Here is a 230,370-nt window from a genome sequence, read left to right on the forward strand (position 1 = left end):
CTACACACTGCAATCTCCCTTCCCCCTCGCGAGATATTCCACCCTTCCTGACCTTAAAGGAATTTATTACCCAGGAGTGTGAAAAGATTACTGCAAAATCGTTCTGCGTTACTGGGAAATCATTGCAACATTAGCTCAGTAATATTTTTTCACATTTGCTGTGTCTCTCCTCCGACATATTCAGTCTCTGCGCGCACATCCACACCCCCGCAAATCCCGCCGAAGCCAAGAGGCGCTTGGCGGAGGATGGGAGCGTGGACCTGACCCGGCACTCACCCTGGCTCCCTCCTTCCCGCACCGGAGGATGAGGTTGCCATCCCTCAGCTGACCGGTCGTGTCTTCAGACCCATGTGTGAGTATTCCCCAGCCTGGCTGGTCCAAACAGCGTGGAAAACCCCGGCTGTTCAAGGGGTTTCACCAGCGGATGCTCAGGGAGGATCCTGCACCCGGCGGAGCCCTGGACTGGCTGTTTTGCTGAGTTTTTTTGGGAAAGGAAGATCCCTTTCTCTCCCATGCTTGCACTCGGGAGGCCTGAGCGACAGACCCCGCTCCGCTGCGGCCGGGGGGAGAAGGTGCCGATGAGGAGAAGAGGGGGCTGCGGAGGCAGGTGATCCCGCCAAGTCACCCAAAGAGAAGGACACCAACAATTCTGCAAATACGTTTAATGCACTTCGAATACACAGGAGGAAAAAAAAAAAAACCAACCAAACAAAAACGTTGTGATTCACAAAAATATTACAAAAAGTCACGTGCAGGCGAAATACACCCAGCACTGCAATAACAATGTAAGAATTTACATTAGAAACTAATATAAAATATTTAAAAACCTCTGCTAGTTTAGCTTTCCATTTTTTTTTTGACTTTATAAAAAAAAAAAAGAGACGGGGAGGGGGAAGAAAGGCTATCTACAAGGTACTGATACACCGGCTGCAGAAACATGGGCTCCTTCCACCCCCGTCGGTAGTGTCCTCGGGCTCCTCGCTCGACGTGACCCCGCACACAGACCGCATACTCACACACGCCTGAACTACAGAAAAGTTCACCTCGGGCTGCGGGGGCAGCCCCAGTGGTCAGAGTTCGCTGTGATCTGGTCACCCCATGTATCCCCTGCCCCTGGAAGCTTGCCTTTCCTCTAGGTTTTGCAGAAACCGTCCAGCATACAAAACAAGTAGTGTCCCCAGCCTGTGGCAAAACCTCCATCCTTCTAAAAAAAGGGAAAAGCGTGTCCAACCTGGGCTGGATGAAAGAAGGGGTTTTGAACGACTACACTTGGGTTTAATGACCGTGGCCAAATGTGGAGCACCAGGACTCCAGGCCTGGATGGGTGCAAGCAGCATCCCATCGCGGGGGCCAGGGCATCAGTACAAGCCCCCAGTGGGATGTCATCTGCTTCCACGGGGCTGCAAATTGCCGCTTCAGGAAAATCCAAAAGCTGAGAACAAAAGGGCCCGGAGCCCCCCAGCCCGTGATCAGTCACTGCCGGGACGACACGGCCGCTCACACCCACCTTCCCTTCCTCTGCCCCCCGTGAGTCTCGCAGCCTGTTTGCAGGAGCAGCGCATGAGCTTTGCTGCCAGCACCACAAAGTCCTTCTGCACTTCTGCGCCCATCCTGCCCGCGGCATTGTCAACACACGCCGTGTTTATGTAGGACCTACCGCACACGGTGGCGACAGCTCGGTCCCTCCCACCCTCGTCCAGCGGAGGGTTTCCGGAGCCGCACTTTCGCTGCAGTTGGGCCCCAGGGAAAGGAACAAAGGAGCCATTTTCATCTCCAGCCTCGCCAGGAGCAGAGAGGGCGAGAGAAAAGACCAGTGTTTGCAAAACACAACAATCGGCAGGAAATTTTCCTCCGGCTTTTTTTTTTTTTTTTTCTCTCGCTTCCTCTTTTTAAAGAGGGGAGACATAGCATCAGGACAGTTTAAAGACAACCAAGCACCGGCCAGCCACATCTGCCACGTGCCACCCTTTCTGGACTGATGTTCCTCTCCTGCTATCAGAGCCCTACAAGCCAAATGGTGAACGACGCCATGGTCTTTTGGCGAGGGAAAGGGAAGGGGCTGCCTTCACGGCAGACTGGAAATGATGTTTCTGAACTGATGTGCCGCTTATGATGATTTTATGGTCCGTCAGTTGTTTTAGGAGAAACAGAATCACGGTAGAAATGAAGAAGTGGTGAAGCACGATACACGACAGGTTCAGTGCCTGAGAGAGACAGTCGATGCGGGGCTGGGTTTAAAGCACATTTGCAACCTCAGGCTTATTCTCCATTTGAAATTTTGGACTCACGTTGAACACAAGTTGGGTTTTTTGTTTGTTTTCTTTTTTTAAATAAAAAGAGAACAAGCAGGCAATGCATGACAGAAAAAAAATGTTATAGAAATAGCAGGTTGCTACAGAGCTCATTAAAAACTGCCACGGTCCCAGAGACCTAAATCCAGCTTTAAAACCTTGGGAAGTGAACCCCATCGGCAAAAGACTGTTTTGGATACAGTCTGGCTGCTGTGCAGGCTGGCATTCATTGATAGGGACAGATGCACAAAAAGGGATACCTGGTTGCTCGACAATCCATCTGCCCTCGCAGCTTCACTCACAGGGAGAATTAAGGCACAATATACAGTCTAAACGAAGGGCAGTCACATTTAGGCTGGAGTCCCTGGGAGGTGGAAGGGTTCTCGTGGTGCCGGACCCCTCCTCACCCAGCTGCGATGGCACGGGGGTTGGAGCCCAAGACTTGGTTCAGTGGAGCCGCAGGGTGCAAGACTGTGCCCTGGGCTAGGGGAAAATCGGACACACAGGTCTAAGTGTTTCCTCTGGCCTGAAGATCTGCGGATCTCTTCTCCCCACCCGACATGACGCTGCCTTGCCCTGGCCAGATACAAGCCGGCAAAGCAGGTCAGGGACTCCAGATGCCCATAGCGGCAGGGGGAGCAGCCATCAGGACAGAGAAGCAGCCGAGCAGCCGCGATCCCACACCGACCTGCTGTCTGACCCAGCGTCCTGCCGAGCGCACAGGCAGCCACGTGCTTTCCAGTAATGCATCTGAGAAAGGTTTTTGTGAGGAGCTGGGGGGACTTTTGATGAAGGGAACGGCTGGTGGGTGAGCAATAAAGCTCACTCAGTGACCAGCCTGGAGGTTCTCCCGAGGGGCAGCGGAGCAGGAGCTCCACTCCCCACCCTGCGCTAATTAAAATAACAAATGAGACTGAAGCAGCCACATGGTGAGTCCCCATCTTTGACTCAACCTCGGATGCAGCTATTGCAGCCATTTGCAGTCTCTGCTACCAGCGGCGGGTAGAGGCGCCAGAGCGGGAACACGCAGCGGGACGTGTGTGGCCAGCTGCTTGCGCCTGAGCAGGACCTCAGTGGGTCCTGGCATGGAAATGAGGACCTGCCTGTGGGGACCCCACGCCGTGCCCAGGCCCTGACGATGCTCACTTTGGTTTTTAGCTTCCCTGCACCCGTGTTTGCTCCCCTTGCAGCACCTGAGGGCTGTGCTGCCTTGAACAACCTGAGCTGTGGATGCAGGAGGGCGGCTGTAACCCGCTCCCCCACCACAACCTCGCCCCAGCATCTGCCCCCTCCAAGCAAAGCATTGCCTTCAACTGTGATTTTTTTTTTTTAAGCTATACCCCCTAAATATTTCTACTGGTCACAGATGAAACACAACACAAACCCCACTTCTTCAAAGACCATTTGATGACCTGATGGTGTCATTTCAAAAGCCATTCAAGAGCAACTGAATATTTGAACTGAAGAGCTTCAGAATATCATTTCAAATCACTGTTGGCAAATCTATGCACAGTGAAACCAATATATCACCATCCTCAAAGACATTATGCACAGCAGGCACCACCTATCTAAGCCACTGAAAATATCACTGTAGGTCACTCCAGCTACAAGACTGACTGCTCTGCTCAGATCGTATCCCACATACTTTAATATTGAAACTATACATTCTTTCTCCTGTTTTTAATCACGAGTTGGCTTTTGGGACTTAATCACAAGTCCCTGGCTTTTGGGACTTCTCCTTTCAGAACTGCTGTCACATGTTGGATTTTCAAGGCATTGCGGGTCTGCCATAAGGTTCTTCATCTTTGGAAACATGCCCATCGACCTCCATTGCAAGATTTCTCCAGGAGGGAGAAAACCTACACTCGCTGCTTCTAAACTGCATTCATTTCCATCCAGATCATTCTCTAGGCAACAGAAGCCTCACAGGTTTTGGTTTCATACACTCCTGCTTCTGACCTTCTACACAATCTAGAAAACTTCAGCACCAGTGGACCTACCATCTCAGCAGCTCTGGGCTAGAAAAATACCACGACGTATATTAACACTGATGGATTTCTCTTTTGCAAACTGCTCGCTCACTAAAATACAAAGGTTTCTTTTCCATTCCCTTCACACGCAGGCATGTCCTTTTCCCCAAGATGAAAATATCCAAACTCGAGATCTCATTTACTTGCCAATGAGTAAGACTTTGGCACAGTTGCAAACTTGATGTGAATTGGGAGGGGACGTCCTGTGGGTGCACAGCTCTTCACGATACCGAGTAATGTGCAACTTTCTTATTCTTAGATAACTTCTGAGAGGCAGCGACATGACCCTGGAGCTTAAGGGCTGACTCTCACCAGTTTCTCTCTTGTAGTTGGTCTAACAATAAGACAGAGATTTCTATTTTGGCAGTTATTTGCCTAATATTTTTCTCCTTAACTGAATAGGAAGATTTCATTTCCTTCCCTTCAAACCTTCCCCTCAATTGTTATCTGGCTACCAGCAAAGATCTGTGAGAAAGTGTCTCAGAAATAGAGATTTCTGGCATGCCACCTGTTCATAACTCAAATACACAGAACTATATATAAATACATGACATGGAACAAAAATACACACACACAAGGATACTGGGTGGATTTTCAAATGCATTCAGCTTGCTCCCTCTGAAGTCAATGAAAAGCCAACCCAGAGCGTCTGATGAGAGTAAATATGGTGAGGAAAACATACACATAGGAAAGGCAGAACTGGAGCACAAGCCAGCTTGGAGGAGGTGCTTTCCCTGCGTACAGGACCGCAGCCGCGCTGCGAAGGCTCTGAGACTTCACAGGGCAGGAGGCCCTAAGCTTTCCAGATGTGTGTCAGAGCCCACAGAGGGTCTGATGGACTTTTTCTCTGCCCTGTGCTGATCTCTGCAGGAACAGCAACAATTGACCTTCCAAATGTCCCTTCTCCACTAAGATGTGGATTTTAAGCTCCTTTTAATGAGAGCTAGCATCTGGAAACAAGGAAGAGCAGCCAGCATCGTGGCAAGGGGCCAGCTCTGCTGCAGGCACCCCCAGCAAGCTCCTGCAAGGGCCCTCCATGGGCTACTGTTGGTGGATGGCTCTGGGACAAAATCATAGCTGCTGCCCTTGCCTTTTTCCCGACTGCCACAATCGCTTGTTTGTTCATTATCTTGGGGTGGGTCACTTGGGCACGTCATTTTTGAAGCTGGACTGGTACATTTTCATGCCGCTTTCTCGCCCACGCTGTCCCCTGTATATACAACTCCAGTGCGGAAGGGATGCTTAGTGCTAACCAGGACAACAAAAACTGGCCAAGAGATCTCACGGATGAATGCAGTCTGCCACAGCACAGAAATCACTCTGGCTGGCACAAGCAGATATCTGAAAGTTTGTTCTTTCACAGCAGGATTTTAAGATGATCCTCTGAGTTCAGACCAAATGACAAACTCATTTACATGTAAATTGCTTTCGTAGCTTTGCAGAAAAGAAGGTTCTGCTGAGCAGTGTTGGACCCTGCATTTGGTCTGCCTTAAATTATAATATAACAACAATTATAATAATACAAATACTACTTAATACACAAAGCACGCCCTCCCCTGCAAACCCTGGCATGCTTCGGTAGGTCCTACAACCCTCTAGTCAATAATCAGCCTCTGCACAGAGAGACACTGAGCAACTTGCCTGAGGCCACAGAGGAATTCTGTGGCACGTCCAAGGAGAGTTTTGTGGCTCCTAGCTCTGCTTCTTGACCAACATTAACCAGCCTCAAATATATGCAAAAAAACATCAAAGCTGACTTTGCCAGGAAGAAATTAAATCAGGAAACAGAAAACCAACTCTGGGGTACTGCAAGGCTTCCTGGACTTTGCTGTTTGATCAGGGGAGTTCAGTGTTAAAAGCTTTTGTTATACTTGTATTATGATCACAGAGCAACTGCGCATAAATCACCAAGTTCGCTTGTAGGCAGAAAGGGGTGGAAGGAAAGCTGCACCTCACTTGACAAGGAGTGAAGAGTTGTCATGAAAAGACAATGGGCAGAGGAAGGCTGGGGAATTCACATCAGGAACAACCTGCAACAGCAGCAGAGGGTAAAGCCTGTGGTGGTTTGCGGCAGCACATCTACAGGGGCCAGCAACTCGATGCAGAGACACCTGAGCCCACAGAGACCACCTCTTCCGCACACCACGTTTTGCTCCAAGGAGGAAGCCATGGGCATCTCAGAGAGTGTCTTTTCAAACTGATTTGCATGGTTTACAGTTCAAATCTATCTGAAAGGAGGGACATCAGCAACAAGAGCCACCACAGCGAGGCTAGAGGGGAAACCAGAGCTGCACCAGGGCCCGACTCTGCTGGAACAGGGAGAATAGTTGGCTTTACCGAGGCTGAGTCTCCTCTCTGCTGTGCCAGGGCAGTGGAGATCTCCATTTCACAAACTTTCAAGCAGCCCTCTGGATGCTGCAGAGCTGCTGAAGTTGTTCCTGTGAACAAATGGTCCTTTCTAGCTTCTCGAATTCTGTACAATAGCAAGGAAAAAATACTTGACAGTATCTCTTTAAAGATAAACACACTGTAAACAGGAGATCTCCCCCGCCCCGGTAGCTCTCTTCCTCCTGCTTGTGCAAAACCAGAGGTTGCGACCTTCCCTGGGGTTCAGGCACAAGGACAGGATGCGTGAGAATAAAGTTGCCTCTGTTTGCAGTGATACCATAGCTAATAGCACCAAGACCAACACTTAAAACATGCCTAATTTGAGGGCAGGGAGGATCTGGGTTTGTTTTTCTTGACTGAACTAGAAAGTTCATCTTTAAATCTGTTCAGCTTCAAGCATGTGAGCTTTTGGCCTCCTTTAAACAGGGGAAATACCATTCTGTTTCTGAAAAGAAAAAAAAATAGCACATGGAAGAACAGTTCTGCAGTCAGTAAAAGTTTGGCTAACAAAAGGACTCCAGAGTCACGTAAAGAACATTTAATCCATGGATTATAGGCTCGCACCTGGCAGAAATGCATGTGTAAATACAGGCGTGCAGAGCACCTACACCCTGGGCTAAGGCAGAGGGGAGTTCTGTAGCTAGGAGAAAGAAAGGATTCTTACTACTTATTTTCATAGTTAAATATTTCTCACTCGCACTCACACATACGCAGGCTGTTCCCAGAGAGCTCAGCCTTGGGAAGGATAAAGGAAAGGGCTCAGTTCGGTCTGGGCTGGTGCTGAGTAGCTTCTCGTCTGTTTGCAGTGGTTGTGCAGCAAACTCTTTTATTTGCAGGCAGAGTTTTTACTGCATTAATTATCCTGTGAGTCACTGGGTAGTGGACAGTAACTTGGCTCTCCCAGTTGTTAGAAGGGTGTAATTCAGCTCTAATGCAGCGGGTTGTCGAACACAGCATCTGGCAAGATGGAAACTTTCAGTTTCTTTTCAGGCCAGCTGTACTCCTTTGGAAGTTTAAACTGTAAGACAGTAAAGAGAACCAGTTAATGTATATCACTGCAACCTAACCCACAGAGAAAACAAAATCGTTACAAAGGCAGGCAGCCCCATGTTGTTATTATTTTTTCAAACAAGAGGCCACTAAGAAAACATTTCCCCATCAGTATGTTTTGGACAGCAGTGGACATTAGATAATGTGGCCAGTACCTCAGCTGCCAAAGTAAAGTTCTGAGATTTCAGCCCAAGCGCTGTTTACTTCACCAGAAGGATTCTGGAGCGTTTCTGCCCCCATCACCATTTCTCTTCCTCGACCTCTCTGAAAATTCACAGCACAAGTGTCTCCGGTCCTACGTGACGATGTCCCTTTCCTTTCACCTACCCCAGCCCCCAGAGCCCCCGTTTGCTTTAAAGCGAGACTTATGGCACGTTTCAACCTCCTGCTCATACAGGGTGGGATATTTGTGATCTAGCACAGCTCTGCTGAGCGACAGGCTTGCAAATGGCCATCCCCTCCGGGGGTGCAACCTGTGCCACCCTGGCTGGAGAGAGCCAGTGTGCCCAAACGGCATTTCTGCTCCAGCCCTCCCCACCTCTGGTACAAAGGCTTTGCAGAACATCGGTACAATGCCTCAAATTCACACAGGCACTCGGCTGCTCAGGCTGTCTTGCAAACATTGATTGAAGCATGGGGAACAGGGATTTTTTTCCCAGTCTGGTTTACGCAGCACTGTCACTGGCCAGTGTTTCCCAAACAAGTCAAGTGCACTGGTCCAATCCTGACATTGCTCCAGGGCATCCCACGTTAGGCTGGGATGGTCAACCCAACATTTCTGGTCCCAATCATGACTGTGTTGGGGCAGATGTCCAAGGAACCTTACCACCAACCCTTCTCACAATCACCTCTGACCAGGGTCCATGCATTCACACAGATCTCTCAAAAACAGCTCAAGGTAGTGAGGGGAGATGAGGGGTGGAATCTCTTAGGCTACAGATCTGCCCCAGAGCTGGATGGCAACCAGACTGGACAAGCATTTCAGGCAATCCCAATGCCCAGACTGAGGATCCAAAAGCCAAAGGGGACAGTTCTGAAAGCCCACTTGCAGGATGATTTTAAGACTCTGCTGCACCCATGGTGTGGTACCACCTGACACCCCAATGGGAACCCCAGGGAGTTATCTCACCAGGATCCCACACCACCAGAGACAATTCGGAACAGTTACAGCTACAGCAGTCCTCAGACCAAGGCCAGCAGTGCCGTAAGCTTCCCAGGGGCTACATGAATTAGAGAGTTGGTGCAAGAGGACCTGTGAAACATCTATCTTTATGCAATTACTTGTCTTTCTTCCTGAAAGTGCCCCAAGCTGAGTGGTAGGTTCCTGCTAAAGGAGATCCCCTCCAGCTGCCTGCTCCACAGCAAGGGTGGCTCTAATGTGAATTTGCTCCTGACCTTGCTCCATTTGCAGCGGTGTACAAAAGTAACCTGTAGTTGGGACCCACTGACCCTAGTGTGCTGGTCTGGCATCTCAGGGTCTGACCCATGATCTGGGGGCAGAGTGAGAGAATCGTTCAGGATGGTGGCTACCATAAACTACCCCTATTTCTCCCCTAGGAAACATAAACAACCCAAGTCCCACTTATGTGGTTTTTTTTAAAAAACTCAAGCTCTGCTTATATCTTGCACCACATAATCTAGTGGCCCTACACTGACCTGAAGATTCCTTGGAGCTCAATGTCTAGGGCATGTGAAAAACATGCTAAAGGTACTCAGATAATTTCACTTAATTTCACTTAACACCAGTGGCTCTTCATGCAGCAAAGGACAGACTCTCCTTGCAGTGCTTCTTCCTACCACATGAATATCATCAGCAACAGTCATGGCTGCTGAGGAACGCCTTGAGTTGGCCCAAACCGAGATCCTGCAAGTTACAAATCCTTGGAGGAATCTGGATGCTGAAAGATCACATTTCATCCTAAGTATTTTCTGTTTTATAAACAGGAGTGGTTCCAAAGCAATCCTCTTGGAGAAGTCATCCTTTGCATTTGTTTGTTTTTCACTTTTTAATTTAGCAGAGTCACAGTAACTCAGAACCGAGCTCCTGGTTGCTGTGCCAGAAGCTGCCATGCCCATTGCGCTGCCTCTCAGCGGAGAGCGAAAGCACATGAGCCGTCCAAAGCCTTAACTAATGGGCCTTCAAACCAAAACGCTCCTAGGCTTCCATGTCGCTAGCAAAAATGAGCTTTGGATTAGGTTTAACTGGATAAAAGCTGGCCTGAAAGTCACTGCACAGCCAGCAGCGTGCTCCCCTCACTCACACAGTGAAGAACATCCTGGCATTGAATCAACCCTGGATTAAACAATTAGAGCCCTGAGATTTTCCTGGGGGGAGGGAAGCAGGGCAAGGGATGGGAGGGCTGCTCTACAAGCCAAGGAAAGTTTCTTTAGAGTCTGCAGGGAGCTGTAAAAAATGGGATTAAAAATATTACATGTCATTTCTGCCACTACTCTTTGAAGTCAAGCAGAATATTTATATGGCATGCATGGGAGACAGGGTGTTAAATGTTCCCCAGGAAGAGATCACATGGCAGGGGGAAGTTTAGCACTGCACAGCAAAGCTTTATAAAGCTCCTTTGGCTGCTGCTATAACACTTCCAGGCTGGTGATGGTCCTCTGCACACCGTGCAGGGGTGGCAGGTAAAGGCAGAGTAATAGATGTGAAAAGCCCCCGTCTGCTCCCCGAACCCGAAAAGGAGGCCCCTACAACAGATTGCTCAGTAGTAAATGTGCTGCCACTGCTTTCAGCCTTTCTGAAAGCGGGGAAGGTGATGTGCTTGGTGCTGCTGCCAAGGACACTGTGCATGACATGGAGGAAACCTGGCCCAGGGGCTGCACCCCTTTGATTTGAGGTGCTCAGACACCACGTTGGGAAAGATGCTGGTAGGAAGGAAATGCAGAGTCTCCCTTAGTACCCACCCCTGCCCTGTATTTCTTGCAATCCCTTCTGTCAGTGTCTTAGTTCATAGCAGATGTGCAGGTTTAGCAAGGCCTCACGTCTACAGGGCAGGGCTGCAGCCCGTGAGCTGAGGGTAGGATCAAAGGTGAGCTGCAGGACGGGCTGCGCTCCCTGGGACAGTACATGGGATACACGAGAATGACGCAGCCTTACTTCCTCTGGAGAATTCAGATCTTCTAAATCTTCCAGCATTCTCTCTACAAACTCTTCAGTCAATAGGATCTGTAAAAGAAATACAGTAGTTTATGCATTTACACTCCTAGTTTTAGATAATTGCCAAGAAACAGAACAACTTCTGCAGAGAGTGGACTGTACCAGCTCACTCCTTTCCCCATGTCCTTCTTTCCTGCAATACAAAGGTTTGAGGATAAGGAGCTCCTAACTTCGCCTCCCATCCCAACCACTGCAAAGAAACATTAAAATTATACAGCAATCTTTTTTTGACCCTCTATTATCTTCCTCAGCCTAAAATTAGAGGCTCGGCTTTAGACAGACAGAGTGGGAAAGAAGGAAAAGGGGTCAAGATAACAACTGTTGGAGAGACAGTGGGAGACAGAGCCGCTTTCATCTGATCCATTGAAGGTATACGCACAGTTTAATCAGGAAATGGCAGCGCAGGGAGAGCCTGCGATCCACACAAAGCCGGTGCTCTGGGCATAGGGAGGGCTCTGACCTGAGCGCAGCACATCGTGCACATCAACCAGATGCCGGGTACGGGAGGTGCCAGTGCCAGGAACCTCTATGTTGTATTGCACGTGCCCATCCCGTGTACCCGTGCTGGGAAAGCTCTTGGCTCATCTCAAGGCCACCAGGCTGACAAGCACAAAACTGCCCAGGAAAGTGGCTGCCAATGGGTCAAAATTACCAGCTGAGGGCCACAACCCTGGGTCCACGGAGTCCCCCAAGTCACGCAAATCAGAGACAACGGGGAAACCAACCTCAGGAATTCAAGGGGAGGAACTCCCACCCTCTTTAGCAAAGCACGGGATAGCTAAAAGCAAACACGTCCTGCCACTCCTCATAACAGCCGTAAAGGCCAGAGCTCCAGGCAGGCCAGCTGGCTTGGCACAGGAGCAGAGATGGCAGCGTGGGACCAGACAAACATCCCCGTGTGGTGAGGGGGTGTTGGAGCAGGATTCCTGGGAGTTGGGTTGCAGCAGCATCCAGCAGATTATTCCCATTTCAGCCTACAGGTTTGTTCTTTCCCCCTGTTCCTCCTTTCCTTCCTTTGCTGCACCCTTTCCTCTGCCTCTGGCATTGCTTTCCATCCTGAAGCAACCACCATCCCCATGTCTCTTTTCTCACTCTTCTCCCCTTTTGCTGCTCCCCCCAGCCACAAGCTCCGTGCCCTCCCAGAGACAGGACCGCTCCAGCACCGAAGTGACAGAGCTAAGCGCCCAGCTGCTGCTCCCCGCTGTCCCCTCCAGCCCACGTCTGGGGCAGCCGGGCTGTCCCATCTCCGGGCAGGGAGCCACCTCCCATGCCCACCAAATCCTTGGTGCCAGTAACATCAGTGTGGTGCGAGTGACCACCAGGATGCCAGGGGCTGTTTGGCAAGTGGAGGCCTCTGGGCTCCGTTTTGGTAACACATAAGCAGGGCTACTGGGCAGAAAGAGAAAGGGAAGATTCTGGTCTCCCTTTTTTCCTTTGGTTGGTAAGAGCAAAGGTCCAAAAACACCCAATAGAGATTGGAGAGCTACCAGGTGTCTGCAGTTCTCTCCCCTTTTTAACCTTGCCACCCTGCTGCCATGGCACATGAATTTCCAAGGGGATGAGGGAACTGCGACCTCCCCTTCTCCACAACATTCTCCTCTTCGCTTAGATTCAACCTGCAGCAGTCTCCAGGTCAGGGTTTATGACCAAGCTGCTCGGTGTGAATGCAGGCAACTCCATCAGGCCTTTCTGATCATACCTCAAGCCTGAAAAAACCCTGCTCCAGCTAGGAGCCAGGAGCTTGCTGCTTTGGACAGGACTCTGCAACCTGGCACAAATCCGCAGACTGGCAAGCTGGGAAACGTTGCACTGAAACACGCAGCACCACCGCAAACTACTGCAGTCTCCTTGCGGGAGCCTGTAACTATTCTGCCTGTTGGACTGGAGACACTCGTCTGTTGGCTGCTTGCAGGAGGAAGCCGCTGTCTGTGTCGGAGCAGAAGGACAACCCGATCGCCCAGCTCTGAAGGAAGAGCTGTGTGGGGAGCTGGGGCTCTGCACGGAGCAGATCTGTTTCTGCGGAGGTGCAGCCTGCAATGGGGCAAGGGAATGAAAACAATTTGGCAGACATCAAAATCTACAGAACAGCCGGAAAAAGGAGGAGGAATTGGTATTCACAGCAATCAGGCAAGGAGGAAATGAATATTCAGCCATCCGCGGATGAGCAGAAATGCCAGAGGTTGGGATGGGTGAGAGAGCAGGAATGGGGAGCCACTGCTTTGGCAGGGGGACTAGAAGACAAGTGCAGCAGGAAGACTCCTGGGTGCTCCCAAGGTGCCAGAGGCAGGAGAGAAATGGGAACCACATGTGCGAGGCAGCCAGCTGCTCCAAGGTTGAAGGAAAACAGGACAGAGTACACAGGGGTAAACAGCAAAGGGTGGAAAGAGTGAAGGAGGGGACAGGTCAGGTCCCAGCTAAGCCACAGACTCCCGGAGTAGGGACAAACCTACATGGAGGACTGACCTAGGGTGCAACCCCCTGAGATGGCTGAGCCCATCTGCAGCTCACTGCTCCCCCTCGGTGAATTTTGGTAATTCAGCTGAAAAAAAATCCCAAATTCCACTGATGTAGTGGGCTGAATAGGCTCCCCGAAGGGTCTGACAAGTGGAGTGGGACAGGAGTCCCACAGCTCAGCTGTCTCGTGGACTGCGTTTGTGGGATTGAAGTGATGGCAGCCTGAGTACGAAGCGGGCTGAGAAAAGATTGCAGCACCGTTCTGCAAGCCCTGCGCAGACAGCTAACTGTGCTGGATGGCAGGTGTCACAGGCTACAGTGACAAACTGCTGCAGTAACATTCACAGTGTGTCACTCAGAGCCCGACCTCAACAGCCCAGGTCAGAGAAAACCCACTCCAGACCCCACTACCCCACGCTGCTGGGGAGATCCGCTCTTTTCTTAAGAAGAAGGGAATCTCTGATGCATGGGTGTAACCAAATGTACAAGCAGCCGGGTCCCTCGGCAGAGGGAACTGGCACTCTCGAGCTCTCCTGGGCATGCAGGGGAATGCATGCGTTTGCAGCACACCAGCTGCTGAAGAGGGCTTTGAAGCAAGAGGTATTGTCATCTTGGATTTGTGTCTAGATAAGATTTCTCCTCTTAGAAGTAGACAAATCAAAATGGTCCAAGAGCATGAAGGCCTGTGCATGTAGATCAGGCTGCCATCCCCACCTACAATCAGAAAAACCACCTTCGTGCTGGTGAGTTTTTGCTCCTGCAGAGAAGGATGAGACTAAATCCAATCCCATCTCAGTTTCCCTCAGTCACAATATTTCAGGTTTCCAGTTCTTGTAGCTTGCCTGCTCCTGCACAGTATGATACCCATTACATTAACACACACACGTTATATGTGCATGATATTAAAGGTGACATTCCCAGCAAATAAACATGACAGACTGCCATTGCTCTAGGCACCTAATTTAATTTCCTCTGGGATTTAAACCTTAGAAGCTCGAATTAAACAAACAGGCCCCATTCACTTTATATTTCAGACCTGAATCTAGAGTTTTCTTCTGATGCTGTTAACTGATCTTATCAACAGGACACTGCACAGAGATCACAATGATGAAGCAGCTTATTCCCTCTCCAAAGAAAAACAGAGCCCTGCTGTTGTGCTGCAGCCATGGGAAAAGCCGTTGCAACCTGGAGGGCAAACGAAGCCGTCCCATGCACACTGAACACGTCTGCTCTCCCATGAAATCTCTTGGCCGGTGCCGAGGAAGCAAAGGAGCTCCCCCGAGCAGCAGCGGGCGCCCCGGCTGCTCGCAGTGCTGTGTTTTCCCAGCTCTGTTCAAACACTCCCACCGCCCAGCCTGCCGAAGCTGGTTATGGGTGTAGCTCAGCCTTTGTCATGGCTGTTTGCAGTATGAACAGGGAACGGCCTCGCCAGCCAGCTGTGGGTATCTGAAACATCTCCTTCAGTGCTGCACAGTCCTGCTCACACCAGGATCTCCCTGACCTGACCCAGAGAGGCCCGGACACGTGCCATTCCATTGCCAGCAGATCCGGACTCCATTTTCTGTGTGCTTTGCAGCTCTGTAACTGTTGGTCACGCTGCAAATGCTTGGAAGACAACGACTAGCCAAAAGATAAGTCCCGTGTTTTCTATCACAGGAAGCTACTGCACAACTGAGGTCCGAATTTTGGGTTCTCACTGCCTCACTAATAGCTGCCATGTGTCGAGACACATTACAAAATACCAGGCTAGGCTGGTGGATGCATTCAGGGAACACAAGGGCTGCGTGCATCATGTCTCCCTCTCATGGCAAGTCTCACCTGAGCTTGCTGAAACCTACTTCTGACCTACAGGGCTTACCCATGGGTCAACTGAAGGAGCTGGTGTTGAAGCTTTCGGTGTCGAAGCTTTCAAACCCACACATAGTTGAGAAACCTGTATCGTGACTTGTTACAGGTACATGGCTGCAAGTGTATGAAAACAGGCGAGATCTAAAATGTACACAAGGTCATGGGGCTCTAGACTAGTTTGGCTGACTTTGAAAGCAACTGGTGCTTAGTAAAACATTAAAACTTTATAGTCAGCTCATAGGTACCTCCCCAGAGTTAACACCCCATCTCTCACTATAGGGTTCAACCCTACCATGAGGGCTTGAAATTCTCAGCTCAGGAAAGGCTGGCTGGGGACAGAGGTCACACCAATGTTGAAAGCCTGGCACAGCTGGCAAGTCTTTGATCAAAAGGAAGACCCTCAGAAGCTGAGCTTCTGGATCAAGCTGCAGCTCCATCCAGTTTCAGGAAACATGCTTTGTGCAGGGCAAGGCACAATTGATTGGTCCAGGGACAACTAAGTAGGAGTGCTTTAACCGATAATACCCAATTTTCTTGCCTACCCAGAAACAAACCCATCCCACACTTTGCCCTAGTGCTTTGTTTGCATTAAACACTGCCACTTGCTTTTCTAGCAGGTTTGTCAAAGAAACGAAAGGTTTTATTAGCTCTGGACTTAGTACAGAGCTGGCTTGTAGGGCTCAGACAGAGAAGGTGGGGATACATTGCAATAAACCCCTATGTAAACCATACCAGCCCTCCTAAGAAACTGTCCATCTATCCCGGTGCTGTGCCTGGAATGGGTGGAGCAGTTACACCCTAAGCCACATGTCATCTGTTCATCTGCAAATATCCAGCAACTTTTAGGAGCCCTTTGCCCTAAAAATGTTTCAGCTTAATTCCTGTCGACAGCACAGCAAAAAGTGAAGTTAAAGTACACTAGCATTTCCCACTGAAATTAAACATTATCAATAAAACCCCTGGATGAATCACGTTTTGTGCCACAACCATCCCCCAGTCCATCTCTCTGCTCCCCCCTTGCCTTGGCCTTCTTTGCGCTGCTTTGCTTTGACGGCAAGTGGCTCAGGGCAGAGGTCTTGTCACTGCATCTTTCTACATCACACCCAGCCCCGACACCATCTGCAGAGGCCACCTCGCTGCCTGAATCCACCACAGCTCTCATTACAGCCTCAAAGGTATCAGTATTGCAACAAACACCTTGGACGGGAAATTCCACTGTTGCTCTTCCAAGAGATTCACAATCCTCTTTGTAAAGGAAAAACATCCACACACAGATGCCGCAGGGACCATATTGCTTCACACCACGATGTTACAATCCCAGAAGAGGAAGTACATGGTGATGCTGAAAGATTCTGACCTCTTGTGATCTCTCTGTGACATTCCCGATTACAAGGCTGATCCCGGGGACCTGGGCTCCTCAGAGCCCAGCCTGATGAGATCTGACCTGCAGACAAAGCTGCTTTCAGTGAGCACAAGGTTTGGCTCAGTTGAGGAGAGGGCTGACCAGGGAGCCAAGAAAAGCGGCAATACCAATTCTTTTGGAGTGAAAATGCAAAGGAAGAAGAGGCGTTTCAGGGAATGCTCCAAGTGGGTGGAAGAAAACCTACACAAAGTAGCCAAAACGTTTGAGTTGCAAGGGAGGGGCATTGGGCGGCGGGATAGTCAGTCGGCTTAAGAAGGATGGAAGAACTTGACTCATTCAAAACCAGCCTGGACAAAGTACCAGAGAACATGCTGCAGAAGAGTTGGTATGAGGAGGATCGTGATGATCTAACGGGACATTTTAACCCCAGTGTAGGTATCCCCCAGCGTCTCATTCAGCAGTGAGACAGAACACCACAAAGGGATGATGTGGTGAGGTTTTGGGGAAGACAAACTTACTGGAAAGTGTTAGTTAGATTGCCCTAGACTTGCTCAAGAATTTGAGGGAAGCCACCCAAAAGATTCTGAAAAAGTTTTTTTTTTAGGAAAGATGCATAAAACTGCTTTGGGGAAGAGTGGTTTGTAATTGTTCATGACTTAAACCCGTTTGTGGGTCTTGTCCTTAAACTCACCATGCCAGGCATAACGCATCTGCTCAAGTTTGATGAGGTCAAAAATCAATCTCTATCTCTTCAAGATGGGACTCGACTCACAGCTGCCACTTACAGGCGACCATCTCAAGCACCAGAGTAGCTCTTTCAAAATGTTGCCTTGAACTGCTGCTGCCGCCATTATGCCAATGAGCATAAATGATTTAACATGTGGTACAGCAGAGAGAAGAACCAGATGTGCTCATTTCCAGGGGAATGTCCTAGCGCTACCGGAACAGAGTCATTCTCTTGTACTCTCCGTCTCTGTGACTAATTCAGTGTTTTATATGATGTGGAACAACTCCAATTGGATGAGCTGGGGAAGAACCAAAATACCCTATAGTTGTGGTGCCCATAAAGCCAAGAAGCAGAAATAGGGGTTCGAATCAAAGGAAAGGGATAAAACATGAGTTTCTCATATCCTAGATGAGCATTTTATCCCTCAAATATTGATTGGAGAAAGCAAAACTTCTAACAACTCCAGCTACATTCTGCGAAACTAGATTTTTATTTTCTGTTTTTATTGATGAAAACCTTCTATTTCTGGTCTCATTCAACATAAAAGGATTTTTTTTTCAGCTTCTGGTCTCTTTAAGGCTTTTGTTTCAGCAAGAAAAACTGAAAATATTTAAAGACTGGGCTCGGTCTGATCTTCTTTCCCAGATTTTTCCCTTAGGTTGCCAAACCGAAAGAATGGATCGTCCCCCATGACCCTGCTCACAGTAATCCCCCCCCACCGCGACTGCCAGCACAGATAGCGCATGTTGATAGCTCCTGCATGCTAGACGCTTCCCACAGCCTCCATGTACCTATCCTGCCTACAGGCACGTTTAACATTTTCTATAAGAAGTTTGACCTTGCTGTTCTAAGCCTCAACTTATTTTTCCATGCTGGATGCCTTGGGTTTGATTTTTTTTTTTTTAAGATTTTTCGGAGAAAAGGAACCAAGTCATCTCAGAGAGGTATTTTGGAAAAAGTACTTTTTTACAGTGCTAACAAATGTGTATGATCATTTTGTTGCAAAGCACTAGAACTAACCCTTAGGAGGAGGGCAATGAAGATTAGCAAAAAATGCCCTGCAGATGAAGGGAAAGTCTTTCTCCTGATCACACAAACACTTTGCCAAGTCAGAAGCCTCTGAAAGTAACTGTTTGCCCATAGCCTTTCAGAGAAAGGCAGAAAAATGTCCTGAAGAGCCCTCTTCACTGAGCATGTCCCAGCCCAAGGCAGCTCTGCCCCAAACACAGGGCTAAGGAGCAGTTTTCCCTCCGATCATTCCTCCGAGCACTAAGGGATTGCTATGGCACCCGGCACATCGGGACGAAAGGCAGGGAAACGCTCCAGCGCTCTCAGCGTTTCTGCTGGAAGTCAGGCTGTGTTAGGAGGAAGAGAAGGAATTTGCCAACTTGAATGAAGTGGAGGAGAGGAAAGCAGAGATGGGCCAGGACGAGGCAAAGACGGAGACACAGAAAAACAGGATGGAGGGCAGATCAGAGGCCAAAGCCGGAGGTGACACAAAGGGCAGGGAGGCTAGAGGGGAACCCCATTTCCACAGCCCCAGCATCCGCGTGCTGTCTGCTGGATGTTGTAAACCCACTGGCATGGGAGGCGAGCAAAGAGCATCCGTCAGCAGCGGCTGGGGCCAGGGTATAATACCCCACTGCCTCTGTGAGTTCCTCAGCTTACATGGAGACATCAACCTTGTGCCGAGAATCAGGGGGTGCCAACTGCAAATGAACCATAGCCTCCATCTGCCTAACAGGATTTGTTCTGAAACCAAGTAAATTACCTGGAAAAAAAAATCCCTCTGCATTCAGAGACCAGCGACATTGGGCATACAAAACTTTGGAAATGGCTGCACAGGGATTGCCTGCACCATACTCATTTCGCCCCAGCATGCGTCTGCCTCACAAAACAAATCTGTAATCACAGGATCGCCTGCTGTTTTTCTCCCACAAGACCTCTGCCCTGCTCAGTCCTCAGGATGGTTCTGCTCACTGAATGCAGCATTAGTCATCATTTCTTTTCATTATCATTCACGTTGTTTCCCTGTTCCCTCCTACTCTCTTCCCCTTTATTTAGTACGCTCCATCCGACTACTGCCAGCATGGATTACACTGGAAGTACCTAATCTTACTGTCCTTACCACTCTCACAGCCTCTGACGTGCTCAGCCTCACATTTCTGCGAGGCAGGGAAGAGCTTTTCTCCATGCAGCAGATGGGGGAGGGAGGGTAAAAGAAACTAAGAGACCTAACAAAGTCAGAAGAAAATCTGCAAGAGCAGGGAGCTGAACACGGGACTTAAGCTCCCAGGCTGACCCCCTACCCCAAAGAGACCCTTTCTCCCTCCTGACCTGCCAGAATGAATTTTAATCTCTCCCTAAAACTGTTTCTGGTGTTCATCTGTGGAGCTGGAATGCTTGGCAAGCATTGAATTAATCTTCACAGGATGACTGGAAGAAGGTTTTCCTGAACAGACATGGGAAAATCAGCAAAGAGTCTGAATGTCCAGTTCTTGTGGGTGACCATCTCAAGACTCACAGGTCCTTGTTTTCCAGCCCACTCAGCACTGCAGGGCACAGGGGTATCAGCAGAGGAATTCCTCCTGGGCCCCCAGCCACTGGGAACATAGATCAGACCTCGGGTCTCGAGCAGACCATCCAGAAAACAAGGAACACGAACTCAGTTGCCACCCAAAAACATTTTCACTTAAGACTCTGCAACAGTATTGAGAAAAAACAGGGTAGTAGAGGCAGGAACAGGATCCAGTTCTCCAGGGCAACATTTAACAGGCTTTGCCATGAGACTTGTGATTCTTCTGCAATTATCTTCCTCATTCACTATGCACCTTCTAATTTTGACAAACAAACAAAGTGGAAGTCCTATAGGCAAAAGTCTACTTTACTCCACACTCCTGATTCATCCCCTAAACATGTTGCACCTTTGTGCACTGAATGAGGCGGGCATGCTTTGTAAAGAATACATATGATCCTTCAATTAGATATAGTATCGAAATACACATACGTAACAGAGGCAAGACTAAGGTGCAGAGATATTTCTTAAATGCTGTGTGCTAGATTTTGCAGTTAATGAGGACTCTTTAACTATAGGTTTGTTTTTACTGCACTGTATTGGCTCGTATGTCAGAGTCTGCAGCAATATCTGATGCGTAACATGTATATTGCACATGATCAAAGACTTGAGTGTCATCTTCTTCCCTAGAACAATGACTGCCTAAAGCAGCAGGAGAAGAAATTATCTAAAGGTAGTGTTAAACAAACCTTCTTCTCCCCTCTGGGGAGAGTAAGCAGTCCAGGTGAGCAAGGTAGGAGGGGAGAACAGTCTGTTTTGTGCTAGACAGGCAGAGAGCTCCACATAAAAGCAGAGGAGCTTTGCAGAAGCATGTCCTGACTCCCATCACTGGAGACTTAATGATGGTAATTCCTAAGGGATGATGCATGCTGACAGGCTTTGACACAAACTACCCCAGGATAATATTAATATGTATTAAAGGCTCAGGCAACTTTATTGGGACAGGCTTGATCAGTAACACATTTCAACAGAACATCCCTATCATCTGCTGGAACATAAGTAAGGGAGGGAGGGAGAACACACGCACAACCTCACCTTGCTTTGGGTAGGCTCAGAGACAAACAAGGTTGATTCGTGATGAATTGCACGCTTGGCATTACTTAGATGTTGGACCAAGAACCTTGGATGCTCCACCACGAATACAAATGTCACTGTGGGGCAGTTAATGTCAGAGCCTGTTTGCATGATCAGCATCCTTAATGTGGGGCCAGACACCTCCTGCACAGCCTTTCTCTGCGCATCCGGAACATCCACCCCTCGGAAAGGAGAGGTGCTGAGGAGGCAGCGTGGGGGCTCTGCTGTCACAGCTCTGGGGGAAGGGGGAGTGGAAGAAAGAACCGCAGAAGCCTTTGATCATGTGTAATGTTAATGCAAGTGTTACACATCAGAGACTTTGCCACAGTAACTAGCACATAAACAGGAGTCTAGTGTTAACAAGGAGGACTTCTTGAATATGTTTGTACATTTCTGAGTCAAAGCAATTTCCCTATTCAACAATACATGACACCATGGAAGAAGTTCAGAAATAAACCAGCCTGACATGCTTAGACCTTTAATAGAATTCAGCTTCTTAGAACTAATTAAATGTTACCTAAATGAAAAAAAAAAAATCCAAGTACTTGGGAAAGGTGCCAATTTGACAGCTCTGGAGAATGAAATAATCTAATCATCCCCAGAGCATGGGCAGCAGCAGGACAGGCTTCCCCTACTAACATGCCTCGAACGTGACCTGGAAAGCCTGTTGATAGAAATGGGGTGTACAATCTCCATGCTCTAATGACTCCTTGCCTTTTCTGCTGAGACCGCTAAAACGGCTCCTGCCGAGTACCAGCTGCGGTGGCGATAGGGACACCTGTCTGGTAGGAATGGCGCTGGGACCTGCCAAACTCCCGTCATCTGCTAACCCCCACCTGGAGCCCAGCGACTGGCGGCTCATTGCTCAGCCCGGGCAGTGGAGGCCGATAAACTGTGCAACACCTCCAGCCTGTCCCACCTTGGACAGGCTTCACTCCAGCCCATGAGATGTAAACAGGAGGTGCTGTGTTTAGTCTGCAGGTTTGGGCTTTCACTGCACCAAAGCTCAGGCTCAAGAAGAGTCACTCCCTGGCTGCTGCAGAGTGGAGACCAGGATTTTTCAGGCTCCTATTCCTCCTCTAGGACAGCAGAAGAAGTCCACAGGAGATGCCTGCCATCTCTCTTCCTCTTCACGGTCCCTCCATTTACTTGTCTTTGCAACAAGCCCCTGCATTGCAGTGATTTGCTGTCAACCATCAACTCTCCTTGGAGCTCGTCGCTGTGCCTGGGGTCCCAAGTGAGGGAGGAAGAAAATCCTCTCTGGGCCTCGCTGTGAAAGCTTTGTGGAGCTTGCCAACTTGGCCAGCTCAGGCTGCAAGGGACTAAACCAAACACAGCTCGCCTCCTCGGAAATTTTATGCACCGCAACTGCTTTTACTTCTGAAGTAAAGCCACATGAACCTTCCTCCTCCGCTCCCAAGACCACAAGGGACTGCTGAGCACAGATCAAGCCTCCCATTGCATATTCAGCCAAGAGTCTCCGACACTCCCACATGTATCTCACGCAACTGGGTGCTCCTCCTCTTGTCCCAGGCTGCTTTTAGCCTCCCTTCCTCCCCCCACCCGGTCTGTCCTCCTTCATTCTTATCACAGGACGGGCAGGAGCCAGCAGCAGAGCCAGTCACATCAGACGAGAAGATCCAATAAGCTGACCTTGTGTAGGAGACAAAAGAGGGAACTTGCTTCTCCTTACCCCTTGGAAGCCAGCAATTATCCATCTTTCCCTCCCAGCTACTCCAAAGATTTCCATACTTTTCAGCAGACATGGAAGCAAACAGGTTGATAAGGGTTAATATTAGTTACACGTCTGAATGGTGACCTAACTACTGCCATTCTTCTCTGTTTAGAGGTTACCTGACTACTCTACACATCAATACATTTCGATATGTGATGTAAATGCAAACAAACACTCTTATGTTTGGAGTTAAAACAGTCACAAGATCCTGTGTATCGTGTGTTGGCAAGCACAGGAACCAACAGCAAATGACCCACCCTTAAACCTGACCGTTTGCTGTTAATCATTACAGGAGTGTTGCACTTTCCAGTCAGCACAATCAAAGCATGCAAGCCCTTTGAAAATCCCTACACACAAGATGATTCTAGCCAAGATCAGCTCCTTTACAAGTCATATAGATTTCAAGGTGTGATGTCCTCCAGACGTATGAATACGGGCAGTTGAATGCCTTGAAAACAAGTCACTGGAAGGTTAACTGCAACACTGCAATGCTAAAACTAACCCTTGCCTTCAAAATAGCAGGGGAGGCAGGAATGCAGTGAAGGCAGAGACGTACTGCATGCATATAGTCCCTCAGAGATGAGCTTTTCTGCATAAACACATTCCTCAAAGCTTTTTTACTTTCGCAATATGTTTATAACCATGAAGAAATTCAAGGTTAGAATAGTGCTACGCCATCATATCATTAGTGCATCACTGCTCCGTAGGGCTGACCCTCAACACCGAGCGGATGGGGAGTTTCCGAGTAAAATCTGTGATACAGAAAAAATACGGGTGCAGAAAATGTGTGGGTACTTCAAGCAACCACGAGCTTTTGTCAAAGAATCAATAGGAAAGAGCTAAAACTGAAAGAAGCAGTGCTCTCTGTGCTGCTCGCCTGCTAGGGATGATGTAAAACTGAGATCTTGGCTCTGTAGGATCACAGCCCCACAGCTTTCTAGCCCTTCCACCCTGGCTCCATTCTTGTTTAGGTCATTCCACTCTGCCTCCCCAAATTCCTTTCTGGAAGAAATCAAGAGTAAATACAGCCTGTAAAGTGTTCACTGACTGCAGGAAATGGACACTACTGTATTCACAGATGATTTTTGAACTTTCCAGCCACTGCTCATCAATTTGAGTTCCATTAATATAAATAGTAACAGTTCACCATTACTTTTTCAGTCCATAATCACTGAAAATATTACGCAAGAGCTATGGGAGATGTTGCAGCAGAAAATACAGGTTTGTTACTCTCTTAAACCACACAAGCCCTCAGCAGGATCATTTTTACAACACAGTAAAGGAGGAAGGGGGAGAAAAAGGAAGGAGGCTCTCTCACTTGTAACCAGGGTCCATGTGCTGCATAGGGGTGCTCTTCTGTAGCAAAGGCTCCTTCTACGCCTGTCGATACAAATGTGATGGCTGTATCTCCTGTAATACTTTTATATGTAAAGTGCCGTCCATGTAAGAGTCTTCCCCTGGGGAATAAAACGTGTGTGTGAATTGAGAGGGTGTGAGCAGCATTCGACAGAATATAGCTTATGCCATCAGCATGGGAATCCATTTTGAAGGCAGTAACCATTAATTTTTCAGGAATAAATGAATGATTTGCTCCACAAAGCAGGCCACAAGCCTCCTTCTGAGGCACAGAGGTCCTCCTTATCTCCCTCCTTAATCTCGGGGCCTTGTTTCAGAACCAGAATACATCTAAATCGCACTGGATGCCTATCCCCGTGATGACATGCTGATGTGTGTAAAGGCAGGGGACTGGCAGTCTTTCAGTATGATGAAAACTGCAGGAAGGAATCCAGGCTCCACATCATGTGGGAATATGAAGATGCCTTTACTAAGCAGGCTCATTGTGGGGGCCCAAACTTAACAACTGCGACAATACCCAGTAATCCCACTGCCCCAGTGCTTGACAAATGTAACCTCTTATTACTTAAGCATTTCAATAAAATGCCTAGAAAATATACACACATGACTACCTACACTTCTGTTTTTTTCATTCAATGCTTTCCACGGGGAAAATCATGGCTCTGGTGCTTAAGGCTCAAAGCCCGTGTGACACACATGAACGGCTTCCAACATGCAAGGGGGAAAAATTCAGGTATGATATATAGTGTCTAACAGAGTCACAGTTGCTTGATGAGTTACTGCTGGTCAGCTGAGCTGTGGTAACTGATCAGGACAGACTGTTCACGCATTTGTGATATAAAATAAAATATGTTCGTGTTAACTATCCCATTGGTTTCTCAACAGGCACAGGCAAGTGTGCACCTGCTGCTGATAACTCTGATACGACAGACATGTAACTCATTATTCTAAAGTAACTCAGTCAACCTGCAAACATTTGTATCTACCCCACAGTTCATCTTTATGTTAAGAACTACATTTGCCACAGGTATTAAAAATAGTGTTGACTTAAACTGTGGAAAACTAGAAAAGTCTCATACAGTGGTATGCACAGCCTGAACCCTCAAAAGACAACAAGACAACATGTAGAAGATGCACGCGATGTTTTGTTCCTTCAATCATGCAAGTGACACAATTTGTCTAAAAAACACACTTGCATGCATAAACTGACTGCAAACAGGCTTTGCACAACCACTTGTGTCTGAGTCCACAAGCCAGAGTTAATAACTTAAGAGACTTCTTTGACAGAATATAGTAAAACATCCCTTCTTTATCACAGAGTTGCCAGCATTAGACTAATAAAAAAATCCCTATACTAACCCTGTCCTATTTCAGCACTCAAAATGCACTGGAGGACATAAAAACAATGAGAAACAATCTTACCACGAGGAACATACATGCAAAGAATCATTTGTTCCTAATGTGTTTTGGCAAAATATCTCAGCTCTGGCCTTTAAAGACCCATTGCATGCATGTCTGTATGGTGAAACAAAGCCACAAGGCAAAACCAGCATGTTAGCACATGCTGAGGAGGAGGACGGCTTCACTCACCTTAGGCAGAGGGGAATGAGCGCTCCGGACTCCTGGTTAAATTTCAGGTGTACGCTCTCCAGCTGTCTTGTGCGGATTAGCTCATGAGGAATGATAGCGGCTGAGCTCTCGCTTTCTAAACTGTCCTTACGGCTTCTAAATGCAAAGACAAAATGCACATATTTAGGATCCCAGTGCTGCGTGCCATTTCTGCTGCTTTTCAGAGCGATTGTGCAAATATTGAAAGACACTGGAGCAAACCGTTACCAAGGCACATCTGAGTTTTCATCGTCCCTACAGAGACACAACTTCCCTCAGCCTACCAGTCCCAGCATGCAGCTCTTGACTTTGATTTGGTGACATAGGATCTGAGTTGGTGCATGCACATGGTACATCTCTTCCCAGCACAGAAGAAATAAAATTTCTGGGAAGAACTGGAGCAAAACTACACTCTCCAAAACCCCAAGCCACTAAAAAATGGCTTGGAAGAATGAGCAGGCATGCCCTCCCTCCTGCTTTTCCTTTATCATCAGGATTTTTTGGCGGTACCCTGCAGGAAAGAGTTGTCCGGTCCCTTGTACCCTTGCTTGATTATCTTTGAAGTCTGAGGAATCCCTACAATTGTTTCCAAATAATTTCTTTGCACAGTTCAACCAAAAGGTTTTGAGAACCCTCTGCTTCCACCAGCATCAAGTAGCAACAGTCAGAAGATGGACTCTACATGTGATGAGTAGGACATCCACAGACTGATTTCCCTTGCAAGTGAGGCTGCTTTAAAACAATGCAGCTTTGCTTTCTTATTCATTTCTGCAAGACTCACATATTGTGAAGCTACGGCTAAAGGTTATGTTGTTACATGATTATGAACTTTGCCAGATAGAATCCTCCAGATAATCAAACAGGTATATCTCAAAATACTTGATCATAAACACTTTATATGTTCAAAGAGCATCAGTGTGATCCCTTATTTGATAGTCCAGAAAAAAGAACGAAGGACATGGGGTTTACGATTTTTGTGGATGAGGTGGACTGATGTAATGTGTCTGACACATTATTTATATTTTTGTCACCTGGTGTTCCATGTGACTTTAAATAGAGATTTTGTTAAGATAGTTTCTATAGTACAGAATCACCAGAGGAGGGGACAGGGAAAGCAGGGGCGAACTGAGAAATGCCACAGGGCAATGTGGTTCCATCATGCCAGACAGACCAAAAGTCTGTTTGGGAACGCTGTTAAAACAAGCCTAGATCCTTCCTCCATCCAAGTGGAGCCACCTTTAACATACATCTGGAAATGATTGTAAAGAAACAGCTTGACCCTCATGAGTTGACTTAGATCACACATCTACTTGATTTTATGTTTGGGTGCTGTCCCAAAATTACTCCCATCTACCACACACATAGTAACACAGTTCAGTGTGGCTTCCAAAGCAGATCAGCCTGTTGCCTCTGCCAGGTCACCTAGTCCCAGGTGAGCCTTTCCCCCAGGCTGCTGAGCTGCCTGCTCTGAATTGAGGATACAAGCTAAAACTGATACCTTGCAGTGCCCTCCTGCAAATACTCTGCATGGCCAGATCCGAGATATGCAGGGAAAAAAAAAAATCAGAGCAGCTCAGCTCCCTACAAGATAAAAGCTGTAAAATGTGTCCCATGTTCTGTCTTAACACCACGCAAAAGCAATAATGGACCCAGCAAGGACACAGTAGGTCAGGAGAGAGCTTATGAACGGGGTGGGCTGATGGACTGACAGTTAGCAGAGTGTCAGTCTGGCGGTTAACCCCAAAGCAAAGACACAACATGCTTTGTAGTCTCTAGGTGGCACTTAAAGCTGTGTTTAATCTACTTCAGCAAACATTTTACAGCTCTTTGTAGGTGGGGTCTTCAAAGAGTGGAGTGGGCCAGCATTTTGCAGGCTGATTACCTGAAAGTGCAGTTACAGTTGATTAATGATCAGTTGACCTTAAGCTAAGCTTTACCTCAACTTCCTTATCAGATCTTATATACACAGCCAAATGTGGGAAAGTCAAGCCTGTGGTCTACCGCTTCCAATCATTCATTTATCAATCCCTACCAAAAGGGTCAGCCATTAGCAACGCATGATTTTCAAGCGGGCCATAAGCTTGCACTCATTAAATGCAGTTGCAGAGTTTACACACCCTGGAGCAGATCAGGAGTTTTACAGCAAATATTATTGCAACAGAGAAGAGACTGTGCCCTTCTCACCTGGACTGCCTAAGGGCGCTGGGCATGTCCCATAACACCACCTCCCTCCCAGGCAACCGCTGCTGCGGGTTCCTGCTTCGGAAGGATAGACAGCCACAGGACAGACGCCCGTATCCCTGGGCTCCAAACCCCTTGAGCTGAAGGTGGGTTTTTAGGTTTCCAGCATGCTAGCCAGTACAGCTGCTAGCACAATGGGGCCGTGGTCCGGAGTGGAAACAGCCTCCGGTTGCTAATGCAATAACAGGAATGACGACAATATTCTGGAGAGAAGGGGCAAAGCTTTCTAAGTCTTATTAAAAACAGCGAATGCTGTTTGTCATTACACACTCAAGAGAAGATGTTGACTAATGTATAACTATCAAACGGAACTGTCATGACTTTAAGGCTGTCAATAATTATGACTTCACATTAATAAGTAACCAGCCCTTCTGTCAAAAAGGTGGAGGAGTGAAGCAAAATGGTAGTTAATACTTTGAATGGCACGAAATTATTAATCCTTTCCACAGAACTTTTCCAAAATAGTCACGGTCTCTGTGTTTCTTGTTTCACTTTAGCAGACCTCACAAAACTTCAGCTATTTCAAGTTAAGGCGGAAACTCCAACAGCAGAAACCAAACAACCTTCTAAGGAAGCTATACCTTTCTAAACCAGAGTTTCTTTGGGGGGGACTTCTGGACACATTGTGGCGTGCGCATAACACAAGGCCACAGTGTCACCACTTCCAGACTCTGGAACATGTCAAGACCCATTAAAATTCTCCCTTTGGGAATGGAAATCCTTATGCTGACCCTTCCAAAGGGTGATGGCCCAGATGAAGGGTCAGCAGACTTCTAGGTTGTTATTAATAAAAAGTTCCTGTTGTAACATATGCTGCCATCCACAGCTTGTAGTTTTCAGTCTCAGAAAAAAAATGTAGAAAAAGTTTGCTTTCTAACACTAACATCCCTGGTTTTACAACTGTCAGTTACCCGTAAGCCTTTGCTTCCTCTACCCCATCACCAAATAAATCAGCAGCAAAAGCCTGTGGAGTTTTATTTGTTATGACTAAGATCTAGCTGACTATCACGTAAAATGTTGCAAACTTTGTCTATTCCAGATTTAATACTTCATCCAACCCACACAAAAAAATTCATGTTTCTCAGTGTCCAGAAAAAACAAGTCTGCAAAAGCCAGGGCTGCTGCATTAGGAAAGGCAGCGGATTTAAATGGAAGCAGCATGCCGGAAATGCCCCAGTTTAAGGACTGCACATCTCGTGTTCTGTGAAACTGGAGGGGAGCTGGAGGAGATTAAAGCGCATTTCCCTCTGACTGGGAGCTTGTGGGAGGTGTAAACGTGGGCAGTTGTCAGATTAATTCTTTAGATGATTACGTTCTTTTTGTTTCTTTAAAGCTGTTTGTAGTTGGGTTTGATGTCTCCTGTTCTGGGCAAGTGTATTGCTGCAGTTACCAAGGTGACTTTATCTGACTTTCAACTATTTTTTCCAGCTTTGGTTTCTACCAGTAGTCTGCTTCTGGGTGGAAGAGAGAGGGAGGAAATGATGTTTGTTGGTTTTTTGTATTTTTAAAACTTGTGAATGCTGATTAACAGTCCATGAACTGAACCAAGGCCATGTTAGATTTTCTTTTTTTTTTGAGAGAGAAAGAGGGGTGGTCAAACTGTTGCAAAGGGGTCCCATGTGGCCTGCAGCTTCGCCAGAACTCTGTCAGCAGGGAGAGGGGGCCGGAGGAGACTACAGGTCCCAGTGTGCTGTGCTCCTCCTTGATGTGAGTGGCCACACGCTGGAACTTGTAGCCTCCCGGGGGCCCTCTCTTTGTATTCAAGATGAGGGTGGCTGCAACTTGCCTAATTTTATGCCAATTAGCAGCAGCCCATGGGGATCCTGGAAAATTGCCAATGCAATCACTAGGTTGCACAAAGTTTGTGTGCCCCCTCCTTACAAGTCATGTTTATAGCAACCTCTTCTCAAGCAACCCCACTGGCACTTATTTTATTGGATTCAAGAATAACCAGGTTGATCGGATTAAGAAACGTTTGTTTATTCTTGCATTTGCGTTTTGCTTTATGATCAGAGCACTTGATCTCATGGATCTGTCACAGAAGGAGGTCTCGGTTCTCTTCCAAGCTCTGTCGCTGACACGGAAAATAATTTTGCTGTGTTTCCAAGTTACTCAGGTACCAAAAATCACAAAGGACGCAGCAGGGGCTATTTGTAGGAGTGGGTGCCCACTTCATCACTAACTTGAGTTACAGTCGCTGATTCCTGCTTCCTTGGTACAAAACCCAGCACTGTGAGTTAGCAAATGCAAACCATTAGCACAAGCTTACACAGCTGGGAGAGAAAGGCTGGACCACCTTTTTTTTTTCCCCCCCCTTTCTTCCCTTCTCAACTGTTGCTATTTCAGACCTCCTCACTCCCTAATGAAGATATGGTCAAAGATCACTTCAGTGCCAGCAATCTTCTTCCAGTGTCTTTCCCACAGTTTCCCCTGAAGGGCAAACCAGCAGTTGTGGGAAAGAGCCCCAAGCATCTTGGCACACAGAGTCAGGGGACACATCACAAATGCACATAGGCAAAGGCAGGAACGGCGAGGACACGGTTCCACAGCTCCTGCTGTGGCCACTCTGAGACAAGGCTAGCTTGAGTGCTCAGGCCTGGGTGCTCATCAGCCTGGTTAAACCAGACGGTGAAGACGTTCTGTGTGCGTTTCCTGTCACAGAAGAGCTCCACCAAGGACAATGCCAGTAGCAACAATCCTCTTGCCACTCACATATCCCTTCGGAAAGCTGCATAATAACTACTCTCAGTGCTTGCAGGGGCCAGACTGTTCCAGACCTGCAGCTGAACTGGGATTGAGAGATTTAGGCTGTGCCACTGGCACCCTGCAGACTCACGGGCAAAGTCAACTCTTTTCATGCTTCAGGTTCCCCGTCTGTAAAACCGAGACGTTTTTTCACATAGGGGTGTTGCAAGGATTAAGTCAATGTTTGCAAAGCACTTTTGGATTCTTAGATGGGGAAAGCTATGCAGAAGTGCAAATTATTAGCACGGTGACCGCTCTGCACTTCTACTGACACTGGTTTTCCAGACATTTGCTTTCCCAGTTCGCAGGCTTGTCACCCAGCACTCAGCCTCATGCTTAGAGACACTCCCTAAAGTATACTGCCTCCCCCCATTCAGCATTCCTTGCTCCAGCAAGACACCACTGAATGGTGTCTCGATGGGAAAGCATGCCTAAATAAGCAGGACTGGATTGGAAACTTACTGCTTAGTGGTTGCAGAATCAGAAAGTCTAGCCAGAACTAGACAGTTTCGGAGAACGCTGAAATGCTCTCCTTTATGTAAAAGTTTGCCTCCAAGAACTGAAGACAGGAAACCAGCTACACAGACAAGAGCTCCCCTCCGCCCAAGCAAAGCAGCAAACCCAAGCGCAACTGGGAGAAGCAAAGTGCAGATTCGCCTCAAAGCAAATCCTACATCTTGACATGACTGCCAGAGCTTCCTCAGAAATGCTGCTCAGATGGAGCTTGTTAATGTGCATTAACCCAACTCTACCGACTGAAAGGAGAAATCAGCACACCATATTTACCGACTCAGAGGAACTACACGAGCAGCAGACTCCAGTCCTGCAAGTGGTGTCACCGTTGCTCACACGTTCCAAACCAGACACGCCCTGTGACAGTCTGGGGTTATCCTGGGACTGCTGGAGTGACACAACTTCTCCCTCTTGCCACAAGGGAACAGCAACAACCTCAGATGCTCAGGGTGCAGTGAACCAGAAGGTCACAGCCAGGACAGTCCTGCCAGCCCCACCTGCCGCAGGGTTGTTCCCTTCTCTGTTTGCCAGGAACCTGCCTTCATTTCCCTGCACAGCTGGGAACTGTTCAGGGCTGGATGGAATTAGCACATGGGCACAGAGTTACCATATGTTCAGGTTTCCCTAGACTCAACCTGTCCTTCTGCCTGGAAATTGAATGCAGATGGGATTTGAGATCGCTGAGGCATCTGTTGTCTGTCTCTGGACAAATGACCACTGCGCACGAGGAGACCAGCACATACAGAGTTATCTGGGAAATCCAAGACAGAAATATGGGAATCAGACAAGTTGAACCACACCACTGTATCCTTCTTGAGAAAAGGGAGAGGAATAAACAGTGGAGAGGTGCTGGAAAAGCCTTGTCAAGGTAACACAGCCTTGGGAGACCTTTTTCCAACACTCAAGCCTCACCCGCAGACACTTGGGATGTGCATGGACATTACTTGAATACTGGCACAACAAAACGTAGCAATTACTTTTATTTTTACCCTCAACGTGAGCAGTAATGCAGTGTGCTAGCTCTAGGTTTCTACTCCATGCCTCTGCTCACAGGAACAGAGAACGGTCTGAGTCAGCCAAGGGGCAGAAAAACATGACTTTCAGCAATGCTGTGTGATCAAGAGGATGCCCGAGGGGTGGAAAAGGTCAAAAATTCTCCTACCCCAACCCTGGCTTTCACTGCAACTGTAGCAAATAACTCCTCTGTCCTCATCTGTAAAATGGAGATACTATCCTGGTACCTCACAGAAGAGCACAGCTAATTGCCAGGGACAATTAAAGACTCAGCCTCAGAACTTATTACATCAAGAAATTAAGTAGTGAATGAAGCAAAACTCCACAGGTGTCACGGATCTTTGACATCTGGAGCTTCCAGCCCACTGAGGTCAGAACAGCAGCAGTGTTTAGTCTGACATCTAAATGTTCCCTATGGGTAACAGCTCATCACATCCAACAAGACTGAATCTGCACGGTTTAGGAGACCAGGAGCCTTGTCATTCCATCTGTCTGAGCAGCACCTATGAGCCTGATGGGTCCTAAGAAATAAATAATGCGCCACTGTAAAGTACACTCGTATTCATACACGCCTCATTTTCCCAAGCAGTAATCAAGAGTATTATGTTACCTACGGTTGAAATGATTAGTCATGTTTCCAAAGATTAATTTACATGTTCTTTTGTTTAATGCATACGAACTGATTTAATGGCTGCTTATGAACTGAGCTAATAGTCATTTTGAGAAACAGATGTCCGATGCAGTTTTAAGCATTAAGAGTGCTTTTATTCGTATCCTTAGGAGAAAAAGGGCTACACAGTCTACAGTAATAACACTAATGAATCAAAGTCCTACAGCTGCCCAACAGGGTTTGACAGAAAACAGCTTTTTCTCAAAGGAACTTTTTTTTTAGGACTCTGGGACAGCAAACAACTGGTAATATGCATGCTTAACATGTAAGTATGTTCTTTGCTGGAGCCAGAAAACTGAATCAAGGCCTATCTGCAACCAAACAATGTGAGGCTTTTGCATAAGCACTGAAAACTGTAACTACACAAAGACAGGGAAATCTGTATGGAATCTGGATCCTTCACACTTTATACAAATAAATATTCAAAAATTTGAGTGTTTCTGATACTATTTTGTGACGCTGAATGCAGAGCAGGTTGTCTGATTTAAACCCTGATAGATTATTGTGCGTGGGTGGTAAGGTTAGGATAAAAGGGAAGAAAGCTACTAGGAAAGCAGTTGGTGGCTGCAAATCTATGATAAATAAACAGCACATTCCTCTTCCGCACAAAGCCATTAGAGTCTGTGTCAGACTTCAACATCCTAATGTCAGCTGGGTGCAAATTTGACAGCCTGGGGTTCTACAGTGCTTGCTATGGAAAGTAGATTCGGAACAATTTGCCATGCCCCAACAGAGCATTTCTGTCAAGTTCCCAAGGAGCATCTAATGCACCAGTTATTCACAGGACCCTTGCAATGAACCACGGGTTTGATATTTTATGGTCTGGTGTGTACAGTGCAGGATATGATTACACACAAGCCTGCTTCCCATCAGCCAGCACCTCGTAATCGTTAACATATTTATCCTTGTGGTGCCTCAAGAAGATGACATTGTTATTAGTCCCATTTTATAGATTCAGAACTGAAGCTCAATAGCTAAATGACTTGCCTTTAATTACACAAAATTTACAGTGAAGGACACAACTGTGTTCCAGCCCTACAATGCCCAGCAAGGATCACATCAGAAGGACTACACCTACATGCAGAGTTGTCTTTCATCTCAGGTGCTTGTAAGTCTCATGAAATGACTATATCTGTACTGGGTTTTGTGCCTTTTGTGTCTCAGCCTTTGCCATTGCTACCTGTTCCTATAGGGAACATGGACATAGATATATTTCTAACATGCAAAAGCTGAGCTCCTAAGTTACATCCCTCTGCAGCAGCTGGAAAGGAGAGTCTCCAGATCATACTCAGGTACTTAGTAGCACATTGAACAACTTTGCTCAAACATGTAAGATGTGTTGAGACAGTGTATTAAGATAGGCTGAGACCTAATAAGATCTTCCTCTTCTGGTTCATCTGCACCACACTGTGCTGGAAAATACATTGACTGATAAGTTTTAGCCACAGTAAGGGTAATAACCAAGTCTGATTTAAGTATCAGTTAGTTAGAGGTTGTGAGTAAACACTGATTTCCAGAACGAACCATCCCTCTCAATACAGTCAATGCATTGAATAAGTCCCCTTGCATCTGCTACATGAATTGGAAAAGAGAAGCCACCACTCAAATAGAAAGAGACCTTTTCCAAACTCCTCTCAAACCAGTCAGTAACATGGAGGAAGAAAGTATTAGGACATACTGCTGTTTTAAGTTGAGGAAATCTCCTCTATCCCTCTGATACTAACTATCACCAGAGGAACCGCTGGCGAGACACACAGCTGACAGCTCTCTTGCCTTCTCCGAGTTGCTATTATGGAGAAACAGGCTACCTATCAGTTTCCACAGCGGTAACCATAGACCTCAGAGAAATGTATTGATCTTCCAGGAGGCAAACACCAGGAACCAGCCATTCCTGCAACTCAAGCTTCAGGTAAGGGGTTGTGTGGCTGCTGCAGGTAAGAGAGATTTGCAACAAAGATCACTGTCAGGGATATGAGGCTCTGAATTTGACCTGCCTTCCTTTCTGTCTCAGAACAGTTAAAAACCCAGGTAAATATTTGTATGCTCCATCTTAGACCTCTGGTACTCTTTCACCACTCTATCTTGAGCATATCTCTGTTTATCTTACCCTGAATAACGTAAAGCTTTCTTATCTAAGCAACAACAGCCTCCCAGCATTAAGGCTTACATCAGCTGCCTCCCTGACCTGATGTGCACCCCAAATGTTTCTGGTCATCCCCAACCACTGTGAACTCAGAGCTTCTACTTGGCGTGCAGATTCATGCAGGAGCACAGCACCTGTGAGAAATCATGCTCAATACTTTCAAGACTTCCAAGGCTGTGTGTGATACGTGCAAATGAAATGGTATAATTTTTTTTTTTTCAGTGCAGCCAATGGACCACCCAATGGTCCAATGGGACTAACCTTCAGGTAGGGAAGTACTACTCAAAATCTGAGCCAGGTCAGAATCTGGCTCCATAGAACTATATAGCAAAAGTAAGATTATTCCTAAAGCAATAACAAATCCACTTGAGATTTTTTTTATAAGCACCAGTATCTCAAATGACTTATTAGTACACAACATCAGCAATTGACATACTTCCCCCAAAAGACTGGGCAACTCAGAAACTCATATGTAAGGCAAATCAGAAGTCACGCACAAAACGGAACAAAAAAGAACATCAGGGTCCTAACCAAGTATGAGGAATCTTTTTCTCATTAAATGCTTGAATTAAGAAAGAAACAGGAATTGAAACAGAGCAGGATGCTGTCCCTGCCTGGCACTACAGGAAAGAGATGATTTCATGATGATCTTTACTACTGGAGCAAGAAAGCATAAATGTTCATCGAAGACTAGGAAACCAAAGGAAATACCAAGATGAAAGAGCACAGCAAAGATGTGTGCCTTTCTGTATCATTTAGATGAAAACATTAAAATTGATGGGCAGACATTTAACTAGCAACTGAAATAAGCTTAAGAGGGGAAGGAGAGAAACCCTAAAAGACAGGTGCAGATGCTGCAGGTGGCTTGAAACTACAGGTAACTTCCTATAGATTAGCTGAAGACAAAAATGACAAATGAGGAGAGATCTACGGGTCCATCTAGTCCCACTTAAATCACCTGTTAGTCTGGAGACTATTAGAGACCAGAGTGGTATTGGCATATAATTACTGCCAGTACCTGCCTGTTTAAAAGCAAGGCAAGATCAAAGTCACTTAAAAAAAAAAATTCAACATTTTAACCAAAAGGTTCATAATTATGAACTTGAAAACAAAGTGCTCAGGCAACAATTATCAGCAAATGCTCATCTATGCCACCTAGTTCTTTGGATACCATAGCACTGTTTGCCACAGTACCTTTTATAGGGCTCAGTCCAGTCTGATTTCAAACACTGCACACCGTGAGCAGCAGGTCCTCCTGAACACAGTCAGAGCCACTCTCCATTAACAAAGGGTTGCCTAAAATCCCTCTCAAAATCAGCCCTCCTGACCACTAGCCCATTAACCCAACTTGAACAACTCTTCTCCTTCTATCCCCTTGCTTTGGAAGTACTTGCTGCTAGCTTTCCTCTCCCTTTGTCAAGGCTTTTCCCACCCAGCTTTAACTTTGTTTTCTAGGTTGAGCTCTTTAGGCTCCCTCCCTCCCACCAGCTGAGCATGCCGGGTGATACTTACGGTGCTCGGTCGTGGTTCAACCCGTTCTGTCTTTGTGCATTTATCGGAGGTAGAACAGGTTTACTGTTAATCTCAAGCCCTCTCCGCAAAGTCTCCCTGATTTGCTCCGTATCTGCAAAAAGAATATTTTTTAACATGATTTAGCATCCCCAGAAACATCACAGACACAAGATGTTGGCTTTTTTATTTTTTAAAGGTCTGTTTCTATGTTGTGTTTCTTCTAAACTCTTCCCCTTCAGAAAGAAATGAAGAGATGCTAAGGGTGCCGCTCTTCCTGCACCTTAGGAGTTATTTCACGTCATAAAGTCAGCTTGAATTCTCTTGGTTTGGACTGTGATGTCATGTCAGGCAAGGAGAGCTGGAACCTTTGGTACTGAGCCCTCCTGATGAGGAAATTCTGAGTAGTTTTGCACCCTTTCATAAATGAGATATTTGCTGTTTCTGCAGCTCCCACAGAACCTCCCGATACATTTCCCACCAGACATAATAGGAATTTGTTCCTTTACTAAACAAGTTTAAGGAGGTTCCCGAATTTTTTGCAATTGGCTTTGCAAATCTGTTGATTAATTTACAACCAATATTCACAAAAGAATGGAATTTCATGCAGTGCAAATCTTAGCCTCAAGCTCACATTTGAAAATAAACTGCAAATTAGGCAGTTCAGATGCAGTCATTTTACTGTTTCATTTTCCTATAATGTCTAATGGCCAAATATTTTAATAGGATGCTTTCCCACCTTTCTCAGAAGTTTCCTCATCTTTTTTTTGAGAAATGTGGGAACTGGGTAGAGAAAAAAATATCCAAATGATTTCAAAATCTTTTGAAGGATATACAAATATCACCATATATACCTGTCTCGGGCTTTTCATTTGCAGAGCTGAGGGAAAATAGCCTTTTTAGATCCAGCGCAGTTTAAAGTATTTGCACAGAAGACAGAACGAACCCTATATGCATTTAAACATTTTTTCTACCATGGACTTGAAAACAAGTAAGATTCCATTCCTGTGGAAACCATTGTTAATTCCAGGAAACGTCAAGCTCTCAAATTTTACATTGCTTCACCCATTTGAAAGGTAACATGCATAGTTTCAAGCATGTGTAATAGCTATGACATCTGCACGCTGAGATGGCATCTCACTGCAAAGGGGAACTCCACTGTATTTTATTTCTTCTTTCCAGAGTTCCGTATTTGCAAGAATCACTTGAGTTCAGCTACAGCAACATGCAGTGTCAGTCCAGCTTGCACCCAAGAGGTGACAATGGTAACACGGCAATGCAGCCTGAGAAAGCGCTGTTGCTTCACCTTGCAGGTGTTTACAGTCCTGGTTTCACCCAGTGCTCAGTTTAACTTTGCAAATTCAGGTTAGAAATAGCCTAAAAACTGAAAGAAACATTCAGACAAAACAACACAAAGACCTCCTTTTCCTCTCTCCTACCTTTCTCAAAAAGGCCACACCAAAAATCATTTTGTTCCCTTGAGACATGCTGAGCCATCCAGTAACTGTGGTGTTTGTTACGAACCCCAAGATGCCGCATGACCCAGCCCACTGCCCAGACCCATAAGAAAACAAACCAAAAGGCCATGACAGCAACTCTGCCCAGGACCTCTTACCTTTCCCGGAGAGCCGCCGTGGCTGGGTCCCAATGCAAATGCTCCTGCTGTCTTCGTCATCCTCCGGAGGCCGGCTGAGGTCATCCCAGGCACATTTGGCACTCACTCCACTCAGGTTTGAGCCATCTGTCTCAATACCTTTGTCCACTCTCTCCTGCTTGAAAAGATCCAAAACCCCAAGACTTTTTTGGATGTGGCTTGAACCTGAACTGGACCCCACCCTGGCTCACCCCAGCCCTCAGCAGCTCCTGCGCATCCCCCCTGCGTGCCCAGAGCCCACTCTCTGCTTTGATGTATCAGCTAATGGTGACTGCACATTGAGCCACATCAGGGAGCTGGTCTGAACTGGAACAAACCTTTTCTGCAACAGGTTGGTCTGAACTCCTACCCCTTCCCCACTGCTTCACTACATGTCCCTGGCAGGCACAAAGAGGGGAAAGAGAAAGGTGGAAATCAACAGCCTGGGGTACACAGAGCTGCTCCTTTCAGTGCCAGCTCTGGTTTACACCAACTCAAAGTATTTATACACTCCGGTATGGAAAACAGCTTGACAGTCTACCTATCATACATCAGTGATAACAACCTCCTAAATAACTAAACTTGAGTTCTCTTTCCAAGCTTACCAAGAAGTCCCACAATGAAAACAGCTCACGGAGAGACTCATCATTCACAAGAGCTTGTCATTTGCAAACTGCCCAGACAACCACAGCTTTTCAGCGTGCTGGGGTGTTCATGAAAGGACAAATGTGCAAGGAGACACAGGTCTGTTCACAAAATCAAGGCTTTTACAGATCATTCTCTATTGGCGAAATACACAAACTCCCTCCATTGCAAGCTGGACTTTCCAAGCACTAACCACCGTTTGGGTCTCAGAAGGTGTTGCACACCAACAAGCAGCTGGATGCTCTCAGACACCATGCATTTTCTCAAGGACATGTGCATCAGTTGCCAGCAAGACCGTGCTAAGCTACAGGCAACACTTCTACAGGACACCTGCCTGCCAGGGGAACGGGCATCAGTCTGAACTTCTACCTGTGTCCCACAAGGGGGTAATGTTGAGCTGAACAAACTCAGGGCTGAGCTACACGGAGGAAGGGCTGCTCTTACCACTGGCACTCAATCAACCCTGGCTGGTTTTCCCCTCTTCCGAACGGGTGTCAATTCTGGTACCGCTCAGTGGCATTAGCAAGGTCTCCATCTCACTGCTTACAGCTGGGCCACCTCTGAATAGGTGAGAAGTCCCACTGCTTGCAGGACAGAAACTTTGAAGATTTGAGGAAAGACCTGTGTTACACACAACAGGAACGATCTCCCTGCTCGTTCTTACTACCCTCCCGTTTGACCTTGCCACTGGAGTCAAGAGACCGTGGGAGCATCCAGCGCTTTGCAAAATCTGTTCCCTAAGAAGCAGTTTCCAGACTAAAACCCACATACATTCCTCCCCTTGCCCAGCTGCACATGCTGCGCCCTAGAAAAGGCATTGCCTGTTCTTGTGACCATTCAAGAGAAGATCCGGGCAGCTCAAAGATAAAGCACAAGCACTTGGGGTGCAGTTGTGCAGCAGTTTAAGCTGATGTAATTTGCAGTGGCTGCAGTCCCACCCTCCTTCATGTGCTACTACTCCTTCCCTTGAGCCAACTCAAGGGAAGCTGGATCACCTCCCTAAACTGGCTCTTTGGCCCGAGTGGAGGCCTGTGGCTGGGGGCAGTACCAGAGTGGTCCTGTCTTAGATTTAAGCATTCAAGAGATTGCTTTCCTTCTGCCTCTCTCCCTGAAAGACTGCTCCTTGTTGGGATTGTCCTTCAGCATCAGGGGAAGCTGGCTTCTACGAAAACATAATGGAAACATCTGAGAAATAATAAATCTGCTGGGATTTTCTTTTGTTATATACTAAACATAAAATTAGCTGTCTTACCCAGAAATAGAAGTCATGGAAAAAGAAATAAAAATACATCCGATCCTACATATGCAAATGATGCTCTAAGTGAGATTTAGCATGTGGCTCCTTTGGGAGCCCTCCGTGGCGCTCTGTGTGGACCCAAATCAGCTGGCAGGGGGAGGTTTAACTTGTCAACACAGTTATTTTTCATTCCAGTGACTGGTGAAGCATGGGAGGGCCACCAAACTTGCCCTTGAGCAGGGAGCGGAAGAGCCCAGAGCGCCCCAATGACTCCATGGGGCAGAAGCTCTGGTGGGACGTGCTTCTCCATCCCTGCAGCCAGGGCTCTCTGCTCACAGACACGGTCAGGGCCTCCAGACGGTGCACAGAGTCTTGTGGAGGGGGAAAGGGACTCATCATCTGCATCTCAGCTGGTTCACAGAGCACTTCCTCAGGGGAAGAAGTGCTGCTCTGTTGGCATCCCTTGGAGATCAAGGGGGGCTGATGGAAATGAGCTGGCCTAAGGCAGCCTAATTTGCATGCCTGTTTTATAACATTTGCAAGTATTGATGTTGAAGGGGAAAAAAAACCCCAAACTAACTGAACCAACCAAACAACAAAAAGCAAAAACCCTAATCAGTGCAGACTCTCAGCTGGGGCAATGCACAGCTTTACCCCATCTTTAGCCAGCAAAGATGTGCGTGGGCTGAGGGGCTGTTCTTCCTCCCTTGAAAGGGCAGTCTGAGCAGGAGGCTGGAGGAGCCCAGGGCAAAGAAGGTTCAGCTTTTTCCTTCCTCAAAGAAAGGATGTTTCTGTCCCATTTCCCTCTCAGCATGTGGGAGGGATGGCTCTGAGGCTCTTATAAATCATTGATCCCTTTCTAAACGAGCCAGAGCACTGCAGCGTGACCCGCAGAGCAGCCACCACAACTCAGGAAATTCAAATCAGCTTTATTCTCTTCTGAGATATCTGCTAAAACAGAAGCAAAGCACTGAGAATCAGTGCAGAGCTGGGGTCCGACAGGGATTGTTTGACAGTGCTGCCAGGGAAATCTGAATGGCCTACAGGGAAGCCTGGCTGAACAGAAAACAGCCAGCATTGCCACAGTGTTAATTGCTGACATCCTGGGATGACATCTTAGTTGGGATCCATTCTCAGCGACTCCGAACAGAAAGTACAGCTGCTGCTGCCAGGGCTGGGTTTAGGCCTCAACCAATTCCCACCAGAGACAATGAAGCCTCAAAACAAGCTCTGCCCGCTTCCCAGGCAGGCAGCGTGCTTGCCTGCTCCCAGAAAGTTGTCCTTTCTCTCTGCCTGCTCCCTCTCTCCCCTCAGCCCTTCTTCCACTGCTGCCTTTCGGCTCCCACCTACCCTCTACCACCACCAAGAAAATGACAAGCAAATGACACTTTATCCTCTTGCCACAAAGTAGAGCAGGAGGCAAACAATGTGGCTGCACCCAGCCCAGCTCCCCGTGCTCAGCACAGGCTCTTTGCGGGACTCAGCCCTGCAGCAGCGGCGGGTTTTGCCCTGTGAATGTGCGGGGGCTGCGGCAGCGGAGCAGGATGGAGGTACAGACACAACTGCACATACGCACCACTGCAAGGGCAAGAGGGAACAGAAACAGGAATGTCTTCAACGTGAGGAAGTCCGGAAAGACCACAGACATAGCTGCTTTCAGTGGCAGGACACACTGTGAGGCAGACGTACTCTTTATTTGCCTTAACTTGCCTTGGCTGACTCAGATTCCAGTAAGCTCAGCCACTTTTCGTTTACAGTAAATTGAAGAAAACCCTGTTATCATTAGGAATCACCAGTGTGCAGAGAACAAACACCCTCCAGGAGGAGAGAGCAGGCAAAAACATTAAGAACCTAAAAACTTCATAAGATTTGTAGTTGTATTAGCTCCCACTCTGGGACATTTGTGGAACATTTTTTTTGTGTGTTGTCTCTCAGACTGGGGTTATTTTAGATGAACGAATTCTTAAAAACAGTAAAAGCAGAATTTGGGTTTGTTCTGAGGCTTTCAAAATAAAAGATGCTGTGAGGCAACTGAGGCTAATCAGATGCAGACACACAGACCATAAGCAAACGCAATAGCTTGTATAAAACGTGCACACACGCACATGCCCTACCAGGCTAAGCCATAAGTTCTCTGTTAAAGACAAATACTCAGTGATTCACTGAAAGAAGATCAGCACCATACTGAATTTGCCTGGGACCCACGTACTCCAGTACCATAACTCTGAAGGGAAGCACAACTGTCTCCCAAACACATGAAGCAGCAGCAGTCCATGGGATGGTAATCCCTCCATAGTGGTCCTGTTCTGATCTTTAAGCTTCAGAAATTAACTTGAACTCTAAAGAAGAAGGAGGTTTAATATATATTCATCCATGGATTATTAATAACTGCATGAGATACTTTTGGCTTCCCATTATTTCTCAGACCATACTAACTACTTGGCCTCAAGTGACATCCTACAAGAATGAGCTACATTGTCACATTTGCTGTGAAAAAATATTACTTTGCTTTGAATTTCTGCGTGTTACATCACCTTATGCTTGCATATAAAACAAAGGAGGAATTTCTTGATTTATTATCTCTAAATCTTGTAATGTTCTACGTTTTTATCTTATTTTATTTTCCTCCTTTCTAAAACATGCAGTCGAAATCTTAGCAATTTGTCTCATATATGAGATTCTGTCTTCCTGGTCACCCTTCTTTAAATTTCTTCCTAGAGCTGCCATCCACCTGAGGCTGAACATGTGCGCTCTTAAACTACCTGAGAGGGCAAAGGAAGTCTCTAAGACTTTCCAAGATTACTGCAAACTTTGAGAAGATCACAGCACCTTTGCAGAAAATAACAGAACTGTTTTATACTACTAAATCAATTCTCCCTGGCTACTACAAAAGACGTGACATTTTATAAACTAAAGACATACTTGCAGATGTGGGTCAATCTCAAATATTGTCTCTCCTCTTCGCATATCTGTTATCAGCCAGGGGCCTCCAGCTCTACAAAGAAAGAAAGGCAGTGAACCAAACAAGGCCTATGGGTAGTACTCCCCAGAGTCCTTGGAGTGGACCTCTGGAGGAAGGAAGCACAAGGCAGAATGCAAGACAAGCCTAGAAGCCCCTCTGTTGTATACACATCCCATAGCACGCAGTTGTCCTTTACATTTCCCACGTACATAACGAAAGCCCTCCATGGCCTTGCCGTTACCTGCCTAGTGTCTGGCACCACCCAGTCAGGACTGACACAGGCTACCCGGTGTGGACCCACATACTCACCCAAGACTGAACAGGGTTTCCATCTTGCAGGTACCTGAATTGGGACTGAGAAGCCCAGTGTAGCCTAGGTCTAAGAAAGATGGGCAAGGTATGGGGTCAAGATTTATATCTCTATTAAATATCTAAGGATGCAGCAGGGACCCAATGGGACTGCTCTTTTTGCTGAGATCAGCAGTCACGTTCAGTACCATAAAAAGCTTATTGCTCTGATAAATATCCTCACAACAGACATTTTGCCCAGTTGGTTAAGTACTCAGATGGTTCAGGGAAATCTTTGTTTTCATTAGCCATAAAAGTCTGAAGGGTCAAGAAGTTTCTCAACAAAGGTGACAGAAAACAGATTACTGTGAAGATGAACTACTCAGAGACTGGACTTTGGGTCACAGTGCAGGCAGACTGCAGAGGTCAGCCTTAGATGGTGCTTTTCATTTGAAGTAAAAATGGAAGTCCTTTGGAATTGTCATAAAAATTTTCTTTTTTTTCCTGAGATACTTTGTTACTGCAGTCAAAAAGCCCCCTCCTCTGGCCTTGTCTGTGTTACAGTCTCTTAAAGCACTTGAAGTGAGAGCAAGAGAAGTTAATATTTTATAGCTTTTTCAGATGCATCGATAGCCGCTCTTTTTTCACATCACTTTGGAAGCTGTTAATTATTAACTGCAGAGGTGCCACCTGCTTCAGTCCCTCACTGGATGCAAGAGACTTTTACCCTGACTCCATATCAGCGGCTTAGTAGTTTGCAGCTTTTCCTTCAAATCATGCACATTTGGGTTTCATTTTATTCTTGGACAGATGCTTGTACCACAACACAAAACCCAAAAACCAACATGCGAACAAGACTGAGGAGAGGGGTGCTCTATCTTTATTGACTCAGAGGAGCCAAGGGAGCTGCAGATAGTGTTTATTGTCTTGGGGACTCAGAAACAATGCTTGCAGCTGGACAAATTCACTCTACTCTAGGGTATTCGCATGAATTATCTGCACTTGTGTCTAAAAGGGAAAAGTTCAAGTTTAAGAAGTCCAGCAGCAAAGGGTCTTTCAAACAATCAATCAAAGGCCATTGAGACACTAGAGGTTGTACTATTGTGCCCAGGAACAGATATTCAGAACCATTTTGTTTAAAAAAACAATAAAATCTTTTGAGCTACAATCACACAGCAATAACTTCCACTAAATATAAGAGAAAAATATTTTTTAAAAAACATCTGCAAGCGAAAAAGATTTAGTTGCAACCTGGCAGCAAATAAAGCATCCACATATCATTTAACATTTAAACCCCATTTCCTCCTTTACCCATCTTTGTTATGCCATGGGAGAAATAACAATGAACTCCACTTGCATGAACACTCCTTCTGTTCCAAATTGGCCCACCAAGAGTGGGACCAGTTTGAAAGTGACTTTCTGACTTTCAGACAGTACCCAAACTTTGCTAGGCTCTGTAAGTCTGACCCCCTCCCTCCTTCCTTTCTTTTGAACTACACAGAGAGGTCACCAGTCACAGTTATCCCAGCTCTCTCAGGAAGAACCAATGAGAAAATGCTGCAGGCATTAAGAGGAAGGAAATTAAGCTTTCAAGACCTCATTCTGTTTCACCCTGAACATGTGGACTTCACATACATTAATCTGCCATCTAAGTGTCTGTGCGTGAGAACAGATTTGCAATGAATTCCCATCTCTTGCTACAGCACAGGATTAAATAAGTTCCATCAACAAGCTAAAGATTGTTAATAAAAATAAACAACTGCATTGTTCTCTGTGGGAATGCTCCCCTATATCGGCTATATGAGCACTTACACTGGGACAGTCCGAAGCAGTTCCAAGATCCCTTGCCCATTCCACTGCTGAGCCGCATGTAGTTCCTCAGTGCAAACCCCAACAATCTGGAATAAATGAAAAGAGAGATACTAAACTGGATGTGAACCGTGCAAGAACTGCAGAGAAAATGCACCACGTGGTGCTGGATCAAACAGTGCAGATACAGAGAAGCACAATTTCTTAAAATGAACTAGATTGAGCAAGGACAAATGGAGCCTAAAGGATTCTTCAATTCCTTACACCCTTGCTCTACACTTACCATGTGAAGTACCCTGGTCATGTAATATTTGATCTTGCATGGTGTGTATGAACTTAACTATGAGGAGGGCCTGGTAACAAATCAGGGTTTACCAAAGTTCTACTCATTCTCCCCCTTCAACGTAGTCCACCCAAGACAGGACAGGTCAGGGTCTGAGTACATTCACGACACTGCCCTGTCAGCCAGTTGCTAGGGGCAAATGCGATACTGCACCAGGATTCCAACAGGCAAGGGACCTGCTGCCACCAGGGAATGCTTCGGTGCTCATAAATCCTTGACCAACTCAGTTTGCTGACTGGTTACATCTTGCGTGGCACCGTAAAGTAAAGCTGCTTACACATGGCATAATCCGCTTGTCACTGCAGGCAACTGCAGACTTCTGCCTTCTTGTGCAAGGCAGGACGTGTTTGCTTTTCAGTACGGGAGCTGCCACACTGAGCAATACCAGATGTCCCTCTCCCAGCAGCTGAGATCAGCCACTTCAAACGAAGGGGTGAAACACCCTTCAGCTGACAGAGGAAGGCAGTTTCTTCCTGATCCATCAAGTGCTGGCTTGTGCCTTTGCGCACAATGATTCACTCTTTGGGATTAAAAATTATTTTAGCCATAGCCTTCTGTTTTCTTCCTCAATACTCTAATCCTTTTCCAATGATACAGGATTTTTGGTCAAAATCTGTGCAACTGCTGTTTTATCAGAAAAGAGGAAATCTGAAAACTAAGTTCTGAAGAGCACCAAGCAGAAGTACATCATGCGCCTTTTCTGCAAGTGCGTATCTGCACCTATAGAGAACTACGTGGAAAACCATCAATGTCAGCACGTACCCAGTGCTTCACACCCCACGACCCCTGTCCCTTGCAGAGCTCACTTCCTCAGGACCCAGCCCCTGGAGATGCACTTCATCCCCACCCATCTACCAGGCTTCCTCCATCAACAGCCTGGATCACTCTTGCTTCAGCACACCCCTCCCTGAGTCTTCATTCACTAATTACATACAAACAGCAAGACTCTAAACAGGAAATTATTCTGTGTTCATTCTTTTCTTTTTGCAACCATTTATCCTCATGGGTCAAAATAAATGCATAACAACAAGCACCAAACAAAGGGGAAAAACAAGTCAACCACATGTGTTGTGGAAGATTAGAGGCCCAGACACTCAGAATGCAACAAGTTGACTGTCCTTTCATCCAGGACAGCTGGGCACTAAAGGAGAGATGTGGACTAATGCAGCACTAACTGCAGAGTCAGCCAGGAATTCCCCTGCTTAGCTTGTTTACCTCTGCTTCCAGGTCCCACAACTCACCTTTCACTGATTAATCCCATGACCATCTCTTTGTTTTTGATAAGACACAGATTTTGGGCACCTCAGAAAATTTGGGAAAGCCTTTGCCCTTGCACAACAGTTGCCTTGTGCAGGTCTGTGGTAACGGAGCTTCCCTTTACATGTTGCAACTACAGCCAAGGACAAATGGAAGCAACTTGAAACCTAAATTGTACAATACAGACACTTGCATTTTCCCCGAGAAGGGAAGCTTTTCCACAGAGCAGGGAGAAATCAGCAGCTGGTATAAAGTATGCCAGCTCTTCCACTAAGGTTAATAACTCCATACATAATTTTAAAATGTCCAAAGCAGCCCGTATCTAAGAGACATCACTGAGAAGGACTTTGAGAAAGCAAGCCAACTTGTTTGGCCAAGGAAGCTCCACTCACTGAACAGTAGGGTTAAAACACAAGAGATTTTTAAAATGTTTCTTTTGCAAAGCAAACCTGAACCTTTCTTAAACTGTAGGTCAATACAGGAAAACTCAGCCTCTAAAGAATCTTTGTGTCAATGCTGCAAGCTACATTTCTACCCTAAAATAATGCTAAAGCAACTGAGTCCTTCTCCAAACACCTCTTTTCCTGGAACTCAAACCAGTGGATCGCTTACCAATAGTGCTATAGAATCAATTTGAATTTAGCTTTACATAACCTTTTAAAAGTGTTTCAACTTTTTTCTCTATGTTCATGTTTGAAATTTCAGAGCAGTCATGTAATATTCAACTCCAGGTCTGTTTCACCATGTAAACCTTTTCTCCATCAGATAGGCCTCTATCTTGAGAACTGAGCATGCTCAATCCCAGTTAAAATACTTACTGAATAAGTAACAACTCAAAGATGAGATCCACAGTAATAAACAAGGACGAAAGGCAGAAGGCAGGATAATAAACATCTGACTTACCAAAGCTAAATGAAATGTAATGTGAGCTGCATTCCACTCTCAGGAGGTGACAGTCAGAGCCACCACTGCTGGGTCATACCTGTAGGAACGTAACAACCCCAAAAGGAGTCTGCACCGGCTGCATCTGAGGGTCTTCTGTCAGTAACATATGCTGGATCCTGGATTCACTGTTGTCCAAAGGGCTGTGCCACGATACATGGTCACCGCTGCAGAAGGTGTTTTCTGTAAGGAAGAGAAATGAGAAATATGTAGTCTGTAAAGTCAGCTAGAACATTGCTTCTGTTAGCTCCTGCTCCTGACAGCTGTCAGGCAGGGACCTCTGGTTTGGACCAGGACAGTCACTGGTGGTTCTTCACAGTGAGCAGCTCCAGCCACCTCTGCTGAGGCTCTGAGTCACCTGAAGCACGAAACGCATCTCTCATTAAGCCATCTGAATCCAAGTACTGACTTTCAAATTGCCCTCTCTTGAGTCCTGTGGCAAAAAATGGTGTCCTGCTTTGTTATTAATCCCAACACAGGAATACCAACAAATAAAATTAGCTTCTCTCTCATTTAGTATTAGTCTTGTTTTGTAAGGGGGTGCAGAGTTAGCAGGTCATACTGGATGCCTATGGGATGGCAATTCATACTTAATTTACAGCACTGATGTGCCACAGAGAAAATAGTATGAAATGTGAATTAAACACAAATAATACTCTGCTATATCTAATAAAAATCTACAGTGAGCAGCTCAACTTGTGATGGTCTAAGTAATTTTCTCTCCCAATTGTCTGGTGGCTCTGGTGTAGAATTATAATTAATAAGTTCCTCCTTTCAGGAACAATGATAAAACCAAGTAGGCTATAAATTTCACTCTGTGTCAGAACAGACATCAAAACAAAGAGCCAGAAATTATCTTTCCCTCTTCAAGACTGTAAGCATTCCTTTGTTTTCCTTCTCTCCTCCTTAGAAAGACAAAACACTCAGATAATCCCATGTTCCACAGCTGGTGCACACCAGAAGGCACACCAGAACCCACCTTCATGTTGCCGCCCCATCACAGGAAAGGCTAACACTTGCTTTCTGAATGAGTTAGAAGTAAACCAAGCAACTAAAACCATTTTCACAGCAATTAAAGCATGCTCCATTCGCACACAGTTCCTAAGCACGTGTGCAATAATGCTGCCGAACTGACTGCCTCTTCCTTGGGTCTTGTGCTCATCCTGCTGCAGGTCAAGCTTTTATAGTGCATTCAAATAACCAGCCTGGAAGCCATCACCTGCCCCCAACACAGGCACAGTGCCCCAGGCATGAAGCGAGCACTGCCTGTGTGCTTCCAAAGCCGGGGCAAGCACGGTGCCCCTACCCCGACCAAGGTCAGGGATGAAGCCAGTCTGGGCTGCTGTCCTCACCACGGTCCCTCACAAGGCAGCTCTTCCAGGAGAGTGGGAAGGGAGCCCTTGCCCACTGGAGGAGGCCTAGGGCTTCCACTGCAGACTGGAAAACGGTGGTGGTTACTTGAGTTGCTGCCTGTTGAGACTGGAGCATCTCATATGATACAGAGCAGGGTCCAATTCAGAGGAATGTTCTCCTTTGCTCTGCAGCTAGGAGCAGATGTGGTCCTGGATCTTCACCTCCTAACCTTCCCATATCACCTTCCAAATACATGTCAATAGGACATCTCTCAAATAAATATCTATAGGGCTTACGTGAGAATCCTTGAACATGGCAGCTTCTGCAGCTGCAAGAGAGAAACAGCGCTTGCCAGCAAAGGCAGCTTTGTGCCTGGTCACGTTAAAGAGATTGCTAAGGAACCGGGTGCTCACACGCCACTCACCGTGCAGCGGCCCCGCCAGGCTGCGTGCAGGCAGGAGGCTGTCGGGGAGCCACCAGCAGCAGTGGGGTGAAATAATGAGTTATCCTGCAGCCTCTGTAGTTAATAACCCCCACAGCCACCCATCCCCTGATGAGCAAACTCTGCACACCCGTTCGTGGGTTTAACACGGGGCATCCTGGGCAACTCAGAGTTTCCCCACCAGGTGTCCCCATTGGCATGTATTTGAACATTTATTATATATGTTTTTGCAGATGAATTTCTTGGACATCTCATTTGATTAAGAATTAAAATAAACTTGAAATACCATAAGGAACTTGGCACGAAAAACAAGGCATGTAACAGAAGTGTTGCGATAAGTAAAGGAATGTTTTCCTTAGTTAAAATTAGGAAAGAAAGAAAACATAGCAAATGCAAGCTGCTTGGAGAGTTTATCATTATGTACACTAAATTACATGCTTTCAGCTCTGTGACTGAAAGTAGTTCAGATATTACTTTTCTTATAGAGTGGGGGAAATAAAAGCAGACAGAAATGAAAAACTATTTTCTTCTAGTATCAAAATTGAACTAAAGAATGAGCACCGAGAATGTTGCAAAGGATCTGGTGCTATTTTCCAGGTTAGCCAAAACGTGGCTGATTAATTTTATTTTTAAATGATAAAAGCCTCTCAGTCACAGTTTTCAGGAATGAAACAAAGCCACAAAGAGCTTATTCTTGGGCCCTGTCTTTATACCACAACATTTTGCCCATCAAATGCTCACACAATTCTATGCTGATCGATCCCTGCATTTCACTGCTGGTGCTGCTTCTCCTGGGAAAGCCCAGCCCGTTTACAGCAGGTTTTCAAATGCAAATGTCTCTGCTGGAAACCCACCTGTTTATGTCCATGCGAACACTGAACACTTAGAAAATCTCCCTCTCCCTTGCATGCACCACAAAATTCACACTGACTACTCAATTAAATCACACCAAAAAAATTTCTGCAAATAATATGAAGCTGAATTAAAACCTGTAAGAGTTCAAGAAATTCATTGCAACCCCTATGGAATGTAACATCGGCTCTCGCACAGAGACCATTGCAGCACTGAGAACAGCTTGAATTGCAGGACTTGTAGCTCCAGAAACTAAGAAACTGCAGGAAAAAAAGGCACTTTCTCTTGCCTCATGCTGGAAACAGGGATGAGCATCCTCAGCATCCTCCCTTCCCACCTTTCACACTCACGTTTTCAAAACAAGACAATCAAAATCTTTCCAAGCATTTAAGTTTTAAACAGTGTTTTAGCCAGAAAATCCTGACGTTTTCATAAATGATTCCTCCAAAGTAAATTTATAACTAAATTTGGGGCTTTCATGAATGTTGAATTAAAACATAAAACATCCAGATAAATCCTCAGTCATCATAGCACAAACGCCTGTGAAGTCTCCTGTGGTTTTTGCACCTTCCTATCATTTGCAGTGCTGTCAATAACGCCCTTTGTACAACTTGCCTTTCATCCACAAACATGTACAATGGGCTAGTATTTTCTGCATGTACATACGTATTTCCATAAAACCAACAGATGAGTAGGCACAGGACACACGTGCTCATCTCGGGCCCAAGGTGAGCACCAACACTTCACAAGGAACAGCACGCTTCAGTCAGAGGTGCCTAAAGGCAGCTCCTGTTGCTCCCAAAAATGCATCCCCATGTCTCGTCTCCCATATGGTGCAGACTGACCGGAGAAGAAGCCTGCCCTTTCCAAACTCATTTCTGAGATCTCTGTTTTGCACTGCCATGAACCCAGGATGGGACCAGGACCTTCACTGATAATGATGCCAACATGGGTCTCTCATCAACATTCATGGTTTTCTAGCTCTACCTCTCATTTTCATGCCTACTGCAGATATCAAATGAGACACCTACACTCACAACTGGAAGCTACCTATATACTAAATATTTGAAAGTACAGACATGAAAATAACATGTATTATTATACATGTAAAGAATATACATGTAAAAGAAACATCATACGTAAAAATAAGAGATTAGAGGAAGAATTTTATGTCCACGGAGCACTGACCTAGTCTGACAGAACTCATTGCCACAAGCATCCCCAAACAATATCTAGTTTAAGGCTAAAACATGATTCCCCTTTCAGATAAGCACAGAATATTCCTTTGCAAATTATCTCAGTTACGTAAACCTGAAAGTTTACAGCCTCAGCAGCAAAGCTGGTTGTGCAAGTATCCCATCACAACACTGATGCTGTCCCAGACTCTTGTAGATTCAGGAACAACACTCTGCTTTAGCCACATCCATTTACAGTAACCATCGATCCAACACTTTTCACTCTTAGCAAGCTCCGCTACAACCATACTTTTGAGCTGCTGTAACGCTGTGCAGATCAGCACACCGTGGCAACATTTCTTGCTGGTTTTGAGGATGGATTGAAGCACAACAGAAGTTACAGAAGTCCTTTTGCACTGTATTTTTAAAGAGACAAAATGCATTTGCATCCAGAATCCAGGAAACGGTGAGATGGCTTTCAGCGGTAGCTGTGAAAAATCCCACGCTGCTACTGAAAAAGCACCTTCTCCACCATTTCAAGAGAGCAACGTTCAGTCTGTCAGGACTCAGGTGTCATTTGCTGCTGCCAAGACTTCTTTCTGCCTCTTGGAACTTCAGTGTTACCTGGCTCCACAGCAAAGCCAACGAGAGATGTGACATGTCCAGAGAAATCATATTATATAATGGGAGGAGTCTGAGGTATTCTTCTTATAAACAGCAAGACTCAAACCTGTGGTCAGTTGGTGTGTTCCATGCTCAGGAGTAAGCTTGGAGAAGACTTCTATGAAGAGCGGAACGAAGGACACTCTTTCCTCTGTGGGTTTGCGTGTTGTGGATGGATTTGTCATTGCCTGAGGAGGAAGGAGCTCTGACTAAAGCTTTTAGTGCAGCTCAAGGGCAAGTTTGGCGGCCCTCCCATGCTTCACCAGTCACTGGAATGAAAAATAACTGTGTTGACAAGTTAAACCCCCCCCCGCCAGCTGATTTGGATCCACATAGAGCACCATGGAGGGCTCCCAAAGGAGCCACGTGCTAAATCTCACTTAGAGCATCGTTTGCATATGTAGGATCGGATGTATTTTTACATGCAGGAGGACCCTGTCTGCAGTCACTTGTGTCAAAGGCCGAGTATAACACATCGCCACTGCTCTGCTGCAGAGGGCACAGTTAGCGTTTTTACTCACCTGCTCATTTTTACACTCCTTTAAGAACCAAGAGCCCTACCACACTGTTAATTCTGACATTGGCCAACAGGTTCAAACACCATCAGGGGTAGCACAGTCAGTCTTCAAGGCAGGAGACCAGCATGGCTGCATAAGCCTGGTTTCCTTAGGTGAGCGCAGCAAAACCAAGTCACCAGAAAAAGCTACCAGGGCTTCACCAGGGAATTGTAAAATGCATAGGACAGATGGCAAAGCACAGAAATGATCTAGCTATCAACAGGAGGGATTAAATAGCAAAGGAACTCAAAGAAAGTATGTTAAAAAATTAAAGCCAAATGATTTTAGTGTATGGCTAAATCAGCAAATCCTCAGGAGTAAACTAAGACTCTGATTTATAGCATGTGAGCTGATTCATAGGATCTGCTGCTGACTACTTCTGCCTCACAGTCCACCTGAGGTGGTTACACATCCCCCCCATGGAAGGAGGAGCTGAGCTACCTGACCTGCCCCAGGATAACCACACATCCTTCGGCAGTCACCATGGGCACGCTGGACATGCTGTAAATACACAGGCTTGCTTACAGTAACCTCACGGACACTCACACCCTTCCTGCTTGGAAGGGGCACTAACCGGAGTTAAACCCAACGCAGCAAGGTTATCCATCCTCACAGACTTGAAACTGGTTCTTTTTCTGCAAGTTTGTGTTTTAACAAAAACTACCAATTTTTTTTTTTTCCTCCTTCTGTTAGGGAACCCTGATTCCATGAAATCAAACTGCTTCACAGGGAGGTATTGATTTCAAAAGAACTCAAACAAGGAAGTCACTAAAACACTTCATTTCAAACTTACTGTTTTATTTCATAATTTGTAATAGCAAATCTGAAGCCTCTCTCCATCTCTACAGAAATGAGAAGTCTTTAAATTTCCCATAGACTAGCTCTTGTACCATTCTATTATGCAAAGGCAGCATCTACAAGACAGTTATACCAGACCACTCTGTTAAGTTTCCCATATTTTGAAGTCTTTAAAATGTCATTATCCATTTTCTTTTACAGCCCACATAAAGCAGGTGAGGTTCTTTTGTGCAGCAATGGTCATAATTCAGCTGCGCAATCTCGCCTAACTTTACTATCCAACTGCTCGATAATGAGAACTGGGGAAATAACTCAGAGGGAAGCATGCCACTGGGGACTAGTAAATTTTCTTTGTGTAACATTCTTCATGTATTTTCTTGGAGTGCATTCCCCCCACCTTTAATTTCACTAAATATAGCTGATGCCTAAAGAAATAAAACCAAATCATATTCTTGGCCTCAAGATGTTTTATAAACAGTGTAATGCATGCCATCTACGCTCAAGAGGTGTTAGCTAGCTCTAGAGAGAAACGCTGATTACTTCCCGCTGTATTTTCCATTTCTTTTTTAAATCTGCCAGTTTTGCTTTTATGGGACCCTGCTAGAAATCCTTACTTTTTAAATAGCCACAGGGAGCAAGTAGAAAAGGACAGCAAACCAGGCGAGTACCTGATCTAAGAGAGCTCCAACCAAAGGGTGGCCCCAGGCTGAACCTGGGTCAGGGAACATCTCTGGTGAGTTTGCTGCCCTGCACCCAGAGCAGAGGGGAAATAGCTATTTGGGCATCGACTGTATGGGGGAAAACAAGGAGCTGATGCTGTTCCACCAGCAAGGAGGCAGCAAGGGAACTTGAAGCCTATTTCCTGACCACGCGTGGCCTGGCGTAGTGTCCAGACTTGGTCTGGCTCCAGGGCAGTTCAGATTGAAGCACCCTGGTTCATTCGAAGGGCAGAAACTTCTCCCTTCTGACATGGTCACATCATGCAGTTCTTTAGCTAGGTTTTCAATTTAGGAAAACAGATTCATAGCCTGACCATTACTCTGTATCTCTTCTAAGGCATGTCCTCCTTTGAAATGCAGCTAAAATTTGCAACAGGCGGGTTAAATTGTTCTGACTAATCAGTCAGATAAATCCATCTGGACAGTGATGCAGAGCTGATACTGTGCAGAGTGGGAGAAGCCCTAAGTACATTAACTACTAAGTGTGCTTGGTTTTAGGAAAATAGCTACTCTACAGCACTCATCTCCTTCAACAGCGAGTTTCTGTGTTCCTCTCGTTTCTGCGGAAAGTCAGGCTATCATCACATGGTCACTTTCTTCTGGGATATGCATGAGATGATGCTGAAAGAAACGATCCTGCTTGTCCCAGAGAAAGCAGCAGCTACCTGGATCACACCCGAGCCAGCGATGTTGCTGAGCTGTGCGAGCACGACGCTTGGTACCTCTCTGCTACCTTGGTCTAAAAAGATATACCAAATAAGACCACAACAGCATGTACCACTGGGGACGTTGGCACGCAAACAAGATGACCACGTTCCTCACACAAGCCAGACCTACGTTACCCACATCACTCACCAGCTTGAAAACTCGCTGCCCCAAGAGGTACAAACCTGCGTTTTGCATCTGACTGTGAGATCTCAGCTAAACTGAGGGCAGTGAGTCACACACGTCAGAGGAATTTTGCATTTGAGGGCAAAGCAAAGAAGGATCTGGACTCCATGACTTATGGGTGCAGGAATGTTAAAAAGGCCCCCAGTGAGCTCCTGACCAGCATGACAGTGATGCAGCCAGACGTTTAAATTGAACGCAGCTTATCCGATACTTACAGAAACAAACGTAATTTATTGCATTGCTATTATCCCATGCACAGTCTGTATAATTTATTACATAAATGTATTTTCTCCAACACATTTATAATATTCAGTCTGGCTTTGTTAAAAAAAAAAGGTAGTCTGGCAATCTATCACAAATATGATTGGATGCTGTTTTTCAGTACCATTTTGCAGACTGAACAGCTAGAATTCAGAGAAACTAAGGGTAGACACAAAGTTCAATGCTGAAATGTATTAGCTATATTTTTCACTGGTGCTACTTACTATATTTCTTACTAGCTTAAGAATGGATATAAGCATGTATGCAAAGACATAGCTATAATAAACAGATACAAAAATTAAAGATGAAAATCATGTCTAAAAATCTCAAAGTAATTCTGTTATTGCAACTCATTATATAGATGCAAATTTAAGAAAAAAAAGTATAAAGAGAAAGACTTCTTTCAAACTCATTTGACAGCCACATTAAACTAAAATAATCTAGGGATAATCAAATCAAATTAAATACAGTCTGTCTGCTTAGTTTCCTAGCCTACAAAGGACTGTACACATCAACTAGTAAAAGTAAAAAACAATGGTGATATAATCTGTGGGGCCCACTGGCAGTTAGTTTATAATTTCATTTTCAACTCAAGCTGAACGTGTTCTAAGAACATACGAGGAATTAGTAGAATACAAGCTATGATGTTTACTGGCATTACATTAAAAAAAAAATGCTTTTCCTCCATGTTTTTCTTTTTCAGTTCAGTTTTGCTGCTCCTTATCTCCCGTCTTGGAAACAGGAACAGCCGCAGCCCCGGCACTCCAAAGAGCTGCAAATTCACACGGTGCTGCTGCCCGCGCAGACACGCAGCACAGACAAGATGCCTTAGGAAGAGTTAAATCCCTGGAGAACAATTAAACAATAGCTCCACTACAGGGATTCAAGTCGAGCTTTTAGAAACATGGAGCCTAGGCCAAAGGTTCTTTGAAAAAATAAAACAGTGTGGAAGAAAACAGATTATCAGGACTGTAAAGAGTGCTCGGCCTCTGAAGTTTGAAGACAGTTTCAGAAGACAGAAAAGTGATCTTTTTTTTTTTTTTTACATTGATCAGCAGTTGATTATTGCATAGCTCCAGGTTGTTAAGTCTCAAAAATCATCCCCTCAAAAGAGCTCCATCAATTTATGCAAGCATATATAAGCTTGTTTGACCATTTAAGTCTCCTGGACTGAAAGCCCGATGAAGGGGACCAGAATCGGGCCCTCGCACGGGTACATCGCCAGCAGGACAACGCAATCCCTCACTCCTCCATGCCCTGCTCAGAGCTCTCCCTCAGCCCTACTGACAGTGGGACGGTGGAAAACGTGTCTCGCTGCACTGCAGCTCCTGCTTATGGAGCTACAAACGCTGCTTTTCATATCGCGAATTAGATCCCAGACACCCAGATGCCTTATGTGACACTGTAGAGTGTAATATTTTAGCTGAAAAACAAACGCTAAAATGCTATGATGCAATAACCAATTTGATTCTGGGCCTCCTCTACCTCTTTCTGCTTTCCAGGACATTTCTTTCCATCCTCACACACCCGCGTCTCTGGCTTGCTCCTTCTCCCTGCCCATTGCTACGTGCGGGTACAATTTCCATGACTGCAGCCTCTGAGAATTTCTCATGCAGGCTCCCAGCGAGTGACTCCAGTGCCCAGGACACGCTCCCACCCTCAGCGAGCGCTGGGCCCCCTGTCCTCTCCCTGACTCCTGCAGCCCGCCCCGCCAGCCACCTCCTCCCACGCTGCCTCTCCTCCCCGCAGCTCCGTTCAGCTCCTCCGCGTCTGCTCCTCGCAGAGCAGAGGCAGGAGCTGGCACATCTAGCGCTTGGCATCCCCCGGGTGTAAGCACGGCCGGGTGCAGGATGCATCTCCTGCCTTGCTTTTGCAACACCACAGTTCTCACCTATCTCCAGATTTATCTGTGTGGCTCCCTTCCGCAGAGGGGGAAGGCTGGAGGACGGCACGGCAGCACGAAAGGACTTACCTGGCATTGCTGAGTATGGCAGAGAAAGAAAACAAACACAGATGCGAGCTGATCATTCACAGCCCCAAAAAACTCTCCTGCTCCAAGTTCTTGCTCCTCTACAGCCCACCATTCAGACCCACCACTCTTGGGTGCTGCAGGGCTGGGCTTTCACATCTTCCAACAGGCAAGTGGGAAAACCTCCCTCTTACCCCCTTCATCCCCAGCCAAGCATCTGCAAGGGAGTGATGCACATGCCAAATCCTGAGCTCCAGCCCAGGTGAGACCCTTCCCACCTCTGTCCAGCTGCGCTGCCACCAGCTTTATCCACTCTTCACCTCAACAATACACGTTTTACAGCTCCCCTTCAAAGGATCATATTTACGTCTTCAATAGCTTCAGAAATCGAATAGCCTCAGGATGGGGTGGAGGCCCAGAAGTGAGAAAGGATGTTATACAGGAGGATCTCCTGTCAGATAAGGGCTCAGCTCAAAACACATATTTAGTGACAGTTTACTTACTGATTATGTGGTCCCGCGTGGCAAATTTGAAGAGATCCTTGCCTTTCATTTAAAAACCCTATCCTGTGTTCTGACATGTGAAAGCCAGAATGTTTTACGGTTACCTGAATGTTTCCCAGCCAGGTGCAACTAAAACAAAGACTTGTATTCACAGCATTTAACAACCTTTAGGTGTCCTCAGTGAGGGAGGAGAACTGCAGCAAGAGAGAAAACTTTTTTTCCCTGTTTTTGGGCCTCCTACATATTTGCACATGTGCAAGCCACTGAGGAGGGTGGATGCTTAGATGGACACACAGAATCACAGAATATCAGGGATTGGAAGGGACCTCAAAAGATCATCTAGTCCAATCCCCCTGCCGGAGCAGGAACACCCAGATGACACAGGAGCACCATGAGACAGTACAGTCACTTGTGATCTTCCCCCAGACATCTCTGAGATGTTTCTGTTGAAGAGCTGTCAAGGACTTTGAAAGGGAAGCAAAGGCACTATCCTCCTCTGAAGGACCCAAATAAGATGCAAGCAGCTTCTTTTAATAGCCTTCACAGCACAAACATCTGACTTTCAGAAAGACTGAAAGGCTGCACTAGGATATCCCTTTTAGCAAAAAATACTCAAGAAAGGGTAAGGAAGGGAACACGGTCTGTGAGAAAACATCTATGGAGTTATCACTTCAGAAAAGGTATTTAGTTACCCGGGCATTAGTTCTGGAGCTTATAACAAACAGGAAGGGCAAGGGTCTTTGAGAGAGCACTGCAGCATTTTTCTCAGTGGTTGATTATTTTTTATTAAATTTTCAGGAATTTAAAGCTTACACAGGCCAAAAAATTGTTTTACTTTGGCAAAGCAGGAGGCCGAAGGGCAGGAAACACGGGAACTTTGTATTCACACATATTTGTGTAAAATATTAGTTGCACATTGAGCTCTACCAATCCATTACAGTAGTTCAAGAGAAACCCACAAACTTAGTGCAGGAGCTATATTTATGGTTCAAATTCAAACTGACCAGCCTGTTTACGGAGCACCTTTTGAAATGCCATCCCAAGTATTCAGAGGTGATTGCTCTAAGGCTCTGATTTTAAACCAAAAAGCAGGAGAGTCCACTTTCCATAGGCTCTGGGGCTGCCTGCAGCCTCTGAATACACTCTCCCAGTTTCTCTTCCCCACCAAGAACAAAATGCTTCCCCCACTGTGCCCATTTGCTGCCTCCTGGCTGAGCAGGCTGCTGCAAAGGATCTTTGCATGGGAGTCCATCAGAAGCTGGTCTGTAACAAGCTCTGCGTACTGCCAGTCACAGGCGCAGTGCAGAGCGGGTTAGTCAGAAAGCACAGTTTGAGCACCACTTGCTGCACAGATCTTCAATAGAAAGTGTAAGAAGGTGGACATGTAACAGTGAAGCCAACTTCCAACTCAGTCAACTCTTCTCTGCCGTTTCATCTAACGTGGGCTTGGCAGCTGTAAAGGGAAAAACCAGCACTTCTCACAAGGTTACTCAGTACGTGTAACCTTCAAACTCTCCTCTGTGCATCCCAAACAATTGCACAAAAGCAGCGAGAGAGGATGCTCCTGTGACCGCAGAACAATCCCTCTGTTGTGGCTTTCAGCTTCTTGATAGGAGGAGGCAATACTATTCTGAGCAGAAGCCTTTAACTGTTAGAGTGGCTGCTTCTGTTTCCCAGAAAAGGCTGGGTGGGACAAAAACCTCATATACAAGATGCCAAAGGACCTTGCACCAGCAGAAGGGGGAGTTTTCTGCCTTCCTCGAGCTGTTTGTTTTGTTTTGCATTCCCCCTTCAGAGCAGGGGACAGAGCCTTTGTCCAAGGCTGGGCTGACCACATGCAGCTTCTCCCCCGCATCCTTACCCCAGGAGTCAGAGATGCTCTTCTTAACAGGGACTGCTGGTCCCTGGCATGGGGGCTCCTGCTCACCCTCCTGCAGCAGGGAGGCTCCAGGAAGGATGGAGAAAAGGCTTCCTGTGGAGAGCTCGGCTCCCCTCTGCTTTGGGCAGAAAACATTAGTGAGATGAGTTCTGATCCTGAACTGCAGCCGCTCGGGATGACACTGGCTGGGGACAGCATCCCAGGGCGCAGGGCCAGCAGTTGTCCTGCGGCCGCTCCGGTTGCTGCAGCAGCCTTGCACGGAGATGCGCCACACAGCTTTCTCTGGGTCTCCATGCCCATTTCTTTCCTCCCTCTTCCAGTGGCAGCCCACTGCCCACTGTATGAAGGCTAAAACAACTTGTGCGTTTATAAATGCAACTGTATGTGAGACTTAGAAGCACCAACGCTTTGTCCATCCCTGACATTTGGGAGCAGCCTCAGGGCATGTGGACTGATGCAAAGCACAGAGAGAAGACAGGTCCTTTTTTTCCTTTTTTCTTTTTTTAAATAAACCAACTGAATGAACCGTATTGAACAGCTGAAAAGCAATGAGCCAAATTCAGTTCTCAGGCAGGAACAGGACATGAGCTGATAGAATTAAAAGGGACAGGATCATTTGAAATCTAGCCAGCTCAAACTGGGCCTAAACCTACTTTATCTAAATTGCAGTAGCAGCTAAAAACAAGCCTCCTCTTTCAGGCAGTGTTGAGATCTCTCGCTTACTGCCTAGAAATGGTATGCAATCAGTAAAGCAGCCTGGGGAAGACAGTTTTCCTTCTATTTCAACAGTCTTTTATAAGGAACAAAGACTTTCTGTGCCTCTGCTCCTGGTACAAAGTCTCTCCATGCTTTAGTGTCAACCTACCCTTTGGGGCTGGAAAAGGTCAGAGACCTGTTCTCAGCCAAGAGCTGGAAGTTGGAGAGACAATAGTGGCTTCCACAACAAGGCACAAAAGTACCCAGCCTGACCGATGAGTCCAGACAAACTGCAGCAGAGAAAAAAAGCGCAAAATCCATGAGTTTAGGGAGGTAGAGAAGAAAAGGCTTTACTTCATATTAACATAGCTAGCTCACCGACAACATAAGCCATAGACTTTTCCTCCACAAGCCAAATAGGAGTACAGGTGCCCTTGGAAACTCCTGGGTTCCCAGTCATGCTTTCCTACTGCTGAACTGCAGACTGGGAGGCAGCGTGCAAAAGCCTCATGCAGGTTCACACCACGCAAAAGGCAATGTTGCAGAGCAGTGGTGCTGGTCCCCTCTTCTCAAGTTCCTGAGAAAGTGTTCTGTGCTTTTTAAACCTGGCCACAGGGTTGCAGGGGCTTTTCTATCACCACAGCAAAAGGAATTTCATTGAGAAGAGATTCTCTGGTGTGGCACAATATCCTACCAAGTCTCAAGCACAGGCCAGGAAGATGTTACCTACCAAAACCAGCAAGAGCTAAACTACTGCCAGCTTGTCACATCAGTGGCTGAAGGAGTGACAGTGCTCCAAGGCAAAGGGCAGGACTGAGCCTGGAGCTGGGGTGCTTCCTGCCTATTCAGAACAGACAGAGAAGTGAATTTAGCCAGAATCTAAGGTCATGCAACTCCATTTATACTGCCAGGAGGAAGGAGAATATGTACCACCTGTACAATGGCATAACAGCACTCAGCAGCATTCACAACTGTATTTCTGCTCTATGCCCTCAGCTACTTTATCACCTGAAACCACTCTGAGACAGGACACACAGAGAGGAAGTACAGGGCACCAGGTGTGTGCTGGTTCACAGCCTGGGAAGCTTCAGTAACAGCTGGAGCCACCATAAAGCTCTTCTCCAGCAACTGGCAAGCCTCTTACCTCCCTCTGTGCCTTCGCATCCAGCAACAAAATGGACTCGAGTGTTTCTCTGCCTCTCACAAGTGAGAATAAAAGCACTGGACTGTGAAGATCCCCAAAATTATGGTCATACAAACAGACAAATAATACTACGCTTTGCAAGCATGCTGAGAGAAGCTGCATTAATTTCACCTAGGGAACCCAAAAGCATCTCTGTATGCTGACATGTGCCAGTCTCAGTGTCACCAGTGCCAAGACCTGTCCTCTCCCTCCTTTCCAAGTGAAAGGCTCCCTCCACGAAAAAGCATGGATGTTGCAGACGGTCAATATTGCTACGCTTTCTCCCTACAGATCCCTGCTAGGGTTTGGCAAGACCATCTTAACATTGGAAGGAAGCGCTGGAAGTTTACAGTTTGAGGGGAAGAAAAGAAGAGCTATAATAATGCATTTCAATGAGTTCTGCTGGACGAAACCCAGAACAGTCACAGAAAAAAACCCCACAAACGATTAGAGAAGATAGTTTGATGCCAAAGACAAAACAGCGACAAGGCTTCTTGGGAAGTGCTTGAGTCTTACTCTGTCAGGAAAGCAGATAAGTGTCTACCTGCCTAATTGCTCAAGAGCACGCAAAGAAAAAACACAAAGCCACACTGCAATACTGATGTCTCTCTGAGAGCTCAGATACACAATCAAGCTATAACTGCACGCACAGGCTGAGGCTGGCACGAGGTAAGCTGTCATCTCTTGTGCTGCAAGGAACGATTTCTGCAACTGGCACCGCCTCGTGTGTCAGCTCATGGGCGCACACACGCAGAGGGAACAGAGCTGCTGTAGCAGGACAAGTCTTATCTGGCAGGACATGCAAGAGGTATGGGGCATCCAGCTTCGGGCAGGGCGATCAGACAGTGCCAGCAGGCGAGCTCCAACTCTTGAGCATCCCGAGCAGTAACAGCAACAAGATGGTAAGAGTAAACCGCTCCCAGCTTCAGTGTTCTCTCTGTGCAACCCTGGGACAGTATTTCAAGAGAAGATGCATTTATGTGCTTGCAAAATGCCTCCTCTTAGAGTCATCCTCTCTGCAGAAAAACACATTTCCCATGAGGTCTCTCTGGTGTTGTCTGTCTGACTGGCAGCTTTGCAGCTAGATGCTTCTCCCTGGATTATCAACAGTGCTGCATAAGCTTTATTCGTGATCTACAGGCGGAAGTAAAAAGGGCTGGGTCCATCTGCAACCAGCACTTCGCTGCAGTGTCTATCAGGACAATTTATAAGAGTTGCATTTGGCAATTAGCACCCCAACAACTTCAGAGCCTCCAAGCCAGCTTTGGGAGGTGCCAGTGACGGGTTTGAGACTGAAGCATGAGCTCGACAGCTGCCTGTCATGCCCAGCACGCCAGCCAACCACTCTGCACACAAGCAACTGGTTTGTTTTATCAGCCAGCATGTTGTTTGGTACCAGCCCCAGCACGTATGTCTCAGCTGGAAGCTCGGGGCTGTGACAAGATTGGCTTACGAGATGGGGAGAGGGATGGGACATACTGGGGAGGTGAGCTCACAGGCAGCAGTACAGGGAGAAGTGGATTTATTGTGGCAGTGTGGGACATAGAGGGGCTGGTGCACAGAGATGTAAAATACCAACCTTGATCTGTGCTGCTGCTCACAGAACAGCTTGTTTTATGGGAAATGTCTAAGAGGAATTAGGCTAAAACCCAAGCAATTTCTCATGGACCACTGAATAACTATCAGATGATGAGAGCTTTTGGCCATGACAAACTTGGGTTAAATTGGAACCAGTGACTTAATATTTCCATACCCCTTTGCAGAATAAAGGCATGTAGCCTGCACGCTTTGTTGGGTCCTGTTCACCTACAGCAAATGACAGGCCAGGAGGCTGTTTTATAAACTTTACTGCCCTACAGTTTCAGTGTTTGCGCAGCAGGGTTCACTACATAACAGGTTCTGTTGAAATGAAATTTTTGTTGATTTATACTTCTTTGTGGAGTTAAAACCCACAGTTAATCCCCTCATTTTTAATCTGAAATCCTAGAATACTACATAGGAGCCAGGGCCAGCTCTACACTGGAAAGTGGTCAATATTACAAACAGATGATAGAAAAAAATATATACATTTTACAGAGCCATAGCAACCAGAAGAGAACAATAAATCAGCCTGGGGACGAAAAAAAAAAAAAATAAAGGCACAGTCAAGGAAAAATATATATGAATTACTGAGAGATTATATTTGGCTTTAGTCATCCTACTGGGAAGAAATAAATGCTGTTCTACAAACAAGCTAGGCAAGCTTCATTTGTAGTCAAGGAAGCAAGGAGTTTGGTTTGGGTTTTTTTTCCCCGTTTACATACAGAAACTGGCCTGTGTCAGGAATGTTTGAAAATATGTTGGCAAGGAAAGAGTCACTGAGGCTACCACACTGAAGCTTTCTGGACTCCAGAAGATCTGATGAGGTCTAGTGGTTACACCAGGGCAGCAGGTGTCAAGGTATCCACTGGCTTAATGGCTGCAGGTCTGTGACCCCAGACAAATCACTTAATCCCACTGAGTCCCATTTTCAGTGTAAAAGTTATACTACCTGTCAAACGCAAAGTGCCGCCATGGCTAAGATTAACTTGAATGAGATGAAATTGCTAAGTAAGAAGAGTGCAGCTACACCTGCAGTGCTTACAACCCCTGTAATCACCCTTGTTTACTGAAGGGGAAACTGAGGCACACAGAGCTGGCATAATACCCTCAAACTGATGTGCTTGACCAATGACATGGGCAGGAACAGCGTACGAGCTTCCTCAAACTATAGACAAGACGTTGGAAAACAACTCCTACCTGAAGAGAGTATGACGTCAAAAATAACGAAGGAAGGCCAGACGTACCTCACTTTGGGCTGGCTTTTCAGCCAGGCTGCCGAAAGTTTGTGTGGCTGTCCTGCCTTGGGCACTTGCACGCATCAGTCAGAACCATCCTCCCTTCCAGTAACTTCAGGAAATTGGCCCGCAGACTTGAATCATGATGGAGGACAGAAGCTCATAGATAGTAAGTTCCTGCAGGTTTCACAGAAATAACTACAGGACAAGAGAAGCTATTCATACCTTATCCTCTGAAATGGGAATCCGTCACCATAACAGTGCAGAGGGGGCAGAGGTGCCAAGAGAGGTGTTTGTGGGGAAAAATCCCAACCTAACACATCAGCTATAGCTAATCTGGTCACTGCTGTTATCAACATGTATAACTTGTTCTGTACCTGCTGGAATTAGTTCTGTCCAATACACTTTTCAAAAGCATAGCAAGTTTTCTAAGGAATAATTCATGTAAGCAAGTTTCTCCTGAGGTAATCAGCCGAAATCTGCATTAAATCACCACCCATAAATTGCATCTTGCATGCTTACTTCCTTTGCTCGTAGATTTTGTTACTACCATTTTGCAGTCCGCAAGACACAAACGGCTTCCTACTACTGACTAGTCAAAGGTTAAATATTAAAATTTAACTTTTAAATTAGCTGAGACTTCAAAATTCACATTTAAGTATATCTTAGTGCACCAGTAATCAAGAAACTATGAAAAAAGATAAATCATGTATTTACAGAACCACAGAAAATTATGTTTAGAAGACCTGAAAAGGTTACCTCATCAGTCAAGACATGTTTATAATATAAAGGAGACAAAAAAGGCTCCTACTCCACCCTCACTAAAGGAAGGATCAACTCTTCCTGAAAAATATACATGAAAAATAGTTTCACTTGTTCTCAAAGATACGCAGCAATGAGGAATCTGCTGCTATTCCAGTGCTTCGCTGTACTTCTAATTCAAAAGTTTTTCCTAATAACAAACGCTAATCCTAAATTACAGAAATTTAGTAGTGATGGGTCTCTCATATCCCTAGTAGGCACACAGAAAAAAATATTACTTTATTCCCTACAGCAACCTTTTGCATATTTGAAGACTGTTCTCACATCTTCCTTCTATCCTCTCTTCCCTGCACTAAACAAACATAACTCTTTCGATCATTCTTCCACAGGTCATATTTTCTGGACCTCTGGGTCACTCTTATTGCTGTCCTCCAGTCTCCAACTGGGATGCATGTCCCTTGAAGTCTTTTGTCCAAAACAAGAAACGGTGCTCTCCCTTTCCCTTCAAGGTGTTGCTAGCAGCATAGAAGAACCCCGTCACATGCAATACATAGAACACTTCTACTTATGCATCAGGATAATTTAGCTGCTTATCTCTCCAAGCGAAGAGAGTGTTGGTTCAGGTATACCCCACTGGCAATCTTAACTCCGAATAATTTTCTTCTCCAGCTGGTCACTGTGCACTGGATTATTCCCATGCAAGCACAGGACCTCGCACTTGTTGCACCTTCCTGACCCTACTGCACACAGGTACCTCAAACCATTTCTGTAATTTGCAAAGGCAATTGAAGTCCAGTCCTCTGCACCATTATGCTTCGCTGTGTCTGCAGATTTCATCAGGACACTCCGCATCCCATCATCCTGGTCAATACCAAGGACAGATTTGGGATAAATCCAAACTCTACACATCTTTTGTGGCTGATGACAACACATTGACAATTACTCAGAGTCTAAATATCCAACCAGTATTGCCATCCCTCTTTAGTTTTTACCAAGATTGGGGAAACTCAAGTGGAAGAGAAGAGTTTACAGATCATGGAAGGAGGGACTGGCCACTTGGGAAGAATATAAGGCTGTTGTCAGAGGATGTAGGGGGGGCAACTAGGAAAGCTAAGACTGCCTTAGAATTAAACCTTGAGAGAGGTGTCAAGGACAACAGAAAGAGCTTCTTCAAATACATGGCAGATAAAACTAACACCAGAGGCAATGTAGGCCCACTGATGAATGGGGTGGGTGCCCTGGTGACAGAAGATACAGAGAAGGCAGAGTTACTGAATGCCTTCTTTGTCTCTGTCTACTCTGCCGGAGGCTGTCCTGAGGAGCTCCGTACCCCTGAGGCCCCAGAGGAAGGCAGGACAATGGAGGAGTTTGCTTAATTTCTCCCTAACCCAGTCCTCTTCAACCAAGGCAATCTGGACATCCATAAATCCATGGGTCTAGATGGGATGCACCCACGGGTGCTGAGGGAGCTGGCTGAAGTCGTTGCTGGACCACTCTCCATCATCATTGCTAAGTCGTGGGAAACGGGAGAGGTACCTGAGGACTGGAGGAAAGCAAATGTCACTCCAGTCTTCAAAAAGGGCAAGAAGGAGGACCCGGATAACTATAGACCGGTCAGCCTCACCTCCATCCCTGGGAAGGTGATGGAGCAACTTATCCTTGGTGCCATCTCAAGGCATATCAAGGATAATAGGGTCATCAGGGACAGTCAACATGGCTTCAGCAAGGGGAAGTCATGCTTAACCAACCTCAGTCTTTTATGAGGACATAACCAGGTGGATAGATGATGGCAAAGCAGTGGATGTAACTATCTTGAATTCAGTTAAGCATTTGACACAGTCTCCCACAGCATCCTCACAGCTAAACTGAGGAAGTGTGGTCTGGACGATCAGGTAGTGAGGTGGACTGTGAACTGGCTGAAGGAAAGAAGCCAGAGTGTTGTGGTCAATGAGGCAGAGTCTAGTTGGAGGCCTGTATCTAGTGGAGTCCCTCAAGCATCGGTACTGGGGCCAGTATTATTCAATATATCCATCAATGACTTGGATGAGGGAATAGAGTGCTCTGTCAGCAAGTTTGCTGATGACACCAAGCTGGGAGGAGTGGCTGACACGCCAGAAGGCTGTGCTGCCATCCAGCGAGACCTGGACAGGCTGGACAGTTGGGCAGGGAAAAATTTAATGAAATATAACAAAGGCAAGTGTAGAGTCTTGCATCTGGGCAGGAACAACCCCAGGTTCCAGTACAGGTTGGGGAACGACCTGTTAGAGAGCAGCGTAGGGGAAAGGGACCTGGGGGTCCTGGTGGACAGCAGGATGACCATGAGCCAGCACTGTGCCCTTGCGGCCAAGAAGGCCAATGGCATCCCGGGGTATATTAGAAGGGGGGTGGTTAGTAGGTCAAGAGAGGTTCTCCTTCCCCTCTACTCTGCCCTGGTGAGAGCACATCTGGAATATTGTGTCCAGTTCTGGGCCCCTCAGTTCAAGGAGGACAGGGAACTGCTGGAGAGAGTCCAGCGCAGAGCCACAGAGATGATTAAGGGAGTGGAGTATCTCCCATATGAGGAAAGGCTGGGAGCTTGGAGAAGAGGAGATGGAGGGGTGACTTCATTAAAGTTTATAAATATGTAAAGGGTGAGTGTCACGAGGATGGAGCCAGGCTCTTCTCGGTGACAACCAATGATAGTACAAGGTGCAATGGGTACAAACTGAAACACAGAAGGTTCCACTTAAATATGAGAAGAAACTTCTCAGTGAGGGTGACAGACACTGGAACAGGCTGCCCAGGGAGGTTGTGGAGTCTCGTTCTCTGGAGACATTCAAACCCGCCTGGACACCTTCCTGTGTAACCTCATCTGGGTGTTCCTGCTCCAGTAGGGGGATTGGACTAGATGATCTTTCGAGGTCTCTTCCAATCCCTGACATTCTGTGATTCTGTGAAGATTGTATTTACTCAGTTTGCTCACATACCTGTCAAAATCTCACCAGCATCAGGTTAACCAACATTCCCTGTTCCCCATGGTGCCTGTTACTTGTCACAATTACTTTGTTCCATTTGTTCTTGATCAATCCATGCCGAGACATCTATTATTCCCTGAATGCCTTCTAGATGGTTTGGTTTTCCTAGCAGTTTCTTAAGATCTGAAGTCTGATTGACCAGTTAGAAACCTTGGGGTTTTGCATTTTGGGGGTTGGTTTGGTTTTTGTTGGCATTTCTTTTTTTGGGGCGATGGGAGTGAAGAACAGCATTTGCCATTTCAAGCCTCCCTTCAGGCTACCTGTCCCCCCTGCAGCAGGGGGGACTCCGACTGCTCAGGCTGACACGTTCTGGAGTAAATATTATCAAGCTCAGCCAACCTGCAAACCTCTAACTAATTCATGGACATTGTCTCAATACTTCTGAACACTTTCACGAGCTAGTTCCTCACTACAGTTGATGCATTGCAGAGAATATAACCACAACATATGCCATACCATGACCTTTAGGCCCTATCCATGATGAGTTTTTCCTGGCAATTTCTCCAAATCTGTACTTTACAGCTATTCTCTTTCAGGCCAAGAAACACGGAAGAACAAAGAACTCAGACAAACAACACATTTGTTTAAAATATATTGTCCTCATTATGTATATCAGGCAGGCCCTTGAAAACAACCTAAATTTACCTTAGAGAGAAACAAACCGCAGATTTTAATTTGATGAAAGCATAAACCATGGTCTCTCTATACTGATCAAGCATCATAATACTGCAGTACCTAAAGAGTTACCAATTGTGACAAGCCCTGGATAAGCCTTCTGCAGGAATAGTGTTTCTTCTTTGTTTGAAGTATAAATTTGTTCTACCATGAGATATTCCCAGTATACCCACGAACCATGACAAGCTAAGGTCACTGAATTGTGTGGTTTCATTTTCAAGGTTTGCAGGTTTGGGTTTTTGTAAAACTAAAAATAACAGAGTTGGAATTTGTGGTCATGGTCTAACAGTGATAAAATTAAGAACAGATAAAGCCACAAATACATTTTTTTGAGACTTGCAAGCTTGGTTTTGTTGAAGGAGGGGAAATAGTGCCATTTAATCAAAAGCACAAAGCATCAAGTGTTCATTACAGTGAAGAGGGAAGCCAAGGCTCCAAGAGGTCTGAAATTCAATGCGGAAGACTGCTTTTCTAAAGCACAACCAGTGCAGGAGAGATGGAAACAAAGGAACACAACATTCATTTGCCTAGAAGTGTCTGTTATGAAAATATACCACCTGCAATGAGGCATCCTTTGTAACTGCAATACAGAGTAATAGTATTTAGGACAGCAGTAGCTGCTGGGTGAGTTTTCAGTGCAGTCATCACCATCTGAAAATGCTCAGGCTCAGCAAGAGTGTAACTACACCTTACTCTTCCCCCAGCTTGAACCAGGCCCAGCAAAGCACATCTACGATAACCAAAAAGTTGCCTTGGTATTCAAGAGATAAGAATTTAGCCCTTAGCACAGCTTTCAAAGTAAACAATCCTTTGACATGCCAAAGTGCCTGGAGCCTATCCAAAAAGTTCCTGCCAGTTTTAATTATTTTTCTTGCTTCTTGTTCAGAGTGGATACATAAGCATTACTCAAGTTGTTTCGGTTCATCACATTTTTTCAAGACTATTTTGGAGTATTAAAGAGACTCCACAGATTTTTAAACATCTGAAGAAAACAACATTAAGGTACATAAACCAGAGTCAAACAACACTCATCATTGTTGCATTTGACAAACGTTCAAGTGGCACAGTCAGAAAGAATTTGAACAAAAAGAAACCTTTCATCATGTAAAACAATGCCACAGTCTGCCCAATGCCCAGTAGGCTCCAGAAGAACCACCCCTTCAAATACTTGACAGTTTTAAAGTTTTAACATCTAACCAGAGAAGTCCTGTAAAAGACCAAGTAAAAAAAAAAAAAAAAAAAAAATCCAAACCCCAAAACAACAGCAGAAGTTCACCTGGCTTTGCAGAATAGCTAAGAAACTGGGAGAAATCCCATTATGCAGAAAAAAAAACAAAAACCACGCTGCCTTGCCCTGGGTGCCTGATCACCCAGGGCTGACACAAGGGAGAACACGGGATTGCTCCGGAGACTGCCAGCCTGAGAAGGACAGCCCAAGGCAGTGAAGCAAGGCAAACTGGGACACGTCAGATGCAGGAGGAGGACTGGGGACTCGGCAGAGGAACAGAGTGAGCGAGCTTACACTAAATCAGAAAATGACTGCATCTAGCTACAGTCAACTGGTATTTCTCTGAGAGATCTAGAAGAAACATGATAGTCTGCCCCATTACAACTCTTAAAAGCACCATCTTGTCAGGATTAACCTGACATCTATGATTAAGCAGCAGATTTTAGCCTGAGAAAGCTCTTATTCAAAAGAGACAAGTGATAAGTTTGTACAAAAATAAAACTAGAGCCTGATCACTTGCTGCAACAACACTCAATTTCCTTTTATACAGGGCAAGGAATGGTTGGTAACACTCGGTGACAGCACACAGCTGCTTGCTGAAGGGCACAAAGCTGTATGAAAAGAAAAAATTCCAACTCTCTGATATTTTAAGGGGCCTCTGGAGGTGTCTTCTCCAGCTTCCTATTTGAACTTGAGCCATCACCAATGCTAGATCAGGGCCACGGTAGCTTTGTTTAGTCCTGAACCCTGTCAGGAAAGGAGACCCACCAGCTCCCTGATAAACTGTTCCCTGTGCTTTGCCACCCTCGTGAACAAGTTTTCCTTGAAGCCCTTCTAGAACCTCTGATACTACAATTTGGAGCTGTAGCCCCTTTGTGTATTATCTAGGGCTTGACCCCACAATCTTATAACTACCCTCCCAACAGCTGTAGGCTCCCATCAGATCACCCTGCACCTTCTCTTCACAAGCTAAACCCGGCCCGGCTGCCTCCAGATCTCCTCAGAGCTCATGTGCTCCAGGATCCCCACCACTGTGGACTCTGTTTTCTCAGCATCTCTTAAACCCCAAACAGGACACAGTACTTTAAGCGAGGCCTCCTTGGTGTCATGCAGAAGAACTAACTTCCCTCAATCTGCTGCTCATGCTCTTCCTAAGGTAACCCAGCACGTGGTTTGCCTGTTGCATGATGAGCGTGGTGTTGGCTCATACTCAATTGTACATTCAAATAAGTCAATTTATGATTCGTATACAGGGCTTTTTAATAATATAAATTGAGAGCTAAACACCCAGAGGCTAGAATCCACTAACGTATGTTTGAGCAGCGCTTTTAAAGAGTCATGGTGGGTAGAAATTCAAACCCAGCACAGATAAGCAGAGCATAATACCGGAGGCCCTTAGCAGTTCACATCAGACTGATATGCATGGGCATAACCGCTCTTTCCAGTTTAAAAACAATTCATTGCCTTTGAGGTCAGAAGGATGAGACTGCAGCAGTGCAGGAAACCAAGCAAGGGAAGTCTCTGCCTGGAGCGCCAGCTTCATCACCGAGAAGCTTGTCCTGAAGTACCCTACCAAACCCCAAGTCACTCTGCAAACCTCCTCTCACCCATGGAAAGGGTGACACAAACAAGCAACTGCTACAAGGAGGCTGCTCAATGTGCAAATAAAAGGCACTGAAACTACTTTATTAAAGAGACTGTTATGAGAACCTACTCTGGACTAGAAAATTTAAAAGGCTCCAAAAGGGGTCTTATATGTAAGATAATAAGTCGACATATACCATGTTGGATGTTATTTTATATTAAGATGGAGACATAAGGCTTGGATGTTTCCTTTGGACCCTGTAGTCAATACATAGAAAATGTGAGTACAAATTCATCACTGCATGGTCAGTATCAAAAGGCTACTGTAAAACACAATTTAGACAGGAACCTCAAACAGTGGCAAAAATTATGACTAGTCACGTGGATTTAGATGCTTAAGAGAAGCAAAAACCAAGATTGGGGGGTAACCCCAAATTTGGATGGCAATCAGGGAAGACAGCCACACAGAAAAAAAAAAAAAAGTTTGTCATTTTAAACAGTAACAAGAGACCCTCCCAACATGAGGACAAGCAATAACCTGTGCTGGCACTGGTCTCTGTCAGTTAATATTTAGAAAAAATACCCCACAAGAGTTACCACTGCCTCAGAGATCTGTCACAGAGGTTAGCAGAGCAATCCTGTTTTCATCCAGACCTTTCCCCTTTGAGAATCAGCCAGCTGACTGAAAACCAGCAACAGAATCAGAACTTACTTAGCAATTTATTAACTAGTAGAACAAGCACCAAATGTTACAAATTCAATAATCATTGATTTAGAAGGTACTTTACCTGCAGAGGACCTCAAACTATGTTAAAAAAGTTCTTCAAAAATTTTCATTCAGATCTTGTGATGCCAGAGAGCGCATTTCAAGTATGCTACACACTCAGCCATTCCAAGGGTCTTCACATGATCACACTACAAATTAATATTCAATCTACTGGTATAAATGAAACCCAGAAAGAGTACTGCAAGAGGACATTTTGTAGGCACCCTGGTCCCCAGTTTTCTGGCAAGTCTCCATCTGCATTAATGATTCCCAATTCTTAATTCCTTAGCCCTCCCAGCCTTAACATTTCTTACAACTTTTACATTTTCTCATCTCAGCAGCTCCTTGTTTACATGCATTGCTGCTGCTCAGGTGCACAGACCATGGGAAGAGACCTGCTTGTGAAGGAACTGCAACGGTTTTGGAAGTTACAGCCCTTCTGCTGGGAAGGGAGACCTCACCAGATTGGTGCTCCTCAGCCATTTCAGGATAAGCAAATGAGTTTTTCTTACCAAGAGAAGGTGAAACCAACAATGCAGGAAAGCAAAAAGCCACTGGGCCAAATTCCTACGGTTAATAACTGTTCTGTGTCTTCAGCTTTTCAGTACTAAGGATTTGGAGTTACCTGAAGAGCAGTTGGGTTTTATCCCCAGCAAGCTGGGCTGATGGAGGGAACACACTCTTTTGGGTTCTCACACAACGATAATTCCCAAGATTTGATTGGGTGCTGATAAGCCAAGTGTTGCATTGTGAAACAGATGTGGTCCTTCAGAATGAAAGCAGGAAAAAGCATATTTAACCCTGCAGTACCTGACTGGAAGACGTATCTGGCTAAGCCTTGCATTAGTTCTGCTGGCCAAGTAGGTGGTGCCGACTCCCCTGTTTCTCTCTTTAGTCGAAACGTCAACTCAAATCCGAAACCACTCGGTCCATCTGTTCCTGTAAACCTGGAGGGAACAAAAAATAAAAAGTCACAACATACTTTTTGTAACCAGAGCAGGCTTCAAGATTGGGACCATGGGAAAAGAAGAGTGTTTTCCTCATAGAAAAATAGGAGTTTAGAAATTCTCTTATTTCAGTCTACTACTCGAGCTCAAATGGCTTAACATTGTTAGGTCAGCTGATGTAATACAATTTTGAAGATAACTATCACAGCAGTGCTCTCAGTCAGAATAATGCAGTCTTGGAACCATAACTTCTTTCCTGGGACTGGTGGGATTTTCAGCAACCTGAACTTATTCTTAAAACATCATTGTAAGTTTTGCACTGATAGCTAAATGGGAACATCAAAGAAAGTGCATAACAGAAAATAACGTTTTTTCACCCTTGTGAATTCAAATTTCTATACACTGAGAAGTGGGATGAAACTAAAGTACTGGGTAGTTGGTTTATGGATTGAAACAGCTGAATATTTTTAGGTACAGCATACAATTTCTGTGTTGCAGATGGTCAGCAGGGGAGATGGAAACAAGAAGACGCAGGCAGAAAGCTAATAACCTCTCACACGATGCACTAATTCTTATTCTGCTCCAATATATGCCCGCACACATTCTCCTTATATATCTAGGAAGACAAGAGTGGACAAGCTTTGAATTTGACAAGTACTGTTCAAGAAGCAGTAGTTTGCCCATTTCCTCATTTGAAAGACACACGTATCAATTTATTTGGTTTGGTCAGATGGGGTCTACCCGGGAGAATAAAGTCACAATTGAAGTATGAAGGCTATAACAAAAAGGAGTAAATAAAGGATACTTCACACTACTTTCTGCTTCAACAAAACTAGTCCTCAAGAACACTTTAAAAAATGTTTATACATAAGGGAAAGTTCCTGTTCCAAGTCCCCAACAGCTAAAAATGTCACATTTGTTTGTGGAAAATGCAAAACTCCAAGGACAAATACATATGCTTGCAAACTTGAAAGCAAATTGGGGACATCTGTGCCCTTTTTACCACTGTCATTGCATCCCTCACTCTTGCTGGGGCTGTTTCACAAAGGCAGAGGAAAGAAAGAAGGATTTACACTGAGCATAAAGACACCTCACAGAAGCTTTCATAAACCAGTATCATTCTGCAAGTTCATCTCCAAGACCTGTAGCCATTGGCAAATCTTCTGGAGAAACTTTGCAAATGCCTTGGATGCTGGTACTTGCTGGCACATATGAAAGGTACAGTGCTCAAAGCGTTAACATCGCACTACTGCTAAAAACAGTCAGAGCAGCCAGGAAAGTGATAAGAGCACTTTCCACTTGAAAAACACAGCTCACCAGCAGCAGTGGTGACCAGCTCCAAGTGTTGGAGGGATTGTTCCCACAGTAAGAAGTTGGGTTTGAAACAGAAACGCTTTATTTCAACCCTGCTTAATGACAAGCGTTAAAACTGATTAAACATAAGCACTGATGCAACTCCATCATGCAATGGAACTTCATTTGAGGATCCATCACGGAAAGCTTGATTGTGGTAGAATTTGAAATTATGTAACTAAAGTAGTTAAGAAATGTACCCAAGTACAGAACTAAGGTATGGGACAGCCCAAAGAGATAACAGCTGTGACTGGAATCAAGAGACCAGGTACTGAAAGTCAGACACAGACAATAAAGGAGAGCAAACACTATAGCAAATGAATACTTTATTTCATTAGCATAAAAAGATAAAGCATGTCCATTTTTTGTTTCCCTCCATATTATCCTCATCAAATCACCCTCGACAAAGAATTCGAGAACTATATACTATGGAAGCAAATTCTCTATGAACAGATAATGCATTTCATGATCAATTTGTATGCATAAAACTTATTTTAGGAAACAAATGTACCTTTAAGCAACAAGTCAAATAATGACATTTGGTTCTTAAACAAAGCAAGAGCTTACTGAAAAAACAGCCAGCCAGGGAGTGGAACCTGGATGTGCTGCAAAGCCCATGTTCTGCCATCACGCGTGTGTGTCTACCAAAGAAATGGGTAGCGGGTGGCGACAGCCTCACAAATGTGAACTTGTACTTTGTACATTCGGCAGCCCCGTGGGGTTTTATTAGTTTCACATATCAGATAGCAAAGGAAAACCAGAAATATTTCTTAACGGGAGAAAAAAAAAAAACGCTTCAAAGTTGCTAGTTTTCAAGGATTTATACCAGGAAAAAGCATACACCAGAAACTGAAACACATTATGAACGGGTCAATTTTAAGAAGGATCAAAGTTAACAAAAAGCTTGCAAGCTGATCTTTCACAGTTAAAATTTTTGGAAAGTTAAGATGGCTCCCTATTGAATTTCCTCCTTTCAAGACACGTTCTGAAACCATAGCTTTACTTCTAATATGCATCAAGCTAGAGGTTAGTGAGGTTTTCTTTTTTTAACTCCACAGATCTCTCTGCTTCCCAGAAATAACTGTTTAAGAGAAGACCATACATGCTTTATATTGATCCATGCGCAAGTTACTGAGTAACAGAAGCGTTCAGGTGAATAGCCATCAAATTTAAAGCAAAAGGAGCATTTAGGAGAACATCACTGGTCAGTCCACAGTAGTCACGAAGCAATAACACTGACAGGCAATGTTACTTATGTGATTTTTTTGTACGGTAATAAAAGACTCTAAAACAGAGAAGAACTACTTGAAAATAAATAGAACAAAAGCTAAGGAAATGAGCAGTAAGTTCCTTCCCTTCTAAGATTTCAGAAAATCTCTGAAGAATCAGAAGATATTTCTTCTAAAAAACACTCAAAAAGTACAGCAGCATACAATGCTTATAGTTCCCAAATTCTTAAATTAACAATCAAATCTTAGAAAAAAAATCCTATCTGCATGTAAGAGATCTATATTTAAAGACTAGATTAAAAACGTTTTTGAATAGTTAATGGTCACAGGTTGCTGAAAATACACTGCTTTGTTACAGCAAAAATTTAAATACACGCAGTTTACCGGTATTGTGCAGCTGTTGCAAGGTAACATTCTATAAAGTAAAAGACTTTGATCTGTTTAATTTTAGGTTGCTAATTTGTTTTTGAAGAAATTGTGACACGTGGCTTTAAAAGCTTGCAATTATTTTAGAAATTCTTTATGTTTATTTCCAACAAGTCTTTCATAGGAAGAAATATTAATATTCAGAATGCAATTAGGATAGTCATTTTCAGCTAGCATTTTTGCCAAAGCTTTTGATATATTCTTCAGAAAAAAGTCTTGTATTTGAAAGTAAGCTGAATGGAGTTTCAACAGCTGCCATAAAATTCCTCTCAATGAAAAATGGACCATAATCCAGGCCGAGAGCTCCCAGCCAAGGTTCAGAGCAAGCACATGAGAATGGAGGCACATGTGAGCTTCAGGAACTAAATAAGCCTATAACCCTGCCACATGCCTCTGACCCTGGGTCTAATGAAAGTCACAGAGAAGAAACCAGGAGCTGAGTTACGCAGCGTGGCTTCTCTTATGGAAGTCCTTTTCACCAGGAATGAGCACTTCAACTGTGCTTGACTCCAAAATTTGTGAAGATAAGGATGCCCCGGTCCGCTGGCAGAGAGGGAAGCAGCAGCCACAGCAGCACATGCACGAGAAATGAATCTGCCCACTAAGCAGACCAAGACCTCCAGATACATGTCATACAAATGGAAGACCAAGAAAATGGCTTTTTGTCCTCCACAAGGATAAAGAGACTCCTCCCTCATATCTGGGCTGTAAGCAGATGCTCATTCCCTCAAATCAACTGTGTTCATTTTTGTTCAAGGCTTTACCCACAGGACAAAAGATGCAGCTATTGTAACAAAGAAATCCATCTGTGATGGGGGAGCTAATAAAGGTGAGACTCCCCATAAACAAGTCAATTTATACCAAGATGCTCCATTACTTCCATGTGGAAATACTGAATTCCCGCGGCAGTCTCCTCCTTGTAGGGTACATCCCCACTGCTTGGGGGTTATCTTGGGAGGCTGCCGAGGAACTGGACAAAAAGGATCATATCTTGCAGGCTTGTAGATGTCAAACTCATGCTCCTTCCCACAAGTTCCCAATTTTCACTTAACTTCCAGAAAAGTCAACCACCTTCAGCCAGCCACAGTCAACAAACAAGCTAAAAACCCCCATATAGTTAAAGAGAAAGACTGGGTATGTCTCATTTCCACAGAAAACTGGACGGAGGGGTGAGGCTAACACACAGATGGAAGAAGTCCTGCTAAAACACACAGAAGCCAGGTTTGCTCGTGACCTCTTCCATCGGCCCCCAAGTTCAGTGCCACCTGTCCTACCTCGTTCCCTTCCAAGCCGCAGCAAAGCGTCCGCAGCAGCTCGGCCTGACCCCCATTCCTGTGTCAGCCCTCAAAGGAAAACGTCGTTATTACACACTTTTTGTTCTACAGAAACAAGATCCTGGCACTACTGGGGTTGGCTTCTTGTGAAGAGGGGAGGTGGGGACTGGGGCTCTGCTTCTGGGGTGGGTTTTTTTGGTTGTGGTTTGGCTGATTGTGGTTTTGTTTGGTTTGTGTGGGTTTTTTGGTTTGTTTGGGGCTTTGTTGTTGGTTTTGGTTTTGTTTTAGTTTGGGTTTTTTTTTTAATTATTTTTTTAAAAATCTGAAGGTGACTAATTCAAACCACAGCCAAGTTAGAACAAAGGCTTTGGAGCTCAGTTCAGCATCTCAACACTGAAGTGCTTTGCAGGTAATTTCTTCAGCAAAATGGTTCCAATGCAGCAGTCCAAAAGCACCTCAGCTTTATAGCAAAACCACGATCTGAGATGGAGCATGTGCAGGAAGGACACTTCAAAATTAGTATTTTGTATCTGTGCGTGGCCCCAGGTACATAAACTGCGAGCTGCAACATAGCATTAAGTTTCTGTACTAACAGATCTGAATATTTCACATAGTTTGGTTTACGCCTTCATTCTGCTGAACCCTGCAGTTCTGAGTGAAAGTTTCTTTTAAACATCCCTAAAACGCTAAGAAGGGGAAAAAACATGAAGTCAATATTTTGCCCCAAAACTAAAGATACTAACTATGAAGAGACAGCATGGATCATATTGTGCCTGCCACTGCTTTGCCCCGTCCAACACAGGCACACATCATCTTTAGAGCCAACCCAATTGTGAAGCAGCCGCCCAAATTTTCACAAAAACAAACACCGATGGAGAAATTCTTGGCCTGCTGCATGCCCACTGGCACACATCGGATAGTTTTATATTATGACTACAGCAGTAATGGAAGGCTCTGGTATCTGCCAAGTCAAATCCAACCCTATATTTAATATTAAGACCTTATTTTGTCGTATGAACAAAAATAAACCGTTTGAAAGCCAAGGTCATATATTACATACCATTCTTTGGGTTAAAACTCCCTTTATCTGTTCAGCAAATCGGCTCTGCAGAACAGACCACATTGCAGCGCTGCACATACGCTGAAGGAGCCTGGCTTGTTCCTTTAATGAGGTAAGAGTTTCACTGATCACGATATTTAGTTCCAGCAAAAGAATCCAAAGAAATAGAGGCCTCTTTATTTACAGAGCCGTGCAGCCGGGCCCCCCCAGCCCCTCTCCTGAAGCCACACACAGAGAACTGAGAAGCTGCTCCCCCCTGCAGCAGAGCACCCAGCGCGTTTTTCACATCAAATAGCCCAGCTTAAGAGGATCAAAAGCCAAACTAGCCCTTTGCTTTAAAAGCAGCTCTGAGAACCCAAGGCTTTTCAGTTTAAATCAAAGCAATTTGCCAACGAATTTTCATTCTCACTTTTGCAAGGAAGGGGACAAAGTTTGCTTCTGCAGTGCAGTGCAAAATGGCTGTAGTTCTGAAATTCTGCTTTTGAAAGCTACACAGCTCTGGACAAGGAGCAGAGTGTACCAGGTGTTTATTTTTTGAGAGTTTAAGAGCTTGTGTATAGAAATATATTAAGTGAACCAACCCCTGAAAATGAGAGTTTACGTATGTTATGATTCTTTCAGCCAGTGAAGAAGAAAGCTCTTTCAGGGTATTTAGGGGTAGTCAGGACTGCACTTTCAGAAGTCACAGCTCCACTCCCAGCACCTCCAGGGAGACAAACCAGGTCTCTCCCAGGCAGCAAGCGCAGGCTCTTGCACTCTGGACTGACTTGTCGCAGCTGCAGTTTTCAGCTCCATCACCATTACTTCTGTTAAAGTCGCTTCATGCCACTGCTTCACAGATGTCTTTTGCTTCAACTCCTGAATCGCATTTCCCCTCATCTTCTACAAAGATTCCTGCTCTGCCACGGGTGAGCCACTCTGATAACCTTTTGAAGGCTGCAGAAATACAGCATCACTACACTTGTAAGCCTGGCATCTGGAAGAGCTGCTGTTATTTCCATCAGAAAACAGTTTTAATTCTACCATCATCTCCACGACCCTGCCCCTTCAATAAAAAGCCACAGTAATTGCCAATCCATTGCTTTCAGTACTCCAGGTCAACCTATCAGGATATTTGAGAAGTTTGAGAAGGTGGTTAAACCAAGCTGATGGGCAGTGTCCACCACTCTGCTTGACAAGACCAAAGTACTTCAAGGTCCAGCTCTCATTAGTGTTTTAATATTGCAGAGCTAGTAACTATCCTGGAAGATTTTTCTATTAGCTAGCAAAGATATTAATATTAGCAACACAGAAGACTGGTGTAACAAAAAGACTGAGGGTACTCAATGACTTCACAGGTCCTCCCTGAGAAAAATCAAGATGTATACAATTTCCATTTCACTGCCCATATCTGCTTACAGACAAGCAACACAACGGGTGGTCTCCTGTCTAAAACCCAAGGAGAAGCAGGTTGTTACTGCCATTGAGTCGAACACCTCAGTGTCTCCATCTCCCGGGAAGGATGTCAGGCAGGAGCTGATGTGTCCCAAACAAGACGATGCAGTGAGTCAGCCTTCTGACTTCAAGCTCCATATGTGTTACACAATGTCTTTGCACTATAAGCAAATGACGCTCAAGATTCCAGAACTTCAAGGAAGGGAAAAAAAAGAAAAAGAAAAGGGGAAAAAAAAAAGTCACCCCACCTAGTGCTTCCAGCATCTTGCTTAATGGGAAGTGGTCGGTTTTAGTGCAGCTGTCAAATAATCTAAGTCTCACCCAAGCCCCCTGATGGCATGCTGGGATGCTCCTGTGAGGCAATTTCATAAGACAATGGGCAGAGCAACTCCCCTACATAAAAGGCTTGAAAAGTATCCAGAAAAGTTATTTTGGCCAAAACCCACCTGCTTATTTACATATTCTATCAGATTATCTCCTGGCATTTAAAAAAGCACCAATTTTAAAGAAAAGCACATAAAAACATCTGAGAGAAGCAGGGGGTGGTTATCTCTTCAGAGTGCTCAACAGGAAATTCCGTGAGCTCTTGCCACCCCAAACCTGTGCGCAGGGTCTTACTGGACTCCTTTCTAGCTTGATTTAAGAAAAAGCTTCATGCATAAGCAGGGCAAACACAAATGCTAAAAGAATACATGCTCAAAGGCTTCTGTTCATGTAAAATCAGGATTGGAAAGCCAATGACACATGGTGCTTGTGATAGTCTATGGCTTTGTCCAAAGCTGTTGCTTAGAGCCTGCTGTTGCAGTACATCATATCAAACTTGTACGCCATCAACCAGATGCAAAATCTTTCTAGAAACAGCAACTTAAATTGTTTTTAAAGAATTATTCCAACATCTGAATCCAAACAGATGCAGAGGCACTTGCTCTGTAGTTATTTGGAGGCAGCTTTCTCAGCTTTCTGAAACACTCACGTAGTGTCTGCTTAGAAAACTTACATTGAGATAGACCTGAGTAATATTTGTGAATCGATTTGTCCTGGCCAGTACGCAAACAGAACTGTGCTTCACTGAGCTGCCATTCAGTGCATGAAGGGCTGTTACAGGGGGAAGAGGAGACTTCAGTTTAAGTTTCACTCACTTTTTACTATTCAGCTTCTTCAAAACTCAGCCGGTGGCAATCTTGCCCCTGAAGCCTGGAGATTCAGAGTTTAGGTTTTGTTCTTGTTTGTGTAAATAACGAACGTTTATACAACAGATAAATTGATTGTTTCCTCTAAACCTTCAGACTACAGAGTCAAATCAATTTTGCTCCTAACTCTGCAGACACAACTGTCTTATGAGACACAGTGTCACTTGAATTCCATGATAATACAGTAAGGGTTTCCAGCAGCTTTAGACACAAACAGCACGGGAACTGTTGTATGCATTTTGTAGATCTGACGGACTGGCCACTTTTTAGACACCTAAATCAGTCAGGCATGCGAGAAGCACTTGGCACACAAGTGTCATTAAAAGGTGTCCATACCACAGTCAGCTACATCACGTGAGGAAAGGCGCTGGGTCTGCTCAGCTCTAATAAAAGAAGCCTAAAAAGAGAGGGGGATGTTACTGCTCAACTAACCTATCGGGAGGGTGAAGGGAAGACAGAGCTAGACCTTTCTCAGAGACACATAGCGAAATGGCAAAGGTCAATGTTACATGTGTCTGGACATCTTTCTCACGGGATAGTGATCAAACGCTGGAACAGGATCCAGGGAGGCTGTGGAAGCTGCTGCTCTGAGCAGGCATCAACTGGAAACTTTTGGAGGTCCTTTCCAACCCGTGATCCTATGAAGGAACACAGCCAAGAGCACAGGTATGAACTTCTACTACCAGTACCCTGTATCCAAAACTGAGCTGGCAGAACCCACAGCTGATAATTCACGAAAACATGAGTTAAACTTGTTTTGACAGAAGCGGTTACTATACTCAGCTCCTGAGCTATGCCCTCTCCAGTCTATCACGTTAAAGTAAACCACCATCAGTTTTCAGGTCACTTCAATGTGCTGGGCTGCAAATAAAGGGAATTTAGGGGTTGCTGCTTTGAGGTTCAGCTGTCAATGCCATGAAAGTCGCAGCATCTGGAAGAAGGATAGGATCCCTCTTAGCTGCTGGAGGTTAATCCTTTTGAGCTCTAGAGACTTGGAAGCATCATCGTCTCATTCTGGAGAATGTCAACATACAGTCATACATGTATGGATAGTGCATGGAGATTAAGGGGAAAAGGCTGCCAAAGGGATTTATCTGCTTCATTATTAACATTAAGTCAAGAAACTTTAGAACACTCTTAGACTCCTAAAACAGCATGCAGGTGACCTGAGTTTGAATCCCTTGTCTTCCCATCCTCCTCAACAAATTACTTATGAATTTGACTCTCAGATGTAAAATAATGATATTTCCCTGCTTCAAAGGAAATATGACAAACTCATCGTATAGGAAATGCTTACATACTCCATTTATCAAGGTCACAAAAGCTGGGAAATTAACTCCACATTCTGCACAGCATGGACAAATACTGAACATAGGAAATGACTAAAACAACAAAATATGAAACAGGAGGTTGCACGGGATATGTCACTCTACCCCAGCAGAAGATGCCCACATATGGGCAGTTTACTTTTTATTTTCTCTGTTTTATGGTGCATGGACGTAGCTTTACCAGTAGGTGATAGTCTGATCTTCCATTACAGTCATAACTAAACTGACAAGACCAAGCCACTTCATCTTCACAATTTCCAAAACACGTATTAAAAAATAAATAAATTACGTGAAATCAAGTGACTAGAGGACTGGCTGTGCTTTTCAGCTTGAGGCCTCACACATTTATCCACAGAGCCACCCAGGCTTCCCACCTCACAGCCAGAAGAAACCTGTCCCAACCCAGCTGAGGTGTCCCCAGAGCAGGTTCTGGGCAGCACGCTGCAGGCACAGGTACCGCAGCAACTCGGGAAAACACAAACAGCCTCACCACAATGGCCCGGGGAAGGGGCTGCAGAGTTGCATCATCTTAATGCCCACTGAAAGGCTCTGGAAAGAATAGCTGGGAGCACAATAAGGACTTCCTGTGGCATTCACAGAATAAGGGGCAGGGAACTAGTGAAAAAGAAAACAACTCGCCAAGATCTGTACTCCAACATTTTACTTAAGCTATTTATGCTGCACTTCAGAGCTACTTATCCTTCATTTCTACAAGGTCCAGCAGAACATTGCTCTCGCTTGGCCTGAGCTGGAGGTGATTCTGCAAACACAGCACGCAGTCACCGCGCTGCACAGCGCGCCAGGGAAGACAGCCTTCCATCTGCGCACAGATCCCATTTCATACGGGGACTGACTCCCCAGTTCTGACACACTGGTCTTTGCACAGCCTGCGGGGAATGGTAATGTTACCCATCTCCAAAACTCCACCTAAGGGCTCAGCTGCAACCTCACCAGGCAAAAGAACAGAAGTGAAGGGGCAGTTCAAGCCAGCGTGGCAGGGAAGGGCGGTATTGCTGCACTCGGGGAGCAGCTGGGAAAAGGGCACCGATTCTCCTTGCAGTGTCTGCTGCCTCCTTCCCAGCTCCTACTGCGGAAAGTCCTGCAGCTGCTGGGAGGAACCCATTGGCATAACAAAAGCGGCTTTCAGAAGCGGTATGGGAGGCTGGAAAGAATAAGAGGAAAAAAAAAACCAAAGCCAGAAGCTACACTGACAACTACAGTCAGTTTTTTTCAGTATTGCCTGAAAGTCTCAGGATCTGGGCTCCAACATGTTATGTAGATTATAAACACTGCTGTCTCCCATTCCTTTCCTGCTGACTAAAGAACATAGGTTAAAAGAAACAACTTTAGCACACCCACAAGCACATTTTTAGGACTCTCATATAATTAAGCTCTCAGCTGCGCAATAAATGAGCCTGAGGCATAGAAGGTATTTAGGAGCTTTTAGGAGCCTGAACTCCAGCGTTCAAGCAGGACTTAGGCACCCGAGTATCCTGCTGGATCTAGGATTCAATTCCCCATCTTCCACTTCATCAGCTGTTGAAATCAAAGCAATACTTCCTTACTTGCTGAGGTGTTACATAGTCTCATCTCACTGTAAACGCTACGCTCAAAAACATATCAATGAGCATAATAAGAAATCTTAACCAATTAAACAGGCAGGAAAAGGCCCTTGGAGCCCCACCTGCAATTCCAGGGGAAAGAAAGCACCAGGCTGCTGGTGAAAGACTCCCAAAAAGGGAAACAAAAGATAGCTGCAATTAAAAGTCTACTATATATTTTTTTTAATTTTTTTTTTTAATCTGCCTTTGAGTGTTAAGCTTCTCCTGCATGACTAGTGTTCCTTTGAAGTGTTGAAAACTTTCAGAAGCAGGAATCATAGGCTGATATTTTTGATCTATAGAAATAAACACCTGCCTTGTGAATGTTACATGGACTCCATCCATTGTAGGACAAAATCCAAAAGGACGAAATAAATCTTGGTCTCTTTAAATCAAACAAAGGAGAGAAGAAAGCGTAATTCTCTCCCTTCCTTTCAGTGGGTCCAGGCTTACTCCTAAAAATTTTAATAGTGGCAAAATGTGTTGCTTCTCAGCCAAACCACTTCAGTTATGGAAACTGCAAAATGGCTCAGCCTCTCTTACAAACAGGAGTAAAGTTGGGGAGAGACATCAATTTACAGCCTATTTCAGTACAGCTTACTTTTTAGTGCAGGAAGCACAAACACGCTCCTCACATTGCTGATCACTTTAGGAGGAACAACCAGTGAAATACAGAGTTCAGCGTACAGCTCATCACAGCCACTCTGCTACAGAAAATCCCCCATCCATCTCCGAACACTAAATTCTTTGCTTTCCTGCTTAATGTTACTCTTCTGGGTAAAAAAGAATTCAAGGCCCATAGACATATTATTTTGCGTAATAAAGTTATACATATGGATTCAACTTAGCTAGGAAATGTCAACTTAAGGCTTGTCTTCATGAGGAAATTTACTGTAACTAGCCTACCAGTATAATTATATTGCTGTAGTTCTACTGGTAAAATTCCCCTGTTGAGCCTTATTCGTTACAACAGCCGCCTTTACGGTTTATTTTTGTCGACTATGCCAAAAAAGGCCCCTGCTCCAGAAAGATCACAACAATTCACAGGGGAGGAGGGGAAGGAGCTACACCAGTGCAACTGGAGAAGTAGAAAGAATAACAGTATAGAAATGGCAGTATTTCTCTATACTAACGAATTATTTGCTACAAAAAAACCAACCAACCAAACACGCTGTAAGAAAACTATACTGTACATCAGATATTGTTGCATCCCCATCCCTTTGAGGAGCGATGCCTTGGTCCTTCCCCGCATCCCTTGCAGGAGCGATGCCACACGGCCCAGCCACTGCCCCAGGGCCCTGGGACAGAGCACTGACCCTCCAAAACAAGAGGTGCTGGTGTTAAAGGCCAACCCCTCTGGTTTACAGTTTGCGTTTTCAGGGAGGAGGGATAGCTGAAAAGCAAACAGCGCTCTTTGCAAAAGGGATTTTAAAACAATTGCCCTTCGCTTCAGCAGCACAAGAATGAGGAGCTGGAAAAAACAATGAGCCATCTGTGCGCTCTTCCCTCCTTCCCTTGTCTCTGTCCTCTGGGCTTAAATCAGAGCTCCCCAAGAATGGCCGGGTCCCCCTCCACCTCCGCCCACCCTGCTTACAATCTGCAAAAACCACTTTTCTGGCCTTTTTTTTTTTTTTTTTTCCTTTTTGTTCTTAAGACCCATTGCAAAAATCTTCCTTTAAACCTCAGCCCTTTGTCAGGTGGTATCCCATCTACCCAGCTTTGTCAGCTGATCAAAAAATGCCTCCCACCAGATGATCTGTTCCTTGTTTGCCATCCCTGGAGGCAGAGTGGCACTCAGGAGCCCCAGCCACCCCTTTGTCCCAGGAAGGGAATACCATCTGAATGGGAGACCACCAAAGATTTGCAGCCCTCTTTTGTTATCCTGGTGTCAGGGCCTATTGGGCCTCGATTCAAAATTGAGATGACAGTAGAGAGGCAGCCAAGTTTGGTAACCACTGTGGAGTTTCCAGCTTAGGAGGGAGAGATACCAATAGCTCAAATTTTCAAATAAAATTGGTCATTTTATTACCCATGGTAATTTGTGGTTACGAATTGTAACCACTGTCCCATCAAGAAAAACAAGACTATTCTAGCACTAGTCAGGAAGGCATGCTCCCAATGCTAAATCTGTGTTGAGGGAAAAAAGGGGATTAGGTCTGAATAACGGCATTCAGATGCATCTCTTCAAACATCCATTTTGTTAGTATCATTATTCCAGCAAGCAAAGGGATAAAAAAAGCCAACCCTCCTTTGATCTCGCAGCCAGAATGGCCACACAGCTCAAAAAATGCTTTTACCTTCATGTCCCACTGAAGAAAAAAAAAAAAAGACAACAAAAACCCCAAAACAACAACACATACAACAACACTACTTTAATTCTCGCTTTTTAGAGCATCCTAAACAGATCTTTATCAAACAAAACACTTTTTCACAAGACGACCCAACTTTGATCCCCAGTCGCTCCTCTTTCCATGCAGCACGCACCCAGCTGGGAGATCAGAGTGAGGCAGCCTAGTCTCAGGCCAACTCTTCTCCCATATGCCAAGATCATAAAAGTCAAAGTTCTGCTGACAAAAAGAAATCATCCAGTTTGAACACCATGCCCCTTCCCCTGCATGGCAGCAAGAGGCTCATCTTACCAGGATGCATGTGCAGATGCGCTACTAAAGGGGAAGCAGGGCTGCCATCAGCAACCTTCAGCTATAAACCTACTTCCAATCTTTTTTCTTTTTTTATTGAAAACAGTCCTTCTTGTAAATTGAACTACTGTGCTGTAAATGTCAAATGGTTTTCCTTCAATGCTTCAACAAAAAAATCCAAATCTAGCACAGTTCAAACATGCTCTTGTCCCATGACTTCCGCACACAAACATAGAGAGCTCGCAGCACAAAGTGGACTTCTCTCTGTAGGTGGGCTACATCTTTCATGTTATTATTGGTGCTAACTGCCTCCGACAAATGACATTTGAAGCCAAGTGCATTCCGCCTTGGAGGAGGGAAAAAAAGATTTCCCTGCGGTGACCATGGCTTCAAGGGAGGTCTGCCTCCAGCAGAGAAACACAAGTCTTAAACAGTCCTGGTGCTTTGCCTCACTCATCGGAAGGACACTGTCAATGGGGCACGGAAATAAGCGTGACACTTGATCTAACTGGGTTTTTGCCTGGGAAACAGGGAATTGAACTTTACATGATCACACTTGTACATGTGCTTCTTTAAAATCTCCCCAAAATTTTTTAACTCATTGGTCAGATTCAATCAAGTCCTTCAAAGGGAGAGTTGTCCCCAAAATACTACATTTCTACAAAGCAGGCAAAAACAAACAACCAGGCAGAAGAGAAGAATCTACAGGCACTCCCAGTAAGCAAGTTTCAGTAGAAGCACAACTCTATTTCTAGACACCAAAGAATCCATACAGGTGAGACCTGTTAAAAGCATCCTCATTTTAGGAAAAGCTCAGTCTAACTCATATCTTTATAGACATGAAAAAAAAAAATCCAACCACAAGACAACTCCATTTAAAAAAAGACCTTATTGCCATCCCTGCAGCTAAACTACTCATTTCAACTTTGATGGTTTCTCAAACGAGCTATTGTTAGGAGGAAATACTTTTTTTGACACAGAACTCCCCAATTCTGCGGTCTCTCTCTCCACTCTGCCATGAACCTTCCAACTAGAAAAATAAGCATCACATCTGGATTAATCTCTGACAGACAAATGAGACCTAGGAAGAAAAAGGAACATGAGAGTTTGGTACACATCTTGGACTCTCCAAGTCTTATCTTTTATCTCCTTCCTAAACTCATGCTTGCCAGTGTTCTGTTGCACGTCATTCCCTTTAAGCTGGGGCAGATGCTCCACCTCCAGCAACAATACCCAGAAGAAACATTTCTTCAGTGCACTGGCTAAAGTCCAATTCCCACAGACGAAGCTATGGCAACATGAAGTAGGAAGCTACAAAGACCTGGAAGAAGCTCCTCAGCGTGACATCAAATCCCCATAATTTCACTGCTGTCACGGCTGTTCCACACAACCAACGTATCACAGTCATACCTCACAAAAGTCTGATCCAGGAGCAGAACCACTATTTCCTGATCCTCAACTTGAGGATATGTCCCCAAAACTCAGCCTCACTTCCCTATTCCATGTGCCAAATTAGCTACCAAGCAGCCAGCCCTGACACAGGAGGCATCCTTTGACTTCAGAGGTAACAGCCTGGTGAAACAAAATCAGGATGACCAAGTGAGCACTTGTACATCGATGCTATTATTTAAGAAAGTCCTCAAGTTCCTCTGTGTGAAGTATGCTTCAATATCACACTTGAAAGAAACTGGACACCACAAGATGTAGAAGAAAAGCTTGGGTTTTAAATAATTTTCCTTGAATTCCAGGCTCAACTCTCAAACTAAAGTGATCCGATCTTTCATCTCTCCAAGGCTGACATGCTGAACTCTGCAAAATTGTTTCAAAGTCTTATGTGAAATATGGATCCACAACAAGTACCACTCCTCTCTAATTTACTGTCTTCCCAAAGGCCCTTTATTGCATTTTCATGAAAACAAAGAGGGGCAGAGTCAGTCTCCACCATTTTAAAAGTGTTCACTGTCACCTTGGAGTTTGGTGTAATATTTCAGCGGTGCTTTAGGGATGTGGTTTAGAAAGCACTGAGGGACCCATTAAATACCAAAATTTAAGGCTAAAGGCTGGCAAGCTGAGGGCAGCGAGCTTTTAAATTTATGAAAGGCTCCAGAACTAAGAGGCCACTAAAGTGACAGCTGTCAGCACCACTCCATCCTACATTCATGCAGGCTCAAAGGAGAAGCCAGCACGCACTCAAAAGAAAGAGAGCACTCATTCCAACTTTCAGGCTATTTTCTAAATACTCTTTTGAAACTCCTTTCATACTCGGAAAAAGCCTTCCAGAAAACATCCACCCCTCTGCAAGCCTTGCATTTGTTACCTGATCCAGTTTTGCGCTCCTTTTTCCTCCTCCCAGCTCTAACAAGCATCCTTGCCCTTTTACAAGTTAAGGTCATTCAGAGGATCTATACAAGCAAGCAGAACACAAGCTGGACTGGAGATCTTGAAAGGCTCATGCTTACCCTCACCTTTAATAGGGAGGCACCACCCACAGAGCCAGCACGTTATCCCAGTTATCCCGGCATGCACCGCTCCCTCCTGATCCAAATGGTAAGTAGCACAAATCAAAAGGACCACGGCAAGTTGGAACCTGTTGTCTCCGCGGGTGGTACCCTGCATCTGTATGAGAGATGAAGGCAGCTGTAATCTCTTTGGTTTTATGCAAATGGGATGCTGCACTTCGGCTCCTGGCTAGCTGCCAGGAAAAAAACAAACAAACCAACCAACCGCAAAACAAACCAAAAACCACCATCCTTGTCAATATGAAGTTTGTGTGGATCAGGAAACCCAATTATTGAAATGTGCATAAAAAGCTAAACATCAAAACACAGTTGGCATGTTTCTTCTCAGGATGTGTGAAGGCCACAAATACAAATCTTATCTCTTAACCCAGCCACAATTTAAGCTTTGCTTTCTATTGTGGTTCTGAGTTACGACCTTGCAATTTTAATACAAATAAGACTATTCAAGGTTTTTAGGAATTCTATCGCATCATGGTTCTCATTTTCCATTCACTTATTGAACTGTTAACAAAAAGAGTGAGCACTTGAACTACAGGAACAGTTAACTGGAGATTCAGCCTTGGCCTTACAGCAAACTGGAGATAGAAGTTGGTCTCGTGGAAACACGTCGCTCCCTGGACAGCAGAGTCCAGGGCTGGAGCTGGCATTGCTGACTCTGTCGTCCTCAGGCACCTGTTTTCCACATCAGCAGAAGTCACCATCATGCCTGGAAGCTGCAGGAAGGCTCAGGTGCCTGTGCCTCGGCGCTGCCGCCAGCCTGGCATTGCAGCACGGATCTGCAACTGCCAGCGGAGGCACTGCGGTTTGTGCAGACACACAGGGACATGTTCCTGGCTGCTGATACTGCTGTGGGCAGCAGCTGCCAGCAAGGGGTGGAGGAGGGCGCAGGACTTCTCCCCTGTCCCCCAGCCACATGGGCCAGACAGGCCTGGCCAGCACGTTGCTCACACACTACACTGCAGTGAAGAACCTCTTCAGAAAGCAAGAACAGTCCAAAAAAAAAAAAAAAAAAAAAAAAGGCAGGCTCTACTCTAACCCTGCTGAATAGATTCAAGAAGTTGCACATTGGTTTTGATTTTAAAGTAGATAGAAAAAGTTGAAAATGGAACATAACTTGCAAAAATGTCCCGGAAGGATTTCTGCTGCCACTCAAGTTGTGCAACATGCTCGACTGGAGAGACTTATTTCCATGCAAGCAGCTTGGCACGAAATCCCACTGAAAGGCCTGCGGTTCCCTAACGCTGTCATGACGTCATGATTTAGGATTTTTAGAGCGATCAGCCCAGCACAGCTGGTGTCATGGTTGCCATTATATCATGAAACACTGAGTGGTTTTAAACGAAAAAAGGTCTCCCTGTTTGAAATTCTTAGATTTCTTCCATCTTATTCTGTGGCCTCTTAAAACCAGACCAGGTCTGTAAGCAGAGTAGAGCTGATATCTAAGCAGAGCAGGAAATAGTGCTGCTTTAACTGAAAATAAATCTGTCAACAACGAGGCACGGAGAGAGCTCCACTTCAGACTTTTCAGGTTCTTATTAAAAAATATAAATTAAAGTCAACATTTTCACGTTACTTGCTACATCTGTTTGCTATTCCATTATAAATAAAAATACAGGGGCCTCCAATTCAGCATCAGTTCACTCAAAAAGTCAGAAAGTCCTTTTCATTTAATACTGCATTATAATTGGTCTAGATTGTAGTGTACTACCAGAATAGGTCTACAAGAAATAAGCTATACGTTGCCCAGAGTCAAGTTGGGAGATTCAAGAGACCTTTGGCAGCGTACTGTCCTTCCCCTTCTAAAGGACGAAGGACAGAAAGGTTATGGAAGCACATCCCTCCCTGCACTCTTTGCAGAGAGAGTTGGGAAACCAAAACACCCCACAAACTAACTCCTGCCTCCAGAGGCCAGAGCAGCTGAGTAGAGTTCAGTGTCACACCAGCTTTAAAGGAAATCTTCCAAAGCTTTAACCAACTCCCGTCACCCCACACACCTGCCATCCATCCCACAGCACGCTTTACCTGGCACAGCAGAATCCCAAAGTCCTTCAAGCAACAAACTGGTTCCCATTTTCTTAAACAAAGGCTTTATTAAATTCCCTGTCAGATAAAAAGAACGTCCCAAGCACATAGGAAAACCACTACATTCCTGCAGTGTGCACTCAGTGCTGGTCTGGTGATGTGCAGTTCGCATGGCAGCCGCATTTCAAAAGTAGTTAGCAAACAGGCGGTAGCAAACAGTAGTTAGCAAACAGCTGGCCTACCAGGCAGTAACTTCAGGTTCAGTGTTCAAGAGATGTGCAGGTTTTGACAGCTTTACCACAGGCATAATTGTATATTAAGGCTTTTTGCCACAGAGGCAGAGCCAGCCTCCTCAATAGCACATGGAGTGTTAAGTTCTGTAGCTCCAAGAATTAGGTCAAAATAAAGGCGACAGACTGCAGACAGCTGAACATCTCCAGGTGAGTGACATGGGGTGTCCGGGAACACTGTTCAGCCAGAGAGAGAGAAGGGAAACACATGCATGTACTCAGGGCACATAGATCGCTTTAATGGATCTGAACAAGCCTCTGCTCAAGAGGTGTCAGCCAACACCCCTGACGCAGGGCAGCAGCCAGGGCCCCCTGTGTGCCTGCAGCGCACAGCTGCAGCAGCCCCTGGCAGCGCGGTGCCAAGGCACATCAGCTCCCCAAACCTCCTCCCAGGCTCACGTACACCTGGGGCATTCAGGGACTTCACATCTCCCAGACTTTCCTTCTGCTTCACCCAGCAGGCCTTGGAAATCACCTGCAGCCTATGTCTAGAGATGGGGGTTTAATTCCTGTGCCCTGCAACCAGCAAAAGGCATATTCCACTACTTCAGTCCAAATTTCCTGACCAAACCATACGACAGTATAAAGAGTTAGGAGGTCTCATGCCAGGAAGTTATTTCAAGTTGTGACATTCCATCTGTGGGACACTTTCACTCCTCCACCCCCAAGCTTTCCACTACAGAAGAACAGCAGGTTTGGGTCTAGCAGACAGGTTTCGGGAGCAGGAAGCCAGAGCACGGGCCAGGGCCAGGGAGGCTGTGTCCTTACATAATATGCCTCTTCATTCATAAAAACACATCACCCTTCACGTCTTCAGTTGAGACCCTCATGTCCACTCCCTGTTCTCACCCAAAACCATCAGGAAAGAGTCTGAGCAAAGAGATTAGTCTCACAATGGGAAAATATCAGGCTGACAAGTCAACAAAGAGAGGAAGGCAGCACAGCACTTACTGCCTCCAAAATTAGTCCATCAAAACAAAGTGGGCAAACAGGCCACCTAATCTTGGCAACCTCAGATTTTCAGTGGCAAAGGTGAAATATCAGGATCTGAGAACAAAGCACCGTGTGAAGGCCTACATGCCCATGGTAAGGCCTCTTGTGGAAACAAGGGAAGGAAGCTTTTAACTTCACTTCTTTCTTTCACTTGCCCTACCTTTCCTCTGCCCCAGCAACTCATGACTGGATTTGTTGTTAGATGTGTTGGTTAAATGTCCCAGGTAGATCTCTGTGACACTAGGGTCTTGTAGAAACTTAAAAGACTTGAGTTCTGAAAAACAGTTCTGTAATCACGAAGATGAGAGGAAAAAAAATACAGAGAAACTGCCTTGTAGATGTGGGTAAGGTTAAAGAAGCTGCCTGACTGCTGCCGTTGCGAGAGAAGCAGCTGGGTGAAAAAACCTGGTGGCTGAATCTAAACCAAGACAAACAAAAGAAGGAAAGCTTGGGTGAACAAACTGAGGCCTTTACTGCACCATTCATCAAGGATGTTTACCCTGCAGCTATGAAACAGCGCAAAGAGACAGTGACAGCAGAAACCTCCTGCCACTTCTGCCCGGTTAAAAGGCCACATCCACAGCCCCAAGATCATGACAGCTTGGCTACTGCTACTCACTTTAACTAGACTTAAGGAGCAAGGTCAGTAAGAGAAAGATAAGAATAAGGTTAGATAATGCTGCTTGCCTGGTCTAATACAAAATGCTTGCTAAAGACCATCCATACCAACAAGCTAAGATAATAATTTAATTACTGGAGAAAAACCAGTAAAACAATTAGAATTTTATGCTTCTGTTACACAAATTGGCACTTTATACAGCAGCCACTGGGGTGGAAGTCCACTGACAGTAACACTGCTGTGCCAGCAACAGGAAAAATGCCCTTACAGCATTTTTCCAGAGGAAGGCATTTAACATGCACAGGGAGGGGTCAGGATTTAAGCAAATGACCATAACAGACTACCAGGAGTGAAAAACACAAGACATTCAGTTAAAAAAAAATTCCTAACCAGTTAAAATTAAAAAAAAAAAAAAAAAATCACTCAACACTGACAAAGAAATATATTGCATTCAAAGCCTGCAGAGGGGCACATAGTAATTCTTCTATATCCAAGAGCAGGCATACGTCACTCCTTGTGAGACCAGGGCTAGGGTACTCTCAGCAGAAAACCAGCTGTTCAAATAACAGCAGGACAAGGTTTTACTTACACTCCCCTAAAATGCAACACAAAACACAACACGCAGCAACAGAACATAAATGACACTTACTCATGTACCCTGTTGTCTCCATACAAGTCACTTAACCCAAAGCTGACGTAATGCCAGTGCTCAGGAACATTCAGCGCTGGGTTTCCCAGGTTTCTGTACATGCTAACATAGTCCAGAGGGTCAGGTCCTCCCAACCTGCATTAAAAACAGAAAGATTCTTAGGTAAGTTAGTTTATTCAAGACAAATGGGAAGTCTCCACAGGTGCTACGAGGGGCTGTATAAAGACCTGTTTAAAACATACATAGTGACAAAAATTAAATTAGCATGTTCGAGTTACCTTTAAAAAAAATAATTGATGAGAAAGGCGGTGTTAAGTCCAGAAAGCTTCTCAAGTACAGGAAGACAAAACGCATGTGTGCAACACACTACAATGTTTTTGATATTAAAGCATAAAAACCTTGGAAAATCATATTAAAGCTTCGACAAAAGACAAAGAAATTGGAAGATTGTACTAGTAAAAGAGCAATAGCTGTATCTGCACTGCAAGCTCTTAATTCAGTCCAGAGGCATATACCTCAATTAAAAAAAATCCCAAAACAATGCTGACACTATTCTTCAAAGCAGAATTTGAAATGGCTAAGTTTTGAGGAGAACAATCCATACTTCTGAACATAGGCATGACAGTTAAAACAGTGGAGGAGAAAAATGTTGATTCAGAAAAATTAGTACCAGCACTCATAAAATACACTAGCTGCATTAATCAAGAACGAGTAAAAAGCATCAGTGCACCCTCTGCTTCAACCTTAGTATGAGTTCCTTAAAAGAAAATTGCTTAAAAGCCAATGAAGCAGAGCCAGACCACATTAAGCAGCAATGACCGAATACTGGAAGGGCAGAAGGAAGCCGGGCTGGTGGGACAGCAGAGCACAGCACGCTTCTCCTGTGCTCGCCTCGCATCTGCCCACGCAGAGACAGGTAAGCTCCCCGTCGAAGGAAGGAACGTGCTAGGCTGTTTTGCTCAGTTTGCCCTGTCAATCATAAAACACACAGGTAGAAGCAAGCAGGAAGAGACAAGACAAACCACCTACCACAAGCATTTACAGAATAGCATGAGCAGCTGTTTAACTATTTCCTGCCTCTGATTCGTAAAACATTCTCAATTGCTCCAAACAAGAAAATCCAGGCTAAGATGATGTCCTCCATTCAAACCACTTACTACACACCAAATCCCCTCATCTGCATTGTCTGCTCAGATCCTGACTCTCATCTGCAGGGTGACTGCAGGGCATGCTCGTACCTCCCTCACTAGTCCTGGGGGTTTGCGCATCATCATTACACAGGCCACAACCGCAGCACAAAAAGTGTTTGAACACCTTAGATTTGGTCCCTGATTAAAGTACCGCTGCCTTATATCAAACAATGGCAGGCTGGGCAAGAAATACTTTCTCAGCACCTAGCCTGCTCGTCCTCCCGTAGCACCCTCCAGTCCCACTGCTCCATGCCTCCTGGAAGTGTTTGTGCTCCACAGGTGGAGATCCATATCTTGCCTTACCAAAGAAGCCCTGAGGTGATAAAAATGCAAAGCTTAATTGCAGTTATCCCACCTAATGCCAGTACCCTCTTAAAAGTCCCATCTAGCAGCACAGAGGAAACACTGACCAGCATTTCAGTCCTTAGGCATGAGTGTAACAAGACTGCCAGTAGTAAAGTCAGCTACACCTACTGGCTTCAGAAAACAGGCGGTCAGTGCAAAAGAGCTTTAACCCTGAGCTTGCACAATTGCCCCTGATCACATTCACCGAGTACAGCAATTTCTTGAAGTTCATCCAGGAGAGAGCCTTGAGAAAACAGGGTTTTTCAGAGCTGGCGTAGCTGGCATTGCAGAACAGAGGTGCTAAAAAGTCACTCTGCAATTGCACCAGCCTTGGCACAGAGCTGCAGCACCCAGGCATCTCCATGGGAGACTGTCTGGAGAAATTGTCACTGCGGCTGGAGAGACGGACCTCACCCTCACTGGTGGCTCATGGGTTTGGCAAGAGGTCAGCACCCAGTCGAGCTGACATTCAAGACACCTGTAGGAAGATGATTTCCAGGATGAGCACTGAGGAGAGTTAATGCACATGGGGACTCCCCAAGTTTTTCACCTGCAGGAAAGATGGTGCCAGAAAGGGCCACAAGAGCAGGTTTCCTCTTGTTTCCAGAAGGCACCTACACACTCTACACAGATTTCTAGTGACAGTGATACACTATTTGAAATCTTCTGCCCAACCTTATCAAATTTGTATAAAGCAATATGTTGGCTTGTTGTATTAAAGGCCTGTGGGCTCTCTCCACAAGTGTGCTGTGCTGCCCTCCCTCCTACTGCTGCAAGGGAAAAAAAAAGAAAAAGCAGAGCAGAGTTATCTAAAATGAGTGACTTTCCCTCGGACAGCTTCCCTCCTTTTAAGTCACATAAGGCCATCACAGTGGCTCCAGGCCAGCTCCAGCTTCCCAGTGGGTCAGTCAAGGATGCAGTTCAGGATATCAGGGCGGGACAGAGAGGGTGAGCAGCCCAAGGGCCAGGTCAGAATTACACAACCTTCTCATATGACAGGCATCATCTTTACAGAGTAAAAAGTAAATTGGTGAGTAAGCATTGTGAATGCATGTTAGACCCAGGGATGAATCAGAGTCTGATTCCCAGTAGGGCAGCCTGAGAAAACCCATTCTCCCAGTCTGGCAACAGATTGAAACACTCAGAAGACACAAGTTTCCCTGATGCATCACATTTCCACCTGCCTTTCCATTCCCCCTCACCAGCACCAGGTCATGCTGGCAGCTGAGACCTCTGCTGTAGTTACCCATTCAGGTGATCACGTCCAGAGTGTGGCAGCGACACCCCAGCCAGTGCTCAGGGTCCCCTCAGCAGTAACTCCTGGATCTGTAACAGAAGATCAGGTGGAAGCAATCCAGCCAGGACAGTCACTCACCCCCGAGGAGCCCCAGTGAACAGCAACAGCCACACACAATTACCACCTGACTGGGAAGACTCCAGACCTAGGAAAGTCAATACACCAACCAGCAAACCCTAGCGAGAGATTAGCAAGTGGTCAGAGCAGGTGTGTAGGATTTGCAATGCAGGCAAAACGCCTCCACCTGCTAAGCAACAAGCATCTCCCAACACACACGAAACCTGCTTCCAAACTGGGTTTAATAGCACCTTGGATGTCAAATGATTTGCAATGGAACACTGCTGACACAGGCACTTTGACACTGACAACATACAAGGCAAACCCTTACGCTGCCCTTTTTCAGGGCAGGGACTGCTCCGTGAGCACGCTCTTCCCCAGGGCGACTCAAGCGCATTCATCAGGTCTGATGCAGACAGTGAGCAAGTCCTGCACCAGGTGAGCCAGACATCTCTCCCTCGCTCCTGCCACAATCCCGCACGTCTCTCCAAAGGCCAAGCCTCCCTGGGGACACGAGGAGCGGCTGAGGGATGCAGCACCAGCCAGCTCGGGGAGCTGAGCTCAGTCTTGCCCAGAGTTAGCTACCCACTGCTTAACACACCGCATGATAACCCAGACAGATTGTCTTTACTCCCTGAGAAATTTGGTAGGCTTGGAAGCGATTCAGACAAAAAGCCTGCAGCAGTGACTAACTACATCTCAAAAAAAAAACCCCATCCAGGCCATATACCTATCCTAAAACTGCTGCAACTGCAGGAGCAGCCGGCACTAGCTTTAAACCAGCTACCTGAAGCACAGCTAGTAACGTACCCATGGCAATAACGCTCAGCAAAGGCTTGTCAGCACAGATATTTATCCAGTTTCGGTGGCAGGTTTCGCTGCCACGCTGACTAGCTGAGGCTGCTGATGCCTGCTGCGGTACATGCTGCCGCCCACAGCCACTGTTGCAGGGTTTGACCTCGTATCACAATCTACATATCAGTACACGCATTCACACAAAGAGCTGGAAGCGTTGGAGGATTTTATTAGGAAGAGCCCAACTTCAAAGCTAGAAGTACAGTACAAATTTGTTACATTCTCTATTCATGGAGCTCATTCAGGAGCAAGAAGGGCAGCCTCGGGGGAAACCCAGGATTTGCATCTGCACCAAGAGTCTTTCTTTGATTGACATTAAGAGTGCTCTGAAGTTTGTGTAGAAGAAGAAACCTGAAGTGGGCACAGAGGAAACAGCTCCCCAGTGAGAAAAAAAAAAAGTAAAATTCCCAATCCACTCACCCTGAGAAGTCCTTAGTGGATTGTTCGTAGCTGCTTCCCAGCAGCTGACAACAGGACTGCTTTTCACAGCTGCCTTTTGACAGCCCCCTAGAAATGGTCCGTGAGCCCCAAACAGCTGCAGGCCACAGACCAGCACACTGGTTTTCAAGTATGCGTCCTAAGTTCAAGACAGTTGATGAAAAAACAACAGTCCAGCCCAAATTCTGCCCATCTCAAAACCTATCACAAAGCAAGGAAAGTACAAATTTCCTTTTTCACCAGCAATTTTATGTATGAAGATATTTCGATGACAGATATTGAATCACGTTTTAAAAATAAAAGCGGATACAGATAGAAACTCCTTCTCAGCACACGACCTTTATAAATACAGCCAGGAACTTTTCCAAGAAGTTCCGACTGCAATCACGAACTCTCTCCCAAGATACGCAAATAGAGTGTAAAAAAAATACTAGTTCCATTAATCAATCTACACAGCTAATCCCCTGAATTTAATAGGTAGGCAGTTCTGCAGATTCTCCAACATTACAAAGTAAGGATCTCCTCTGCCATGCAAGCCATAGAATATAACCTCAGCTCCCCGAATGAAAAAAAAATTGCTGTTAACCACAGAGAAACTGATACGTATAATTAAAAGCTGATTAATGTTACAATATTTCTCCTAAGGCAGGGAACTTTGTTCAGCAATTTCCTCTTCTAATCTAAACCAAGTAATCGCTGGCAGCCTAGGCAAAGAAAGACAGACTAACAGAGAGCGAGCAGTGGCAGAAGTCATTCTACCAGGCTTCAACAGAACCAACCTCCAAATTTTGCCAACTTTATTATCAAAGGGAGAGCAGGTACCTGTAGCTCGACCTCGCACAAGAATTTCCTGCATAGGACAGTAGGAAAAAGCTCAGCTCTGATTTCTACAAGCAAAACTCTCAGCTCTTCCTGCCAGTTGGAAGAACTGCTAAGTGGAAAATGCTGGGATAAACAGGCCTTCACATTACTTCTTGCACGCAACTGGCCATCACTGTCAATAGCAGTTTTTCTAGTATTTGAGTTCCAATCACAGTGAAGCTGTATTCAAACCATTAAGCAAACAAGCAGGAAGGTTTCTTCCCAAACAAGGGCCTCTGTCATTCTTCATTATAGACCTAAATCTCCCTGCATCCCATACACATCTTGGGTCACTCTAGTCAGGATTGGGTTAAGCTGCTGATGGAAAAGAAGTGCTGAGTCCAAATCAAGGTGACTGGAAACTCATCAAGCTTAAATATATAAGATTAGAAATAGGTGTAAAAACAGGCTGATCAGACCACCAAAGTACCATAGTACTGACCCACACACATGATTAAGAAATTGTTTGTATTTTGAGGTCTCAGATTCTTATCTCAGCCAACTGTGTCAGCTTAAGTACAAAAAACGCTAAGCAATAAGGGCTAACAGACATAATTCTTGCTAGAACAGCATAAAAAACACCACTTCTTTGGAAGACAACAGCAACAGCTTGGCTGTCAGAGCAGAACACAGGGAGGATATTATTCTGCTGTTGCTCAGGACTCAATCACTACAGACATCCTGGTTAAAATGAACTGTAAATAAAGAAGATGAGTGTTTACTAAACTTTTTCCAAGTGCTGGAGCAGAGACTGGTCAATGTCTGGTCTAGCAAACACTCCGGGGTTACCTGATAGTGTTCTGTCGGCCCAGATGAGGTGGTTGAGCAGCAAAGAAACAATAAAAAGCAAAAGGAAGTCTCTTTGCACAGGGCTAGACACTAGACACTTATCTCCACAGCTAAACAGCCAAGTACTTCCTTCATGCAACTCTCCCGCATAAACAACTGCTGTTACTGGTGTCAGACACTGTGTCAGCAGAGACAGCAGTAGCAGATTTGCAGTCTGCCATAACACACGGCTACGCCAGGGCAAGAGGAGCTGGCTCTGCCCCGTGGGTTTTACGGGTGGGTACATGCACAGCACACAACCGGCTGGGAGCCGGAGCACAGGTTCACTCCGGTCAGCGCTGGCCAAGCTGCACCCCGAGCTCCAGGTCAGGAGACAGAGCTCGTGCCTCCCGTCCAGGAGGGAAAACCCCAGCCCCAAACTCTCCGTGGGAGCCCTTGGCTGGGTAGCACACATTCCCTTTTTCTGTGACCTACCCCAGGCAAGGCCCTCACTCAGGGGAGCTCCAAACCACCCCAGAAACCCAAATACATCCTCCTGCCCCAATGCACCCCTTCCCAGACCCTTCCTCCTGTTCCCAGTGCATCCCCCGCAGGAAACCTCCCCAAAACACACCCCCAGGCACACAATTACACCCCCAACGTCTCCTTCCCTAAGCTCACTGCACACCCCCAAACCTCCTGCATCTCACCCCAAACTCCACACACAAGCCCCAGTCCCTCTCTCCTTGCTGCAACCCTCCCCTGCCCCACTGCCTACCCCCTTCACCCCGCGCGGCATCCCCAGCCCCACGGCTGCCCCCAGCCCCACACAAGGCCCCAGCCCCACGGCTGCCCCCAGCCCCACACAAGGCCCCGGCCCCACTGCTCCCCCCTCAGCCCCACACAAGGCCCCGGCCCCACTGCTCCCCCCTCAGCCCCACGCAAGCCCCCGGCCCCCTCCAGGCCGCAGCCCCGGCCGCCTCACCAGTACTTGAGGATGGCGGTGACCTGGAGCGGGTTGGGCTGGTCGGGGTAGAGGCGGCGGCACTCGCCGTAGATCCCGTGCAGCCCCGGCGGGAAAAGCGACGGGAAGGAGCCGGACCCGGACCCCGAGCCTGACCCCGGCCCGCCGGCGGGAGGACCCCCGCCAGGCCGTACGCCTTCCATGTCCCGGCGGTGGGGACGGCGCGGCGTAGGCGGCTGGTCCCGGCGCGGTGCGGTGCGGCCCGCTCGGCCCCGCTCCCGGCCCGACGCGCTCCCAGCCCGGCCCGGCCCGGCCCAAGCGGCGCTGCGCGCGGCGCTGCGGGAGGAGGGGGCGGGCCCCGCTGCCCGGGCGATGGTGAGTGACACGGCGGCTCCGCCAATGGCGGCGCGCGGCGCGGAGGACGGCCGCGCCTCTTCCCCCCGCCCCGCGGCACGCCGCCAGCGCGCCCTCTAGCGGCGGCAGCCGGGCACAGCGTGCAGCGGGGCCCGTGAGGCGCGGGGCACAGCGCTGTGCTGAGCTGCCGGGGGCACCGGGGGCTGGCGAGGCCGTGGGCATGAGGGAGAGCCCGGGAGGGAGCAGGAGGTTGCTGGCACTTGGGTGGGCCTGAAGGAAGAGGAGAGGTGGCCGTGGGGCAGCCTCAGGGGGAGCCCCGCAGTAAGGAGCGGGGAGAGGCCTGTGCAGCGCCGGGCCCGGCTGGCGGGGGTTCCGGGGCAGAGGCCTGGGGGGCGCATTCCCCGGCCCTGGCTTACCCACGGGGCTACAGCAGGGACGGGCCCTCCTGGGGCAGCTCCCCGGCCACAGCCGTCTCCGGCCTGGACACTAAAGCCTGTGTTAATCTCACTTGAAGAAGCGCGGCTGTAAATTGCAGTGGTTCAGGAGCTGGTTCTCTTGGGCTCGATCTGTCCGTGCAGCAGGGCCTGGTGTGAGACTTAGCGCTCACCTCCGTGCCGTTCATAACCCCGTGGTTCTGTGGGACCACGGCTGTCTTCCGAGACTTGGTCAGCTAACAGCTGTATTTATCTTACCGTTGCTCTTACGGCTTTTGTTACTGCTGTCTCAGTACCTTTTCCAGTCCTCACAGTGCTTCTGTTCTGCCCATGCACCCTTCTGTATCTGTAGGTACCCCAGCAGCAGCTGTGAAACAATGCAAAGCAACACACTGAAGATCTGGCTCATACCTGAGTTGCAACGACACCTGTGCCCTGCAAAGCCTTGTACGTATGTCTGAGCTGGTGCGTGTTCCATAGTCCTACATATCCTTGCTAGAGCAGTGTCTTGCTTTTTAATCGGCGTAGAGAAAAAATGAGCTATAAGAGTGCTGAGAGGATAGGATGAGTGCTCCCAATTGTTGCATTTCTGATTTAAATAGCCGAGAGTTTATTCTAAAATCAACATTCACAACATACCTTTTAGGAGATCACATACAGTCAAGCAGCTGGCAAGCAGATAAATGACTATCCACTGGGAAAGGAGGTGAGCGTATTTCACTTGTCTTGTCTCTGTGACACTACTTCTTGTGACATCCACCCAAGAAGTCGATTACAGTCAACTAAGAAGGTAAATATAGCAGACTCATGTATGGAATGCTATGTTGGCTTAAAACACACATAACGTGTGTCTCCTGGTGTTTACTGAGGTAATACAATACTGGTATTGAAATAATTCCAACCCCTCTACCCTGTCATACAAAAAAACCCCTCCTTTACACTAGGTGAATGATGAAAATCACTAAAGATAAATATCTGAGATGAGAATATCTGCTTGGATTAAAGGCAGAAACTACAGAAGAAGAGTCTCAGTGTCCGCATGAAAGATGTGGGACAAGTGAGTTGTCAATCAGCCTTTGTGTGCACTGACTGGCTGCGAAGTTTGTTTTAACTCATCTGACGATCCACTCTTGCTCCAAGTTTGAAGTAAACATGTCATTTGAGTATTGTTGTCAGATATCAATTATTCACAGTGCTTTTAGAACAAATGGTAAACTAGAGGCAACACATGATTTAATACTTAGAATGCCCATTATGTGCATTCTTTGTACCGATGCTACTTTTGTGGTTGCTGCACCTCAAAAAATGCAGAGAAACCAGGTAAGACTCAGAACAGAGACATTATGACCAGTTCATAGAGATGATTCAATGAAATGATTGGATGGTGGTAAAACGCTTTCATTAGTGATGGATGCCTTCTACAGGAGGTGATGTGATCGGTTTTTTCTCTTCCTTTGAGAAAAATTAGGGGGGGAAAAAAAAATTAAACTGGAAGTCAGCCAGTTGAAATCCAGCGCTTTTTAGTGGAAGGGCACAGTTAGCCCCGGAACGCGGCACCCGCCGCCCCACTCGGCTTTGCCGCCGAAAAGGCAGTTTTCACCAGGTGGGTTAATTTTGCTTTCCGCACTACATCTCCCAGCATGCCCCGCTCCCCGCGCGCCTTCCCGCCAGGCGCCGCGCGGGGCACAGACTACACTTCCCAGCAGGCACCTCGGCCGGAGGAATACATCACCCAGCCGGCTCCGCGCCGCTGCTCCGCGCATGCGCCGCAGAGGCTGGGCTGTTGCTCCCTGACGGGTGGCTGCGGCGGGTCCTCGCCATGGAGTCCTACGACGTGATAGCGAACCAGCCCGTCGTGATAGACAACGTGAGTGCGGGCGGCCGCGCGTCCCGGGAGCTGGGAGGGCGGGAAGGGCCGGCGGGCCGTAATCCCTTTGTCATCGGGGACGGCCGCGCCCTGCCCGCCGCCGCGCCCCACCTCCCCCGCCGGCCCGGCCGCCGCCCCGGGCCCTCGTACAGCGCCGTACGCTGCGTCTTAGCAGGCCGCCGCTGGGGCGGGGCCGCCGCGGTTCGGCGCACCCCGATTGGCTGTGGCGCTTGCCTCTCACCCGCCGAAGGGCCGCAGCCCCTCGCTGGTGGGGAGCAGCCCCCGGCGCCGCCGAGGTGCCAGCTGGCTGGGAGGGGCGGGGCGGTCCCATTGGTTGGGGCGGCTGTCAATCAGTGGGGGCTGCCCGCCGTTACCTGGCGAAGCCGTGCTCCTGCCGCCACGCCCTTGCGGGGAGCAGCTGTGCTCATTGGCAGCTAGAGCTGTCCGTCAGGCGGGGCTGCACCCCGGCTCTGCGGCCCCGCCTTGTCCCTCTTTGTGCCTGGGGGACAATGGGGGCTGCTGGGCCCGGCCTTGGCCAGGCTCCCAGCATGCTCTGGGGGCAGCCCTTGGCCGGACTCCCGGCATGCCCTGGGGGTGCCCGCTCTTCTCTGTCAGGTGATGCTGGAGCTGAGGGCCTGCAGCCGCCTCTCCATCACAGCCCCAGCGCAGCCAGCCTGGCAGCCGCAGCAAGTGGGGGCCGGCACCCAGGACTCACGTTCCCGTGCCGAAGCCCACAGGAGGCAGAGCTCCTGGAGGAATGGCTCAGCAGGGGTTGCATCAGATTTAATTTGACAGTGGGGTGTGGTGTCACAGATGGCCGCTCCTGGCTGATAATGCTTCTCGTTAGCTCAAAGCAGCCTTTCAACCTGTGTGGATAATAGCTGAGTTGGAGATCAATGAGAGTGATTGTGTGGCTTGGTGAGATACTTCTGGGTCCAGTTCTGGTTAGCCCCATCCATGTTGGCCTCCCAAGAGAAAGGTCTATCCAAGAAGCGGTGGGAGGGCATATCTTGGAGGGAGCCTCCTTCAGTGTTGTGAGTCACAAATTCATGCTCCTCCCTTCTGACCTCTACTGCCAGTGATTCAGATTTTGTTGTTTCGAAGGGTCGGTGCTGTGCTCCCTTCTTTCTCCATAATCTTAATTTCTGATGAATCTTTTTGCTGTATGATGTGTGTGCTTGCTAGCCTAGCACTTCTCAACCTATTGCTTTTTTTCCCATAGGCTGAATGACGTAGGTCTCCTCAGATCATGCCAACTATTCCTCTGACCCCTTCTTTATTATTGATCTCAATTTCCTCTCTACAACTTGAGCTCTCTGATACAGTTTTGGTTTTGTTTCTTCCTCTGGAATCACAACAGAGACACGTAGGTTAGACAATGAAGGGAAATACCTTATGGAAAAGGAGATTTAGCAGTAGAATTTGGAGAAAAACATGTTATCTTCATTATTGGGGACATTACAGAATAAGTTAGGTTGATTATTCTTAGAAATTACTGGAGTAGCACTGACTCTGCTGTGGTATTGAGTGATTAGCTAACCATTAAAGTTATTTCCAGGCACTCTGGTACTGTGAGGATGAGTTTGTTGTGCTGTAGTCGTGTAATTGCAGCCTATATCTAATTTCAGCCTGTCCTTCTGTTATTTGGCATAATGATTGCTGCCTCTGCTTCAGACCTGAAGAAGGACTCACATGGCAGCAACTGAATCTGTTTCTCTTCTCATTTTATCAGCTGGTCTTATAAAAGCTGATTCTTATCCTTCCCCCTCTGATAAATGAGTTCTCTCACTTCCTGTCCCTTTACAAGAAGTAGAATGAAGCAGTTGTTGTAACATCTGCCTTTAGTGCTGTCAGCCGAGGGGCCTTGTAGTGACGCTGCATTTTTGGTGCTGCTCTGAGTTCAGGCAGGATGGGAACTGGAGCTGCACGGAGCAGGTGCCGCCGTTCCTGCTGCCTCATCGCTGCTACTCCTTCGAGAGCCGCAAGCAGCTTTTCAAGCCTGAATGTTACCCTGTCTCGTGTGTGTGTATGGGAGGGGGAAACAAGACACTGAGCTGGTGAACAAACCAGACCCTCCCAGTCCCTCCCAGTCCCAGCCTTGCTCTAGTATCAGCGTGTGTTCCAAAAGGACATTAAGGTATGTAGCTAAAAACTCAACAAGGTTTTTTTATCTTACCAAACAGTACCCTCAGCTTTGTGTTTTCAGCAGGGAGAGCTTTGTAATATACAGTGAGGGCTGGAGCTGTACCTCAGCACAGCCTTAGTACTCCTCATTGTCCAATAAGTGACTTTTAAAAGAATCATGTTCTCATCTTGCGCTCCAACAAGTTTTCTCTGAAATAGATGGTTTGGGAGCTCTGATGACGCAATGCACATGTAAACAGACAGCATGGTTCAGCCATGGCCTAAGCAAGTGCAAATTGCTTGACCTCCATGGAATTGTCTGTGTTTATGTTAAAGAGGATAAGTGATGGCGTTTTAAACAGCTGAGCTGTCAGTAACAGCCATTGTGTCTTTGGTTTGCTCCTGATCTTATAAAATGTATATCAAATGAAAGAGTTTTACAACATGAAATGTGTACTCTCTATAGAAAGTGCTACATGGCAGATTGGCTCTCTTGGTGATTTTCATTTAAATTTGAGTCCCAAATGCATCAAGATGAATGAATCAATAGCTGACTAGCCACAGAGATAGTGGAAATGGCATGTTCAGTTACTTCAAGATATGAGAATTTTCTGTGGGATTATCTTCCTTGACTTTTACATTTGACATGTCGTTTTTATTCTTCTATTTTTTTGCTCATATTTAAAAAAAAAGGAAAAAAAAAAAAAGATGAAAGCCCAGCCAGGATAGTTACTGGTGAAAGGATGTTAATTTTGAATTTCTTTTTAAGTTTTAACAAATCAGAGCCTGTAGCAGAAGGGAGGATGCATGGGGGTTTTGTTTATTTGAAACAAAGATAAAAAGACAGGTCTTTAAACCTTGTGAATTAGCCAGGGTTATTTCAAAATTTAAACCTTTTCCTCTAATGGTATAGGAATCTCAAACTGGTCTATAGTAAATAGATTTCCTCGGTGCACATATATCTTCAAAGAAGTATAATGTTTTAAAGAAAAACTGAAAAGGTCAGAAAGTGCTGTTGGGTGTTTGTAGTGTGGAAATGGCAAACAGCTGCGCTCTGTTCATCCCCAGGCGCCTGGAAGCACAACCGTGCTGAAGTCCCATCCTACCGGCACATCCAAACCAGCCGTTCGCCTTTGGCTCCAGCCAGGAGTTCAGAACCACCAACACATTTGGTTAACTTTGAACTTCAGTATGTAAATATTAAAATGCATAACTTGCTGGGAATCTCAGCAGGATACGCTGGGTAATTTTGGACCCAGCATAAGGAAGTTTCAATCTCTGTGTTAAAATAGGAGCATCATTGTTCTCCTGAAACCACTTCCCAGCAGCAGACCATGCTGGCAACAAGATCAGTCGCTATCTTGAATACAGTGTTCAATAAGCACAATATTCTTATGTGGTCACGTTACTGCGTTTGATTCAACTTTTTTGCTATGGGGCTTGACAAAGGATGGTATTACTTCCCAGGTATAGAGTTGTTTATAAGCTATGATAAAGAAAAACAAAATAGTGGGTTTGTTTTATTCCTAATTTCGCTTTGAAGTGAATAGCCAGAAGAGAGTCAGTCTAAAGGGAAGGCTTTTTTTAGGCTTCAGAGGTCACCTGTCCCATGGGTACCTGGCAGTGCAGGCCCTGGGAGTCCCTTTTGCCCAGAGGCAGAAGTCCTGCCCAGGCGCCAGCTTGTCTCTGCTCCATGAGCCAGCCTGGCTGCTGCTGTTTGTCAGGACATGAGGATTCAAAGGATCTGTCTTTTATAACTAGCTCGGTCTGGTTTGCAGAGTGTTCCTGACAATCATCTCTTCTGGATGCATCCCGGCAGCTCCGACTCTGGCAGCTTTAAGGCAGGAGTGCCCCAGCGCTGGTGGCAGAGCACACATGCTCTGCGCAGAGCCTGGCACCTCAGCTGGCACTGCTGATGGAAATAGATTGGGAATAAGGCACTGGACTGTGAACTGAAGCGTCCGGCGCCGCCCTGCATGCCTTTCTGCTGAGCCCGCTCTGGCTGGTGACCTCTGGCACTGGAACGGGGCTGGCGGCTGGGATGGCAGCATTGGAAACCGCTGCAGCCAGAGCTCCTCTGGTAGAGCCCTGAGCAACTCATTGGGCCTCAGCCTCCAGGTGAAAGCAGCGATGCTGACCTGGCATAGGTGGTGCAAGGGGGAAAGCAGGGGAGGAGCTGTGTCGTTACTCCTTTGAAAATGCTCTGGGGCAGCTAAAATGTCTTTTTGGCCTCAAAAAAGAGGAGTCTTGCTGCAGAGCCCTTGAGAGTGATCAGGAACTTGACAGGTTTCAGTGCAAACTCACATGCTTTGCTCCCAGTACAGGATAAACTAGAATTGCTCCTCTTTCTGCAGAAGAGTTTGCTCCAGTGGTAGTGTGGCATTATCACTGAAACAGCTTATCCAAGGCAATCCTATGAAAATCCACTCCTTAGCAAAACGGGTGTTCCTGCAAGCTACGCGTTGTTTCAAGGAGCCATCCCCTTGCGCGGGGAGAGGAAATGGAGGAGGGGAAGGAGTCAGCACAGATCCGAGTCGATGATGGGTTCCCAGGACGACTCCGGATGATACTGACAGAGATGGGAGTTGTGCCCTGCACTGACTCCCTGCCAGGGCCTCCCTGCAGTTGCTTTTACCCGCTCTGGGTTTGCTGCTTGTGCTGCTTTGAATGTCGCAGGAGGCTTTTTGGACTTGTGCCTTTCTGACTGCCATACCTAATCTCTTCTTCATTGTCCCTTTTAAACAAGCCCCATCCTGTCAGCTGCTCTTCCTGCCGCCAGCCCTTGCCCTGCAGTCTGACTGGCACCTTTGTTCTTTACAGGCCCCAGTCTGGTTTAGTTTCCAGTGTCTTTTCTGACCACATTTCTGTGACCTGTCTCCTTAGCATTAGCTAGTTTATCCACCACCTGATCTTCTTTTCCTTAGTCTCCACTCCAACCTGTTTCACACAGTCCTTTCCTACTCCTTTCTCTGATTTTTATCCACACCCCCTCTCCATCCTTTCCAAATCTGCTTCTGAGAGTCCTGTAGTCTTCATCCTCCCCCTTTTGCAGTGGCTCCTTACGCTGGCAAGATTTGATTGCTCTTGCTCAGCTTTCTGCAGTGCTCTCCTCTACCCAGAGAGTATTTAAGATTGACAGAAAACTGCAGAGCTGGGATTTAGCCTCCTGCACTCCTAGCAAGAGCATTGGGTGGAAAACTACTTGCCTGTACAGAGCAGCATTTGTGTGTGTGTGAAGCAGTACCAGGACACTCGAGGGTGTTTGTGCCATGTGTGATGTGTCAGTGCCAGGGAAGGTGCCAGTTACTCCCCATTAGTGGCCAAGCTGGCCTGCTGGCACCTTCCCATCACCAGCTCTGCCTGGAGAATGTATCCCTGGGGAGCTTTATTCTAGTATTATAAAAAGGAGAGGATCTGGCAGTGCTGATGTACTTTGCTACTCCTTTAAAACTTGTGAAGATGGCCAAATGAATGATAAGCTCACGTACTTATCTGTCGTTCCTACAGGGCTCGGGCGTGATAAAAGCAGGTTTTGCAGGTGATCAAATACCAAAATACTGCTTTCCAAACTAGTAAGTATTCTGCTGGTCTTGGTAAGTTCTTAGTACTGTGTACCAATTCTTTGATACGTAGAGGGGAACAATGGTCCAGTTTTGCAACGGTATAAATAAATTATTCTTCTGCCTGCTTCACAGAAGCATCAGGGAGGGGAGGTCTCTGCTGTTAAATACCTTGAGATTTTCTGGGGGACACACACCATAAAAATGACTTATCATTTTGTCAGGCTCAACACCCAGCCAAAGATGTAAGATCCTTTACTCTTGAGACACGAGGAAAAGGACCGAGAAAAAGACAAAGTTGGGACAAGAGGTGTGAAGTCCTCTATATTTCTTTGGTGTGTGGTCTGATGTCTTGATTCCTGCCAAACTTCCTTGGAAGTTTTCTGAGAGTTTTGCTGGAAGAAGGACTGCTAGATCAGGAGCTCTGAATAGTGAATGTCTCTTTTTTTTTTTTTTTTTTTTTTTTTTTTTTTTCCAATGAGGTGGATTTTTAATGAGTGTATTTGTGTTCTGAGCAATGTGTTCTGTATGGTGAGGTGGGGTGTGGGACTATAAATGTCTAATCTGAGATGCCTACCTGAGGTCAGGCAACACTATGTGGATCTATCACCTCAGACCATTGCTCACTCTGGCCATGTTCCGCCCAGGCACTGTTGGAACAAATAAGTCCTGAATCACCAGGGAAAGTGTGGCCAGACTCAGCTGGCTTATGTCGTGCCAGGTCAGAACTGCCTACAGTCTGTTCCCTTCACCTCTGATTTTGAGATTAGCTTAGAGCAAACCTGTGTCTGTCTGCACCTGATAGTGCCCCCATACTTGCCCAGCACTTTGAAAGCACTGGTTAGAACAGAGAGGAACACAAAGTAGTTAATCCTTGGATGTATCTGGTCTTGCAGCATTTATACTCTTGCCTCTGTTCTAGTGTGGGCAGACCGAAGCACATTCGTGTTATGGCTGGTGCTTTAGAAGGGGACATTTTCATTGGTCCAAAGGCAGAGGTAAGAAAAGCTCTATGCTGCGCGTCTCCATATATCTGTATGCTGCTGTAAGGAGGGGCTGTAGCAGTTGTGTTTAAAGGGCTGTGGTTCATTTGTACCAGTGTATGGATCTGAAGAGCAGAATAGATTGTCACTTTTAAGTGTGTCCAAGGTGGAATGGGAAGCTTCATGAAATTCTCTTGCCAACCTGCTGACCACAGACCTTTTTCCCAAGTCCTTCTGTATCCTTCCTTTTTTTTTCCTAGGCTACTTCTAGGTTTGTATGGTTACATTCCCATCTTCTTGACTGGGAACTTTAGAAATGGGCCCTACTTAGTTGCCTTCTATCTCCCTGGTGTGGACGAGAATCTTGCTTTCCACACTCCTGCTTTTGTCAGTGTGGAGTCTTAGGGCCTCAAATTTCTCGTGAGCCCACCAAACTACATTCCCCAATACCAACCTGTTCTGTTTTGTATCATGACTGAACTGGAAGAACAAAGATACCATTTGATAGGTGTCTGTATGTTGGCTTGAAAACTGTTGTGATGGAATGTGCTCTGCAAACACGGTATAAAAAGACCTTGTTTAATCTCATTAATACCTCTCTAGGAGACATGTTTGTGATTAATGTTCAGTTTTTGCCCTATATGCTAGAGATAAATTGTCTTTAAGTGAATCAAAAATGAGTCTGCCAGATGAAATCGTAGTCATAGTGCTCAGGAATGTGGTTTTGAGTCTCTGACAGGTATGCTCTATTGTCCTTTCTGTTTGCTCAGGAGCACAGAGGTCTCCTCTCAATCCGATATCCAATGGAGCACGGCATAGTGAAGGACTGGAATGACATGGAGCGCATTTGGCAGTATGTGTATTCAAAAGACCAGCTTCAGACATTCTCAGAGGAGGTGAGATACTTCATTGCAGAATGGCACAGGTGTCATGCAATGTGTGTCATACAACAGGAGCCTTGGAAGTCCAGGAAACACTTGAGACTTTTCTTTTGCTCTTCTTTCTAAATGTGTCTGCTGTTAAATTTGGCTCTTTCACCTCTCAGGAAACACTGCACAAAAGTGTCCAAGCAGAATTCCTCCCTAGTTCTGGCCTGACTGAAAATCTGACTTTCAACATTTGTTATTCACACTCTCTCTAATGATTCTGCTGTAGGCCAAGTGCGTCTGACTTTTCCTGTTCTGCCTGCACATCAGGCACATCCACTTGGCAGTGACATACTTTGAAGAGAGGAAGGAGAAAACCACAATCCTTCGGTCTGGAAGGAGCTGACCAAGAAGTTATTAAATGACTGAGAGCAGTAGGTTGTATAAATGGAGTAGGAATATTTCTGCCTGCTTGTGCTAAGACCATGTGCCTTTACCCTTTCTTAGGGTCTCTGTATTTTGGCTAATCTGGCTGACTTTTGGCACTGAAAGTCATCTTGTTCATCCTTCACAAGACAGGAACAGTCACAGACCAGATTTCCTAACACTTCTTCATAATTAGACCAGAGCCCTGGTGGTTCTCCAATTTAATAGAGGTTATTCACAGTTTAGCACACCTCAGTACCTGAAATTATTCCCTTCTACCTGTCCTCTTGCACTAGTGGTACCTAAAGTGAATAAATACGCAGAGCAGAAATTTTCAGGAACACACATCTAGCTGCCTCCTTGTTGCTGCAGCACGGCTCCTTCTTTTCTTTACCAGCATCCTGTGCTGCTGACGGAAGCACCTCTAAACCCACGCAAGAACAGAGAGCGTGCTGCTGAGGTGTTTTTTGAGACCTTCAATGTGCCAGCACTATTCATCTCCATGCAAGCTGTGCTTAGCCTGTAAGTGTGTTTTGTCTTTGATTTGTGTTTGTGAAATGTTGCTATGTAATCCATTTTTTTTACAAACAACCACAACAAAACCCAAAATGAAAGAGAAGACTATACCGATGACTGACTTATCCCCTTTTCAAACAAGAACTGAAATTCAATTTTAATTTCTGTAGTACGGAATTTACAGGAATTTGCTGAACTATGATGAGAACTAGGTTGTTGGGTTTTTCTAATCCCTCTTCCTGTGAAATCTCTGCTCCCTGAGTTGAGCTTGCATGTGCTGCATGCTTGGGGTGACTTGGGACTGCTTGCTCTGATGTGTTTGTTTGCCCCTTTGCTAGGTACGCTACCGGGAGGACTACAGGAGTGGTGCTAGACTCCGGGGATGGCGTCACCCATGCGGTTCCCATCTATGAAGGCTTTGCCATGCCTCACTCCATCATGCGGATTGACATTGCCGGCCGGGATGTCTCACGCTTCCTGCGCCTCTATCTCCGGAAGGAGGGCTATGACTTCCACACCACCTCTGAGTTTGAGATTGTCAAGACCATCAAGGAGGTGATGTACTGTCTTTTTCTGTGTTATCCAAGAAGGGATTTCTGCCCAAGGGAGGTTATGACTTGTGAAGTCTAATGGGAAGTGCCCGCCTGTCCATTACTAATAATAGTTCCACACCTCATTCCTTTGTCTGTCTGAGGGCCACCAAGGTGGTTAAAGGACTGGAGCATCTCTCATAAGAGAAAAAGCTGAGAGAGCTGGGACTGTTGAGCTGCAAGCAGAGAAGGTTGGGGAGCATCTTACGAATGTATTAACATGTAAATATCTGAAGGGAGAGTGCAAAGAAAACAGAGCCAGGCTAATTTCAGTGATGTCCAGTGACAGGACAAGAGGCACAAACTGAAGCACAGGAGGGCCTGTCTGAACATAAACTTTTTTACTGTGAGGGTGACCAAGCACTGGCACTAGTTGTCCAGAGAGTTGTGGAGTCTCCGTTCTTAGTGATACTCAAAAGCCACCTGGACATGGTCCTGGGCAACCTGCTCTAGGTGACCATGCTTGAACAAGGCGGGCAGAGAAGATGACCTCCAGAGGTCCCTTGCAACCTCAACCATCTCATATTCTGGGAGACTTATAGTCAAGGTCACATCTAATCCCTATGAGGGGCTGTTAACATGGAGGTGAAGACAGGCTGGTGGTTCAGAGTCTGTTTTGCCTTTATCTGTGCTGCAGTTTCTCAGAGTCTGATGGTATCTTTCACTAGTGCTGGACTTCAGGACAAGGCTCTAAAATCCATGGCAGGTAGGGATCACAAGTGGGAGGAAACAACTTGATATTCATTCTCTAATCTATATATTTTGCTTTAAGGTTAATTTTAGCTGTGGAAAGTGTTGCACATTTCTAGGATATATGGGCCTGGATCTTGCAGTGAGATTTCTGTTGACGCTGTTGCCGTTTGTGACTTGCTTTGCAAATCTGAGGGGTTGAGAGTGGCTTCTTGTGTTTGCAGCTTTCTTGCCTTGGGAGAAGTTTGGATATGCTGCCCAAATGCACCATGGCAAGCACAAAGCTGAGATCCTGGAGTTTGTCAGTCCCAAAAGCTGCCTGTGATCTGTTGGAGTCTGTCAGGCTCAAGACTTTTTTTCTCTTTTTTTTTTTTTTTTTTTTAAAAAGGAGGAAAATATTAGGAAAGAAATTTGGAGGTGTTGAGAAGTCTAGAGGAGAAATTACCTTGAAAGGGGAACTCTTAATACTTGTTTCAGTGCAAACATTGTTCTCTGTTTCTTGGTTTACTGTGAGAGCGGTCAAACACTGGAACAGGTTGCCCAAAGAGGTTTGTAGATTCTCCACCTGTGGAGGTACTCCAGACATGACTGGACATGGTTTTGGGCAGCCTGCTCTAACTGACCTTGCCTGAGCAAGGCTGTTGGACTAGTTGATCTAAAGAGGACTCTTCCAGCCTACATGCTTCAGTGAGTCTGTTTAGATTTTTTTTTTTTTTAATGCCCAAATGGTAACATTTGGAATAGCAAAGCTTACTGTGGAATAGAAAATATAGGGTGCTGCAGCAGTTTGAAAAGTCACTGTATTTTGTTTCCTGTAGTTTAAAATGGGAAGTGAGCAGCTTAGATAACATTAAGAAATTTTTGCTGTTAGCTTTTAGTTATCCTTTACCATGTTGAAATGCAATAATGCACTTTGTTCATGCTCCTAATCTGTTGTGAAGTTACCTGAGCCTACCTTTATACAAGGTTAATGTCACTAAAGGTGTTCCATGTGTGTGTTTTACTTTGCCCTACAGTAGGCTGGAAGCGCTCACAGGTTATTTATACCATCTGCACTAGAGGGAGGTAAATTCTAAGCAGTAAGAGAGAGCTGGAAGCAAGAGGTGAGCAGCAGCTAGAGGAGGCATGAGCATCCTCCATGGAGCTGTAGCATGAATAGGTATTTTACTTGATATGAACCCAAAAGCTCTTTACCCCAGCACAAAATATTGTTGAAATTGGTCTCCCCAAAGGGATACACGGATTTTGATTGTTAGCGAGAAAAGTATTTTCCCAGAGGCATTTGCGTTTACCCTTCTCATCTCCCTCTCCCTGACTCTGTTTCCTCTCCAGCGTGCCTGCTACCTGTCAATAAACCCCCAGAAGGATGACACTCTGGAAACCGAGAAGGCTCAGTACTACCTTCCAGATGGAAGCACTATTGAGGTTTGTAAGGACCACTCTCAGAGGATTCCTCATGTGAAGCTCAGGGTTTCCAGAATAGCCTTCTGCCTAGTGATGGGAAATTTAACGCAGTGTTAAATGGGAGGGGATAATTTTAAAAGACTGGAACTGATCCCAGACTGTTGACTGGGCACTAGAATTTTTAGGGGAAGAGCATATTGTTAGAAACCTCCCAACTTCTACTGGAAGTCCTGGGTAAGGACGTAGCTTGATGATGGGGACTCTGAGCTGTTTGAATGCAGGCTTTGGTCTAGCAGATCTTCATGCAGATCAGGTATAGAGTGTGAGTTGTAATCAGCTCACTGTAAATTCAGCAGTGCTTTTGTGTGTGGCTTTTGACCTGCCTAGAGGTGCGGAAACAATTGGTTTGAAGAGTGAGTTAGGAAGACTCCTAAAAAGACAGCCCTGTACAGAATGGTTGAAGGAGAGGAAATACAGGTCTTGCCTCCAGCACCAGGGGTGGACCTGCTCCCTTTTCTGCCAGTGACCTGCTGTATGGGGCTGAGCAAGTTTCTTCATCTCTTTCATCTGCAAAATGGAAATAGTACCTTCTCTAGGAGCAGCAGACTGAACTGGTGTACACTTGGGAGCTAGCAATGCAGTATGAATGTCCAGGAAACTTCGTTACTGTGAGGTTTCACCTCAGACAAGTCCAAACTGTAGAGAGTGAACAGAGCCACACTGCATTCGCTTCCCCTCTGTGCTAACTTCTCCCTTGCAGATCGGCCCTGCCCGTTTTCGAGCCCCAGAGCTCCTGTTCCGGCCAGACCTGATAGGAGAGGAATGTGAAGGACTCCATGAAGTGCTCGTTTTTGCCATTCAAAAATCAGACATGGACCTGAGGCGAACGCTGTTCTCCAACATCGTGCTGTCTGGAGGCTCCACACTTTTCAAAGGTTCCTGCCTCTCCTCTTTCAGGGGGCTGTGGCACACCTGAGCTCTTGCTTCCTTCTCATGTGAAACTGGGAAGATAACATAGATCACCCAGCTTGTCCTGTGGGATGAGGGCTGTGGGAACTCTGCGCTCTCGGGTTATTCTCTAATTTTCTGAGTCCTGGTCATACCCTTCTGGGCATGCAAGACACCTCTGCCCTGCACATCACTTCCTGGGCTCAAAGGGCTTTTTCCTCTTGTTACTCTGCCTGTGTGACTCATTTCTGCTGTTCTAGTTCAGGATGGTTGAGACTCTGCACCCAAAAGGCTCTTGCACCTCCTAAGGTTCCTTTAGGTCTTTGGTGTGTGGGAGAGTCCAACGGTCCTGGTACTGCATGAAGTGTCAGCTACAGGTGTGCAGAAAGCTTTCTCCCCATTGACTTAAATATACCCTCTGCCAGAATCTGGCAGCCTGTTATCCACAGGTGGACATCTCCAGATAGGTCCTGGTCTTCCTGTTCAGACCCTGCTCCCCAGTACAAATGGGCTGGACACAGGACATGCATGGGACACATGCTCAGGGAAGGGTGAGAGAACTGGCCCACCTGTGTTCCTAGCTAAAAATCTTGTGTGCTTGTCTCAAGTTGCTGCTGAGGGATAGAGCCTGTTGTGCTGGTGTTTGAGGTCTGCCTGAGGGAGAGAGAATCCTGTTATCCCAGTGGCTGTGTTCTATGCCTCTCCAAACTGGTCTCACTCTGATATCTGGAGTGGGATATTTGAGTAGGGCTGCACAGGGCATGTCCACATTGTTAGTAGATGGAACCTGGGATTTTGCTGAGAGGCTCAGACTACGTATTTTCTGTCTTGTTTAGGCTTTGGTGACAGGCTGTTGAGCGAAGTGAAGAAACTAGCTCCGAAGGACGTCAAAATAAGGGTAGGAACAATCTCGTTTGTGTTTATCACTTACTATGTGTGGTGTTCTGTGGCCTTTAAAGAACCACGCTGAGAGTGCAGCTGCCATTTGCTTCAAACCAGAAATGGCTTTCATGAGACAGCCCAACAGCCCTTCCTGTTGTGATGAAAACCTATTTGGTTTCATCACTAAGAAGGTGGCTCTTCTGACAACATGATCCAGGATCCTGTACCGCAGTGGCTGTTTTGAGGGGAAGCTGCTGGGCGTCTTTCTGGTGGGAGGGACCATACCTGTGTTTGTGTGCTGTCAGCTATAGTGACATGAGGGCGATGTGTCACGAGGAGCAGACTGGAGCTTGAGAAGGTACTGACCGATTCTCTCTCTCTCTCTCTCTCTCTCCCAGATATCAGCTCCTCAGGAGAGATTGTATTCCACATGGATTGGGTACGTACTGCAGTGACACGTCTTGCTATGGGGTGTGGGCTAGGGAAGTGCAGCCTGTCGGCACTTGCACTCTTGTCCCTTGTGGTGCTGCATGTCGGGAGGGTTTCATCGCTCAGCTGTGCGATGCTCAGCACTGTTACTGAGCCTGACTCCCTCCGCACTGCTGGCCCCTGTACCTTTTCTGTCCTTAAAGCTCTTGCAGGACCTGTCAATTTTCCTCGTTTTACCAGTCTTAACATCCAGTCTAAGGTAGAACAAGCTCATAGGTAGTACATTCCTTAGGGCAGAGGCTCTAGGTACATTCTCCCTCTTGTGTACGTCTTTGCTGCAGATTGGGAGAACTAAACTCTGTTCTATAATCCTAGAAAGTGAGAGCAGATCCGTAGTGAAGAGCACTGGTGTTGTGAGGAGCAGTTGCAGGTCATTTGGGAGGGGTGGCTGGTGCCAGGCTGGGCATGGTTGGGGCCAACAGGAAAGGAAATGACTGTCCAGAGCACGTTTCTGTTGCAGGTAACCGGGAGCCTCAGAACCTTTCTGACATGGGGAAGTGTCATACTATAGAAACAGCTCATCTCTGCAGAGATATGATAAGAGTGCTCCCAACACTAACCTGTAACATACCTGTCTCTCCCCAGTGGTTCTATCCTGGCCTCACTGGACACCTTTAAGAAAATGTGGGTTTCGAAAAAGGAATATGAAGAAGACGGAGCTCGTGCCATCCAGCGACAAGCCTTCTAGCCCTGGGACCTGTCCTCAGTCTCCTCCGAAGACTCACTTCAGTTCTAAACTCGCTTTTCTGAGTCCGAGTGTCTGAGAGCTGCCTGTGTGTGTGTGTGTGCCAGCATGCCCCGATGTCACTGAGCAGACGACAGCAGCAGGAGGGTTGTATTAGTACTACTAACTACTTTTTTTTAATTTGGTTTTGTTTTGTTTTGTTTTTTCAAATGGAAAGGAGAAAATACCAATCTGAATTTCTCCAGAATGGCCCATTCCTTTTTCATTTCAGTCTCTTAATTTCTGTATCGCAACCACATTTGTCACTTTAAAATAAAAAAAGCAAGCAAAAACAAAGGGAACAGCTTATAGGAACTGCCTAGCGAGCCTGAAGGGAGCCAACCACTGCAGACTGCTCACATGGGCTTTAGTCAGCCGACTGCAATGCCTGGATTGTCTAGAAACATGTAGTTGAAGCCCCATCGCTACTTTTTTCTTCAGCAGTGTCTTCACCATCAGTAGGTTTTTGAAGTTGTTTTTAATATATTTTTTTATTAAGAGAAAGCACATTCTCAACAGCTAAGCCCATTTGCCCCCACTCTTTTTGGTGCGTGAGTGTGTGTACGCATGTGTAACTTCTTAGCCTGATGTGCGGGTCTGCTCCGCAGCTGGAGAAGTTGGTGATAGGACTTAGTTTGTATTGCATGGAGTAGAACAAAGCAAATCTAATCAGCTGTCATTGTACTAGACGGTTATTCTCTTGTATGTTTTTTTAAATACCTTTTCTCCTCTGGAAGCAAGTGCCCCAGAGTGGGTGTGAAGGCACTTGTGTGTTCCCCCTCAACCTGCCAACATATACAGTGCTGAGTTCTCATGTTTGTTCTCTGTAAGAGTCAAGGCTGTTTCCCTCCTTCCTGCCGTGTCAGGCCAAAGGGAGCATGTATCTGCAGCCAGGCATAACTCTTGTGTACTTTATCCATTCTGGGGCAAAATAATAATCGGAAAGGTGCATTGTAATGTAAGATTCTTGTTTTAGTTATTGCAATGTCTGAGGATATCTCAAATACTGACCACAGCACCTGGGAATTATGCTTTGGGTCTTTTTTGATCACCTGCTACCCTGCTGTCTGTTGTTCGATGTTAACACTGTTTACAGCACACATACTTATTGGAATCGCCGGCCCTGTGACACCACACAGCAGCTGCTCTTTAGGGTGTCTCCCTGTTCTCTATGAATACACTAAATGAGAGGACAAACTGTACCAGGGCGTTGGTGGGAGCAGCAGCTTTGTGAGCAGGAGGCTGTGGCGATGGCTGTGTTCTGCTGTACTGCTGATGCCTTTCTGCTCACCTGGTAGCTGCTTCACTTCTGCTTTCACAGCCACGGGCAGGCCTACAGCCCTGCTTGCATTGGCATGTGTCACTCTTTCCTCCTTATGCATTATTTGGTGCTTTTTTTTTTTTCCATCCCGTTGTTAATTTTCTGCAGGACCTGGCAGTAGCGGTGGAGCTGGAGTTTCTCGGTGGCAGTTCATCCTGTTCCCTCCTTTCTGCTCATTGCTGTGCATCACCTCAGGGTCACCCTCGAGCGCAGAGATGGGGTGAGAGCTGAGGGGCTGCAGAGGCCTGGCAAAGCTGGGGCACTGCCCCAGCTGAGAGGGATGTCAGCAGCAGCATGCAGGGTTGCTGCTCCAGGGAGAATCGCTGTGCTCGGAGAGGCTGTAGCCAGGCAGGTGGGGCAGTCTCTTCCCAGCTGAGGCCAGGTTGCTTGTTCACCTACCCCCATCAGAGCAGAGTGTACTTTTAAGCAAGAACCTGTCAGAAAAGAGCAGGCAATGCTCAGCCTTATTCTACTGTAAAATCAGTTGTGTTCTTGTGGGTTTGTTGCAGCGTGCAGAGGGGAAGAAGCAAACCCTTCTTGGTGCAGTTTGCATACACCCCAGGCAGTGCCAGTGATGTTCCCCCAGCCCCTCCGCTGGCCTGGCAGAAGCAGCAGCGCTCCATTTCATAACCTGCAGTGACTGCACTGAAAGGTGCCACCTCCAATCTAGCATTCATTTGATCTGCCTGACTGTTCCCTCGCACACTGTCCAAACCATGTTGCCTGGTGGTGCCCAGCATATTTAAATAAAGTAATTCATATACAACTCTCAAGCCTCCTGGCCTCATCTTCCCACATTTGCAATTTTCAGGAGGTAACCTGTGTTCTTCTCTTGCCCGTGCAAAATTGTTGCTGGCCAGTCTCTGCAAGGAGGCACCATTTCTGGTCCAGGATTACCTTCCTTGTCTGGCTTTTGAGCTGAGGGAGGAGAGGCCTGGGCTGCAGCCCTGGGCTGCACTGGTGGCCTCCCCAAAAAGGCAGGTGATACCCCAGCCTGCTGCTTCTCTGTCCCCTGCATGGGGCCAAGTCCCAGCATGGTTTTGCTGTGTTTCTCCCATACAACCACAGCACCACATGAACCCAGCCAGGTGTGACCCACCTGTTAGAAAAATCACCAAGCATTACAGAAAAGATCCTCTTTAATTTATGAAATGAAGAATCAATTCTCAAACTTGGTTAGAAGTTGCACAAATAACTTACGAATGAACCATCAAGAGCTACAGAAGCCTCATGGCAGGAACACCTTGGTCCAAGGCAGAAGGCAGCCACGTCCTGAGGTAAGATGGCAGGTTTGCGGGCTGAGACCACAGAGGGAACCTGGCACTAAACACAAACAGCCCGTCCCTAAGCACACAACAGCTTTCGAATGCTGCCTGCACCCCCCTCCCGCAGGCAGCACAGGGCAGAGCTCTGCTTTGGCACATTTCCACCTGTCCCCCAAACATGCTGCAGGGATTGAGACCCTTCAGTGACAACCTGCCCCAACTGCTCCCAGCCAGAACCAAAGACCAAACCCCCTGCTCTCCTCCTTGGGTCCATGGCTCCGCAGCCAGGTGAGATGGTCAAACTCTGGGCCACCATTTCAAGTGGAGAGGAGCTGAGGTATCCGTCTCTTAGCACAGAGGTAAAATCTCAACGCTGTGACTGCCCAGCATTTTGTCAAACAGGCTCCTAAGAGGAACTGAAGGCACAAAAGCAAGACCTGGTGTCTCCTCCAGGCTGTGCTCTCCCCCTGTGGGCGGGGAAGGCACCGGGCTGCACCACTGGGTCACCTCTGCGGCCCTGAGCAGGGAGGCGCTTCCATCAGCTCCATCAGGGGTTGGTTCCCTGACCTCGGGGGCAGCAGAGGGGAGAGGAGGGATAAACACAGGCAACAGGATGAGATGTTCCAGCTCAGTGCTCTGAACCCAGCGCCTTTCCCAGCCTAGCAACAACTCCCCCTGCAAAGACACAGAGGAGGGAGCCTCAGCACAAAATAAGCACAGCCAGCTGACCCTGCCTGTGCAGGACATCGTCCTGGGAACGATAAATGCATAAGAGTGGATTTGGTCCAAGAACTGCAAAACTGTATGTGGGAGAGGTGGTATCAGCTACTGGGAAAGGCCTTCAGGGTCCTCTCAACCCCGCTGTTCTCCTGGGTCACTTGGTCCCCTCACGTGCCTCCCACTCCACACCCCAAAGCCGTACGGCTCCGGCAAAGAAGGGCTCCCTGTGCAGCCTCCTGCTGAGCTGGAGAAGCTGCGGTTCCCCAGGGCCACACCCAGGGCAGAGGACTGCACCAGGGATAGGTCTGTCTCTAGCCCACACTGCAACCCAGCACCTCCCTGCTGGGATGAGCAGCCCCCTGCTCCCCGGGCCAGGCTGGGATAAAATCCTCTTGCTCCTGTGGCCAAGTGATCTATCCCAGGCCCGCGACACTGAACAACTCTGCCTTCTCCAGCGACCACCTCCTGGAATGAGTAAACATTGGCATTACACCATTTCACGGTTGAACCCTAAACCTCAGGGTTTCTCAGCCCACAATCCCTGTGCTTAGCCTGCAGTCCTGCACCAGCCTGGAACCAGCAGTGCCTCAGGGGCTCAGACACCCCTAGATTGTTTTGACCTCCGGTGCTCGGCCTTCTGTCAGGCTTTGGCGTTGGGCCTTCACCATCTGCAGACGCTTCCCATGCAAGCTGAACTGAGACCAGCTGAGGAGCTGCAGCAGCGCACATGCAATGGGTACGAAGACAAGGAGGTAAAAGCATCCCTGACGAAGAGTTGGCTCCAAGGCTGCAGCAGACTCCAGCTTCGGCTGGGCACTTACCACGTTGCTCAAGGGGTTGCGTTGGAAGATGTCGTAGCCTGATGGCAGAGAAGAGTTTGTGAGGCTGGGGACAGCGGGGATGGACCCTTATCCATTCTGAGTGACTGGCCTTGGAGATGCAGAGACCAGGCAGAGCTTAGCAAAAAGGAAGAGCCCTCCACACCCACCCAGCATGCAGGACATAGTGGAGAACACTGAAGTCACAGGTCCACCCTCTCCTGCCCCGCTGCTGTCCCCAGGAGCATCCTTACCAGTGTACGCACAGAGCAGCCAGGTGCCGATCAGAGGGGCGAAAGTCTGGCCTGGCTTGGTGACCAGAGCCACCATCCCGAAGAGCAGCGCGGAGGCTGCCTGCTTCCTACGGTTCAGGACAAGATCCTCATCCACCAAATCAGTCACCACCAGGTTGAGCAACTTACAGGTCCCTTCTGTGAACACCCGGTTGCTGCAGAATGACAGGCAAAGAATTGAATAGGGGCATCAAGAAACAATGGGAGGAGGTGCAAGATCAGAGAAAAATGGAAAGAGGGTGAAAAAGGTTCCCCCACACTTTAAAAAAGCATTTCAGAAGCCCTGGTTACAGGAAGGGAGTACTGCTAGCAACAAGCCTTGTGTACCTTGCAGCAATGCCTTGGATCAGTTCTGACCAGCCACACAGGCAGTCCTGGGGACAGGAAACACTGGGCCAGAGGCTCACAGGCAGCTGCGGTACCTACTCAGGGCTGTGGCCCCAGGCAGGCTGCAGAGGAGGAGAGAAGCTCAGGATGCTGCAGGCTGCCAACAGCCCTTCCAAGTCTGTCTCCTGAACATTGCTCCCTCCCTCACTCTGCTGCAGGCACAGCCAGTGGGCTCTGCAGTGATCCATCCCACAGTCAGGCGCTGTCAGAGCTGGGAGCCACGTGGCTTCTGTGTGACTCTGATTACTGTACCCTGCTTCCCACTCTTCTCCATACAACAGAGACGAGACGTTTCCCTTCCCAGATGGCAGAGGGCAGGAAAAGTGAGTGCTGCCTGCCTACCTGGCAATGAAGATGCAGAGCAGATACACCTGGTCAGGTCCTGCCAGGAGCATGACAACGCTGAGAGCCAGCTTCAGGAAGAAGAGTCCTTGCACCACAGCATAAACCCCATAGCGGCGGCAGAGGGACAGGAAGTAGAGGTTGTTGAGATGGGGGGCAATGTAGGAAACACCTGAAGAGAGACAGAGGCACAAATAGCTTGAGGGAATTTCAGTATCCCCCAGGAGTGCTACCGAGAGAGAGAACAGGCTGGCTATCGCCAGCAGGGCTGTAGGACACATGGGACAGAAGAGCGCCCACGCACATACATAATGCTGCGGCAGATTTACTCAGTGGCTTTGTGGCACAGCACACACTCCTCCTGCCAAGGGAGGCCACCCTCCATCAACCTCATGGGCAGGAAGGAAGAAAAGACTTGCCCAGTGTCATGCAGGGGCTGGGACTCAGCCCTGGAGCAGAAATGGGAGGGACAGGACAGTGTGACCAGACCTGGACCACACAGAACCCTTCCAGGTTAACTCCAGGACATATCTCTGGCAGCCTGTAAATGGTCTGTGTGCCACACAGAGAAAGGGATTAAATTCAGGGCTGTTCCCGGCTGCATGCTGGGGACACTATCTGCAGCCACTAATGCTCAGAGCAACACCTCTGTGGAGTCTAGGCCAGAGTCCAGCACACCGGGCTCATCATCACTAGAAAAGGCTCCCAATTACTTCTGTGCTCAGGAAGGGCAACTCAGAGGTCCCAGGGAACCATGTGGGATGTGTACATGTGTGAATCTTACATCCCAGAGACCTGCATATGAGCATACCTCTTCCCAGATGGAGTCTGGGAAGAGCAAATCCAGACTCAGGCCAGGTCCTAACCCAGCTGCTCCCTCCAGTCCTACCCAATGCTCACCAAGCAGGAAAGATCCAGTAGAGACCGAGATCTGGTCTGACAGCAGGTGCTCCAGGAACAGAGGGAAGAAGTTGCTGTTAAAGTGGCAGTGAAAAACCTGTGAAGGCAGCATGCAGATGAGCTGGTCAGCGGGAACAGCAGTAAGAGAGGACAGAACAAGCTAACAGCCCTCTGGGCTCTGTTATCCTTGGAGCCCTATGCCACGGGACCATGCAGGATGGGCCTGGAGTACTTCAGCAGAGCAAGAGCTTGGCTGTGGAGTTTACGACATTGTAGGCTTTGAGACTGCAAAGCTGCAATGCCACCAGCCATGCCCACCACGTGCCTGGGGTCAGCACCGCTTCCCAGCTGCCGAGGCATTGCTTGCAGGGCTCCTGCTCAGCACGCAGCGCTGCTGGGGCAGGCAGGGCAAGGAGGTGACAGCAGTCACCACAAGGCTTTCGGGGGGACAGTGGCGTGGCAGGAGGGAGGAGGCAGCTGTCAGGAGGACAAGGATAAGGCAGCAGCGAGGCTTGAACACAAAGATGCAGACCTGCATCAAAAGCCTGCCTGAGGAGACCTGAGGGATACCCAGGGAGACGGGAGCTGTACCTGCAGCACACAAAGCTGGGCAGGCTGCCAGCATTTGGTGGTAATCACTGAGGAGGATGAAGAACAGAAATGGCAAAAGCCAGCTGGGAGGTGGATCCAGCTGGACAGTGAGAACAGTGATGCGAGCCTCAGGAAAGCAGAAGGGAGGAGGAGACTGTGCTTACAGCCAACACCAGCAAACTGCACTCCTGAACTCGTGCCTTCCATGAGCCTTGTGCTTCTGTACCCCAGATGGGCTGCACAGAGCTCAGCCAGCCCCCGTAATCCAGCCTGCACTGTGGAGAGAGGAAAGGAGCACCCCACAGCTTGCTAAGGAAGTATCCTCAGGTCACAAGCAGGGAGAGTGGCTACCAGATGCTGAAACAGGGAGCATATGCAGGAAGCTCCAAGAACAAGTGGGTGCTGGAAACACCTTTGCCCTTCCTGGGGAATTCCCATACTGCTGCATCACCTCCTCTAACAGCCAGAGCCAGCGCTCATCCTCTGAATCACAAACATATCGCTGCTGCGCCTACCTGGATGAGGTTCATGCAGACAAACCAGAGGAAGTTGTGATGCCGGGAGAGCTGCTGGAGATACTCTGCCAGGGTGATCCTCTTCTCCTGGGGGACAGAATGTTTCTCAATGTACAGCCTGAAGGGAGAGGAGGAAAAAAAAGCAATGGTAAATCCCTTGCGCCAAGCCGGGGAGTGCCCCCAGCTCTCCTTGTATAGATGCAGAGCTGTCTCTCCTCAGCTCCCATCCCAACCTTACCTCTCCCTGGACCAAACGAAACCAGTAGAAACTACAACAATGTTTGCTTATTACTAGCAAGAACCATAGGCAACAGGTCTCCCAAAGAACATTCGTCTTCTAAACCCAAAATTCAGATTTCTGTCCACAGAAGCATTCTCCTCTTATTAGCCATTCCACTACACGTACGCTCCTCTTCCAGATCCCTGCAGTTAGCTCACGTGGCAGATCACATCAGGATGTGCTGTGTTACTACAGCATAATGCTGGCAGCTCATAACAAAGTAAGGCAGCCCAGGGAAAAGCAAGGGAGCTGAATGGGGAAAACCAGCTGCATTGTGGCCCACCAGCAGCCCAGCCGCTATAAGGAAGCTAAAGCAAGCAAAAGGGTAAGAGACATTCACTTGTCCGACTCCACAGGACATGGGCAGCGAGGTGGTCTCATGCAGGAACGCTTTCATGATAAGCTGCTTCTGACATTTTACCACTCACAGGCCTCACTGGGTGCTCTAGCTATTAACTCATTTCATATTCCAAACACTGGATGGCTCATACAGCAGGTCAGGGCTCTGCCTCCAGTTTGGGCCAGGGATGTCACGAGAAAGTTTTGTCATATTTTCAGAGGGCCTTAGGAGCCAGTGTGACAGAGGTGATTCTGAAAACTGTATCAACAGACAAGAACCACAGACGATTAACAAAAGTCCGCCTTGTCCTGGATCTTACCACAGATTTTATTTGCTGCAGTGCATAACAGAACGCTGCAGATCTATGCCAGGCCTTTGTCCCTGCTGCAGAACTGGTGACACTTACTCTTTTAGGGTTGATTCCTGGTCCCATTTTGCTTTCCCATCAGCCTCAAACCGCTGGCGGAGCAGCTGTGTGGACAGGGTAAAACCAATGATGGAGCAGAGGGCCAGCACGACGCAAAATATGCGAAAGGAAAAGAAGTCCTCTTTGTTCCACACTGCGTAGGACATGAAGACAGAGAGGGAGCCTATGGCACTGAAGAGGGAGCAGTAGAAGTTGAGGCTAGTCCTGTCTTTTGCTGAAACAGCCAGGTCTGCGAGCAAGGCGTTGTGATGGAGGTCAACCATGGTGAGAAAGCTGTCGTACATGCAAAGGCAAAGAAGGAACTGCAAACCAGGATGAGCCCAGGCAACCCAGAAAGCCAGGAAAGAGATGGCAAAGAGAGGGCCATTGTGACTTAGAGCTCTGAGCCTCTTCAGAACTACTTCTGGGGAGGAAATCTCTGCTCCTGGCCTGCAACAGAAGACGAAAACTTTAGACATCTGGACAAAATTCTGCATGACCATGTATTCTCCCTCTCCAAAGTGGTCATGTAAGTGGCATAGACACAAATACAGCTTTTGCTCATGTAACAAGCACCCACAACAGATACCTTCTCAGCTAATATCTGAATGCACTGAAAATGTGGGTTTAAGAAGGCCAAAAAACATGAAGGAAAGGGTTGGTTTTTTTTGTGGTATGTTTTTTTTTTTTTTTCTCCAGAGCAAGCCTCTTCCTGATAGCACTGCACTGTCTGCACTTCGTACAACGAAAATGATTTCAACGAGCACTTGTAATTTTTACTAGTTGCAGGAAGCCACACCATGATTTGCATTACAAGCTTGATGTAAATACGTGAGAAATGCTAATGGCCAACAGTGATCCACGACCCAGTGAGTTGGGGAACAACTGGTCTGAGGCATTCCAGGTGGAAATAACTGTCCTTTCCCCCCTTGTGTCTCCCAAACCACGTACAGACACCCTCCAATACCCCACTAAGAGGCCTGGCCATACAGCAGGGGCTTGAGATTTTAGATGACATATTTCAGGTTCTGTATAAGTCAGGTGATTTTTAAGGGTTAGGGTCACATCTACTCAACACGTGTGTGACTTCCTCTATACAGACAGGTACTAAAATAACAGGTAAAGATGCCTTCAAAGATGCCAGGAGAAAGAGGTATTTAAGAGTTTCACACCCCAGAAACCATTCCCGCCCCATCATTTTAAAGCTGCCAATTTCGCATCATCTCCCGCAGAGACTAAACAACTTCCCAGACTCTGCTGGAAGTGGAACTTAACTTACTGCTGCGTGCTAAGGAACACTCGGTCGCTCAGCCAGCCAAACAGAGGATCATTGAGGCTGTTCCAGATCAGAAACACTGTCTAGGAAAGAAAACAGGACAATGAAACAAACCACAGGACAGCTCCCGCAAAGCCTCTGTTCTGTTAGCAAAGCAAGCAGTGCTGAGCTGGCATAGTGAATGACCAGCAGGAACCATCCCAGAGCACCTTCCCTGCCCCATTGCTGCTGTTCGATCCCCCTGTCTGGGGCAGCTGCCAGGTTAATACAATGAGGCCAGTGGTTTTTCCTGCTTGTGAAACACCCCAACAACCCCAGAGGAAAGGCGGTCTTAAGAACAAAGTCTGTGTTTTCTATCCCAGCTTGTTCTATCTTTATGTAAGTGGGACAAACTGGAAAGCCCAGCTCAGCACTCGGAAGGGTCCCTTGCTCCCTTCTCCAAAGAGGAACACTGCTATCGCAACTAAAGCCCTTCACACTTCTCACAAGGAGCGGTCTCGGTTTCAGAATTTCTTACTTGAGAGGGCAGAAGCCTATGGATAAGACTCACCTCTCCTACCCAAAAGGACAGTTTATCAATCTTGTAAACAGAGACGAAGGTGTCCACGTAGTACAGGAGGAATACGTTGTGCAAAATGGAAACAAAGAGCGACAGGGACCCGTAGATCACTGCAGTGGGCAAATGAAAAAGCCAAGCCAACAGTCGCAACCCCATGTTGGTGCAGTCAACGTTCAGCTCCCTTGATCACCTCCATTTCAGATGGGATGTCTTATCCCAACACCTGCTACACCTTTGTTGGGGCCAATCCATGGTTGCTCCTGCAAGACAGAAAAACAATAAACAACAACAACAAAAACAACCTTCCAAAAAAACCCAACAAACCCCACACCAATGAAACCAGGTTCAATTTCTTAATTAAAAGTTGAAGCAAATTAATTGATAAATCTTTGCCTGCAGAGATCAGAATTCATATTGCTTTGAGGAGCTGTTGAAAAGTGGATTGGAGGGGATTTAACAGATTAGAAGCTGTCTGCTGCACTACAGCTGTTTCACTAAGCTGAGGCCAGGCTGCGGGCTCCCAGAGGTACAACTGTCTCCCCGTAAGCAAGCTGCCCCGTCCTTTACCCTGTAATGTTGTTATCCAGCAAGCAGCCGATTAGCTCTTCCCAGCTCTTAAGAGGCAAGGTCACAGGAGGAATTAAGTTATATAGCTGCAAAAAAACAAAGCAGCCTTCAGAAAAATACACCTAGTCACTGACATTTTTAGATACCAGTGTAAATTTTTAGCCAAATAAAAATGACAGCAGCTGTGATGTAATCTCACACGTGCACACTGCTTTCCCCCCACAGTCACAGCTGACTGCACCTGGGCTGGCTCAGACAGCAGTTATTTATGGCAGGCAGCACTGCTGCTTTGTGGCATGACAAGACACAACCAGAACATGATGGCACGCAGTGGACACACTCCTGTCACACAATAAAGGCAACCAAAAGCCACTTAGCAGCTGTGCAGCTTGTCTTGAGGTGGCCTGAATTTTAGGATCAGTGTCTGAGACAAAGATGCTTTGGCTGGACAGCAATATATATATGGAAATAAATGGTAACAGCAGTTTTATACCAGAACAAGTCACTGTATGTTCACAAGGGGCTGAGGTGTGAGGGGAGGACTCCTCACACCAGCATGGACCAGAGGTGGGACCACAGTCCTCCCACAATATACTCCCGTGCTTTTCAGACCGAGTTCCCTCTCGCTCTGAAGTCGCTACAGACCAAAGACAAAACACAAGGCACCTCTTCAGAGGCACTCGTGTGTCTGGTAAGATGTTAAGGGTCCTTACATCAGTGTATGTCAGCTTCTCCAGCCCATGCCACCCTAAGAAGCTCTGTTCACAGCGTACACATGATGGGTGACAAAAGGGTCCCTGTCTTAATGCTGTCACAAGTACGAGAAAGGGCTGAAGTCACTCCTGTTTCAGCACCCTGGGGTCTGCGTTCACCCAGCTCAGACACGTCATGGGGACAACTTCACAACGTAGGATAAGAACCAGCACATCAGAAACGGGAAACTACGCACCACACCAGCCTTCTTGGGCTTGCGACATCAGCAGCAGCAAGTCCAAACGGAAGACCAAGGGAAAGAATAAATGGCTAGTATGAAAACCGATGAAACTCCAGTCCCATTCAGCATTTCCCAAAAGCCACGAGTCTGACCACCTCTAGGCAAGATTAGAAAAGCAAAAATAACCATCCGCTCTGCCTAGCCCAAGGAATTCCTCATAACTAGTTCAGAAGAAGCAGGAACAGCATTTGTTCCAGTCAATTACATCACTAGATTGAAACTGCACAGCAGCTCCGCTCCCGGCCAAAGCGCTAGACCTCAACTGGATCCAACTGCAGAGCCCTCGTGGAGCTGAGCCACTGCCCTGCATCCCCGACCCGCCAAAACCCACCGCCAGACGCAGCTAAGACACTGCTTGGAAGGGAATTCAGCCAGACAGTGAACTTTTATAGGTGTAATTAAAGACAGACGAGCAGCCTCAAGGGGAAATTGCGTTTTGTGCGGTCATGAATTGAAAAGGAATCAAGAATTTGTGATGTGTAAAAGGAAAGGTTAAGAAGGGAGAGCTAAGCCAAGTGACCCACCGATGAGCCCTCTCTCTCCCCAGGAGCCTTCTGCAGAGAACTGGTTCATGGGCAGATGAAGCTACCAGAGCACTGGGCACCCTCATGAATGCAATGGAGAACACATGGACAGCATCATTTTGCACCGTATGAAACCTCAGCGTAACCAGACCTTGACCACTGTGTGCACCTCTAACCTCACAACAAACTTCCTGAGACAGAGATGAGGGCGATCAAAGAAGGTCAACTAAAGCGATTCAGGGACCGAGGCAGCTGAGGAGAGACTGAATAGCTGGGACTCCAGGCAGAGAGGAAAGGCTGAAGGGGGACACGACCGAGGTTTATGGTGGATAAGGTGAAGGTGGAACTATTGTGTGACAGGACACAAGAGCTGGGAGCATTCACTGTAACTAGCAGGATATCAGTTTAAAGCACACAAAAATACTTCTTTACCTGACAGGTAGCAACCACCTGACTTTTGCTGCCAAAGAAGGTTGCAGAGGTATTATTCCCTCTAGCATCCCTAATCTGAAGACTTCGCGTGCTGGGGGTGGACGAGCAGAAAGGCCTCCAGCCAGTAGCCCGGCTCTCGTGCTCTCCCCCTAAATAGCATTTCCTGCTGCTGCCATGGAGCAGAACATGGGGTCTGACCCCTCAGGGCAGTGCTAAACCTAAACCTGTACTTGGCTTCACTACCCAACACCTGCTTGAAAGCAAAGCCTGCTCTACGCTTGGTCCTTAGCGCTGCACTTTACACGTGTACCCATCCAAATGATGCTTCACTAAGCACATGATGCACAAGCCACAGCTGCTGAAGTTTCCAAAGACACCGCATTTTGTCATTTATATGCTACGGCGCTGTTTAAAGAAGGCAAAGTTCCACTTCTCGCCGCCTTCTCCCTCGTCACTCCCTGACAGATGTGCAACCCCTCCAGCCAGCTGACATTTTAAGTCATTTCACTTTGCTGGGATAGTTGTTAGGTCATTTTTCAGGTTTTTATTTTCCCTCCCCATCTGCAAACATGCAGATGAAAAGAAACAAATCAGAGCTGTCCGTAAAAAGTCAATTTTGCTTCTACGTCCAAAGCATTGCATTATTTAAGCCTGCCACACTGGTATTTTCATAACCTTTTCTTTGGAATTGAAATTACTCATGGAGTATGTCAGAACTTTTCAACATTAGGCTTTAAGTAGTAATGGGCAGAGGAGCTGCAGGAGGGAATAGCTATCATTCATTCCCACTGAACTTCTAACACATACTCATAAAGCAACAAACTCGTAAATTAGAAAGTAACGAGGCTTTATTTCAGAAACTCCCACCTCCGCATCTGACATCTGGCATTGCTCCTACCAATGACGTTTGCAGATCTTATCTTCTTGAGAAGGATGTTTGAATACTGGCTACCAGGAAAGTGTTGCTTTTGTTTGAGAGTGCTGGCGTACGGCGGCTGGAAACACCACAGCTTGGGGCTCGCACATCTGTTCCAACTTCCCAGCCAGCTCACAGCTGGATTCACAAGTCATCATGTCCCACGGCAGCTTAGCAACTCTTTGGCCTTACAACAAAGCTGAGCTCCAGCCTTCCACAGCGGAAGCCGGTTGTACCAAGTTGGCAGCAGAGCCGCATACGTGAATCTTGGCCTAACCCAGTCTTTTAAGCGGGGCCAGATAATTCCTATATGCTGAAGTTGCCACTCAGGAACCCGAAATAGCCATCTGCAGACCTGACCACAGTAACAGGATGAGTCTCTCATTCATTCCCCACTATATGGGAAATGCAGGCTGGAATATTCCAAACAATACTTTAGGATACGTCTGTGCTTGCTCCAGCTGCCACTATGCTGCCTCTGCTGCCTAGTCTGAATTTTGGGTAGCTGACTAGAAAAATATACCAGCTCTGTGTCTTTGCATCCACTATACAATAAATCCATCAGCTAGATAAGCCACCCAAAAGGGCACCCAATTTCTAGACATTCCTCATGGCCAGACAGAACTGAGTGGCTGGTGGTCCAGCCCCAGCGAAGCCAGGCTGGAGCTGCGCCTGTGCCAAACCTGCTGCCCTGTGACCTGTCCCAGCACAGCGTCTGGTGCTGGGTACATTCATTCCTGACAGGTCCCATAAGCGACATTCTCATGCAGAGGACACAGCTGTGGACGTCTTCCTCTGGTCGGGCTAATTCATCGGTGACAAGTCTGTTTTGTAAGCACAGACCAGGTTCTGCACGCTCCTTCCTACCCAGCGCATGGTACCCCAGGAGGCCTCCGAAGCACAGACACCCCCGTGGGTCCTCACCCCATGGAGCTACTTAAATTCTGGCAGGACTCTGTTCAGTAAGAGGGAAACCCATTCATGGAACTATTTCATTGACTGAAACTGAAAGAGACTCCACTTAAACAAAAAAAAAGTCTCAAAATCCTATTCCTATCCCAGGAAAGCTCCTATCTAGACATACTGCACAAAATTAGGCTCCTCTGACCAGATTTGATTCCATGTACCCTCTTAGAGGCAGATATATCTCCAAGACTCTCAGTTTCTCTACCATACTACTTCTGAAATCCTAACACCACATCTCCTCAGATAACCCACTTGCTGATGGAGGCCTGGAGGGAACACCAAACACAGTCCCACGTGAAACGTTAATGAACTCCCCAGACCCCCAGCAGCCCGGTATCTGAAATGTAAAGCAATGAAGCCTTTGAAAACCTGATACCACCTGGGTCAGACAAGGAAACGTGCCACTGCGAAGAGACTCTGATGGCACCTCCCAGCAGTGTTTACCAATTCAACAATCACAGATGGCTCTGTATCACAAGAGATTTGGTAATAGACGGCTCTGTATCACAAGCGATTTGGTAATACCCTTCTTACAACAAGCAATCACGTGCTTCTATCACTACTGCAGAGTTCATACACGTCGACAGAGCTGCCACACAGACAACAATTAACACCTTGAACCAGCTGGTAGTTTCTATGAAACTGTGTTCCCGCAGAGCAATCTCATTAAATCAGATCTCATTCTGTAATGAGATTACAAGGTTCGTTAATAGAGGTAACCGGGTAGATCTCATAGTCTTGGAATCTGGTAAGGCGTTTAACTTAACAGCAAGGTACATCCCTTTTCTTAACATTTCATTGTTTTACAGTATAAGAAAAATATATTAGATAAAGAACTGTTTTCCCACGATGTTATCATCCGCATAAGTGCTAATCCTATAGCAGACTTCCACAACACTGCTATGGGGACCATTGCCAGGTAACCCTGGCCTAAATTACAGATTTGGAAGTAAATGTGAAACCTTTATGGAAAACAACTCCCAAGAATGGAATCACAGAAGCTAGAGGATGGGATTGCTGCACATATAGAGCCTGTCCTTGTTAAGACACAACAGGAAGCACAGGTGAGCGGTCTGGTTTACTGCTCTGCCCATGCAAGCTGGGAGCTTCTGCTGCAGTATCTCCATCTTCTCTCACCAGGGAGACTTTTCACCAAGGCAAACCGTTCGAAGAAGCTGTCGCCTCCCTTCTAACTCCCTGGCTTCGGCCACCAGCCTCATGTCGCTAACCAAAGGGCCAAAGGAAGTCCAGCTGCCAAGGCCACCAGAGATCTCTGTGACTTTTGGGCCGGATAAACACAGCCACAGGTCACCAGCCAAAGCAGCCAACGTCACCCATGCGGGGAGCAAGGTGGTGCCTGCAGGGCGAGGCGGCAGATGGGGACGCCATTCCTTTGGCTACCAAGAGGACAAGCCCAAGCAGCTGTGCCACCCCCAGCGCCCCACCCGCAGGTCCCTCCACGCCGAGGGGACGCCTGGCAGCCCCGGCAGAGGACGCGGTGGCCAGGCAGGGCACAGCCTGCGTTTCCCGGTGGGCTCAGGCTCCGTGGCAGCCGAGGGCCCGTCTGGGGTTGTGCTGCCAGGCGAGGGGAAGGTGTGACAGGGACATGGCAGCCAAAGCACCGCTCCACACCTCCGGGTTGGGTGGGGCGATGCCAGGGCCATCTCTCCTTGCCGGGACTCAGCGAGGGGGTGCGAGCCAGACCCCGACCGGCTCCAGAGCAGGGACAGACGGCCTAAGGCCCTTGCCCACGGGCACCGACAGCAGACAGGGACGGCACCCCCTGGGCCCACGTGGGCTCGTCCAGTGTAACAGAGGGAGGCCCACACCGGGGCTCTACCACTGCAGAGAGGGGGGGAACGTGTCACCGCACGGGCGGCGCCACTGGGGGGTAATCCCCACCCGGACAGCCCCACTACATTGAGGGGGGGTCCCCCGCACCCCGCTCAGACGGCCCCGCTGCAGGCAGGGGGACAAACCCAGGCCGGCATCGGGGTCGGGGAGGCACGGCACGGCACAGCACCCCTCCCCGCAGCCATCCCCTCAGCGCCTCCTACCTGCGTCCGTTACCGGCGCTGCCTCCGCCGTCCCGCCGCCGAACGGCACATCCGCGCATGCGCGCCTTGCCAGCTCCTGAGGCCATCTTGTGTCCTGGCAAGTGAAGCCGCCCCCTCTCGGCCGCCATCTCGTGTGAGGTCACCTCGCCGGGAAGCAGCTGAAAACCGCGCCGGCGGCCTCGTCCGCCTCATTTGCATTAGCCCCGCCCCTCAGCGAACACGAGTCACAGCCGGGAAGGGCTCCCCGGGGCCTTTCTAGCCAGAGCGGGTCCGCTCCTCTATGGTCCATCCGGCTCGGGGGGCGCCTGTCGCCATGGAAACGCTGCTGGGCCGGGGGGACCCGGCGGCGCGAAGGCTGCGGGCGGCTGCTCGGCCGGGCTGGGTCCCGCCACCCAGGCCTCGTCCCCTGGGCTGCCCTCCACTGGGCAGGCTGTCCCGGAGCCTCCCACCCCTCCCTCTGGCATTGTGGGGCTGGAGGAGAAACGGGGCCGGGAAGCACAAGATGGTTCCTGGTGATAGCAGCTGGACTCGGTGCATTTTCACCTTAAACGCCTTGAACTGCTCCAAGGGAGCCTCAAAAGAACACTGTGCCAAGCTGCGAAGTGACAAAGTGTAAACAAAGCAACACACACAGCTGCTCAGGGGGCAGGTAGCCGTGCTGTAATCCATCACATACCCTGCCTGTCTCTGGCCTTAGTTATCAGCTACTTATCACAGAATAGTTTGGGTTGGAAGGGACCTCCAAAGCTCATCCCGTCCAACCCCTCTGCCATGAGCAGGGACATCTTCACCCGGATCAGGTTGCTCAGGGCCCCGTCCAGCCTGGCCTGGGATGCCTCCAGGGTTGGGACGTGCACCGCCTCTCTGGGCAGCTGGGGCCAGTGTTTCACCACCCTCAGTGTAAATGTACTTAAATGTGCTTACACTTGTCTCCCAATATTCATTTACATTACATCCCATATATTTCAGAAAATAGAAACAATTGTTGTCCTTCATTATTTAAGTTCTCTCTTTGGAGCCTTCTCTCGAAGCAACTCCTACTTCTCATGTATACATCATCTTCCACCTCACACCGCGAGAGTTGCTCCCACCCAACCATTCACAAATTTCACCAGGGAAATTTGAGGTAAAAGCCTAACTGAAAAGTAGCATTGCATCCTATTACTTACCAACATTTTTGTGCCTTAGACTTACTATCATCCTCCCAAACAGGTAATTTTTTATAAATTCATAGAAGCAAGGCAATTAATCAGTTACCAGGTTTTGTAATTAAAGAGTGATGGGTAGGTATTTAGCTTTGGCTATTGAGATCACCTGCAGCAGAGCAAGGCATTCAGTGCCCGTGAGGAGTGTGCCCCACTGCAGCAGTCGTGCTGAGCAGTGATGAGCTGACCTTGCCGACCAAGTCACCCTTTTTAAACCTGTGTGGGGATTTGTATCTGTAAAAGCCCACGGCAGTGCAGGTGCTGACAATACGGTAGTGCTGATGGGAGTCATTTGTGTGGCCTCTTACTTAATTACAGCCTACTGAATGTGCAGTGAGTACAAATACCAGCTTAGTTGCCTGTTGCTGAGTATAACTAAAAAAGCTTGCGGGGCCAAAAGAAATAAAAAGTAGGGTGTCTTTCTGAAGTACCTAGTGGTGGGCTCTTTTCAATGCTACTCAGTCTGTTACTTTAAAACTTACAGTTTTTCTTTGAGTGTTGCTAAGTGTTTTGCTACTTTGAGGAAGACCATGCAGTTTTGGTGAGTGCTTTTGATGTTTTCTCTGTTGGCTTCATGTGCCGGCTTTAGCTGTTCCTTTACTTGTGTCCTCTATCCTTGCCATACCTGAGTTTTTAGGTTTAAGTTCTATTTGTTTGTCTCTAAGGCATCTCAATAGCTTAGACATGTATCTTGCCTTGGCTTTAGTAGTCTTGTCTACAGGCACCTAGGCTTAAAGCTCTCTGTCTGAGCATGTAATGTAATTACTGAAGGAATGAGCTTCCTGTTGCTTTTGTTAGCTACAAGGGCATGTTCAGACAGGTATTGCAGCCCTGGTTACTATGAGAAAGCTTCTGCAAGGTGTGATGTGGTATCTTTGTGTACCTCCTGGCTCTGTATGTGTCGTTAAGGTACGTCAGTGAAAAGAGACTATAGAAGGCAAACTGCCTTAAAATCAAGTTGTGTACCCTACTGCTTCTTGCTTCTCAGTTAAGTGAAGGCATCATCTTGGCTGTTTTTTCTCAGGATGTGAGTACCTGCACACCAAACAAATGTCTGTCTCTGTTTTCTGCACTTATGACTAAAGACTAGTCTATGTTGTAGTGTTTTACTAGTTGTGATAGCAAAACAGTACTAGTGCTAGCTTAAATATTTGTAGTAGTAGTATACAACTGAGGTGTTCTGCACTTCGCTTGGGGTTTTTGAAAGCACAAATGCTAAAACCCCTCTGGAGGTTATGCCTCTTTCACCCCAGCACATCTGCTGTTTTATGTAGTAGATGCAAGTCCACATATAGTAGCATAACTCAGTTGGGGCATTGATTCATTCTAGTGCTCTAGTCTGTAACTTTCCCAGCATCTCCTGCTTGTGAAAGGTACTAATGTAAATTGTTATTGTTGTGTGATGATAGGCTTTAAGCACTTTAGTTTGGAGAAAATGACACATAAGGGCTTTTCTGAGTGATTGTGTTCTTGGAAACAGAAGATTGCCTTTTGATTCCCATTAAAAAATCAATAATGCTACTTGGGAGCTATGTTCTGTATTGTCTAAAGACCGTAACAGAAGGTAGCTGGAAATTCTTTTTTTTTAATGTATTACGTAGTTGTTGATCAGCAGATGAGGCAGCTGTTTGCCTTGGAGGCTGCAATAAGAACAGTATTCCCATGGATAATTCTAGCTTAGATGTTTGAACCTAAGCTAGAAATACAGTGTGTGTTGCTGTTGTAACAGAAGGCATTTTTATACACTAAAGAGACGATACGTAATACAAGCCCAAAGTCTGGATTATCTGTTTCCTGCCCTCTCCCACCTTTTGGGTGTTGATCCTATGGGAAGAACTAGTTCAAGTGCATAAGAAGTTATGCATTCCTCACTTCTAAACACACACTCTCAATGCAGGATGTACAGGAATGGGATCGAAGTGTTGTTAAAAAGCAAATTATTTGCTGTGACATTGGACACTAATGTGTGTCAACACTTGGAAGAAACCCACTGTGAGCGTGAAGCTCCTCTGGGGAGCCAGGCTGTGTAACCAGCTGAGGCCTTTGTGAGACAACAGGAGACTCTCCCAAAAACATTTCAAGGGCAAAGACTTGTAATCAGGCAGCTGAGAGAGCGGGATGCTGTGAAAGCATGAAAACAGTGTGCAAAACATCTTGTGCTGCTATGCAAACTGTCTGTGTGCAAGATAACAAGGTGCCTGTGGGTAACTGGAGCTGGGCAGAGGAACTGAGGCTGAAGTAGAATGATTTGTCTTGGAGTGCATAAAGTAAACAATATATAACCAGGAGGAACCAGATAATTGTAGGTGTGTCTGGAGCAATTCCTGTAGGTTAGAACCTTGCAAGGCCGCCATTCAGTATCAGTAATTGTATGTAAGGCTGAGATCGCCAAGGTAATGATATCGGAACTGCCAGACTTGATTATGGATGTAGCAAAACGGAGACCAATGAGGAAGAAGTAACTAGGGGTGGATTGTCTGTTCAGGAGGAGACTGGCTGGAGGAAGAGGCATGATCATGGAAAAAAAAAAGTGGATCCTGAAATGATAGAAACAGGGGATAAGGTATAAAATTATTTGAAGGAAGGATCACCTGACTGCAGGAGATATCTGCAGATGGTAGTGAAGCCTGAGGGCCCAAACCCACTGGGATGCTGCAGTGATGTTCCTTGGACAACTTGCTGGACTCTCTATCAGGTCTATATTGGGAAGATTTCGTGTGGGAGGGCAGAGCAAAGAGGGGTGGGTAGACTTGCACCCCAGTGCTAACTGGTGTGGGACAGAAGGGTGATATACCTGTAACTCAATAGCAGCCATGTGTGGTTCATAAGTCTTGATTAGTAGCTTCATAGTTGTGTGCAAAATTATATAAATAACCATGAGATATTAGTGATGTGTTAATGAAGCTATTGATCATTCAGTTGAATTATTGGTGTGATTGATTAATAAAAGTTAATCTCCAGAGTTGGTTGTCTTAAGACTGCAATCTGAAGGGGGACAGCTGGGCAGAAGTAGTGACAGCTGGGGACTTGTCTAGGATCTCCCACTTTGGAAGCTTGAGCTAACTGATTTTGAGGTTTTTCTCTTTGAGGAATAGGGTGTATGGATGAAGATGATTGATATCAGATGAACTTGAGTGAAAGGAGGAGCTGGGTCTGTGCAGGCTGTGATTGAACATGGCAAGGATCATTTGGGTTGTGAATCCTTTGAAGTGCAGATTAAAATATGCTTAGTTAAAGCAAAAGTAATGTGTAGATACAGAGCTGTGTCTGGAAAAGGGTTTAGGTGAGAAAAAGGTGGTGGCTTTTGGTAGGGCCAACTGAGATCCTGAGACGTGAGGCACAGAGATTTGAACCTTAGGTGAGGAAGACCTCTGCTGCAAAGGGTGCCTGCAGTGGTTACTAGGAAGATGGGACTCATGGTGGGAGCTCTACTAACACAGATATGCTGTACCGAAAGGAGGACATGTCAAGAAAGGAGAAAGCTTGGAGCGTGTACAAAATCTAGACCTTGGTGCAGCAGACATCTCTACACAGGGAGAGGCTGAGTGGGTGATGGTGTTGGGATTGCACTGGCAGCAGGCAGGGCTGTTTTCCAGAGCCTTGCTTGCTGATGCAGTGACCCTGTGCTAACACTCACTGTGTTTTATTCTTGGCAGTGCAGCTGTTCCAGACCTGCTGTGTTATCCAGCAGCTGCAGTGAGAGCAAGAGGAGCAGCTGCTCCAAACTTCTCTGTCAGCAGTGAGTTGCATTTTGACCGCTATTTGAGCAGAGTTATGCAAGGGGGTGGCTTTTGTATCATTGGAGTCAAGTAAAGGCTTGCTCTGCGATGACTAGGGCTTTTCCTGGTATTTTGACCTCATGCAGAGTCTGTGCTTTGCACAGACCTCAGAAATAAATGCCAGACCCATACTAGACTTCAGTGCTTTCTGGGAATGCTGCTTTGAATAGCTGAAATGAATCTGCTTGCTCTTCAAAAGGCCTATATGGGGGTGACTGACTGTCATACATATTAACTGCTATTTCCACAGTTACCAGTGCCAGTTGGGGCTCTTTTCTTCCTGGTGTATTAGTAACAGCAAGGTGAGGACTGAGGTCTTCTGGCTTCAGAAGTTACATCTTCCCTCTTGGCTGAGCTGAGGGCATCGTTCATGGTGCAAGAGCTGGGTGCAGTTCTGAGCCTACCCCTCTTGGAGGGGAGCATCAAGTGTAGTAGGTTTTGCATGAATGTCCTCTGGGCAGGGTGGCAGCTTGCTCCCCTCTGGAGGGGGAGTTGGTGTGTCTGAGGACCAAAATAGTTTGTATTTACCTTTCAGTAAAAACATACAAAAATGTCTGGATTGGTTGTTTTTTCCTGTTTCTACTAATCTCTACGTCTAATCTCTCCCTTTCCACCTTGTAGCTTTTACTACTCTTTGAGTCATTAAGCTCTCATTCAAAGTACCTGCTCTTTCCTGCAAAGCCCATTTCTTTCTCATGGGCTATTTTCAAGCTACTTTCACTATCGGTGAACTTCCTTTACCTGTTACCACTAGACAGTACAAGGGAGCAAGGCAAATAGCCGAACTCCTTTTCTGAGAAGCAGAGGCTGTTGCTCTCCTGCCTCACCAAACTTTGTCTAGAAATACCTAAGAGAGGCTTGGCATAAGGAGATACTGGTGTGTAACAGCTGCCCAGCTCCTGGTATGCAGCTCCAGCAATGCCTGCAGGAAGCTGGTTATTGCCACGTGCACTGTGGCTTTACAGAAAATGAATTTCATATAGAAATCTGTGACCATGGTGGCACTTGGGGTACAAGTCTGAAGTAGATGGCTCCTCCTGAGCTGGCCTGCTGTGCCCCCCTGAGCATGGAGAGGCCATGGGGTGTAGGAGAGGGACAGAGATGCCCCCACTTCATCCCCGCCCACCACACAGCATCTTCCTCCCTTTCTCAATGCTGTGGGAGCTTGTCTCTTCCAAGAAGTCAACCCTTGCCTCAGGCTGTGGTGGGCTTTGCCTGGCAAATGAGAGGCAAGACCTGTTCCCTCAGCCCTGGTTTGTGCTGCTGTTAATCAGCTACTGTCTTGTGGCACCTTGTTGTACTGGGTATAATGTAGTAACCTCTTGTGGAAGTATTTAATGCTCCTTGGAGTGCTTTTGCTGGGACAGTGTGGGTTTGCTTTTCTCTTGGAAAGCACAGCAAAAACCTGTGGTGCCCTTTTATCTTTGAGAATGGAAGGTATGTGCAAAAATCCAAAAGCGCTTCCACGATTAAACAGCACTGCTGTGGGAATCTGCTCCACTAGGTGAAAATTAAGGCCTGAAAGGACCAAACTTGTAATGACCTATTGCACTTTTCTTGAATTCTTGTGTTGCTGCCAGGCACATCTGGCTGAGTGAGAGCATCCCTTTTAGGAAGGCAGCCAAGCACCTCTGTCCTACAGATCAGTCCTGGTGATGGAGCAGCAAAGCTACAGTGTTGTGCTGCATGGCTTTCTGTGCTGTGCTCCCACCACACCAAGAAGTACTTGGGGGTCTTCTCCTGAGTCAGTCTTTCTTCAAAGACCTCAAACAGAGCACAGTCTTATGTTGGCAATAGTGGGGGGGAAGTGACAAGGAAAAATGAGAAACTTCATTGTTGTAATCCACTCCCACGCACTGTCTCCAGCTACTAGGATGCTGAGTAAGTGTGTGGGACTCAGACATCAGAGCTGTAGAGGATAAACCTTTGGTTTGAGAAGGTTTGGTTTAAACCTCTCGCTTCTAGAACAGTCCTTGAAGTTTTGGTTTGGTGGTGATGTGGTTTTGTATTTGTGTGGGTTGTTTGTGGGTTTGTTTTTTGTTTCATTTTGTTTTTCCAAGGGATGCATTTGCCAAAGCTTTGTCAGATGATAACAGTTTTGCAGAGTCTGCTCAAAATGGAGAGACTAACTGGAAATAACTCATGACTTCTTCATCCCCTTGGTTAGGGGAAAATGTTGCTTTTACAGTATTCATCCCCGTGCCCTTGGGAGTTGCTGCAGGACAATGGCAACAGATCTGTGTTTTTTGCAGGGCAGGGAGAAGAGGGCAGGAAGAAAGTGAGAAAGCAGGATCTGAAAGTTTGGGTGCTGGAACAGTGGAGAGGAAAAGGTAACTTAATGGAATCTCCCTGTTCTCTTTGTTTGGGAGCTGATCACGGGACAATGGTATGAGGCAAGAATAGTCTTGGTTGATACTTAGAGTAAAATAGATGGCCGTGTCCTCTCCTGTGGGCCAAAAGTCTATACAGGTGTGTTTGCTGTCAGTGTGCTCCCTGAGGAAGCATCTAAGCCTGTTCAAATTGCCAGCCTGACCTGAGGACCCTGCTAACTTTGGTTGCTGCTTCAGGTGGACAGAAGACTTGCTGACACTTTCAACTGTTAGTTTTGTTGACACCAGTCTTTCCAGACATGCGAGATACTTGTATGAGATTTCACACACTGGATACTGTGGCACACCTTGTATGTTGGTCTGTGCCTATGCTACTGTCAAGCTCAGCTTAACTCTCTCCTAGAGAATGTGCAGTCTGGCATGGACTTGAATTTTTCCACTTTCCTGTTTTCTGCAGCTCACAGTGGTTTGTGTGCTCCATGATTATGAAAACAGAAAGCTCCCCAAATTCAATGCTAGCTTGGGTGACAGTAAATCTTTACTGCTCTGAGACATGTCCAGCAAAACTACACTCTTCTGTAACGCTAGGGAGTAATTTCTGCTGCTTTAGATACTAGAACAGCCCTACCAGCCTTGGACATTTCTGTATTAATTAGTGGCGGATTCATCACCTGTAGTTACTATGTAACAAAGCAATGAAACAAAATCTGTACTTGAGCTACCAAGTGTACTCTTCAGTTTTGTATTGCAAACACTGCTTGATTACGCCATAGCAATCTTGTCTGGGTCGGCTGGCACTGAAGCATGCTTTCCTTGGCAGGCCAAGTATTTTGGGAGCTGGGGTGTCAGTGCCCTTGACCTGCACCAAGATGTGTGAGGAGGGAGAAGCCCTGCCAGATGGCTGGATGGTAGGTGAGGGAATTGCTGGATTCAGTTCTGGCAAGCCCGGGAAGAGTCTGAAGTGTGTTCTCACTAAGCAGAGATGATGATCTCGTTTCAGCTGGCTGTGACCTTGGGAGTTTGTCTCTCTCCCTGTCTCTTCCCCTCCCTCCCCACTTTGTGCCTGGCTTCTCATCCAGCTCCAGACAAGCTGGCTTGAACCCTTTTCTATCAAGGTCAAAATTGCTGGAAAGGCTTGAAGGGAGAGGCTACCTTGTCTCTTGCTGTGGCCTTTCTTACTGGGTTGGTCCCTTGTTGCTCCCTGCTGGCAACCACAGCTCCCAGAGCCCTGGCTGAGGAGGCTTGGCTCTCAGGCACAGACATCATGGTTCCTGCCCATCCACCCTTTCAGGTTGTGCCACCAAGGAGCTGGTGTATATTGATGGCTGTCAGTGGAGGCATTTAGCGGAGCTCAGCTCAAGCTTTAAGGACTGTTTTGCCCTTTCCTGCTTGGAACATCCAGGTACGAGGCAATGGATGTGGTGATTTTTTTTTTTTTTTTTTTTCCGAAGGCATAGCAGAGCTTGAAATTGGAGCAAGGGAAGAAAGAGCATGGCAGCCTGAAGAGAGAGGTCAGCCAGGATCCCCTCTCCCCTTCTGGTCCTACAGCTGCTGCTGAAGAGCTGGAGGCTCTTGGATGTGGACTTCCAAAGCCAGGGCAGCCTCTGGCTGCTGGCACTGGAAAAACAAGGAAAATAAGAGCAGGGGAGAAGAGACTGGGGGTTAGACCCTTTTCTCAATGGGTACCACTAGGTAATGTTGATGTTTGGGGGTTGGTTTTCTTAAGCATCTGGCTTTTGATGCCTTCTGGCTGTCAGATGGCCTGAAAAAGACCACCCTTCTGGCAAACCCTCTTTCCCCTGAAGCGCTGTTTGCTCTCACTTCCCAGTAAGCATGAGACAGGTGAGGCTGGTACTGATGCTCTCAAAGCTCCTTCTGCTCCCAGACACGTGGATTTGTCACACCCTTGCTCAGCCCTGCAGAGTCTAGCAGGACTTTGCTCCAGCTGTGATCTCCCAAAACCAGCCCCTGGACACTGGAGCAGCCTGAGGGTCAATATGAGCAGGCACTGGTGCAATGGTGGGGTAAACCATGTTGTGTGCCCCTTGGAGCACAAGGTTGCAGCTCTGGAGGGGCAGGACAGGGGACTTGTGCCTCCTGCATACCTTATGATGTGGAACAGTGCTGTGCCCTGGGAGCTGGGACTTGAGCCCTTGTGCTTGTGAAGGCAAACCTGCGTCAGGGCAGTCCTGGTGGCTCTGTGCTGAGGAGTGGGCAGGGCCAGGGCAGCGCCAGGCAGATGTGCAGCGGAGCCCAGGGAAGACAAAGCCCCAGCCACTGAGCCAAGGCTGTCCTGATGGGTTTGCAAACCCATGGGGCTGTGAGGTATTGACTGTGCTGTGGCTGTCACCACCCTCCTCTGGGGTGATCCGCTTCCAGGGAAATGTCTTCGCTTCTGTGGTTGGGCATATGTCAGTGCTGCCCTGGGATGCTCCCAGCCCTGCTTAATCCTCATCTCATTCTCCCTCTTTTTGGTTTGCTTACTCTTGTGGGCCACCCTGCCTGTTCTTCTTTTTCCAGTGCAAAATCAAGGAAATTAATAGCTGTGCTCGGGCTGCCTCAGTGCTAAACCCTGAGTGATTTAGATGGCCTGTCACCTCTTCCTCTGTGGCTGGAGGGAAGACCTGGGAGCACTGATGCTGCCAGCCAAAATGCAAGGTGATGCAGTGGATGGTAGATGGGCCATCTGTAGCTTTTGAGCAAGAGCTGGTCATCAGCTAGATGAGAGAACAGCTTCTGCAGGGCTGTCCCGAACTGGTGGGAAAGAGCATGCTGATCCGGCAGGAGGTGTGAGCTGGGCTTACTTTATTTCAATCATGGATGCAATAGCTGTGTGCTCCCTGTGCAGACCACTTGCTCTGAAACATGAAGGATCCATGGAAATGATCCTGTGGATCTCAGCAAGGGTGCAGGACTAAACTGGATTAAAAGAGGCACTGAGACTGTTTTTTAGGAGACCATGGCAAAAGCAGCCTTGAGCTAGCGCGGATTGCAAACCTCAGGGGACAGGAAGAACTTGTGCTGGATGCAGGGGGGAAAAACAAACCAAAATGCACACCATTTCCATTGTGTAGTACCCAGAATTGCTGGTGGCAGTCACGTTGTTGGGGACCTGCCAAATTTCCTGATAGGCTGGAGGAAAGCACTGAACTGGGGGATGAGTTCTGTCTTACCTTCTTGGTTGACACTTGTGTGAGAGGCAACTCTGTAATTAAGGCTGAAGCAAAAAGCCTACAAGATCTGAGGTTGGGAAGCATTGTGGGGGGAGGGCAGGAGAAAAAAAGCTTCCCCCCCCTTACTCCCTTTAGATCTGTGCATGGTCTTTTCCTATCCCTGGTAGCAAATTTTTCTTAAAAAGCCCATGCTATGTACAGCTTCCCTTTCAGGCCTTGGGGAGAGGATAATGAGTCACGGGAGGACATTGCTTAATGCCCTGGAGGGTGCTTGGATCACATGGTGATGGCAGGCCAGGAACAGATTCAGCTGTGGGTTAGAGTTGCTCAAGGTAAATGCACACTTAAATGGGAATGATAACTAGTGAGACCAAAAAGAGATGTTTCCATGTGAGAACTTGTCAGAGGAAATGTAGGTGTTCCTGGATTTTGCTCTAGAAACAAATAGTAGGCACAGCTCTTGTTTGCGTACCAGAATAGGAATGAGGGTCAAGGACAACTGAAGACTAAGATCTCCTTGTCTGAGCAGGATGGCAGCTGAAACAATTGCAGCAAGGCTGGGCTGTGTCCTCTTTCATCTCTCCTCTGTTTGCCTGCTTGCTTTATTTTTGCACTTCTTTCACTTGTGCTTGCCTTCCCCATTTTTATGCCTGCTCAAGGGTCTCTAGTTTCTTGCAGTCTGTCTTGCGGTCTCCCAGCAGTGCTGAGCTGTGTCACGAGGATGTGAAGCCATCTTTTCTGCCCTCAGTAGTTTTTATACCCGCTTTTTCCCATCCTTGTAACCCTGAGATCTGGGTGGGTTAAATGGTGATTCTTGCTGAGCAGCCAACAGGCAGTTCCTGGCAGTGTCGCTCTGCTTGTTCTTGGCATGTTACTGCCCCTGCAAGCTGCAGGCTCAGGGAGCTCTTTTTATTAATTAGTTAGTGTGTTTACAGTGCTAGGTGTATCTCCTTATTCAGCCTGGTTCTGGGACACATATAACCAAAGTAAATTGTTTCTCCTCCCCTCCTGTCCTCACAGCTTTTGAGACTCGGCAGCCACTCTGAAGCAATGTCCCTTGTGTAAAACCCCAGCTACTGTACCATGTACCAGTCTGGCTTTGTGCCGCGGGAGTATTACCCAACCGTGATCCCACCTTCTGCCTACGCCTACCCACCTCTGCGGGCTGGCAGAGCAGAAGACATGACCAGCTCCATGATGTTCCCTCCTATCTACATGCACAACTTCTACAGCCGACCCATCACCTTTGTGGTGGACCAGAATGGCTACCCTGATTATGCAAGAGGTCAGGTGGAATATCATCATCTCTACAGTGCCTCCCATCCTTACTTCCGTCCATACTACACCTGGCACTTCCCTCCGGTGGTCCCCATCCCTCTCTATAATCCCTATACAAACTACAATCCCTACTCTGCCTACCAGAGGTCAGATCAGTATCAAGACACATGGCCAGAAGGCTTCACAATGAGAGGGGAGCTTCAATGGGGGAAGCTTGGAAAGGTGTTTGGACCAAGGAAAGACCTCCCAGAGTTTGTGAAGGATGACCTTCGAAGAGTTTATGGCACCTACCCACGAACCAATGTCTCCATAACCTACCGGAAAGGGGAGTTCTTGATCAAGGGAGACCCCAAGGTAGGAGAGCAGGAATATGCAGTGGAAAAAAAAGTCATCCAGCAGGCTGTGACCCCCAGTGCCAGCGAGGCAGATGACAGCAGTGAGGACCAGAACCATAAGAAGAAAAAGAAACTGAGACGTTGATGTAGTCAGTCACCCAATGGACAGATGCTCCAGAGCCCTCATGGGAGCCAGCTGACAGCTGTTCTTGGCACCGCTGGCAAGTAGCACAAACAACGGATGCCACCACTCCCGTTGGCTTTTAATTATTCCCCATCCTCCACAAGCTTATGGCAAATTTACCATGTTTGCACAATGCCCATCCTGTGAAGAAACCATGTGGCACTTGACTGTCTGGGATCCGTTCTTTAGTCGTGGCTTTGAAATGAATGTGGGGTTTTTTTTAATTTTTTTTTTTTCACTGGTTGGTTGAGTGGTCACAGTCTGGTGTGGGGATATCCAGACAGCAGCCCTTGATGAGAAGATGGGCCTCTTCCTACCCTGTCCAAGGGAAGCTGGCTCCCTTCCTGGCACTCAGTTAAGGAGATCAAAGCTGGATTTCCTTCAGGCTGGGGGCAGTGTGGGTCCCAGAGGAGAGAGAGATTCCTGAACACTGTTTTTTAAAAAAACAAAACACAATTTTCTGCATATCTTGTCACTGCTGTTTATGACCATACCATTGTGCTTAATCACCATGTGATGCCTGTACACAGCATTTCCCTACATGCTGGCAGAAGATCCTGGTGCACCCATCCTCTCACAATTGGTAAACTGGTGGCCAGTTCTCCTGGACACGTGTCCTTCTGAAATCACTGCTTGAAGCCCTGCTCTGGGTCTGCCTTGGCTCTGGGTAGAGGACCTGTCTCTCTCCAGTGAGGTTGCCACAGTGAACCACAGCACTTCCACAACTTGGTCTCTTGTAAGGGTGGACTTCAGAGAGTTGTGCTGGAAACCTGGAGGGTTGTAAGGGTCTGGGTCTGACTTACTTGCAATCTTCTGTACCTTTTAAATGATTATAAATAAACAATAAAAATACCTCAAATGCAAATGCTTATATTTCTGCTTTTTAGCTACCTGACAGCAGTCTCTCATGTGAACAAGCTGTGACCCAATTTGACACCTTTTTTCAAAGTTGGAGAGGACTTCTGACTTGTTGCTCTTGCCCAACTGTGGTGGGTTATTCTGCTTGGCAGCACCCTGCTTTGCCCCAGTTTGTTGCCTGACAGCTGCTTCTTTGGGGACCAGCAGGGACTTTCCGAGCATATAGAAGAAATAAAGACCTGCTCTGTCCCCTTGTAGCCTCCCCCTGACATGCCACATGGGAGAAAGGCCACCTAATGCAGGAGGGAACTGGGTGCTCCCCATTGGCATAGCAAAGCAGAGAGTCTATGAGCATGAACTTGGAGGCCTTTGGTAGCTCTGAATTGCTGTAAAGTCAAGGCAAGTGGATTTTTTTTTTTTAATTAATGCAACAATTTTTGTTTGTTTAAGCAATTTCCAGCATGTCTCAGCAGCTATCTGGATTTTCCCTTCCCTAATCGGCTTCTTGGAAATGGGTTCACTCTGCTGCCAGATAAAGCTCCAAGAAGGCTGAACCAGAAAAACTGCTGCAGAGATCTCAGCAAGCTGATGCTCCCTGGCTATGTTGCAAGAGGTGGCTGTGGGACTTACTGAATGGGCTGGAAAAAGCCTCTGCTAATGACTGGTGGCTAACCAGTGCTCTGATGGGGTGCTAGAAGGAGTCTCCTCCCTGTCCCCTGTGGCTGGTGCAGGACACAGCTGGAGATGGGTGCTGCCTGCCTTGGGAAGGGGCTGCTTTAGCTGAGGTCCTGGAGCAGCTGCAAACCAGCTCTTCTGAGCAGGGTGGGGGGGAACATGGGGTTTACCCTGTGGTGTTGATTGGATGCTACATAAGTTATCTTAAATGCTGCTCCTCCAGCCAATACATTCATGCTGGCAGCTTTGAACCCTCCTATAGTGGAGAATGTCACCAAAACTCAGGGCAGGCAGCCAGGGTCTCTCAGAAGTACATGATAGATGGGTGGAAAGAGAGGCTGTTGCCTCCACAAAAACTTTCTTGAAATACCTCATCCTGCTGGGGATATCTCCCTTGACTTTACCCATCCTGTCCTGTTTATCTTCTCTGAAGTTTTGTTTGGTTTTGCTGCCCGGACTCTGAACAGGAGATTGCTGGGCACACCCTGGCTGTTGTTCTGACAACGTGTGTTCTTAGCAGAGGTTTGCAGTCGTATGCAGTACATCAGGAGGCAGCAACATATTTATCTTCTCAAGTGCCATTTCAATTCCAGACAGAAGAAAACTCTTCCATAGCTAGATTTTTTTTTTTTTTTTTTTTTCTCCTTGAGGGAAAGCCTGCTGCAGATGGCCACCATCTGAAGCAGCTCCCTGGACACAGAGTTTCTTGTGGTCACTGTAACTCACCTCCATCCCTACTCTGGTCTCTGTGCAGGAGCAAAGACTTACACGTTCCTTGCAGGAACAGCTCACAATTGTGTTTTCTTCCTGAAGGTCTGAGGCTCATTTGCTGCCCAGCTGCAGAACTGAATCCATAGGGCATTTTTAGAGGCTTTAACGCCTATGGAATTCAGTTCTCAGAGCCAAGCAGCCAGTGCGAGTCAGCTTCCCCTGGCCCTAGCCGGCTGCGTCTCCATCTGCAAGAGGGGGAAAAAATAGCAAAAAGCTCATGGTGTTGCTGACACAGTGCAGGCACTGAGCTGACACAGATTTTTGCAACTGGGAGCTGCTGCAAGGAGAGGACTCTGGCACTTTGCATTCCAGAAGCGGCATACACAGCTACAGCTTTCTTTGGAAACTTTGCTCAAGTTGGCTGCTATTTTTTTCCACTGCTTCCACGTGTCATCCTGCAAAGCTTCAGGTCAGCCCTGAGCTCTGTAAACCCGCTGGAGCTGTAAGAGAAATTCCATTTTTTCCAGATGGGGCTGATATTCACAGATGCATTGGGAATCCCACCTACGTATTTGCTCTGTGTGTGGTAACATATCTCTCAGTCTAAGCTGTTCCTCTGTGTGTGCATCTGAAAATGGGAGCAGCCACTGCGGGGGGATGCTCAGCACCATGGGAGCAGCCTGGTGCTCCTGGGCACCAGCCCTCTGCTCCATTCATACCAAAACCAATGCTCATGGGAACCCCTGGAACTGAGATGTGCCAGCTGATGGATGGAAACAGTCTGTGCTGCAGGTGGTACCACAGGAGGACCACAAGGCTCAGGGAAACCAGCACATTTGAGACTGGGAAGGCACAAAGGGTAATTCTGCAGCTTAAAATGAAGCGGTGAAAGGCCTTTCCAGGCAGCTTACAGAGCAGATCCAGAGAGGGCTCAATCTCAGTCTGGGCCAAGCTGGGACATGCTGGTGCATCCTACAACTATGCACATGCCCTTTGCTGCCCACTGCCCCCACCCTCCAGTTTGGGCTGCAAAGCTCATGTGCAGGGAGGGGCAGATGTGGGGGACACATGGGGATCACCATGAGCAGCCGTGGAGATGCTGACACTGCCAGTAGATTTGGGCAGCCTCAGTTCTCAGCAGGAGGTGTTCATTTTTCAAACCCAGGGACTGAGCTGATAGCTGAAAGGCTTTGCAATAGCTTGACACAATTGCGATGACAGCAGCTCAGTGTGGCTTGGGCAGGAGTAACTGTTGGGAGAGGGTCGCAGCCCTTTGCCTGTACACCAGCAGTGCAGGAGGGGAGCCCTCGGGTCTGACAGCCCGGCAGAAGAGACAGGAAATGACACACACTGCTTTGGAGCACGGGCAAAGATTTTGATGGGGGAAGCACCGAGCAACTGTCGGCACGAGGAGCTAACTCCGCGATTGCTCAATAGCCAGCTCGGGGCTCTATTTTAATCCATCTGCGGGGAATCCAAGTTCAGCTGGGGCAGCATGAATTCACCATCCGGATGAGTGTCCCAAATGAGCCAAGTCCCATTGCAAAAGCTGTGATGTCCCAGCCCCAGCACATCCTGGGGACCACAGAAAGGGGCTGCCTGGAGATGCAGCAGCAGAGGGAGACGGGGTACAGCAGAGCCTTATGCCAGGGTCCCCACACCCTACAGTGGGTTGTTGGGGTCAAAGAGGTGGCTCAGGGACCAGACCGTGGCATGGCAGAGAAGTTTCAATAGCTCTGAGCCCCCCAAGCTCAGGGAAGCGGGGTGATGTCCCTCCTCCTCCCCCTGCCCTGCAGGCAGGCACTCGGTCAGAGATGTTACAGCCAGGTGGGAGCAGACCTGCCAGTCTGGGATGGCTTGTAGGGATGGGGTGTTTTGGGGCTGCTTCTTGGCCAGCTCATGCCACGGGGTGGTCGCCCTGTGGTCCTTGGCTATTTAAACACATGCAAAGCTCTTGTACTTCATTTTTTTAAGCTGTAAAACTCCATTCCAAGGCATTTTCTCAAAAAGGGTGGAAGGATTGCTGCTGTTCAAAGTGCCGGCCACCCACCTTCAGCCCTCAGCTGCTCTGAGCAACCACTGCTTTTGGGAACTGAAAGGTGGAGGGGAGGGAAAAGCCTTCCTCCCCATCTTCCTCCATTCGGCAGGTTTGCATAGAAAGGGGAAGGGTTTCAAGCAGGCAGGCGGAGGAGCAGGAGGGGATTAACCCCGACAAGCCCTCCCTGGTGGTGCTCCAGCAGTCATCCCCTTCCCTCACTCTGTGGCCCCAGGGAGGTGATGTGGGTGCTGGGGCCACATGGGACAGCTCAGCAGCAGCCTGGCATGTGTCTCGCCATGCCCTGTGCCCCTGACAACCCCAGGATGGGGCAGGGACAGCTCCAGCAAGCTACCGTCAGTGTCCTGCCTGTGGATGCTGGGGCACCCCACTGCCAAAAGGCACCGGGCGCAGTTTGAGCTGGGTGCTATGGGAAGCCCATGGGGGCTGAGCTGGGAAAGAAGGGGTCAAAATCCAAACTCAGACAAGCTCCAACTCTTTTCTTTCACTCTTAGCTGTTCCCACGAGCAATCTTCCCTCAACATGGCATCCATGGCACCCTGGGATCAAGGGCCCTTGGGAGCGGGGAGCGATGTGGGCTGTCCCTGGGGCATGGCACCGCAGGCAGCTGTGGGGTGCAGGAGGCTGTGACCCCCCTCCAGTAGCACTGGGCTCCTGCACCGTGGGCAAAGGGAGGGCACTACCCACCCTCCTGCTTCCAGATACCTCCCTTCTTGTGGGAGCTGGTGCTTCCATGGTGGTTTTGGGGTGCTCATGCAGGTTCCCATGTGCTATGCGTGCTGGGCACATCTCCTCCTCCAGGCTCTGCCTTTGCTCCTTGGTGTTCCCATCTCCAGCTTTGCCTCGCGTTCTTGCACCCAGGCAGGGTGGATTTGTCCCTGTGTCTTTGAGGGTATCCCTGGCCCCTGGTCTGCACTGGAGCGTGGTGCCAGGTAATGCCAGGGAGGGCGAGGATGAATGCAAACGCGGGAGCCATGTGGGTGCTGGGTGTTTTGTTGGTGTGGAGATGCCCTGCCCTGGCTCGACCCCGCGTTTTCTTGAGGATGTGTCACGATGCAGCACTGAGCTGTGGGGTGAGCAGCAGGTGCTGAGCCTATTGCCCCAGCTCAGCTCCGGGGAGGATTGCATCAGCCTAGCTGCCTGCTGTGCAGGTGCGGGTTTCATGGCCTCGCTGCGACCTGCTTCCCCAAGGCGGGAGCTCGTGGTACCCTGCACTGCTTAAATCCTCCTCTCTGCCTGGCTTGGGGTCTGTGGGGTCCCCATGCCGGTTCTGGTTCCCATCCTCTTCTGGTGCTGGCTGCTCCAGGCTTGTCCTGCTTCTGGGAGAGGTCTGGGTTTGGGACCCCGACATGGGTCCCAGCAGCTGGGTGATGGCTCGTTGGAACAAATAAATGTACCCAGGAGCAGGTACCGGGGAAAAGATGGGCTCCAGCACAGAAGCCAAAAAGTCAAGAGCTCCTCAAGACTCGTGACCTCAGCCCAAAATTGCTGGTGAGTCCAGAGACACCCCAGGCAAGCAGGTCCCCAATGGGACACTGCTGCTCTGGGGTTTTCTGTGTTGTACTGGGTTAACCTGCAGCCCCTCACAGCCCCTGCTCCTGGGGCAGAGATCCCGAGGCCCCATGGCCACAGTGATTGGAAACAGCCAGCTGGGAGCTGGGGGCAGCCAGACCCTGGTGGGGACCCACAGCAGCACCCATGGGTGCCTTGAGGTGCTATGAGAGCCACCCCAGGGAGGCATCCCTGCAGCCCCTATTTCCAGCACCCACCTCTCCATGAGGCTTTGCAAGGCTCACTTTGCCTTTTCTGCAAAACCCTTATTTCCTTTTTCTGCATCGAGTGGGGGAAATATTACCAGCAAAGACAAAATACCCCAGCTGAGCAGCCTGGCTTGGCCCTCAGAGCACAGCAGAGGTGGCCGCACAAGCAAATTTCCCGATGGCAAACTGTGTCAGGAGGCGATGGGAGGATGCGGGGGAGCAGACACTCACACACAGCCAACCCCACCACCTGGAGACCAGCACCACACCAATTTAGCCCTGAGCTGCCGGTCGCATTCAGCCCTTTCTGGCTTTTGCCCCCCCGCACTCCCATGGGGGACGCAGGGCAGGCTGGGGGTTCCCCCCACTCCTGGGGAGGTGAAGCGTGAGTGGCTGCCCCGGGAGGGGCTGCGGCTGCCTTGCCAGGACCCCCCAGGTACCTCCATCACTTGGCAGCTAATGCTTTGTTGCTTTATGTGGCTAAAAAAGCAGCAGTGCCCTCCTTTCAGTGTTGCCAGCTAATTAGCCTAGGAATTACTGATTAGCCAGGACATCTCTGGGGCCAAGCAGTAGAGTCGTGTGGGTGCTGCACAGCCACCGGCACCGCGCTGACATGGTGGCTGGGACATTAATCCAGGATGTTTCGCTTTGTCTTCCTGGGAAGTTTGCCTCCTGTCCTGGCCCTTTAAAATACTAGCAGAGTGGATCCAGTTTTGCAGATTACCAAAAAAACCAGGGATAAAAGCGAAGATGCTCGTGCCCCACACGCGGGGTCTGGCACCTCCTCTCCCACTTCCTGCAGCCTGGAGCGAGCGTGTCGCCATCGGTCGCGAGACGCCACCGCAGCCCCACTGCTTGGCACGGGGACAGTCACCCTACACTGCACCCAGGCTTTGGCTCCCTGGGGAGAGCAGCAGCAAAGAAATCACTCCTTACCCAGCCACACCAGTCCCCCCAGCTTCGGCACAGACCCTCCCGCGGCAGCAGCGTGACCCCGGCACTCACCCGGCAACTCTGGCTCCCATCGAGGCGGGTCTGCGAACGGCGGGGCGGGAGGCACTGTTAAATATTGCAGCCGACTTACTCACTTCTCTTCCTGGATGGCGGCGTGCAGAGTTTCCACCCACTTCTTTCACCTTTGGTTTCCAGGCTTTCTGAGAAAAGGGGAAGCTGTGGGAGGGAGCGACCAGCATCCCTGTGCCAGCACTGCGGTCCCCAGCAGCCTCTGCTTCCCGGGAAGGGCTGGATGCCGGAGAGGGGGCTGCTTTCCTGGGAAGTTGTGGCACAGCTGGGAGCCCCCTCTGCTCGCACCAGGCTGCCCAGCACCCCACGACTGTCCTGGGTTGGGGGGATTTTCCTCCTTGGCTGAGTGGAGGGGATGCCTGGGCGCTGCCTCCCTGGCATGGTCTTGAGGGTGGCTGCCTGTCTGGCTTAGCCCTCTCTTTGGGAGTGAAAATTCCCCGCAGGACTCAAATGCATCCTGGCCTCGGCTGGTCAAAGCCCATTCGCCTCCTCCTTTAAAGCAGTGTCTCTGCAAATGGTGCCAACGCTGGGGCTGGGGTCACCTCCACATCGCTGACACTTGTGGTGAGCGGTGTCTGTCCTCAGCCCACAGAGCCCTGCCAGAGCAGGCGCTGCCGCGGGCCTGGCGCTGCACTGGCCAGTGTTCTATGCAGCAGCGTGCCCGTCAGCACTGCAGGAGGCTGGTTCTCCTCCCCTGGGACATTGATAGATGATGTCCCCTGGGACACTGTGGCCACGCAGGTACCCCCCACCAGTAATGTTGGCTCTGGTGGGGTGAGCACATATGCCTGGTAGGACTCCTTTTCCATAAGGTGCCGTTGGCCAGTGTCCTCTTCCCGTCCTTTCCCCTCTGTGCTGCTGAATGCCTGACCATTGTTTTTGCTCAGAAATGACGTCAGGTCCCCCGGGGTTCCCCTCCGCCAGCAGTTTGGAAACAAGAGTCTGGGGCCCTGGTGCAGGCTGCAGTGCTGAGCTGCCAGTGGGGCAAGCACCGCTGCTCCTCCTGCGCCGCAGCAAGCAAATCAATCAATAAATCGGCAAACAAATTGATAGGGGGATGGTGAGATGCCTCAGCATGCCTGCCTGCCTGCACTGCCCCTGCCAAGGCTCGAGAGCTTCCCCGTGGGTTTAGATGACATTTACAGAGTGGTTTTGTCTTTTGGGGGCTGCTGTGCATTTCTGGGGTGGGAAGAACCTGGAAGGCTGTGCCACAGAGATGATGGAGCCAGAACTGCAGATCTACCCACACAAGTCTCTAAAAACAGCTGGCATCATCAACTTGGGGGGCTTGGTGTGTATTTTTGGGTGGTCAGGCGTGGGCTTGGCTGCCTGCCTCAGCTTTGCATGGCCACCGCTCACTGCCCCATGTCTCAGTTGCAGCAGGGCCGGCAGGAACTTCGGCATGTGAATCAGAGAGCTGAAATTTCTCCTATTTCTCAAGGCTGAGCCACCCTCTCACCCGCAGCAGGTCTCACCCGGGCATGACACGGTTTACGAGCACCCACCGCTCCCTTCCCACAGCCATTGCCCCAGCAGCTCCTGGTCCCACGCCAGGGGCTGGGTGTCTCCCCACTGCTTCCTCACCAGCTCCTGCCCCAGCTGGCTGCTCAGCACTCCCCGTAGCATTGCTGCAGCATCGGGGCCATGCCACTGATGTCCCCATCAGGGACAGGGTCTGGCCACATCGCTCCCCCACACTGACTGCATTAATCCTCCTGGCTGGGACTGGGTGCATGTAAATGACCTAAGACATCCTTCCAAACACTCCTACTGATGCCTTCCCTGGAATGAGGCTTGACCTGAGAAAGGTTTTTCCCCCTTCCCAGCACCGTGGCTAGCCCTGGCCATTGCTCTGTCCCCCTTGGCACATGGGTCACCCACCTACCTGTCCCCCTGGGCTGGTAGGGCTCTGCATGCCTCTGCCTGCTGGGAAAGGTCCGGCGTGCTCCTGGGTTGGAAAGCCACCGGGGAATGAGAGGAGAAGCAGGCAGGAGAGAGGCACAAGCAGAGCAAAGAGAGAAGCCACTGCAGGCCTGATGCCAGGGGGATGGGCTGTGAGCAAGGCAGCGGGACAGCTCTGACCCTGCACAGGTGGGAGGATGTGGGTGCACAGCTTCACTGGCTCCCACAATGCAGATTGTGGGAGGAAGAGGAGGAGTGTGTTTGGAGTTGGGGTGACCAGCCAGCTCCCAGTTTTTGTGGGTCTCCTGGGCAGAGGTGGGAGAGCGGGACCAAACCCCAGGGCTCACCCTGCAGTGTGTAGGACCCATCCCTTCCCCATGACATTAGAGCAGCCAAGACTTGATGCCATCCCCAGGCCACGTTTCTCCAGATTCCCCCTGGTTTTCCCCTTGGCCAAGGGCAGCGGGCACAAGTGAGGAGCGGGTTGGCCTGGATCCCTGCGGAAGCACCAGCGGCTCAGTGTTTATCGGGGGGAAGTGGGAGCTTCCTGCAGCCTCACTGGAACAAGGGGTTCGCTCCTGGGGGTCCCATGGAAGAGGAGGCAGGGGGACAGCCTGCTGCAGGGATGGGGGAAGAAAATCCACCTTCCAGCTCTGGGGAGGGAACAGAGGAAGAGGTGGCAACTCGATTTTCTTGCCTGTCCAAAGAAAGCCAGTTTAAAAAAACCCAACACGTTTGAGTTCCTGTGACTGCAGAGAAAGCTAGCTGGCAGGACCAAGGTGCATTTTGTGGCTTAGAAGTTAGCTGACAATTAAAATACCTTGCAGTGTTACTGCTTGAAGCAGCAAGAGGCCTTAAGGGAAGGGCTGATGGGTGGTTTGAGAGCCTGAGCCCCGCAGAGTTTTAGACAAAAGCTGATGCAGCTGCCCAGTGTCCTGGGGAGGACACCTGGAAAGGGGAGCGGTGAAACAGCTGCAGCCTGCAGGACTGATCCAGTGGCCACCAGAGCCTCCAGGGCTGGGGGGACACAAGGGTTTCCCGAGGTCCACAACCACCTGAGATGTGGTCCCTTCCTGGGAGATCCGGTCCCTTCCTGGGAGGCTGCTGGGGGATGCAGCCCCAGGCTGTGCACAGCAGGGAGGCTGCAGCTGGAGATGCTGTGAGGCTCGGCCTTTTAGTAGACACTAGAGAAACCCAATGGAGAGTCCCGATACACGCTTATGCCCAGCCAGCACCAGCCACCCCTCCCCAGGCAAAATATCTCTCCTGCATAGACTCATGGGTGTCTAATATAGAGGTAATCCCACGCTTCAGCCTTAGCTGAGGCTCAGTCCATCTCCAGAGCTAAACCTTCCAACATCAGTCTTTCTCTGATTCAGTGTCCAGCTCTTGTGCTTCTTTCCTTTCCTCTCCTCCCTCTAAGCCAGCAAGCTGCCTGCATGCTCACATTCCTCCACTGAGAAATGTAATACATGGGGGAAACCACATCTTTCAGCCTTGCCCTTGGGATGAAAGATGTGGCATTTGGACCAGTTTGGGCTCAGCAGGTGCTTTTTACGCTGTGAAACAATGACAGCACAAGGCCAGAGATGCCCTCACTGAAAGAGCTGAGCAGCCTTGGCTCATCAGCAGAGCTAAATCCCTCAAAATCAGGTTTGAGGGGCTGCACCAGTGGCCTCAGAGCCAGGGTGGCAAGACAGGCAGCTCTGCTGGTGCTCAGCCTGCTCTCATACCCTCTATTTGGGATGCCAGCCCTATGCATGGAAAGCCCGCAGCGACCCACACGCAGCCCCCAACACACTGAGGCGTCCCACAGGACGAGCAGCTTTTGCAGATGCACTCAGACCCCACAGTCCTGGGGATGCTGGTGAGAAGGACTCCTGCCCACCAAGCCCTGTGCCAAGCATTTGCACGGCTGCAGAGGAGCTCAGCTGTGGCCATAACCATCAGTGACGTCTCGCAAGAAACCTCCCACTGCGAAGGTACAGCCAGCCACGGGTATTTTCCTGCCACAGGGACTCACTGCCTCTCTCCCCTGCAGGGTTTCGCTCAGGCTGTGTCTCTCTGAGCTGGGGCTCCCCCTCCACCTGGCTGGCTATTTTCATCCCATGTCAGATTTTCGCATTGAGACCTTCTGCCCTCTGGCCAGATTGATAGAAATGGGATGAGATTTCCTAAATTACCAGTACAGGGGAGAAATGGAAATGAATGGGGGACATGTGTAGGAGTTTGGCTGGTGCAACTGCCAGAGATGTCATTTACCCCTCTGAACCTCCTCTTTCTGCCCCCAAAGAGATGCTGAAGGCAGCACATAACCCATGCAGCTCCCCACTAAGTGTGCTGTGACAGCACAAACCAGTCCCCTCTGTGCTGGCAGCCCCAGAGGAAGCGTGGCTGGGGGGGAAGGGAGTTTCTCCGGTTGTTTTTCCCCTCAGGGTTCCTGTTTCCCCTCCAGCCCTGGTCCACGGATGCCAGCGGGCGGCCCCCATCCCCATGTAGCTTTGCAGAGGGTGCAAAACGGTTGGTTAGAGATGAAGGAGCCCAGGAGACAGAGGAAGGCTGTGAAGAAGGGGACACAGGGAAGCAGGGGTGCCCTGCCTGTCAGCAGTCCTGAAACTCTTTGGGAGCCAAATCTGCTGGTGGGGAAGGGAGGAAAACCGCAGAGCTGAGTCACTCCGAAGGCATTTGCGTCTGGGCAAGTTCCAGTCGAGCCCCCCTCCCGCTACCTCTGTGCGGGGCGTCACGGGTGGCTTACAGGAACGGCCGCATCCTTTCTTCCCCAGCTGGTCACGCTCGGCCAGCAGCCGGGCAGCATCCGCTGCCGGCTCCGGCGGGTTTCCATCGGAAGGCAGGAAGGCTTCCCGTCAGGGAAAGATGCCCTGATGAAGAAGAAGTGAGAGCGAAGGCGAGTGGGGCTGCAGGGAAGTCCATCCTATTACCAGAAACGGTGAAGTGGGTGCTGACTTCAGCATCCTCCAAAAACAGGCGGACTAGGGGTGGTCCCCCTCCGCTGAGCTTTACGTTAGCAAACAGGGCAGGGTTTGGGGTGATGGTCTGCAGGTTCTGGTCCCAGCCCAGAGGATGCTGCTCCAGGGATTTAGGCTAAAGGAGGAGTGGCTTACGAGGAGGATGCAGGGCAGGGAGCATTCCGAACACTGCCCCAGCACCTGCAGAAACCCGTGTTTTTGGCAGGGGCAGTGAAGGGGTTGATGGAAAGGTGTCAGGGCTGAAGTTTCCCACCAGTGGTAGGAGCTGGCAGGGATGGAAGAGCGACCCTGAAGGTTACAGAGTGGAAATGGCTTCTCTAGGAACAGAAGCACAGCAAAAGCGTGTCTCTTTGCCCTCAGAAATGTCTCAGGGAGCTGTAGCGGGGGGAAGGTATGGCCCTGGTGCTCCCCTGTGTCCTGCCCCGGTGTAGCCCCTGAATTGCCTGGGTGCTACCGGTGCCAGGAGTGCCAGCGGGAGGCTTGGCTGTCCAGCACAAGCACAGGGTGCATTTTGGGCTTCTGTGCTGGAAAAGGCTGGTGAGCCCTGGGCAGCATTAAGCTGCCTCTTCCCTACACTCTGCACCCAGAACTGACATCTCCCCAGAGTTTAAGTCCCCCTGATGGGCGAAACCATGCTGCTGCTTGAAAAGAGCCTGCCCAGGGTCAGGTGCTGTGCATGGCTGGGGCAGGATGTGTCCCGGGACAGGTTAAAGCATCTCAGGGTGAGAGATCAGTGCCCATGTCCGGATCTGGGACTCGTCGCACAGTGCTGGAGCTCTGTGCTTGGTTTCTGCAGCGACGGATCCCCTGCTCCTCCCTCCAGCGGCTAAAACCCTCACTGAGCCCAGGGCTCCCACTGCCCCCAGCATCGCCCGGGGCTGGGGCATGGGGGTGCAGGGGGACCCTTCCCCCCAATCACCCCTACGCTGGGATACTGGATGGGGGACCCCAGTCCCTGCCAGCCCTCCTGACAGGGATGCTCCTGCCTGCCCCAGGTCTCGTCCAAGCGGAGATGGAGACTTGCAGGGGGATTTTAGACTAGGGGTCATGTTACAGGTGATGAGAAGCTTTTGCCTGGTGTAGGATGGGCATCATTCTGGTTCTCACACTGCTCCATGCCCACAAGTGCTTGATGAGGAATGCCAAGGGAAATGTCAGCTCATCTCTCTTAAGTAATTCCTTTCAGCTAGCCTTGCAGTTAGTCTTTCGGAAAAAATATAGATTTTGGGCTTAGCCAGCACTTCTCTTTGCAAACGGTGCCCTCATCTCTTAACTAGTGGGAGACCAGTGGGAGGTAAGAGCCGGTTAGCTGTTAGCTAGCATCAAGCTTTTCGCAGACAGCACAAGGTGGATACAATGAGGTTGCTGAGCCCCTGATTCCAAGCTCCTCTCTGGGGGGGCTGCTCTCCTGCGGGGTGGGGAAGGGAACCTGCAGAGGCTGGGTGGGCAGTGAGGGGTACACGGCAGTGAGGGATGCAGCTCTCCTGCATCCAGCAACCTGGCTTGGGACACGCCGGGACTTTTTCCCCCCTGTAAGCGTTGTGCAAGCATGTGTGGAGCACAGGTTTACTCCTGCACTTGTGCTTTGCTGCAGGACAGGCTGGGAGGACGAGGAGAAGGAGGCACAGAGCTACAGCTCCCCAAGCCGGGAATCGGTGCCGTGTTGCTCCCGGAAATCCAGCTAGGATCCACCCACTGTTTACAGAGGAAAGTGCAGTGAATCATCTGTGTGGGGAAGGAAAACACATCAAACTTGGGCCTTTTTAAGCTTTCCAGGCAACTGAAAGCTGCCTGGAGAACACCTGACAGGGATCAGACCCACCTCAGCAGCCCGGGTGCCCCAGGGATGGGTGCGAGGGCTGGCACTGCTGTGGTTTGGGACAGGGCACCCGTTTCTACCCCAGCCCCATAAGCACAGGTGGCTAAACCCATTGCAGCCCACAACAGCAGCACTTTCGTCCCCACATTTCAGCCTGTGAGAGCTCTCAAAGTGCAGTTTGCCAGGTAGATGTCCTGGCTGGTAAGGAAGAGGTGACACTTGGAAATAAATGCTTTTCTGTAGACATGGGAGAAGGAGATCAGTTTGAATATAGGCTTGCTATAATCAGGACTTGGCAGCTACAAGTGCCCAAGCACAGGGGCACAGAGCCCTTGGAGATGGCCTGGGGTGCTCCACCTGGCCTCCAGAAGGACATGGATCTGCTGGGGTCCTCTGATGTCTCTGCCAGCCCCATGGACTGTCTCAGATACCCTCTGGTGTCAGGCAGAGCCCAGGCAGGAAAACTGAGCCTTCAACATCTCAGCACAAAGCACAAGAAAAGCTTACTTCTATCTGCAATAAATGACAGATGAGAAAAGCATTTTATGTCCATGAAGAGCTGTGTTACCTTCCAGCTGCAGCAGCTGGAGCAACCACTGTCCCCACAGATGTGGCCTTAAACCAAGCTGCCCAGCGCTGAAGCTGTGTGCTGAGCCCCCAGGGCTGCAGCAGCAGAGGAGGGTGACGCTGGCTTCATTTAGCACCTGGAGAGCATTTGGGATGAGGCCTGGGCCTCGTTAGGATCCACCAGTGGGAGATGGGAAGGGCAGACCACAGGCACCTGTGGTCAGCATATAAAGGTCATGGCAGGCAGACCTAGAAGCTTGTTGCTGAATCCCTTCTGCGAGTCCAGGGAAAGCTGGGTTCTTTCCAGAGGTGTGTACTGGGGTCTTCAGAAAGTTACCAGGAGAATGTGGAAGTAAGTGGGGATACAAGTGGAGAAGACACCTAAAAGCCACCTGGGACCCTAGGCAGGGGTGGTAACTGCTGCTGGGTGGGTGGCAAAGGGCTGACCTTGCCTAGGGAATGTGGCTGCAGGGTGTCTCCAGCTGCAGCCCTGATGCCACCCCGGCTGCTGACCCAGCTTTGGGTCCCTTTGGGGTTAGTGAGGTTACACCTGCCAGAGAGGACAGGAGCGGCTGGATCATGTGCAGCGTGCTGGAGTGCAGCAGCGAAGCTGGAGCAGACACCTCAAGGAAGCCTAGGCTTCTTCACAATCCAAGTCGGAGCTGATGCCTCAGGTGAAAAAGAAATGTTCAGTGCTTTTGGCTAAGTTAGAGGAATTAGAAAAAAAAATGGTGGGGTGCAGATGTATCAGCTCTGCAAGCTGACGGAAAGTTTGTGACTGGGTGGAGCTGAAACAGCAGAAGGTGCAGAAGAAGGCTCCTGGACAGACCCTGCACGTGAAGGGTGCAGCCAAAAGCTGGGAAGTTAGAATTTAAAAATGAAAGGTGCCATGGGCTTCAGGGTGCAAAGTCAGTGACCTGCTGCCCATCAGGAGTGGTTTCAGGAGTGACAGGCCCTTCTCACAGCAGAGAGGGAGAAAGCTCTGGCAGCTCTGCAGGGACACCGGTGTTGGGAACACGGTCACATTGAAACATGGCTGGGAGCGGGCACTAGAGGGCTGCACACTCACGTCGTTGCTGTCAGAGGTGTCTCAAACTGCACAGCCTGGTCTGGAAATGCCGATTTACTTCTTCTAGACTCAGTGACCCGATAGAGAGAAGTGAATAGCTTTGAAAAAATATAAAAATTACCCACTACGTGGCCAAGGTGGCGATTTTTCTTCATTTTAATTGCACTTTTCCCAAGCTCTGCTGCTGCCTAGGCAAATTTACAAGGTGAAATGAAGAAAGCTGTGTGTGGGCTTGATGCTGAGCTTGCCCAGTTCCCTGAGCCCTTGGAAGCTGCTCCAGCAGAGCCCTTGCTCCCAGGAAAGCTGCCTCCTTGGCAGAAGCAGTGGGCTCCTTGGGTTGTTTATTGGAGGTAAGCAGTAGCTGGGGATGGTGCAGGCACAGCTGATCCTGCCTCAGGTCTGGGTCATCCACTGGGTTCTCTCCTCACATGGATTTCTAGGGCATGTGGCAATACTGAAAAGGTGGAAAATTAAGGTGCCATTACTCTGAGTTATCTATCTCAAGTAATTTTTGGAGCAATGTTCACATGACCACTTAGTTCATGACTCTTTTTTTTTTTTTTTTAACCTGTATTTGGCCTTTCTGTTCCCCTGCAGGAAGTCGCCACTGCTTTGGGGCCAGCTGTGGCCCCTCCACCCCATTTGCAAGCTCTTGTGTGGTTATTTGCTATACTGTGACCTTCCAGGACCTCTCCCCTTGGTGCAGTTCTCCTGCATTTTGCTCCAAATAACCTTTCCGTTTGCCCACACTGTCGTAGGTGGACCTGCCATGGCATCCTTGGTGTCTTCTATGCAAGATGAAAAGTCTGGCTGCAGTTTGAGCACCCTGTGAGAAGTCATCTCCAGATCCTGCGTGAAAGCCCACGCTAGCCAGCCTGAGACCGTGCAGCCTCACCCCATCTTCGGGGAAGTGCTGTGCCCCCATCAAGTGCTGTCCCTGACCAGGAGCAGACCACAGAAATCTGTTGCAGAATGGAATGTTACACAGCTTTGATTCAGCAACTGTTTGGGATTTGTTAAGGTAGATCACAAGTTTAATACATGGTTTCTAATAATGCTTAATCAACAGCTGAATAACAAAATGCTTTAAAACCATTCAATGGCATTCGCTATAATTAAAACAGCAACTTGATTACAGATTCAGTGATGTCAAGTGTCACACTGTACTTACAAAAGAGAAAGTTAAATCACTTGCTTATAGACACACACAGGTATATGATTAAAAGCTTGTGTACAAATCTATAAATGTTCATTAAAGCACCTCAAGGTATGTGAGATGTTTGCTCTTAGCTGGGCGAACACTGTCTCTGGGTCACTTTCCTGCTTTTCACTGCTGAGAGCAGAGGATGAAAATGTTCCCCTTGGTGCCAGCTCTTGTGCTCAGCTCTGCAGTTAGTACTGACAGCATCTCAGTCTTCCCTCTTTCATGCAGGGCTGTTCAAGGTCTTGCTTCTCATCTCCTGTTGAGTGTCCTGGCCAGGGTGCTGTATCATATGGCAAGAACAGCAGCAAATTTAGCCTGCTTTCCTTTCCTTGGTTTGCCTCCCTGTAATGAACTGGCTCATGTTGAAGCTGAGGTCTGTGCTGTAAAACACTTTGGAGACCTGCTGGAGGCACCAAACCCAGGGAGAACAGCACTGCCTTCCTGAGCAGATCCCCCTCTGCAAATGCTGTTTGGGGAGTACAGCTGGCTTCTCTCACACAGCACATGCATAGATCTTCAGGTCCCCCATGAGACACATGGGCTATCCTCGAGTACACAGCAGTGACAGCGTGAACTGATGCACTCTGCACAGGTTTGTACCTGGGTGGGGGAAGGATGAAATAAAACCTCTGTCCTCAAAGGTGTCAGTGGCATGAGAGGGAGGCATTTGTCAGAGGTGGTCTCCACATGAGCTCATCAGGCTTTGAGTTCTGCCTTGTCCTACCTTGTAATAACCTGGTTGGCTGGAGGCAAAAAAGGAAAATCAATGGTGTCGTCCCCAGAAACCTGATATAAATGGAGTGTGGGGAAAGAACTGCAGGAATAGCTGAGGATGAGGGAATGTCTGCAGATGCTGCTCAGGGAGCTGATAGAGCATGAAGGGAAGAAAAAGCCAACACTTAGGAGATTAGGTAAAAATCAACCTGCCTATGCTAGGCTCATGATGACTTTGGGAGTATTCGTTAATACTTTTGCGAGTTAAACCCTACAATTTTCACAGCACTAGCAAGTGTTTGTGTTCCTCCAATAAACAAATATTTTCAATTCCATTGTACTGTCAGCACAGGCTCATTCATGAGTGCATAAGGAATCCTAAATTGCATTTGCTTGGTATCATATCAGACTGGAGAATCACTTATCACCTCTTTGAAAACTGAAGCTTTCCATTTCAGTCCAGGTGAAGGACTTGTCTGATCTACACTTTAGTAGATGGTTCCTGGGAAAAGCAGGCCAGTCACTTTAGAAACTACTTGTTATATGTTGGATCCCTAGGTTTAACATCATTTTCCTCTCACATGAAAATAAATCTTGAGTGTTGCTATGTTTGCGAAGACTCTTCTAAGCTTAATTGCTTTCTCTTAGCAGTGTTTGACTTGTATAAATCTTATGAGAATAAACCCATCCTTTTTGGTTTTTACAGAGTCCTCTTGGAAGTGGAGTGATGGGAGAAGTGTAAGTGAAAGTACTCTGAACCCCATGCCGGTCAGGTTTTGCTTTGTCAGAACTTCTCACTGATATTAGCAGGAAATAAGAGGCGAAGTTAATATTTTTCTGCCAAAGGAAATATTTTTGGTTTTGTGTGGTGGTCTAAGTGGGACCCCAAAAAATTAGAAGTGCTTATTGGGTCCTTGTCTAATCTGACTGTCAAACTACATGAGAAGCTACAGAAAACTTGTGTTGCAGTAAAAGGGATAATTGGATATGTAGGACACACAGGATGTGTTTTGTCTGGGGTGATAACTTGTGTGAAGCAGGAGGGAGAGAAACCTGAATTTGTTTCATGTACTGGAATGAGAAAAGCAGAAGGGCTGGAAATTGGATGTGAAACGAGCTGGCGTGTGGCTTTGAACAAGCAGCAAAGTGCTGTGTGTGGATGGGGTGGTCAGCAGCCAAACACCCCTCGTGGGACACCAGCTGTCTGGGGGTACAGGATGCGTGTGTGTGCAGATCAAAAATGAACCTTTTATTTCTTCTCCTGGATTTCAGCTCTGCAGAACAGGCAAAAAGCATTAAACCCCACAGACTGACCTCTCATCTTTCACAGGCCATGCAATTTTTTTATGTTTCTCTTGATATTAGCCCACTGATTTATGCTAAACTAAAGTACATATTTTTTTCCAAAAAAAAAAAAGACAGATCTGAACACACCAGGAAATGAGAGAACCAACATTTCCCCTGATAATTTGTTCTACTAGTTAACCACTGACACTCTTCTGTTTCTTACTTCTCGTTTCAGTCTGTCTGGTGTCTGATCCTAAACATTAGTTCCTGTTACAGGTATCAGGAGTAAATTAAAATGCCCTCTAGGATAGTACCTGCTTTCTTTTCAGAATGTGGGGTATGGCAATTAAATTTCCTCTTCTTGTTTTTGTGGAAAGCTGGAGTTCAGTGCTATTGCTGTTTGGGAAAAAGTAAATACCATCCCTTCCCCAGCAGCTGGTTTGTGCCCTCCCGCTCACACCCACATGTGTGCAGTCCCGCAATGCAGCAGGGCAGGGAACTGGTCCCGTTGGAATATATGAACTTCATTGTTGTTGGCTCTGGGTTATTTTCAGTTTGCTCACCACAGGGCTGTATGGATGTCTGGTGGTACAGTGCTGAGCATGGTGTGGTGAGGAGGAGGCTGGAGAAGTTGCTGGTGGGCTGATGTCGCAGCAGAGTCCCCTCTCCGGAGTCAAACTCCCACTGAAGCCTTTTGCTTGAGAGATGCTTTTCCAGTCCTCAAATTAAAAGCAAAAGGCTGCTGTGTTTGCCCAGTGCCTAACACAACCAACCTTGTCTATGGTGCTGTGTAAGAAACAATAACAAAGCAGTTGTCAATAAGAATGAAGCAATTAAGCTTTCTAAAGTGTGCAAGAGTGGAAAATGCCTTCCTTGCCTGACAAGAAAATGGTTTTGCTTTCTTGCCTTTGAAGGGCCATGGCTGCTCAGTGTGAGGAGAGGAGCAAGCATACACTGCAAATGTATATGGCTGATAGGGAGAGGGAACATGCACAAACCATTCGAGATAAATATTCCTGCCAGGATCAACCCAACTGAGGCAGAGGCAAACTAACTTATGGAAACATGGTTAAATAAAAAGCACACGTGAGCTGGAGCTATTAGTGGGAAAATGCAGAAAGATCTTTGTTTCTACATTCCAGTCAAAACAATGTGGGTTGCCAAAAAGTCTACTTAATAAGCTAGGAAAAGCTACTTGGATGGAAATGGGTGAAGGTGCAATGACAATACTAGAACAGGAGGGCTGAGGCTGTGGCAGCCTCTAGGAGAGAGCAATGAGCTGTCTGGTGCAGATGTGGCTGATAGGGAACGTGAATGGAACTAATTGACTTGATTGATTAGAGTCTTATCTTTACAAGTACAACTCTTCCCTAAGAAGGAATTAAAAGGAACTCCTTTGGCCCAGATGAGTGAAGTATAAGGATATCTACTAAGCTATAACCATTTCTTACGTCTATTTTTTTGTGGCCCATTTAATGAAGCTGTAAATATTTCATGCTTTGTATGACTCAACTCTACCAGCTCATAGTTTTAACACAGGAAATGCTTTCTAGGTGAGTTCATGCTGTATCATGTTTTGTAGATTAAAAAAAAAATTCCTCAGCTTCTTCAAGGCTACTACATGAAAACAAAAGTTTTAGAATAAACAGGCTCTATGACTCAGCTTCTCTATATACAAGACATTACGATGTTAATTATTATGAGTTAATTATAAACTAGGGCATCACACAATACAAAGTTAAAGGCACAGCTGAGCTCCAAACCATTTCGTTATCAGAGATGATATTCAGGCAATAAAACTCAGCTAGCCTGTTGAAAATACTGACCTTGTACCTAGAAATTGACTTTCTAAGGATTAAAATGGCAATTCGGGTTTTAGAAGATCACTCATATTTCCCGAGGTTTATTTTGAAACCGTACCAGTTTGTCTTAGCTCAGGGTTTGACCTGTGGATCAGCACAGACTGTTTATGTGATACCAGAGTCAACAGTTGATCATTAAGTGGCAGATAAACTACTGAGAAAAACACCTGTGGGTGTTCCATGATGGTTCTTCAGTGTAACTCTGAAATCAGAAAGAATGAGGTTTGGTTGCAAGCAGGATGCTGTAGTGGAGGGGCCTGTTTTAGTGATGCTAAAAGTGATGAAAACATGAAGTGGAGCATGGGGGGAGCGGGCAATTTTCTCTCCTCTTTAGCCAGGCTGGGGATACTGAACGTAGGAATTGAACAGTAAAGAGAAATCGATGAGGAATAATCCAAGAAGATAAGCCTGCAGATATCTAACATTTGCAAAAAGCAGATTGATTTCTTTGAATGCTGTGTTGCATTTAGCTGCCTTATTACCCTGCGCCTTTGTCACTAGGAGTATATTTACATATAATCGCTATAAAGTGCAACTCCGACTAGCTTAGGTATACCTGAAACCACCTTCAAATTACCAAGCTCGTGAATCCCTAACAATGTTGTCCTGCAGAACACCATTTGGCAAGGCATATTTGAGCATGTACATTTAGGTATGTCTGTTTTGACATGGAGCCTGCAAAACTGACAGGGGGTTTTGCGTAAATAGCACCAGTTCCTGGATATCTCTATCCATACTGTGCTGACTCATACTTAGGTGAGTTGCTAAGGGACTGTTGCCAGATGAGAAGGATTTATTGGCTAAAGTTTTACAGGAGTCTGTCCAGTGTTCAAGGGCATTCAGAGTTTTCAGTCCGTATAATGGCATAAAAGGTATACTTATGATGTTTGCAGAGTATGTTTGTTAAACTGTTGTGAAATTGGGAGGGATGGTGAGCACTGGAGAACAGGATTGGAGCTAAAAGTTATATTGAGAAATAGTGTCAGGAATGCAACCAGGAACAGTACAAAGGATTGCAGTGAGTTAAAGCAATGAACTGCAAGGCTGTCAGATGGAGAGCGGCTGTTCAGCAGCAGCTCTGCCAGAAATGATCTGCAGGTTGTAGTAAATCACAACTGTATGTGAGAGGGGTGGGGGGAAATCTGAGGTGTACAATTGTTCTGTCTGTGCTGTGGACAGCCTGGGTGAGCTTGCAAGGGTGCTGGACTGAGAGAGTGTGGAAAAGCATATGGGACTCTAGGAAGCTGAGACGTGTGCTGCACTTGCCCTGTGCCTGGAAAAAAAAAAAGTAACAATTTCATGTGAATCTTTATGAAAGGGGAAGTTTACTTTAAAGAAAACTTATTTCACTCATATTGTCACACATTTCATTCCCATTTTTGCACCCACATACGCATGGGCTCCAAGACACGTGTCAAAGCTCACAAGGATCACTTGTGTAACACAAAGGATGAGATGTTGGCTGTCAAATCCTTGCTCCATCTTCTGGGTTCCTCTCGATCATGCTAAATCTAGTTTTTAATTGGTTTGAACCAAGGTCTTTTATTCCCTTAAGAGGTCAGAAAGTTATTGCAGTGATTCCACGCCACCTCCCCCCAATCTTTCTTTTTTCTCCGTAAGTCTTAGATACAGTGGCTGCCCACTGTCTTTGTCTCATTGTGAGTATCCTTATGGCCAGTTTGCCTCCCTGTTAGGACAGCAGAAAGCAGTGGCACGTACAAGGTGTCACAACCTTGTCACCATCCTCCTGTTATTGGAGCCCAGGTCTCCTGATGAGTTGTTTCTGCCATGGCCTTATCAGACCACAGGCTTCATGATGTAAACATCTCATCTGTCAATATTTCAGTCTGATTGCTGCTGATTGTGTTCTTGGTTGTCAACACAAGCCACTCTTCTAGCTCTTGCCTGATTAATAGTTTTTGTTGGCGCTTTCCTCCATATCAACCTTAGTATTTCTGCTAGGAATATCTGCATTTCTGTCTGCATGCCAGCTTTCCTGGAACAGGTAGATGGATGTGATGTATTGTGATCCATAGCACTTTGCAGGTGTGCAATGACTCTTAAAACTGGTGTGGGAGGAAGTGGTCCTTTCACAGCTGTCAACAAAGCTTGTTGCCACCCTGGTGTTGGTCATAAAACTGAGAGACTCCAGATTAGTGTTTACAGCTTGCATTTGTGTAAAGTAGATGTTGGCTTTTGCCAGTTTACCTAAATATCCCTAACTAATCATTCTACTAGAGTAATTATGCCTGTTTTCTGAAGGCCAGCTGGTATCCCAGGCATGTTTGCGATATCAGTGACAAATTAAAACGCAAAACCAAACAGCTTCATTGTTACCAGAACAGATCTGAGCAGCCCAGCTGGTTAACTTGCTGGCCCAAGCCCTTTTTATATTAACATGCAAATCTCTTCTGCTTTTTTAAAAGCCTGTTCCTCCCTCACCAAGCTGTGACAATGTCATCCACTAGGCTTTTTCCTCACTGAAGTGACAACTGTGTGGTCCCTGGCCTCCAGGTCCTTCAGATTTAGCTAGTTACTAAAGAAAAAGTACTTTAAAAAATATTTGCCAGTACTTGCCACTTTTGATATATCAGCCTTCCATTTGTTCATTTGCAGATATGGAACTTGGATAAAAATAGTAGTAAGGCAGCGTAAGGGGTTTTACTGACTGCATATCTTGTTTTTGAAATACGACAAAGTGTTCATTCACTCTGACTAGACATCAAATGTCCTGCCTGTGCTTACTTCTGATGAAGGTTGTGACTCTTCTTGTCCTGTCCCAGCAGGCATTTCCCAATGAATTATTTTTCAGGCTGAGCAGCCTCTGGCTTCATTAGATCTCTGATTGCCAAAGAAAGATAACATTTGAGGCTGATGCAGGGATTCTCTCAATATTTCCAAAAGACATTTTAAGGGTTTGGTCACAGCATAACACGTTAAGTGGAAGAAAAGGAGAGAGGTCTGGCAACTTTGATTTAGCTGACTGAATCTACTGAATAACATTTCTGTTGCATTTTATACTGAAGGCAATGTGTTCATGTTGTGGAAAAAAAGCCAGAGAAACATGGATAAGCTGCTGAAGGGAAACCCTTTCCATGGACTGCTAGCAGTGGATTGCCCTTCATAGCTATTTTTGTGTTTGACCTTTGTGTGAAGAGTGATTAATCTTTACAGTAACTATCAGTGATTAACAGGACGTTTACCAAGAATCTAATGCTGTTCTTCTCCAAGAGAGCCTCCATAGAAAGGGACCCGTGAGGATGAGAATGGGCTTTGGTGAATGTTGGCATAATAAATGTCTGCTGAAGAAGGCACAGGTGAAGGCCATTTCCCTTTTAAATTTAAGCTGTGAACCAAGATATTTCTAGTGCTCATGACAAAGGAATTTTGTGTATGTGGTATTATGGCTCTTGACTCTGAAGATTATATATTGAGAGTCCTGGCACTCACAAATTTGAAAGGCTAGAGTAACTAAAAGCTAGGGTATAGGAGAAGTAGAATAGGTAGATCTTTGAGTGATTTGAAGCTTTCTATGAAAATGATTGTGGGAATGGGTATGCATGTCAGGAGAATGATTAATGTGTGTTAAAGGTGTGAGCAAACTATGTAGTGATTTGCAAATGTGTATTAATGTAGTAGAATTATTATGGTACACAAAGCTATGACAGATGGTATTTTCCACACAATGTGTCCCCTTGATGCATTGTGCAATGCTGCCAGCTCTTCGTCCAGTCAAAAAAAAGGAAACTAGTGTGCTGGTTGAGTTCCTGGCTAGAGATGCCAATTCCCTGGATGAGGCAGGCTCTGAAATTAAAGCAAATATTTCATATTTTTTAGATAGGAAAATTCTCCACTGATTAAACTATTACTGTATTTGAACCTGTGGTACTGCAAAATTCTTTCCAGATGTTCAGCTAAAAGAAACTGCAGCCTTCTGCTCAGTGAGCTGCATGTCAGCATATCAGTGTCTGCTTGGTAAAAGAGGTGTAAATTGGTTTCTGGAATGCTCAGTAGGGATTCTGCTGAGCATCCAAGCGAGCATCCAATCTGATAACATCTGGGAATTCAAGTGGGAAGAAGAGACATTCTCCAGAAAGATGGAAGAAAAGGAAACTGGTAATGCCAGAGAATGTCTGTATCTGAACTGTACTGTAATTTGTGGCTGTGTTGAAACCATACAGCAAATTGGTGGTGAATGGAGTGAAGAGCAGCTGAGGCAGGCGCAGCTGGGTCCGCAGGCGCCTGGAAAAGGAGAACATCAACTTGATGAGCTTGCACAGGCTTAGATCAGACGTTCACATGAGCTGCAGCTATATTTCTAGCTGTATGCTCAGGTACACGTTTCAGTCAGAGGAAGCCAGTCTAAAGAAAACATCCTTATGCTGCTTTCTGAAATGAGTGTTTTTCTACTTTTAAAAAAAACCAACTGCATAGCATTCAGCAGTCCTCTTTGCTGCGCAAAGAGCGATGGCTTGCCTGTAGCGGAACGCTTCCACACAAGTGTGGATTTTATCCTTTCTACCAGCTCCACAACTTTTTTCAGCATCTGTGTTCTCCCAGGAAAACCAAGGAAAAATCTCCACGTTTCCTGCCTCTATCCATTCCTTGCCATATATGCATTCCAATCGGTCACCGACTTTCTATTGCTTCCTATCTTTCCCCATATGTGCCACATAAAATGATACATAAATGGATGCTGAGACAGAGTTGGTCTTTGCTTCCTGTCCCACCCTGTCTCTGCTATTGTTGTGTGGGTAAACCAAAGCAAAGCTGTGAAGGACAGGAAACCGCATCGTCATAGCTGTTCAGCTGAAATAAGGGGAAACTTGAAAGCATGAATAGTAAGCAGCTAGGTAACACTAACATGCAGGTATCTGCAGCCATTAAACACAATAGTATTCATCAGAACACCTGTGGTAGAATACGATGATGTCTGAATATAGCTCTGGGATATACAGCATGAACTGCTAGTAGCTAAGCATTAGATATAGCTTGAAAGTATGATTAAATGCATGTGTAATGAAAATAATTGATGGAAAAAAAATCTGTGGTAGAAAACCACAAACAAGAAAATGCACCATGCAATGTACAAGAAATTATTTTAATGTCCGTAAAGGGGAATGATGGATGAGAATTTTTGGGTTTGGCGTGCTGGAGAGTTGAGCTCCTCTCAAAGCGTGTCATATTTCCAACACACAATGTAGTCATTCCTGCTAGTGAAATAAAGGAAATGCATGACTGGAGTGGTGGTACGCTAAGCTTTGTGGGTGAGCAGTGCTTTGGATGATCCAGGTTTGGAGACAGATTTGGAAATTTGTGCTGCAAATTGTGACCAACCATGTTCATAGTGGTTGGTGGGAGAGATCTGCCTGTGCTGTGCCTGGGAGAAACAGCCTACGCTGTACCTGGAGCACTGTGTCTCAAAACTCCCTTCTGAGTGTAAACAGACTCTATAGGTACATCTAGATGCATATGGCGTATCAGTATGAGCCTCTATATCAGAGAAGACCATTGTGGTCAGCTTCCCCTTCCCCACTGAGTAATGATGAGTGATTGCATGTGTGTGAATCATGAAAGAATAACAGCATTTACTGTCTGGATAGTTATCTGCTATTAATAAGTCTATTATAATGGCTTAATAAAAGATATGCTAATAAATACTGGTTGTTTGGTTTCTCTGCAGACTTGATCCTGTATCAGGGAAAAGGCAATTGACAACAGTTAAACTTCAAGGGGGGCAGATTTATGAAGATACCTGTCTTTGCCCTTACCTGTCATTCTGCATAGGTTCCTGAGAGAAATATTCCTTTTGCAGCCTCACTGCTTATTTCTTTGCTTCTGTTCTTGTACTTAATGTTCCAGGAGAGCTTCATGGTCCTCTGCCACTTTGGAAAACTATCTAATTTTTTCACTATGATTCCCTTGAGGTAGCACAAGGTCATTGGTTTTGAACAACTTACCCTTTGCTGTGCATTTGGTGAGGTCAGGCATATTGAACAAGGAGGAAATGAACAGTCACAACAATGAGACAAGAGGTCCCTAGAATTTCAAAGAATGTGGTTAGGGTAAGTATTTCATATGGAGCTTTGGAACAGTGATGTTATAAAGTGGATGCAGGTTCACATTTTAAGATGGCCATCCATGTGCGGTATCCCACATGTCATACACTAGATTACTCTGCAACCTGCAGCACTTTCTCCTCCATTTAGGTCAGGGTTGCAAATTGCCCCCGGAGAACCACATTCTTCTCACAAATTGTTTGAAGAGGAAGTTTGGGCTATTGGTTGAACACAGATGATGCCCTCTTCCGACTGCCGAGGGTGGCCCCATAGCTGTGAGTATCCAGTGGCCTACATACATATCCATACTTCTCCACGACTGATCTGCTGGCTCTCTGTCCGTTGGCCACGTGTGGACATGCTGGTTGCTCCTTTGCAACAACGCAGAAGAGCCCAATACGGGTGGTGATTGCAGTCGTTGCGGGGGTTGGAAGCTGGAGTGTGTCTAAAAAGGTCATTATTTTTGCCAGAGGAGCAGGTGTCTGCATGCAGAACCCATTGGGTGAGGGATCTACCATGGGAAGGAACAAACTTATTCCTTTTCTACAAATAAATTTGAGGTACTAACTATCCCTCTGGCTTCTGAAATTGAAAGCAAACAGAAACTGTTCAGAAAATGGATGCGGGTTTTTTACAGTGTGATTTCAGCTGCCATTCAAAGACTTCAGAAATACTTAGTTTCTAGTGTTAAAGTAAGGTAATTCTGTGGTGATGGGTGGCTTTCTAAAAGAAAGGCCAAATGTACTGATGTATTTCAATGAAAATTGGACAATCCTGAAGTCCAGCTATGCTTTCAAAAGCCAAAAAGGCAATTTCTTTACAGATTTGAAATGGTGCTTTGATTTCACCTCCTTTGTTTCTTTGACAAATGCATATGTGCCCTTTCAGATTCAGAGCTTTAAACTCTATTTAGAATATTTACATTAAAATATTATAATAAAGAATTCATGGTAGTGACTGATATGTTTCAGATGTTAATGGGCTGTGGCTAAATCACAGTTCTTCAACATGATGTAGCTGCACTGTGGGCAACCTATTTCCCTGTAGATACTGTTTAAAACCTCCACATTCTGAGTTGCTTCCTGCTTTTGCTTGAAAATAAAAGCGTGAGTCATTCTGGAAAGCGATTAAGGAAGAGATGAAATAAATAGCAAATAATTACTTGCATAATACCCCAGATTCTACTTGTAAAAACTTATCAAGTTTCCTAGATTTGTACTTTTTCAAAGTTTCTTGTTATTTGTGGGTGTTCAGACTGTGTGATAGGAAGAACTAACAAATAAAAATCTGATACAATTGCAGCTGTTGCACATTTTTTGTTACTTCCCCCACTGTCCTCAGTACCACAACACCCCGCCTTCTGTGGTTTCTGAATTTCACTCATCATAAGCAGATTATTACAAGTTATTGTTACATGTTATTACTTAGGTAATTATTGTTTTTTGTGTTCTTGCTGTCTGCTCCTTAAGAGAAACAGCTTCACCTTGCCATCAATAATGCTTGAATCAGACTTTCTGTAGAAGCTGTTTGGTGTCTCCGTGTTTCCTGCAAATCTACCAATGCGTTCTGTATCTGACTCCTTTGTTGTGTTTTGTAACTGTTTACATCTCCAGGTCATATAGCTGTAAAAATGCCTTTATTGCAATTTTGCAAGGTTAAAGTACTAAAGGGAAAAGTAAAGCAAATGTTTATATTATTTCAACTTCATCTCTTCCTTCAAGGTGATATAAAAATATTTCTGGAATTCTTGGCTAACACGGGGTGTGAACCTTTAACGCTTTCTTAGGCAGTAATTCAAACACACGCTATTGTCTTTTCAAGCAAATCTATACTACAGCAAGCCCAAGTGTTCTTTATTTGTTGCTCAAGAAAATCACACCAAGCATAAACATGGATTGGTTGTGCCGTTGTGTTGGGTGGGTCTTGAAGCGTGTTGTCAAACAGTTGGATCCCGTCCTGGGAGGTTTCTTACAAAGGTCCCAGTCAGGGACGGTCCCCGGGGGCAGAGAGCTCCTGGCTGCAGACAGAACGGGTGTAGGGTGGATTAAAGGAAGAAAGGAACCAAGTACATGATGTAATGGCAGCCAATGTTTTACTCTTGTGAGGTGGGGTTTAAGACACCGTAAGCTACACGGATGAAAGCTTTTGAAAAACAGACCTTGAGAGATGGAGCAAGACAAAGTGGGGAGGGTTGGAGTGTGTGGTACCTGGCAGAATGAGATATTTTACATGCTCAAAAAACAGCTTGCTGTTTTTATTTTGGTTTTCCATTACTGTTACCTCTGCTTTGCAGACTTTCCCTGGGCCGGCCTCCCTCAGGCAGGGTGCACAAAGAGACATGAGATGGGTCGCTCCATTTGGGTGAGTTTTGTTCCCTGGTGTTTAAGGATCCAAGAAAATTATTAGAAAAAGAGTGGCCCGGGTCACCTCCACTCTTAGAAAAAGTGCAAAATACACAGAACCAAAGCTGATTTCACCACAAACTGCCCCAGATGACCTTCGGGGCACTATTGTGATGAGGAAAGCTCTGTTCATGTCACCTCTTATTTCTGCAGATGGGGGACAGGGATTAGCGTGTATCTGGGCAGTGCTTGCTTTTAACTGTTAAAGCAGGTGGTGTGGAGACATTCTGATAGCGTTAATTTTTATAGAGGCCAATTATGTGAATTTGCACAGAACGTTACAGGTAACAGCAGTAGGGTTCTCCAAGATTGCAAATCTGGTTCTTCAGGTTGTCTAGTCCAGGTTTTTGACCCTGGGCCGAAACGTTTGGCATGCGGCAGTGCAGCACATGGGGCAGTCACACGAAGGATGCGTTTTAATGGGGAGGGCTGTGTAAAGGAAGGTAGAGAGTGACACTTGCACAGCGGGCTGGGGAGGCACAAGGCTGCCCGCTGTTTGGGTTTTCGCCTGCAACAGCTGCGACTTCGTCACAGGCACACAGGCAGCCCGGGCTTTCTCACAGAGGCAGCCTCGACCCCGCGGCCAGCAGCTCCCTGGCCGCCTCCTGTGAGCGCCCCCGGCGGGCAGGAGGGTGGGGCCCGCCCCGCGCGGTCCAATCAGAGAGCGGGAATGGGAGGGGGTGAGTGGCACGAGACCAAGGCGCCAAACAGCCCTTCCTCCTTCGGCCGCGGAAGGACGCCCCCACCTCCCGCTCTCTTCGCAGCCAATCATAAACGCGCTCCGTCTACTCGTCCCGCCCCCGGCGGTAAAGAGCCAATGGGAGGCGCTACTACTTCGGCCGATCAACCAATCAGCGACCGAGCTTCAAAAAAAACCCCACTATCCAGTCCCCGCCCGCCCGCAGCCCCCGGAGGCGAGGGTCGTTCGGGCCGCCGATCTTTGCTATGGTGCCGGGAGCGGCCGGTCTCCCCGGTCCCCTCCACCCCCTCCGCCTCGTGGGGTCAGCTGGGCAACCCGCACCATGACCCGGCCGCTCGGCGTGGGCGTGCCGTCCCTAGGTCCGCCCGTCACGGGGTTCCAGCGCCATTTTACGCCGGCGGCCGCGACCAGAGAGGCGGCCCAAGACTTCAGGTACGGGCGGAGGGCGGCTAAGGGGCGGGCGGCCGCGTGGGAGGTGGCTGGGGCCGCCGCGATGCACCGAGCCCGCCCCGCGGGGCGCCTCTCGGTTCCCGGCGTGCACCGCGCCTCCGGCAGGGGGCGCCTCCGGCGGGCGGCTCCCGGCGTGCAGCGCGCCGGGCCCGCGCGCAGGTGGAGGGGAGGTCGCGGGTTCGGGGCCGCTCCGCGGGTGTTCGGCGGTGGGAGCCTGGCGGGGCCGCTCCCCGCTCCGGCCTTGCGGCCCCGGCCGGGCTTGGCAGGTGGGGGTGTGAGGCTGTCAGGGAGCACGGCGGCGTGCCAGCCGCGAGGAGCGACCGCTGCCCTCCTCATCCTACTCCCATCGCTGGAAGTCCCGCCCTGAGGCGCTGGGCCGTGTCTGTGTGGTGCTGACGGCTGGTGTGGGGTGAAAGGCTCCTGACAGGATACACGGAAACTGGAGATGTCTGGCCGAGCGCTGACCGGCGTCTAGAACACATCATTCAAAATAGATAAGTCCATCCAAATGCTCTCCCATCTCGTGTCTCGGTGTTTGTCGGCACGGCCACCTGCAGAGCTTGGGAGGCTTCGGGAGTTCGGCTCTAAAGAGAGAAATCCAGTCCTCGTTGATCGAGCTCTCAAGCCTGTCCCAGCTGTGACTGGTGCTGGAGGACACGGTCTCCAAGGAAGGCAGCGGCGGTCAGGGACAGCAGCACCTTGCTTTGTTCATTGCTGCCCATCCTCTCTTTCGATAGCTTTGACATTTGAGTGAAAGGGGGAAGGTAAAAGTTCAGTTTTGATTCCGTGTTGCTTCTTGCCCGAGAAAGTGAAACCATTTTGTATTTCGGTTTCGCTGTGGTCATCTAAAAGAACATTCTGAGGTTTTATGTGTGACTTTTTTGTTTTGTTATTTCTGCAGTGCTTTTCAAGATGCTCCATTGCATCAAAGATGCAGTTACATTTGGTAGTTTATTCCTATGTTGTGTGGCTTTGCCTTCTCTGATCTATTGTTAGTGCTCCCAGCACAGATTTTTTGAAAGTACAGTTTTTATCCAATCAGAGATAAGCACTGATATGGCTGTAAACACTAATTACTTTTGAAGACTATTCAAGGGTTTATATTTTTAAATAAGTGAAAGAATTTCCTCCCTCATTCGTGCACGTTGTGCCCTTAATTTTGAAAGACCTGAAAGGTCTGTTAAGTGCATCTTCTGACTGCGTAGCTTTCTTCTTTGTCAAGTGAGATCATGTATTCATGGATTTTGCCTTTTCTTATCTGGGTTTTTTAGTGGTCTCCCTGGTGTCTCAGGATGAGATTTTGCCAAGAAATGATGGAATCATTTTTAGCAGGGATAAATATGTTTTGCTGAATTTATGTGTTTTGATGAAAAGTGTTAACCAGGGCTATGTAGTTGTTGACAAAGGTACATTAAACAATGACTTTCGTGTCAGGTAAAGGAGTGAAAACCAGTAATTATCATTGTACCAGTAATTATCATTGAACTAATGAGTTCTTCATTCTTTTAGGGCTGATTATTTGACCTCTTCTTAAAACAATAGTGGAAATTGTCCTGTGGATAGGCTTTGAATAGTTATGGTGCTGTTCGCCTAAAAAGTCACATGCTCTTTTTGTACTTCCATGTATATGAAAAGCAGGTTAGAAAGCCCAGTACTTGCTCATGTTCCTCCTTGTACTGTTTCACATGCTTTGAAGCTTCTAGTACACTTCTGTGTCTGAGATACAATACAGCACTTGAGAAGTTATTATTCTATTTTAGTGGGACAGTTCCTATCCCTTGCACTTCTAAAAAAGCAGTAGAATGCAAAGTAGAAAATACCAGTGCATAAGCACTTTAAAACAAATAGTCTAAGACAAATCACTTTCTACTCCAGTTGAACTTCTATCCCATTTAAAAAAAAAAAAAAGCCTTTTCCTTTTTAGTGGTAGTGCCTCTAGTCTCTCAGTTATGTTATACAAGGCTTTGTATAATTATGTTACAAGGCTGCTGCGCTTAGAATAAAAGACAACAAAAAGATACAACAATGAAATAGTGGATGTGGGAAGGACATAAGCAGTTATTTGAACTCGGTGGCTGCGGGAAGAAGGAAGAAGGTAGCAGAAGGCTTTGGGTTTGGTTTGCCTTCAAGATTTAAGTGTAGAGAGAAACCTGAGAGGTAAGTGAAGATGAGATTTGGGCTGCCACAGTGGTTGGTATTGCAGATGGGGCTTTAACGTGGAAGGAAGAAGTACAGTTGCTTAGTTAGGAAAACAGAAGGGTTTTGGAATGATGCGCAGTGCAGGAAGCTGTGGGTACTGGGTGGTTTTGAGAGCGGTCACAGGGAAACACTGAGGAATGCAAGGTGGAGAGAGCCCTGCTGTGAGAAGGTGAGGTCAGGGCGTCAGAGTGGGAGGTGGTGCAGGGCAGAAAGACAAATCCATCAGCAACAGCAATAACAGCTAATAAACCTGCAATTTAGCCTTTTGATTCTTCTCTTGAACTGAAATTCGGGGATCCTGTTGGGAAGTATGGGTGTATTTTGGCCTACGTGAAATTAATGTGGAACAGGTTAGAGGCAAGTAGTGCAGACAAATAGTTTTTCTGCCAAAATGATGGTTTTATGCGCTCATGTATTCTGAGTACAGGTGTTTTTTTATTGAATTACAGTGTTCTCAAACGTCACTGCTTGCCAGTAGCCTTATTAAAGAAGTATCAATGCATTATAAGCAGCTTTTTGTGTTTCTGTAGGTGCCAAAAATGCAGAAGCCATGTTAGAAAATTTGAAAGTGAAAGTAACAAGCTTACGGAAAAATTCCAAATTAAATCCAAGTTGAGTTTGAACAAGTGAGTGGTGGATTCTTCTGGCCTGAACTTCAAAACCAGTTATTGAGTCTGCGAAAGCACAGTCGTGTGTGTGTGCTTGAATATGTTAGCTTAGAATCTGGAATAAATAAGTTTTGCCTTTGTAAACACTGTTACACAGACAGTAATGATACAGCTTTGTTTTGGAAGACACACAAAAATTACAAAAGTGGAAGAAGGTTTAAACGAATCTGTATTATGCTTGTTTTCTTACACCAATATCTAGTTGGAACTTGAAGAGAAACTTTCAAAACAGCCGTAAGTATAGCCTTGAAGTTGTTAGTAAACTTCCTTGCTACATGGGAGAAGTTGAAAACAGCAAGTTCCTGGTTCTTGATGTATTTTAATGATCAAATGTACATGACTCAGGCAATATGCCCATTTTTAGAAGTGACATTCTTGATACCAAAAAGTCGGCAAAAAGACCGTGTAACACTGATTTTAAAGTGTTAAAAAGCAGGCACTTTTATTACAGTGCACTGGGTGCTTGGAGAATTGCTCCTCTAATCAAACGTGTGTGATTCGCACTTCTTGGTATTTATTAGATATACCTATTGCATCATTTGTTTCTACTGCTTAATTAATGCATTAAACAGAAATTATTTCCATAACTCTGCCCCTTGCCAGCAGTCCATCTTTGGTATTTGAGAGTCTTCATCAGGGGTCTCTAGTGGTCCCTGGTGTCTTCACAGCCTGGTGCCCCCCTGGTGTCAGCTTCTTGACCTAATTTCTTGAGCATGCATATTGTCATTTTGTGCTGCTACTCAGCAAAAGTCATGTAGCTCTTTTTTCGTTTAGTGGAACATTCCACTTTCCCAGCTTGCAAGCCACGGGCATCCTGCTTTGCCTCAGGTCCAGTCTCTATAGAGCTACTGTTTCTCTGTAAGGTTTCTGTTACATTATGCCTAGTCTTGCTACATTATGGCTAGGAGTTTCTAAAAGATTTTCATTTCTCTTACCAAATCCCTCATTTTCTTGAGACTTGTTCTTATAGAACATGTCTTGTAATTATTAGTTTCTATAATTTCTATATTGGAGTTGGAAACAGATATTACTGCACCACCTAAAACAGTGAATTGTAAGGCAGGCTAGAATGCAAACTACAATAATGTGTGTCGTGATTGCAAATAGACCTTTTAGCCAATTTAAATTTGGTAGCCATGAAGTTACTGTCTTCTAAATTTCCTCAAATCCCCAGGTGGTGTCATCTAGGTTAACTTTGTGCAAAATTTGTGTTTGCTGCCATATTTGGTGTATGTCGGTAGGGACTCTTCCACTCTGGTTTATGTATGCACAACAGCTAGTATTAATGACTGTGCATACTCCTTGTAAAGCTCTAAAAGTAGATCTAGAGCCATCCTGTTTTGCATAACTACTTGTGATAAGCTGGTAACTTCTTGTATGGCTAAGTGAGCATCTATAGTTTGGTTCTCTATGCTTTCTGTGGTGGCTGAGATATTGACTAATGTTTTCTCTAATTCACTTACTCTAAGCGAAGGTAAAAACCCTCTTACAAAAGTGAAATCTGGTGAGTCACTCAACTATGGCATTTATGACTCATTTGGTACATGTCACATAGCTTCTTAACCATGAGCCCAATGGGTTTTGATTTTTGCCAGTTAGTGTGATATTCAGTACTAAAGCTCCTAGGATACAAGAACCTTTCCATCCATAAGGCAGCACCTTCCAGGCAGTTTGCCCACAGAGCCGATACCACCCTCTCATCATTCTCTCATGGAGAAATGGCTTGGGATGCAAGAACAGAGAAAATACCTCTGATTTAAAGCTATTAATAATCTTGATGTGTATGTGTAAAAGTAAGATGGTTGTAGACTGCAGTTTCTGTTGGAAGCCAAAGGTGCCCGTAATGTGTGCTGGGAGGGATGGCGCTGACACGTGTGTCTTGTTAAGGGGCAGTGCTGGTACAGGTTCCTGCCAAGAAGTCTGATAATAGGAGTTTGCATTCCAGCCTGGTGCCAGATGTGTGTAGGGAGGGAAAAAATAGAGAAATAAAACAAAACAAACAAACAAACCACACAAAAAACCCCCCAACAAACCACCCACACACAGTGGTGCACAAAGGGGTTTGGACAACAAGAAAGTTATGGGATTAGTTGAACTTTGCAACTTGCAGATAGAACTGTGTGGCTGGACTTGATTGCAACTAATAATGCATTGGAGAGGGTTTGGTCATTGATGGTATTGATAAGGCCAGCCGCTTCCCACTATAACCCTTAGAAAAAAATTATGGTAGGACTTACCAGCTCAAAGTGCTGGCAGTGGAGATGGGGAGGTTGTTAACACCATCACATAAGGTACTGGTGAGGTCTCATGTGGAACACTGGCTACAGGTGAGGTCAGTCCCAGTTAAAAAAGCTTAGTTTAAGCTGGAAGGGTGGTTAAGACTTACTAGGATGATAAAGGAAACGGTTTGAGGAAACTGACAGGTTGGCTTCATTAGTCAGGCAGAGGGGAGGCTAGAAAGTGATGAGGATGATGGTGCTTTCTCTAATCTATAAGAAAGAGCTATCAGAAATAGGAGCTGCTTGCATTAAAAAAAAAATCTGTAGAAATAAATGACAGCATTTTAATTTTATCAACATTCACTGTATGGCCATTTAGGTATTATTCTTTTAAAATGATGAAGTTATGTTTTCTCTTCAGAAACAAGACCATTACAGAGTTCTTCAAACCAGTTTTAAACCAAGGTAAATATATGGTTTTTAAATGGAAGATATTTATATGTGTTTTAGTTATAGAAATGTGCAGAGTTATAGTCCAATCTCATTCCAAATTTGAGCAGCTATATAATGCTTACTAAATATGTCAAAATGTGTACATTTAAACATTTTCTAATACTGTAACTGAAAACATTGATTTACTATTAAAATTAATTTCTTTAAATAGTGATGTAATTATTATTTCAAGTTATTGTCTCATGCTTAGGCTAGATTATTTATAAGAACTGAAGCTGTGCAACAGATCATGCAATTCTTTGGTATGAAATAAATCGCATGGCACTAGGAAAATGAAATGATTAATTTTGGATTGCATGTGAGAGATAAAATATCAAGTAATACAGTCCAATAAGACTTGGGGTTTTTTTCCAATAATGTGATTGTGAACAATTTGTCTTTTCTTTCTGACCTTGGCCATAAAGACAGAACTGTGTTGTGCTCACCAGACAGAGGAAATGTAAAAGATGCAGGAATTGGACTGTCGGTTTTATGTGCTGAACATTTTGAAAATAAAATATCTTCTCCAAAGAAGGACAGAAGAAAAAAGATGCCAGACCAAACACCAAACACAAGTCCTGTGATAGATGCTTTTCAGAGAGGACTTAAGGGTAAAAAGGACAGTGTAAACATTTTAGAGAATGGCAGAGCATACAAGGCACCATGCTCATCATACCCTGACCCTGAAGGTGTGATTGAAAAAATCCTTATTAATGCAGGGTCTCACAGCTCTATCTTGGCCAAAACGGATAAAACTGCCAAGTCAGAGCAGGGAAGAAATGAAAAGTGTCTGGGTGTAACAAGAACACCACTGTCTTGTGGAAATAGTTGGGAACAGAAAGCTGACTATGTGGATCTAGAAGACAGTAGTTCAGACTCTGACAATTGGGTTTCATCATCAGAAGCTGATACTCGCAAAGCCTGGGCTAGAAGTAACGGTGCTGTGAACAACGTGTCTCTGTGCCAGAAACCAGGGCTTCCCATGAAGCGGCCCTGCCCTCCAGCTGTCTCTGAATTGAGGTTGCCATTGGAAGCTCTGCGCAGAGAAAGGAAGGGGAAGAAACATGGAATGAAAGAATCGCAGCCACATTCTGTAAGGGTGTTCTCAGGGACAAGTGTATCACATCAGGTGTGTGTAAAAGGGCTGTTAAAGGTGGAAATCAGTGATGCATTGTGCATGTGTTTGTGTGGGTTTTTTTGTTTTGTTTTTTCAATGTAGGATGAGAGGCTTAGTGCTGCCTTTTTCAGATGTAACAAAAGTTTGTTCTTTTGCTACTCCTTTGTAAACCTTAGGTCATGCTTGGGTAAGCGGATTCTTAACTATTTTACGACAAATGATAAATCCTGGTTTAAAAGCAAAGGAGATATTCTGAGTTAGATGCAAGCATGAAAATGCAATGAAAATTATAACTTTAAGTATTATTTTGTAGATAAAATGTTTTTATTTTCTTAAGTGTCTTATAACTTTGTGTTTTTTGACAGTGTAGTGTAGGGAACAGCCTGGTAAGTTTCTGCTAGTTAGAAGTTGCAGTTATTAGCAACTCAAATTTATGAACTTAAGCCATAGTATTTAGATAGATGTGGGAGTGGTCCTATTATGTACTATTTTATTACAGATTGAATTATATTAATTTTTTTATCAACCAAGAAAATCCTTTAGAAGGTTGGTGGTTACTTGCAAGGAAGATTATTATGTGTGCCTCCTTATTGTGCTATAAAAGGAACAAAAAAGATTGTTTAGCTCATGTTTCCTTTTCTCCTTAGCACCCCTCCCTCTGTGTTTGCTTGTCTATGCTTTCTGTTATTTTGTTATTTAAGTTCCTCATGACTTGTTTGAGGAAAGCCAGCTGGGCTATGTCACCATATAGCCCAGGGACACAAGTAGATAATGGCCCTCAAAGTGGAGAGATTTAGAACTGGAGGCCAAACTGAAGAGAGGATCTAAAATTCAGGTTATGGAGAGTCCTTTTGTTGAGATCTTTACAGCTGTGTTTTATGTTTCGAAATGAAATATATTAGCGTATTTCTGGGGGTGTGTGGAAATTAGTCTATGCTGGATTCAACACTTGGCTCAAGACATCAACATCCTGGTTTTAGAAAGTATGCAATTAACTTTATCCCTTCTGTCTTAATTTTAGGGAAATGGATATCCTTTAAGAAAAATATCACGTTCCAGTTCAAGGGAGACTGCCTCAGGTAGAAGCAGTGCTGATAATATGATATTATTTAAATGATCAGGTTCATCACTTAGTGTTTCTTTCTAATGGCTTTATTTTTCTTGAAGTGGTCATTAATGAATTTTGCCTTTCAGCTTAGTCCAGAAAAACCATTATAGTTGAACTGAACACTGAAATTTAGCTGGTATTCTTGTTGCTTTTTGTCCCTTTTAACCACGTGATTTTGTTCTACAGTAAGTAGAACTCATATATAAGAAGCTCACAGGAAAAAATCTTGAGCTAGGTCAGTAGGATGAGTTTAAAAAAAAAAAAAATAGGGGAGGACAGAGGAAACCCAAAACCAGGCGAGTATTCCCATGTTGTGGGTCCATGGCTGTGTAAACTGATCAGATTCTGCTGCCGTGCTTCAGTTTTTGCCTCTTCTAGCACTGGGACTTGGCCAGTGCTTGGCTGATTTGGCTGAAAATCAAGTTGGGAAGTTCTCAGCCACATCAGCTCCATGAAGTACGTTGCCGTGAAGTGTTCAGGTGCTGATGGCAGCTTCAGGCAAGAAGCAGAAAACGATGGTGGGCTTTGATTCAGTAAAACCATAGCCTGAAAACAGCTTTCTTCATATTCTGAATGCTTTTTATTGAGCACCATTAAAATTATTGCAGTATGTCCACAATACTTTTCATAATATTCGTTATTGGTCACCATATATGTAATTGCAGAAAATTTCTTCCAGTCCCATACCTCCACTGGGCTATTGTCTGCTTCCAAAGACCAACTGATTCTATTGTACAGAAAGACTGTTCCACAGTGGTGATTGAGATGTTTTAAAATAAAAGGATTTAATTTAATTTCTGAGTTACAATAATAACATAACAGTACAGTATTGGCTAAGTCTTAATTGCTATCCACTGTGTTCAGAAAGAAGGGAAGTACTGTAGTTTCTGATAAAAAAATTCAGCCATAGTTGACTTAAAACCAGAAGTTGGTTTTTTTAAAGGGTAAGTTGTTATAGTAACAGTGGCTTACTTTTTTCTTAAACACTTCACAGATGACCCATCTCAACCAAAGCCAAAGCAGGTTTCAAAACACGAGGCATCTTCTCCAAATGCACTGAGAATGTCATCCGGAATGACTCCTGGTATGTGGAGGAGCCAGTCTGTTTCGTCTTGCTGCCTTTCATCTGAGGTATCTTCTGGGCGATCCAAACAAATAGACTTTCCTGGGAAAAGAGAACACACTGCCATGAGTTTGGATGCAGACAGTTCAAATCAATCTGAAGTATCAAGTTTGAATGACCCTGCTTTTAGTAGGTCATCTGCAAATTGCAAAAATAGGAGGTCTGAATTTGTAAAAAATATCTTTTTAAAGTCTACTTGTGGTGATGTTCTGCAGCTAATGGAGGGTGCTGCCCTACCTGGACATGATTCTACTCTTCCGGAGGAATACCTTAACTCGAGCAATGAAAATGAGAAAAATAATTGTTCCTCTGTAGGTTTGTTATCTTCATATTCTGCACACAGTCCTGATAAAAATAACCACATTTCTGTTGTGGATACCAAAGAGAATCAATTGCAGGTGGCTAACTCATGCTTTTTCTTGGAAAAGTCCCTTACTTTTTCTCAGGAAAAAACTACTGTGTTGCCTTCTCTCCATCACTTAACACAAACAAAAGGTGTGGAATCTCATCTCCAGAATGGTGGCTTATCTCAGGTATTGGATGCTAAGAAGGAGCAAGATGGCAAAACACCAGAAAGATCTACACACGATAAAGCTCACAGTATTCAATCCAGCAACAGGTTTTCAAAAACAAAAGACGGGACTTCAGAGAATGCTTCTGATTCTTGTTCAGCGGAAGGTTCTGGGAAACTTGCATTCTCAGAAGAGACTGGTAAAAGTGTTCCTTGTTCGTTGTCTTTTAAAGAAAGACATGTGGACAGGGGCCATATATCTTCACAACTCTTAGGAGAGTTAAAAGTTGAAAACACCTGTACAGACAAGTCCAAATTGAATGGAGCATCAAAAACCAGTTTTGATAGTGAAGATGAGAGTTTGGAATGTGCTCTAGATGATGATGACGATGATGACCAAGAAGTATTCATGCCACTGCAAGATATTCTCTCCTCAAGTCCCAAGCCACAGGCAGGAGCCCTGGAAGAGTCTTATCTTGACAGTTTTTCTCAGGACACCATGACTCCATTACTGAAGCTTCATGTAAGTGGCTAAAAAAAAAGGCTTTGCATCAGCTTTGTTATGTTGTATTTTCTTATGATTTTTTTTCGTTCGTAATGCATGAAAACTCAAGTTTTTGCCTGCAAAACTGCTTACTCAGCTTAAGGGTCTTATGCTGTACAGTGCAATGTAGTTGGAGGAAGAGTGCGCTCGTTACTGTGCTTGCCCTTGGAATGGCTGAAAAATGATTTGTGCAGCCGGATTGCATTAGTTGTATGCTTTTCGGTGTTTTTTAGGAGTTCTGTTTTTGCTTTTTCCCCCTAAAGAAAAAGGCAGGAGGTTACATTTAGAAGATATGTGGGATCTAATGTTTTCATTTTCCTGATCAGGTAAGATTTTTGAGTTGAAGTTAACTAGAGGAAATTGATCTAGACATTGAGAGATCTGTGTGCTAGACTTGTTGTATGTCCTTGTCACAGTCTATGATTGTCAGAAATCTGTGTACAAGTTCTTGATCTTTAAGTGTGATGTACTAATTCCATGGAAATTTGAAGTATTTTAGAAAAAGCTAAGTTACTTCCTCTGTTCACAAGGGATGGATGAAGAAGTGTTTAAATCCTAGTTTACAGGATATTATGATGAATAGATCTGTGTTTTTAAAAGCTAGCCTATTTGTTCAATAACAGCTGTTAAATAAGTAGTGATTTTTAAGTTTTATTTGAAAATAATGATTTAATTAGGAAAGTCCTGCAGTAGGACTTAGGCTGGTGTTCCTGACAAAGTTGATACGGGTTGGAAATGGCTGCATTTAAATAAAGATTTTGTACTGGATCTGGCTGGGATGGAGTTAGTCTTCATAACGGCTGTATGGTGCTGTGTATTTTGAACAAAAATCTTGTTGACAAGAGAACAGTCTCCTGGCAATTGGGGAGCGGTACTTGCACAACATCAACTTTCTATTCTCCCCACTCTGTTCCCAGAGCAAGTAGGCTGGAGTGGAGAAGAAGCTGGGAGGGGACACAGCCTGGGCAACTGACTCCAGGTGACCAAAGGGATATACATATACATACATACATACATACATATATATATATATATTCCTTGTCACATAGTGTCATGCTCAGCAATCAAAACCAAGCAGGGGGAGTCAGTCTGCCATGTAGCCATTACTCAGAAGTCTAGCTGGGCATCCTGTTTGTGGGAGGTGCTGATTGCCTTTGCATCACTTTGTCTTTTCCCTCTCACCCCCCACTTCCTTTGCTTATTAAACTGTCTTTATCTTGAGTTTTCTTGCTTTTGCTCTTTTTAATCACTCCGCTGAACTACTGGGTGGGGAGATGAAGAAGCTGTGTTGAGCTAAGCTGCTGGCTGGGGTCAACCCACTACAATTTTCTACAGCAGAAACCAGCAGAATACCTGTATAAATACACTCATCCTCCTCTCCTCAAGTTTTTAAGTCTCTGAAATAGTTTATTTGTTGACTGAGGTTTCTCTCTCCACAGGCAGATGTGGAACAGCCATAATTATTTTATCTGTCCTTACAATGCATTATGCAAGCACGTTGCAGATCAGACGTACGTGGTTACATACGTCTATGTAATTAGCAGTTAATACTGATAAACAGATGCAGCCTTGATCAAATGTTTGTGGAACATGTATGTGACCACAACATTTGGCCTATCCTATTTCTGCATAATTAACGGCCAAGTAAGACAAAACACTTAAGAACTGTCCCAAAATTTCTGACTTTTTTTTCATACATTAGCAAACTTATTTTGCCTTGTAAGAAGGGGCATATGTGCACATTGGAGTGAAGTCTGGATTCCTCAGTTCAAAAGTCATTTTAGGCATATTAACCAGATGTAAAATAAGGTAAGAGACCTTCAGCTTTCCCACAAGATTTCCCACACAAAGACATGCTGCTTGTTACTTGAAAGATACGTCTGAATAATAAAAATTAATGCTGAGTTAACTCACTTTTTAGTTGGGTGGACATTACCCAAAGGTAACAGAGTTAGTTTAAGAATGTAATAGACAGTCCCTAATGAGAGGGTACACTTATTGAATTGTGTTCTCCTAAAATAAAGGAGCTCATAGGAAGAAGCTTTGTCACTAGTAAGAGGCTTGTAATTTAAGGTGGTGTCAGAAGGGCACTGCCTGTCCAGAGAAATGAATCATGGCCATAAAAGATTTCAAATCTGTGTTGTCTGCTACTAGGTGAATAAACACTGGCTACTGAAAAACAAGCTAATTTGGCTGGCAGTTTAGACTTTCTTTGTGTGTGGTTTTGGTTTTTTAATTCTGTTTGTTACCTTCTTAATTTGGATTTGTATTAGGATCTTGATTGGAAGCTTTGTTTGTCTGATGGTTTTAGAAGTGATTTAGCAAATCCTGGTGCTTTGCCTTCTAGGGACTCCAAAAATTCTATTCTATGACTCTATTAAGTTAACACAGAGGTACTGAATCATTTTGGGGGTTTCTTGTGTCACACAAAAATGGGGATGCCCTGTGTCTCAGTGGATGATAATAATAAAGCTGTGAGGTTAAAGGCCTCTGATGGCGATGCTCCTTGTGAAGGTTAGCTGGAGGTCAGCCCCAGGGAGAGAAGCAGTGACTTGCTTTGCTGTTCAGATCCATTGTGAAGCACAGTTATTTCTAAATTAGTCTCTGAGGGAGATGTGACCGTTATTTAAAATTGTCAAGGGACCTGAACCGTTAATTGTCCTGTTTTTCAGGATCTCCTTTGAGGTTTTATACTGTGGTAAAATATCATTGAAAGAGGTTTCTATTATGGTTATGTTTGTTGTCTAACTGAATTAATTGATAGCTTGTGGGTTTTTTTTTTAATTTCTCACTGTTTCATTTACAGCTTTCTAAGACTCCTGTTGTTAGCCAGGTGTCATATGTGAACAGCTTAGAACATCTTTTGAAGGAGAAAGAAGAATCGAAAAGGTTTGTTTCTTAAAGCTACTTTGAAAAATTTGGGATGGAGTTGTAGAAGCTTAGATTTACTTTGTCTCCCTGCAACTGATGGAGTTTGGGTAGCAGCAAGCTAAGCTTTGCTGCTGATGCCACCAACATACACCTGACAGGACCTACAAGTGTGGCTTAACTGTAAAAGCTGAATGACAGGCTCCTTCCAAGCAATAATGAGTGATTTATGATACATCTGTCTACCCCTTAAGAGCTGGGCTAAATTTACTGATGCCTTCACTGTAGGTCACTGAGCCAGCTAGCAGCTGCTGGTCAGGCATGAAATAGAAGTACTTATGTAGACGGACTGTTCTAGTTTCTTCAAAGGCGTTTGTAGCTCAGTTTTGGTTTCCAAAGTTATATCTGAGCAGTTACACAGTTCAGTGAACAGAATTAATGAATGTTCTTGCAAGAGGTCTTTGGGGTAGAAAGTGTAATGTGGGATATGTACTAATGGCAAATGGTGGTGATGAGTATATATGTGTGATTAACTGTTTTTATTACAGGCTCTGACCCTAGTAACTATGGGCTGACTGACTATGGACTAGTGAATGCTCCTATAACTATTTAACAAATAAAATACTGTAAAATACTAGTCTGACATTTAAATGTTTAAATTTAGAAATGCATCCAGAAGATTGAAAGTTTTGTTCAATTACAACAAATTCTGTCAGAAGCTGATTGAGTGTATTTGTCTCTGACATACTAGTGATCAAATGTACTGTTGGAAATTTATTAGGCCTTGGGAAACCTCTACTTTCTATCTTGGAATAGCAAGATGCTTGGATTTTGCACAGATGTGATGTCTTGCATACTTTTGCCATGCGTAATTGGCTACTGCCTCCTGGGTTCACATTCAGAGTTTATAATTTGTTGTCTTCTGTTGTAAGTACTAAGTGGTGATCGTACATTCTGCTGCTGCTGTTATTTCAGGGTTGATGAACTAGAAAAGCTGTTGCAGGAAGACATAGAAGGAAGGGAAACTGATTCTGCAGCTGGGGATGATGAGGAGAATGCCAGTGGAGATGAAGATCTCTCGGAAGAGCACAGGTCCTTCCAACTCCAAAATCTATTAAATCTAGTTCTTCACTTTTCTAGCCTTTTTTCTAACTCTCTCCTTTCATCAGTTTTTGTTTATGTTTAATGTGAACCATTTTTATTGTCTTTTGGGATTGGGTGGATTTTTCTGGACATTACTGTATTTTAATGATTCATCTTTCACATGAGGCTGATGTGTTCATCATCTGAAAATAACTGCCTCAACCAGCAAATAGACTCTCAGTGTTTAAATTCATAAAAGCAATTTCGAATTTTACAGGGCATTTATAAAGAGATTTTCAGTAGTAACTCGTGCCATACCTGACTGCCACCCTGGAGAAGATATATTTGATTTATCAAGCTCTGGGAAAGTCTTCAATCAACATAACCTTGACTTGAGGAATTTTCATTTCATCCCTCAAAATCCTATAGAAAAGCTCCTTCTTGGGTGAGAATATCCTCTTCACTCTGTGTTTACTTGTACTTCAGTGTTAGCAGTTTATCAGATAAGATCTGCATGCAAATGAGTTTGGTCTTACTAAGTAAGCAAGACTGACTCTCTTTCCCTGGAATTTTCCTTCTTAGGTTAGCTTTACAGAACAGTTAATTGTTACTTGAAGCTTCCTTCTTTCCTCTTCTGGAGTTCTTGGGGGGAAAAAACATACAAACCATCTTAAATGAGACATAAGGAAAAAAAAGGTTTTCTGGCCTTTTCCTTATTTCAACTGTGGTGGGCTATTTTCGATAACCTGGCCAGTTTGTGGAAGATAAATGCAGAAGTGAAATGTTATAATGAAAAAAACTTAACCATCCTAAGACAGAAGGACCTTTGTGGTGAACTGATTTGTGACCTGCTAATGTTGCATTGTGTCTGCTGAAAGGCTTTTACGTGTTTTTGTCCTCTATGGGCCTGGGACTTAGGGCTCCACTTAATGGGAATTGCAGAAAGTCATGATTTCTGGCATCTGTTAGATTCAGTCACTGAGCTTGCAGTGTGTCTGTGTGTATATACACAACTGTTCTGTAACTCGTAGGGATTTGTATTCTGTGTTTATGAGTCTGTCAGGCTACAAATAGCTGGACAAATTCTTGCCTAATACCACAAGTGCAAATCCTGAAAAATTCTGGTTATTTCAGTTGGCATTTTATTCCAAACTTGCATGAGCAAAACTGAGAGAATTCATTTAATCTTAAAGAATTTTTGTGTACATGTCTATGTGCTCTTGCGGGTGTGAAGAGGAGGGTGGCTTCTCCCTGTCTCTTGAGGAAGTGATGTTTGTGATATAATCCTTTGGCTTCAGGCTTCTTTATTAATGTTTTGAAGATGACAATGATATAAGCTTCAAAAGTATCTTGTAAATCAGTGACTGGAGGAATGAGGATTAAACAAATCATCCCTTGCAGAAGGCAGTTATGATTTAATTGCTTATGCATTCAGTGCAGTTGACACAGCCACCACATACTGGTTGTCCAGTTCGCACATGGATCTCCTCCTAGCCACTTGCTCAGTCAGAGAGGTAGGGGGTACATGGAGAACTTAGGACACAGATCTCTCAACAGAGCTGCCTGTTTTAGTCAACACTGAAGAGAGAGGAGACTAAAGAAGGGTATGTGGGAAACTGGATATCATTAATTCAGCTGCTTCTGATGTACCTGACTTTCTAAAGAAGACTGAAGCTAAAATAATTCTATAATAAAAAAGACATCTTTTCTGTTCTTCCAACAGCTACTTTTTTGCACCTCACAAGTTTACACAGTAAGGTTTAATTGTAATTGCTTTAGTTTGCCTCCAGACTCTTTATGTAAAAGATTATTTTAAACATTTCCAACCAAGTTTTTCATTTTTTTTCTTCTAGAAGTGTCGGTACAGGTCATTGGACAGTAAACAATCTTATTCACTGGCCTCACTGAGCATAGCAGCCTGTCTGTGTAGACACGCATAATGATTCATAGTACAGTAGTGTAAATCAATGCTTGTTTGAAGCTATTATTCTCTAAGAATACAAATGTTTCCAAGTTATACCGTATGACATTATGGAGAAAAATATAGTAGTTCTAGATAACAAATAAGGTTTAATTACTGTAGTATTTCATATAGGTAAAAGCATAAGAAAGAAATCTGTTTTGGATGTTCAGATCTTTGCTGTTGATGATGATCTGAAGAGCGGGGAAGTTCTTGTGCTTTTGTGAAAGTGCTGATTCAACCACTAATTGATTTTTCTCCTCTTTCCCCACCCCCATCTTTGTCTTGCAGTTCTGGTGTAGCACAGCAGCTTTCTTTAGCTATTAATGGTTTTCTAAGTTCTGCTTACAGTTGTATCTTGTGTCCCATACCAATTCTAAAGTGGCTTTTCCAGGTAAGACTGTATTATTTGTGCAGTTATACTCTCTTCAGGTATAATATTCTTCATGGAAGCCAGTTGTATCAGGAATAATCAGAACAAGTTGGTGAACCTGTCGCATTAGGTTAACAATTTCTAAATCTAAAAATCTTTCTTTCTGGGTTCTGATTTGTTCTCCAGTCTGAAATACTTTGATTGTCACTAGAGGTAAAACAGTAGGCATAGCTTTTTCTTCACACTTTCTGAGTGACTTCAGAGCCACGCATCCCTGTCCATCTTCATACATGTTACTGCATTTGAAAAGGGCGCAGTACATGCTAAGTAAGAAGAGATTTCAGGATGTAATAGTGTGGGTCAAATCACACTATTATGTTAATCTTATTTCCTTCCACCCTTATACAAATTAAAAACCCAAACTTGCTGTAGCACGGAAGAGTACCATTTCTGCATATATCACCTTCTAAATTATCAGAGATACCTGCATTATCAGATAATTTTCATTGGAAAAAGTCAATGTGCGTTATGCCTCAGGAAAAAGTCTGGAGCCATTCTCAAAGTGTGATGGCTGTCTGCTTTCTAGATGTCTGTGTCCCTGTTTAAATCCTCAGAAACTGACATTGTTCTGTTACTCACAAAAATGCCCTTCTTTAGTCTCCATTCTGTTACCATTTACCATGCTATACCTGTGCCTGAAACAAAAAAGAAAGCTGGACCGTCTGTGAAATTGCAGCCTTCATCTGTTAAATGGCTTTCTGCTTTTGCCAGAAGAGAGACATTTTGCTCTTCCATGTCCTTCCCTCCAGCCAGTAAAAAATTGCCCTTTAGCCTTTCTGCCAGCCCTGGTGTTCCTCTGATAAGGAGGAAGCGTGAGCCAATTCACCTCACTTGCAGAGCAGGAAACCAAGGGGTTTTTGCTGGGCTAATGAAGTACTCCAGGAAACCTGAACTGTACTTCATAGTCATATTTTTGTAGTTAAAAGTTCTTTGAAAAACAAAGAATTGATTGTTTCGGTTTAGCATTGCCTATGTTCAACTTGCCCGTGAGTGGAAGAGGTTGTAGTTAACTGTTTATTACCCCCACTCCTGATCAAGGAGTTCAGTTTGATCACGGATGCAAATGTGTTCCAAAGGGAGACATGATAGTTTCCGTTCTCTTAACCCTCAGTACCTTCTTGAGAACCAACAAATTCAATATGAGGTTACAGCATTCTGATACTGCAAATAATTGATTTTAAAGTATTCGTATAATCTGTGCACTACTCGAAATAATTCATGTTCACAGTATTCTGTTCTTGGTGTATCTTGTTTTAGAGGCTTTGGGATTTTTTTTTTTCCCCTCTCCTCCAGTTTCTTATTTTACATAAGAATTGGATTTGGTTTGTGTAATTTTTTTTTTTAAATAAAAGGAAAGTTATGCCATCGTGCAACTTAGTGTTTGACATGTAACTTCTCTCCACAGATGATGTCTGTTCATCCTGATTATTGTGTTTCCACCCAGATTTTAGACAGATTGATGGAGATAACACTAAAAAATGGTGAGTATTTGAAAGATGGAAAAGTGACCATTTGAATGAAGGCATTTCCCTTCTGTGAAGTATAGAAAGGTATGGGGAGGAAGTAAAAGGCACTGGCTCCATTCTGAGATTCTGGCATGATTTTAGGTTCTTCTGTTACTGACCTAATGCACAACTGCTAGGAGCTGGTCTTCACTGGGTGTGTGCAAGCTGTACCGTGGCATGTCCTGGCATGTATTTGCAAAGCGGTGCATCTGGTACAGAGCCTTTTATACTCACTTATGTTATTGCACAAGTAGAATTGACCTGAAGAGGAGCCCAGTCTGCTCGAAAGTTTACTCTCATTTTCAACTTTTACTTTGGAAAATGCAGACATTCATTTCATAGCTTAAGGGCTATAAGAGGTTTTTCACATAGTCATGCCCAGTATGTAGCACTGCATAGTTTACTTTGCAGATAAATGGCAAAAGTGAAAAGAATCGTACACCTGCACAAAACCACTTTCAAGGATCTGCTTCAGCGCACTTGTGACTTACGTGTTTTGCCTTCCTTCATCTGTTCTCCCAAATACTTCTCTAGTACAAGTTCCTTTGTATGGTCTCCATGTCTTCCTTTTATTCAGATCCATCATAAGTCACTAATTAATGATGTTGACAGGGCAGGCTTAAATTAATGTGGTTCTCTTGAAGTACTTGCTCAGGTCTGTCCAAATTGTCCTCCGTTTTTTGCATCTTGTTTGACATCAGATTGTGAGCTGATATGAGAGGGAATGTAGCTGCCTTTATTTTGTGCTTTGCTGGCCTTAAGCTTGATTCTGAATGAACAGTTCAAGCTGATCGATGAGCATTCAAAGAATTAAGGCTGGGAGAGATCCCAGCAGATCTCTGACCTTGGGGCAGGATCAAACAGGCTACAGTTGCTCCTGGGAAGTTGCCTAACCACTTTAAAATCGACAAATGTGGGGTCTTTAAACCATTCTGAGACATTCCGTTCCAGTGTTTAACTAAGGATGCAGCTTTTTTTGTTGCCGATTTTTACTGAATTGAACATTGAGATCTGAACCTGCAGTGTCCTGAGAGTTACCTTCCATTATATTTGTTTTCTTCTTACAAACTTAGCTCTAAAACATGAATTTGACCCAATTCAGAATTCTAGTGGAAAACACTGCATCTAGTTTCATGTTACCTTGCTAGTTTACTGTCCTATAGAGAATCCTCTATAGTTTTCAGACTTTCAGATGCAAACCAGCCCTTCTTGTAATGAGCACTGTTCATTTCTATCAAATAGGTGAATTCCATCTGTTTAGCACTTCTCTTCTAGAAACCTTACACGTTTTCAAATCTCATTTAGCTATACTTCAGTCCCTATTGTAATGCCCTCTCACCTGTATCTACACAGAACAGTGATTTATGTATTCTCTGAAAAGTAAATATTGCCTGCTTGGTTATTCTGCTGCTTGTGATGAAAGAGAGCTATGAGGGAAAATGGGTGGAACTTTAAAGTCATTCACCTGTTACATAGGCAAGATGTTTCTCTAGCGTAAAATACTGTGTTAGGCTAGTTTTTTTTCCCCTCATGGTTCTGAAAATAAGCATATCATTCAATGCACCAAATCTTCTGGTAGCTAGTAGAATTGATGCAGACCACTGAGCCTATTTATTTCCTTTAGAAGGAGCTAATGCTGATAACTAAATTTAAAACTAATCCATTCCCTGTCTTTTACTTATAGCTTCCATCAGTGATGAACAGTCTAAGCCATGGATTCCTTCACTAGCTGATGTGTCAACTGTTTTTGTCAATATGGGTGTTGCGTTTAGATCTCTCTTTCCATTGCAGCATCTTCAGCCCAACTTTAACGAGTGTGATATTTTGTAAGTGTCTTCCTTTTGATATTTATTGCTTAGATCCTGTGAAAGCAAGTCTTGTGTTTAAAATGTAGAATCAGAAGTTTCTCCTTTATTTCCCCTCCCTTCCATCAAGCCATACTCTTCTTTAAATTCTCAGCTCAGGTCTTATTAAGAGTAAGTAAACCAGAACATTAAACAATGCCTGCCAGGTAAGGATTTGTAAAACCAGAGCATTGTCCATTGTCCTGCACATTCCTAATGGAGGTTTACAAGCGTTATTGCCTAAATAGCTGGGTAGAATTGTAGGTAGTTGGTTGTAAGAAAGACGGATGTTTGTGTTCTGTAACTGAGGATCTTTTGGATTTGAAGGCATTTTGAAACATGCCAAGTTTTTTTTTCTTCAGTTTGATGCAAATAAGCCTTTGTGGGCTTTGAAATTGTGATTTATTGTTCAGATTAGTGTCTCTTTTATTAGAAGTCAGATGCAAGAAACAGTGAGTGAACAACAGCCAAGCGGAGACCTAACCTCTGCCAGTCCAGCCTTCTCCAGTCTACCAGAAAACAATTTAATTAATGTGATTAAGGTGAGAACTAACTCCAGTTAGTGTGGGAGGGGGATTTGCAGGGTTTTTTAATTTTTGTTTGTTTGTTTGTTTTTTGGGGGGAAGCTGGTGGGGTGTTTTGTTGCTTTCCTTTTTTTTTTTTTTTTTTTTAGCAAAAATCTTGATGTCTTAATCCAGTCCTGGGCATGCTTTGTGAGTAGATGCTATCCTGGGGTTTCAGTTGCACATTCAGCAGGGATTATTGCAGGCTTGTTGCCAACTTCAGAGTTTCCTTTCTTCCTGGCTTCTGTTGGCTTCACTCACAACTGCACAGTTCTGCTGCCTCTTTTCCAGCTGTAGCACTTTATCAAAAGTCTTTGCTCCCTCATGTAGTACAAACCATCCATTTCCGTGTTCCATTTCGGGAAGGGGAGCTGATGCTGGGGGGTACGTTTTGTGCCCCATCGGCGTTGGTGCAGCTCCTGGAGTAAGCGGTCAGTCCCTGGGCAGGACAGCGTGAATGAAGTGGGAGGTCATGGGAGGCAGGTGGAACTGGGACCAACTCCTTCTGTGGAGCTGAGCTCTTAGATCAGGCACCGTGCCCCATGAGACCACAGGCTGAATGTGTGCAGCTCACATCACAGGCTAGTTCTCTGTGATTAAAGGTTGTATGGTAAAGATACTGACTCTAGCTGATTTCAGAGTTCCTTGTAGAAGTATTTGAATCCTCCTAACATGATTTCTTTAGAGATTTTTAACTATAAAAACACTTTGTTCAAGAGGAAGCACTTGGAGCACCTCCGCTGGAGACAGAATACACACTCTATTAATTTGTGTTCTCATTTACAGACACATCCCATATTGTAAGTAGCCTATTTGATAAGACTTGGGTGGGGAAAAATCTCTTCATTTATGTTTTGAGTATTGCTTGTGTATTTATAAAGTCTGTCAGTCTTTTGGTTAGATGAGGATTATCTGTGCAGTGGCAAAAGGTTGTTCCTGCTCCTGTAATGTCCAGGGACGATTGCCATGGCTCAAAAGATAAGCCTCCAAGAGATGTAAAAAGGAAAAATAAAGTGCAGTTACTGGGAGCTGTTGGTACACAATTTTTGCAAGAACAATATATCATCTGACGTACATTTTAATGTGAGGGTGGAAAACTTAAGTTCTCGTCATAATTTAAAATAAGCTAAACCAATTTCAGATTTTAATGTTTTTATTTCTTTTAAAGTTTCTAGGTTTCTGTACAACAGTAATTCAAGGTGGATATACTGATCAAGAAATATTGCTGCTGCTTCTATTGCTATTTAAAATAAGCTTGGAGAAACAGTTAAAACAAATTCCTTTGATAGATTTTCAGTGCCTTTTCATAAAGCTTCTGATAAGTATAAAAGACTGGGATACGAAGGTAACTTAAATAACTGTCTAATACTAGATTTATGAAACTGCAACTTAATTTTCAAGAAACATCTGGTTTGAAGTTTTCATTTTTTTTCTTGACATATCATAAAAATACTGCTTGAAAATGTAATATGAACAAATTTGGAGCTTTGGATTTGTGAGAGATTTGGGAGGTAGTTGGGTATATTGAGAGGATTTTTACATGACGTGCTCCCTTGTCCACTTCTGGAAAGGGACTGCTGTATTGAACTTTATCTTATATTTACTAAAGTAGCTGTATGTTTAAAACTGGCTTTCTGAAAGAATGAAGAATCGATTGCACTAAGCTGATAAAATGTCATAAAAAGCAGTCTGATGTCAACACCTGACTGTAAAATAGTATTTATCAGACTTAATTACAGGTGCAATGCAGAAATATCTTCATGCACACCATCTCTTATAGCCCAATTCCTTTTAACATTTATATTGTGTATGTTTCTAGGGAGTAATGTGTACTCCTTTACAAATAAAGAAAATGCCTACTAGATCCGTTCTTCAGTAATTTTCAGGATTTTTTGTTGTTACTGTTCTTTTAAAGATGCCTGAGCTCTGCCTGGCGGTGAGTGAACTCTCCAGTCATCACCATAATCTCCTGTGGCTGGTTCAGCTGGTCCCAAGCTGGATAATACGTGGACGGTAATGACACTGTAACGTCAGAAATATGCGGTATCATTAACAGCTAATTTATTTGTATCATTAACAGCTGATTTATTTGTATAACCTCAAAGTCTGATAAATGCAATAGGTATTATATGGCGCTTTAAAAGAATAAAAGTATTTGGGTTTTCTCTTATGTTACAGGTGTATGTGCAATTCTTATTGTGTATATGTAGCTTTTTGATCACCTCTGCTGCAAAAAAAGGGTTATTTTACATTTTATGTGTAGTTTTGGGGATGCAAACTTCCTGGAACCCAATACTAAAAAAGGCTTAACAACTTTGGATTCGAACATTCATCACCTACTCTAATTCTTGTCTGAATGACCAAAAAATTACTTTTTCTTTGGGTGATTCATGGCTGCTTTTAAGTGTCAATCTGTTACGAGTTCTGTATCCTTGAAATGAATTAATTATAACATATCTGAGTGGGAAGAATGAGTTGAGTCCTCAATTTCAGGCTTGGAGGTAAGCATCCATCAGTGTTTACTTGTGCAGAAGAAAAGCTGCAGTGAGTTAAAGGTACTTATATTTTACTAGCCTCTTTACTAGTTTAATAGCACCTAATTCAGATAATCCAATATAATAGTTGTAGGCAACTTTAGGAAAGCCATGCCTAGCATCATATACTTTGTAGAAACAGTGTGAATTTAAGAAATTGTCTAGGAAATAATTTTTTTAAATTGTTTTTCAGGGAAGTAAGAAGACGTCTTAGCCTAGTGATAATTTCAAAGCTGCTTAATAAACAGCATATGGGAATACCTGATGACAGTGACAAGCAGGTAGTGCATATATGTTGTGTGTGTATAATTTGAAAATTTAGGAAACGTGTATACTGTTTGTGTTTGAATCTGGTTTGTGTTTTAGTACTGTAAGCCTGTTTTCAAGAACCTTGCAAAATGACCGATTAGTAATTTTTAGTTTAGATTATTATTATGTTTTTGGATGTGTATAACCTGCATGTTCTGCAGCTTGTAATGCAGTGGTGTTTATGTGCCTTAACATTTGGCTTAGACATTGGAAAGAGGTCTGTGCTACTTTCAGTCTTCTTTTGGTGCTCATGTAAAGTCACTTTGTTTTTTGTAGGACTGATCTTTTATTGAGGCACTGTACAAACACTTTAGTTTGTGGAGAGTCAAAAATTACCCAAAGCATTTTCCATTTTAATGAAAAATCCCTTTTATATTCTTGTCTTAGTGGGCAAATAGTATTGTAGTGGCACTTGGTTTCCAGTTTTCCATGGCCAGTAAAACTGTCTGTTACTGTTTGTATCTGTAGATGTCTCTTCTGCATCAGTATCTGGTGTACATGAAACCTTCTAATCTGCTGAAGAAGATGAGAGAGGGGCTGGAGCAGCATAGTGCCGCTGGAGATCACCTTCACACAGAACTGGAACAGGAGGTGCACAGCTGATAGTGCATTTGTCTTTTTATGCATCTTCTACAATTTTGAGGATGTTTCTTTTAATTCTGTTTACTGAGGACAGTTCTGTACATGAAACTGTACATATGTAATTTTGTTGCCATTCAGCTGTATAATTAAAAACTGTTCATGTTCAATTTTTATTATAGTCACGGAGGAAGGAAATAAGTAGCATGTGACAGAGGAACCGGTATTAGACTGCACTACAAACAGGGAAATCACCAGATTTTCTGCATAGCAAAGTCACATGGATGTATTGAGTCCTGTAATCAGAGGACCAGCCTCCCTCCCTTTTGATATAATCAGTGGAAACTGTGGTGCTGAGCCAGACCTTCACCTGCAAGCTTCATAAGGAGATTTATGAATCTTTCATGATTTTTTTCTTGTAAACAAGTATTAAAAAGATTTGGTATTTCCATCTGTCCATCCAAAAACTGAATATTGCTTTAGTTATTCGAGTCTATCATGAAATTTCTTAGCAAGTATTTTGATCTAGGTGCAGATGAGAGGAAAATAAAGCCAACTGCTGAATATAATTTTCAGTAATTAAAACTACAGAAAGTTTTGTTACTTAGGTAACTTAAAACAATGTTAAAACTGGTTTTAAATGTTTCTAACATATGAATGTACTGTTTCAAATTAGTTTTTTAGGCAAATATGTAGACATACTTGTCCATTGATCTGACAGTTGGAGGAATAATTCCATAAAGCAAAGGTAGTGCTGTATTTAGATGCGGAGTTCTGATTGTGCTTTGACTGCTAAAATTCTGATTTCTCTCTAGGCGTACTACCTAATCTACATCCTTCTTCACCTAGTCAGCGAAGCTAGTTTCTTTGATGTTGTAAATTCTAATCAAAGGGTAAGTCATTTCAGTGGCCAGATCTTTAGATTTTAGAGTACTTTATCATGCATGTTTGGTCTATTTTGGTAAAAGCTATCATGTGATAGAAGATCACCAGTGGGAAAATTTGTTCTGGGGCAAAGTAAATGCAGGAGAGCTTTCTCTGTACTTACTGCAGAGAAAGAAACCTCTTCTGCATTTCTGCAAAGAATTACCTCAAAACATAAGGCTGCAGATCGGCAAACGTTTATTTTGTTAATCTTTATCAGAAGGTAACTGGAGATTAACTCAACATAGAAGTCCAGTGGTCCTGTGAACTTTTGAAGTAGGGTCGAAATTTTTCAGCCTAGAAGAAAAACACTTTGAAAATATCTGGTAAAATATAGTCAAACACATTGTGGTTTTCTGTGCCAGCGTGCAGCCCTGCAGCAAGTGAGAGCTGGGACTGAGTCTCTTCTGTTCTGTTGCAATAGTTCCCTTACGCCACGTGATGTGAACATTCGCTAAGTGATACCTTATGCTTTGCCTCTCAGTAATCCTTTTCAGATTTCTGTGATCATTTGGTGTGAGTCACTTGCTGCAAGGTGTCTGTGTGCACCTTCTGCCCTGTGGAATCACTCTTGGCTGTTAAGAAATCTGCTGTATGAACTGCTTGAGAGAGGCAAAGCAGTAACATTTGCTTACATTCCAGGGCTTACATGTCTCAGTGCCCTACTCAATGCAAAAAGATGATCACAGCGTGTAATCTGAAACAAAATCATCTTTGGTAAAGAAAGTAATTATATCATAATGATCTTCTGAGTTTTGTTTTTTACAACTGCCATTCTGAAGATATGTCAACATTTTTTGGCGCGTGTGTGTTTTTTGTCTTTTGGTGCTTTGTTTTTCTGTGTGTTTTGTTTTTTTTTTTAAAGTGTCTCTGTTTCTGAATGAAGAAGGACTCTCTTGTTCACTGGCCTGATAGCCATCAAGTGGCAAGAGGGATGTGGCTGAATGGGGCAGTAGGCTAGTATTGTGCAGGCTAGACTTTGTATAAAATCGATATCACTATTTCATTTCTGGTCCTCTTTCAGTTAGATGGGATAAATTGTCATGATCTTGAGACACCAGCAAATGTTTATAAGTAGAATTTCAGCATGTCTCACCTGTTGTGCAGAGTGGAGCCTCTTTGCAGCTGTTCAGTGAGGGATTCGAAATGGAAATTTTTTTAATGAAGAAAGACAGAATGTGAAGGATCTCAGGAGCCATTATCAAGAGATTATGAAGTTGCAAAACTGCTTTATTAATGAGAAATTTAGAGAGAAATAAAAGATCAGTGCATAAACCTTAGATATGTTTTACCTGCTCAGCCAATTCCTACAAAAGAAAATGACATGAGTCATCATTACTGAAAAGGTTATTTTTAGCTATTGTAACTTCAGAACTTTTCTTCACTGATGAAAGATGTGAATGGCACTGTGCTTGCTACTTCAGGGACAGAAAGGATTTAAAAATTAGGTAGTAGGAACTTGAAAATTTGTGATATATAGGTCTGCTATACTTTAGAACTACTTTTTAAAGCTCTTCGAACTGGTTTACTGTAACTGATAGGTCTTATGATTGTCTTTTTTCTTCGTTTTCCCCATTCCTTCCTGTGTATTTCTGAGAAAATTTCAAATTGAAGCCTATAATTTTTAGATTGAAGTAATATTTGCAGAAAGCTTTTAGTTTTGACGTGGAGAATTTAAACAGCTGTATACTTTTTTGTCTTTATTTAGCAACACTTACTGAAGCTTTGTGGTGCCTTAGATAAGCACATAAAATGTGATATTAGGGAAGATGCAAGGCTGTTCTATCGAACTAAGGTAAGACACCTAAGTTGGGGGCTTTTGTTTGTTTTAGGGTTTTTGGTGGGTTTTTTTAGCTTTCTTGATGTATGGTGTTCTTTCATCCCAGCCCTGAAAATTTTAAGAGTGCCTCATGGGTTTGTTTGGGTTTTTTTGGTTTTTGTTTTTGTTTTTTGTCCTGGTGTCTCTATGCGCATCACTACTTTGCCTGTTGTTTGCTCTGTGGTGTGGGCCTTGCTAATGATAGTCCTAATTTCCTGACTTTCACGCTTTGCATGCTGTTGTAGCAAGCCACATCAGATCAGTGATGGTGACTGACCTCAACTCTGAAAAGCCTTGGCTTCTTCAGCTTTAAATCAGACGTTTACAGTTGTGTGCACCCTTACCTCTCAAGGACATTTTAATTTTTTATTCCATCAGATTAGTAGAGTATGGATCCTTTTAAAAAGTTAATGAATCTTGCCTTGTATTTTTGTATCTTGTGTTGCTTTCACTTTTGTTTCTACAGCCCTTGCACTGAGAGGGGAAAATCTTACTGTTTTTCCCCATCACTTCATTTGTGCAATAGTACAATAACTTCCAGAGGACACCACTGTGCTGGGTTTTAACACAGCATATGAAGCAAATCTCAGTTCTGAATGGCTTGGATTAAACACCTACTTTTGCCTGGTTATGAAAAAGCATGGTTTTATGTGTAAGGAATTTATTTCAGAAACAGACAGTGCTGCATAGTTGGCTTTTGTCATGGCAGTTACAGGCTCCTTTTTGAGGTAGCATCAGACTTGTGTAACAAAATTCACTCACCCCAAGGATGAGGTGGGTGTTTGGAGGCCAGAGGCTTGTGTGCTGATTTCAAACACTTAACGCGGGGAATCGTGTGCCTGTAATGTGCTTGTGTGGAGTACATGACTTTGAAATCAGAATCCCAAATTACAGGTATCCTGTTGGAGTTGAGGTGATGATACTTTGTGCCAGCTGTAAAATTGTTTGCTTCCAGTAAACTTCAGGTGTTGGGTTATCTGGGGTTTTATGGGTTTGGAATGGGGGGGAGACAGGGGGCATGATTTTTTTTAACTTAAGTGGCTAAACTAATCAATCTGAATTTGTAGGTAAAAGATTTGGTTGCTAGGATATATGGCAAATGGCAAGATATGATACAAACCACTCGGCTTACTCAGGTACTGTAATTAAACCTTTTTCCTCTATTTCATATTGCAGGGTGCATTTAACTCATTTTTTACCATTTGAAAATAGCACAATCTTTTAAAGGTTTTTTTTTCTTCATAAATGGCATAGCTGTGGAATATACCTAGATGTATTAGAATAGATTTTAATTAAAATTCTTACTTTGCTGGCTTCAATAAAACCAAGATTTCGTCTTTACCCTTAAAAGTGCTGCTTTTGTAAGTGGCTTGTGTAATATACTAAAATGCTGGTACTGAGTCGAGTCACAGGGCCTGTCTGATTATAGGCATTAGCAGATGCTTTGGAAAGGACGTTGGGGCAGGAATGCAGTGATGTTCTTCCTGCTGTGGCCTGGCAGCCTGGGACTTAGACACTGCTTGAGTCCAAGGATCTACTCATATGTGTTTAACAGCTGTTGATAACTCTTCCTCCTTTGAATGTGTCGAATTTAATGCAGTGATTAGGAAAAGCCTTTTGTGCTCTATAAAAGTATGCAGTAGTAAATAATGTCATTATTAGTCTCTCATTAAAATTTGTCTTCATGATACCTGTCTGGCCCTGCTGGGATAGGTGGATAATTTCTGCTGATATCTAGAGCTCAGGGCTGTTTCTTCCAGTCTAGGGTTGTGAGGTTTATTTTGTAATGCGATCAGAACAATTGTGCAAGTAGTACAAAGCTACCTGTCTTAGAAAGGCTTATCATTGCAGTAATGCAGTGTATCACTTACATAAAAATACTACACATATATGCCTAGTATTAATTTCAGTTTAAAATTATGTAATTGACCATTTGTCTGTAAAGACCATTAATGTACAGTGTGCAAAAAAAGACAAAATTTGTAGTGCATGTGATGTTTCTTGTTCTAGAAGGGGAAGGGAGTTAGACTGTAACACATGGCTGCAGAAGCTACTTAGCAATCAATGAAAGCTGATAATGATGCAGCTCTTTCAGAGTTGTTTTTTTCAGAGATATTTGGGGTTGATTGACATATGGGGAAACTGGCAACTGTTTTAGAAAAGAATTTTAGGGACTTGCAACACAGTGTGGTGATCTCAAGCTAAGCACTTGCCTACTCTTATGTCACTGGTTTCCTGTTTTTGTTTACTATTTTGTTTTTACTCTTTAGGGAAAACTGCATGACTTCTGGGAGCCAGATTAATTAAAGTCTTGCCTAGTTCAGGAAAAATAACATAAAACCTCTGAAATCAAGGAAGATGTAGAATGAATGGAGTTTCACCTTGGTCAGAACAGAAGAAATCAGTCACCTGAGTTAGAACTTGAGTATTTGCCTGAATCAAGCTCAAAACACAAGGATAAAGTTTGATTAACATTGCTTTTACTGTGAATACAGTACTCCTGAAAAATTGAGGTGGATGAACTGGAAAATAAAAAAAACCAAACCACCTATTTCTTATAGCCCTGTCTGAATTGGCTAGACATATTGTATCATACTGAAAGCTGAGGGAAGTTTTCTCATTTCCAGTGTTAATCACAAGAGGTATTTGAAAACCATATGTATTGGTTTTCTTGCCAGCACACACCTGCAAGCATTGTGTTAGATGGCTGGAAAGAGCTGCCCTGTGACGTGGAATTTGAGTTCAGAAACAGTGTGAGACCTCGCCTGTTGTGAGCAGGTGAGGAAGTGGTTCAGAACTGGGCTGAATAACAGAACTGCCTGCACGTGTTGATCTGCAAAGCAGAATTGGTATGACCTTCCAATGTCTCTAAAAAAATAAAAGACCACAACCAAAAAAACCCACCACCAACAAAATACAGAAGTTGCATGTGAACAAGTGACTACTTTTCTTTTGACTTGAGGGCAGAAACAGAGCTTAAGAGTGGCTGTGCCCAAACAGGCTGACTGGATGCTGCTTTGCTCTGTGGTTGTGTTTTATCAAATGACAAAACAGAATTTGTTATTACAGTGATGCATTCGTTTTAACTTAGTCATCTTCAGACACTTACTTATGCAGTGAATGTGACTGCACAGGAAGTGATTCTGTAAGGCCAACTTATAAATGGGATCTTATTACACCAGTAGTATTGTTATACTGCTCTTTAGACAGCAAGCAAGTCTATATCTGGCTCCAGCACTTTCTCTAAAGGGAGAAAATGTGGTTCTTAAAATAGACACGCAGCGGAGTTTTGAAGAGATGAGCATTTGGCTACATGTGTAAAAACTGTGAAAGCCATATGAGATCTGAATTCCTTTGTGTGAAGTCTCGCCGCACATGTGGTATGTGCACAAAGATCCAAGAGCTGTTTGTGAAATAATCAAAGGAAGATGCGATCTCCTTTTGTGCTCTCTGTGCAAATGCCATCATTTAAATCTCACGCTGTGGTTTGTCTGTAGGATGTATGTATATATGAAGAGAAAGTTAGGGTATTGAGTGGAAGAACCAACTGGAGATCCCTTAACAATTGAGATTTTTAATAATGTCAACATATGTGTTTTATAATACTGTTTCTTTTTAATTTTTGTAGATTATGCTGTCTTGTATGATGAATTCCCTGTAACTTTCCAAAATGAGAATGTAAAATAAAGCTCAATATATTACATATAAAGGAACTGCTATAAGATGGACAAGTCTTATAGGGAAGGTATTTTACTTGCAAATTCATCTTGATTATTTTGTCTTTCATTTCAAGTGCTAGAGCATTAGCTGAAGGCTGCAGCATCTCTGTGTCCTTCACAGGATAATCAGCTTATCGTTGTTCAAACAAAAGTTGTGCTTGTGGCATTGTTCAGGTGTGGAAAAAAAAAATCCCCTTTTTTTTAATCTCAACATGTTATTTAAGAATTGGCAAAAATCTACCTCAAAGGGTATCTTTGTTTGGCAATAGAAATGCTTTAGGCTAAAAAAATTGTTATGTCGGTATGGCCATGCCATCCTTTGCTATGCCTGTGTTTGATAGTGCATCAACCTTTCCTCTGGTAGCAGTTGCTTACTATGTTGAATATATTTATGTAATTTTATTAATGTTTATATTTTTTCTCACTAATGTCGCATAAAGTTTAAAAAAATTGTAGAAAATGTTTATTGTATGTAATGTGTATATATTTTCTTACCATGTAAAGTTGAAGTTGCTGTTGTGTATATTTTGGAGAAGGATGGGGGGGGTTCGATTATCAGTTTTTGTACTGCAGTTCAAAGCACATTGAAACTGCTGGCTTTTTTTTTTTTTTCAGATAAAATAACCACTTTGATATTTACTTTTATTTAATAGAACAATGAAAAAATAAAACCAGACATGCTTTTCTAATTAAATGTGCTTACATGAAATGGGCATGCCTCAGCTCTGTTTCACAAAAAAACGGCTGCAGGTCCTATTTTAGTCTTGCAGCACATGCTGTCGTTCTTGGGTTCACAGCTGATTAGCTTGCTATAAATGGAGAAGATCTTGAAGTAAATCTTAGCTCAGCCAGTCCTGTGTTTTCATGCTTAATGCCTGTGTATACATCCTGGCATTTTCCATATCTCTCCCCCTCCTGCTTTGTGTGGACTTTTCCATCTGTTTTGTAGCTGAGTAGTAATTCCCCAGTTGCTTAAGTCTAGACAGGGGTTGACTTGGAGCTCATCAGTGTCCTTATGGAGGTGACCCCAAAGCTTCGCCGCAGAGTCTTCACAAGGGACAGCCGAGCTGAGCGCTGCTTCGGGTCTCCTGGATATGAAATAGCAAACCTGCTGCCGTTGTGTTTTCCTGACTCATTTACTGGCCCAAAGAAATTACATGCATTGGAGAAGGCTGTTTGCACAGTACTTGTCTTAACTGCTTTGGTTGTCTTCAGATAAGCATTTTGCACTGACGTTTACCTGTTGGTTTTATGTTGGCTGTATTAAGAGCCATGTTAACTCATTTCATGTGAAATTAGGTGCACTTTATTGCAGTAATCACAGACAAAAAATTAAAAGCTGACTATAAAATATACATTGGTGGCTCTTTACCTTTTTTTTTTTTTTTTTAAATTTCCTGACAAGCATCTGTGTGGCTTAAAAAAAACCTTCTGGCTTTAAGGTGGAGAAACCTGCCAGCAAAACTATTTGCACATCTCCTTCTCACTGTGCCTGTCGTGGAACTTAGTAATGGATGGGGATTTCAGAAGTGATTAATGACTTGCAGGTTGGTCTGGCTGAAGGTCAGTAGGACACATACGCTTCACTGATGCTGTGGCTGCAGGAACTCTCTGAAGTCCCCAAAGCTGATAGTTGAGCTGAGACTATCTTTGGGAAAGGCTGGTGACTGGAACAAACACATGAAGTGCACCGGTGAGATTGAAATGCTACCTCTAAAATCCCATCATGAAGCAATGTGGAAAAAGACCCTTTTTTAATGACAAGGGATGGATACTGCAGTGGTGATTTTTGGAGCACAGGCGAGCTGGGTCTGTCTCCATCAAAGGTGCCCGTGCTCAGCATCGCCTGGCAGCCAGCTCTGGGTCTTTGGGGTGGGTGTGTGGGCTGGGAACGAGCTGGTGCTGGCTGGGACATTCGAGCAGGTACCTCAGGTAGCCGCGTTACAGAGAGGGTTATTCTGCTGACCTCATCACTAGCAGGAATGTATCAAGCCACAGGGCTAACGCTGGTCCTGTATGTTTGTTTTCTTTCTTTCCCAGAACTGTATGTATAGAATAGTATGGCTTGGGTTTGTGTTTTGTTGTGGGTTTTTGTTGTTTCTTTTTTGTTTGTTTGGTGGTGGGGTTGGTTGGTTTATTTTGTGGGTTATGGGTTTGGGGTTGTTTTTGTTTGGGGGTATGTTTGTTTCTTTGTTTTTTCTTCCACTGGCTTTTACTGTCTGTGTGACTTTCTCTTCTACTGGAAGGGGTAAATCAGAAAGGGTGCTGCTGGAGATGCCCCTTGTACTTCTGGGGACTTGTTACTTGGGCTTACGAGCTCTTGAGAAACTACTTGCCCAAAGTTCCCCAGTGGGGAAGCCCCGCTGTGCCAGAGGGGCAGCTTTTGGCACTGGCACAGCAGAGCTTGTTTGTGTCCCAAAAAGGAAAAGGCTCTTGGGGACAGGCTGGGCGCTGTGTGGGGACCCAGCCTGGAGAGCAGAGCAGAGGTTGATGAGGTTGTAGGAGCCCAGGCAGCTGCTGTGGGATCCACCCTTGGTGCTTCGAAGAAGCTGCCCAGAGAGGTCAGACCATCATTAGTGGATTTGGCTCATTCCTTGTGGTTTAAGTTATCAGAATGTGTTTTCCCATCTTCCCCCCAGGCTGTGAAATACCTTGATGTTTTGCCTTGTGGATGTTTTGGCAGCTTTACTGGTGGGGCCCCTTCTTATCAAGTGTTGAAAAGGGCTTTCAGTGCTGGGGAGTGGTGTGGGCTGCTGATGGGGAAGATCAGCAGGAGAAAGTAAATTCCTTGAAGGTATTCTGCTTGTGGAGGTGCTTTTAGTTTTGCCTGACTGCTGCTTTTTTCAGCGAGTTCTGCTTTGCCTTTGCAGTAAGGAATTTGAAAGGGAATATTTTATCTGGTATCAAAAGTAGGGCTGGGTGATGAGAGAGGAAAAACATTCATATCTTCCCATCGTGGTATTTTGGTCTGGGTGCTGAAAGCTGGTCCCCACACTTCCAGGCTGCTGGTTAAGATGTATTTTCAGGTGACTTTTAAGCAGCATTTAGATGTGTCGTACTCTTCTGAATGCCTCCCCTGTCTCTGCATGGTGAGGTACTGCTGGTGTTTCAGCTTCCCAGCCACCTCCCAGTTCCCTGTGGGGAGGTCATAGGGTAGGGGATGGAAACTGGAATTGTTCCCTTCGTTGTCATCAAGGCGTCTTTGCCGTCGGCCTGGGGGGAGACCTGAAGCTTTTCAAGACAGGTTTGGCCCGTATGGTGCGTAGGGGAGGGCTCCTGGCCACAGGATACAGGGCCGTTTTCACACACCCTTCTCCCAGCGCTTCCCTTTGGATCTGCATTCACCGCTGCGCTGCTGAAGCCGGGCAAGCGATGCTCCTTTGCCCTCGCAGAGAAAAGCAGAAAGGGTAAATAGATTTCTGCTGCTTTTGTGCTACAGGGCGAGCGTCCTTCACCGGAGCAGCGTGTACTGGCAGCTGGGACTCAGTTTGCAGCCTCCGTGGCTTTGCCTCCGAGTCTCAGGCTTTCGTTTCTCAAAGCCTGCTTGGAGATGGCAGTCCTGGCTCTCGAGCGCACGCAGGAGCAGGGGGTCCCTTTCCTTTCTGGGCTGACCACCAGGCTGCGGTTGGAATAAAAATAGCTTAAAGCTGCCAGGCTCAGCGATAGGGAGAGGATGGTTAGGCATCAAGCTTCATGCCTTATTCACGCTGCAGGCTTTTATAAAAGCAGCGTAAATCATGCAGGGCAGCCATGGGCTCTCCAGACGGCATCATTCAGGCTCTCGGACACATTGATTTGCGTGCTGGAAACTGAACCTGTCCCCTTTGCTCTAACCCAACCTGCGGGGAGAGGCCTGGCAGATGAAGATGGTGAGATGCCGCGCCGCATATCAGCTCTCCTCCATGTTCGTGGAGCACTGCATGTCTCCCCTGTGTTCTAACCTATTTTTTTTTCGATATTTTGGGCTTCGGCATTGTTATGGTAAGGTTCGCACAGCACAACGTGTTTTTCCCTCCAGCTGATTTTCTCTTATTAGCCCATTTTTCCTCTTGCCCTCATTCTGTTTTTCCCCACAGTATGCGAACACCGTTTGCTGAGAAACTGTGTCAGCCTTCCTCGTAATTAAGAGTCTAGCAGGAGTCAGCGCGACAGTCATTTTGGAGATGACGCTTCCAGTTTGGAGCTGACAGTAAGCTGGGGTGCTGCGGCAGGGCTGGGTGGGGGGGTGAGGGGATGTTCTGATGTTCTGCGGCTGAGCGGGGCAGAGGGACCCACCAGGAGCCTGGCGCAGGAGCAGTGAGTACTCTGGGTACATCTCACCTGGGGAATTTAAGCTGTGCCTTCTTGAAAAGCAGCTCCAGGAATGGTTAAATTCTAGGTTATATCCCATGTTTAGCCATTTGGGAGGGAAACTGCATGTGTATGTATAGGACAGGAATAAACTGCAGTGGCTGTAAGGTGGCCGCATCTCTACAGCTCAGAAATAGTTGTAATGTTGGAAAATAAGATGGAGGGCTTGACAATCAAATGGCCTAAAAAAGGGTAAATAGAAGTTATTCAGTGGTGCTTTGTAATCTGGCTTCAGACTCTCTAGTTCTTTTATTAGCAGGAAGGCTCAAAGCAAACAAAAGAAGACGGGCTGGGGGTCTGCTTGCCTCAGGATGTTGTGGATGCTAAAAGCTTAGAGGTTCAAAGAGCATTTCACAGCAGAAAAATCCATCAGAGTCTACAGAATCAAAGTGGCTGTCACTGGCTGAGAAAGCTTCAGGCTGCTGATCCCTGGAGGGCGAGAGCAAGTGGCCGGGGAGGTGTGCTGGGCCTCCGTCCTGCTCGCGTGCCCCCTGCAAGGTGCCGGGATTTTGGGCCAGCACAGGGGGGTGCCGGTGCGCCTAACGTGAATGGCTGAGGGATTTCACATCGTGCCTTCTCGCAGTTCCCAAACTGTCAGGTCCGCGATTGTGCCTCTCCTGGTGCTCCTAAGACAGATGCTGCTGTCGAAGGTGCTGCCAGCCCTTGCTCAGAAGGAGCCAAGCAAGGTGTGTGGGATCAGATGTCTCATGTGGCTGAAGAAAAAACAGTGGCTTTTTTTTGATCTTTCTAATGACACTGCAAAGGAGACTAGGAAAACAAGTCGTGTGGTTCAGGACTTCCCGCAGAACACAATAACGCCCAACCAACCACACGCCGGAGCTGACCTCCTTCCTCTCTCCTCCCACCCTACCCAGAGATGTTTTCAGCTAGTGGCAAAGTAAAAATAAGGGCATATGAGGACATTTTTTTTTTTTTTTTAATCTTCTTTTGTGGTACCTTCAGAACAGAATTCAGCATTTTCCCTCTCTGGTTGCTGTGTTGGACTTGCCTCTTGGGGGCAACCTCACCCCGCTCCAGCTGGGAGCGTGGCTTCTGTCACTGCAGAGACAAAAGGGAGTTCAACATGCTTGGGAGATGGTGACTCACTGCGCATCTCTCGCTGCCTTTGCCTTATCAGATCATTTTTGGCAATCGAGGCCATTATTTGCTGAAAGGATTTAAGGAAAACCGTTGAGGTTGACTATCTGTGGCTTTTCAGAAGTGATGTGATCTGTTCTTGAAGGTCCATTTCCAGGCTTGGAGTCCTTCAAAGTTTTTCCTGCCCTGCAGAGAGGAGGGTGGCATGGAGGGACGTGTGGTTTACGGCTCTAGTTTAATGGATAGCGCATGAATCTGTGCGAGGAAGATTTACAATGGTCTCCCTGCTCTTCCTTTGCCCAGCATCCCTTGGACTATCACTAAGCCCATCAACCCTGCGGTTGCTCTGACTGGCATATAGGCGTGATAGCAAACTTACTGCTCCAGCTCTGTTTTAGCCCTGTGTTCCTGAGCAGGCATCTCATACAAACCCCATCCATAAATAACCAGTTGCACTTATTTGAAGGACATTGAGGTAGATGGTAGAATAAAGGGAGTATTATTCATGCTTTGTGCTGTGGTTCCTAATGGTACTTTACACGCTGGTATGACCTACAAAGCTTGTTGTTTCGTGCCTGCAGTGCTCTGATGTTCTTCTTACCCTGAGGGTCAGAAATGACAAGAATAAACGATCGTGACGGGTGTCTTGCGAATCCCCGCTCCCTCGCCTTGGACGTGTCCTTGCGAGGGAGCAGCTGGGTGACATGGTGACATTGCTGGTGCAGGCAGAGCGGGAGCAGCGAGCTTCTCCGGCCGCAGGAGGCAGACGGGGCAGCCTTCACGTGAGATGCGAGCGCAGATCGATTTATCCGTATTCCTGTTTCACCTTCTCCCTGAAGCGCAGGGATGCAGCTGGGGCCGGGGAGGGGGAACCCACCCAGGGAAAACATCGGCAGAGAAGGCTGGCACGAGCGGGGTTAACCACAGACCCTGGAGCTTTAGGGGGTGGCCGAAGGAGGGGTGCAGGACTCAGAAGGACTGAGTCAGCCCTGCTGGGAGAGCAGCTCCTGGCTCCAGCCAGCCTGGGCGCTCGGACAGCAGCGACCGCACAGCCCATTAACCCAGCCCTACGGCACTCGCTCTGCTGGCCTGGACTCTGTCCTTCTTAATAGCTCCCTCTTCTTGCCTTCTTTTTTTTTTTTTTTTAATAAAGGTAAATTAGCTATATGGATATGCAGGAACATGATTCAAAGGAATTTGGCTGACTCTTGAACGTCCCGTTTGTACAGAGATGTGCTAAAGCACCAGGATGTGAGGGATGCAGCCTGCTCAGAAAACACCTGAGGACAAAAAATGCTTTTAAGGCATCTCACTGCAGCTTCCCAAAATCTGATTATGGGGCGGGGGGAATCAAGCTTTGGAATACATTAACTCAGCTGAACAGCACAGGGAGATGGTACCAGCAAGAAGCAAATCAATTCCTGAAGGCTGCAAAGAAATTTCACTAACTTGGAGCTTCAGAGCAGGCTGGCTACACTTAGAAGAGTTATGTTTCACCTGAAATATTTAACACTGGGCATTTGAAATGCTCTGTGTATCTAAAGAGCACACCAAAAATCTCCTCACAAGGAGATTTCAGAGGAAACTTTGGCTCACGCAGTGCTTTCAATGGGTTAAGATTGGGTTTTTGTTTTTAAAAAAAGAAAAAGGCAAAGCATGGGAAGGGTTAGATTCTGGCCTCTGCCATGTAATGAACGCCGGGCTGCTTTTGGGACGTGTACTGCTAGACCTGTTGTTAGGCGGGAGATGTTTCCATGGCAAAACCACCATCCTAAATGGCACTGTAACTCAGAGATGCAGCAGTGGCCCCGGGGACCATATTCCCAAGCCATTCTGAGCATCCTGTCAGAGGAGGTGGGAGTGCGATGGCGGGGGGATCAGGGCAGCTCGCGGTGATGCTCCCTGTGCCGCTGCCGCAGCGCCAGGGCTCTGCCGGGGAGGCTGTCAGCTCAGCATTTTTCAGTCCTTTCTGACTTTAAAAGAAAACTACGACAAAAGGCAAGCTTGAAATAGCTCATTTTATCTCAGCAGACAAATAACTTGCTTTGAGCATCGTTGTCACTCAGGCTAAATTACTTTTAGATGTTTTTAATGACCGGGTAACATTTTTCAGCTGCTCATTCTGCAGCACCCTGCTGGGGGAGAGTCCATCTGTAAAGACCAAGGACTCTGATATCGTGGTTGTTCTTCCTGGCATTCGTTTGGCGTCATTGTTTGATATGTGATTCCCTGTGGTAGAGATGTTTTGTGTTAAATTTACAGCTACAAGCTCTTTCCTTTGCATAAGGAGATCTATTTCCAAAAGGAGCTGGGAGACTGGCTATGCATGGAGCAGCAGGAGGTCAGGGATGTAGAGGAGAAACTCCAGGAGACTGAAGGTGACAGTCCAAATCCTGTCTGCACTAAGGTTGATGTTACTGTAGGGCTGGAGGGATTTTAACCTGTCATTTGTTACCCCTACCTTTAATTTCACTTGCAGTGCATGGCACAGAGAGCTGTGACTTGCAAAACGATCCAAATGGGGACACAGTTTGTGACATCAGCCACACAGATTTCCCAGATCCCTCTTTCTGAGGCAGGTACAGCTTTTGCATTCGTTCCCAAAGGCAGCTTTTAAGCCACTTGCCTTCGCCATCTCCGGGTTTTGCAGCTCTTCTAGGAAATGTATTTTTAAATCCGAGCTCATAAATTTTGGAAGCTACTCTCCTTCCCCCACCCCCTCACCCCTATCAAAGTGTCAAAGCCGAAGAAAAGCAGTGAGAGCGATGGATGCATCTGGCTCTGCTTGCCAGTGCTTTGCCTGTGCACGAGGGGTTATTTACTGCGCTGCTTGGGTTGTTTCTTCTTTGGTGGCATTGACGGTAGCGTTGGGGTTTGGTGCCTGGGAAGCAGAGGCTGCCCACGGGTCAGCCCGGGAGCAGGTAGAGCTGTGCAGGTCACTTGGGCAATGCGGCTCAGAGGGCCAAAAGGCGAAGCCATGGGGATGTGGATCCTGGCTGGTGGCTTGGTACAGAGGGTGGGTGCTGGGGGCCGTTGCAGCCTCCTGCCTTTAGCTCTGAAGGGTGCGGGTTAGCTCACCCAAAAGGGCAGCTCTTAAAGCCCACTGGTGTTGCCCCAGCCCCTGGACATCCCCAGGGACACATGTTGCTGCTTTTGGCAACATGTCCCAGGGACTTGACCTGCCACGCAGGAAAAACAGAGGGGGCTTTGCCCTAGCTGCAGAGAGACCCCTGTACCCCCTGACCAGGCTGGAGCCCCCCTGCTTTTACTGGGAGCAGCTGGGATGACGGGCAGAGGGGTTGCTAGTGTCCAGCCGAGCCAGGCACTCCTAATGGGACCGGAGCAGTGGCTCTGCCCCTTCCCCACCTGCAGCCACCTCAGTCCTGCTCCTGCCCCAGAGCCGGGACGAGACCCCGCATCGAGCCCAAAACGCCGCCCTCGCCTCTCCCACCGGACTCCCAGTGGCTGCTGCTGTTTGTCCCCCGTGCTGCAGGAGCATCCCAAAGCAGCCCTGCCTGGTTGAAAGGCAGGTCAGGAGCCTGCTCTCCCGCAGTCTCGCCAGCCGTTCCCCGCAGGTGCGCTGCTGACAGATCCCGAGCCAGGGACATGCTTTCCACCGGCTCCGAGAGGTTTACAGACGAGCAAAGCAAAGCCCTTCGGCTCCCCGTGTGAGTGCCTGTCCCCTGTGAACCCCCGCGCGTCTCTCGCAGCCGGGCTTGTGGGAACACATCAGAGGCTGCTGTGACTCAGCTGCTCTTCTCCCCTGAGAAAATCCACCCTGGCACCACGCTCTACTCCATGGCTGGGGCTGCTGGCACCTGGCAGCCTTCATCAGCAAACGGCCTTGGGCAAAACATCCCAATTTCCACTGTCAAACACTTACAGGGGAAAAATCCAGCATCTGATCTTGTGGGAAGTCAGGGCAGCAACTCTGCCGCTGTACCGAGCTGGAGGGAAAAGTCTCATCCCTGCCCAAAACCAAGCCCTGGGCTGGAGTGGCTGCAGCATGGGCTGGCCGTTCGGCTGCCTTCTGGCATACCCCTGCCTTTTTCCAGCTCTTTATAGCTTTCTCAGACAAATTCTTCTGCAATTGTAATTTTCCTTGCTGGCTCTCAGCCCAAAGAAACAGTGGTTTGGAAAGTTTGCTCAATGACTCAAAGGGAAGAGGCTCCTGACTTTTCATGCTCTCTGCCCACCGGAGTATTTTTTTTTCTTGGGGCTAATCTTGGCTTGACGAGTCTATGACACTCTCAGAAAACAAATCCAAGCCTAGTGAGCGTGTGCTCATCTGCTGGGAAGCCCTGAGTGTCACCACCAGGCTCTGGGCATCGCTCGTGGCTCTTTCTGCTCCTCTGCTTCACGCAGTGCTCCCAGCCCGGAGCCTGGGCAGGCTGGTCCTGGGGCGGGCAGAGGGGACTGCTGGGATGCTGGATGCTGGAGCAGTGACACCGGACCCATGGTGTGGGGCTGGCGTGCTGCCTGCTGGGCTTTTCTTCCGCAGAGGCAGGCAAAGCAGTGGTGCTGGTCTCTCAGCATGGTTAAGGGATGGAGGGGCCTGGAGAAAGGCTGGCTTGCTCGTTGTTGTTTTCTCTTGTCAAAAGGGAAAAGTACCTGGTTTTCCGCTGGTGCTTTTGATGTTATAACTTGCCTCTAGGTACAGTGTGGGCTGGCACGGCTATAGCATGAGTTTCATAACTCTTTCGCGGGTTTCATAAATCCCCAGCTCCTGGAGTGCTGTGATTTTGTAACTCCTAGCTTCCAAACCAGTCTGGAGAGCAGCTTGAAACGGTCAGCTGCCTGCTGCCCCCCGGACTGCAGAGGCTTGCAAACCAAACCGAGGTTTTATCTCAGTTTTTTTTGCTCGGGGCAAGGGAGAGGCAGGCTGCGGGCACTGCTGGGGAGGAGCCAGACCTGTGCCAGGAAGCAGTTTCCTACAAAGGGCCTGAGACAGCACCATGGGCTTGATAGTCATCAACACCCAGTCAGTGCTACAACTCTAAAACTGAGGGCTTCGTAACACACTGCTGCCGTGGTGTGCACCCCTGCCACCGTATTTCCAATTTAATGCTGGCTGTTATTCCATCCTTCTAAGTTGTTTGTATTTATGCTACTGTGATCCATAATGAAACCTTCTTCCTGGCTAAACCTGGTTCCCAGTGGTGGTGGGGAGGGCAGGGGTCTCCTGCCAGTCACCTGGGACACCCCTGTGCCTGGGGCATCCTCTGTGGTCCTGGCTGTGTGGGATGAATTTGAGAGGGGGTAAGGGGGTTGGCATGTTCCAGGCCTGCAGGCAGGGTGGGGGTCCCTTGGGGCCCGGGGTAGCAGTGGGTGCTGAGCTACAGCCAAATCAGACGACGCTTCATCCCCAGCAGAGCCCGAGGCACAGGAGTGTTGTGTATTAAGCAACTTAATGCATGCCTTTTTGTGCTGCAACGGGGTCCCCCACATCCCCCCCCAGGAAGGCTGCAGGCTGGTGATGGCTGGAGAAACATCCCTTGCTGCGTGCCGGGCAGGGAGCAGCTGGCAGCACTGCTGCCCTGGGCGCTGAGCTGCAACCCAAGAGCACACAGGTTGCTGGCTCCCGGGCTCAGGGTGTGCTGGGAGAGCTGATCCGCACTAATCCCATCAATATTTCACAGTGCTGTGGCCCTGTTATAAATACGTGCATCATCTGGGAAGCTGGCTGGGGTGGGGGTGCAGTGCCAAGTGAAACACGAGAGCTGCCACAGCTTCGCCTTGGTTCCTTGGCCATCAGAAGGGTGAAAGGGGCTGGCCATGGGTGTTTCTACCACTGCTGTGGATAGGGGTTATCTGGCAGAGACGGGTGAACCCAAACATGCTGGCTGAGCATGGGCACCCTGGGCTTTGCCATGTGCCGGAGCCGTGGGTCTGTGCTGTGATGGGCAGCTGCCAGCACAGGCAGAGGGCAGCTGACCCTGGCAGGGATGGGGCTGTCCCATGGGACAAACCCGCTCTGCCCGGTCCTCTCTCTGTGGGACATGGTGTTTAATTGACAACAAGAAGAAATTAAACAGTAACCAGACTCTGGGCTGGTGATCAGGGCACTAAAACATTTCCTCTTCCTAAAGGCTGTTTGGATTAACAGGGAGAAAAGAGTATTAAGGATAAAACCTCCTTGCGTGGCTGTGGGGAGGGCAGTTTCCCAAGGTGCCGCGGCATGACCCGAAGGGCCCCCTGCTCCGGGCTGTCCTGGGGGCTGCAGGGCTGCTCTGATGGGAAATTCCCCTTCCAGCACCTTGCTGGCCCTGGGCTGGGGCTGGAGCACAAGACAGACCACCCCGCTTGGTAGCACTGCTCTGTGGGGCAGGGGGATGCAGGCACGGGAAGGGGTCTGGTCTGGTTTGGCTCCTGTCCGCTGCCACCCGCATCTTGCTCTGACTCTTGGGAAAGCCGTGCAAATAAGAGCAAGGCCCTGGCCTTCAGCCTCGTGGGGGCCCTAAATTCCTTCAGTCAATTTCGCGGGGGCAGCAGAGCAGGCGAAGGCTCTGAAAATAGATCTGTTTCAGCTGCCGATGACTCGTGTTAATTAATTAAAGCCTCGCAAGCTCAGGCCTGTAAATACGCAGTGCCGAACCGCGCCAGGCTCTGCTCACTCTTTGCTCATGCACTAATTACTCCATTGCGAGGCCAGGAGCTAATGCAGCTCCAATTTGCGCTGGGTTCGGCTTGCAGCCACGTGGGAGGTCGCCTGCCTGTGCTGCCCGCACGGGCAGGGAGAATTGCTGCGGGATGGGACATGCACAGCACCCCAGAGAGGGAGGGAGCCTTGGGCAGCCCCCTCTCAGCCCTGGCGCCCCCTTCCCCAGCGCTCACGGGCCAGTTCTCCCTGTCACTGGCCCCGCAGCCTCCAGCTGCATCTCTGCTAAGGCAGGGGATGGATTAGGAGCAGATGTGAGGGACCGGCTGGCTCGCAGCATCCCAACCACCCATCCTTGGGCAAGACAGGCTGGCCAAAAGCACCCCTGCCTTGCAGGCGGCACCTGCTGCTTCAGCCCACCCTCCTGCTGCCCGGACAGTGCTCCAAGTCCGGCCGGGCAGGGCTGCAGGCGAGCCCAGCTCCCTGTGCGTGGGCATCCCGCTTCCGCAGGGTGGGTGGAGAGGCGAGGCAAGGCATGAAGGAGATGCTGGGGGTTTGCCCAAGGACAGGAGGAAATGGTAATTAGTTGCTGGAGCATACAGGAGGTGAGGGAGTGAGGACAGGGAGCGCTGGAGGAGGTGGGTAGTGTCTCTGCTTTGCTCTCCTGGAGTCCCTGGGAGTGGGGACAGGGAATGGGTCCTGGCATCTCAGGCTGGGTGAGGGGTTGGTGGCCGCTTGGTAAGCATGTGCAAGGGTGACAGGAGCCACCCCATCCACAGGAGTACCCAGATGGGTCCCTCCTCAGCTCAGATCCATCAGTGTGTGGAGACTGAGGGGATTCAAGCCTTTGCTACTTTCCCTCGCACCCGTGGTGTTTTTAGGAGGCTAGACTCTGGCAGTTAGAGGCCTTGAAAGCAGCACGCCACCTGGTCTCCCCATGGGAGCACCCTGTCCCTGCCACCCTTACTGACCCTAAATGGTGCAGGTAGTGGGGAGGGCTCAGCTGGGGCTGACCCTTATCCTCAGATGATACTGGGCAACTTCAGCACAACCCACTCAGCACTAAGCCCTGCGACGGGTCCAGCTCTGGGTCTGCAGGGTGTGGGGTCGAGGTGGTCATTGTCCTCTTCTTGGAGACCCCACCCCTTGTGGAGGGCTGGTGTGGAGTGGAGGGGATGAGCCAGTGCTGGGACTGGGTACCACATGGCTTTGTAAACACAGGCTGGCAGCACTCGGCCACCCCGCCAGCTTGGGGAGCTGTAATCTGGTGTGCGCAGGCACAACATCTCCCCACCTACTGCTCCAGCTGATTTCCAGTTGCCCTAGATCCAACCTGCTGATTACGTACAGCGCTCGGGGTTTTGCTTTCGGGAGGCCTGCCACTGTGACGGGTAAGGAGGGAGGGCTGGCCAGGTGCTGAAAGCTTGCCAAAGGAAAGCAAACACAGGCCTGAATCTGGCAGCTCCTGCCTGTAGGGAGGAGCCGCAGAAGCCACCGAACACAAAAAGGCTCCACTTGGGGTTGTAGAGAAACCATTACCTGCCCGTGTTTCTGAACAAGCTTCCACCATGGGTAAAGGCAGACTAAATGGGGGGGCATGTGTTGCAGCAGGGTGAACGTGGGGCATGGTGCCTCAGTCAGGGGTGCAAGAAGCCAGGGTGGGTTCAGGGATGAGGAGCCTTGGAGGACACCGTGGCGCTGGCTGGGTGGCTGTGGTGTGATGACGCCGCGTGTGCTGCGTTGGCAGAGTGGGAACGATGCTTATCTGCATTCGGCAACAGTTTTTTTTATAGTCACAAGCCCAAGCTACCAGCCCTCTGCCTCCCTGGCCTTGCAAAGAGCTCCCACACAGGCTTCTCTGCCAGCGGCCTTTTTGGGGCTGTGCCACCCGACCTGCCCGTGCTGAGCAAACACCCCCCGCACCGCCTGCTGACCGTCCCTGCGGCGGGGGGGGCGCTGCACGGCGGCGGGTCCGCCTGCCGCGGCTCTGCTGAGCGAAACGCTGCCGCCTGCCCCGCAGCATCTGCTGGGCAGACCCAGCGCAGCGGTAACGCGGGTCCCCTCCGTGCCGCTCCTGCCCTTGCTCCTCCGCGGGACCCGTGCTGGGTGGCTCCGGGGCTGGGCACCGCGGCCTCCGCCTCCGCGCACCGCTGGGCCGGCAGGGGGCGGCGCGGCTCGGCTCGGCTCGGCTCGGCACGGCGGGGCCGCGCACAGCCGGGCTGCGCTGCGCCCTGCCGGACCCGGCTGCTCCGTGCCGTGCCGCCCGCACCTGCTGCGCCGCCGAGCCGAGCAGCACCGCGCCGCGCCGCACCAGGCAAGTGCCGGGGAGACGCGAGCGGGGACAGCCGGCGGCCGGGTGCTGGGTTCCGGTCCGCAGGCACGGCCGGGGGTGCTGGGTCTGGGCGCCGCGGCCACAGGAAGGATCCGGAGAGCTGGATCTGGTTACTGGGTCCGGGTGCTGCGTGCACAGGCAGGGGCTGAGTGCTGAGTCTGCAGGTAGGGTCGGAGGTGCTGGGTCTGAGTGTCGAATCCACAGGCAGAGTCGGGGGTGGTGGGTTTGGAGTGCTGGCTCTCTGTCTGGGTCCACAGGCAGGATTAAGGGTGCCGGGTCTGAGTGCTGAGTCCCTCGGTAGGGCCTGGGCTGCTGGGTCTGGCTCCAGGTCTGGGTGTGCAGGGAGGTTTTGGGGTGCTCGATCCAGATGCTGAGTCCACAGGCAGGATCGGGGGTGGTGGGTACACATGCTACGTGCACAAGCAGGGGCTGACCTGCAGGGGTTGAAGTCCAGGGAATGATGCCTTGGGGGAAGAAAGGGGGCAGAGCCTTGGAAGCAGGATGGAGAGGGGTTCATGGGAGGTGAGGATTTGGGGGGTGACAAGCTAGAGGGGGGTGGGGACATGCAGGATCTGAGGGCAGTGCAGGTAGATTGCTTTGGAAACAGGTTTGAGATGTGGGGTGAGGTGGGGCTTGGGGACCTGCTGAAGCGGTGAGGGGAGATGATGGTGGGCATTGCAGCTAGATGGGCCACCAGCTCTTGGAGTGAGGGCTAGATAGAACCCCCCTTCCCCAGCAGATCAAGGGTCTGCAGGCATGGGGACTGCTGACAGTATTTGGGGAGTCTGAGTGTTATCTGGGGGCAGCTGGTGTTTCAGGCAATTGGGATGAGATGCTAAACTGATGCAGGTGGTGCAGTGCAATCCCTGCCTCCCCACTTCCCCTCGGGAAGTGGGGGGCTGTGGGACATGGCTTGTCTGAGCCCTGGCTCCTTGGGATTCATCTCCTTGGAATGCTCTTCTGGGGGGTCTGCAGGTGCTCCCAGGTGGAAGGGATAAGCTTGTGCTGGGGGCTTGTCTGAGCTGGGGTTGAGCTTCATATCTGCTGATCTAAGGAGCAGCGCTGAGATTTGGGGTTCTGTTTGCGTTCCCCACCAGTACCGAGGTGGACCAGTGGCTTGTACCTGACATTTAAAACTGAGAGCATGAAGTGAGGGGGAACCATGAAAGGGCTCTTCAGATGCCAAGAAAAACAGTCTCCAAAAACAAAGAGACTGCCCAAAATGGATGAGGAGTGCAGATTCCCCCAGAGGCAGGGAAATTATTCATAACAATGATGGCATTTTTTGGGCTAGCTGGCCTACCACCAGAGGCTCGGACTGCTTTGCCTCCCTGAACCCCCCACCTGAACCCCAAACCTGGGGTGGACGGCACAGCAGTGCTGTGCGCGTGTCCTGTGGGACGCATCTCTGCTCCATCTTGGTTTGGCTGGACTCACTCTGCCCGGAGGGACAAGGGGCAGGGAGCTGCCCCCTTAGCATGCCGTGATCCCTATCTCAGTTTTATTTTTGTGTTGCAACCGGAGGGGGAAAAAAACCCGAAACCCCAACAACCCTTTTGGTTCCTGCAGATGAGGGCTTTGTTTTGTAGGCTTGTTCTCCCCCCTGCCTTTTCCAACATCCATTTGAACCTTTCACCACTTTCCCCACCAGGAATGCAGTGGGTTTGCCAGAGCTGGGAGGTTTATTCAGCAAATCTGGCAGGTCATGTGCCAGCAAAAAACATCCAGGTGTGCTTGGCAGGGCCCGCAAGGGGGGGCTGTGCCAGTGCCCCCATCGGGAGGGCAGCGGTGGGTGCGGTGGAGATGCGGTGCCAGCCTCGCCCGGCCGCATGCGGGGAATTTTCCTCCCTGCGCTTGCCCGCCGGCACTGCTTGGCATCATGATGGGACTTGTTGGGAAGTGGCTCATGTGATGGGTGGTTTGGTGGGGGGGTGCTGGTCCTGGGGTACCCACTCCCTCTCGGGGAAGTGCGGATGATACCATGAGGAGCTTTATGTTCCCATGAAGCATCTGGTTGCTGCTGTGGGTGCTGGGCAGGCGCCTGGTCCTGTTCAAAGGTGAGAGCTCCCTGCCCTGCTGGTGCTTCGGGAGGAAATGCCACCGTCCCTCTCTGCTGGGCTGTGCCGCCGCCGCTTTTGGTGATTTACAAGCACAAGGGCTTTGCAATAGCAAGGTTGTTGCCAAACCCACCCGCTCCATCCTCTCAGGTCCTCAGCTCTGCTGTTTGGAGCCGAAGGAGGACGAAGGTTTCAGGCACCATGTTACCAGCCAGTGCGGAGGCTGGGATGCAGCTTGGTGATTCAGAGTGTGCTCCGGGTTGTGCTTTTCTTGCTGCTTAAAAGCTGCCTCCAGGTACAGCCCCACCTCCCCTTACCTGATGGAGGGATCTCATTTGCCTGTTGCAAAGCCAAGCCTGTGCAAATAAGTTGGGGAGCTGATTTTGGGGCAGCAAAGCTGGTGGTATGCAAATGACTGTGGGAAAGGCTGCTGCCTTGTGCCGTGCAGTTGTGAACACGAAGTTGAATATCAAATTGGGTTTGACCCCAAATTTGGAGCTTTGTTGGAGAGAAAGCGAAGGAATCAAGAAGAGGTTGTTAAAGCTGGAAGCCATAAAACTGCTCCCGTCATCTGTTTCTGCTGGACTTTTGAAAGGAAAACAGTTTATCTTTGGAATAAATAAAAAGGAGAGGGACAGCTTGCAGCAGAAAGCCCCGCTTTCACACCAGGCGAGCTGTGTTGTGCTTCAGCTCTTGCCTCCGCTTATAAGGGGTCCACAGGTTGTGTGGGATTTTCGAACCTCAGTTTCCCCTTGGGGAAGCCCCATCCCGCGCTGATGGTGGGAACCCCGGGCATTGCCAAGAAACGTCTTTGAAACTCAAACCTGGCTTTGGAAAGAAACTGGAAGACAAACCGGCTCTAAACAAACACCCAAGTTAATTCCTTGTCTTGCATTGTGCGAGCCCAGTGAAATGAAACAAAGTGCAGCCACGGGGACAAGCAAATGGATTTAAATGCATCAAAAAGCCCTGAAATCTGCTGGCACTGAAATCTCCCTTTATAGGTTGGGGTCTTGTGTTGTTTTCTTTCCAATTGTTCCTGGGAGTTTAATTCTACAATTATTTTCCTGCTTCTGCCTTGGAGACAATGTGCTTCAGCCACAAAGCCTTTGAAGGCTGGATGGCAGATCACATCCAGCGCTGAGCCACTTGGATGCGAATGGTTGAGAAACTTTGCTGTGATGTGGAGGGCTGTCCATCCAGCTGTCTGTCTGTCCGTCCGATCTGCCAAGGGGCCGTTGGCAAGCGGTGAAGCCTGGCCTGCTGCAGTGGAGGCGGGAAAGGATGGAAAATGTTGGGGTTTGGAGGTGATGTTGCTAGGGTTGAGCATCCCTTATCCCTGCCAGGCAAGAGGTGGGAGCCCCGGGGGTCCGCACCCCACATCCCAAGGCTTGTCAACCGCACTTTGCATCCCTTGTGGCCTGAATGTGGAGGCAGGCTCATGGTGGGGTGAAGTCAGAATCAGGCTGTTGCGGCTCTGCCTCCTCTGGTTTCATTTCACGGTTCCTGCACAGCTCCCGGCGGAGCTCTCAGGTGCTCCCGGGCTGTGGGATCAGCCCAGGGCTCCTGCTGTGGGGTTTCTGCAGGGGAAGACATGCTGGGTGGGAGTGAGAAGCCGCAGGGACTGTGTCTTCACCGTCGGCTTGCAGGAGCCAAACAGCCTCCAGCACATGGGGAATTGCTTCTGCAAGGGGAGACTTGCTGCCCTGCCTGGGGGAGCTGGGTCTGGGCTGCCAGGGCACCCCTTAGTGCTCCTGGTGCCGCCACCAAGCTGCAAGGGTTTGCCCTTCAGCTTCCCCTCCTTGCACCCTTCCCTCCCGGGCCAGCTCTGAGGAAGGCTTTTGGGGCAATGGAGCCAGGCAAGGAGCTGTTTTGACTGACGGCTAGCGTTGGTGGGTTTTCCATACAGATGGGGAGTGGAGGAGAGCTCTGCCCTGCCATCCCGACCATGCTCTTGCTGTCTGCTTGCCTTGCACCAGGAACTGCTGGAGCAGAGCCGTCCCCGTGCCTGGCAGCTGGCTGCAGGCAGGTGATCCCTGCCCATGGCAGAGGCTGGAGCAATTTTCCTTATTTTCTCAGGTGTTTTGGCTGGGTTTAGACGAGAATGCTGGGAGAGGTCTGGTGGGGACTTGGCACTGAGCTGCCTTGCTGCCTGGCAGCCTCTTTGAACCTCCTGCCCCGCGTCAGACCTGACCTGATGGAGGAGAGGAACAAGTTCTTGTAAGAACAGTGAAATCGGCGAGCTGGGGACAAGCTAAAATGCCCCGATCCCTGCAGCCACGCTGGGACACACCATGGCTGGTCCCTGCCCCTTGCTTGGCAGGTAGCATTCCCCGCTGGGATGCTGCAGGGGGACAGAGATAAAGGCACAGTGCTGGCGGGCCAGTGGGGTAAATCTGTCAGAAATTGGGCTGTTGTTATTTTTATTGCTGATGGATCAGCTTGTTTTTTCAGGGATGTTTAGATGTCTGGCTTCTGCTGGCACTGATGCCCCTTTAAACAGCCTCACATCCTTGGCTGGCCCCGCTCGATCTCCATCACTTTGCTCCTTCCCGTGCCTCCTTCCCACCGTGGCATTGGTGGGATCAGAACTGGGTGCTCTCCTCTGCTGGATGGAGGCTCTGCTGGTGGCGGATGGGGGCTGTGCTGTGCTGGGGAAATTTGGAGCCCGTTCCCACGGCCCGCTGGTGCCCGCTGCCCGCCCCCCTGGCTCCGCGGCGGCTGTGCCATGTGTGGGAGCTTTGCTGCAGAAGCGGTGTGGGGTGCTTCTTGAGAAGAGTCGATGTCACTGCTCTCCCTCCCCTCTTCTGTGCCTAAATCCCAAATTTGGGTAAAAGAGGGATATATCTGCTTCCCGAATCACCAAAGCTCTCATGCGAGTCCGCTGAAGTGCCTCAGGGTTGAGCATGGTTTTGTTTAAAGAAAGCAACTAAAATAAACTTGGCGAAGGGCTCCCAGGAGGTCATTGTGCTCCTTCCCTCCCCGTCCCCAGCCCCCAAACCCGGCATGGATCCCCTCTTCCCGCAGGGCTTTCGTCTAGTTAGCGTTTTTTTTCTTGCTGTTGTTGACAAAAATCCCAGCTGGTTGAGAAATATCCGTGCAGCAGTGCCAGCCCAGTCCCATGGGTCAAATCCTGCCCCTGCAAATCTCTGCTGGGAAGAGCGGCTCGTTCCCGGACTGGCCTTCGGTGATGCTGCCGTGGGGACCCATCGCCTTGCAGGGCATCCCAGGCATGAGGCTGTGAGCAAGTCCCTGTGATGGACAGATGGACAGAAGGATGCTGTGGGCTGGGGGTGGACCTGCGGATGTTTTATCATTTGCTGGTTGGGCTCTGCAGCAGAAGCAAAGTGCTGGAAGTTCGTCAAGGGCTGAATTAAAGTTGCCTGGCAACCTCCATCTCAGCGCCTCTTCCTGCATCTCGCAGGATTTCCACTCAAGGCCTGCTGGCTCCAGGGAAAGGGGGGGTCCAAAACGCGCCAAGCTTGCATCCAGACACAGGCCGGGCTCGCTTCTCACTGAATGTCTCTTTTCCCGTAATTCCTTGGCTCGTTCCCACGCCTGGGAGCTGGGAGCTCTCCTCACCTCATCCCTGCACCAGGAACGGGTTGGGCTGTTTTCGCTGCACCCGAGGGCAACTTGAGTCCTTGGGGGTGTAAAATAGCACTGGGCTGGTGGGAATGTGGCTGGGGGAGTGAGCAGCAAGGGAGCCAAGGGGGCTGCAGGGGTTCATGTGCCAGGCCTGGCCCCAGTGAGTAAAGCTGAATTAGGATGCACGGGTTCTGGAGAACCTAGGCTGGGCTGTGGTAAAAGAGCAAAGTGTAAATGGTGTCTGCTGGTGCAGTCCCTGACGGGAGTTTTGTTAAGGCTGTTTTGCAGCCCCATAACCTGGAGGAGACCCACTGGAAATCCTGGCTCCCACTGGGAAGCAGCGGCGCTTACTTGTAGGAATGCATGATACCAAGTGGGGAAGCTCATGAAGAGGGGAGAAAGGTCTGGCAGCCTTCCTGGGAGCCTGCTTGGGTTTCACTAGAGCTCGGTGGAGCAACCACAAGCTGTCTATACAGTGGTGGGATGGGAAAATGTCTGATCCCGCTCTGCAAATCTATTCCCTGCCATCCAGGGTGGATGCGGGGAGTGAGCTGGAGAAGGGCTGCTGCCACCCAGAGTTTCCATTCTTTCTCCTGGCTTCCCTTTAAATTAAAAAGCTGGCATCGTTTTCAGCTGTGCCACTGAGGAAACAGCCATAGGGGGGCCCATAAGACCCTGGCTGAGGTCCCTCCAGATTTGCCAGCCCTGCTGACAGCACAGCTTCCTTGCACCGCAGCTCACAGCCAGCTCTTGCTCCCGGGTTTTGCTGCCTGGTGGCTTTGAGGACCACGGGGCAGCAGGAATTGACCACCATGGCCAGCAGAACCTCCCGGTTCAGCAGCCGTTGAGGGGTGCGGCAGCTTTGGCTAGTTTCTTTGGCTGGATCCAGGTTGACGAGACCTGCTGCTGGGAAATTCACTCATCAAAAGCTCTTTTGCACCTCCAGAGACGCTGGTCGTGGAGATTTTAAGGAGGTGCCGACCGGGCCAGCTTGTTTGGGTGTGCTGTGCCTTGCTGGCTGCTGGTGGGAGGCTGAGGCCGGCACAGTCATGTTTGCACAGCTTCCATCGTGACCCAGTAAACCCAGTCAGACCTGACCAGGGCTCGCTCGCTGCCTGCACGCCTCCGCGGTCCCGCTGCTTTCCTGCCCTTCCCTGAGGACCAGCAAACCCATCCCAGCCGCATCCTGCCTCCACCACCCTTCTCCTTCAGCGTTGCCAGCCAGGGTGGGAGCTGGGGCCACATTTTGGGTCCTATGTTTGCCCCTCTGGGCTGGGAAGTAGGTGAGGCAGCAGTGGGCTTGGGAGCTCGCACCTGGGGATGGGATGGGTTTTTCTGGGCAGTTTTTCTCCTAAACTGCAGATTTCATCAGAGCTGCTGCTGCTTTTCAGCCTCTTCCTCTCCCCATTTTGTGTTCCTCAAGGGAAAGCTCTCTGCAACATATCCCCTTCTGGCTTTTCCCTGTTTCCCATGGGAGAGCTGGGCTTGAGCAACCCAACCGCCCTCATCCCAACCAGGGGGTCCTGTGGACTAAGACCTCCTCTGCCTCCCACCCCAGCCTTTGCCTCCCAGAGATTTGAACATGCACTCTGCTGAGGGGGAGGATGATGGGTTTGGGGGGTTGGTGCGGCTGCAGCCCAGGGTGATCATCTGAGCAGGACCAAGGATGGTTTCAGTTCCGTCTTGCTCTTTCTCTCCCACCCCAGGTATGAAAAAAAAGAATAGAGAAGCTCAGAGCAGCCCTTCCCTTCAAGTAAAATATTAACTGGCTCTCACAGCTCACTGATTAAATGTCCTTTAGGACAAAGTTACATCTGATCTGGGGCAAAGGAGACTTTGGAAATGAGTGTATTTTCTCCCCTGGAAAAAGCAGAAGACCCCAGCTCTAGAAGCAGGGAATGCTGCTCCCCCTGTCCCTGCCTGGCTGGGAACCCCGCGCAGCCCCACAGCCTAAGTTATTGTTATTATTTTTCTCTTCTGTGCTGGCTGGGTGCTCTCGCTGGTTAAACGTTAGCCGGGGCTGGCTGGCAGCGCTGCGCCTGCCCTGCGATAAGCTGCGTCCCTGCCTGGCTGCACTCCCGGCTCCAATCCCTGTTGCACCCAGAGCCGGGCAGCAGGCAAAGTTCAGGGATTATTTGTTCAGGGGAGATAAGGTGAGGAGGACACCCCGCAGTGTGCAGGCAGCTCGCAGAGCTGTTACTCTTTTATTAGAAATCGTTGTTTGCCTTGTTGTAAGAAGGTTTCTCCTCCCCGCTGCTTTCCCAGCCCAGGCGCACAGCAGCTCTTGTGGCCTGTGTATGATTCTGGGCTCGTGTCCCTGTGGGAAGAGTCCTTGCAGCTTCCAAGGTGTCCCTGGTCCCACAGTTGGGATGGAGAGGTGTCAGCACAGGGCTGGCCAGAGCGCTCTCGGGTGCTTTGGTGCTCCAAATGTGACCCCACCGCTTGCTTTGCCCAAAAACCTTGGTGGGTTTGGCTTGTGGTAGATGTGGTGCCACCAAACCAACTTGTTTCTCACTGACCTCCATCCCAACTGACCCACTTCCCATGGAGTTCCTTGGAGGGAGGATGCCCCAGGTCACTGTCCTTTGCTCCCTGGGGAGCTCAGCCCCACGGGCAGCACCCTGCCTGCTCCAGGGTTGGGTGTTGCATGGGTGCTCTGCCTGGGGGGCAGGGGGGAGCAGGGGGGGCATTTCCCCTCCGCCCCACCCTGGGGATGCTCCGGGGCAGCAGTCAGCGCAGGTGCGAGGTCTGAGTCTGAACCTCCCTGATGGAAACAGCGGTTTAGTGCAGGCTCCGGGACTGTGGCTGGATCCCACATCCAGTCCCTTGCTTCTCCTTTTGAGCCCCAAAAGCCCTTTTCACTTTCGTTTCACTTTGGTTTTACCTCCCTTCTGCCTGTGACCCAGCGAGGTATTTGCTTCAGGGAAACCATCTGCAGCAAGCGTGTTTGAACAGCTTCTCTACAGAGCCAGGTATTTGCTTTATATATATATTAAAAAAAAAAATACAAACCAAAACTAAGCAAACGTATAGGTTCTGATTGCTTATGGGGAGCTCTCCTGCTCAGAGATACCCAGTTGATTCCTTCCTCCTTAGCACATGCAAAATGAGCGGGTGGCTTTGCTTGACACAGCCGGGAGAGGTGGGGGATTATTCGGGAGGGATCAGATGCAGGAAAACGAGAGCCGAGGTGGATACCGAGCTTCAAGGCAGCTTGGGATGAAAGAGAAACAGAAACCTTGTGTGTTCTCGCTTGAAAAGACTTGATGAAGATGCCAAGTGGCTCCTATATGAGTTTTCCTTCCCCTTGTGTTGCTGCATGCCTGAGGCATCCTTCCCTGCACCTCTGTCCTCGGGAATCTCGTCATTTCAGGAGGGGCAAAACTCTGGGGACAAGTATCTTGCAGGGCAGGAGACAGCCAGCCATGCTTTCGGGCAGAAGCAGAGTGCTTGGGCTCCCCGAGAGGCGTCCCGCGGCCCGTCACACCACAGTTGCTTTGGGGAGCAGGGCTTGGGGTACCCCAGTGTGCCACGAGACCCGCAGAAGGGCTTGGCCCCGAGCCCCGCTCTCTGCTTTTGGCGGTGAATGTGCCTGCTTTTTGGGTGTGAAAATGCAGTGGGGGATCAGCTGGCTCTGCTGAAGCATGTCCTTTGGTCAGGGGGAGCTGCAGGAGGAGATGGCTGGGAGCGAAGCGGGGAGGAGCGGACCTGGAGGAAAACGAGCCTCCGAGCAACCGAGCCAAGCGCTCAGCAAG

At 47.0% G+C, this 230,370-nt stretch overlaps 4 protein-coding genes across 8 annotated transcripts; 2 read left to right on the forward strand and 2 right to left on the reverse strand.

Moving 5' to 3' along the window:
- Window positions 1–672: 672 nt before the first annotated feature.
- Window positions 673–101,059, reverse strand: SUFU (SUFU negative regulator of hedgehog signaling). 2 transcript variants are annotated; one of them, XM_065638949.1, is made up of 12 exons: window positions 100,778–101,059; window positions 93,982–94,116; window positions 73,219–73,355; window positions 47,663–47,805; window positions 45,084–45,169; window positions 42,944–43,016; window positions 38,122–38,275; window positions 36,510–36,621; window positions 25,654–25,788; window positions 24,026–24,164; window positions 10,872–10,940; window positions 673–7,727 (listed from the first exon to the last, which is right to left on the reverse strand). In XM_065638949.1, the coding sequence occupies exons 1-12, from the start codon at window positions 100,957–100,959 to the stop codon at window positions 7,638–7,640; spliced, it is 1,455 nt and encodes a 484-aa protein (XP_065495021.1). In that variant the 5' UTR covers window positions 100,960–101,059; the 3' UTR covers window positions 673–7,637. The 2 variants fall into 2 exon arrangements, with proteins under 2 accessions (XP_065495021.1, XP_065495020.1); XM_065638948.1 differs by having other exon boundaries at window positions 38,122–38,278.
- A 2,234-nt stretch (window positions 101,060–103,293) lies between these two features.
- On the forward strand, window positions 103,294–119,700 carry ACTR1A (actin related protein 1A). Its single transcript, XM_065638818.1, has 11 exons — window positions 103,294–103,411; window positions 109,043–109,107; window positions 110,018–110,093; window positions 110,849–110,974; window positions 111,768–111,892; window positions 112,225–112,441; window positions 114,499–114,591; window positions 115,331–115,505; window positions 116,355–116,416; window positions 116,799–116,839; window positions 117,475–119,700. The coding sequence occupies exons 1-11, from the start codon at window positions 103,364–103,366 to the stop codon at window positions 117,575–117,577; spliced, it is 1,131 nt and encodes a 376-aa protein (XP_065494890.1). The 5' UTR covers window positions 103,294–103,363; the 3' UTR covers window positions 117,578–119,700.
- Window positions 119,701–120,115: 415 nt separating this feature from the next.
- Window positions 120,116–134,134, reverse strand: MFSD13A (major facilitator superfamily domain containing 13A). Of its 3 annotated transcripts, XM_065638891.1 has the most exons (10): window positions 134,083–134,113; window positions 128,194–128,279; window positions 127,618–127,886; window positions 127,071–127,150; window positions 125,792–126,241; window positions 124,766–124,883; window positions 123,660–123,756; window positions 122,760–122,931; window positions 121,992–122,185; window positions 120,116–121,778 (listed from the first exon to the last, which is right to left on the reverse strand). In XM_065638891.1, the coding sequence occupies exons 3-10, from the start codon at window positions 127,780–127,782 to the stop codon at window positions 121,525–121,527; spliced, it is 1,530 nt and encodes a 509-aa protein (XP_065494963.1). In that variant the 5' UTR covers window positions 127,783–127,886; window positions 128,194–128,279; window positions 134,083–134,113; the 3' UTR covers window positions 120,116–121,524. The 3 variants fall into 3 exon arrangements, with proteins under 3 accessions (XP_065494963.1, XP_065494962.1, XP_065494964.1); XM_065638890.1 differs by lacking the exon at window positions 128,194–128,279 and having other exon boundaries at window positions 134,083–134,134; XM_065638892.1 differs by lacking the exons at window positions 125,792–126,241; window positions 128,194–128,279 and having other exon boundaries at window positions 134,083–134,134.
- A 42,126-nt stretch (window positions 134,135–176,260) lies between these two features.
- Window positions 176,261–207,928, forward strand: SLF2 (SMC5-SMC6 complex localization factor 2). 2 transcript variants are annotated; one of them, XM_065639143.1, is made up of 20 exons: window positions 176,261–176,453; window positions 181,979–182,022; window positions 182,475–183,178; window positions 184,188–184,245; window positions 185,269–186,431; window positions 189,259–189,341; window positions 190,296–190,412; window positions 190,681–190,848; window positions 192,655–192,757; window positions 194,202–194,277; window positions 195,986–196,127; window positions 196,579–196,687; window positions 197,877–198,053; window positions 198,624–198,721; window positions 199,436–199,523; window positions 200,020–200,142; window positions 200,946–201,023; window positions 202,763–202,849; window positions 203,941–204,009; window positions 205,144–207,928. In XM_065639143.1, exons 1-20 carry the CDS (start codon window positions 176,344–176,346, stop codon window positions 205,174–205,176), a joined length of 3,630 nt encoding a protein of 1,209 aa, XP_065495215.1. In that variant the 5' UTR covers window positions 176,261–176,343; the 3' UTR covers window positions 205,177–207,928. The 2 variants fall into 2 exon arrangements, with proteins under 2 accessions (XP_065495215.1, XP_065495216.1); XM_065639144.1 differs by having other exon boundaries at window positions 182,952–183,178.
- Window positions 207,929–230,370: the final 22,442 nt, after the last annotated feature.

Source organism: Caloenas nicobarica, chromosome 7 (assembly GCF_036013445.1).
Source record: "Caloenas nicobarica isolate bCalNic1 chromosome 7, bCalNic1.hap1, whole genome shotgun sequence".
In the NCBI taxonomy this organism is placed as follows: Eukaryota; Metazoa; Chordata; class Aves; order Columbiformes; family Columbidae; genus Caloenas; species Caloenas nicobarica.

Coding starts and splice junctions, on each gene's coding strand:
- MFSD13A (XM_065638890.1), bottom strand. CDS start 127,782: ATGGGGTTGCGACTGTTGGCTTGGCTTTTTCATTTGCCCACTGCAGTG. Junction 123,757..124,765: donor TCTGCATGAACCTCATCCAG/GTAGGCGCAGCA, acceptor CTGCCTTCACAG/GTTTTTCACTGCCACTTTAA. Junction 122,932..123,659: donor TACTGGATCTTTCCTGCTTG/GTGAGCATTGGG, acceptor GTCTCTCTTCAG/GTGTTTCCTACATTGCCCCC.
- SUFU (XM_065638948.1), bottom strand. CDS start 100,959: ATGGAAGGCGTACGGCCTGGCGGGGGTCCTCCCGCCGGCGGGCCGGGG. Junction 43,017..45,083: donor CTGCTTCGGACTGTCCCAGT/GTAAGTGCTCAT, acceptor CTTTCTTTGTAG/AGCTGGAGGCCCCTGGCTGA. Junction 25,789..36,509: donor TTGAACCACGACCGAGCACC/GTAAGTATCACC, acceptor CTTTGCATTTAG/AAGCCGTAAGGACAGTTTAG.
- ACTR1A (XM_065638818.1), top strand. CDS start 103,364: ATGGAGTCCTACGACGTGATAGCGAACCAGCCCGTCGTGATAGACAAC. Junction 111,893..112,224: donor ATGCAAGCTGTGCTTAGCCT/GTAAGTGTGTTT, acceptor CCCCTTTGCTAG/GTACGCTACCGGGAGGACTA. Junction 114,592..115,330: donor CAGATGGAAGCACTATTGAG/GTTTGTAAGGAC, acceptor TCTCCCTTGCAG/ATCGGCCCTGCCCGTTTTCG.
- SLF2 (XM_065639143.1), top strand. CDS start 176,344: ATGACCCGGCCGCTCGGCGTGGGCGTGCCGTCCCTAGGTCCGCCCGTC. Junction 196,128..196,578: donor TTTAACGAGTGTGATATTTT/GTAAGTGTCTTC, acceptor CTCTTTTATTAG/AAGTCAGATGCAAGAAACAG. Junction 204,010..205,143: donor AAACCACTCGGCTTACTCAG/GTACTGTAATTA, acceptor TTTACTCTTTAG/GGAAAACTGCATGACTTCTG.